The sequence below is a fragment of the Paroedura picta genome, chromosome 8, assembly GCF_049243985.1.
Source record: "Paroedura picta isolate Pp20150507F chromosome 8, Ppicta_v3.0, whole genome shotgun sequence".
In the NCBI taxonomy this organism is placed as follows: Eukaryota; Metazoa; Chordata; class Lepidosauria; order Squamata; family Gekkonidae; genus Paroedura; species Paroedura picta.
In genome coordinates this window covers 24,500,756-24,783,771 of record NC_135376.1, presented here as the reverse complement: position 1 = coordinate 24,783,771, position 283,016 = coordinate 24,500,756, and the positions used below count along the sequence as shown (strand labels likewise).

The following is a 283,016-nucleotide window of genomic DNA, read 5'->3' as shown; positions in this document are numbered from 1 at the left end:
TTGAAGGTCTGTAGCAAGGAAGAGAAATTGGCAAAAATTATACCTCCCCGTTCTGTTAGCAGAAAATTTGGTCTGAATCCAACCCTGTGTCTCATTAAGACAATGCAGAACAAATAGGAATGTTCAAGAGAGAATAGGTGCTGATATACTTCAGTTAACAAATTTTGTGTTTGGTAAATTTTGCATATAGCTTATAAACTTGTCTGGCAAAGGATTAGCCCACAAATTAACTGTACAGGTAACCCAAATCTGTTTTTCTAGAAATAAAGATATACTAATAGCTGAAATTTACACGTTGTGTTCCCTGAGGAAGGGAAAATTTCATCCTTCCCCCACACACACTTCATTGGTGGCCATGGCTTGGCTCCTCCTTCTGTACCTCTCCTCCTCACCTCCTTCTCCTGCTGGCTGCAACCACTCTGCTGCCATCCTTTTCATCCTCCTTGCCAGCTTTTGATCACCATTTGGGATTGCTATAGTAACTAAAATGCTGTCACAAACTCTGGTGATATGGTATTTGCCATGTCTGTGCATGAGTAGCTGTTTCTATGAGCTGTGGCTCAAATTAGTTTTTCACGTCTGCAATCTGTGAATGAGAGTTATGGCCTACTTATAGGAGACAGCCCCACACTAAACTTGCAGGGGTGGATCCACCCACCCTCCCAAAACACTTTCTCCAGGCTAAAAAGCTACCCCTAAGGTCCATCTCACAGTATTATTGAAGAACAGAATTATAGATACGGTAATGGAAGTTTATCACTTTTTCACACAACAGTCCATGGAGATTGAATGTGTGGGGGGAGTGGAATGTGTGTGAGGAGTGGCAAACTTGTCTCTAAGAGACGAGGCTTCACTTGAAAGTGTGTAGAAAGTATGCATGCATAGCTCCTCCCCCCCAAGTGGAAAAGCTTGCATTTTTCCTGAAAGCATGGAGAGATGTCTTCAAGCATATAAGGATGAAGTATCTTACTGAACTTTAAGTATATGCACATTTATTGGGGATAGAACTGTCAGAAGAGTTTGAATATGCAAAGTAGCACTGCCCCAGGCTGATTAAAGAATATATTTTATTCAGAAGAGAAACAACTTTTATGTAGAAAGAAGAGAGAAGAGACCACATTAATTATGAGACAACTATTACAATAACTGAGTAAACTTAGTTAACTCCAAGCTCCAAGATTTGTTGGATGACTACATGTTTTAAATGCTCTTAAGAAGCACATTTGCTTCACAATGAGGAGGACAGTTTTATTATTGGTAACGAAAGTCTAGATGCATAGTGCTTTTTGAATGCCAGCTAATATGAAATCATGAGTCTTGAAACTTAAGAACAATAATCTCATTCCTCATTTTTTTTGGGGGGGGGAAGGGACCTTTAGACAGGCATGCTTTGTGTGACAACTTTGAGAAAAATTTATTTTTGGCTTTGCCTACATGCTTGTACACTGGTTTGTTGCTCCAGGCAGTTTGCTTATAAAAACAAAAAGCTTCCATCCCTAGGAGAAGGGAGAGGGAGGGAGGTGCACAGGTGGGTCATTGGAGACGGAGAGTGTGCTTCTTCACCTCAATACATTTCTTTTGCTGGTAGCCTGCTGGTTGCTCTCCTATAGCTCATGCTACATAGGTTGGGGAATCCACTTTATGCGATTCCCCAACTACTGCTTTGAAAAGGCTTTAAAAAGGCGGATGTAGCAAGCAGTTTGCTGCTTGGACGCTGGATGTTGGCAACATCATGTGGACCATCCCAAAATTTCATAGCAAACTGGGCTGGGGAATACCAACAAAAAACAGGGAAATCCCAGGACTTGCACAAATGTACCACAAAGCTGTGGAGTAGCAGGAAAACAACCCCCTTTACAATTGGGTCAAACTCTTTGTTGAAATGGCCATGAAAGCATATTCTTAAATTTCTCCGACTGAAACTGAGAAAAATTCAAAAGGTTTAATTTTGTCTAGCTAGTGAACATTCCATGGAATTTAAAATGATGGATTTATCCTATGGTTTTTAAGTCCCTTCTGGCAACTGGCTTGAGGTGGTAGTGGGGGACTTACTGATAGTGGCAGGAGACCTAAGCCAGTGTCTCAGCAATGTTGGCTGTACTGTAGCAACATCACTTCCAGCATACAACAGAGGGATATCATCACATTGCCAATGACCTGAGATGCTTTGGTATTTGAGGAAAACTCCAAACCTTTTGACTATAGAATTTTTGCCCAGATGTCAGCTCATGCCACAGTACTAGCAAAACAATCGCATCATTTCCAGTGTGCAGAAGAAGTGACATCACCAGTGATGTTACTGTAATACTGCCAGTAAGTCTCTCCTACCAGCCAGCTGATTAGTGGCAGAGGGTGGCATCCTTGGTTTATGAGGAAAATATATTTCACATTAGACCACAGGGTTTTAAAAATAAATTTTAACAGTTCAGATTCCAATAGTAATTATATTTTGGTTTAACAATTCACCAAGTTACCACTTCAAAGCTATTTTGATTTCAATAGAGGAGGCTTAAATACATGCTTAACTCTCCCATTGAAACCAATTACTGAAACATGCTCAAAATTGTTTCTAGTGTTTTCATTTAAGAACAGTGATTACTGTATTCACTAACATTATATGAAAGAGTCGCAGGTAGATAGCGCTCTCAGGCCTCACATTTACCTGCCAGTAGCTGGGATTTACCAATCCCTTGTCACATTTTTTTCCACTTTAAGCAACTGATAACTGGGAGGAAAAAAATGGCTTCAGATATTGATGCTCTAGGAATTTCCTCTAGTCTCTGTGGTAAAGGCCATATGGACTAGAAACAGCCTACAGATTCACCTGGAAGCCAAATCATATTTCTCTCTCCCAAGGCACCACTCCAAATCTCCTGGTATTTGCTGAGGCAGAAATCCTGAGCACTCTTCATCCGCATGAAGGCTATGACTTCTTGACTTTGTTTATTCCATAGAAATAAAAAGATCCTTCATTACAAGTTAACATATGTTGTGGTGCAACTGCAGTGAACTGAAAAAGCCAAACTAACTAAAATGAAGTGTCTAGAGCAGGGGTAGTCAAACTGAAGCTCTCCAGATGTCCATGGACTACAATTCCCAGGAGCCCCTGCCAGCATTCGCTGGCAGGGGCTCCTGGGAACTGTAGTCCATGGACATCTGGAGGGCCGCAGTTTGACTACCCCCTGCTCTAGAGCCAAATGTGGATGTAAACATCATGGCTGCACTTGTAACAGTGTTTCCTTTTATGATAAAGGCTAATGCAGAACTGTCAGTGGTTCCTACGGCTTCACCAATGCTTAAGCAAGCTTAACCAAGGCTCCAGCCCGTCCTTATTCTACTGGAAGGAAGTTGGCAATACATCCTTGTACTTGATCCCACAATCTTCCTAAGACGGGTAGAAACTGGGTGTTATGTTTTGTATCAAGTCTTATCTGACTTTTTTGAGGAACATGGCTGGGTCCAGTCTTTGGAATGTTGAAGATGTCGAAATGTTCCATTGGAAATCTTTGCTCAGGTTTATGTATCTTATATAGAAAAGAAATATGGAACTGAGTAAATCCCATGTGACAGGATGGCTGCTAAGGAATTTTACTTGAGCAGAAAATCAATTAGTAATGACTTTAAGCCAGTCCTTATAGACCATCTTGGCTGGCCCTTCATTAAGCAACAAGACATGACAGGCAGAGCATTTCTGGGCAATTTAGCACACCTCTCAAGGACTTTTAAGAACAAGAGGTTGAAGGTCAATCAATTTCAGCCACCTGAGAAGTACAAGAACTCTTCAGGAAGGAACTTCTTGAGTGACTAAATTCTGTTAACAGTATTTGTGAATAAAAATAAAACTGCCCTTTAAGGAGTTTTCTCCATTGCAATGTGACACCGAGGACAGTTAATCTCCATGAGCCAAGAGTTCCAAAGCTGTCTTACAAAACTACTTGTAGGAGTATTTTTACACCTGTGACAGGCCTTTTCTGCTGAGGAAACCAACACTGCTTATTATGATTTTGGGGGATCAAGTTTGTTTAGAACTGCAAACCTTCCCTTCAGTTATAAGATGTTCTTAGAGTAGTAAGTCTTAAGGCTTAGGGCTTGCTATAGTGAGGTAAGTTTTGTGGTGGCCAAGTGGAACAGGGAGATCACTGCACCTGGGGATGTATGTAAATAACAAAGAAGATTAATTTATTTACAGGTTGGTTTGAAAAAACAGATCAGCAGCACAGGTCTCCAGGTAGTCAAACATTAATTCAGAGTGTGGTTTGCATTCTTTTTAGTGCTTACTGGTACAGATAAACTTGTATTGACTAGCCACTAGATTGAATCCTTTCACACACACACACACACACACACACACACACACACATCAGACTGCCTTTTCCATAGCACAAGTTCTGGTTATCACCAGAGACAGGGCCTAACATACATGTAGTCAACCCTTACCCAGAGGTAGAGCTAAACCATCCTGCCACACTATTGCATTACAGCTACCCTTCTATCTGCTTGCTCTTTTGCTGAGGCTGAACCAAACTATGAGTAGTCTCTCCTTGAAGCAGAACTAAACTATGATTGCCTTCTCCCTTCCCTTCAGTTTTCCCCTCTGAAAGGTGATTGGTTGCTGGAGAAATACTCCCATAGGCTCAAGGATGGAACAGCTGAGCGATTAAACTGAAGAACCAGTTTGGTGTAGTGGTTAGCAGTGTGGACTTCTAATCTGGCATGTCAGGTTCGATTCTGCACTCCCCCACATGCAGCCAGCTGGGTGACCTTGGGCTTGCCACTGCACTGATAAAGCTGTTCTGACCGAGCAGTAATATCAGGGCTCTCTCAGCCTCACCCACCTCACAGGGTGTCTGTTGTGGGGAGAGGAAAGGGAAGGTGAATGAAAGCCGCTTTGAGCCTCCTTCTGGTAGAGAAAAGCGGCACATACGAACCAACTCTTCTTCTTCTTCTGATTCTATTTCCCCTTCTGGGCATGGCAGCCTCCTTTCCATTACTGTACCAGTTTTTATCAAATATTTGGTCACAGTAAGAGGTTAGTCCATGTATATGTAAATATTTGGAATATGTATCAATGAATTGTTAAAATGAGACCATTTACTTAACCACTATAAGGCTGTAAAATGACTTGAAGCCTTTTCTCCCAGATCTTATTTACTTAAAAAAAATTACACTTTGTCATTCCACAATTCAACACAATTTACAGCCAATCAAAATAAGAATATCTGAAAGCTAATAGAGCATAAAATGACAACAGGGATTAAAAAAAATTACTGAATGTCCAGTTAAAATAACAGTTTGAAACAGCAATTAACAGAAATGTAGCTAAAGAAGTTTAACATACAACTTGTGAACAGTTTTGCAAGTCCTTTCGTGCTGCCCCGTGCAGTGGAACTTTTCTGCCCCAGCTGCATCACAGGGATGCAGAAATCCAGGGTGGACAGTGTGCGCCATGGTAAAAGGTCCCCCATGGGAACACAGGAAGCAGTGGTGCATGCTGCCCCATCACAATGAACCAGTGGCAACCCAGAGTGGCACCCTGGTGCAGAATCAGTCTGAAAGAGCTTTAAGCAGTCTAAATAACTTTGCTATCTCCATATATCTCCCCAAAGATGGAGATGGCATGGGAAATTTCCAGATCTTCTAAATAAGCTTGAGTAGAGAAAATTTAATAGATTCATTATAACTTTCTCCCTTTTATTTTGAACATTCAGAGTCTTTGTTCTGTTCTGATGGTCTTTTCAGTTGAAGTGTACTGAAAATGGATGAAATTACCCAAGTCCACTCCTTCAGATCTAATAACTCTAGTTGATCCAAATCAACTTAAATCTAAACACTTCTAAGAATTGTGATTCACAGTGGAAGTTCTACATAATATGTAGACTAAAGGAATTGAATGAAAACTTTCCTTATGTGGAGCATAAACCAGTTGGGAAAATCCTGACCTAAACATACACCCAGAGGCTACCAGTTCCTGCAAGTGAAGTATGTGGAAAGGCAAAAACCTACAATTGTAATTTGGTTGATTATGAAGGGCATTTCGTACATGATGAGTGGCACTTTTGTTCCTTCTGATTAATTGTGATATTGAAATTAAGTTGATTCCCCACTGGTTGCTATTTCTGTCTCCTTCAAACATTAGAAAGAATAAGTAAGGCAAAGGAGACAATTAGGGGCATTTCCCACGGCTTAAAAATAGCACAATGGTTGCCGATTGAAAACGCTACTAATTTGCCATAACGCACGACGTCGTCAACAATCTGCAACAATCCTGAAACCGATCAGCAATAAGCGCTTCGTTGTGGCGCTTTCAGGGGAATCCAGAAAACTGGATTCACCCTCCGGATAGCGATACACTCCTGCAACCAATCTGCAACACTAGCGCTAAAGACCTGTGCGTTACCATTGTAGCTGGTTCTTCAAAGTCCCTCCCCCTGGATCTCTCCTCCAAACTTCCGGCGAAGCGATCGCCATTTTTTTTTCTCGGAGCGAGCGGGGATAAACGCACCGGCGAGCCTCTTTCTGTTTAGAGGCTTCCCTGGCTTCAGTCCTTCACCTTTAGTCACTAAGCACAAACCACTTAAAAGCCCGTTTGCTGAAATAAAGTCCCTTTATTTTTTACACATAAATTCAGCCGAAAATCGAGCCCGTGAGAAGGGGGGGGGAATTTTTTTTTATCACTCGGGGCAGCGTGCAAACGATCATACAATCAAACGATAGCTCACAATAGGCAGCTGGATGGGTCTCTCCGTAGCAACGAATCTACACAGATTCGTTGCTATGGGTCTGTTTTTTTTTTTAAAAAACCTTCCTTAAAGGGAAAGCGGCTGTTTGGGAGCATGCTAACGGCTGCCCATTGGCTGCTTGACGGCCAGGGGCGGGACGAGCTTGGCAATAGCGCTTCCTTTCTAGCGATTTCTGCCGAGACCGGAAGCCTGTGGGAAACGCTAAAAAACGCAACTGATTCCACTACAAAGCCAGGTGTGCAAAACGACGAATTCCACTATTTTAAATGGCGATTTTTCATTCCGCAAACAATTTGCAACAAAGATCCCCGTGCGAAATGGCCCTTATAGTTTTCCTTCCCCAAACATGTTTCAGTTCCTAATGCATACATGATGACCTTACCCCATTCCCTCACTCATATGTAACTTTCCCCTTCATTTTTTCCCTTTCCTTTTTGACTGAGTATCCCCTTTATTTTCTTCTTTTATTAAGAAATATATGGCTGTTCCAGTCTGTCCCAGTATTATATTATGATGCTGGCCCAGTCCAGACTTTGAGAGAAGGAACAACATCACTCTTTTAACTTTAACATGAAAATGAAACACATGGAGCTTTAGAACATTCAAAAATAAAGATATTTTATTGAATGTGGAGGGGGAAAGGTCAGGTAAACTCAGGGGTAAAATATCTGAGGTAAATCAGTAATGATCTCTGAGGAAACTCAGAAATTTCACATTCATATATTTCCAGCAAGTGAAAGTTTAAAACTTTTTACAAAGTTGTATAATCTTAGAGATGAGAGGCTTTGGTTTCAGTATCAACACTAGGGATCAATGCTGATTCAGGTACTTTTCAGACACATCCAAGACAAATTGGCCATCCCTGATCTTTAAACTGGCTCAGTCTGTGGTATCTGAATCGTGATTTGGCAATTCAGCCACACTTTGGCCAGTTTATAGGAAAGGTTTACAGCATGCCAATCAGCTGATCTGTCATGATCAGCTGCTTGGTAGGATCATTAAATGCCTCCCCCTCCCCACAGCCTTTTCAGGCAGTATCTCCAGAGATGCTTCCTGAAAAGGTTGAAAGAGAGGCACTTAAAAGACCCACCAAGCAGCTGATCATGACAGATCAGAAGCTTGGTATACCCTTTAAATGCCTCCTTTCACTTTTTCAGGCAATAGAATTGCAGTGTGTGTGTGTGTTTTTGGGTGGGGGGAGGCATGTGAAAAAAACTTTGGACTATTTTAGATTCAGCCACATTGATTCAGCTGAATCTGACCCAGTGAGGGGCGATTCAGAGTTATTTGGCTTTGGCTGAATCTATTCCATCCAAATCCAGAATGGTCCATTTATTTCTTGTGCACATGCCTACTCAATGCTCCAATTTCGATTTACTTTCTTGCATCTGACTCTTTAAGTTTCAGAAGGCACGGATACACTACCAAGTATCCAAATTCTTTCTCTGAATACACCAGGGATCATTCCACTATTTAGAGTTACCTCTCTTTCAACTGGAATCTCTTCTCTAACTGGAAGGTTGATCCTTTTTCCTGGCCAAAATGGGGGTCTTCACTGATCTATCTACTCCTCCTTACCTACCTTCCCAGCCCTCAGTATGAAACTGTTTTTAGTCAGAGCTAAATTATCTTCAGAGAAACTTTTCTAAGTCAAGGCTAAACTGAGTTCTCTTCAGCAGTCAATTCCTGAGTGTTTCGGCTCAACTGACACTAACCAGTCAAATTCCTATGAGCAGCTTGTCACTCAAGACTCTCTGGCCCTGTGAGGTATTAACATGTTTATATAGCACGTTGAGTTCCCTGAGGAAGTGTAGTCCATCACAGTCTACTACAAGGAAATACACAAAAGTGGAAAATCTGCTTTAAAGTCACTAATAGAAAAGCTGTTGAATAAGTGTTAGCTCTCTTTATTATGCTTCCAAGCTTAATGAGTATGTCAGAGATAGAGTTCAAGCCACAGATTTTGGCAGTGTCTTCTATAATTGTTTCTGCTGAAGAATTTCTGTTTTATTCCGAGTTTGACAGGACCTGCATCTAGGGAAAACCTGCCTGTAATTGAATATCTGCTCTGAGTAGAAATTTTAAAGAAAAAAAGTTTCCTAAAGGCTGAAAACTGGTCTACACTGTTTCTGGAGAACTGAGACATATTTTGGCAGAGTGTATTTGGACAGTGAGGTGAGGCTGAAATTCAGGCTAAAAGGTGAGGGGAGAGTTCTTCTAAGGAGAAAAGGAAAATCCTTGCCCAGTGAAACAGCAAAAATCAGAAGTGAGCATTTCCTTAGATGTGTGGGAGAGAAAGCTTCCCTCAGAAGTTAGAGGGAAAATTGGGGTACTAGCAGAAGAGTCTTCTAGAAACCAGGGCAGTTCAGGGAACGCCAAGACAAAAGAAAAACAGACATGTTTTGTACAAACACAAAAACAAAAAAACTTCTCAGTTGTAATGAAATCTCAACTTCTTAATTTTTTAAATAACCTTTCAAAGTTCTGTAACAAAAATTCTAACTTATTATAACAGATCTGTATGTTATTATAACAGATCTTCATTCCAACTATCCTTATCTTCTTTGTAAAATAAGATGTTTTGTGTTAACCATTAACAATGCCTCGGTGCCATTCTGATAAGGTTTTTTTAAAAAAGAGGATTCTATACCTACTCAAAAGGTTCCAGGACTGAGTAAAGCCAAAAGTTCTGTCAGTGACAGTGTGGGACAGTCAGCTTTATTTGATAACAAAGAAACCATACTACAAGGGCTGCTAAGTCTGTGCAGAAACAGCATTTTATTTTTGAAAGGAATTTTTAAAACCTAGGAGTGGGAAACTGTGTGGAGTCTGTCAAAGCAACACAATATTATGATTTCCTACTTTTTGTAAAAAGTAAAAACTTTGACAAAAAATTAAAATTAAAAAATGCTTAGTTTGGTGACAGTATTGGTGACATTGGTGGCATATTCAATAGCACAAGATAACTAATGAACATGCAATGTATATTAATACAACAAGACATTTCTAACCATGGTTCACAGTACTCTGAACTTAGTCTATTTTTACTTTGAAAACAGGTATAAAAATGAAAAGTCTGAATTGGTTAAAATGAGCATTTTGGTCTTTATTCATTAAGAATTTCAAAAAGCATGGTACTAAAGTAACATTTACTTTAGAGGTGTGTAATTTAGTCTCAGCATGCTGCAAGCTGAAGTCTTTGATGCTAGCCAAAGTTGTTTATGAACTGAAAATCCAATATCTCCCAGGGAAATTCTTAAACGTGGGGTCTCTTGTTGCTGTGTGTATGTGTGTGTGTGAAAGCGTGTGTGTGAGAGAAGAGAGGAGGCTGTTGCTGAAGCTTGTAGTTTTAAGTGTGCAGAATAAAAGGCCTGATCATCTATGCAAACAGATACATTTTCCATTGCAATGAAGTAAGATTTGAAATTGAAAATTCACCAAGACCTTTGCAAGGTGGTGACTGCACTGGGCCACTGGTTCCTTGTGATGGGGCAACTAGCCCCTACTCCTCCAGATGCGGTTTGGGTGACCTTGACCTAGTCACAGTCCTGACAGAGCTGTTCTCACAGAGCAGGCTCTCTCAGCCTCACCTACATCAAAGGGTGTCTGTTGTGGAGAGAGGAAGGGAAGGTGATTGTAAATTGCTTTGAGACTCCTGTGGGTAGAGAAAAGTGGGGGTATAAAACCAATACTTCTTCATCTATTTAGGGATATTGGGAAAACCTTTTTAGCAGATCAGTGGTGGAATCAGTTATCCAGAGATGTGGTGGTTTCTTTCTTCTTAATGGTTTCTAAGTGAAGGATGGATGGCCCTTTGTCAGGGATGCTTTAGGTTACCCTACATTCCAGAGGGGATTGGACTGAATCATCAGCAGGCTCCTTCCAACTTTTTAATTCTCTGATTCTATGTGGCATAGTATTTAGTTTCACCCTAACATTCTTACTAGAATGTTCTTACTAGAATGTTCCATTTTATTGTTTTGGGTTCTCATTTTCTTTTTCAATTGCTGCACCTAATTGATTGTGACTTCTTTCATTGCTCAAAGCCTTGAATAGAGGGTTGTTGTTGTTGTTTTTTGCTGTGAACTAGCATAATGATCTAGTCATTGACCTCTGTTTCCCCTACAAGTCATCTGGTGACTACCTATTATCATTTAGGTGCCAGATAAAGTCAGGTCTGGTCACCTAGGCTTTTAACTTTAAAAGTGTCATTATAAGCAAATCTATACCCTTTGAAGTTCACTTGTTTACCAGTCTTTAAAAAAATGTTAGCCTGGTTTCACTCTTTTATGAGTTTTAATTTGATTGGTCCATTGGTTTGCTTGTTAATTGCCTTGTAGATTGTTATAGTGGAAAAGCAAGATACATTTTAAAATATGAACCATCCTTGTTACGGAGGCATTTTGCTGAGCTAGTTGAGGACTCCAACTTTGCTATTTCTGTGACTGTTCTCTTTCCCTCTCTCTCCAGTAAACTTCTACTTTTTCATCAGCATCCATTTCTTTGCTTGCTAAAAATTAGTTTGAACACCAGTGCAGTTATTTATACATGCACTGCAAAAAAATCTGTTTTGTGGACCTTCCCAAATTCTTTCTCTCCTTTCCCGCTATAGCAGCAACAATGGCAATAGCTGGAGGAAGTGGTAGGTGGGTAAAGTATCCCCAACTATTACCATTGCTGCTGGAAAATGGAAAGGGAAAATCGGCTAAGGGTCATCAAAAGAACATTGTATAGGTTCAGTGTTCTTTGTCTTTCTGGTCCCCCTAGACCTGGGTTCTTGGGCACACAAAGCTATGTTATCTTGAGTCAGACCATTGGTTTATCAAGCTTGGTACTAGGGATAGGCATAGACATGCTGGTGAGCTAAAGTTTGTCACAAGTTTTGGCTGGTTTATGGTTCACAAAGCAATGTTTGTGAACAGAAGAACTGCCATGAATTTCCACAAATTTTGTTGCGGTTTGTGGTGGTTCATGGCAATTTATGAAAAACAGTTAAGTGATGGGGAGCTCTTTGCTGCTCAGCTGTTTGGTTTAGTGGTTAGGAGTGTGGACTTCTAATCTGGTGAGCCAGGTTTGATTCTGCGCTCCCCCACGCACAACCAGCTGGGTGACCTTGGGCTCGCCACAGCACTTATAAAGCTGTTCTGACCGAGCAGTAATATTAGGGCTCTTTCAGCCTCACCTCCCTCACAGGGTGTCTGTTGTGGGGAGAGGAAAGGGAAGGAGATTGTAAGCTGCTTTGAGACCCCTTCAGGTAGAGAAAAGCAGCATATAAGAACGAACTCTTCTTCTATATGGCTCAGAACTTTCTGCTTTCTGCTCCCCATATAAAGGCATGTGGAGCAGAAAGCAGGGGGTTAAACTTTAAATGGTTTACAAATCAACATGAACTGGGTCAGTTTCGCTAATCAGCCTACTGGTTCACATGAGTTCATGGTTTGGTTTGTGGTTCATGGATACAAATCTGTAGTTAGTGCCCATCCGTTCTTGGTACTGCCTCCGATGACTAGTTATTGCTGGCTTATGTCTCAAAAACTAAACTTTTAAATGGGGATGTCAAGGCCTACTTCTTGGACCTCCTGCCTATAAAGCAGGTGACTTATCATTAAACCACAATTTCTCCCACTAAACAAGATAAAAAGACACCACTGGGAGACAAACCCAGGGAATCTAACTTACAATGCAGGGCTTTTGCCAGCTAAGCTATGTTGTCCTTGGAGGCCAGAGCTGCCTAACAGCCTTTGTCTCACCACCCAGGACTGGGATCTTTTAGCTGTTATAAGAAGAAAACAGGAGTATAATCAAATGAGAGGGGAATCAGTTTTCTCACTAGGTAGAAAAAGAAGTCACAAATATCATGAGCATATGCATTAGTTTTACCACCATGCTATGATATTAGACACCCCCACAATCGTCACGTGGTCTCTCTGGGATTATGTGTCATACAGTTTAGAGTGTTGCATCTAGCAAAAAAAAACACACACATTGAAAATCTGCAGAGATTAAGTATGCTCCTGTGTACAAGAGTGTTCTATCCTCACCGGAGGCATTCTAGATTCAAGCTAATGTCTGTACTGGGTAAATAACTGTTCTGACAATTCTTTCATATACCTATTCAATCCAAAACATTGTCTCTAGAGATATGAATTCAATGCCCATATATATTCTTTTCTAGTATTTCTCAGTGATGCTCTCAAATATCCAATATTTTATTTTAAAAATTATAATTTACTCATATCTAGAGCCCAAGGTTCGCTGAGCTTCCATTTACTAGCAACATACAATCTGGCCATTTATAATTAAATTTCCAGCTAATTCTTTATGGATACTGTTAATGTGCTCTTTTAATAAATCTAACACATACATTGTAGGCAAAAGCAGGAGAACATACCCCATAATTTTAGAAATACAGCTATGAGAGTTAGATGTGTTAATGACACCATTTTTGATGCGTGGTCCACAAAGAACTATCTTCACATCAGCAAGCAGTGCTCAGGGTAGACATTTAATTTGATAATCGTTCTCAGATTGCTCATTAAAAATGTTGATATGTTCAGCCATTTCCTGTCTGATCTTTTTTTCCCCCAATCTAATCGAGTTTCTGCAACTTCACTATAATCTTCTCTGCTGCTAGCTTCATCACATCACTGACACTGTTGTCATAGATGGGTAAGTATTTTGTCATTGAATGTGAATGTGAAAAGTATGAAAGAATTGTTGACTCCAAGCAAACATTTTGCATGATATTTTGCTATCAGTAACTTGGCTGGAAACAAGTTTGCTCTTGTGGAGTCCAGCTTTTTTTTCAGGATTTTTTTGTTGAGACCAAAAGTTTTAACTTTCTGTAATAGACAGCAAGGTGCTTCTGAATATTTGCAAGGAAAAAGCACCCATCTGCTTCTATGGATTTCATTCATCCTGAGAATGGTTTACTATTCTATTGCTGGGTTTTTTGCCCTTTTTCTTGTGCTTTCCAGACTTGAACTGCAGTGTCTTGTGCTGTTTTTATGTTCTAGCACCATGTTCTTTTAATGGTTTATGTAAAGACTTTAGCTTGTTACTAAGTGGTATGTTTTAATTTGTTTTTAAATGGCTGTATTTCAGAGGCTTACCTTTTACTATTTTAGTTGTGGGCTACTTTGAGCAGGTCAATGAAAAGTTGGTATATGATTTTTCTAACTCAAACTAATAAATGCCTATTATTGCAGTACTTAAATTCTTCAGGTGCCTTTCCAAGGCTGCCAAGCTTTTCTTAAAGAGGAAGCCCTAATTTTCTCTCAGCAGAAGCCCTAACTTTTGTCGGTAGAGGTTTGCCTTGTGGTCCCCCCCTCCTCTGCTGTCGCCAATCCTCCCCCCTATGGTTCAAGAAAAGAAAGAAAGAGGCTCCTGCTGAGTTTGCCTCCCCCCTCCCCTTCTGAGCCTCCTTAAGCACGTGCAGAACACTTTTCTGTTTCATTAGGGGGGGGAGGAAGACCCGAGTTCAAATCGATCTGGATTCAGCGGGATCCACAACAGAATGAACAAAGTAAGTGCAGATTCAGCCCTGGTCACATTTGAGTGATGGACCTGGTCCACTACATTCTGTATCCACTGCTGATGTATGTCCCTGCAGGGGATGCAGCCATGGCAGAAAGGTTCTGCTGCATGAAGGGGTGGTGGGGATGGACTTCATTTTGCAGGAAGGTGAGATTGCAGAACAAAATGGGCATTTCCAGGCCACCATAGGTGGGGCCTGCCGATAGAGAGGCCCTGTTGCCCTGCTGTGGCAGCTAAGGGAATGTGGTGAATATCTGCCCTTAATCCGGGCCAACAGCACCTTAAAGCACGCAATGCCTGTGAGAGGTCCACTTCAGCAGCACATCATATGGAAGCAGGGATTAGCCCTGCTGCCATATGACTGTGTTTCTTTTATGTGCCTTCATGCTCTGGCTTGTTTTCATAGACATGTTTTTATTTAATTTGATTGTCTAGAATATTATCATAATTTGTCTGGTTTACAATATAAATTAAACATTATGGAAAACACAATAAAAATAGCTACTAATAAAAGGCCAATCAATGAAAATGTGGTCTTAAATAAAACTATCTTGTCTTTGCCTTTTAAGGAGCAACAATGGGGTGAGCAGATGCATATCCCTTGGGAGGTAGTATCATAATTGTGGGGCTGCCACAGAAAAGGCCATCTCTTGTGTATCTACCAAATGAGCATCAGGAAGTCATCTCCCTGAGATATTAAATATAGTGCACAAACCTATGGGAGAACCTTCAGATATCACAGTCCCAAGCCATATAGGACTTTAAATGACAACACCAACACCATGAATTGGGTTCTGGAGTGGATCAGCAGCCAGTGTAATTACTGGAGCATTCAGGGATTCATGTTCTGGATAGCTGGCCCCAACCAGCAATCTATCACAGCATTCTGCACTAGATGTGACTATCATACACTCTTAGAATCATATAATCATAGAGTCATAGAGTTGGAAGGGGCCATACAGGCCATCTAGTCCAACCCCCTGCTCAATGCAGGATCAGCCCAAAGTATCCTAAAGCATCCAAGAAAAGTATGCATCCAACCTTGGCTTGAAGACTGCCAGTGAGGGGGAGCTCACCACCTCCTTAGGCAGCCTATTCTACTGCTGACCTACTCTGACTGTGAATTCCCCCCCCCCTGATATCTAGCCTATATGGTTGTACTTGTAGTTTAAACCCATTACTGCATGTCTTTTCCTCTGCAGCCAATGGGAACAGCATCCTGCCCTCCTCCAAATGACAACCTTTCAAATACTTAAAGAGGGCTATCATGACCCCTCTCAACCTACTTTTCTCCAAGCTGAACATTCCCAAGTCCCTCAACCTATCTTTATAGGGATTGGTCCCTTGGCCCCAGGTCATCCTCGTCACTCTCCTCTGTACCCTTTCAATTTTATCTACGTCCTTCTTGAAGTGAGGCCTCCAGAACTGCACACTGTACTCCAGGTGTGGTCTGACCAGTGCCGTATACAATGGGACTATGACATCTTGTGATTTTGATGTGATGCCTCTTCAAGTAGAGCACATTGAAGTAGTCCAGTTTAGATGTAACGAAGGCATGGGTCACTGTGGATGTAGTTGATATCCCAGCACGAGATGGACAAATGCACTTCAAGCCACAGCAGGCACCTGGTTTTGTAGAATGACAGCTGTGTCAAGCAGCATCCCCAAGCTGCAAACTTGGCTTTTCAAGATAAGTTCTAGCTTGTTCACCCTCATCCAGCCTGTTACTGATTCCAAGCAGTGGTTCAAAACATCAACAGCATGCTCAGAATTAGGTTAAAAAGGTAGAGCTGAATATCATATACCTATTGGTGACATCGCATCCCATACCTCCTGAAGTCCTCTCTCTGTGGTTTCATGTAGTAGCATAAGGGCTAATGGCTGAGGAGGAGAACTGGAATCCCTAAACACTACCTTTGAAGACTGGCACACACACACCCTCCCCCATCATAGGACTTGAGCCACTGTAATATGGTGCCCCTTAGTCCCAATGCTGGGCAGTTCAGTAGGATACTATGGCCAAATTATCAAATAGTATCAAAGGCCACTGAGAGATCTGCAGAACTAGCAGGGTCACATCCCCCCCCCTAGTTCACATTACAGGTCATCAACCAAGGCAACCAACACAATCTTTGTTTCAAATTCTAGCCTGGAGGTAAAAATCAGCCTCTTCCAAGAACCCCTGGAGCTGAGACCTTAACACCTTAACCTTAATCACAAACATGTGCTGCACACCAAAATCCAACTACAGTGAACTGGAGCTTGTGGTCCCATTAACAAGACAATCAACACTACTGGAAAGGGCAAAGTGGGGTGGGGTGGGGAGAATTAGTCCTAACTGCTCTGACTGCCTGGATAGATAATTGTTGGCTGGTGATTAAAACTTTTTATCTGCATTTGCAATCTTTGGATCAGAGCCTTGATCTGAAGTACAGTCCCCATTATATATTCTGGTGTTTTTCTTAAGTAAAGAGGAAAGATTTATAAAAGTAAGCACTCCATGTATTTATTTGAACGAAACAACTGGCAAGTACAGAACATAAGAGAGAGACGTTTACTGAATCCAAAGTACCTTTGATGGTTTACTTCTGTAACACTTGGCAGACATGTTCTTCTTCCTGAGTGCTGGTAAGATTCATTGGATTGGGAAATAAAAACTTGCACATCTTTCCACCATTTTCTCTTAAAGTGAAATCAAGCATTAAAAATTATTCCTCTTCTTACGCTAATTGACTTTTCACTGAGTTATATAATAGGAAATAATAATAAATAGTATACAAAGCAACTCAAGTTTCCTACTAATTAAATTCCCATCGTCATTTGAGCCCCTGGCAGATGCTAAGTACCAAGCTGGTTGTGTGGAAGCTGACACTAAATTTGGAACAAATCCAAATGTAATTGTTCAGAAAGCTTATCTTGCAACACTTCTTTTAGTTGTGCAATGCTCTGGCCAGTGCCCATTTTGATCGTATTTAATCACTGCATTCTTTGTCGGCCTGGTTTCCTTTTACCACTGACCAGTCCTAGCATAACTGCTTTCTCCATTGAGTTGGATTGCATGATATGGCCAAAGTCAATGAGCCAGAGCTTTATGATTTTGCCTTCCAGTGATATATCAGGCTTTAGGTGCTCTAGTATTTCCCACTTTAGCCCGAATGTCCTGACAGATAACAACTAAACAGTTGCCCACTCTATGGAGATTATCTATAAAGCATTTGGTTTCTGTCATGATATACAAGGGGGAAAAATTGTAGCTCAGAGAATCAAAAACTTGGTGCCTAAAGACCACTTGCTAAGGTGACCTAAAGTATCTGTGACAAATAATTACCCAATCTCTGCTTAAACCCTTTTAAGAAAGGAGAACCCATACTATCCTCAGACAACTAATTCTACTACAGAACTACTCTTACTGCTGAAGTTTTTCCTACTATGCTGCTATCTCCTCGCTCATAATCTAAACCTGTTATTGCAAGTCCTAACCTCCCCTACCTGCCGAAATAGCACCTTATCCTTCTCTAATTAATAGCCTTTTCAATACGTAAATAATAATATCTCCAACTCAACCTCCTCTTCTCCAAAGTGAACATTCAGAATTCCAGGAGCCTTACTTCATAACCATCCTCGTCGCGCTCCTTTGTACCTGCTCTAGAGTTTCTGTGTCCTTCCTATAAAGAGGCCTTCAGAACTGGATACAGTACTCCTAAAGAGATCTGACCAGTGCAGTACACAATGGTACTATCACATCTTGTGTCCTAGGTACTCTGAATCTGTTGGTACATCCTAAAATCAGATTTCCCTTATTCACGGTAACATCACACTTAGCTACCCATACTCAGTTTGCAGTCCACCAAAACATTCACATTAGCACACAGAAGAGTATGTGAGCATAACAAGTCCAGAACCTAGATGCAGAACCTTACATTTATCTCTACAAAATTGCATATAGTTCACATCTGCCCATTTCCCCCCAGTATATCCAAGTCTAATTATAGTCTGTCTCAATCTTTTGAAGTGTTCTCTGCCCCAGTTAGAAAGTGGGAGAGGTATTGCAAAAATATCTACCATAAAGTCCAGTCAATTCCTAGAAATGCATAATTTCACCCCCATGTCCCAGCCCTTTCTTCTCCCACTGATTACCAGGCCTGGTCTGGCAACTTTATTGAGGATGGGCAGAATGAACATTGACTGCCTTGTTGTCTGAGCATGCTCAGTGCCTTTTTGCTTACTGGAACTCAGGAACAGATTTTTCTCTTCCTCCTGATCGAAGATTTCAGATGAATAAAAATATTCTTCCCAAAATTCACATAATCAATCTAGGCTTGAGCATCCTTAATGTCTTCATAACAGAAAATAAAATACAACTTAGAATAAACCCTCATCTTTTTGTCTACCCTCTTAACTGTTGTTTTCTTTCTTAATCCACAGTTTGGTAGATTTGCATACAAGTGAAAAAAAGCAGGGGAAGGGACCTGACTGCTGAGAAAGCTGGTGCTAACTAAAAAGCGGAGTTAAAATTCAGAGAGCTTAGATTTTGCTCAGAATGAACTGGGAATTTCCTGACTCAGGGAGCTTATAATTCCATCAATAATGTTTGTGTCTTTAATTGAGAGACTTCAAGTTCCAATAAAATAATTGAAAATTGTCGTTTCAGAGGACAGCCATGTTGCCTGCCATAAAAGAAGATCTGTTTCTTTATACCCCACTTTTAACTACCAATTTAACTCCCAAATTGAACATGCAAACACCTTTCCCTTCCTCACCCCACAACAAACACACTGTGGGGTAGGTGGGGCTGAGAGAACTCTAACAGAACTACTCAGTGAGAACAGCCCCAAGAGTACTGTGATTAGCCCAAGGCCACCCAGCTGACTGCATGCGGGGCAGTGGGGAATCAAATCAGCGTCTCCATTTTAGAGTCTGCCGCTCTTAACCACTACAACAAGCTGACTCTCCAGCTCGATATATGCCCAGTGGCACCTGAGAGACCAATAAGATTTTCCCAGTCTAAGCTTTTGAGAACCCACAGTCCCTTTGCCAGACGGTTTGTAATGAAGTGAGCAGTGACTCTTAAAAGGACATACCCCTCAAATCTTGTTGGTGTCTGGGTATTACTGGCCTCAAATCTAATTGAAAATGGTGGAAACTCGTTACAGCATCCTAGATTTGCACTGCATCACATATGACGCAGTAAGATGAATTCCACCTGAAAGCTATGTTTGGTGGTCAAGTGAGGTGTATCCCTGGGACTCCAACATGGAACCGGCTCAGACCAAATGCTTGGTAAGCTGAAATACATGATGAGGGATGCATGTGGTTCCGATGGGTTCCAAGTCACTCCGACCTGCTTGAGGACATACGTTCAGCACCCCATAGAATTGCCCCTCAAAATCTGAGAAGCAAAGTAGCTGTTCTTCTGTTGCATATGCCTGAGCCCCCCCAAAATACTTTGGGCTTTTCCAGAAATTAAATACACTCTTGATTTCTCACTGCAGCTGCCACCACCAACTCTTTTTTTCCCTTTTTTTCTTTTTTCTTTTCTTTTCTCTTTTCTTACAGGCAGGCAGGATATTCACATTGACAAGTCTGTTTCTTTCTGAAGTAGGGATGATTTAAATATCCTGCTTCTAATCATCCACAGACACTGTGGGTCTGAGTGATGTGTATCTGAGATGCTTGTTCATCTTGAATGGCTTTCATTGTATGGGCTAAAATAAAAGCTAAGTTGTAGGACAGTCAGTTTTGAGACATGCACAGGAATTATTCACATTGTTTCCCTGACATATTTATCCTGTTGATATCCCATTCAATATTCCACTGCTGATGAAAGTGAGTCACAATATACATTTTTTTTGTCTGTGATACAAACCACATTCTATTTCTCTATGGTTTTAATATTTTAAAACATACTTATCAGAAGATTAAAAAGAAAGTCTCCTGGGAGGGGTGTCCACATCAAAAGGACGTTAGAAGTCATTGCAGAAAGTTGGAAAGCAGAGCATTAGCTGCTCTAAGGATAGAACACTCCCCTCCTGAATTCCTAAAAAAAAAAAAAAATCAAGGATTTTGTCTGGTTTTCAGTGTTGTCAGTAGGAAAACTCCCACTGACTCCAATGTGTGCATGATCAGACCCCAAGGCTTTACAACACTAACAGAGAGTATTCAGAGGGATCTCTATGAGACTCCAGACAATTAAAAAGAGAAATTTGCACAGCAGATTCATAAAAGGCAGGGAAATGCGGTCCCTAGCTTTTGAAAAAAGAAAATAATGAACAGATGAATCGTACTTAGAAGATAATTGCCATAAAGGTGGAGAAAACAGAAAGGTACTTAGCCAATGCCGATTCTGATATTGCAGAACTTATCCTTTAACAAAACCATATTAGATATTTTTATCACTTACTAACCTAGGGCTCTCATTCAAATTAAAACTATTATTTTTAATAATATGATGATTTAATTTGGGAGACAGCAAGGTATTAGATCAGGAGTGTTCCAAGTGCTCCACTCTGCATGCAATGAGGGACTAATAAGGAGGGTTTTTGGTTCTCCACCAGTCTTGGACAAAAGGCCGGGGGTGGGGGTGGCAAAACTGGTCCTAGAATCTTAACTTTCATGCACTCTCAATACCAATGATCCCAGAAATTGAAAGTGTGGCTCTAGTGTGAGACACCGTGGAGAGTTTGGCCATCTGCTAGGTGTACCAGCCATCTTCTGTACTAGCAGACTCCCTGCAAAATTTCTTGGAGTTGATGGCTGAGTGAGTGCTACAGTTTCCCAGGCTGCTGATTCTGTGGGACTTCAATGTCCAAATGGAGAAAGCTGGCTCCTCACAGAATTTGGATCTAGTGTCATCCATAGCAAGGCTGGGACTCTTCCAATTTCTTACTGGCCCAACACACCAAACTGGCCACACCTTGGATTTGATCTTTGTGATCAGTCCAATCAACAAAGGTGCCATGGTCAGATCATTTTGCCTAAGGGCTTGGATCAATACGTTGCCTTGGCCATATAGGTGAAGGACAGATTTTTGCTTACCCAAGGAGACGTATGGATTCTACTGGATTCTGGAATGCACTGTGGGATCTGATGGCTCCTGGAGACTCAGTCAATGAGCTGGTGGAAGATTGGCATTGTTCACTTTCTGAAGCCATTGACAATCACCTCCTGATACTCTCTCCTGTCCTGATCCAAGCCAGTTCCTTGGTATAAACCAGAGCTGTGCATATGTAAACAGGATCTGAGATGGCTAGAGAGAGTTTGGCAGAAAACTTGTGACAAGGATTCAAGAATATCTTATAAAATGCTTGTGAATGCTTATGACAATGAAAGCCACAAAGAGAGAATATATGTGACTTCCATTGCCTCTGTGAGATTGTGCTTGGCTCAATTATTTAAAATAATTAGAGCTTAAACATGTTTATCTAAAGGACCATCCCAAATTACCCTATTGGACATTAGTTGTGAGGCTTTTGTGAGCTTTTTTGTAGAGAAAATCTCGATGCTATGTCAGGAACTTCCTGCTGAGTTTGATGCAGATAGTGGATGGGAGACCCCTTGATTGTTTGACCCTACTTTGGATCACTTCAGCCCTGTCTCCTTGGTAGCTGTCTGGCTGACCACATGCCCTTTTGACCTGTGTCCCTCATGCCAGTGGTAAGGAGATCTGGGTCCTTCTCTGGGAAGTTATCAAACTGTCCCTAGCTACAAGGAAATTCTCAGAGAAACTAAAAGAGGCTGTGGATCCTTCCATTCTAGCCAACTATCAACCTTTGTCACATCTACTGTTCCTGGGTAAGGTACTTGAAGAACAGTTAGAGGACAAATGCAATGTTTCTTGGAAGGTGCATTGGCCTGACCATGGGTGGAGACAGCTCTGGTTGCCCTGACAGATTATCTTCAGAGAAAGCTGGACCTAGGTGGTCCCCAAATATGGATATCCCCTTAATATTTTAACATCCAATATTTAATGTTATATTAATATATAATAATTGGTGGCAGAGGGGCTACTAGTATTGTTTTACTGTAAATTAGAATTTATGGTCTTAATGTATTTATAAATATTGCTATCTGCCCTGAGCCTTATGGGAAGGTTAGGGTAGAAAAATAAAGATTATCATTATATTATTATCTGGACATCAATTGTAATAAAGGGAGGTCTCCAGGTGCCAGCTGGAGTTTGGCAACCGTAACCATGCTATTCAAAATTTCAGGCTGAGGCTGTCCATGAAATAGATCTAAAGTATTCTGATGGCAAAAAACCAAACTATTTCAGTTCTTCCCAGTTTATTCTCTATGCTACCTTTATTTTCTATGGGAAAAGTCCTGCCATTCAGACCACAATTAATTAAAAGCTGAATTTGTATTAAATATGTAATTTCATATTGGTGTGATCCTCTCATTGCTCCATTATAGCTTCTAAACATACTGAGGACCTTCTGGACTTCCCATTAACAGTGCAATCCTAAATAGAGTTATGCCATCTAAGGACACTGAAGTCAATTTTCTTAGAATCATGTAACTCTGCTTAGGAATGCACTATAAGTAAGGCTATATGGTGAGTTATGGGCTGGTCTGCACAGGTTATAAACATATTTTTCCTCCAAAGGAGTATTTAATATCTATTTATCAGTTTATTTTTTGAAAAGAACAAGAAAATCTATAAGAGCCCGCTCTTTATAAACTCTCAAGCTTTATGCCTTTTCCTTTAAAGCCGGGTATAAAAGAACCTACAGTTTGGATGAAATAGAATTCCATGACTTTGACATTTTAATAGTCCGCTTTAAATAACTTTGTCGCTTGTCCCATCTGAGAACTTAAACTTGTCCCAGCATTTTGAATTATGTTTTTTTGTATATAGCTGAAAATGATTGGAGCTGGATCACAAAGTGTTCTGGCTTTAAACCAAGCCTGTCATCTAGTGGAGTGCAATGCTATTCCAGCTTTAATCTAGAGAGCCAGCCTGCATTAAAATAAGACAACACAAATGTAATGCAGCTGTAGCTACTCTTGCAGAGTTAAAATGCTTAGTGGTATTTCATGCCTGTAATACAACTCTTCTTACTAATGGGGGGAATCCTATGTGTAAAAAGTGTGACAATTGGCTTGCCTTTGATAAAACTGGATATAAAAATGCCATTGAACGAGTATTTACAGCCCCTTCAGGTTATAATAAAATGCTTCCTGTGTTATTATTGGATTCCACACTAAAATTGCTGTAAAGTTTTGAAGCCTACTTAACTAATATCTTGTTTGACACAAGTACAACAAGCAGAGCTCACAGCTGAGGATAGGTTAATGGTTTACAACCATCCTAATTATGCAAGTTTCACATCATGGTGTTTTGCTGTGCAATCTAAATGTCCTCTGAATAGCACGTCTTATGCCCACTGTGTATTGTCTTATATGCATTCAGATTTTCAAAGCAAGAGGCAGCGTTGTAAAATAAATAAATGGCATGTGATTCAAATGTCTTTGTCAATAATGCATTGATTATAATGCTCTATGGCATACTTAGAAATCTAATAAATAAAAAAAAATGCCAGCTGGATAACTAGACTAATGGTAGGTTAAGTTATTGCACTTGATGCGAATACATTTAACCTTATTTATGCTGTTGGATTAAGGACATTTTCCCCCGAGGGAGAAAGTATGCTTTATGTCTACACCATCAATGACTATGTGCCTTTCGAGAAAGAAATCAGCTCTGAATACAAATTAAAAAGGAATAGAGAAAACAATTCCCTGGGGATAATTTACATGAATGTTGTTGTTTTCTCTGCAGTGCAGTGCCTTTCATGCAATCCTCAAGTGGCAGAGATCTACCTACTTGGTGGAGGTCCACATGAAAATGGAAATGTATTCCATGAGATCCATCATAGTCCAGATCAGGGGTAGTCAAACTGCGGCCCTCCAGATGTCCATGGACTACAATTCCCAGAAGCCCCTGCCAGCGAATGCTGGCAGGGGCTTCTGGGAATTGTAGTCCATGGACATCTGGAGGGCCGCAGTTTGACTACCCCTGGTCCAGATGTTCAGTCTTGTGAATGTGTGTTTACCATGGGCTCTCTGACTCTTTGGCATCAGGTAAAGCATTAGACCACATGGGCTTGGCAGCATAAATCAATCTAAATCTGTTCAGAAGGACAAATTTCATGGAAATGTCTGCCATGGGTTGATGATCCTTGTGAAGAAATGCCTTGTGGCATTGAGATTTTACAATGAGAGCTTAAACATTTCCCCCCTTTGGGCTGAATTGCTCACCTTCATTCAATTGTTAATTGTTCTGGCCAGAGACAATGGAGGAGGCAAGCTTTCTTCCTTCCTTCAGGTAGAGATAGATGTTTGAAGGACTTTGAACTAGAATAATCTTTAGGAAGGGATTCCTAGAAGTGTCTCTTTGACCCAGCTGACCTGGACAGTGGGTGGGGGAAAGAGAGTTTATAAAATTTAGGGGAACAAGGAAGAAGGTCTCTTTTGCATGGAGTCCATAAAAGCAGCAGTCAGGTCTGAGGCAGTCAGCCACTGATCATGTGCTTGCCTGGAGAGCAGAAATAATCTTTAAGGTAATGGAGATTCGATAAAGATCTGCAGCTTCTTAAATTAAGCTCTTCCATATGCAGCCAGCAAGGTGGCCCGGAGGAGCTGCGGACCTTGTGGGAGCACTCAGTGTTTCGCAGGGCCTGCAAAACGGAGCTCTTCCACCAGGTCGTGGGGTGAGGAAGAGCTGGCCACCCTTACTGCGGCAGTAGCATACTCTATCTGGCACCCTCTGTCTTCCCTCCCCTTCGAGTGGGTTACCAAGGGGTAGAGTAGATATGACCTGAGTTCTTACCACATCTTGTTCTATTGTCTGGGGATTTATGTATAATATGTTTTATATGTTTTATTGTATGTTTTTAATGGGGTTTTATATGTCTGTAACTCGCCTCAGGCCTCCAGAGAGAGGTGAGGAATAAATCTAATAAATAAACAAATAATATAAATAAAGGTGACCTTGGGTTAGTCACAGTCCTGTTAGAGCTGTTCTCACAGAAGTTCTATAATTAGAGCTCTCTCAGCCCCAGCAACCTCTCAGGGTGTCTGTTGTGGGGAGAGAGGAAGGGAAGGCGATTGTAAGTTACTCAGAGAGTCCTTCAGATAATGAAAAGCAAGGTATAAAAACAACTCTTCCATGTTTGGGGGGGGGAGGGAGGGAAAGGCCATCCACAGAATTCCCCCCCCCCAATCTAGCACCTGTTGTATTCCTGAATGCAATGGGCTTGGCCCCTAGTTTTCTATAGATGCATCTATCACCTAGACCACATAGGTTGTACATTCTATGGGGATCATATGGTGATATCAACTACCAAAATGTCCCTACCAAAGCTAAGGTTCCAACTTTCTGAGAAAGCCCTTTCTAAATTAGCTAACTCTGGAGGTTTAACTCAGTCAAGATTTCTTTATCACAAACTTTCTAAAGCCATCAGCTGGTCTAAAGCTAATGTTACAGACTTCCTATTGCTGGTGTACATTTTTTTAAAAAATTTCAATCCAATAATCAGTCCAAACATTATTTTAGGGTTACCTACCCAGTCCTGGTCTCAGGATACATTTTTGGATATTTAAACACCACTCTGGACCTAGTCTTGTGTGTATTGTTCCTGAATCTACTACACACACCCTGTCGCATGCTGGTTTGTCTGGCTGCTCCTCTCATTTTTATTGGACTATTCCATAGAAGGTAGTTATTAAATCCTTTTTCAACCCCAAATTTAACCCTCATTTGCACCATCTCAACATTTCTTCCTTCTTGTATGCTTGTTTAGTTTAAATAGTGTGAGTGTGTGTTGGGGCTTTTATTTTGTTTTTCAATAAAAATCCTTTCTGGTTAATTTAAAAGTCTGTCTCTGCCTAGGATTTCTAGCTAGGATCCTCCCCACCTTGTATACATAGTTTGAAGAATCTCACAAGTTACCTCTCTCAATCAGCAAGTCACCTAGAATCTCTGATTCTCTCCTTGTCTATTCAGGAGACAAGTCTAATACTATGTACTGTACTTCAATTGTGGATTATTATGCAATGGGACACAATCAAGTGATGTCCTTTTTAAATTAATAGGTCTTAAGTTAGATTTTTAAGTGTATCCCAGTCAGTTGGGACAAAGTCACAACTAACTTGAGCTAGATTGTGGCCCAATGTGTTTTACTGCATCCCGTGATGAACAGGATCTGCAATGGCCTCCTGGATCATAGTTCAGTCCTAAGCATTATGCTACCCAGTGGCGATGGATCAGAGGGAATATCCCATTCTGCATTACTGAATGTGGGAGGAGCAGCCCCTTATTGATGGGGATTGGGAGGCAGTGATAGAGCTTCTAAGGCCCGGGTGCAGCTACCGAATGGCTAATGGAGCCTGACATGAGCATGGTGGAGTGATGATGTCACTTGCTGTAGCCCAATCCCACTGGCCACTCAGGGGCTGTGCATTCACACTATGCTGCAGCTACAGCAGTTCTGTCATTACCAGTCTTCCCTTTGGCCCACCCTGTGAGCCACTGCTATAATGCCAGCAACTGAGTATTAACATTATTACATTTTCATAAACCTACAGAGCAGACTTTTTTTTCCGGATGGCTAACAAATCATGTGTAATTCCAACTGCTGGTTTGATTTCATTTTCAATTGTTGCCCAACCATTCAGACAAATATAAGAAAATAACGGTTGCATTGAAAGGGAAGTGAACGATGAAATTGGATACATGTTCCAAGGCAGCTGGCAAGTCCCACTCTGTGGTTGCGCAAAATTCAGACAGGAATTCTGATGACAGTAGACAATAAGGCTATCATGTACAGGATGTATCTTAATGCTCAAGAGGAACAGTGTGCAAATGACACCTCAGTTGTTTCATTTAGATGCTGTTAATTACCATCATGTATACTATCATAGACATCTGTTTTCTCTTTCTACCTCTGGCTGACCTCCCCCCCCACCCCCGCTTCAAAGCCAATCAAAATTTAGGGTGAAGGTGAATAGCCGTATTGTACTTCTTTGTGTGATGCTGCTAAAGTACAATCGATCACCAGTTTACCTGCATGGATAAGTCTCAGCACATATTTAGGGAGTTATACGGTAATGATGAGGTGATGTTAACCATTCAGTCATGTCCAACTCTTTAAACTGACTGCTCCATGTTTCAGAAGCTGTTCGGAAAGGGGAGGGGGAGGCTATCAAACTAAGAATGTTTTTCTCCCAGACGGACTGTGGTTGGTTTAAAAAAGACAGAGACTGTACCTTGTGATATGAGCACTCTGTCATATTCAGTCCCCTCTCCCCTGGTTTTACATCAAGTCAGTAATACATGTATCCAAAGAGGACAAAGTAGACAAAACAAACAGGTGTTGTAAACTACAGGGCCCCTTTGGACTACTGGAAAAGTTATGCCAGGGATGAGGGGATCTGCTTTGACAGTAAGAACAAGAAGAAAAACTGGTAAAATTTAAACCTGGATATTAACACAATGAAACCACTTGCTAATCTTAGGGCATTTCTGCACCCATTAAATGTTGTATCATTGATTGCAAGCTGAATGTTCCGGCCCCTGCACATGACGTCACCCACATCCAGCTGACAGCTCACTACATCCTCCATTTTAAAGCGCTTCTTTAGGAATCGCAAAAAGTGGATTCACCACCCCAAAAAGCACTAGCTACTGGAGAGCAACCAGCAGAAGGAAGGTATGGAGGCTCAAAATACTAAAGTCGCCTGCTTCATCCTGTCCTTGCACCTGCCTCCTTCTGCCTTGGTTCCCAGGGATATGAATTTCTTTAAAAAAATGGTGATGTGCCTGGAGCAATGAATAGGTGAATATGCATGTAGGCAATGCCAGAAATAAAAGAATTTTTTTTCAACAAAGTTTGCCTCTTGAAAGTTTTCTCCCCCAAAATCAGGAACAATATTAATTTTCTAATTTATCAAAGGAATCGTGATCCCATAAGGGGTGGCATCCAAAAAGCACTATATATTTATGATTCTATGAATAGGTATTGCAGAAGAGAAGTATGAATTTAAAAAAAATTAGTGGGCATTGTGGGACCTTTAAACTGTTTGAGATAGGGGACTGGTTGCCTGAATTGATTGACAGGCGGAAACACAACAGGTATAAGGCACATTGCTCTCTTCTGCCGCTTCCAGTAGCAGATAAGGAGGGTAAGACATGCAAAAAGAAGGCAGACAAAGGCAAAACAGCAAAAAGGTGAAGAGGGCCTGGGAGGTAAGATATAATTTAGCGCTTTGCCATTTCCCGGGCATGACACTATTTTTACTAATGTGCGGAATTTCTGCCTGAGTCACCTTACATGGCAAATGTGTTGGAGTTCTTTCACATTTCTGACTGAGTTGCAAAGGGATTGTAACTATGTGCTTAATAATATCCTCTGAAATTATAGGTGCCTTTTAATAGGGTTCTTTCCCCAACAATGCTGTCATCTATACCCACCTTAACTTTATTCTCTTGTCTAAACATGACAGAGTTTGTCTGCATGTGTGAATCGGAAATGATGGCAAAAGACAAGAAACCTCTCCAGCTAGGCCGTTGAGTTCTACTGCTCTGCACTTAGATTCAGCTGTAAGTCACGGATATATGTCGGAAGCACAAAGATGGCAGAATCTGAAGTGATCCCAAGTCCTTAGTACATTAATAATGGCAAGGAAGGTATGCAAGAGCCAAAGGAGATACATATATTTTAATTTAATGTTCCTGCTGAGTCCAACTATGGAAGCTCAGCTCGTTTCATGTTAATCCACGGCCCACAGCTTCAAGGGGCTTAGATTATTTTTTCATACAGATATCTTTTCTACTACCACACAGAAAATGGGGGGGGGGGGGGAGTCTGCACTAATTTATGCTCCATAAAGCTGAACCCACTCAAAGGTAAGGATATAGAAAAAGAGAGAATGAGATGCATGTATCTGAGCTGGTCTCCTTGACCAGGCGTTCTTATCAATACTTCAAATCAGATTACATCCATTTAAATCCAGAGCAGTTTGCAAGGAGGTCAAGGGAGCTTTGCTAGCAGAAGTGGGGAACAGAATTCGTTCTCACAATGCTAAATTGCATTCATGCTAAGATAAATATTCACACATCTTTAAAATGTTGAGAATTATAAATAATAATAATAACCAAACTGCTTTCTCTGCTTCCTGGAACACTGCTGTCTTTAAAAGCAGAGTTTTTTTTTTGTCTCCCAGCCCATGGTTAACCTTTTCTCTGTGACTTGCTCATTATCCAGGTGTCCTCTTATGGATCCTGGAAAACAGGTTGGACCTAGTTTTAAGTGTGAAGTAATCCTGTTGCTTCTATATCTGAGAGTGAATGAGCACCAGATTAGATCAGATAAAACACACTTGAGATAAAGTGCACAAGGTGGATTAAACAGGAAAAGAGGATTTAGTGAAGAACATATCCACAGCTTTTTTGTTAACATTAAGAATGGTGTCTTTTGTAAGCAACATTTATGGAAACTCAACCGGAGCTTTAAAAGCTATGTCTTTTGTTGCACATTTCTCTGCATACATTTGCTTTGTAGTCCGCAGCTTTAACTTTGGGAGCCATGCTGGGCCATGACTCCTGTTCATTTTGTTTAATGAAAAACCAGAGATGTACTTTTGCCCATATAGCCCTGTTTTTGTTTTCTTTGAAGTTTATTAAGCTATCCAGTAAGATGTGAAGCTCATTAGGCTTTTATAATCCTGGGCAAAAATTAAACATCTGTTCCCTGGGGAGTGATAAACTGCAAGTGGATATCTGGACTATATACCCCTACTATTGCAATATTGACTCAATTCGTAATCTACAGTTTCTTGCAAACAATGACACCACCTACCTATCAACTCTGACAGAAGGTTTGATTTTACTAGTCAGATGACCGATATCCCAGACACGTGACCTAAACTCCACTGGCTGGCTTTTTTTATTCCTAATGGCTCTTTAATTTGATCAGCCAAATTAAATATGAAGCCTTTTTTGGGTGGAGAAGGTGACAGATTGACAGGCATGTGGAAGACTCATTGTACAAAGGTGAATCAAGAAAAGGCAGAATTGAAATCATTTTAAATGGCCTACATTCTGAAGTGCCACTTGATATTATCAAACTCTTTGATTTTCTTTTCATGTTCTCAAAACATGTATACTTGCCAGTTCCAACTAAGGGTTTACAAAGTCTGAAGAGTATGTCTGAAATTGTGCTGAAGGTCAGGAAATAAACACATTCTGGGCATTCACTGGAGAGAAAACAGTTCTCTCCCTTTTAAAGACAACTCAGCACTCAATAAGGACAGCAGAGTGCACCTTCTTTTAAAACTGGGTTGCCAACCTGCCATATGACGGTGCTTTGATTTGAAAGGGCATCGGACTTTTATTTTATAGTGCAGCAAGATGGGTATAGAACACACTGTAAGCACATTCCTGATTTCTGAAGTCCACATTCATCACTGCACACTGTAGGAAACCACTGATTGCAATGCTTTTATCCACATGTTTAATAAGTTATAGAACTGTACTCCACTGCGGTTACAGTGCTGCTCATTGGGGCACTGTTTGCACATCACCTCCTCTTCTGACTCCTACAGTATCAAGTCAGGGAACATTTGTTCATTTGATGTTACTTACAGTTCACATTTTTCAAATGGACTCAAGACAGAACTTTCATTAATTAATTCATTAATTCATTAATTCATTAATTCATTCATTCATATACCGTTCCTCTCTCTGATCTCAGAGTGGTTTATAATAAATAATAAATACAGATTAAAACCAATACCCCACCCACCACCACTAAATACCCTCCACTGGAGTAATCGGACAGGGAGGATCTAAAACAAGGGGAGGAATCAAGAAGGAGGAGGGAGGCTTGTTATTATTCCCAGGCAGCCAGGACTTCAGGCACAAGCTTGGCAGAAGTGTGCCATTTTGCAGGCCTTGCAGAATTTTGACAGCTCCAACTAAGGGCCCAGATTTCAATGGACAATGCATTCCACCAGAACAGAGCCAGGACTGAAAAAGCCTGGCTCTGGTAAAAGTCAGATGAATTTCTTTGGGGTCAGGGATTACCATCAATTGGTGTTAAGAGAGTGCAATGCTATCTGGGGAACATATTGGGAGAGTTGGTCCCATAGTAGGTCTAAGTGTGAAACAATATCTTCTAGATGTCAAAGGGGGGTGGGGTGGGGATGGAGTAGTTCAGCAGTGGAATCAGCTGCCCAAGTAGATGGTGGAGCTCTCCCTCAATGGCAGTCTTCAAGCAGTGGCTTGACAAATACTTATCCCTGAATGCTTTAGGCGGATCCTGCATTGAGCAGGGGGTGGACTAGATGGCCTCTTCCAACTCTATGATTCTGTAAATCAAGAAAATGGGATATTCAATAATGCATTTTGCATATTAGAAGGCTGGAATAGGCATGTGCATTTGGTTTAGTAAACCTGAAAAATACGGAGAAAATACCCTTACCAGATTCTTTTGGGGTATTTACAGATCAGAGAATCCATTTAGTCAATACCAAAAAAATCCTGAAAATATTCAGAGTGCATGTGAGCGGGATTGGCATTACCCAGCTGAACTGAGTAGCTGCTGCCTGATGATGGCAGTGGGAAGGAGATATTGAAAAGAAAAGAAAGTTACAAATTTACCCTTCAGCTCTCTCCTCTAAGGCAGTGGTCCCCAACCTTTTTATCACTGGGGACCGGTCAATGCTTGCTAATTTTACTGAGGCCCAGGGGGGGTAGTCTTTTGCTGAGGGATGTCGCCGCCTGAGCCCCTGCTCCACTTGCTTTCCCACCAGCGCCCGTGATTTCCTGTCACCCGCTGGGGGGCGCTGCCAGCAGCAGCTGCGCACTGCCATGCCAAGGTGGAGCCTCAGCTGGAGAGCACCAAAGGTGAGCCGGCAGCAGAGTGGCAGGGCAGCCCCCGAGGTAGCAGCTGGGGAGGAGGACAAGGAGGAGCAACGACCCAGTACCGATTGATCAACGGACCGGTCCCAGTCCCCGAACCAGGGGTTGGGGACCGCTGCTGTAGGGGACTTAGCCTGTCTTTTGCTCTGGTTTCCAGGGCAGCTGGAGGAAAGGGGAAGAGGTATCTTTGCAGACCAATGGAAAAAGTTCCTTAGAGTGATCATTGCAAGTTGCAAGCTTGTTGCAGGCTTCACCTGTGAACTCCAGCATAACAACCGTGCTTTCTCTACCCATTTTATAGGTAACAGGAGGGAAGGGAATAGGATTTTGCAAATAAGATTGCAAAGAAGATTTTAGGTTGTGAGGAGGGGGAACTGCTCTTTGGTCAATCATAGAATTTCACTCTTTTTTGAAATTCTGGAGAGTATGTGTCTGTAGCTTTAGCTTGCTGTTGTTCTGAGCCTGACTCCTCCAGTGCTGCCTGGCCTGACAGAATTGCTGTGGACTTCTCATAAATGCTAGAGAAGACTTTGAGTGGTTTGAAGAACATTTTTTAAAAAGTTTTCTTCTTTTCATCTTTTTCTGTTAGTGTTCTTCCAGCTTGGTGGTGGGTGGAGGTAGGTAGGGGGCAGGGGGCTGTAACCAAGGGCCTCAAGCCTTTTTTGTTTTGTTTTTTTCCTTTCTGGTTCTGTTCTGGTTTTTCCATGATTCTGTTCTGCATTTGTTTTTGTTACTGTTTGGGCCTGGTGGCTACGCACGCACGTGTGTGTATGTAGGGGATAGATATCAAGACCACAGGCCTTTCTTATTTTTATTTTTTGAATTTCTCTTCCTCCTAGTAGGGAGACAAGGTTTCTGCTGCTGAGCATTAGCACAATGCTTGTGCTGATTTTGCTGTCCTTGCAGAAATTCCCCTTTCTCTTCAGTTGTTATTCTTTATTAACAGTTGAAGTACCTTTCTTAGGAGCACACTACAAGTGATGTGGGCCACATATCCCTCCTGTGGCTGCTGACACCACTTTAGAAGCATTTGTAGTTCCCCAAAGCTCACCATGAGACTTCAGTACAGATTGGGTGCATAGCATGGTGGCCCCAGAAGCTCTTGTCCTCTACCCCAGGGGTAGTCAACCTGTGGTCCTCCAGATGTCCATGGACTACAATTCCCATGAGCCCCAGGGGCCCATGGGAATTGTAGTCCATGGACATCTGGAGGACCACAGGTTGACTACCCCTGCTCTACCCCACACCTTTCCACATGCCAAAATAGCCACGGGGGCTTGAACCCAAGGCTGCATTCACTTGTAGTCTGCCATTATTCAAGCGGACTCTTATTCAACCGGATGTGCCATTTTGAATAGCTGATTGGCTGCATTGTTGAACTACAGGTAGATCATTTTCATGGTGTGTGCTCATTTGCTTTCACTCACAGTTGATCTTTCAATAGGACTGGATAAGATTCATTGATATTTCCAAGTTGAAATACATTGTGCATTTGTATGTAGTCATATTGTTGAACTATCATAAATAGGAAATTGTGTAAATCTAACCAATGTGCTAAAATAAACCATGGAATCACTGCTAATAATCAATTTCCAAAAAAATAAAATTGAAATTATTTGTTTAAACGCAAAACTTAGCCTACATATCTAGCAAACCTTCTAGAAAAGTCCTGCAATGCCACTTAAAGATGTTTGTGATGCTATAGGGGCATGATAGTCATTCTACTGCATCCTAACATGAATTTCATGCTGCATCAAGTGTTACAATAGGGTCAGTTTTGTGGAGATGAGAAATGTCCTAATCCTCCGGCAAAACTTAGCCAAGAAAGTTGCTAAAGCATAAATAATGGGATCAGTTTGCTGTGTAAGCCTGTAGGTATGTCAATAAAACAATAGTTTTCTACAGAGTATTGTTGGAACCATATGTGGAATTTTGAAGTGATGATGCCAATATATTTCAGCAGATGCATTTAGTCTGTTTATTATTGTTAAGGAAAATATATCCTTACCTTCTATGAAAATATACATTTCAGAACATGATGTGTTGTAAACAATATGTTCCAAGGCCATTCCTGACCTTTATCCAATTGGGAATATTATGTCTAGTTGATCTCATCTAAATACACAGCAGGTACAAAATGCTAAACCCATTAGGTTTCACCCTAGTACCACACACACCATCAAAATATGCTACCCTACAGGGAATACTTAACATGTTTGTCGTCTATGATTACATTTATCCGGTGACAAAAAATAAAATAAGCAAAATGGCGCTCACCATTGGGGAACCTCATTTAAGGGGGGGGAAAAACAACCTGTGATGTTGAACAGCTTTTAAAAGTTGCCAATACAAACTGCTACATCAAAGGGAGGAATAAATAATCCACCCTGTTCTACCGCTTGTAAAGTCAGAAGTGGAATTAAACAATTGGCAGTGGTGATCTTAAAATATTTGCAACAATTTCAATGTCAAAGGTGATTCAGTAGGGCTGGCATGGAACATAACATTATGGCAATTTCAAAGGCACTTAGGGGTTTAATAACAGTTACAAAATTATGCTGAACTAAGATCACAATTTGCTTTTTTCCAGAGATGGCCATAGGCCACAGATATAGTATAGCATGGTATTTTACAATCCTGTTGTTTGAATTCAGTAGATAAAAAAAGAAATACTTCCATGTCAGGCTGGCTTTTCTTTCAATAGCATTTTTGCATTGTCCTCAGAAAATAGGAGGCTATCCACAGCAATGACGCTGTTCCTGAATGCAGTGCAGGACACCAAAAACTGCAGAATTACATTGGAGTGAATTGGCTCAGCAATGTCACATTCTACAGTAGAATATAAGGAAATTAACAGTGCCACCCTATGCAAAGTTACATCCATCCAAGTTCTTTGAAGTCAATATACTATTTTTCAAGTTACTACTCTGTTTAGCAATATCATCATTTTGCTAGAAAGGTGGATATTGTGATTCTGGCTAAGGTCTTACCCAAACTGTGTATATTAGAATCTTTAGAAAAGAAGCAATTGAGTTACAAATTCCATTTTGCAGAATAACATATTTCCATGGGAGTAATGTTAAGTCTTATGTACAATTTCATCAAACATATGAGGGATTCCATATTTAAATGTTCTGTCTCATTAAATACTGCCTACACATGAAAACTAGTGTGTGAAGGATATGAGAGGTTGGGATGAGCAGGGAAGTTTTTAGTATGCAGAATATTCAGGTTTCCATTCCCCCATCTGCATTGTAAAGTCCTGGAAGAATTGCACTACGTTCTTGAAATGGAATTTATGGCACGGAACCATCAAGAAAAGTTTTGCTGGCCAACCAGATAGATCGTAGCTATGCTCATTGGTCTCTCGGTTTATATGGATTTCACCTTTGGGACTAACAATGTCTCAGTTGACTAATGCTCTCATTCATTTCTTTCTTGGTTCTAATTTGGAAGATATGGCTATCAGATGGAAACCTAACTGTTCCCAGAGTATTGGATGCTATGGTAACATGCATATGAACGAGCTTGCATTTCTTCTCCACTTTACAACAAACTACCAGAAGCACAAACTGAGAGAAATATTACAAGGTAAAAGGCAGCCAATTTACACAGTGGACAAATAAACATGATATTTGACAAGTGTTCTTTTCCATGTAGTGGTACAAATCTGGCTGTATCTGCAAAGGTCTAGTCATATACTTTTACAGGTATAATAAAATGTCAGTGTGTGTTTTTAAGATAACTAATTCACTATGCTTAAAAGGTACATTTATTTATCTTCATCACACAATATGTGAGCATGTAGAGTATACTCAATTAAACCAATGACTTACTCTCACGATAGTTCTGGTTAGGTCACCTGTACAATGTCCAAGTTCCATCACGGCAACGCTAAGGGTAGAAGGGTAGAATACCTTATGTAAAAAGCCTGTGAGCTGATACTCAGATAAGAAGTTAACCACTCACTTTTGAGAAACTGTTCTTTGTTAGAGCTGCCATCTTACTTGGAAGGAAATAATCTACATGTATGTTAAAAACTACTCTACATTCTGTCATTAAGCGGTGGGAGAAGGAATGAAGGTTGCAATTCACTTCCCTTGGAATAAGCCCCACTGAATACAATTGGATTTAATTCGAGTAGATCTGCTTAGGCTTCTCCAGAAGTAGGGTTGCTAACCTTCAGGTGGTAGCTGGAGATTTCCAGGCAATAGAAATCAGTCTACCTGGAGAAAATAGCTGGTTCGAAATGTGGACTGAATGGCATTATACCTCACTGAAGTCCCTTTCGTTCTCAAACCCTCTCTCCTCAGGCTCCACCTTCCAAATCTCCAGGTATTTTCCAGCCCAGAGCTGGTAAACCGATCCTGAACCATGAACATTTCCTCTAGCCACAGCCCTCAGTTTTCCCATCCAATCTTTGTTCAAAAAGCTTTTCTTCTACCTATTTTGAACGCTCACCAGTATACACCATGATAGTGATCTGAAAAATGGTGTAAAGTATACAGAACTACATTGTTAATTTCAAGAATGCAGATACTTATATACCCCCCTTTTAATTTAAACTCTTAAAATTATTACAGTCACGAGTCCCAAATTGCTTCCTATTTACGCATTACACTCCAAGTAACATCACTGACACTGAACAGACGAGCGGCTCCTAATAATGTATGTTTACTTCACGAATTTGTGTGCAATTACATTGTAATTATGTCTTTCTAGGTGCTGTTTTGCTGACGTATAGAGCACCAGTGCCTTTTAAAGTATAATTGCCATTCTTGGTAGCATTTAGCAAAGCAGAACTATTGTTGTTGGTTGGCAAATTACTTACACTTAGACCATAGGTAACTGGATAAATTAAGAGACGCTGTCAGTAGTGTTGCGACATGAAGTGGGATTGAACAGAAATTGAAAGCAGATGTTTTTCTACTGTAGTTGCTTTTATTATATAACATTTAGGTAACTGATGGAGGGGGGGGGGATGCCAACTCTTAACCGACACCTCTATGACACCTGATGAATACATAACTGTACTTCTTGCTACACATGGAATGGGTTTGGATAGATTTCAAGTGAGCAGAGAGATTCATTCCTACTTCTGTGTCTCGCCTTTGACAATCTGAGGTATGTTGCTCATCTCACATTCCCAGTCTATCTAGTTGTATGCAACATGTCAGATGTGACCATTAGTGGCCTTGCATTCCCATCTATATCCAAAGGTGCCCTGAGGCATTTAACCAATGTGGCTCCTATGAGCTTTGTAACATGGATGTTGATGCATATTTAGAATTGGATCTTGTATACGTGAACACAAATCTACTTTTCCATGTGGGCCTCCCTTGCTGGATCAGGGTATATTACTAGACATTGTGTAATGACATGACCAATGGATTTCTAGTCGGTAAACTATGCTACTTACAATGTAGAATAAAGCTTTGGATTAAAACACTGTTGTCCTTTTCCCATAATACTTGGGTGCAGGGTCAGCCAATCACACTGATTTAGACAGATTCACATGAGGAGGGGGCTTTTTCTTACATTCCATGGTTAATGTCTGGAACTCACTGCCACAAAAGGGGGGGTGATTGTCACTAGTATAGAGGCTTTAAAAGAGAATAAGACATATTTATGGTGGATATGTCCACAGTGCCTTAAAGGAAACTCTATGTTCAGAAACTCTTGTGGCGCAGAGTGGTAAGGCAGCAGACATGCAGTCTGAAAGCTTTGCCCATGAGGTTGGGAGTTCGATCCCAGCAGCCTGCTCAAGGTTGACTCAGCCTTCCATCCTTCCGAGGTCGGTAAAATGAGTACCCAGCTTGCTGGGGGGTAAACGGTAATGACTGGGGAAGGCACTGGCAAACTACCGCGTATTGAGTCTGCCATGGAAACGCTGGAGGGCATCACCCCAAGAGTCAGACATGACCCGGTGCTTGCACAGCGGATACCTTTACCTTTTACCTTTATGTTCAGATGTACAGTATATCTAAACAGTAGCTGAGGAGAAATGGAGGGAAGGGCTATTTGGTTGGTCACTGAGGGGAAAAGAACACTGGACTCAATGGAACCACAGCAGTGTTTTTTGGAATATTCAAGTGTGTGTGCAGGACTCAAAAGCATATGAAGAATATCCTATAGGGGGAATTGGGGGATGGGTCCTAATTGGCTCATTGGAGACTTCCTGCTCCTTTGAGAACACTTCCTCTCTGCTCACCTCCACAATAGACTGAATCAGGGGTAGTCAAACTGCGGCCCTCCAGATGTCCATGGCTCCTGGGAATTGTAGTCCATGGACATCTGGAGGGCCGCAGTTTGACTACCCCTGGACTGAATGAATGCAGCACAACAGTTAGAATGTTAGCTAGGACTCCCTCTCTCTCCTCTTTCTTTACAAAGCTGTTTCTCTTCACAATAAAATTGTTTTATTCTTTTAAGCTTCACTCTCTTTGCATATTTGAACTCCCCCAACAGTGTTCATCTGCAAGGAACCAGTTCCAAATATATTATTTCTAAACATGAGAGTAAGATTTGTATTTCAGTCAGGTTGTACCATCGTTACTTGAGCAACCAGGTATTGGTGGGCTGTGACACAAGAGTAGCATAGCTTCACCAAATGCATAACTGCTGAAGTAATCCACATTCTCAAGCAAATACATGTCGTCCTAGAGGGCTTAAGGGGATGGTGATCAATATACATGAAGAAATGTGTGTTTTGCTTGCAGAACCAGTGTCCCACAGAGGTGACCGTTCTAGGAAGACCAGCAGTGTCACTTAAGTAAATTAATTTTGAAAGTTCTGTCCTGTCACTTCATGCCTCTAGGCCAATCACTCATTAGTGGAGACATGCTAGTTTAGATTAAACCAGATCAACCATGCAAGCTGTAGCTGCTGTGCAGGGGAATGAGCATCTCGGATTGACAGATCCCAGATCCTGGTTATACAAGCAACTAGTCTGCTGGCATCATTCTTTCTTGGAAATAGACTCTGAGTGGCATTTTGGGATAGCGGTGCACAGTCTGTAAATCTGCATGAGAAATAAACGTGATTGGGCCTTACTCACATAAGGGCATAAATTAGGAATCATGGGGTGGATGCCAATGGCATTACACGAGTAAGAATTTACTGAAAGCCAGACTATGATCAACCGTGTGACAGTTTGCAAAATTATAACATGAATTTCTATGTTAATATGATTCTTTTTGTCAGTTCTAAGCAAATGGGAAATGCTGTTTCATATTTTATAGATCGAAGAAAGTTCCAGCATCCCGGCTCATTATTTGTTGACTTTGTATAATACCCCTTCAGTCTAAATCAAAAATGAATGGCAAATTCTGAAAACTCCCTGAATAGTTTGAACAAAAACATTCCCAACTGAGAACCATTTTTAAAGCTGGTAGAGAAAGTCTATATTCTTAGAGTTAATTTGCATACTCAGAATAATCATACAGTGTAACACTGTTGGAGCTGTTCTTCTTCTGTCTGCAGGTGTGGGATTGCATGTTTAAATGCTCCAGTGAGTAAAATAATTCCTAGCCAAACCTGATGAGCTACACTTCTCTTTTCTTACATGCAGTCTGTTTGTTTTTAAATTAAGGTACTACAGGCACATGACGCAACACAAGCTGAACAGGATTTTTTTTTCCACGCAGTCCTTGTGAACAGTTACTTTTTCTATTGGATTTCAACTCGAAACAGTAAGGAAAATGATAAGAGAATGTTTAATGTGTAATTATATTATGGGTATTTCCAGTCACAGAGATTACTATCATTGATTCCTTCTGGCTCATCTCAAGAGAGTTATTTTGAGTGCAGTTAACACCAGGTCCAAATTATGAGTTTAAACCATAACCCATGTGCCTTGTTCTGCTGCTGCCAACACATCCTTCATCCAGTATGGTTCAGCCATACTGGACTTAATACTGACCAACAGGCAAGAGTTGGTGGATGAGGTGAAGGAGGTGGGGACCCTAGGGGGAAGTGACCATGTCCTCATAGAATTCCTTTTGAGATGGGGAGCCAAGGAAGCTTGTAGCCAGACGCGGATGTTGGATTTTCGTAGGGCAAACTTTAATAAACTCAGAGACATGATGAGTGTCATACCATGGACGAGAATGCTGGAAGGGAAGGGAGCATGTGAAGGGTGGGCGCTACTCAAACAAGAGCTATTGCATGCTCAATCAATGACTATTCCAGAAATACGAAAACACTGCAGGAGCTCTAAGAAGCCTATTTGGATGAGCAGAGAACTTCAAGAGGAACTAAGAAAGAAAAGGAAAATGTTCAGGAAATGGAGGGAAGGACAGAGCTCTAAAGAAGAGTACCTACAGGTTACTAGGCACTGTAGATCAATCATCAGAAAGGCCAAATCTGAGAGTGAGCTAAGATTGGCCAGGGAAGCCCACTGTAACAAGAAAAGATTTTTCAGTTACGTGAGGAGCAAACGTAAAGTAAAGGAGGCAATAGGCCCGCTGTTGGGTGCGGATGGACAAACTCTAACGAAAGATGCAGAGAAAGCAGAAAGGCTTAGTGCCTATTTTACATCTGTTTTTTCCCACAGGTCAAAGTGTTTAGGCACATCTAGAGATGGCTGTAGCCAAAGGATAGTGTCTGGGTGGCAGGTTAACATGGATAGAGAGGTTGTCGAGAGGCATTTAGCTGCACTGGATGAGTTCAAATCCCCTGGTCCAGATGAAATGCACCCGAGAGTACTCAAAGAACTTTCCAGAGAACTTGCACAGACCTTGTCCATCATCTTCGGAACCTCTTTAAGGACTGGAGATGTCCCGGAGGACTGGAAAAGAGCAAACGTTATTCCGATCTTCAAAAAAGGGAGGAAGGATGACCCGGGAAACTACAGACCAGTGAGTCTGACCTCCGTTGTGGGGAAGATAATGGAACAGATATTAAAGGGAGTGATCTGCAAACATCTGGTGGATAATTTGGTGATCCAAGGAAGTCAGCATGGATTTGTCTCCAACAGGTCCTGCCAGACCAACCTAGTTTCCTTTTTTGACCAAGTAACAGGTTTGCTGGATCGAGGAAATTCGGTTGATGTCATTTACTTGGATTTTAGTAAAGCTTTTGACAAGGTTCCCCATGATGTTCTGATGGATAAGTTGAAGGACTGCAATCTGGATTTTCAGATAGTTAGGTGGATAGGGAATTGGTTAGAGAACCGCACTCAAAGAGTTGTTGTCAATGGTGTTTCATCAGACTGGAGAGAGGTGAGTAGCGGGGTACCTCAGGGCTCGGTGCTCGGCCCGGTACTTTTTAACATATTTATTAATGATCTAGATGAGGGGGTGGAGGGACTACTCATCAAGTTTGCAGATGACACCAAATTGGGAGGACTGGCAAATACTCCGGAAGATAGAGACAGAGTTCAACGAGATCTGAACACAATGGAAAAATGGGCAAATGAGAACAAGATGCAATTTAATAAAGATAAGTGTAAAGTTCTGCATCTGGGTCAGAAAAATGAAAAGCATGCCTACTGGATGGGGGATACGCTTCTAGGTAGCACTGTGTGTGAACGAGACCTTGGGGTACTTGTGGATTGTAAACTAAACATGAGCAGGCAGTGTGATGCAGCGGTAAAAAAGGCAAATGCCATTTTGGGCTGTATCAACAGAGGCATCACATCAAAATCACAAGATGTCATAGTCCCATTGTATACGGCACTGGTCAGACCACACCTGGAGTACTGTGTGCAGTTCTGGAGGCCTCACTTCAAGAAGGACATCGATAAAATTGAAAGGGTACAGAGGAGAGCGACGAAGATGATCTGGGGCCAAGGGACCAAGCCCTATGAAGATAGGTTGAGGGACTTGGGAATGTTCAGCCTGGAGAAAAGGAGGTTGAGAGGGGACATGATAGCCCTCTTTAAGTATTTGAAAGGTTGTCACTTGGAGGAGGGCAGGATGCTGTTTCTGCTGGCTGCAGAGGAGAGGACACGCAGTAATGGGTTTAAACTTCAAGTACAACGATATAGGCTAGATATCAGGAAAAAGTTTTTCACAGTCAGAGTAGTTCAGCAGTGGAATAGGCTGCCTAAGGAGGTGGTGAGCGCCCCCTCACTGGAAGTCTTCAAGCAAAGGTTGGATACACACTTTTCTTGGATGCTTTAGGATGCTTAGGGCTAATCCTGCGTTGAGCAGGGGGTTGGACTAGATGGCCTGTATGGCCCCTTCCAACTCTATGATTCTATGATTCTATGATTCTATGATTCTATCCTGCGACTACTTTTCATAGAATCATAGAATAGAGTTGGAAAGGACCTCATGGGTCATCTAGTCCAACCCCCTGCACTATGCAAGACACTCACAACCATATTGCTCATCCACTGTAGCCTGCCACCCCTTTGCATTCAAATAATCAGCCTCTTCATCAGATGGCTATCCAGCCTCTGCTTAAAAATTTCCAAAGATGGAGAACCCACCACATCCCGAGGAAGCGTGTTCCACTGAGAAGCTGCTCTGTCAGGAACTTCTTCCTGATGTTTAGATGGAATTTCTTTTGAATTAATTTCATCCCATTGGTTCTGGTCCATCCTTCCGTGGCAAGAGAGAATAACTCTGCTCTATTCTCTATATGACAGCCTTTTGAAATCCCCTCTCAGTCATCTCCTCTCCAGGCTAAACAGACCAAGCTCCTCCAACCTATATTCATACAGTCTCCAAACCCCTCACCATCTTTTGTTGCCCTCCTATGGACACACTTCAGTTTGTCTACATCCCTCTTCAACTGGGGTGCCCAAAACTGAACACAGTACTCCAACTGAAGCCAAACCAGAGCAGAGTAAAGCGGTACCATAACCTCCTGTGATCTGGACATGATACTCAGTTTGATACAGCCCAAAATCCCAGGAAGATGAAGAAGTTTGAAAGTTTTTCTTTCCCAGAATCCTCTAGCAAGATTGCGATGGCAGAAACACAGGCCTCAGGCTTCTTAGGTCTGTCAGCCAGCTGTTGACAACTGGTGTTAGTCAAGGGAATGGGCTCCTCCTGGAAGTGACATGACACAAGTTACCTGATGGTGGCTTTAAAAATAAATGTCTTCCTCTTGGCCACCAGAGCTTCAGTAGGCAATTGATGCCCAGGCCAAGAGACCTCTCATCCGCAGTAGGTAAATCGTACCCCTAGGTTTAACTACTACTCTACAGGAGTGGATACTCCTGGGCATTTTCTGGGGTATATCTAGGACTTAAGTAGGGTTGCCAATCTCTAAGTGAGGCCTGGAGAGCACCTAGAGTTACAACTGATCTTCAGACTCAGGGCATTTCTGCACATCATTAAAAATAGTGTCACACCGGCTGAGTGGTGTAAGACTAAATATAATTGTGCCTCCCACCCCCTCGTCACCTTTTCTGCTGTCTCACTCTTCTCTGCCGCCATTTTGTGCTTCTCCCCCTCCACAAGTGCTTCTGAAAATGGTGGAAGAGAGCAACGTGATTTATATGCAACTCTCTTCCACATGTCAATCAAGCCAGGCAGCCAATCCCCTTTCTCCATGCTTTAAAGGGCCTGCGATGCCTGCTGTTCTTTTTAAATCAGTACTTCTCCATTGAAACACCTATGTATCTAATCATAGATACATAGTGCTTCTTTATTGCCACCGCTTATGGAATCACGAGTCTTGCTTCTTTTAAAAATAAATCTTGTTCCTGATTCATGGGCGGGGGTGGGGGGAGCTTGGAGAGGCATGCTTAGTGCTACAACTTTTTTTTGCCTTTTCTTGCATGATTGAACATCTATTTGTTGCTCCAGGCAGTTCACCTAAAAAAAAAAAACCTCCATCCCCGCGAACAGGGAGAGGGAGGCAGGTGCGAGGGTGGGACATTGGAGATGGAGATAGTGCTTCTTTGCATCCATACATTTTTTTTTTGCAAGTGGCCTGCTGATTGCTCTCTGGTAGGCAGAGCTACATATGTTGGTGAATCCACTTTTTGGGATTCATCAACTAGCGCTTCAAAATGGAGAATGTAGCTGGCTGTTTACTGCTCAGATGCTGCATGTTGGTGACATCATGTGGAGGGGCCGGAATATAACGACAATGAAAGGTAAGTATCTCACTATTTTTAAAGGGTATGGAAATTCCCTCAGGTTCCCCTGGATTAAAAGTCTGTTTTGGAGGGTGACTCTATGGCTCTTTCCCCCATCACACCATTGCAGACAGAGCCCCACCCCCATCTGCTGCCCATGTCCTTACTTCCTATTTTCCACCAAGCCTGGCAAACCTAGATCCGACCCTAGATGTGAGGCCAGAGAGAAAGATGGAAAGGATCACCTGTGTGTTTGTAAAGTGAAAAGAATCTGCAGGGAGGGCAATCTGATCATGGCCACTCTGCAGAGCAAGACAGCTATTTGCTTTACACCATCACTTTATGGCATTTGTCTGATTTAAATTGGTTGGCCAAAGGTGCCTTGCAGACCTTGACTTTTTCTTTTGTTGTATACAGTGCTGTAATTTATATTCTATTGCAGAAACCATGGTAAATAATGTAATTTAAAGGACAGTTGTTATTTTTTTTCCACAGCCTGACATTTATCACACACACACTGCAATAGTTGACACTATAAAGCCTTTTCTTCTCCTTCTGTGAAAACATACTTAGCAGCTTTCACCATTTGTGTACTGAATACAGAAGACTTTTCAGGAAATGTCAGGCATGTGAACTGTTATCCCTTTAAATGGATTATATTCAATTACTGCAATTATGCAGTTACTGTAAAAATGTAACTTTTAATCTGAAGGGGGAAAAGAGAAAAGAACCCAACTCTGGACTTTAATTGCCACATTCAACAACTATTCTCAGGCTCAACGGCTACTCATAAATACAATGCTCTTGGAAGGGAGAAATGCCAGCAACAATGCAGAGGAATCCTGCATTCTGAACTCTTTCCAAATGCTTTTCTTAAAGAAAGGATGTTTATATCTGCCTAATGACCCTGAGGAGATCTCAGGTAATCGCTTGAAAAGATGAGACGCTATACACTATCCAAAGTTGCACAACATGGTGAGAATATGAACATAAGCATGAGTACATGTCGGTAAATATATTAACATAGTTAAATCTGTTCTTAAGTATTTAATTTTTAACAAATTCTAATATGAAGGCTGAAATTATCTGGGGGGAGACAAGTTTTACAGAATCTGGTCCCCATTTAGGTGATATTTAAGATATTGCACAAAACAGGGTGAAAATGTTTGACATACCTCTTGGGAAAGTTACAGGAAGCATTGGTCACACTTCCATTTGCTTTGTTCTGTTCTCAGTCAAATCTGATTTGCTATGTGGTGCTACATTTTCATATGAAAACTACGCAGTGCCCAGTCCGATTTAGACAAGCCTGCTTCATGGCCTTTCTTCATAAGACAAATTCAATGTCTTAATCACTCCTTCTGTATTTTAAAAACATTTTGAATATGAACCCGCAAAAACAAGGAACTTTTAAATATGTTTGATTTAAATGGCAGAGAATTATAAGGACATGCCTAATTATCCCATTGAAATAAATGTAACTTAAAAGAGCTTGACTTTGCTAAGTCATGCCTATTGTCTGCAAGGTCTTGATGAGTTGACATTTATACAATGTGTTTGAACATGTATTTGAATATGCTTAATTGAATCTTCAATTATCGTTTCTTTTGTTGTTTATTTTTAATCTGTTTTTCAATAGCACTTATTGCAGGGGTCTCCAACCTTGTTCACTCTGTGAACACTTGGGTACTTTAGAGGAAGCGTAGCAGGTACTATTACAAAATAGCTGCCACAGGCACAACCAGTTACAAAATGGACATCACAGACTAGGGCTAATTACAAAATGGTGGGATGGCCTACAAAATATTGAGATGTTCCAACCAGACATCCTCCTATAATGAAGGCAGTTTCTTTTGAAAGAGCAGTTCCTAAAAATGCAAAGTCAACACCACCTGGGTTCTTCTAAAGAACCTATGGTATTGAGAAGACGGAAGGAAATTGGAATGGCTCTTCGCTGGAGGAAAGAGACACTGTTTTTTTAGGTTCACCGTTAGTTTGTGAGGAGCACTAGCAAGGCATGTTAGCCTTTATAGTTGACCCACTTCAACTATGAATATGACTTAGAATTCACATAATCTTCTCCTAGGACTGTATATTGCAAGGAAAGTAAGTAGTGATGAGTAAGCTGTCTATCTGATAAGATTGTCCCCCAGTTGCCATTATTGATCATATAATTGCTAAGCTTCCAAGGAATCCCTGGAATATAACAGTAGATTTTCCTAGACATACTCTGAGTATATTAAATACATATATAGTTTGCATTTATATACTTTCATATAGATTTGGTATTTGCCAATTTACATACTGTCTTTGCTTCCCACCAGTTTATTTTCTTGGTCTGTAGCCTTTATTTTTATTTCTTTATTAATACATTTCTTAATACATTTATTAATATTAAGCCACTCTCAGCACGCTGGCTTGTGGTGGGTTACAAGACAAATACCCCACAACAATAAAACCCTAGTAAAATAACAAGAATAGAAAAAAACCCAATATGGTAGAAAACAGTCCTTTGAGATGGATTCTCTTCAGGATTGTTTTGGAGACTTAATTTAGGATAGGCTTCCAGACACTTCATTCCTAATCCTGTTTGTCTTTGCGTGTGCTGTCTTTATAGTTGTCATCTTCTTATTGGACCCCACCTAACTGGCACACAGATTAAGACAATACATCATCTCCCCAGATCACATCTGTGATATGTATAACATTTGGAAAGAATCAACAGTGGACAGTTGAAAGAAAATATCCAGGATTAGTGTGAAATATCGATTTCTGCAAAGTATATGGTGCAGAGGTACAAGAAATCTTTTTCCTTTGGCTATGGCATGGAAACTTTTTCATTATTTCAGAAGCATGAGAACAAAATTTTTAAAATTCTTTTTCAGTTGTAGCCTTTTGACAATGCATAGGGGTTCAGTGTCTACATCTGACAACCTTTGCAACCCATGAGAGTGACTGTTAGTGCCAGAAAGTATGTCCTGGAGGCGTTTTCTGTCAGAGGAAATGACGGTAACTTTTCCCATGCAGATTAAGCTGGTGTTTACAGATTTGCCTTGGGTGTGCATTTTCATCCAGCTGTGATCAAGTAACACTGGCTGATGAGTGCCAGACAGATTTCTTGGTATGCAAGCCTTGCGTGCCTATTCTGTCTAATGGGAACGTGGCCCTACTATGGATACCGTGTCAGAGACCTCTTAATAGACACTGGCCAGTTTTCTTTTCATTTGTTTATCTATGGAGTTGATAGTGCCACACATATCTATTACAGCTCACATACAGGTTATAGTCAGCCTGCCTTTTTATATGCTGCAGCTAGTGATATTCAACCTGCACTTCTAGCAATAAATTATACAGCGATTATGATCTTCTAGAATATCTGGAACTAAAACCAGACATCCGGATTTGCTTTTGAACCTCTGCGGGATGAATTTGTTCACAATCAACTGATTTATTTGTTTTGGATATTTTTAGATATTATTTATTTAGGCATTTATGCATATTTATACCCTGCTCTTATCCTCAATTGGGACCCTTCTCTATTCTGTCCATTATCTTTTATTTTATCCTCCCACTAACCTTGTGAAGTAATTCGGTCATGAAAGGGAGAATGCTCCATGGTCGTCGAGACTATTTCCACACTGGGAACTTCACTGCCGGGAACTTTGCTGCCCTGGCTCCTGTGTGAGAGCAGAAATCCGGGGTGGATGAAGTGCACCGGGCCAAATGCTCCCCCATGCAGGAGCAGGAAGAGGCAGGGCCATTTATCCCAGCTCAAACGCCTGCCTGCAGCCTGGCACAAAGCCTCTGGTGTAGAAATAGTCTACATGAGCTTCCATGGGAGAGTAGAGATGTGAACCTGGGATTCTCAGGCTGTATTAAAGCACTATGCTCTTTCTTGTAATTAGCAGGCTGGCAGAGAACAGCTCTCCCTATCTTGATTGCAACTGACTTATGGCAATTTTCAGAGGTAGTTTGCCACTGTCTTCTTCTTCATAGTGACTGCTTTACTTTTTGGTGATTTCCCATTCAAACACTGACCAGAACCAGCTCTGCTTAGCTTCCTGGGCTCTCCAGGTTAGGCCAGCTTATAGCCATGTGGAATTTTGTGGGGGACTTGGCACTTGTGCTTTGCAAATATACAAATCTAAATGTAAACTGCTATTTATGAGACCAGATCAGGACTTAAACTATGTAACAGCAATGGTTTGGTGAAGGATCCAGCAAAATTCCAGTTGAGATCTATAGAATCATGGCTTGTTAGGTTATTCCCTTCATCCTTAGAATACCAAAATAAATCTTATGACAATTTCAAGAGGAATGCATTTATCGTGGGATGAGCTTTTGGGAGCCCAGAGCCCACTTCACTAAACTTTATGCCACAATAAATTTGTTCATCTTTAAGGTAGCACAAAGCACTTCGTTATCCTGGTTGCGGCAGACTAAGATGATTACCCCCTTGGAGTTTCCTTTCATGGCTGAAACTGCATTCTCTTGTCATTTACTGACACTGTCTTTTTTTTTTTAAGCAGCTGTTAAAAATAGCTCAGCCTAGTGTTTAACTGTCACAACCCAGAATGGTAAATGAGATTTCTTCTTCTTTTTAATTATAATGTGTAATTTTTGGTACTTTGGGAGCAATACTTTTGTCTTACAGAGAATGTTAAGGCATGCCCACTGGTGATCTCCGAGCAACAACAGCAATTGAGTTGTTACCGCTCTTGTCCCTAGAAGCAGGCAACCTTAATGCACATACTAAAAGTGTGAGGTCAAAAGGATGAGTGCCCTGTAGCACCTGGAGCAGTGGCTTATATACGTACCACTTGCTAATGTTGTCCCCCTCGCCATGATTTAGGCCAATTACACATGCACATCTGACTGCAGATTTTCAGAGCAATGAGCCTCTAATTTTGATTTCAGATTCTGTGCTCATCTTAAGCACTATTGTTTTTTTTCCCCCAGGTGAATTTATTCTGCAGCTACAATTAAGAAACCCCACATTTCCCTAAATTGGAATGGAACGTCACTTGTGATGTGTGTGTGAGGGGGGGGGTCCTATTTTTTTTTAAATCACGCAGTTACCCTACTGCAGTTATGCATTAGCAATCAGCAAGTGCTTTCCATTGCAATCCTCATGGTTCAGATTTTGTACATGCATTTTAGCATTAGTTCATTGAATGAAAGGGAACAGAAAGAAACACAGGGAAAAGGGGAATATCCAATGTTAAAATTGACAAGACTTTTTATTTTTAATTGAGCAGCAGCTTCAAAGCCCCATTTTCCATACTAGGGGATTCTTTGCTGTGCTTTGGACCACCGTGACAAATGGAAAAGAGTCACACAATCTCATAATATGAGGTAACTCTGGCACTACAAACTGTGATTATTGACAGTATGTGTGTCTGTGCAAAGCTGGCTGCAATTCCATTACACTTTGCACAGGGATGCAAGTTGTATAAGGGAGGAGTCCTCTGTCAGAAGCTCTGGAGAGCTTTTTTAGTTTTGCGCCATTAACTTGAAAAAAAATGGGAGGGTAATTTCACTGATGCCCTAGCACATCTACATAGTAACACTGATTTCATGCCCTTCCTTGCAAATTTGTGTGGTTTCACAAACATTCTCAAGGTTGGTGGGAAGTGACCTTTGAGGTAAACCACAAGGGCAGGGGGAGGGAAAGCGGAGAGAAACTGTATATGTTTAATTACCTACAAGTTGGAAGCAAAAAAGGGAAAAGTTGGCACAAAAGCACTCTCAGAAAATCTGGGGAAACAGCAACCAAAAGATAAACTTGAGTGTTGAAGGGAGGACAATTGAGTGATGAAGGGAGAAAAATCAATGCTGAACGACTAAGAAACCCAATGGAAATGCATAGTGAAAGAGAGGGAAAATGCCTGTGCTTTTGTCATTGTCATGTTCCTGACAGGGGAATCTCCAGAGGAGGGCCCGTACTTTTACTTAAAATGTTTTATGGATTTGAACTTGGCTTCAGATCCTTGCTCTTCCATCAAAATTCATTGATTGCCTTGGGCCAAATTACTAATTAAGTAACATTTCACAATCCTTTCTATAAAAAGACTCGGTAATTACCTTCTCCATGGTATAAGCCTGCTGATAGCCATTAGCTGATGTATGTAGGCAATGTGTTTAACAGATGACATGTATTGTCCAGCCCACAGTTAAGGTCCTTTTCTCAAGCCCTGTTCTCCATTAGGGATGGACATGAACCAGGATAATGTGGTTTGGTTCATGGTGTACCCAGTTCACAAATCACAGACCATTACAAATTTTAGCTGCCTCACAAACCAGTTCAGGTTTGAGGTTCATGAGAAGATAGAATACCCCAGGCATTCTAGAAACACCCAACTTGCAAAGAATCTTGAGCTGACTGTCCTACATGCTGTGCAATTTGGTGAGGACTAGATTTATGGGGTCTGAGTTACAGTCCCCCAAAGAAGATAATCCTAGGAAAGTGCTTTCTAGGGAAATGGTCGCATAGGCAGAGGAGAGTCAGGTAGCAAACCCTTGCGGGATTGGTGTCTCTAGCTTGCATAGAATCCTTTCTGTTCCCTCCTGAACCTGTGTCTTTCAAAATTCTAGTGAATCATAGAAAATAGAGTTGGAAGGGACCTCATGTGTCATCTAGTCCAACCCCCTGAATCCAAATGTCTACAAATGTAGAGGACACGTAGAGGAGCATCTGCAGGATGTCCCCTGTAACTTTGATGCTTCTAGCTTGCATTGGATCCATTCTATATTCTTCTAAACCTCCTGAACCCGAGTCTGTCAAAATGACAGAAAATGCATTCTGTGGATGGCCCAGCAACAACGGGGAAAGTGTCTGCCATTAATTACTAATGTGGACAGTTTTATTTCTCCAATGTTTTTGTGAATTACAACTGAACTCAAAAGGACTGATTAGCTCTTTTAGCAAAGAATGATCATATGGCATCATATGGCTTAATTTGGATATTATGACACAGTTTAATAATTTGCCACAATTTGCTTTTGCCTTATATCTCTACAGTTACGATGGCTGTTCATTTTGTCTGAGGAAGAGTGCATGCACTCGAAAGCTCACGCCTTGAATAAATCTTGGTTGTTCTTAAAGGTGCCATTGGACTCTATTTTTGTTAAGGTAATTCTAATGCCCTGCAATGGAGACAGTTTTCCTTCTTTTATTGTATTTCAACTAGTACATGGTGCCAGGAAAGCAAGAGAAATATTAGACAGCAAAAGGAAAGAATTCCTGGTCCAACTCCAGAATTTAATAAAATATTAGACGTATACTATCCACATCATATTTTATAGCACAAATATGTTACACCCAGTTCTAAAATCCATTTAAGCAGTGGTCTAACATTGGCTAGATAGTTCCATTGAACTCATGTAAACCAGATTGTGTGTATTAGTTTAAAAAAAAAACAATTTGGTTACATGAACAAAAAAAAACTGCCAAATATTCCCTAGTTTGATTAGTTAACATACGTGATCAACTTTTATTCTTGAAACGATAATGTTTTAAGTGTCTCATATTATGCAGCTACTTAATTTTTAATTTCTACATGCTCAAAAGATGTTTTTTTTGTAGAATAAAAAAAAAGCAGAGAGAATCTGCTTGAAATATTTTCTTTCTTTTTCTTTTCTTTTTTGCATTACTGCACATAATATACTTTCCTCTCAGGTATCTACGTGTAAGCAAATTGTTAATGGTGAAATACTTAAGGAAGACATTATGATACATTTTTGAATGAAAATGATGATTCGTAAAAACTGTGTCATGTTAAGGCTGATTTAGTGTGCAGACATTGGGTTCTTTTCTGACTCATTTGATTAATCAAGCCATGTCATGCTGGAGAACTAGATCTCTCGGGGGAGTATTATTGGTTATAAAACCTTTCACCTTTAGGTCACAGGTTTGTGTCCACAGGTCCCTGTTGGCCTATAGACCTAGACCTCTGATGAATTTCTAATGACCTGTATGCAAAATGTTGATGGGCTTCATCTAATATTACTGGGCAGGTGTCACCATCATAAAATCTACCATAAATATTGCGATACAGCAAACTTGCACCTTCCTCGACAATCAAGGGTCAGAAAGACAGACCTGTAATTGTATAACCACTGATTTCATTCTCACTAGAAGAGATCAGGTAAACTTGTATATAAGTCATGCTGCTGTATATATTTATTATAAATGAAGAAGAACGAGAACCTGATTTGGCTATTATATTTCTCTTATATATTACAGTACACTATAATATAGTAAAGTAAGAAGGCAGAAACAGTCAGTAGTGCTTTCAAAGCTGTCAGCTGGGATGGAAGCCTGGGGCTCAATTCATGGTTCCAACAGAGCTCCTCAAAAGCAGCCTATACCTTTTCATTTGGAATATACATTGCCATCTAAAAGGAGATGCCAATACACTTGGATAGCCCAGGCAAGCCTGATCTCATCAGCTCTTGGGAGCAAAGCAGGGTTGACCCTGGCTAGTATTTGGATGGAAAACCTCCAAGCATTGGGTGGAGTTCCTTCAAAGAACAGTAGGGGCCATGACACGGAGGCAGGCAATGGCAAACCACCTCTGAATATCCCTTGCCTGGCTGCCAGACAATCCTTGGATCTCCTGGCTATATTAACACCATGTAAATAACTCATGCCAACAGACCATTAGATCCTCAATCCAAAATTACGTCACCACTGGAAGTCGTAGCTGTGCTGCTTGTTACTAACTGCTGATGAGCCACATTATTTCTTGACTTCTGTTAATCATGGGGGTTGTCTTCCTTACTTTGAGGCTGAGTGGGTTCTAGACATTAAAATGGGTCTGAGATTACATTTCCACTGGACATCACCAAGAAAATCAGTTTCCAGCTTGGTCTGCGAGATGACTACCTAACTGTTCCTTATTACCCACCCTAAGATGTAAAACCATGAATCCCAAAGTCCTTTCTTGTTAAACATCACATAAGACATTTTTTTAAAAAAATGAAATCAATTAAAATTTCATGGGCTTGTTGAGCCAGGATATTAGTTGCATTTCCAGATAGAGAGTGGCTAGCATGTGATCAAATGAGCCACCCAGCCCCTGAGATGGCTTTTAAAATTTGGGATTAATCTTTCTATTGTCTGACTTCACGGCATGGTAGTATTGCCCTTAAATAAAACTTCCATTTAAAAAAATGGTTAGTACAGCTGGTCAAAAAAATGCGCTTAAAGTTTAGAATCACATATCACTGTTTATACAGATGACTGTTTGGGAGAGACTTCAATAGAAGCCGACTTTACTAGCAAAGGAGTCGGCTTTGGCAATAACACTGGGTGATCAGCAACTGCGACTCATATTTTCCAACTGAGATCAATGTAGACTCTAATCCATTAAATGCAGACCTAAATATCACCCAGCAGATATTAATAGATGACAGTGGAAATGGAAGGAAAGAAAAGTATAGAGTCATCAAACTGAAGAGCCTTGTTTCATATGGCAATCCATTTTAGTACGCAACAGGAAATCAGTCTGATTCCAGATTTTCAATTAACATACCCTAGATATTGAGAGAAAATACTTCTTTTCGTGCAACACAAATGCTTTTTGTTCAGCTGTGTTTAGCCTCTGTTCACAGAATTGATTTTCTTTCTTTCTTTCCTTCCTTCCTTCTCCCTCTTTCAAAAAATGGACCCTGGAAGCATGTTAAGAAAGCATCTCTTTTTGAAATGTCAAGGAATGGTTTTGTAAGGTACGGAAAGTGGCCAGCAATCATTTGACTCATTCAGATGCCAATTTAGATATTTAAATACTAATGCCAGATGGAGAAGAGGGGGGCAGGGGAAGGAGGAGAACAAGGTAGGAAAAAACAGCATGTACTCAACCGAACTAGGAACTGTGGCGATGGATGTTCTTTGCAAGCAAACTGGGTGGTCAGAAGACAATGGTGCCCTCTAGTTCCAAAACAGTATTTTCTATTTTAACAAAATTGCTTCTGCTTGTCACAATAGATTGTTAGGCAATTCCTGTTTTCCAAACAAGTACAAGTAATTATTCATTCATTATTTGTTTTTAATACTTACGTTATGTTCTGTATAATGTTCTATATAATGTTTATGTTATGTTCTACATAATGTTTAATATAATGTTTAATATAATATAATGTATAATGTGTAATGTAATGTTTATATCCACAACTCTGTTTGATATATTGCTTTGTAATACTGGTTTTGCTTCTTTCAATCCAAAATATATGAAATCCAACATTATATAGGACATACTTGAACTGGACTTGTATACATAACCTAACATCCAGTCCTGCCAATTTCATTCTCATGCAAAAAAAATCTTCTGAGAGCTAATGTTTTATGGTGGTTAAACTCTCCAACTAGCATCTGGGCGACCCTGGTTATGAATCCTCATGTTGCTAACAGAAACTCATTTGGGCTATTGACATTCTTTCAGTCAAATGCATGTCATAGCATTATAACAAGAATAAAATACAGATGTAAGGAGACGGATGTTAAGTCACTGTGGGTTCCCGTTGAGGAGAAAGGCATAATACTAATAATTCAACTCAATACATCTCAAATAAAGTAAATCTCAAATATATCTCAGATAAAGTAAAGCCTCCTACAGGAATTCAAATCTACGGGTGAGGTCCATGTACAGAGAAGGGACATTTTCCTGCAAATCTGGGGACCTCTGGGGCTTGCAGGAAAATGTGAAAATTTCAGAAATGGAGGGGAAATGAAATCTGCTCCCACAAATAGTGGAATGTTTTCTGCAGTTGTGCAGACAATGTTCCTCCACTGGCTGGGCAGTGTCTATGCTCCTCACAGAAGAATGCATGGCAAAAAAAGGAGACCTTTTTCAAGTTTTATTCATAACAAGTCCTTGTTTCTTACTGATTTGCCTGCTACGCATTCAAAAATGCCCAAAGGATTTTAGATGGATATTAACAAACCCACCCCTATATTATGTCATAAGTTAGCCAATGAGAAATCATTCTGAAATGGTGGGCTTCTTTCTGATCTGGTGTTAATTTATTTTTACTACCACATACCTTGTCTTAGAAGTGGTTACTATTAATTGACCCTTTACAAAGCTTCCGGACTTATGCCTCTCTCACATGGGTTATTTGCTCTGGGTCAATGCTGTGCAGGAGCTTTTTTTTATTTTGCTTCCCCACAGTCATGCATTATGAACCTCTCTGAGTTTTTCCAGGATTCCTCAGATCTGTTTTCCTCTGAAGTTTTAGGAAAAACTAGGGTAAAACCAGGGCTGCCAAAAGATTCCATCTCGGTCCCCCATATGACCCTGATCCAAATAATGGGTCTAATTGTGTAATTTTATATTTGTACAAAATGTTGAATACAGATTTATATTTGTACACAGATGCATATACATCCTGATGTAGGACACACTTCTTATATTCGATGAAGTAAGCTATAGTTCACATAAACTTCATATCACAGTAAGTCAAAGTTCTTTATTCACGATCAAAGATCAGCTTATCATTCAGCTAAACTCGGAATAATATAAACTTTGATATTATTCAAATAACTAATCAGTTTAAAATTAGACTAAAATATCTAATCAATGTTTAAAACAAATCATATTAGGGCAAATTGACCTGTCTATATCACAGTAAATCAATACGATACAATAAAGTTTATTGTTTGTGGCCAAAGGCTGTGACTATCTGACACAGATAACATAATTGCAAATGTCAGCATTAAAACAATCTAACCAAAAAGTACTAATCATATACAGGCATTGCTCTCTTTAGATGCAGTTCTAGCCCATATTTTCTTGGCTACTAAGGCAAAGAGTGATACTGTATAGTATACAGATGAATTAACATCTGCAAGAAGAAAGAGCAGCTTCTCAGACTGTGAAGAAAAATTTAAGCCTGTTAAAAGAGCTGTGAGAAATTTGGTTCTGGGCTCTACATAGAGTGTAGTGCAATAGGTCGTCTGGAACTGAAACTATGTTTATGTAAAGATGTGAAGTCAATCGTATTTGAGAGTAATATCCAGCTAGAAAAATATTGACATGGTTTGAAACCGAATTGAGGACTATGCTGAGGCTATGGGGTGAAATATTAACCAGGCAGGAAGCTCTGTCTCTTTTAACCAGTTTGAACCACAGGGGAAATTTGGACTGGGAAATTGATGGCCTGTCTGCTGCAGAAACAAACGCCCAGCTATGGGGACACATTGGGTGTCATCTGATATAGTGTACCAATGGAGGATGCTATTATAGGAGGCTATCCAGGCAGCATCATTTTGCAACATCACTTCATAATATTGACCGCAAAGTAAATTGGTGGTATCATTGCTTTGCTTTCACCAAAAACAAAATATTATCAAAGCTTCCTGTATACGGCCATAATTGAGTGCAAACTGAGTTCTCCTCGCATCAAGGCTGCAAGAGTGAGAGGTAGATCTAGGTTATTCCTTAATTTTTTTTTATTGATTCCAATTTTGTGATCAGACGATCTTTCCAGCCCCAAACCTCTACAACATATAGAAGTTTGAAGGATAGCTTTGCTTTGATATAATTTCAAAGCTGGATCGATTACAAAACCTCCTTTTGTGTAAGAAAATTTCAACAGAGCACCTGTTGATCTTACAACTGTAGGTCTGGTTCTTGCCATGTGAGCTCACTAGTCTAAAATTTCATTCTATATACTTTTGAACCTGTGCCTGACATTTCCTGCAAAAGTACTCTCCTGGCTTGACCTTAGTCTTGTTGGGTTTGCAGTGCCACAGTGGCATTGGTTCTGCTGGGCACATTGTACTGGTTCTGCTGGGCATGCAACAATGCTCCCCTTCAGTTTCTACTGCAAAGATTATCCAGGACTTTGATTATTTTCTATGGGCCTTCTCTTGCCCTTGCTATTTTTTGCTGTTTTTGGGTAGCCATTACTAGGATCACATAAATCCCATCCTTACCAATATTGGAGGTCAGGTAGAATCATGTTTTCCAGGGAACCCCTGTGAATCTGGTGTCCCTAGCTCACTGGTGGGCTGTTCTACCCCATCATGTACCTCACAAACTGAATCGGTTCATTTGGTGCTAAAAAGTGTATGACTGTCTACAGTTCACAGACTGGGCATGTCACAAACCATTAACCAAATGGCATTTTCCTGGTTTGTGCTCATCCCAGTTTAGGAGAGAAAAACACTTCCAATTGGTATATAACAGTTGAAACACAAATATTCCTATGGAGAGTCTCCTTGATATTCGATTAGACTAGCTGCAATTCAGTGATCTCAATGGATAAATGTCCACAAGAATCTCTTTCGCTGCTAAAGATTCGTGTGTATTTCACGAGGTGAAAAAGTACGCACACTTGTATCATATATTAAAACTTAAAAATATATATATTAAAGATAGGTTGACCAGAATAGCTAATGGAAGGCAGATGAAGTGAACAAAGAGCTAACCAGCAGGAAATTTATTGTAGCATACATGTTAAGTCCTATGAATAAAAGCTTTAGAATCAGCCCTTTATGTAAAAATAAAGTTTAACATGGAAAGGAAAGAAAGGCAAAGAGGAGAGAGACTATTCACCATTAAAAGAAATAGGATTTCTATCCATCTGTACAACATCTAGTTTCTGAGGGTAACTTAAAGATGTGCCATATAAGAATCTTGCATTTTTCCTTTCCTATAGACTTTATTTCAAAAACTTTATATTAGAAAATGGCCACACTGTAATAAAGATGATTTAATTTGCACTATATAATCATTGGTCTATCTGAAAAGGATCAGTGAAACCTGAAGTGTATCATTTACCAGAAGGGGAAAATGGTTTTAGATCACACAATTTAGGCCTGATCTACACTGTATTTGCATGAAGAAGACTTGGTTTTTATCCCCCACTTTTCATTGCCCAAAGGATTCTCAAAGAATTGTGATCGCCTCCCCTTCCTCTTTCCACAACAGACATAGATGAGGCTGAGAGAGCTTCTGAAAGGACAGCTCAGTCAGAATGGCACTATCAGGATTATGATAAGCCCAAGCTTACCCACCTGGCTGCATGTGGAGGAGCAGGGAATCAAACCTGGCTTGCCAGACACTGCTCTTAACCACAACACCAACTTTATTCTTATAACCCACCCTTCCCTTGAGACATTGGACCCCACTGAGTTCCTTCTCCATCCCAAATCCTGCCTTTCCAGGCTCCACCCCCAAATCTTCAAGAATATCCCAACCTGGGGTTGGCAACCCTACATGTGGTTAATAATAGGGAAAGAGTGCCATATGGCCTTCTTCAGGGACTTTATTTGGCCCTGGAGTCTCAAGTTTAGATAACTAGATTAGAGTTATCCAATTACACACGAGAAATAAGTACAATATGCACGTTATTATTACAATATCAACTAGCATGTGTGAATCATTTACACAGAGGACCAGCGTTGTGTAATGGTTAGAGCATCTGCCTAAGCCTCAGTTCAGATCTCCACACTGCTATGAAAGCTTGCTGGGTGATCATGAGCTGGTTGCACACTTTCAGCCTCACCTACTTCACATGCTGTTGTGAGGATAAAATGGAGGAGAGGAAATTTATGTAAGCCACTTTGGGTCCTCATTGGGAAGACAAGTGGGATATAAATTAATTAATTACAGATTTTTCTAGCCCCCAGACAATTCCAGTAAATGAGGCTGTGGTCTGAAGACCTGTGTTAAAATATGAAACTAAACCAGCTATGGCATCAAAAGCTGAGCCAAGTTCACTTGCTTGATAGGGAAATTTCAAGGACTTTGGGAGGGAGGCATCACTTTCTCCTATAGTCCTTTACCCACATTACTTCCCCTTTCCCTCCTCCTGCCAATCCCCATATCTTCTCTCCTTTCCCTGCCTCATTCTCTCCTCGGTCATTCATTGACTAGCAGGTGGCGACTATTCCAGTAACGACGCTACCCCAGTTTCTTGGCGTAACATGGCCGCAGCCGTTTATTAACATGAACACCCTCGAACGGAGGGTTGGCCTGATGCCTGTAGGGATGCCTGTACCCCGGTCAGCCGTCCGGCTGCACGACATTACCGTGGCGCTCCAGCTCCTCGCCTCACTCCCAGCCGGGAGGATGGGACGCTTTTCGCCACGGGAATAACGGGAAGCGACTAGCCAGGATCCAACGGGCGTCCGCCTCCATTGCGATCCCCCCAGCCGCCTGGCCCCGGGCCCCTGGCCTCCCAGCCGGGTAGGCCGCGCCCGGTTCCCGGCCGGTCCCTTACGGGGACCCCCTACCTCGGGGATTCCCGTACGCAAACAGGTCTCCCCGCCAAACAGGCTCCCTACTGAGCATCTCGCCAGCTGCGACAAAGAAAACATAGGGAGGGTGACTGTCCTGAGCAGCGTGGCGCGGGAATGGGGGCCCACGCATGCGCCCGGCCTTATAAAAGCCGGCGCTCCGCCCCCCGCCCCCGGCACGTGCCGGGGGCCGCCGACGTCACTGGGGCGCGCCGCCTGGGTGCCCCCGCTGCGTCAACGGCGGCCGCGGTACAGCCGCGGGCGCTATTTATCCTAACTTTTAGATGCCTCCTATTTGGCCTGATCTGGATAGACCAGACTAGGCCTAGAGACCACCAAGAAATACTAGGGCCACTACACAGAGGCAGGCAATGGCACACCTGTGCCATCCAGGGAAGGGCATGTATACACCCTTATGCAAAAGCCAAGGGGAAGGGATTGGGCCCTTTGACAGTCATGTAATCTGCAACTTGACATACGTTAAGGGGCTTTACGCACTGGGATCTTTGTAGCAAATTGGTCACTGAATAAAAAATCGCCATTTAAAATAGTGGAATTCGTCGTTATGCATACCTGCCTTTGTAGTGGAATCCAGTTGCGTTTTGTAGCGTTTCCCACAGGCTTCCGGTCTCGGCAGAAATCGCTAGAAAGGAAGCGCTATTGCCGAGCTCGTCCCGCCCCTGGCCGTCAAGCAGCCAATGGGCAGCCGTTAGCATGCTCCCAAACAGCCCCTTTCCCTTTAAGAAAGGTTTTTTTTTAAAAAAAAAAAAACAGACCCATTGCAACGAATCTGTGTTAATTCGTTGCAACGGAGAGACCCATCCAGCTGCCTGGTGTGTTTGAGCTGTCGTTTGATCGTTGCCACGCTCCCTCCGAGTGAAAAAAAAAATCCCCCCCCCTCTCACGGGCCCGATTTTCGGCTGAATGAATGTGTAAAAAATAAAGGGAAAATACATCAGCAAACGGGCTTCTCTGTTCTTTGTGCTTAGTGACTGAAGGGGAGGGACTGAAGCCGGGGAAGCCTCTAAACTTAAATAGGCTCGCTGGTGCGTTTTTCCCCGCTCACTCGGAGAAAAAAAAAAAGGCGATCGCTTCGCCGGAAGATCAGAGAAGAGAGCCAGGGGGAGGGACTTTGTAGAAACCGCAACAATGTTAACGCACAGGTCTTTTTCGCTAGTGTTGCAGATTGGTTGCAGGAGTGTATCGCTTTCCGGAGGGTGAATCCACTTTTGGGGATTTCCCTGAAAGCGCTACAAGGAAGCGCTTTTTGCAGATTGGTTTCAGGGGTGTGGCAGATTGTCGACGACGTTGTGCATAACAGCAAATCAGTAGCGTTTTCAATTGGCAACCATTGTGCTATTTTGAAGGCGTGCAAAAAGCCCCTAAGAGACATGAAAACGGCTCTGAGAGGTGCCTGTGGTCCTAGCAGTAAAGCAACTGTTGCTTGGCTTGTACTTGGGCAGCAGTGATAGTGATGAATGCAGGTTCAAACCCAACTTGGAGCAATTGTTTCAGTGGCCTGGGTCCATGCTAAGAGGCCCTTGTGGTTCCGGCTATATGGCTTTAGCATGCTGTTGGCTGACAATGGCCGACCAAGGTTGTGGCCTAATAGGAAGTTTAAAAAGAAAACAGAAGAGCAGCATCCGTCACCAAAATGAAAGCAGGCAAGACCAAATGCTGATGATGCAGTGGAATGTTTCCCATTATCTACGAGGGACAGTCTGCCCTGAAAAAGGCTATGAGCAGCCTCAGGTCTGTAGGAGGAAAGGGCCTGAATGTGTATAACACAGGTGTGGAACTCATTTGTTGTGAGGGCCACATCTGACATAAATAATATGTTGTCAGGCCTGGCCATGTGCCCCATCTCCACCACTGTCCTTGTGAGGTGGACCAGGCTGAGCAACTGGCCCCAGGTGACCCAAATGATAGTGTCCTGGATCAGGAAGAGGGAGACTGAATGAGGCTCTCCCAGGTTCACCACCATCAGCCCTCATCCCTCCTGAAGTTCCCACAGAAATGGTGAGGCTGAGGGGAAGGCTTGATAGAAAGGCCATTTCCAAAACCCCAAAAGGGTCCTGTTCTCCCAGGACCCCTTTCCCTCACAATCAGAGAACAGGTGAGGGGGAGAAAGGAGGTTGGTGTCCTCCACCTACTCTAACAGTGACTCCTGGCTTGCAACAGCAGTTCTCCTTTTCCCCTTCACTCTTCCATTTGCTTCTGAAGCCAAGATATTCCCCCCTGCCTCCCAGTCCACACACTGACCTTCCCTCTGCTCTCAGTTGAAAAATGTGAAGCCAGTTGGTGCACCAATTACAGTGCCAGCCATTTGGTCTCCCCACCCCCACCCCAGTGTCTTTGCCAATCTTTACTGAGCTGCAGTCAGAGGAGACAGGAGGGAGAAAACACCTCCACTGCCATTCTCCCCACAGAGGAGACAGGAGGGAGAAAACACCTTCACTGCCATTCTCCCCACAGAGGAGACAGGAGGGAGAAAACACCTTCACTGCCATTCTCCCCACAGAGGAGACAGGAGGGAGAAAACACCTTCACTGCCATTCTCCCCACACTATTTTATCTCACCCTTTTAGACCTGCTTCTTTAGCATTTCCTTTCTATTTCTTGACAACTTTGTCCACACATACCCCATAGTGTCTGCCCATTTGCTCCCCTCAGCAGCCTCCTGCCTTCCCTCACTCACACCAGTTGCTCATGGGCTGAATAAAAGCCCTAGACAGGCTGGTTCTGATCCTTGGGCTGCATGTCCGACTCCCTAACCTATAAAAATGCCAGCCATTGAGAATTACTATGTTTTGAACTATTACTATGATATACTTCGAACACTCAAAGAACCTTATAGATTATTTTTGTGTTTATCTTCCCCTAAATATGAGAAGCTAGTTTTTAAGTGAGTCTAACAGGAAGGAAAGAATTGATTTTTCCTTTAAAAAAAAAGTTTTATTATAGACCTATAAATAAAAAAAAACACCAGTAAAACACAATGGAACATAGCCATTCGATTACAAATATGGAAATAAACCATCATATTGGGTAAGAACACAATCTAACCACAACTAAAGGTAAAGGTATCCCCTGTTCAAGCACCAGGTCATGTCTGACCCTTAATCAGCATTTTTTGTTTACATTGGGAGTTTTCATTAAGTTATATATTGAGCAATGCCAATTTGGCAGTAGGTTTTACTTGTTCTTTGGTAATTTTTTACAATCTCTGTAAATACTGATTTCCAAAATTTGGCTATAATTGAACAGGACCACCACATATGTATTAATGTCCCTAATTAACCACAACCTCTCCAACAATTTTTATTCTCTAGTTTCATTATGTGGGTCAATCTTACTGGAAAAGATCTTTAATGCATGTTCTTGTACATTTCTTGAAATTGTTTTAAAAGGAAATGATTGAAACATTTGATTCCAATCCTTGTCATTAAAGTTAGTATTCAGTTCTATTTCTTTCTTTTTTTAGGAAAAAGAATTGGTCTTTCCATGGTACAATAGAGATATCACACCAGTGCACTGAGGTATATCATATTGTATAGAAACAATTATCTCTCTTTTTGGATGGGAAATCCTGCACAGGATCTCATATTCTTTAGGGCATTATCTTTATACTTTTGTGACTGTCTCCATAGCCCCCAAAACAAGAATTGTGTGTATGTGTTATCATCCTTTTGAATTCAATGGGGCTTCCTAAGGCAACAATCTTATGCACCTTTAGGTGGGAGTAAGTCCTGCTGAGATGGTTGGGACTTGCTTCTGACTACACTTGGGTAACAGTCAGCTGTATGCAGCCCTACCCCAAAATGAAGTTCACGGGGAAAAAATTTGTTTTAACTTTTTTTTTTAATGTCATTTCCCCCCTTATTGGATGCCAAAGCCAAAATGGATATAGCTTCAAGCAGTAAAGTTTTCCAAATAATTTTACATAAGGGCTACCAAGCAACTTCTTTCATATTTAATCATTAAATATTTTGAAAACTAAGTACTAACTAATTAACTATATTTTTAAAAAATTGGCATAAAAAAGTGAATAAGCTTGATATATTTCTATCTGCAAAAGAGAATCCAAACTTTTTTGCTTTCATTTCTGATTTTCCTAATGAAAACCACTGGAGTATTCTGAACTTATTGTTAGATCTCTCCATTTTTGACTCACAGGATTGTTCATTGAGATCTGTCCAAGGCTCAAGTAAGAAAGCGTTTACAGTCCTAAGGTTTAAATCAGCCCCTCAGTCATATGGTTGTGCTCTGAAAATGTTTTCCTGATTATCAGAGATGTTGGTAATCTGATTTAAATTAGGCAAGGCTGTCCACATATTGGGAATTGGTATTCTGCGCTGACATATCTATTTTGAAGACAGCACCTCTTTTAGTGGCTGAGATAAAAGAGTATAAACTGACCAATTCTCCACTTGATGTAACTTCACGATGCAGCGATTTCCATCAATGTATAATTAAAAGTGGATTTCCTTTCCACCCCTCTTTAACTGAAGGTTGGGGAGGGAGGGGGGATCTGCTTAAACCTGGCCGACTTGAAGCGAACAAAGGGAACTTTCATGGGTTCTCATGCAAACAGTCTATCAGTTACAATTCTTAGTTGTTCACGCTGCCGTGCTGTTCAAAAGGAACGCTTTAAAAAAAGTCAAGCAGGGGGTCCAAGAAAAATCCAACCCGCATGCCAACGAAGGGAAAGAAAGAGCAGGCTGAGAGGGGGCTACCCCTCCCAACCCTCTGCTTTTGTTGTAAGAAGAACTAATGAAGCTGCTGTTAGAACTGTCCTCAGAGACACAACAAGTCCTCACACCCACACACATTGTGAGAATTCTCTCCCCCCCCCACCCCCAATAATGAGAGGAGCAGAAGAGACTGGCAACAGGGGAAGGGGATACATTGCCCTAATGGTTTAACTGGAGGGAAGCACAAAACTGGCACACACAAGAACTTGTGCTAAGTGTTGCTAGCCAAGCTGGGAAACAGTATGTATCAGTGATCTCCATATATCTTTTTCCTCACAGGCAAGATGAACTGGTGGGGGGTAAAATTCTATTATCATTATCAATTGCTAATTAAATAATTATCAATTAGTTGGGCAGAGCGACTCTTTCTAATGAATTCCTGAGAGAATGTTGAGAAAAAAACTGTGATTTAAAAAAAAAATTAAAGCCATCCTTCCTGCCTACAGGCACAAAACGGATGCAGTGAACAGCTAAGAAGTTCTATTCCATGTGCTCCTGGGAAGATCTCATTCACATCAATGGGGCTTGCACAACATAACTTCTGGAGGGCTGGGCTGACCGTGAGATGCTGGCAGGCCCCAAGCAGGACCATGTCATGTGCAGAACTCAGGAGAGCACACGGACTTTCTAATCAGATGCAGATATTTAAAGATGCATTCACAAAGATGGTTAAGACATTTTAAAACTAATGAGATAATATTAGCTATTTTCTATTATTAAAGCTTTCAAACTTCCTGAGCACACACATACTGAGAGAGAGAGAGAGAGAGAGAGAGAGAGAGATTTTTTCCTATGAAGAAGCCAATATTTTTATAATAAACTTTTTCAGTTTTTCTGGTGCTGATGGTTAAAGTACATTCATAAGGTAAGTGAAGTTAGTATAAAAGTTCATTCACACATGAAAGTTGCCATGTGGTGCTGAGATCATGAAATAATGATCTTGGCTGCATATGTTCACCATGCCATTATTTAGAATGAATGCGTCTCATGCTGTGAAGGGAAATTATTCAAAATTTGCTTCTGTTATTGACTAAGCAATTCTTATTTTTTCAACTAGATACTCTTTTGGTCTCAGATGGCTTTCATTTATTATTAGAACAATAATAATAACCTATATCACAAAATTGTTATGATGCAAATTGTTATGATGGAAACAAGACAACATGGGTTAAGTGGTTTTACCTTAAAACGTTATTTCATTCATTCATTCATTAATTCATTCATTCAGTTAATACTTCATTTATACTTTGCCAGTGGGGACACAAAGTGACTTTCATTGCTCTCCTCTCATCCGTTTGATTCTCACAATAACCCTGTGAGGAAGGTTAGGTGGAAAGTGTATTTACTGGCCCAAAGTCACCCTCCAATGGGAGGGTGGGGATTTGCTTCTGGGCTTCCTAAACTGTAGTCTGACCCTCTAACCCAGGGGTAGTCAAACTGCAGCCCTCCAGATGTCCATGGACTACAATTCCCATGAGCCGCCTGCCAGCATTCGCTGGCAGGGGGTTCATGGGAATTGTAGTCCATGGACATCTGGAGGGCCGCAGTTTGCCTACCCCTGCTCTAACCTCTACACCAACTGACTCTCACTAACAAATACAGGAATAGAAAATTAAAATAATGAGGCTTATGGTCTGGAGGTGTACAAAAGAATTCTTGATGACTGCTGCATCCCATAATACACTTTCAGCATGCTTTTGCAGCCGGATTTTCCTGTGCAAAACATGAAAATCTGCTTCTAAAGTGCATTAAAAGTACATTATCCAATGTGTGTGGAATGAGATTTCAGTGTTGGCAACAGTTATATACTTGAGAAGGAAAGGGGGCAACAGAGACGGATCGAGAAACTGGCCTATTCAACCCTTTGGAAGCTTTTTCATTTGTTGTCCTCAAAGTCTGGAGTGGCCTTCCAGTGGCAGTACAAGCAGCACTCATCTCCCTCTTGCCCACCTTTCCAAAGTGGCTTTTGTTCATTTAACAGGTGTCTCTCAAGGGAAGGTTTGAAGGATTTGTGCATTTGTATTGTTGGCTTTTATGTTTGGAAAATGTATAGTGACATGCTGTATCCAGATCTGTGTCATTGTTTTATTTGTAAACTACCCTGAGGTTTTTATTTTTCCTTTGAAAGAAAATTAGTACAGAATAGTTTAAAACAAAATAATATTCCCTTACAGTCCTGTAGTCTGTATATGTTCACAATATTGTACACTCTTCATACCAGGAATAATTATTTCTTTCTTTCTTTACTACATTTCTTAGCCACCTTTCTCCTTGTAGAACTCAAGGTGGCTTAAAATAGAAACAAAACAGTATAAAAAATTAAAACGCCAATTATAAAACCCAATAAAAAGTCACAATTTTAAAACTTCATATTTTATTCATTTGAAACATTTATCAGCTGTCTTTTGGAACTCATAATCTGTCTGCCATACAACCAGTCTTTCAATCATGCTTGGGAACCTGCCCTGGGGAGCCTGTCTGGGTGGCATGGCAGCATATAAATACTTTAAATCAGGGGTAGTCAAACTGCGGCCCTCCAGATGTCCATGGACCACAATTCCCAAAAGCCCCTGCCAGCAGTCGCTGGCAGGGGCTTCTGGGAATTGTGGTCCATGGACATCTGGAGGGCCGCAGTTTGACTACCCCTGCTTTAAATAAACAAATACATCTTTATTCTGCCCATCATATAGAATTGCCATGTTGGGCCGGTTCTCCAGCCTCCAGAGATTACTTTCCCAAGAGGAAAGAGCAGTTTCAGAGGATGAACTCTAAGACATCACAGCCCTCCTGAGCTTCCTCCCCTCTTCAAACTTTGCCTTCTTTAGTCAACCCCTCCCCCAAATCTCCAGGAATTCCCCAGGCTGGAGCTGGTAACCCTCATTGTCCCAGGAGAGTTCACAACAGCGCTCCTGATTGTCACCCCATGATTACCTCTTGTCCTCATAAAATCAGAGTCCAGTAGCACCTTAAGACTAACAAAAATTTATTCAAGGTGCGAGGTTTCAAGTGCAAGCACTCTTCGTCAGACTATGAACTGTCTGAAGAATGGAGAGTCAGAGGAAAGCAACAGGAACTAGCATGGGAGGTTCTAATGGGTCCTGAGTTGGAAGGCACTCTTGTCCTCATAACAGCCCTGTGTGATCAATAGACATAAAGTGACTGGCATTTGATCACTCAGGGAGTGTCGTGACAGAGCAGGAATTTTGAACACAAGTCTTCCCAGTACTTGCCTGACACCTCTCCTTGTTAGGTAGATCATTCCTTCAGACAGTGCTCAGGTGTGCAGTGCCTTCTCCATGGGAAGAAAGAAACCATGCAAATGTTCAGTATGCAGATTTGGCTGCAACCAGATTACAGAAAGCAAACAACACCACAAGCCAGCACAGGCAAGGTAACATGAAAGATGGAAATGTGATGCCAAAGCAAGCTTCATTTGAATATGAATGGGGGTTTTCAGCAGCCCTTTTCTATATGTAGATCAGTGATCTTTTGTTGCAAAATATGAAGCTCTCTGGAGGTCTTTTTGTTGCTTTCATTGTTAAGGGTAGGAGCCTGAAAGAAGTTGTGAAGCTTATTTCAACTTCAAAAAGCATCTCAGTGTGGCTAGGGAGAAATAAATGCTGATAAATGCATGATATGTTGATGAAAGGGGGAAAAGTAAACTTTTTTTTTTTTGGAGGAGGAGGAGGAGGCAAATTCATCTGCCTTGGATGAGATAACAAAGAATTTTGGTCATGGAAGGGGTGGGAACAACAGAAGAATCTACTCCTATTCAAGTAACACAGAGCAGTTCACCTGGAGAATATGCATACTTTGGAAGATGGGCTCTGTGGTATTATACTCCTCTGAAGTCCCTCCCCTCCCCTCCCCTTGCCACCCTCAGGCTGCCCCCCTCCCAAAAGAAACCACCGGGTATTTCTGAACTCGAAGCTGGCAACCCTAGTTGTCACTTCTACCATGAACCCAGAATAGTGTCAGATGCTGGGAAATCTCCAGGTCATTTTCAATAGCTATATAGCAATCTGGTGCAGGAAGAACCTCCTTTGCTCTCTTCTTGACCTCAAAAGTCTTCTTGCACCACTTTCTTCATTGGCGAGGGAAGAATACTGCAGGGCAAACGCAAGCTCATGAGGAGGGAAGTAATTGAATTTGGGTAAGCAATGACTTGGATCCAGACAACCATTTCTACAGGTGCATGGAATCATTTAGTATGGCTCCATCCCAATGGGTGTGTTAGGGTTGTCAGCATCCAGGTAGGATCTGAAGATCTTCTGATATTACAATTGATCTCTGGGGAATAGAGATGAGTTCTCCTGGAACAAATGGCTGATTTGGAGGGTGGACTTTATGGAATTTTAATCTGCCCTCTCCTTCCAAAACACTGCCTTCCCCATACTCCACTGTTACCCAAAATTGAATTTAGATTGGAGAATTTAGCTTGCAAGAGGGGTAACAATGGGTTTCTCCACTTGGGTCTATCAGGGTCCTTCCCTCAGAAACTCAAACAGAAATCAATTTAAAATAAATGAAAATGATTTTTATTGAATAGCAAACTAAACCAGGAATTCACACAAGAGAAAAACAGAGGTGAGATGGTATGATAGGGAAGTTAAGCGGGAAAGAAAAGTATAGCTACCCCTGATATGCATAGAAATTCAAGAAGAAATTACCAGCACCTCTGGAAAGGATGAAGAGCCTACAATCATATAAGGATATGCATACTGGATCAAAGTGCCCACACATGCTTGGAAAGCAGGCCCAGAGAGCACACACATACAGCAGTTCTCTGGTGTGTGCTTTAAGTAGCCAGATTCATATCTGGAGCCAAAGGATGGTCACTGTAACCCCTAAAACAATGAGATTGCATGTGTATTACAAAGAACTCTAGGTCATAATATTGTCTTGTTTGGACAAAACAAGCGGTGAGGTCCCAGAGGTTTCCCTGGACAAAAATAATACCTGTGGAATCAGGGCAGTCATCCATAAGGAGGAAGAACTGGGTGTTGTCTGCATATTGATGACATCCTAGCCCAAACCTCTGTACCAGCTGAGCAAGAGGGTGCATGAATAGGATTGGAGAGAAGAATACTCCCTGTGGGACTCTGAGCTGATGGTGGCTAGATAATCTCTCTCCTACTTTTCTCCTATTGCTGGATCAGTTAGAAAACGTCTCTCCCAGAGACCCTAGAGAACCACTGCCAATCAATGTAGTCAATAATTACTTTGATAGATCAGTGATCTGATTCTTTATACTCATATGTTCCCTCTACAAAATGAAGTCCCTCATAGTGCTGGGGTATACACTCTCAGCGCAGGCCTCATTTGACTGATACAGTGAAAAATCACCACTCCCCCCAGAGCACATATCTGTTGCATGTACCTTCTGTGTTAGTAGCCAGAGTCCGCCTCACTTTGAGGGAAAGTTTGACTGCAAACACCTTTCTCCAACATCACTTTAACATTGTATTGTGTTGATCTGCAATGGCATAACATGGCTGAAATGTATACATTGATGTCAGTTGTGTCTACACTGACCAAACTGCTTTGTCTGCACCCAAGCAGAAATAGAACTGTGCACAACAGCCAAATGCCATGCTTGCCCCCACTCAAAAATAGCAATGCATATCTGCAGGACAATGCAGTGGTCCCCAACCTTTTTATCACCGGGGACCTGTCAACGCTTGACAATTTTACTGAGGCCCAGGGGGGGGGGTAGTCCTCTCCTCTCGACCACTGCCCTAACACTCTCTGTTGCAAAGACATCTGTTTCTTACTCATTTTGCTTGCTTGTGCTTGCTTGTGGGTTCAGTGTGCCTCACTATTTCTACAGCTGGGTTGAAGCACACTTTTTGCCTTTTGCAGAGGGACGTCGCCATCACTGTTGCTGCCTGAGCCCCTGCTCCGCTTGCTTTCCCGCCGGTGCCCCTGACTTCCCGCTGCCCACTGGGGGGCGCTGCCAGCAGCAGCTGCACAGTGTCACGCCGAGGGGGAGCCCCAGCTATGGCGGCCGCTGGAGAGCACCAAAGGTGAGCCAGCGGCAGAGTGGCAGGGCAGCCCCCGAGGCAGCAGCCGGGGAAGAGGATGAGGAGGAGCCGTGGCCCAGTACCGACTGATCCATGGACCTGTCCCGGTCCCTGGTTGGGGACTGCTGAGGAGTATATAAAAGTGTTACTCATTCCATCAGCCCTGGAACTTTTCCTTCTTCTTTGGCCTCCAAAACACCATTAGGTAATCACTACCAGCCTGCCCCACCTAATCAGTGTCCTGTCCCACAATCTAGGTTGTCAAGAAAACATACTTTAGTTTAATTCAGATAATGCAGTCATGTGTTTTGTCTCTTTTCATGGGAGATTAATTAAGGATCCACCCAGGGAGATCACAGTTATTGTTCCTATTCTGAGAAACCTCTGGAGTTTTGCCCAGCGTTTTGTCTCAAACTGGGTAAGACCCTCACATGCCTTCCATTTTCTTTATTATATACACATAATCACCTCAAGTACATTCTTTTAGGAGCTAAAGCACCCGACTTAGCCTGAGGATACACATTTCATATTTCTCTGCCCATATGTGTGTGTAGGCGTTCTTGGATCCAATATGCACATCCCTACATGCTTGTAGGCAACCTCTTCTTTTTCCAGAGATGCTGATCATTTCTTCCATGGACTTCTCCACATCATGATGGTAGCTATAATTTCTCTTTATTCCCTTTCTTATATCCTGCTGTCTTTGTTTTAATTTCTTTCAAGTGTGCTTTACTGGTTTTGGTGTGCAATTTGGTTAGTTACTCCTTAATAAAAAACACTTTCATTGATTCATAATGGCCTTTTATGTATGGCGACAGCTACTGCGTGTTGCCGCCATGCTGTTGTGGCAGGGCATCCTGGGCCAGGAGGTAAGCCGGAGCGACGGTGGTGGTGGTGGTGGTTTGGACAGTCCAGGGGGGATAGGGGAGCCCAGACCCCCTCCGCATGCCCAGGTGGGCGCAGGGGTTCTCCCCTGCCAGCTCCGGGGCTCCACAGAGCCCGCAGGGGCATGCAATGTCCCTACAGGGACACTACAGGGTTGGGGCTGGGCAGGCCGACAGGCCTGGCGCTGGCAATTATGCACAGTGCCGGCCCGCCGCAGCCCCAGCTTCCGGGAGGCACCCACACTGGAGGCAGCAGCACGCGTTATCAGTGATTTTTTCTGAAGCGCTGCTACTGCCAATGCAAGCATTATGGCCCATGCATAAGGGGCCTTTGAGAGTTTCTAACGGAATAACCCTGGTATACACCGGTGGAGATCATGTTGTTACCCCTTTCACTAGCTAAATTCCCTATTCTAATATCTAATTTGGATAACATCTGGAAGACAGGAACATAGTCAGACATGCCCGTGTAACAAGTACCTGGAATCGGGGAAAAGAAACAAACTGCAAGTCAGTATAGGTGGAGCAAGAGTGGAGTGATATGGTCTCTATGATCCACTCCAGTCAATATTCTTGTCACAGAATTCAGTACCAGATGTAGTTTACAGACACTCTTCAAGGGCAGTCCCATATAGATCAATCTGAAGTAATTCACCAAATTCATCAAATAGGAAAAATCTTTTTCTTTTTCCTGCATAAAAGTCACAGTTGGTTCGCCAATTAAAGCTGATGAAAAGTGCTCCTGACCATCACTGTCATCTGCTTATTCTACAGGAAGCCTACATCCAGCAGCATCCCATGCCGTGTATCTGCTCATCCTAATCTCATCCTAATCAGGTGAAACCAGCTTGGTGTAGTGGTTAGGAGTGCAGACTACTAATCTGGTGAGCCGGGTTTGAATTTGCGCTCCCCCACATACAACCAGCTGGGTGACCTCAGGCTTGCCACAGCACTGATAAAGCTGTTCTGACCGAGCACTAATATCAGTTCTCTCTCAGCCTCACCCACCTCACAGGGTGTCTGTTGTGGGGAGAGGAAAGTGAAGGCAATTGTTAGCCACTTTGAGACTCCTTCGGTAGAGAAAAGCGGCATATAAGAACAAACTTCTTCTTCTTCTTCTTCTTCATAGGTCAGTCCTTCAACCCACTGGTAGCACTTTTGTGTTGCTGGAATTAAGCTTCATTTTACTACCCCTCATCTGTCCCAAAATTGTCTCCAACCACTGGTTCAAGGTTTCCACAGTCTCTTTAGGACATGCTGGAATCAAAGATTGAACAGACTATCATAATATTCTAAGTTCAACCTAGTCCATATCTGTGGATGACCTAACCTAGTGAACTCATATAAATGTTAAAAAGATAATGAACCAGATGGAATGTTGTAGGACAGCATAGGTCAAAGATCAGAGCAGCCAACCCCAGCACTGCCTTCTGAAACCTGCCTTCTAGGTAGAAGTGGAACTATTGCAAATCAATGTCAATCAGTCCCAACCCAAAAATACCATGATTACTGTTATCCAGAGCTAATGAATGGTCCAGAGGGACAAACAGGATCACACACTCTTCATCCATCTTCTAGCACAGGCCAAAGTATAACCAGAGTTGAAATCAGATTGAAAAGGATCCAAACAATCTTCTTCATCCAGGAATCCTTGAAGAAACAGGTCTCCACTCAGTTCCTTACCTGTCCACCTGATGTTCCCAAGAAAGAAAAATCCCAGCTGTGTGCCTATGTTGTCACAACTTCCTCTACTCATTCAGGGAGTGATAATTTTAATGTTCTACCAAAAAAAAAAAAAAAGAGTATATTTCCCTCTGCTATCTGTGTGAGGTGAGATGTACTCACTGGCAATTCTATCCCTATTGGGAGGCAAATAAAATAAGTTTCAAGCAGAAATGGAGATCAGTTTAAGACCAATGGAATCCAGCACTGAATATAACAAAGCATCCAAACAGGTGCAATAACAAAGACAGAAAATGATTATTTAAAACCAAAACAAGATGAAGCCAAGATGAACTAACTCAAATTTCAGTGCAGATCCTTCATCTGTATCATAAACACGATCTGAATATAATACAAAAGGTGAAAGAGAAAACATGTCAAAGTCTATTGGAAAATGTTAAGAATATCAGAATCAGTGCCAGGTAGTTTGTTTGAACTCTCTTGCTCTCTTTTTAAAGTCTGGGTACAATATGGAGTTAAACAACAGTTCTCTTATGCAGAGAACTATTGATAAGGGCAAGCATGAATATGTAAGACTTGGCCAATGGAATCAAAACATTCTCATGTGCTCATTTAATATGCTAAACATTGGAACGTATTATGTTCAATTGTAAGAGATGAATGACTTTTAAAAGACCAGACCTAAGCAAAAAATACTCTGGACGGCCTCTCTTAATTGAGTTGTAATCAGTTAGTATTGATCATTAAGCTTTTCTTTTTATGGGCTTAATGATGGTAATGATGATAATGATGGGAATAGCAATGATGAGGATGAGGAGGCAGAGGTGGAGGATGCCATGTGCAGCACTGAGGATGTAAAGACAACATCAAGATCTCTTGCAATGTAGTTCTCCATTACTGAATTATGGTGCTTGCTATGCAGTAAAGCAATAGAGATGGATAGATTAATTTCCGGCTATGTTACATGCCCATTTATACAGAGCTCTCTCTCTCTCTCTCTTCTGTATGTTGGATATATGAATGGGTGGATGGCTCAGACATATCTTACAGTGAATGACTGCAAATCTGAAATTGGTTGACCTCGTGGGAATGGTGACACGTCTGGATCACTGTTGTATATGTTAGGGGATTAAGCCCTGTTGAAGCAAATGGCTTTTACTTTTGAGTAGACCTGCTTCAAAGGGCTCCTATACTGTCCCATTTATCAGGCATGCACATAAGCAAATGCTGATAACCTCATTTAAGTGAATGTTTTGCCAGTATTCAAAAACTTTCTCTCATGTTTTTGAACATTCACAATTTGTTATTCTGGGGATTCTCAGCATTCACATATGAGTCATGACAGTCCCTCAATTACAGACCTTTAACATGACATATTTTAGAAATGGAACGGAAGCCCGGGAGATATGCATACATACATACAATGTTTTTTAATTTTTTTTCACTCCATCAGTTAGTAATTCTGTATTTTTTTAATGCTGTACTACATTGGGTCAAGGTCAGTTGTCCCATCCCTATTGCTGATGCCATATTAGAACAAAGTAAATCACCACATTTTGCGGGGGGGGGGGAAGAATAATTCCGAGGAAAGAGCAATAAACAGGAAAAGCAATTTGAACTGTACATATTTTACAAGAAAGTGAGGGATGGGTGGGTCAGGACTCCAAACTGTCATGTACATGACAGCTCAGCTAATTTGATGGGCTGTGATGTTCATTTAGGATTTGTTTTAATTTGCAAACATATTTTTTACACCCACTTAATAAGGCAAACCAAAGGAACTTTCAAGCGGCATTCCTAATTTGTTATCTGAGGATGTTTTGGTTTCTCCAGTCAGAGAACAGGATTGTTTTTATTTCCAGAAAGAGATAATAACACTAAAGCAAGAAGAAAATGGGGCGCGGGGATGGAGTCAAGACAGCTTGTACAGGCTGCAGCACAGGAAGTTCACAGCCAGACTTAATTTCCCACACAATGTACTGTGCAATGGGCCCATTAACATAGATGAATAGGCTCTTTAAGGATGCCCCCCCCCCTTTCCAGATATGCAGCTGCCTCTGAATGGTAATATGTTAATAAGGTACTCACATGCCTATTCTTCAGGTACTCCCAGCATTCTCTACCTAGGTAATCTCCATATAGGAAAAGCTATTAGGTGATTGTAGCTGCCACCACACCTTTAATTATATTAACACCTGCACAGATAATCCACACAAGGTAAACTAGTGGGGGGTCTGTGGTCTAAAAACTTCCCCTCCTTTCTCCCCAAAGTCCTTTCTCGGGCCAAAGAGACTGGGGGGGGGGAGAGGAGGGGAGAGTATACTTTAAAAAAAAGTAAAGTCACTTCTATTACACATCAGTGGGAACATTGGGGGGCAGCTTTCATGCATAGGAAATTGTTATTTCTTCAAACAACTGACAGCCTATAGAGGAAACTCTAATGGAAACCCCCACTCCTACATTGTTATGCATGGCCCTCATGTAGATACACGGGGGTGGATTAAGTTCGCTTCCAAAGGCCCTATTGTCTGCTGTGTTAATTTGCTATACTCTTGACAGTCTGAGGTGGAAGGTTTTACAACCTTTCTGTTTACTTAGCTACAATGTGTCCTCCTAGGTTTGTTTATTTCCTCCAGCAGCCCCTTAAGACTGGTAAAAGTTACATTTATCTTTATTAATGACGGGCCCGGCCAGCTAAAAGTGGCAGAGGAGAAAATAATGACAAACACTTGTGGCAATATAAATTCAGCAGCCTTTGCTCTTTCCAGTCACCACATATTGTTCCATATAGAGTTGTATCATTTTCCACAATTATATTTTATTTAAGACACCCTTCAAATGAAATCTATTGTGAAAAATATGAACATAATAGTACTAATTTCATGTTGAAGTGTGTGTGTGTATGTGTGTACGTGTGCACGCAGATTGCTTAATTTCTGTTGTCTTCAGTTGTCGTAATTTCTAGTTTTAGAACATTATTGTTTTGGGACCCTGCTTCGGTTGGCTTATTGTCATCTTTGGATAGTCATCTTTTCCTTATTACCTTTTTCCCCCAATATTTCATCCCTCCCTTTTACGCCGCACAAATTTCCACTGCTAAATATTACTTTCATCATGATGTATTTACTAGCTATTGTGTTGTTGATTCCCTGTAGGAATTAAGTATACACCGAAGATGGGCATTTGCATAAAACTCTGCTTCCCAGTGAGATCTAAGCTCAAGAGTGTCTAATGGTTTTTTATTTTAACTTGTCAAAGAGGCTGAGAAGTGTTAGTTTTCCAAGAGTGAGTGGAGGAGTCAAAGTAACATGCATGCTATAGAGAAGGCATGATCCTAATCTGAAGCAAAGGGCACAATTGAATAAAAATACCTTATGCTTGAGTTGCTCAGGTTATTTGCTCATCGCCTCTCTTTACATAAAAATCAGTCAGCTGTATACATCATATTATAATAACACAAAAAGAGTATCATAAAGCATCAGATATGCTGTACTTGGGGCTATATTAGCACTGCTACCTGAACAATTGACTAAAATCGATATTAGTTAAATGTAGATGGGAAATAAACTGGGATAGCTACACGAAGCACGGAGGGCATTGTTGTGGAAAACGTTGTTGCGACTTAATTTTTATGTGGTTAATCAGAGAAATTGCCTTTAAAGTGCTGTTGGCACATTAATAGCTGCCTTTGACTAGCACAGCCATGTCTTCTATCTTGCCCTTGTTGCCAAGGGAAACAAAAAGAAGTTCTTCACTCCAGGAGCCGTGAACTTGTGGAATTCGTTGCCCTGGGATGTAGTGATGACCCCTAACAGCTTTCAAGGGCAAATTCATAGAGGACAAGCCCACCAGTGGATATTCATCTCACTGGTTAAACAGAACTTCCATGTTCTCGTGACTCTGGACCTCCCCGTAGGGAAATTCCAGGACCATTTCCAGAGCATAGACTTTTCTCCAGCAGTTCAGCATGGAAAGAGACAATACTTTATGCACCTATTCCTTTGTTTGGTGTAGTGGTTAGGAGTGTGGACATGATCTGTTCTGCCACTCCGGTTCGATTCTGCACTCCCCCACATGCAGCCAGCTGGGCATCCTTGGGCTTGCCACAGCGCTGATAAAGCTGTTCTGACCGAGCAATAATACCAGGGCTCTCTCAGCCTCACCTCCCTCGCAGGGTGTCTGTTGTGGGGAGAGGAAAGGGAAGGCAACTGTAAGCCACTTTGAGACTCCTTCGGGTAGAGAAAAGTGGCATATTCTTCTTCTTCTTCTTCCTTTATTACCCCTATTCAATTTTATAGCACATTTTCCATTTGCAATGTTCTTGATCATTCTGATTCTTAGAAATTGCAATGGGGTAGCTGAGTTAATCTGTTGCATAGAAAATGAGAACAAGAGTCATGTTACACCATAAAGACAATTATGTTTATTGCAACATAAGATTTTGTCATCTTAAACTGACTTCCATAGAGAGTAGTGAAGTGCACCCTAATGCAGAGAAGGGAAAGGGGAGATATAAATGCTGTATAAAAACTGATGGCTATGGCATTTGAGAGTTAGAGAGGTGCTTGCCCTCACAATGATTCTGTAGGAGAAGATAGTGATGTCAATTTGCAACATATATCATCAAATGTGTTTGTTTGATTTCATATATTTGTAGACTGTCATTCCATCACAACCACTGCCAAATGATTAATTGTAACATTTTTGGACAATGGCAGGTATCTAGTGGGAGTTTGAATCAGACTTGAAAACTCACTACTGGATGATGCAGAAAGGAATCTGCTTTGGTCAAGATGAATGCAGCGATGGCTTATAACAGCTGGAGTTTCTTAACACAACCCTTCATAGCTGTGTGTAGTAATTTTATCCCCAAGGGCATGAATGATATTGAGGACTAGGTCCTTGTTAATGTCAGTAATCATTTATAGAGGTATCTACTATACTAATTCTGTCCGAATGTTCTTTTTACCTCAAGTTATGTTCCTCTTCTTTAGGACAAGCCTTGAGAACAAAAGCAGGGCAGCTGTAACAGGCCAGGTTTACATTTTTTTAAAAATCTTTCTTTTGCAACTGTGAAAACATTGTTGTTATTATTATTTTTAAAGTCACTGATCTCATTCCCAGGATGGTTGACAGATTTTTGTCGGTCCGCTGACCACAAAACCTTTACCAGCACATGAGGCTGCCTCCTGTCTGTATATTTTCCTAGCATTAACATATAATGTATGTGTGTATATTTCCCTAACAGAGGGAGTATTTATGTAATGGGTGAGTTATGAACTTACTGTATGTTAAGTCCCATTCTGACTAAGAATTGCCAGACTCCTGCAGCCCACCACACAGGAAGACAAAAGATCAAGAGAAATGCCACATAGTGGGTGGAATAATAGCCGGCTTTTTGCATTACTGGTTCATCTCTATAATGCATATTTATTGCATAGTACAAATGAATTCACTTACATTCAGCCAAGGTGGTCCATGTGTGAAGATAAGCCCACATATACAAGAGGATATTGCACAGTAAACAGCATGGGCTGCATGCAGAGTGTACTTATGAATCTAGGTACCCACATGTACATACTATGCCCATTATAATTTCTGAGATGTCAACACAATTTGTTGACTTCAGGTATTTCTATCTGATGGGCCAGAAGCACTGTGAAAGCCCCAGCCATCAGATGGTTCAGAAGACATTTGTGGGCAGACACATTTCACAGTGCATATATCAGTGGAATCTACTCTGCTCAGAGTCCTACTATGTGGCATCAGTAGGATAGCTGATCTTCTCTCTAGAGTTTATTTAGCTGGCAGCAAATCTCATTTCATTAATGAACAATAAAAGCTACATGCTTGGTATACAACCAGAAGACCTAGTTTTAGGACAAAGATTTCAAATGAAGTATGGGTTTGGAACTCATATGGACTTTTCCTGATGTTTTGATTTTTAGAGCTTCTTGGATGGTGGTTCCAAAGAAGAAGAAGAAGAAGAGTTGGTTCTTATATGCCGCTTTTCCCTACCCAAAGGAGACTCAAAGCGGCTTACCATTCCTCTCCCTGAGATCCTGAAGTTGGCACTGCTCAGATGTAGGAATCTCAAGTGCAGCCAGAACTGCCCTCTTGGGAGGTAAAGGAATTGTCTTAGACAGTGCTGCTGGAATGGAGTGAACTGATGGTGGGCCTGATCTTGGAGTCCGCACTCTGGATGGAACAACCAGGCCCGAGATTGCCTCCAGTGGCATATTTGATGAAACATAACCCAATAGCACTTTCTCCCACAGGGCTACTTTGAAATATAAGGAGGGATATGACCAAGCCATGGCCATAATTTTTGGCAAACTGAGCAGGCCCGCATGTTGTGGGATACATCTAGATAGAATACACAGCAGTCATATTGAATGAGGCATCTTGACCCCATATTGAACGCATTTTTAAATATAGCCTTGGATGTCATGAGGGGACCATGGAACAATAATAGCAGATCAATTATGGCTTTGTATACTATAAAGGAGAGAAAGAAACTCTTACCCTTAATTCCAATCATAGATGAAGGAACTCCACTGCTTGTTAATAACGCCTCTCATGGCAGTGAAAAATGAACTCAGGGAAAAGGACATAGCACCCTCAGAACACGAGATGCAAAGTGTGTGTGTGTGGGGGGGGGGAGGGGGTACTGGTGCATATGTGGTCCCTGCCAGGCACCACATCCTTCTTTCTAACTTTTAAAACTAGTAAAAAAATTATCTGTGCCCAGTCCTTGTGTGGGGCTCACAGTAAGATGGAAGATGCATACCCTGTAACTTAGTGAGACATTATTGTAATGCAATGACAATATCAACTGCATTTACGCTACACGGATCCATCATCTAGTCTGGAATATCCCTCTTTAGCAAGTCATTGGACTGAACTTTTACTAAAATATTTATTGAAGTTATAGTAATTTTCAATATTTATGCTGCTGAAATTGGTACAGAGAATGAGATGTGAGAAATATGATAAACTGATCATAAATGTGTGTTGTGCGTCGGAGTGCAGGGGTTTTTTCACTGGCTGCTATGGTATGGATTCAACCAAGGAGGGCTCAGAACACCCTTTATACTTCCTCTTTAGGCTTTGTTGGCCCTCTTAATAGCCCAGTGAGGTACAAGGATCCAGCAAAGTAAAAAACATGGTTTATTAAACAGATATTGTAATTAAATCAGAGTAGGTAAAATACAAGGCAAGGGATGAGAGCTGGCAACAAAACAACGCAAATCCATAATCTATCTTTTTACTTTCCATTATACTAGTTTCGAGGCCACACCAGGTGAACTATCACTTTGCCTGTAGTAGCTTTTCTCCAGCTCTTCCTCCAGCACAGGATGTCCTCTTCCTTGTTGCCTTCTATTCTTTTGCCCCGACATCATCTCTTCATCTATGATTCGCTTCAGATTCCTCTTCATATCTCTCTTGTCCAATCAGAAGACACAAAGGGAGCCTGGGAACTGAAGGCCCATGACCTAATTTAGCTGAGGCTTTCTGGGGCCTGCAGGCCTCAAATTGCCTTGGGCTAGGTCTAGGATCATAACAACCTGGCAGTTCAGTAACCCCCTTGGAAACATAGTGTTCCCCTAAAAATATGGCACTTACTGTGGCTCCCTAGAAATATGCCAGGGTCCTTCAGGGGTGCACTATTCACTTTACTTAAGTTTATTATGAAGTCCAAATTATGGATGGAGCACTTTCTAACTGCAAAAAAAGCATCTGTAGTCAATAATCTTCAGAACACTTTTGATTTAGTACTTTGGGGTCTGTTTCCACAGCTGTATGAGGTGAGGAAAAGGAAATGGAAGAAGTAATAAGGTGAGAGGCTGACTCATCAGATAATCTGAAAGAATCATTTTCCAACCAGAAGAGTTAACAGATCTTCCCACTGAGTATCCCTATAGTTATATCTGTTCATAGTGTTTTCACGTTCTGTAAGTCATTGTTTGGGGATGCCTATTTAGTTTGTATAACTGAAGTGGCCACTGCTTGCTTTCTGTTCTATATTGAGTTCTGGTGGCTGCAGCTCTATGTCTGCTTAGTGGTTCATAGAATAAAATGGAGATGGGGGGGGGGGGGGAAGGACCAGGCATGCTGTCCTGAACTTCTTAAAGGAAACATGAGATAAAAACGTATGGAAAGATCCAAATGTTTGTGCCACAAACATGGATTCTGTTGTCCAAGAAAGTTTTGACTTCTATTTCATTCAGTACTTCCCATCAGTAATGGAGGAGAGTTCATTAACTTTGTTAGAACACAAAAGTTTGGTGTGCCCTATAAAGCAAAGCAGAGCAAAGCACTTCCCAGGGTCCATTTGCTGAGGTTGGCTGTAATAGATTGGCTATCTGAGAAACTTCATCAGCTTCACATTACCAGAATAAGAGATGTTTGGATCCCTCTGGCATATAGCCCTGGCGACTGAAGCCGGCTTGTCTGACACTCTCTGCTGCTCCTGCTGGCAGCTAGAAACCACATGTTTTTAGTGCTGTGCAGCTTAGAGAGAGTGCTGACTTCCTTGGCAACTGCTCTCATCTGCACATAGGCAAATATTGGCAGGTTGAACAGGAAGGAAAGGTAATTTTAAATATATATATATATATATGGATGGATCTGTTGTTTAAGGGGGGGAAATAGAAATGGATTGCTAAAGATTAAGGATGCAAATTAAGGAGCCAGCAAGCAGAAAAGAATATATTATTTCAAGGACAAAAGGCTTGAAATACTGAATGCAAATTCAGGTAGGAAATCAGTAGCTCAGTGCCAGGGGAATGACTTAAAAGTTTGAAGGTATAATTGAATTTGTTTTAATTTATTTTTCTCTCTTTTCCTTTATACTAGGTGCAAAAATATCTGTATTGAAAATGACTGGAAAGGATTGTGTTTCCAGATAACAGTTATTAATCTGTGACTATTTTTCTCACCTAAAAGGGGGGGGGGATCCCTATGCTGATATATACTTGTATTCTCTAGCTGTAACAATTTAATCAAATCTAGAGAGTCCAATAAATGATTTTCTTATTTTTGTATTTCATTTTCTTTTCTTGGAACTGTTATATTCTACCTACTTGTTTCAATTTGTCTTTATTATACGAGAACCGCATTCTCTCCTCCCCCCCCCCCCTCCAGACACATACACACTCACACTCCTGGGCGATGCATTGGCTGAATTAGATTTTTAAAATCAAAATGTAGAGGGGAGGAAGAAATAAACATGGCATGGTGCATGAACTGCATGAACCTTCCATATGATACAGCCTGCCATAAATCATCCTTATGGTTCCGATTCCAGCCATCAGCGGCCGGTATTATTTCTGCAAAGCCTGATGAGTGATTTCATATGCTTAAGGTACCTGTCTGAGGTCAGATGGAACATTGTGATTAAAAGGTAACATTTGAGATATGCCACAAGTCAGGCATGTTCATCCATCCAAATGCTGCTAAGCATCACTTAAGGATTGCTTAATGTTCCAAGGTGTGGGATGTGCTTTAAAAAGAGCCTGCTGAAGCTCACAGACTCTTCAGTCAATTAGGGGCTGATTTCAGATTGTTATTCATGTGACTCAGGCATTTCAGAGGCATCCTTTACATGTTTGGGAGCTGGCTGACAGGTTTGCTTTACTCAGTGTTGGGAAGTTCAACAAAAGAAATCCATTACAGGCTTGATCAAAAGCAAACTGAAGTCCAGTGGAATCATTGCCTACCTAACACGGCCAACAACAAAATATCATACTTCATACTTTTAGCAGAAAAACATTTCCTTTGACAGGAGAACCCTGTTTTCCCCAGGAGTGCCCCCCTCCAAATTTGTTGTCTTGGCTAGTACAAGCAGAAAGGTAAAATAATTAAATCTGCAAAAGAGAAAGAACATATACAAGCCAAATTACAGTTGGTGCTCTTTTTCTGTATTATGACAGGTTATGCTTATGATATAATAGCGGATTGTTCTGCCTTTTCTACGTCATCGACTATACAGAACAGACACTCAGTAAGTGCTGCTTGGGCATAAGACCACAGATTGTCACAAAATGACTGACATTCTTGGAGTAATGCTTAGCCAATTCTTAGCAACTTAGCCAATTTGACTGGCTGGCATCCAGTTCCCAGCTATGCGCCAGTCCTACAATTCTCTCATCCCTTTTTGCTTAAAGCACATCTGTGAACCTAGTATTGTTAATAAAAGCACATAACTTTTGGAGTGTTCCAGAAACTTCACATATATTGTTTCAGCAATCCTCATAAAGTGTCAATATTATTACTACTCCTCCCCCACCCCATTGCAGACTGGAAGATCTGTGATGGAAAAACTGAGATCAGTTTACATTTACCCATTATTCGACAGCGTATGATAGGTCATTCCTTGTTTGTCCTACACAACATGCCTGCCCCCTAACTCTAAAACATCCATGCAGGTGGGCTCTGTGAGTTTTCGATAACAAATCCAGGAATTGATGGGATGGGGCATACATGTAAACAAAACAGGAACACTCTAAAAAGTATGCAAAGAGGAGATACTAATGTGTAACAAGGGTTTTTTCCTCCACATTATGGGCTCAGGTAATATTCCATTTGTAGTTTGTTATACACCCTAAGCTTCTTGTACTTTTGTCCACCATATACATGTGTACCTCTGGTTCAGGTATTAAGCATCCTCACAGGCAAGGCAACTCCCTTGCCATTTGGAGGGCCATAATTAGCAAAGATGTTGTCCAAGCCAGCCCAGAGAGAACGGCTTGCCTATGAACACCTGATGTTTAATCAAAATACATCAAGTGCACTGAGCCAAGGCTTCATGTTCTGCCTCACGGACATTGCAGCATGGCCTGCTGGTTAGAAATTAGTCACTTGTGACTTGGAGAAGATATCAGGCAGTGGGTTTATTCACAGCATCACTATACTGAATCAGACCGTAGGTCTGCCTTATACCGCCTTATACAGAATCAGACTGCAGGCCCATCAAGGTCAGTATTGTCCACTCATTCTGGCAGTGACTTTCCATGGTCACAGACAGAGGTCTTTCACATCACCTGCTATCTGATCCTTTAACTGGAGAAGCCAGAGATGGATCCTGGGATTTCCTGCATCTTCTGTCACTGAGCCTGGCACCTTCCCAAACAATGGCCAGTATGGCGTTTGCAGGACAACTGAAATTACTTATGACTTCTTACAGCTCGCTTTGGCATGTTTTGCTGGGGAAACTTATCCCGAGATAAAGTAATACAAAAATGAGCAGAAAAGTATCTCAGTTGGATGTATACAGGACCTCCAGGTACAGATTCCAATCCAATTTTTCTTTATTCCTGTTCTGCTTCCTGATTCATTCAACAGCAAAGGCAGCAAGAGTGGCTATGTTAGAGTATCTCCTATGCCGACAGTGCCTGAACGTACTGGTAGAACAACGTCAGAGTAAAGGATAGAGTGGAAAGTTGATGTAGAAAGAAAAAAGTATTCCACATATGATTGCATACTCCAGGTAAGGAGAGATGATGTTCAAAGAATATGTAGTAAATATACAACTACAAAATGGCATAGTGCTAAAAAATAGCCCGCCTCTGGTAATTTCTCACCTTCTGGCTCTCTCGCTTTAGTCTGCCTCCTCCTTGTGCTTTTTGTACTCTGAATGCCTGCTTGAAATGGTGGAACGTGCTTTACAGGTGACTCTCTCCTGTCAATCAAGCCAGGCAGCCAATCCCCTTTCCCCATATTCTATAATGGGAATTTCAGCATTCCCATCTTTCTCAGGGTCTGGGGAGGGGGTTGGATTTGAAGAAGAGCCTCCAAGCTTTCAGGGTAGTTTCCTCCCATTATATCCTATGGAGAGTTCATCCCTTAAGATATAATGGAGGTATGGGGGCACCGTCTTCGGGAGCCCCTAGAAGAGGACCTTTGGAACCAAACATTCTGAAATTTGGAGAGGAGTCAGTGAAGAGCCTCCTGGAGCTACCCTGAAGGTTTGGAGGTTCTACCTCAAACCCAATCCCTCCAGACCCCAGGAAAGGCAGGAATGCTGACATTCCCATTATAGTCTATGGCACCATAGACTTTCATGGGCACTGAAGCACAGGCAGCCAGATCGGGTCCTTAGTGAGTCCTTTGACTGGGCAGGGGGGAAAGAATCGTTCCTGATTGGGGGAGAGAAAACTTTAAAGAAGCATGCCTTGTGTTTAAACTGTCTCTGTGTGTGTGTGGGTGGGGGGTTTGCTTTCCCTGCATGATTCAATGCCTATTAGTTGCTCCAGGCAGTTTGCTTTAAAAAAATAAACCTCATCCCCAGGAGAAGGGAGAGGGTGGCGAGTGCGAGGGCAGGACATTGGAGGCAGAGATAGCGCTACTTCAACTCCACACATTTCCTTAGTGTGTGGCTTGCTGGTTGCTCTCCTATAGCTCATGCTTTTTAGATTGGGGAATCCACTTCATGAGATTCCCCAGCTAGTGCTTTAAAATGGAGGATGGAGCTACCAGTTTGCTGCTTGGACGCTGGATGGTGGTGATGTCATGCAAAATGCCAAAAATGTGGCACCTGTCTGACGAAGTGTCCTGTGCACATAAAATTTACACCTAGAATAAAACTTACTTGATCTTATGGGTGCCATTGGACTCAAACTGGGCATGCTTCATAATTATTGAATTGGTGTATCCAGTCTGACGATCGCAGAGGACCTTTGAAATGGCAGTCACCATGCTATCCCCCGTGATACATCCAGCCTTCTTTTTACAATGTTGAGTTGTTGCAACATCACTGCATATGCCCAAACAAAGTGGATCCCATCATTGAAGAAGTACATGAGGATACATTTTGCATGCTTCATAATAATTGAATTGGTGAATCCAGTTGGATAATTACCAGAAGAAGCAGGGGACCTTTGAAATGGCAGAGAAGAACAGAGGCTGTTTGCCATTGCATGTGTCTCCTTACCAACCCTACACTTCCTTGGTAGTATCCTATCCCTGCTTAGTTTCTGAGATCTGACAAGATTGGGCTAGCCTGGTCTACCCAGGTCAGGGCTGCATTTTGTCTATAGCTCTCAAGAAAACAATTTTATATGTAAAAAACTAGAGAAAGGAATTGGTGTTGCTGGAAATAATGACCATTCCTATTTATTTTTGCAAGAAACTTTACTTTCAAATATAATTGCCTGGGGGGGGGGATATTAATAAACATATTTTAACTTCCCATGGGCAGTTACTGTAAACCAGTCTATGACAAATCAGAACCTCCCTTGCCACAAGATAATCCATCTTCAAAGCTATAAATCCCAGTGCCGTCAGCAAATCAAGATGCCTAATTGGTTGAGCATTTACAAACACTTGATAATTAAATTTGTGTTAAACTACGGAAAAGGATTTATGTTCCACTTCATCCAGATTGTTTCCTCATTCTTTCATTTTGCAAGAATGAACAGCTTCCTTTGAAATTCTTTCTGCCTGTTGCATCATTCAGGTGGTTAGATGCATCACATTATGTCAGCAATGTCACATTAGTAGTTCATTCCATTATAATGTGCTTGACACATCATTGAGAAAGTACATCAGGCTCCCCAAAATGCACACAGCCATGTTTGCTTGACACGCAAAAGTCTTTAATGTGGTGGGTTTTAATTAGATTCTCTTTTTTGAAAAAAAATGATTATAGCTTTATAATAATATTTAAAAGGACCTTGCTTCTTTTTGTTGTTGTTGTTCATGTTAAAAATGGATCTGGGCTAGATAATATGTAAGTTTGAAATGAATTATTTTAATATGTACTTTGATAGGTTTATAGTGGCCTCCATATACAAAATTGTGGGCAAACTCAGCCTATCAAAATGTCAAGAGCCATTTATTTAAATTAGAAAAGGTTATGTTTCTGTTTAATTTTCCCTTTGAAATTCATGGAAATTAAAATTAACTAATTTTATCTAGCCATATAAGAATTTTATTTATTTTACTATGACTACTTGATAAGCAAAAGTCTATATAAAGGAAGCAGTTCGTATATTACAGTATCTGTCTATCAGTCTACTGCATTTTTATCCCACCCTTCTTCCAAGGAATTTATGACTGTACAAGGTTTTCCATTGCTCCAATTTAACATTATAGATGGGGCTGAGAGAGACCTGACATGACTGCTCAGTGAGAACAGCACTATCAGGACTGTGATGTGCCCAAGGCTGCATGTGGAGGTGTGGGGAATCAAGCCCAGCTCACCAGATTAGAAGCTATTGCACTTAACCACTACACCAAGCTGGGTTTCTCTGTGCAGCAGTGGTAGAAAAATTAAAATACTGCTGGCCTCTATTCTGTACATTACTTCTGGGTACACCCCAGAAGTGACAATGGGTAGTTCTAGGAAGTGCTGGAAACTCTATGGTTTTACCACAGAGTTTTTGGACTATGTATTGCAATTAGAAGCTCCCCAATGTCCCTACCTCACCAATCCTCCAACTGGTTGCCAGGCTCAACCAATCTAGGGAAGGAACTAGTGCTCTTATGTCTGCTTCTTCTCTTCAGTTACTAAATGTATGGATGAGTAGAAGGCCATTGTCTTCAGCTCTTAGTGATAAATGCACCATCAATTATAATCTTTTTAAAGGGACAGAGCAAAACATTTGCTAAGACTTGTTAACATTTACAGATCTCTGAGCTGTAAGACTAAAGTCAACAGACAATCTGCACTCTCTTGGAATGTGAAAGTTGGAGAAATAAAAGCCCACAAAGAGGCTCTGCTTTCTCAATTCATTTCTATGTCACTGCAGAGAATATCAAAGAGGGCAATTTCTCCAAATCAGGAGACACTGGTGTCAACCTACCACCTGAATGGAGCAGTAATTGAAACGTTCTCACGGAAAATGACATTTAGAACTTAATGCAGAATTTTGTTTTACACGAGAAATGTATCTCTGAAGTATAATAGAAACCAGAACATAACAAACCAGAAAGTTGACTGGCAGAGTTTTCCCTCTCCCTCTCCCTTTTTTTTTTTTTTTTGTTAAACCAGCTTTCATGTTGACCTCTACACTCCACAAACTTAAAATCTGTTTCACATCAGAAGCTGCAGGGACACAACAGTACATGGGAAATGAATAGGGATGGAAGTTTATAGAGGACCAGTTCAGTTTTTTGAAATCCAGTGGGATTCATGACATAACCAAAGAGCAACAAACAGCAGGTGATAGGAAAGATTCAAATAAAAACATGGATACTTTGAACTCAGATGCTTGCATTGATTGACTGCATATTTTCCAGCCAAAGGGTACGGGTTGTTTGTTTTTAATTTTTTTTTAAGAAAACATATCAATAAAAACCAAAAATAGGTTTAGGAATACGGATATGGAAGAGAAGGAAGCCAGAGGAAAATGAGTTTCAAAAACAGTTCAAGTATGGGAATTATACTTGAATTATGTAAGTAATTGAATTACCATTAATGTGAATGTATTTGTATACATTTTACCAGTAATATTATATATTTAAAGGTACTTGAAGCATGATACAAAGTGATCAAAACATCCCAGAAACCTAATAAAATATGATAGAAGAGAAGACCATAAAAGTATACAAATCATCCACCATTTACATCTAACAACGTAATCCTGTGTACAGTTAAGCCAAACAATTCAAATTAGATCAAACTAAATTTGTATAGGAATGCATAAGACTTCCTTATTTCAATCACACCACTTTGGTGTAGTGGTTAGGAGTGTAGACTTACTTCTAATCTGGCATGCCAGGTTCGATTCTGCACTCCCCCAGATGCAGCCATCTGTGTGACCTTGGGCTCGCCACGGCACTGATAAAACTGTTCTGTCCGAGCAGTGATATCAGGGCTCTCTCAGTCTCACCCATCTCACAAAGTGTCTGTTGTGGGGAGAGGAAAAGGAAGGTGACTGTAAGCTGCTTTGAGCCTCCTATGGGTAGAGAAAAGTGGCATATGAGAACCAACTCTTCTTCTTCTTCTAAAGCACAACTGTAAAAGCTTAATTTGTGAAAGATCTGAAATTGTATGGTGAAGATCACCAGATCAAACCTCCCAAAATGTATTTGTCTTTCCTATTCCTAGTATAAACCAGTTCAAAAGAGCTTCAGTGCATTGGAAAGAAACAGCAGTTTTTATGGATTGCACTGGTTTCTGCCTTCTATACAAATGATTCCATAGTATCATAAAAACAACATAAAATATCAATGCAATGGCTTTATTTAGCAAGGGATTGCAGGAGGAGCATCTGCACAGCAAAAGGAACTGTTGTCCAAGACCTAGTCCAAGCAAATGGGTCAAGATAGCATAAAGGGGTTCCTTTTTTCTGGTGCTGGGACCTTTACGTATCCTACTAGCTACCACTTCAGTCCTGAAACTCATGGATTCCATTCATATGTGCAATGTCATTTGACAGAGATAACACTTGTAATGCTCAGTTGTTCTCTAACAATGTTTCCAATGAAAAGTAAAAGTTAGAGCCCTGGTAAGATGAGGCCACTCCATGGAAATAACCTTTGGCTTGATTCTCACTGCAGTACACCATCCTAGTGTTTGGCTTGTGTTTCCTCTCCCCACCTCTTCTGCCCCACATCATGTGATATTGTTACTCAGACTTCCTTTGGGTGTCACTTGGGTGTCATGTGATTTGTTACTTTGTTTTGCAGGTCCATACAGTGCTCAAGCCTGAAAGGACTGGAGAGCAGATGTTATGACTGCTGCTTTAAGTCATAATGCATGCTGTCATAGTTGGTAAAATTTAGGATTTAGTGCATTTGAAATTATTATTGTTGCAGTCATTGCCAGGAGGCACAATATATTCACCGTACATTTTATTATTTCCTATCAATAAAAACTTGGTGAATCTGGTTTAGTTTTCTCTCCGATTCTTGCTCTTTTCTTCTGAAGATATGATTTCAAGAATCCCTTACTGGTGTGTGTGTGTGTTTTTTTTAATGGCAGTCTTTGCCAGCAGTGATTCAACACATCATTGCCATCTGCAATGAGGTGATAAGACCTGTATTTATATCTGCCAGGGGACCTACAATGGATGATAAAAAGAGTCACCATCAAAAAGTATAATTCTTTGCCATGGGGTGTGTATCAGCATTTTTCTTGATTATTTCTGACAGTATATCTATTGCACTGCAAGCTTTCACAAATGACAAACATGACGGAAAAGGATGGTTTATGAGGCACAGCCAGCAGAATACATTTCCTGTTAGATATTCCCATTAGAAATCTTGAAAATCTTTACAGAGCAAAGAAAGAGAGCAAGGTTCAACATTTATCTATTTGGATGCAATGGTCATCTTTGGCATAAAAAATATATTGCAGCTGAGAAATCCTAGCCCATTGATTGTGGATCTGAAAACACATCCAGTTCATGATGGGACAGGTCTATTTTGTAAGCAAGAGGGCAGGCATACACAACCTTTTTTGACCATACGCTAACCTCTACCTGGGAACATGTCAGTATGCTAGCATATAAAAGTTGAGGCCACAATGAAGATTGTACTTGGCCAGATGCCCTGGAAGTAACCTGAGCTCCAGCATTATTCCCAGACCAACAGGAGCTTTTCTTGGCCCCTAGGATGGAGAATGATAATAACTCCAGCATTTAAAAAACCAACCCAGCATAAAAACCAGAGGCCATAAAAACAGACTACTGGCAAAACAGCATTAAAAGATACTCCGTAATTAAAAACCTGAAGGGATTGAAATATTTCAGCCTGGCATCTATAAGGAAACCATGTGGATGTCAGGAAAGCCTCAAGGAAGAGCACTCCATAAGCAAGATGCTATTAATGAAAAGGCCCTGTCTCCAAAGGCCACCCATCTGAAGGTGGGGCATAGAGAACAGGGATTGTGCAGGGGACCTTAACCAGATGCCTGGACAATATGAGAGGTCTGAAGACTTTCATGTAGTACTTCATCTGATAGCACCAGAATCTGATTTGCTGTTAGTCTCAGATCTGGTTTATATGGACTGATCCTTGGGAAGCTGGTGCTGGATCATAATGCCTAATTTATTTAGATAACTTATAACCTTGCTTTTCTCCCTAAAAAAGACCTAACAAAGTTGATAAAAGCAGAACAGTAGATGTTGTGCAGCAGGGAAGATGTTCCCCCAACAAATCCTTGTGACTGGTGTACTGATAAACCTTTCAGTCTCTTCCAGCACTTTAATAAAAAGTAAGATGACCAGAAGGGCACCTCGGAAAGTGAAGTGGAAAGTCATTTTGAGAGCTTAGTTTATCTGAGACTAAGGCAATGGAACACACAAGCAAGGTCTGGGGTCCCCCCCCCCTGTATCAGGTATGAGTTTTGGATTCTCCTCAGCTCCTGTGTGTGCAGTGCCTAATTAAAACCAAGACCATGACACACTTGGAGAAGGGCTTTCAATTTTCCTGTCTGTGTGGTTTTCCTAATCTGAAAATGTGCCAGTGGAACATTAACTATGGAATTTAAGTGTGCCTTTGGATACATGGCCTAGCAGACCAAATTACAATATCTCCCCTGGGTAGTGATTGGTTGGTAAAGGGATATGGGAGTGAGGGTGGTTGAAGTTCCTTCTCCATGTTCACCATTGTATTCCAAATCAGGTTTCACAAGTGCAGAAAGTAAGGTGAACCCATAAATCACATTTGAGTATCATCTATGAACCCCAGACCCAATCTGTGCACTCATGGCTTTTTGCCTCCTGATGAGGGTGCAAGGGAAAGCAAAACAAACTTCTCCCTCCATTCCTTGGCTTGTCAATCACAACAAGCCACCAATCACAGCACAGCAGTTATCTCATGGACCAAAACTTTCTTCCTCATGTGGAAATGGTCTAATTTTCCAGTACTGAACTGAAAACTGTCATTGGCTACCATTGGCTATGTTTTGATTGCAGAATAGTTTCAGTATATCTCTTTGATGACAACATTTGAAATCCTGCTCAGTTTTATACTAGAAATAACTATGCCAGCTGCATTAGTGCTATGGATTTTGGATGCTATTCAGCCAGAATTCCAGAAACCAGATAGGATGTTTTCTGGCTCATTCTCTGAGGGGATCTGCAAGCCAAGTGACTTCAGAGTATGACTTCCACTTAGGTTTGCCAGTTTTGGGTGGGGAAAAACCTGGAGATGTTGGGGGTTGAGCTTGGTGAGGGCAAGTTTGGTGAGGGACCTCAGCAGGGTACAATGCTACAAGGTCTACCCTTTATGGCAGCCATTTTCTGCAGGGGAACAAATCTGTGTTGGCCGGAAATCAGCCTGGAGAATGGCAACTCTACCTCCACACCTCTGATTATCGAAATATTTTGAAAAATCAATTTCTAGGTAAACAAGAGAGTCTGCAATGAAATGTGCTGTAGAATACCGGACAGTTCTTTGCCAATGTGTCCTGTGGGAATTAAGGATGAAGAGAATCAACATTATTTAATTTCAGTGTGGTTGGAGCCATTGGAGAAGCTGGGAAAACAGAGAAGAGACTGTTTTGTAATGAGAAGACAAGGAGATGGGGATGTTTTCATTGCTGGCTTTTATCTGTATAGCTGCCCTTGAGGGCCCATACAACATAGCAGGCATCTCTGCAATCCCAATTCCCTACAGACACAGAACCATCCTCTAGTTAGACAACTACCACCTGGTTAGATTTCTGATGGTGCTTTTGAGGATGTAGGCACATGCCTCATGGGATATATATATATGGGAAATACAAAGTAACTGTTCTGTGCTGTCAAATTTGAGAAATACACTTGATAACATCCTTTGCAATTTTGCTACAGTAAATGGCAATTTTTCTCTTGCTATCCACTGAAAAATTATACAGCCTGAAGAAAAAGTGTGTGTGTGTGTGTGTGTGTGGGGGGGGGGGAGAATCTCACAAACCTTCCAATGAGGTTTTTACTTGAAATTTACTTATATTTAACACAAACAGAATAGAAGCTTTTAAATTATTGCTTATTGTTTCAGAATGTGTTTGACAGCCTTAAATGTTTAAGCTAAACAGATGCAGTTCTGAGAAAACCTATGTTACCAGCAGTAAAAACAAAAGCCCATAGGGATCATAGCAAAAACAAATCATAAAAAGCATTAAAGACATTTATTTAAATGAGAGAGAAGGAGAGGGGGGAGAGAGAGAGAGGATTTCTGTGTGTGTTTTGAAGACACAACCACCAAACTATGAAACATATAGTTAAAGCATTTGGGACTGGCTAGGGGGGGGGGGAAGTGACATATTCCCTGGTTAAATAAAGCTCTAAGGCAGTCTAAAGCATATGAATAGTTCTTTCACAGGTCACAGATTCTATTCAGTTCTTGGACACTGTTCTTATCCAACAGAAACAGACAGACCTAATTAATATTCTGTACATACCTGGGAGAACATTCTTACAGAAATCCATCCTCCAGTGGCTTAGAATATTTTTTTAAAAAAATAACAAATAGCAGACAGTAAAAAATTGTGACTAGTTAATGTACTGTAAACACAATGATACTATTAAAAGTTTAATTTAATAAAGGCACTACTACTCAATAGACTTGTTTACCCCCAATTCCCTTCCCTTTAACTACCCAACAGTTCTGTGGTGTATATTAAAGTTGAACTGTGAAGTCATTGTGCAAGTAATTATATTCTTGGCACTTTTCTGAACATAATATAACAATTACCACAGCAACTGCATTTTTTATTAGGCTTCTCCACGGAAGATGCAGATTACTATCAGGGACAGAAGGCACTTCAAGATGATGCTAATATTTGCTCAGTCTCAGATGCAGCCAGCTGCAGACCAGTATAAAACTGGTACCATGTACATCAGACAGGCCGTGAGCCTGCTGGTGGTTCCTAAAAGGAAGGGCTTGGATGGATGATACACTTTCAGAGACAGAGATGCCTTTTGCCTGATCCTGTATAGTCCAGGCTAGCCCTGTCTCATCAGAAGCTAAGCAGGGTCAGCCCTGGCTAGTCTGTGGAGGCAGGCCATGGCAAACTGTCATGTCTTGCCTTGAAAAGCCTTCACCGTAGCTATGTCAGCTATGACATGATGGAAAAAAAGAGGTATTTGTAAAGAGGAAGAGTCTGAGACCTGCTATCCTTCTGCAGCCACATGAGCTCATTAGTCCCTTTAAAAAATGAATCAACTATTTGGCAGTTTCCATTTTGTTCAACACCTTGAGTATGCTAAAAAGGTAGGGATGTATATTGCACAGACTTGCATGGAGCAGACTGGGAAGATAAAATAGCTTGGGAAAAGGGCTCCAATCCCAAACTATGGAGAAAGGGAGAGAAGGCCAGTCCATCAACAATACATGGCTAAATCAGGTATGCTCTTGCAGGGAGGGGCTCAGTAGGCCTGCATGCCCCCTTCTTCACCTGGCATACGGCGAGTGCTGCTGACTTGCAGCTGCTGCCACCTGCCCTGCATGGTGTGAGAACCTGCTCTATTTTGGGGCTGAGGTGGGCTGGTGGGGGAGCTGCCTCTTCTCCTGGTGGCCTTAATGGCGGAGCCCCCCCCCCCTGAACTTGCACACTGAATCACAGACTACAACCTTCACATACATTTAGTTGTGGGAGATGAGTAGTGTATGATATTTTAGCAGCATATATATATTTAAACATATATATTTTAGAAACTGTATGTTATTGTCCACTCTGGGATTTAGAGTAGATTAAAGTATAAAATAGAATAAGGTTACTATATTCCCTGTTAAAAAAAAAACAGGCAAACTTAGGCTGTAGGATTGTCTGTCTGTCTGTCTGTCTGTTTAAATACCACCTTCGTCTTGCGTCCCAGGATGGTTTACAGAAAACTTGAAAAACAGAATACAGGTAAAAAACATTGCTCAATAATAACAGCAGATAACAACAGTAGTAACAGTAACATTTGGTGATAATTATTTTCCTGAATTAATAATCATCTCTCCGCTTGACTGTTTTAATACAGAGTATTTTAAATTAGCATTATTATTACAACAGAATTTTATATTATTACTAGCTTCAAAGCCCGTTCCTAAGAATGGACCTTGAAAGGCCTTGAAAGGGTTCCTTCCTCTGGCCCCTGGCCAGGCTACGTAAAGTGGCTTAGGGGTGCAGCTCACAGCCAGATCAAATGGGGTGGGCCCTGCTTAGCAGGCCAAGAGACCCTCGTTAGCAGGCCCAGCCTAGCAGGCTAAGAGGCCCTTGTTAGCAGACCCACCACTATGCTCCTTTGCCCAGGGCCCTCTCCCCTTACCTGCTGCTGGCTCTACGCATTGAGGTGTGTCTGAGAGGCTAGAGTCCAGGGATGGAGGGCGGGAGCTGCATGGGTAGGACCAATCAGGGTGCTACCAGCTTTGCTGTTTCACAACAGGCTGTTTCACAATATATAGAGGAACCATGGATAAGGATTATTATTATTATTATTACTAGTATCAAAGCCCATTTTAACAATGGACTTTGAAAGGGGCGGCAGGCAGGAGGGCATGAGAGGGTGGCCGCGGCTCCCTTTGGCCCACAAAGTGGGCTGATGGGAGTGGAAAGCCTCTCCCCCTGCCGGCGGTGACAGGGCTTTGTAGCCTGCAGGGAAGCTGCAACCCCCCCCCCCCGGCTCCCTCCCAGCAGGAGTGTACTGCGGGCCACAAAGCCCTGTCACAGCCTCTCTCCTTGTGGGCAACAATGGAAGCCGCAGCCACAAGGCTTCTAGCAGGCAAGGAGGGAGGGTGGAAGTTGGAGGGAGAGGGCCAATCAGGGTGGACCTGGATGGACAGGGCCCTGGACAGTCTCCTCCCAGGAGCCTGTTTCTCAAATATAAGGGAGCGAAATAGTTTTAAGGATTACTTTGTGTCACACTGCCTGACTGTCACAGTGTCACAATCTCTGATTGTTCTCATCTCATATATTTATATATATTGTGCATACATGAATGACAGCATATGACTAATTATCACATCTCCTCTCTATGCATGCATGGAGGCAGCATTCGGAGTGACTCCTATGCATAAATCCTCCATTGTCTATAGCAGGCTAGACATTATTTTAATCTAGAGCACAGACCTCTTTCATCAGAATAATAAGCTATAGCCAAGAAGTAGTAGCAATTAATAGAAAGGGAAATATCAAACTATCTGCCTGCTGAAATATTTCAGTGTGTGGCAGTTTGGCTGAGTGATTACAGCTTGAAAATAGCTGTCAAGAGTTTAGTGTTAACACACTAATATGGCAAAATGCATAAAAAAATCCCATCAAGATAAATAGGTCCATTTATTTACAAGATGTGGAGGGAAACCAAGTTTCTTTGTCCTGCCACTTTAGAGTCCCTTGAAAGCATTTTTCCCCATTTTATTGTCTTTTAGATGCAGATCCTCCACTGCTTAAGTATCACAAAAGCTACTGGTAACAAACTCCTAAATATATAACAGATGTGTAAGTGCATCTTGGGATAAATACATTAAAGACAATTAACTGCCATCATACTCCTGAATTACAATTTCACCCGCTCCTGTACTGTACACCTGTGGCTTGTTAGCAATGCAGTGCATCTTTTAAAGCAGCAGGAAGGTTCAAAGGTCCTTATGCGAAATCTGTTCCCTGCACTTCTCAAATATTCTTCACATAAATGCACAAACAAACAAAAAGAAGAATAAATACAAGACATGAGTTATCAGCTAGTCTTTTCCAAAGAAATGTGGGACAGGAACAGAAAGGCAGAGCTGGAAGGGAACCACTAAAGTCATCTATGCGTGTGCCATAAAAGAGAACAGAAAACAGGAACAGAGGGACCCTCGGCCTAGTTCTAATTTCCTTCCATTTGGTTGCTGGAAGCCAAGACTGATCCTTGGCACACGCCACTCAAATGCTCACTTGGAGCTGCATGGAGAAATGTACAGAAAAGGCAGAGCTGTTGTTTCTGTCATTGTTCCTGACTCCTTTCCCCTCTGGGTGAGAACCGGCAAGAGTTTTATGGGGTGGGGTCATTCAAACAGGGGGAACAGACAGCCACTGCTGGGACACCATTTCTGGTGCAAAACTGAAATGCATCAGCATGATGCTCTAGGATTCCACCCAACTTCTAAGATTTTGCCATATAGTTTTAATGGAACCCCCGATGGTCATGCACCATCACTGCAATGTTAACTGCTTTCCGTTTTTTGCCTCTTGCTAACTTGTTCTTCCCCAGTGAGTGAGTGTATGTATGTATGCATGAATATCTCTCTCACTGATTATAATGTCACAATCTACTTCACAGATCAACAGCATAAAATAAATTCTTTTAAATAAATGTGCAGATTGTTTTCCCTCTCTTACAGTTGACCTCCAGACAATCAAGAGTCATTCCTTTGGAGAAAATAGCTGCTTTGGAAGGTAGCATTATACCTTGCCGAGGTACCTTGCTTCCCCAAGATCTGCCCTCCTCAGGCTCCATCCCTAAAATCTCCATGTTTTTCCCAGTCCAGATTGGCAGCTCTAATGCATGCTGGATGTACTTACTATTGGCCACTTCATGGTCCAGAGGAATCCAGCCAAGGGGCTGTAGTGGAAGTTTGAAAGACTGGGAATGGAAGAAAGGAGGACTTTGATTAGAGAAAGGAGTTTTTCCTGTGTGCATCAAAGCAACAAATTCAATATCTAAAAATGGAATCACCCTTTTGCACCATCCTGCTAAAGAAAGCCTGTTTACTAACAGTCTTTTGCCTTGTTTTCTAATTTCTATTGTTTTTCAGCTACTTTCCCTAGTCCAATAGAGTACTGAAATACACAAAACTACCAGTAGCTTCTGGTCTAGTCCATTTCACTATAAAGCAAACTGTTTCTTTAACGTTAAAAAGCGATATACAAAAAAAGTGACTTTTAAATACAGTTAATTCACATCAGTCGCAAAACAGCTGAAACAAAAGCCAGCACAAATCAGGTCCTGAACTGGTCCATGGAGATTCAACATAATTTTGACGGCCATTTATTTTAAGACGAGAAGAATAATCCAAGAGTTACCAGTGGCATAAATGTTATTTGAGCAGTGCTCTGCAATGCACATCATTTTTAATTCCCAACTTTGGGAATTCATTAGAGGCCTAACTAAAAATGGCATGGATCTATGCAAAAGTACAATTAAGCCTCTGGCTTTATGAAATGGATGTTTATATAAGTTAAAGAAACTACTGGAGAGCTGTTCTATAATCACACTTAAAGCTGTAATGGTTCCTGGAAGGATTATTCTTTATTAAATATGCAATTGCCTTTTTTCAGTAAGCCCCAAATGGGAATTTGATAGAAGTCTCTGTAAAGAAATGAGGGGAAAAGACAAATAAAAAAACATTGGACAAATGGTGCTGTATCTAATTTCAAACGAAGAAAATCTAGCATTAAAATTGCACTTCCTGGTTACCAGAGCAGGGGCATTAATGTTATTGAGTTGTCACTATGCTTGATTTATTCATTAACATATATCTTATTCTATCAAATGTCCAAATCCCTTAAATCCTATTTCTACTTCTCTTCCACAAGACAATTGTAACATCCATAAATTAAGTCTCTGTTATCAGACACCATAATTATCCAGGGTTCTGTCATATGAAAGCCATTCTCATTTCGTCAAACTTCTCTCTTGTTCAATACATGGACAATTCCCTGTTGATTTTTTCGCTTTTGGAAATGAATGCCAGCATAACCCAGAACACGTCTATCTCTAGAACAGAGTCTGTTGGATAAGGTGGGGTAGTTGTCTCAGGGCCATTGTGAATTTTGCTATTGGCCATTCTTATTTTTTTAGACTAGTAATAAACATGTTCCTCACTTCAATCCATTGCTATTAGAAGGTTCTATCAGAGAGGAGCCACCATCTGCCCTCATCTGATATGACTGCTAGAGCACCACTTTAAGAAACTGGAAGGGGCCGAAGCTCCACCCCTATGCAAATGAGATGGTGGTAGACAGCAAATCAGAGGTCACACATGGAGTTGCAAGGGGAACTCTGGTTCAAAAGTGAGAGGTCGGCAACATGGCTAGCCAGTGATATAGTAGGGGATTTCCTTATGTGAATGGAATAGCAACAGTCTTACAGTGACTATTCCCCAGCACTTAGGGGCACTGTGGCACAATCAAGGCTGCCTGGTTACATGTAAGCGATACAGCTATTATCACAAAGAGCCCAAATGCTGTACAAGACAACCGATTTAGAGTTTCTGACTTAACAAAATATATGTATGCAGTGTGCTGGGAAAGGCCTGCAGACACTATTTCACCCCATCTCTTTGAAGGGCTTCTGTTTCTTTAACATCTCAATTTTGAGACTTTGGGCCTACCTGTAAAATGGTGGTGTTAATTATTTTTTCCCTCACGCAAACATTTTCAAAACTTTACCACTTATAGTTGCCAAATGCATATAAAACTCTGGCTTTTTCTGGGAAGGTGCCTCAATGATACTTTGTCTTCACCGTGCGCATGTTGGGTGCCTAGCTTGAAGTGCCAAATAAAAACGTCTCTGTTTTTGCTCAGATTCTGGCTGATTGCTGTCTCTTTAAGGGTCTCATTCTCATTACTGCTCCATGGATATTTAATTATTTTGGAGGAATTGTCGTTACAGAAAACTGTAACTGTTCTTTCTTGTTTTGCTGCTGGCTTTTGTGCTGTTGGGTTCTGTTTAAGAAGAAGAAGAAGAAGAGTTGGTTCTTATATGCCGCTTGCTCTACCCGAAGGAGGCTCAAAGCGGCTTACAATCGCCTTCCCTTTCCTCTCCCCACAACAGACACCCTGTGAGGTGGGTGAGGCTGAGAGAGCCCTGATATTCCTGCTCAGTCAGAGCAGTTTTCTCAGTGCTGTGGTGAACCCAAGGTCACCCAGCTGGCTGCATGTGGTGGTGTGCAGAATCAAACCCGGCTTGCCAGTCCGCACTCCTAACCACTACAGCAAACTGGCTCTCTTTAATATATAGACTGTATTGCAAGCCATCTTCCAAGCTTTATTCTGAGAGCTATATAAAAATCATTTTAAAAATCAATGTTGGCAGGCAAACCTCTGTTTGAACTATTTATAATTCTTTTTATGAAACTGCTATAACCATGTTAATGTGCCTTGGGATGACTGTTCTGTAATGACGATTAAGAGGCACCATTTTAGTGACTACTGTCTCAGGAATTCTATTGGGAAGATAAACAAATGAACACCACCGGCATTTACTCATGCACGCCCCCCCCTTTCCCCCGCCCCCCCCCTTTCCCCCATTCATTCCCCACCTCCAGAATAGTGGAAGAAAAAAAAGAGCCCGGGGTTGAAATCTCATAATAAACCCTGAGTGCATTTGTTGTTTATACTTCCTGCTCTGCAACTGAGATAGTCCCTAAAGAGGGAGCAGGCTGACGATTGGTTGGACAACTCTATAAGGGAAGTCTCAAGACTCTTGTCAACCTTGCTGTCTAAATTACTTAAGCAGGACTCAAAGGGATTTAAAGGGGACGAATGACATGACAAACAATTATATTCTATCACACTATTTAGAACAATGCCCTTTCAAATTATTGTTCCACCCAGACTGACACATCACTGTAATCCAAGGGATGGATCTAGGGATTTACAAGTTAGATCGTGCACAGCTTGTAGGCATTTTTTTTTTAAAAAGAAAAATAGAAATAAAGAGCTGACATTCAGGAAATATAGAGCATCTCAAGGATAAATTCTTCTGGGATGAGCTTAATTTATCAATGTCAATAACAACGGTGAACACATCGCAAGAATGCATGCATATTAATTGAAAATAATTCAGATTAAATCACTGCAGTTTGACATTTTGAGATAGGCACTTTATCTTTTCAAGAAAGAGAGCCCTATAAAATCTTTAATCTGAAAACACATCTTAATTGCATGTTATCACCTCCTAATTGCTTCTATATTATATTAAACATTTTGCTAATTACTAGCCTGATCATGGTGTAAATAGCTCCAGGCTAGGGTTTTACAGCCAGCTGCAGAAAAACTGGGCACAATGAGGCCCAGGACAAGACTTGATGATTTGGTTTTGAATCATGGGCTAAGAATCATTATCGGTAGCTACCTCTCTTCTTCAAGTATCCAAAAAAAGGAAGCAGCTACAGGGATCAGACTACTTTGGAGATATATGGTTTATTTCTTGTTCCTCCCCTCTACATACCTGGAAGGAAAAGCAAATTCAATCCTTTAGGAGAATATCCAACACCAGAGCCAAATATTTGCTGCATGTTTGCTGCATTTGCCTACATTCAATAGGCAAAATATTGGCATTCAGTATTTTCAATATTCTCCTCCCAACGTTTTCCAGAGGTGATTTGGAGTTACATTTATTCATTTAATATCAAATGTGTATATACCCACCATTCTCTGGAGCATCTCAAGACTAAGGATGGATGTAGATTGGAAAATCCTGGTTCAGTTTGGGATCTGGGGTCTTCCAGAACTCTGGACCCCCAAACTTAGACAACTCAACTGCCCAAAATGAATCTGGGGAGCAGTTGGATCACTAGCACCAAAGGCCAGGGCATTCGCTGGCAGGGGCTCCTGGGAATTGTAGTCCACGGACATCTGGAGGGCCGCAGTTTGACTACCCCTGCTTTAAACCATTGAATAAGTGTAGTAGAGGAACAACCACTGAGGAAAATTACCCATTGAAAACGGGAGACATCTAGAAACCGTTCAGGTTGGATCCTACAATAAAACAACATAGAAAGAAGAGACTTTTTACTTTACTTTTCTTTTTTCTGTATAGATTTTGAAAATATTGGTAGTAGCACTGGGATAGGTTTTTCTGCCTTTTTGGTAGTAGGGGGGAGAAAAATAGCATTCTAAAATGGCTTCCAGGAGCAGACGTTATCTCCCCAGCCTGAGTGTGGGGGGAGACATGTCCCCTTCCACACTCAGACCAGGCTCCTAGGAGGTTCCTAGGAGGGTCAAAATATGGATAATGTGCTCAAGCCTCTGTTGGGTAAAACATGTTGTTAAATTAAATATTAATATTTATTTAAATTAAAAACCCAAGGCTTAAAATACAGCCTCATTAAAATCCAAGCGTACATTCATACTAATGAGACCACTGACCGGACGCATTTCGGCATTGCTGTTTTTATCAATGTTCAGGCATAAATAAATTAAGCAGCATACATAAAATACAGGGACATATATGTTAAATTGTTTCCTTTACATACAGTGATATAATATGTTAACTATGTAGGACACAGAGCCTCTTGTGGCGCAGAGTGGTAAGGCAGCCGTCTGAAAGCTTTGCCCATGAGGCTGGGAGTTCAATCCCAGCAGCCGGCTCAAGGTTGACTCAGCCTTCCATCCTTCCGAGGTCGGTAAAATGAGTACCCAGCTTGCTGGGGGGTAAACGGTAATGACTGGGGAAGGCACTGGCAAACCACCCCGTATTGAGTCTGCCAAGAAAACGCTAGAGGGCGTCACCCCAAGGGTCAGACATGACTCGGTGCTTACACAGGGGATACCTTTACCTTTACCTTTATGTAGGACACTAAGGAGCTTAATTGATTGTATGAATCAGGCCAGATAAAATTATTTGAGGCCTCTTATGTTTCTCAAGTAGGCCATGGTCCAGATAAGCACCTATAACGATTATAAGCTGACTGACCTAATGGGTGAGTTGGTTGCCATTGCTTGGGACTATTTATTTATTTATTTACTCATTTAATTTATATACTGCCCCTCACTACAATATCTATCAGTGATTCGAGAGACTTCAGCTGAGACTATATTTCTGAAAGGCAAGCCCTAAGCCCTGCATTTATGTCATGGTTTACATTAGCAATCCCCAACCTGTGGGCCGCAGACCACCAGTGGTCTGTCGACTAATTGGAGATGGGCCCCGAAGGACGCCCCCGGCCCTTTACTTCATGCCCCCCGGCCCTTTACAACACACTTCGGGTGTCATTGTCTCCCATCACTCCCAGATGGGACTATCTTGTTGCAGAGAACCAAGCTCAGGGTTCCCATTGATTTGTCATTGTCATGAGTTAAAATTTCCATGAAAATAAAATGTTCCTTATGATCATTGTTGTGGTGTGTCTGTATCTTATTTTGAAGGGATGTTTAAACATTACCATAGTGATCAGAGAGTGTTAGGGCAGTGGTTGAGAGTAGAATGTAAACAATACACTGAACCTGTTTTACATCAGAAAAAATATAATACAGTACAACAGTGGTAATAATAAGAAAAATAACAGTTTATCAAAGTAATGATTAAAAAGTCGATGGTTGAGTACAGGTACATGGATTGCTGGGGGGGGATTACGGGAGGTTGAGAGGGGACATGACAGCCCTCTTTAAGTATTTGAAATGTTGTCACTTGGAGGAGGGCAGGATGCTGTTCCCGTTGGCTGCAGAGGAGAGGACACGCAGTAATGGATTTAAACTACAAGTACAATGATATAGGCTAGATATCAGGGGGGAAAAATTTCACAGTCAGAGTAGTTCAGCAGTGGAATAGGCTGCCTAAGGAGGTGGTGAGCTCCCCCTCACTGGCAGTCTTCAAGCAAAGATTGGATACATACTTTTCTTGGATGCTTTAGGATGCTTTGGGCTGATCCTGCGTTGAGCAGGGGGTTGGACTAGATGGCCTGTATGGCCCTTTCCAACTCTATGATTATGTGATTCTGTGATTCAGTGGCCCAGTGTTCTTGCAGATTTCTATCAGCTTCAACCAAATGCCTGGCAGAACAGCTCCCTTTTACATGCCCTGCAGAACTGTTTTAGTTCTGTAAGGGCCCTGATCTCCTCTGGGAGCTCATTCCACCAGGTGGGGAACAGGACAGAGAAGCTCTGGCCCTGGTTGAGGCCAAGCAGGGTTCTTTTGGGCCAGGAATCATTAGATGATTGGTGGTGGCAGAGCACAAGGCTCTTTGAGGGGCGTAGGCTGAAAGGCAGTCCCTCAAGTACACTGGGCCCTGACCATGTATGGCCTTGATGGTAATTACCAAAACCTTTAGCCTGATCCGGAATTCGACTGGTAACCATTGCAGTTGATGGAGAGTGGACCGAATGTGGGACCTCTATGGTGTTACTATGAGAACCCTGGCTGCTGTGTTTTGGACCAGCTGTAGCTTCCAGATCAAAGCCAAGGGCAGGCCTCCATAGAGTGAGTTGTAGGAGTCCAGTCTAGATCCCTGCGGCTAGGTGTTCTGGGGCCAAATAGGGCGCAAGTAGCTTGGCATGGCAAAGGTGGTAGAATGCCAGCTACACTACCTTCATGACCTGAGCTTCCATTGACCTGAGCTTCCAGGTAAGCATCCAGGATCACACTCATATTGCTGGCAGAGTGAGCTACTGAGAGCTGCCCACCATCCAGGGTATGCAGATGTGCTTCCTCGTAAGGTCCCTTCCTACCCAGCAACAGGACCTCTGTCTTTGAAGGACTGAGCTTCAGATGACTGCTTGAGCCATCTCATCACTGCTTCAAGGCAGCTGGCTAATGTTTCTGGGGGAGAGTCAGGCTGGTCATCCATCAGGAGGAAGAGCTGGGTGTCGTTTGCATATTGATGACAACCCAGCCCAAACCTCTGTACCAGTTGGGCAGGAGGGGGCATGAAGATGTTGAATAAAATAGGAGAGAGGACTGCTCCTTGTGGGACTCCACAAGTGAGTTGTCGGCAGCTTGATGATCTCTCTCCTAATTCCCTATGTCCACGACCCTGAAGGAGATCAGCCATTGAAGGACTGTTCCCCATATGGGTAGAATTCTTGCATTGGCAAGGGGGCAAGATAGGAGCTCATGGTTGACTGTGACAAACTCTGCTGAGAGATCTAGTAGTATCAGCAGCTGACCCACCTCAGTCCAGCTGTCAACAGAGGTTGTCCGTCAGGGCAACTAGCACTGTCTCTACCCCATGGCCAGGTCAGAAACCAGACTGAGATGGGTCTTGGACTAAAGCTTCTTACTGGTATGCCAATAGTTGACCAGCGACAGCCCTTTCCACCATTTCTTCCAGAAATACTAAGTGCAAGACGGGTCAATAGTTGTTGAGCTCTTGCAGGATTTTCTGTAGTTCTTTAGTATGGTGTGTTTCTGCTATTCATGCCTTATGCTGCTATGAAAAACTTTAATCTACTTTCCTTGATAGAATTTTCAGTGTTTTGCCTAAGTATGTGAGCTTTGATTATGCTTAGGCTGTGAATCTCAGTTTATTTGTGGGGGGTAATGAGGCAGAGAACCCCTGATTCCTCAAGGGTTAATGTGCTGTGATCATGGTTAGACTATGGATCTCAGTTTACTGGGGGGGGGGGGGGGCGGAAGTGAGGCAAAGCACCCCTGATTCCTCAAGGGTTAATGTGTATAGTAATGGTCTCATACTATCTTGCAGGTGTTGCTGATTGAGCCTCTGCCTCCATTGCCCTTAGTCATATTCAAGGCCACAGTTAGGAATAGGATAATTGGCTCATGAGGAGAACTTGCTGTCCACAGGATGGGAGAGGGAAATCATGAGGTAATTTTCTAGATGTTTCCAGCAAGAACACATCCTGACTGGATTATCATCCTCACCTGATGCTGGTTGACTAAAAAATTATAATTGGGCTGAGAGCCTTGAGAAGACAGCTAGCTCAGATTCTGATCGACTGTGCTATGCTTATACTGCAATGGACAGCAATGTAGACTGTAGAGGATAGGTGAGCTACAGCCCTTGGGACTGTAAGACTGTGCCATCTAATTCAGGTTTGAAATATGTCAGTTAGTTAAGCTAGATTTCCTTGTTTTTCTTTCCTATATGGTTTAAGAGTGGTGCATTGCCTAGGGATAAAACTATTTCTGAATATTACTTAAATAAAATTCATATATTTTAAAAGGATTATTTTTCTTTTGCACACTAGCTATTGGAACCCAAGGGCTGCAGGCTTGGGTACACGTGTAGCCCATTAACTCATTGGAGGAGTATCCACAATTTATGTGCTGATTAAAATATTAATATAAATCATATTAAGTATGTGCAGCAACAAAACAAAAAGAATTTCCCCTTGGAGAGCTGCGATTAGTACGTTTTTACTAATGAAGTTTCCATTATACTCTGAACTGTCCCCTTGCCCCTGGAGTTATGAAGCAGTTTATGATTCTTTTAGAAAATTGGCAGCTAATGACCATTAAGTTTGGGCTCTCTCTTTTGAACTGAAATGTTGCCTAGAAAACTCAGTGCAAGCATGAGTAAGCAAAATGCATCTTCCTTTCATGAAAATGAATGGGACATTTGTCTGTTTTTGACAACTGCAATGGAAACCCCTATTAGGAGAAGTAATTGGCTGACTGGTATGACTTGTGAAAGACCCAGGTGTCACTGTAGACCAGTCAGTGGCAACTTCTAGTCCTCACGCATGACTGGTGGAAAGCAAAACAAAATTGCTTTCATTCATTGTAAGAAAAGGACAATGTGAGGAATGGGACGGGGCGAGATCATACATGGAGATTCTGTGTTAGTTAGCTGAATGGGGCTTTGCTTGACTGGTTACCTGCCTTTGATGTCAGTGTGGTCATCTCTTCAGCCAATCCCATCGCTATATAAGGCTGGGAATTTTATTCATGCACTCTGTATCCAATGCACACTTAGGAAAGCATGCATGGATTAAAACATGCTATATTTTCAAACCTAGAACAGGTAAATAAGGTTTGGTGATTGCTTCAAGACTATCATGCTCAGTGGTGAACTGAAGTGAAATCTCAATCTGCGTCCAACATACCATCCATTGCACCAGATCATCTTTAGTTCTTAGTGTTCTCTCTCTGTCTAGCAATCTTCATAGACATTCTTTTTACCCTTTTTACGATGAGCTGTCTACGGTGAATGCGACTCAAAGCTGCTTGACCAAATAGTGAACTTCTACGATGTTTTGTTGAAATGAGCTGGAGTTGGTAACCCAGCAGTACAGAGCCATGATGACAGTCAAATGATGATGGTGCTCACCAGTAATAAGTAAGCCAGATCTGGCTCCCTCCTAGTTTCCAGACATGTGATTTAATTTTGTATCTCTTTTGCTAAAGAGCTTGTGAGAGCTGGCTTGGAAACAAAGGTGCATAATGACAAGTACTGCACAAGAGCACATTTCTGCAAAAGCACCCGCGCTTGTGTTCATTTCACTGAAACATGCAAAGGGAGGACCACGGGGCGGATTTTGCACTTTCAGAGCTCAATCTATTGGAACCTCGGAATACATGAATTGGATTTCAGCCACTCCAAAACCATTACTATATGCTAATAGCAAAAACAGGGAGCCAAACATTGTCTTTGTAAGCCTTCTTGTTGTTGGCCACCTGTTTTTTGTTTCATTAACCTATTGTTCACTCCACAATTTACACGCGTAGCATTAAATATTGCTGAAAGCAGAGGTTTATAGTACCCTTTGGCGCTTATTATGCCCCCCCCCCCAAATAAGCATGGGGAAAGATTAATTCAGTTCTAAACATTCAAAAGGAAGAATTTCCTGATCACAAGTTTGTTAATGACAAACTTATCATGTCTCGGTGCATTTTACCTAGCCATACGCTGATGCTTATGAAACCGGAGCCTTCCACTTCACACAATATAGAATACCTAACTAATTTTGAAAATCCTTGCTTAAAAACCTAATTGAAGGGAAAACCCTCTCAACCGTTCAAAAGGCATTATTGCCGGAGATTAAACTGCTTGATGCCATGCATTGTTCTAGCAGTAGTCAGGAGGGAATATTAATTGAGATGTACCATGGATTACAGTGTGTATTCCGCAGTGGTTCACATGTTTCCTGGTGGTCTTTCCAATAGGAGCAGCGCAAATGAGGAGAGTAAGAGGGATCATTTGAAACCGTACGAGCTAAGTCATTGTTCTGCTTTGCACAAAAAGGTAATGCTTGGTTGATTTGCTTTATTTCTCTGTTGTTCTGGGTTTTTTTTTCTTCTTTTTCCAGTGCTCACCCTAATCTCTGCCATTTCCTCTGTGAGTCAGAAGCAGCTGGACCCAGGAAGACCACAGGAATTGACTCTTGGTAAAGAGCTCTAATGGAGCTATTACACAAGTTCAAATCTTTGTAAACCTCACCAGACTGCTGCATCCCAAGGATGCAGAACAGACAATAAGGTTGCGTTGCACTGTTTTATTAGTCTTATAAGAATGCCTTTGAATGTGCACTCTCCAGCACACACTTGAATGTAGCATTTTTAATTTAGGTATGTGTATATAGTATATGTATATATTACAGGCACATAAGGATGCTAAGACCTAACTTACTGACTGGCTTAATGAATCCAGCTTTCAAAATTGCTTCCCTGTAAACTGAAACTGAAACTTGATACAGATGACGTGGTAAGTCAACCTGATCACAAGGAATGTGTGAATATGACACAGCTGCACATTTCTTTCAAAAACAAGGATACCCAAAGTGGGTAATGTAGTTCCACACTATCAAGAAAGCTGGAAGTGTATTTATGAAGCTCAATATTAATTACTGAAGTCAGTACAACAGCAGATACTGTATTCTAGCACACAATTAGCATAGCCACCCATTGGCTGGAATGTTAGGGTACTTTGATTTGGGGCTGGCTTTGGAGGGCTAGATAGATTGCATTTTCTGCTATTTCTAGAGTTTTACTAATGTGTATGCTTACTTACCTCTTGTGGTGCAGAGTGGTAAGGCAGCAGACATGCTGTCTGAAGCTTTGCCCATGAAGCTGGGAGTTCAATCCCAGCAGCCTGCTCAAGGTTGACTTAGCCTTCCATTCTTCCGAGGTCGGTAAAATTAGTACCCAGCTTGCTGGGGGGTAAATGGAAATGACTGGGGAAGGCATTGGCAAACCACTCTGTATTGAGTCTACCATGAAACGGCTAGAGGGCGTCACCCCAAGGGTCAGACATGACTTGGTGCTTGCACAGGGGATACCTTTACCTTGACCTATGCTTACTTATATGATTTCTCCCATTTCTTGTTATCTCTATATGTAAAACCATAACGAACACCGTTATATACACAAACTCCACTGATATACAAATCATGTGCAAAATGAACATGTGCATATGGCATCAGAACTGCACCTGCTGGTGCTTTGGGTTGCCAACCTCCAGATGGTAGCTGGAGATGTCCCTCTATTACAATTGATCTCCAGGCAACAGAGATCAGTTCACTTGGAGAAAATGGCTGCTGTGAAAGGTGGACTCTATAGCTTTCTATCCCACTGAAGTCCCTCCCCAAATCCCACCCTCCCCAAATCCCACCAAAGGCTTTCCTTCTATAAAATTATCTTATTGCCTAATTAAAACCTCCTTACCTATGAGGAGGAAAGCTGATTTTAAAAAGGGCAGAGGGATGGCAGAAGGGCCCCTGCAGACCAGGGTGGGCTTGGCAGCAAGGCCAGCACAGCAGAGGGTGGTCTGGTTACTCTCAAGTGATACTGTGGCCAGGACAGTGAGGAGCGTGGGGCAGCCATGGTGAAACACACATGGATGGCACTCCCTGGCCACCCAGCAACCAGGAAAACAGGGAACCTGATGCGGGAGTGGCAAAGCGTGTCTGGATGGCAGTCCCTAGTTCCCTGGCTTACCTCTGGTTGCGAAAGCCTGACCTATTCAAATGCAGATCAGACAATACCAGGTCCTGATGGACAGGAAACAGAAGCGGCTCGTGTTAAGTATTATATGTTCGCTTGAACAAGTCTACCTGGATGTTCTCAGTGATGTTGAAAAGTACATCTTTAAGTCAAAGGAAATTGGTAATCTGTTATTACTTCACAATAGTTTCTATCACTTAAGGCTTCACAAAACCTGGTTATTAGCAACTGAATGTATGAATTAACTCCACTCACAAGCATTGGGTTTGGCAAGACATTTTAAAACTCTTGACAATGTTGTTCTCAGGCTCTCTCTCATCAGATCTCAGAAGCTAAGCGGGCTTGACCCTGGTTAGTATTTCACGGGATACCACCAAGGTAAGCCAAGGCAGCAGCAGCAAACCAACTCTGAATCTCTTTTGCTTTGAAAGCCCTACAGGGTTGCTGTAAGTCAGTTGTGATTTGGCAGGAAAAATTTAAATGTTGTTATCAACCCCAAAATCTCCCTACAAGTTAAAACGACCAAACTGAAGCGATCATGCTTTTGTCATATAGTGAGAAGACAAAACTCACCAGAAAGGACAACAAGGCTAGGAAAGTTGAAGGCAGCAGGAAACAAGGAAGATCCAGTATGAGAGGGGTTGACTCAGTCAAAGAAGTCATGGTCCTCAGTTGGCAAGACTTGGGCAAGGCAACAATGGGACATTTGGGGGTACACTAATTCATAGGACTGCTATAAGTCACACACACACAACGTTGTTACGATCCATTCAAACATTTTCAAGTCACAATTTGATATGAAGAAGATGATGAAGAGTTGGTTCTTATATGCCGCTTTTCCCTACCCGAAGGAGGCTCAAAGCGGCTTACAGTCACCTTCCCTTTCCTCTCCCCACAACAGACACCCTGTGGGGTGGGTGAGGCTGAGAGAGCCCTGATATCACTGCTTGGTCACAACAGCTTTATCAGTGCCGTGGCGAGCCCAAGATCACCCAGCTGGCTGCATGTGGGGGAGTGCAGAATTGAACCTGGCATGCCAGATTAGAAGTCCACACTCCTAACCACTACACCAATCTGGCTCTTGACAGTGAAGGCCAGCTATGTGTGAGCCGGTATTAAGGGAAACATGAGGAGCATCCCTTTGTGAACCAGCCATAACTCAAACTTACATAGAATTGGCAGTAGGAAGCGCTTACTGCTCAGTGGACGATACTGAGAGTCAGCAGATATCTCTGCCTCCAGAGACCCCAAAAAAGCAAGGGCTGTTTCATGCTGCCACCCGTGCCTGTATTGTTGTCTAAGGTCACCTTGTATTTACAGAGCACTGAGAGCATGATCATGAGTATTTGTGATGGCATCAAACACAGAGCAGCTGCATTGCTCTAAACATTTCTTAAGAACAAGAAACACTCCTCCGTTGCAAAACAAATAGAGCGCTTTGAACTGGGAGGGAACTGGAAGCCCTCTCAGTTGAACCTGACATCTTCTGTGTTTAAAAGCTAGATATTTGTCCAATGGCTTATTTTGCAATGTTGTAAAGGTACTGCGCAGATAAAAGCTAAAACAGGGAGAACGGGGAGAATCTCATCATTCTAGAGTTCATGCTGGAACAAAAACCAACAACAATCTGGAAGAAGCTGAAACAGAACACTTTAAAGGTTCCAAAGAGTATAAAGTCACAAAGCCCCAGATGAATTTGAGTTGATGCTCTCAGGAATTTCTTCTGTTAGACAGTGTTTAGATACAGATGATCTACTAAGATGGTCTGGATATTCATACACTTGTAGTTCCTCTGAAAGTGCTAGTGACAATATACACTTTTGGGCCTTACATTTTTGGGCCAAACTGTCCTATGATGTTGGAGCTCTGTGTCTGGAACTCCACAGAAAGTTATTCCCCAAAATACCCTCATATAATATGGGTATCTGGATGATGATGATGATGATGATGATGATGATGAATGGTCACAGTCAGATATTTGACTGGGAGATCTTTTTGTTATGCAATTCAAGATTTAGTCAAGTTTTTGATCACTGCAGTTTGTATCTTTGCAGCATTCTTGCTGTTGATATTTCTTCGTTGCCTAGAATGTCTAGGTCTTGAGACTTCTAGGTGCTGTGTTGCCAATTAAGGATCTATACTTTCTGATATTTCTAATATACAATTCATCACTAGAATCAGGAACTCTCTTGCCTTTCAGCTTGTTTAGGCAGGAAGAATTTCCTGATGAGTAAGTTGCATGGTCTAGCCTAACATGGCAGACTCCCATTCACAAAAGTTTAGTTTACATGGTGTCAAGGAAGGGTACTTCTTTGAACTGGGTCCCTTACCAAGTTTAATCATTCTGTGCCAATGTGGTATTCTACTTTACCATGGTCAGAAGAGTACCCTTGGATTGGGTCAACTGGGATAAATAGAACACTGCTAAATATTGAATGCAAAGAGCTGGTTCCCTCCCCACACACACCCTTGAAAAGCTTCCCCCCTTCCCATGATTTGGGACAACAAAGGAGAGATAACAAGGACAAAGTGTTTGGCTTACTAATTGTAACCAACTTTGGGCCATTCCATCAGAACATCCTCAAGAGAATGTGTTAAAGGCTCTTTTCTTAAGCCGGTATCTTGTGTTATCCTTTAATTGAAATGAAAGAAGAGGCTCGTATGAAAATGGTATCAGAAGGACCCTATTAGAAGTGAAAATACATCTCTAATTGATCTTTGAAAATAAAGCTTTGGAGTTGCATTGTTAATTTGCCTCAGCTGTGCCTCAGATGTTCCTGGCAACAGAACACTGTCAGGATGAAATGATATCAACCTTTTAAAAACAAGAGCACATTTCCAAAACAGAAAAAGGGCACTCTCGGTTGCTTCTCTTCTCTTTGTAATGTTCGGACAAGAGAAGTAGGAAATGTTTGAAATCTATCTCTTCCAATGCTTCATTCCAAAGAAAGCAAATATTCTATACCTGATTATAATGCTATTAGCCGACCCAGAGCAAAAACTGTGTTGCCCTAATGCAGAGAACACTATAAGCTTCTTAAAGGGCTATGGTCCTTCTCCTCTCTCCCCCCCCCCCCATTTCAAGCAGCTCATGTTAAGCGATATCAACTGCTAAAGGCATGATCATTTTAATAATAAAATACATGGAGGCTCAACAATGTTTTTTTTAAACTAGTTGGCTAGTATCGGTCTATGAAACACACTGATAGTCATTCTTAACAAAACAGAAGACAATGAAACAGAGAGACAAAAAAAGAGTCCTTTACTCTTGCAACCAAAGTGTAGTTATAGCAGTGCAAAGGACCAGATGGCAACTTCTCAGGTTGCCCAGTGAGTCAGAGATGAAATTAATTTTTACTCATATTTGAAATGCCCTCATTTTCTCCAATTGCGGCAGTCAAATTTAGCTATGGATTCAGTTCAGTTCCCAAATTCAATCTGAACTTTTCTTTTAGATGTCGGTTAAGCCAACACTCTGTCTGTTCTGCATGTGACTAGGATTGCTCCATCATGGTAGGGATGTAAATATTTCCTTTCTTCTTGTATTAATGTATATGGTTGTCAGAAGTTTTGGCTCTCCAATTTGCCACGTTGGTTTTGGAGATTTATTTGTATTGGGTAAATACATTGCATGGGATTTATATTTGAATTAAATGATGTGTGAGTGTTCAGACATGGACATAAAGAACTGTCCAGTCACAGCTGACTTATGACGACCCCAGCAGAGGGCTCTCAAGGCAAGGGGATATTTTGCCATTGCCTTCTCTTTTAGAGTCCTCATTGGGGCTCTCCCTTCCAATTACTGACCCTGCTTGTTTTCAGAAATCTGACAGTCCCTCCCCAATCAGCTGTTGGTACCCAGGTTCCTAACCAGTGTATTCCATCATTTTAAGCTGTTTTTATGATCCTTATAGCCGAGGACTATATCACTTTTAGGTGGTTTACTGTTATTTTTATGACTTGTGTTGATGATTTTATGACTTGTATTGATGATGATAGAGACGCATGGCAGAACCTTCCCTATAGAATCGCTGAGGGTCGGACACGACTGAACAGATTACATCATCATCATTGATGATGATGGCTAATCTTGCTTTCAATTGTTGGGCATTACTGTGTGTGGCCAAACTTTCCTCCAGAATAATGGCAATGTTTGATTTTATTGGCATTAGAGGCCCTGGAGTCACCCACATGACTCATGCAAGAAATGGTGACTCCGCATTCAATACTCTTCAAATGCCACTGGTGGCATCATCATATATTCAAACCTGATTAGCTATGTAGCTATGTTTCGTTTGTTTTTGTTTTTAATAAAACAACCCTAAGAGCATCCTGATGAATACCTAGCGATCAATCCTAAGCAGGTGTACTCAGAATCTTACTTAGGTTTATTCTACGGTGCTTAGTTCCAGGAAAGCATTTGTGGGATTGCAATATTCTGGACCTGCTCAATAAGAAATAATTGGATTTAGTTATTTGAATTGTTAAGATTGTGTTGAAGCAATGGGAAACAAAGGCCGCAAACAGACTTTTTAAAAAGGTGGGCACTCCTGGGGTTATTTGGAAATGATTTGCTGCCCCTCCTGAGCTTTGCTTTTGGAATTAAACTTGAAATGGTCAAACACTGAAACAGCCCTAAGTTTATCTTTTGTGCTAAAGAAACTTCTCGGTGGTCTGTGTCAAAGTAACCCTGGCTTTATGGAACAAAATGTCAGACCTGACATTCATAATAAGTATGGGAATTGTGCAAAGTATAACTTACTTTGTGCAATGTTACTCAGTTTGAAAGCTTCGCTCTGAACTTGGTAGCTGATTTTTAATAGAATTTGGTGGGAGGTTGCTTTTATGTTTTGCAAGGAACGGTGTACAGCCGGAAGAACACTGAGGGATAATAAAGTTGTGTGGGTACCAGAACAAGCCTGGCAATGTATGGAAAGTTCAGGAGCTGCACACCTTCACCACGTCTGCTAACAATGCGGATCCTAACTAACAATGTGGATCCTAAATAGAATTCTAAGTCCATTGAACACCTCTTATCCAGCAGCTGAAATTGCACGTGCCATACGATTGCACCAGATGTTCAAAGGGTTCATATTTGGTGCTAAAGTTATGATACGAACGTAGATTGCCTGTGAGAAATTTTTGCGCATTCCTTGTTAACCGGCTGAAATTAACTAAAAGTATAACAGATTCATTTGCAAGCCGTCCTAAACTATCATGACTTTTGTTGTTGATGTTGTGAAAATCCACGCGTCAGTTGGCCATGGATGGGGCAGAATAAAGTGCAACCAGGAGCCAGTCAAAACAATTCCTTGTAGACAGAAGAAGCAGAAGCAGAAGCAGAAGCAGCAGCAGCAGCAGCAGAAGAAGAAAAAGAAGAAGATAGGTGTGGCTGAGAGAGCTCTAAGAGAACTGTTCTTCTGCAACAGCTCTAAGAGAACTGGGAAAAGCCCAAGGTTAAACAGCTAGCTGCGTGTGGAAGAGTGGGGTATCAAACACAGTTCTCCAAATTAGAATCTTTAACCACTACACCACGCTAGATAATACTGCACCACTGCTGCACATACTTGTACCATCACACATATATTTAAAGGAAACTGAAGTGCAGACCAATGACATCAGTCTGTACCACTAGCCATTCTGCATACATAATTCCAGCACTGGGCAGCAAAGGGAATCTCTGGCCTGCTTCCATCTATTCCTCTCTGAATGAATTGTATGCAAATGAAACGCACATGACATCTCCCCTCTATTTTTACTCAATAGCATATAAGACTTTTAAAGTGGGAACTTTAAAACTGTAAATAAATACACTGCTACGGTAAATCAGTGCTGAAACCTCCCCACAATCATTGAAGCAATACTGGAATTAGTGCTGTCTATTTTAGTGGCAGCTAGATGCACTTTTATCCCCTGCCACTATGCTGTTCCAGTTGTCCAAAGGTTGCCTCTCAAGGGAACTGGGCAAGAGTCTTCCATTCCTCTTCTCCATGGCAATTCTGTGGCATCACTAGGTCATATTAGGAGATGACCTAGTGATCATTGCTGCAGGATGATCAAGAATGGGTGGAATTTGTGCCATGACCTGGAGACACAAGGAGATGGCTAGAGCTACAGCGGAAGAGGCTTGGGAAGAACTGGATAAGATATAGCTTAAAGCTTATTCCATGATAGTGGGGAAGTAGTGGCGAAGAAACACTACTTATCCACCACCATTGTGTTAGGACAGTATCAGCCAGCAATGCTTTCAGGTGGTCAGAAATCTATTGGGATCTAGCCTGCTGGGGACATGGATGGTCCAGTGGCCATTTGTGACCAGTTTTTGTTTGGTGAAATAATTAAATTAAGGAGGAAGTGCTGGAGATGTTGATAACGGTGGGGTGTAAGTCAGAACTGTGATTCTGGCAACTGCCCTTGGCAACTTCTGCTGAAGCTGGCAAAAGATGCTGTTGGTTCACGGTATGATTCTGTCCAATCACTCTGACTACTCTGACTGTGAAAATGTTTTCTTGATATCTAGCCTATATCGTTGTACTTGTAGTTTAAATTAGATTAAACTGAGAATGCTTTGATGTGGTGTAACAACAGGGACGAGAGATGGGCATAACCTGACCAATGAACTAAAGTTCATCATGAATTTGGGACAGTTGGTGGTTCACAAAATGATGTTCATGCACTGAAGAGCCACCACGAATTTCTGCAAATTTTGAAGCAGTTTGTGGTGGTTCGTGAAGAGCAGACTGGCTTGGACTCATTTAAACCACTGTTTTCTGCTCTGTGCAGAAAAAGGGGTGGTGGTGGCAGAAAGCAGCAGTTTTCGAAAAGCCAACTGGCAGAGACCACTCAGAGCCATTAAACCAAACAGCTGTTTGGTTTCCTATGAAAAGCCATGAGGAGCAGATAGCAGGGGTTTAAATGGCTTGAAAGTAACTTAAACAGCTGCCTGGCAGTTCACGTCTTTTTCGCAGTTTGGAAAACCCCTGCTTTCTGCTCCCCATGAAAAGCTGCAAGAAACAGAAAGCAGAAGTTTAAACTTTAAATTGGTGCTTCGATTCATGGTTCAATTCCTGGTTCAGCCATGATCCACAAACCAAACTATAAAAATGCAGTTCATGCCCATGGGACACACTCGTTTTTAAAATCTCCACAACATTCCCAGCTGTGAACAAAAGGGTTGTGTAAAATGAAAGAACGTAATAGAACTCCATGAAAGAATGTACATCTTGATGTCTGAAGGTTGGTTTGGGGTGCAATTGGTCGCTCATCTAGGATTTAAGATTTTCCCCAGACTTTTAAAGATGCTAACTTGTAATGATAAGTGTGACTACCTGACAACTACAAAGCTTTTTTAAATCTTTAGTTTTCATGTAGGGTGTTTTATTATTATGCCCCACATCCTTGAAGCTTCTTCATTTCGTATTCTCCATTGAGGCAAGAATTCTGCGATATTCAGAGGTCTACAGAAATAGTTTTGATTTGCATGAGTTTATGTCCCTTTTGAGTTTCCTTTTGAGTTTGGAATGTGAATGAAATGTCAAAACTCAAAGCAAAATTCAATCCAAAGTGTTCAAACCCACACACTTAAAAAAAGAAAAAGAAAAAAAGAAAAAGCATCTGACAGTTTTTCTACAACTCCACCTCACAGCCGTTTTTAGTTGGACTAAAAACCTTTTTTTCTGTTTGCCATTTTTGCAAAGGATTATGTATGCCTGTGTGATGTTATGTAAAAATTTTGTGAAGCGTCTATTGTCTTGGAGCTGGAAGGCTTTCTTGGAATTCTGCAAAGGAGGAAAGGAGAATGTGTTTGCTGAAAATAGGTAAAGCTTTTCTTTTCCTTTTTTTACACAGTTTCATTTCAGCCCTTAAAACAAAGTTTAAATCCAGTGGTGCATTTACGAGCAACAAAGTTTTATTTGAGGTATAAACTTTTGTGCGCAGGCACACTTCTTCAGATACGGTGAAATGTATAGAACTTTGTTGGTCTTCAAGGTGCCACTCGACTCATGCTTTGTTCTGCTGCTTCAGACAAACACCTGAATCTAATTTTAGCACTTATTCAGCAATCTCTAACCTGGGTCAAAATTAGAGTTCAAGCAAATTGTTGGCCAGAGCTCTGAGGAGGAGAATGACAGCTGAATATGGAAATAGGAAGCATGCAGGTCTCTCATCCTAGATTATTTCTGTGGGCAGGGGAAAGAGAAAGCTGCGTGTCTCTGCCCATACAGCGGACCTGCATGCAGCTAACCAATACGAGGAAGGATTGTGACTTTGGTGGAACTCGACAGCTAAGTAGTGCAAAATTAACATGACAACTAAGGCCCTTCAGAATTGTCACTTCTAAGAGCTGCAGTTACCAATGCAAAACTGCAAAGGCGTCTCTCAAAGCCAGTCTGCTAATAAGGGTGTCTGTCTTCAGTCCATCTGTGGGAAATGTGTGAGTTCAGCTAAATATGACCTCCACTGACAAAAAGTAACAATTTCCGGAATGATCTTTAAAGCCCCAAACACTTGCAAATAGATGAAAAGACGATGTAAGCTTTAGGTAATTGGCTTTTCAATCTGAGATTTTAAATTTGTCAACAAAATTTTGAATGGATTGAGAAGGTTTCGCTTTCAGCTGTGGCTGCAACTCATTCTCATTCACAGTAAAAATTGAAACCACCCAACTCAGTACGAACTTGATGGTCTTTGTGATCCAGCAGGTGCCTCAAAACCAAACGCTGTCTGGAGAGGAGTGGTTCAGACTCGTCCATGACCTTCCCTCTCTTGCCTGGCACCTCTTCTCCAGCTGTGGGAGAGAAGCCCTGGTCCATCTGCCCTGGCTCAACTAGTGCTTGGCTTTTAGAGGAGAAGCTGTGGGTGGAGCAGCTGTAGGGTTGACCATCACCCTTTTGGGTTGAACAGGGCTTTGTGGGAAGCGGGTGGAATTGGCATGGTCATTTCAGGGTCTGGGGGGGGGACTCCCCCCCCTGAGTTACAGCTCATCTCCAGACTAAAGAGATTAGTTCCCCTGGAGAAAATAGCTGCTATGGAATAGTAGACACCAGTGCATTATATAACACTAAGGTCCCTCTCTGCCCCAAATCCTGCCCAATCTCCAGGTATTTCCCAACTCAAAGCTGGCAGCCCTATATTTTCTGCTTAGCCCCACCCTCCCCCAATGGATTAAGAGTTTGCTCACCTGGCTGGCATGAGTATTAGAGGGCCTAAAAGGGTAATGGAAACAGCTGCCCTTCCCTGTAGTGGTTTTAGTGAGCGCAGCTTGACTGTAGAATTTCACCCCCTTGCAAGACTGAACAATGGGCACAGCTGGCTCTGTTACAGGACTACCTAGCTGCTGGCTGATGGTTTTATTTAAGTTACTAGTATCAAAGCCCATTTTAAAAATGGGCTTTGAAAGGGGCGGCAGGCAGGAGGGTGTGAGAGGGTGGCCGCGGTTCCCTTTGGCCCACAAAGCGGGCCAAAGGGAGTGGAAAGCCCCCCCCCCCCGCTTTGTGGCCTGCAGGGAGACTGTAAACTCCCCCCCCCCGGCTCCTTCCCAGCAGGAGCATACCTGCGGGCCGCAAAGCCCTGTCGCAGCCTCTCTCCTCGTGGCAACAATGGAGGCGGCATCCACAAGGCTTCTAGCAGGCAAGGAGGGAGGGTGGGAGCTGGAGGGGGAGGGCCAATCAGGATGGACCTGGATGGACAGGGCCCTGGACAGTCTCTTCCCATTAGGCTGTTTCCCAAATATATAAGAGAGCGAAATAGTGTTAAGGATGTGCTTAGGCTCAGCCTGGCCTATAAGCCACAGTATGTGCTCCAAAAGTCCAGATGTATATGTCAGCTGGACTGTGATCACTGAGTGATTATAGAATTCAGCACATGTACAGGATCAGTCTGTTCTTGATGAGTGCTTTACATATTTCAGACCACAGCAAGCCATGATGGTATCTTGAAGACCCAAAATGAGTCTTGTTTATTTTGTAGCAATCCTAAACAGAGTTGTATTCTTCTAAACTCTTTAGTTTTCATTAGATTTAGAAGGGTATAACTCTGCCCTGGGCAATACTTTCTTGAATAACCAAATCAACTTTAGTAGTAACCAGTGATTGGCAGAACTGAAAATGGTGGTGTTGGTGTTGGTGTTGGTGTTGGTGGTGGGAAGTGCTGTCAAGTCACAGCTTACTTACGGTGACCCTGTAGGCTTTTCAAGGTCAGAGCTGTTTCAAGATGGTATGCCATTGCCTGCCTTCATGTCATGCCCCCATCATTCTTGGAGGTCTCCCATCCAAATACTAGCCAGGGTCAACCCTGGTTAGCTTCTATGATCTAACAGGATCAGAGCTAGGGCTGAAAATATGACTTCTCAAGACCCTTTAATCCATTTCAAATTATTTTAGGTTCTTTGCATCAAAAAGGAGTGGGGAAAGAATTTGACATTTCCCCGCAATATACAATCGAATGATTACCAAAAGGTTGTCTTTGTGACAGTTTTTAATACAGTTTCAAAGCATTAACTACCTGCCCTGCTAACACAACCCAACAGTTAAATATGCATATTTTTTTTCATAATCCACCTTTTACAGAGAAGGAAAATTGAAACTCAAAAGCAGCATGACTGAAAAATGACACTAATTCTTTTGGCAGTGGGGATGGAATTCAGTGCTCCCACCTCCTGGATTCTGCAAACATCTCAGAATAACGGAACTGAACAACAAGCACGCCTAGAATGAAATAAGGAATGTGTTAAACAAGCATCAGTAATTTTGTGGCAACTGATTTCAACACCATGGTGCAGTTCTGTAGGGCCTGCAAGACAGAGCTCTTCGATCAAGCTTATGATTCAGGCCATTTTGGACAATCCTCTGAACTGAACATCCATGGGCCTACCTTGTTCTCTGTTCTTGCTCCTCCTCCTTCAAGTGAGAAGGACAATAAATGAGATCTGGCACATAGTTTTATTGTATTTATTAACAGCAAATGGTTGGTTTTAGTTGGTTTTAATTGTATTTATATGAATGGTTGTAAATTGCCCCAGGACAACAGGTTCAATAGGGGCAGTCTATAAAGGTAAATAATATATATATATATATATATATATATATATATATATATATATATATATATATATATATATATATATATATATATATATATATATTAAAGTAGGTTCTTGTGGCTTCTTGGCAAAGCAGAGTTGCACCTTTTAAAAAACAAACGCAAAATTCTATTGATATGTGTTTATGTTTCAGGTGGGGAAGACAATGTGGTCCAAGAATCTACTTTCATTCTACTGCAATTTGTTATACCCTCAGTGCAACTCTGGATGCTGCATCCTATGATATGTCTCAGGGCTAACAACTCACGGCACATGGCTGCTGAAGGAGCTGGTGGGCCATTCCAGGTTCTCCTTCCTGTGTCTGCTTCACCAGCCCTTGATGTGCAGGGCAGCCGAGAAATAAGCAGTCTCAAGCAGCGTTTCTTAACAAGAACAAAGCCACCAGTTTTTTTTTTTTTTTTGGGGGGGGGGGTTCAGAACATTGCAGGCAAAAATGGGGCATTTGGGATTTTAGGTCGTCCTCTCTCCGTCCTCGCCATGGTTTCTGACAGCTGGAAGGGAGAGTATTCATCCCACGCAGCAAATAGGAATCAACCCTAACATTTCAGGGGTGGCTGACAGCCATGAGTAACAAAGATCTCATTGAATGCATCCCTGAGATGTGAGTATTGTATGCATATATCATACATATACTTAAATAAATAAAGCTGAGTTGTCTGGAGTTCTTTTGTTTATGTTCTTTTCTTTTTTAAAGTGTGGTTTAGGGGACATGCTATCATAACATTACATACTTCGTAAACAATTGTAGATTAAAGGGCTAGAGGACCCCACCATTGTGGTCATGAGGGAGTCTCATTTACAAGGACAACCCAGACTCATCCAAGTCCTGCTTGCTCCAAACATAATTGGTGCCATGGTTAAGAGTGGAAGCTTCCAAAATGGTGAGCTGGACCTGATTCCCCGCTTCTCCACGTGCAGCCAGCTCGGTGACCTTGGGCTCATCTCAGCTCTGATAATGCTGTTCTCACAGAGTTGTAATACCAAGGCTCTCTCTGCCCCACCTCTCTCACAGGGTGTGGGGAGAGGAAGGGAAGTTGATTGTAAGCCACTTTGAGACTCCTTCTGGTAGAGAAAAGTGGCATAGAAGAACCAACTCTTCTTCATAAGCAGAAAGGTCTGAGGAAAGTCAGTGAGGAAGGCAGGATACTGTTCACAAAAGCAGAAAGTTCTTCATGATCAAAGACGATGAAGCAGTTAAGTTCAGATTCTGAAGCATGAGTGGGAACATATGCAGATAAATGGTGGAGCCTGGAGGACCCCCCCCCCATGTGTGTGTGTGTGTATGTGAAAGACAGAAAAGACGATTACTGACAACCCCCAGCGCTTTGTAAGGCTTGATTCCTATTTGCCATGTGCCACTTTTTAAGGGCCTAGCAAAGAAATCTAGGATTTTATCCTAAGACTGAGATAAACAGTATAATACAAGTCTCCTCATGTTTCTCAGCTTATGATTTGTTTTTTAGGTTGGCAGGCTATAGTATCAGGATAAAACTTAAAGGAATTTATATGCCATCCCTCCAGAGCTCTGCTCAAGGCAGTTTATCAGTAAAAACAGTAGCTACTGTGAAACAATAAAAACATCCATTATCAATATACAGAGAAGAAGTCAGGGACATAAAAACAGAACAACTATAACCCAGCCTAAAAGAATACCCACAAAATGGACTGTAGTCTCGAAACAGACCATAAGAGAGCTAAAAGGATTAATCTCCTTTATTTAATAGCTGAGGTAAAAAAAAAAAAAGTGTTCTTGCTTGGCACTGAAAAAACAGTAAAATCGGTGTCAGGAAAGCCTCAGGTTGCCAACTGGCCTGGAAATAAAGGTTCTTTCTTTTTAACATTGCTGCTCACTTTACTCAGTAACAGAACCAAATTACAGGTCCCTGTCCTGGTGGAACAGGGGTCCAAGAAAGACACTCAAAAGCAGCAAGAACAGCTACTGGCACTTCTTCTCCCAATGGGGGGTGAGTTAAGTCAAAGGCTTAAGGCAGGGGTAGTCAAACTGTGGCCCTCCAGATGTCCATGGACTACATTTCCCAGGAGCCCCTGCCAGCAAATGCTGGCAGGGGCTTCTGGGAATTGTAGTCCATGGACATCTGGAGGGCCGCAGTTTGACTACCCCTGCCTTAAGGGAAGAGGTTGTTTTGAAGTTGTGTTTTGAAGGAAGAGAGAAATAACATCACACATATTTTAGGTACTCAAATATTATGATTCATAATTGCATTTTATCCCTACCTTTGTCAGCATATGTGGTTGCCCCCTTCCTAGGGTTACCAGGCTACCACAGCAGGAGACTTGGGAGAGTGGGGGGGAGGGATGCTTGGCAGGTAGCCTTCAGTTATTGTATTATGTCTTTTCCAGCCACTCAAGGAATTGCTGGAAACTCTATGGTGAATTCTGATTATTCCTATGGAGAGTTCCAGGGAAAACTTGGAAGTGATATCACACTATCAACCCAATGAGGAAGATGAGTTGATTCTTATATGCTGCTTTTCTCTACCTGAAAGAGTCTCAAAGCGGCTTACAATCTCCTTCCCTTTCCTCTCCCCACAACAGACACCCTGTGGGGTAGGTGGGGCTGAGGAAGTCCTGATATTCCTGCTTGGTCAGAACAGCTTTATCAGTACTGTGTGCAGGAGGTTGGACTAGATGACCCAGGATTTCTCTTCCAACTTTATGATTCTATAACCCAAGGTTACCCAGCTGGCTGCATATGAAGGAGCGGGGAATCAAACCCAGCTCGCCAGATTAGAAATCACCTGTTCCGAGCATGGTTTTAAGCAGCCATATCAATACCAAGCAGTAGCATTCTAAACAAAAGTTCTAAATAACCGTCATGACATCAGCGATGCCGCCACAACCAGAAACCACCAGAACATTGCAAATGATCCCATTATTCTGCTGTATGGGACAGAATACTGCTCTCCACACTTCACTCCCAAAGACATCCCTGTGATGATTAATGTGCTATTTACCTAAAGGTATGCAAATGTTCGAAACTCGAGTAATCATAAGAACTCTCATTACTTAATTTCCTGCCAACCTTTGTGTCAAAATCAGTAAGGCTGGGCCACATTGTTTAATCAATATCTAAGCCGGGAGATAACCCTTCATTTTTTTTTGAAAAAGCATTTCTGATAAAAGAGGTGTCCCCCCCTCCCCTCCTAGATGAACATAAATATAAAACAGAAAGGCTGTGGAACAGAAAGGCTATGGATGGGTTCCTTTTTTGTACTGGATAGGTTCTGGGTGAATGAGATCTGGGACGTGTGCCAAATGAATGGGTGTGGGGGGGGGAGTCCCTTTTCTTCTCTGATAGCCACAATGTTCATTATTAAGAAAAGCATATGAACGGCAGGATTTGATTTTAATAACACCAATGTCTTCATTAATCTGCACTTTCCATTTAGCCTCATTATAGAGAAAATGCTGAGTTAATGCAGCACCTATTATAGTTGGGCTTTCCTGGGGGGTGGGGGGGGGGTGGGGGACACAAACGCACCACCATCGAAAGAGAAATCCTCTTTCTCCTTTCTTTTATAATGCATTCAAGGGCTATCAGGTGTGGGTGTCATATCTTTAAAAAAGGGTCTCCTTTAGAAACGTGCTGAGAAATAACCAGGAAAGCGTGAAAAGGGTTGTGTGTGTGTGTGTGTGAGATGGAGGAGAACGCTTGAATTAAATACTGTATTTCTTTCCGCAGAGCTGTGTGTTTTTAAGGTTTGCAATGTCAAGGATCCTCTTGCCATCACCTGCAAAGTGAGCTGATTTCTCCTCGGAGGCCTTCCCTCAGCTCCTTCTAAATCAAGAGCCACCCTTCCCCCCCCTCTCCCCAAATAACCACATCCAGGTTTTTGGCTGTTTTTTTTTTTTTTTTGGTATCTGCCCAGCAAATAGCAGCCTTTTGTCCCACACAAGTTCCTAAACAAACTTAATCTTTCTAACACTGTGACAGATGACATTTAGATGTCCTTGTTCCCCTTAAAATGAGTTTTATTGACAATCAGAGAACAAAAAGAAGGCCTGGAGAAAGCCCAATGTTTTATAGGCCCTCCTAAACAACATCGCCATTCTTCTCAGTGTAGAGGGTGGAGAGAGAAGAGAGCTTGAAGTTGCCCCCCCTTCCCCATTTCCCCCTGCTTTGCAATATCACCATGACAACAGATATAGAAATCACTTAGTGACTCCTAGAAAGAAAACACACTGACACAGTCCCCCCCACCCCTTGTATGGCGAATCAAACTAAAGCCTTCATTCAAATGGCTATTGAGCGTGGGCATTCATGTAGAGGCTGGGGTGGATTTTACACAGGTAGCTACAACAGAAAGGCCAGCCTGAACTCCAGCCACAGCATATGGTAAAGTCTCTGCTTAATTAATGCATCCTCAATAGAATTTATCCATTTTAAATTTGTTTTCTTTTGCTTGAAACATCATTAATGTAAAGGGCAACATTAATCAACATCTTGCAACTTAAAGGGCATTAAAGAGTGATCTTTTCTCTCTCTCTCTCTCTCTCTCTCTCTCCCCCTTCCTCTCCTCCCCCCCTTATGTAAGAGAATCTTTCAAGTAGTTCAGCAAACAGTATAAGATTCCAGGCACATGAGGAACGTCCTCGTCATAAGGTTCATCTAAAGAGGCCTCTACTGGCCAGACGAGTGCAGCGCAGGCCTTCATTGATGGAGGATAGAAAAAGGCAGGCAGGAAAAAAAATGACTTTAAGTTGGTTTATTTTGTTTTAATTGTAAAGTTGCACTCAGAACAGATGGCTGAGTCATCTCTGGTTTTCTCTCTACCTATATTGTGCAATGAGAGAAACTATCTTGAACAGCCTTCAGGTAGGTGAGAAAGTTGCTTGTTTTAAGAAAAAGACAACAAGAAAAAAAAGTGGGGGTGACTTTTGCCTCTACTTTATATGATTCAGTGGAAACAGTGGTAGTTGTTCTTTGTGGTGTGTGTCTTCCATATATAATTCTGGACTTTAAGCCCACTATACAAGAAAACTTGCTATAGGTGTGATATTGCAAATGTGTTTTTTTCCCACCCACCTTTAGAGTTTAAAAAATATTGGAATATTAAATCAATGACATTAAGGAGAATAATAATGGAATCCTATCTTCCCACCATTTTACAGAACAAAAAAAGAAAAATACTTGAAACTATCCATTGTCATAACTGTAAGGAGTCTTTAAAACTACAAATAACCCCCTCTCTCTTTTATGTTATTGCAATAATCCCCTTTCCTTGACTAGCCCTTAATCTTTCTTTCTTTCTTTCTTTCTTTCTTTCTTTCTTTCTTTCTTTCTTTCTTTCTTTCTTTCTTTCAGAATCTAAATCTGGAGTAATGTCTTCTTGAGTAGTTATTTTATAATGCTGTTCAAGATGAAACGCAGGATGTAAAATGTAAACTATGAAGTGAACATATAACATGCCACAAACTAATGTTCTGTCATGATGTAAGACTTTACCGTCCTCACCTGCATCTTGAAATTCTAAAAAAGTTTATTTTATGTCATGCGAGGTATGATTGTTTAAAAAAAAACAATGACGCAAATCTAGATCACCTTTTGGGGGGAAGCCAGTAATAAGAAGTTAAATGAGAAGTATTTTCGAGTGGGTGTACATAGAGCTGAATTGCAAACCAATATATTGGTGTCAAGGACCAGAGATGCAAACTTTGAAATGAGACAATACCAGAAAAGAGCTACTGAAATGTTGCAAGTGTCAAGAAACCTTTACAACTTTTAGGCAATTACTTTTTAAGGTACAAAACTAACTTTCCCAGTTCTTCCCCTCCCCATTCCATTCACTGTTTCCCCACGGAATGCCGTAAGGTGGGCTGCTTCAATTAGATCTGCTTGTGACATATTCTTTGCATCTTTGTTTATACAAATTGCGAGGCCATTTTATCCTTGATCACATTAATAGTGTCACCTCTCTTAAGTTCCACAGATGTGGGTGGAAAGTGAGCTGTGTGATATTGGAATGATTTCAGCTTAACGTTGCGCTGCTAGAATATCTTTTTTAAAAATAGGAAATGCCGGTTTTGAAATTACCACCTTGCAGTCACAACAGTGACACCTACTGGGGAAAATAGGAATTGGGAAACGTGTTTGGGAATGAAAACCGTGCTTGGCTGTAAAAAAAATTATTTATTTATTAAATACAAAACAAGCAAGGGTGCTTCAAAACAACCCCCCCCCCCAAATGCTCTAATGCAATGCACATTCTAACAGCAGTCGTACATTTTCTTTGGGGATTTGCTTTTCAGTGGTAAAGCTGAGTTGGTGCCAAATAGAGAAAGAAATGCTACACAGTCTCCCTTGAATAATTTTGCAAAGCGAAGCTGCTGAATGGAAGCCATAACACTGTACTCTAGTGATACCTGGCAGAAAAAAAGGAAAGCGATAGACTAAACAGATCAGGACTGGGGATTGCCAAACCTTTTCTAGGTTGTTTTAATGGATCATACAGCAAGAACACAGACATCTATGATTTTATAGTTTTTAATCAATTGTCTTGTTGTTCTTAGTGATCTGTTACACTGAAAGTGCTTTAAACAATGCCACCCTAAGCAAAGTTATACCTACTTAAGCCCATTTACTTCAGTGGTCTTAGATGGGTTTAGGATGGCAACTGCAGCATTATCTGTTAAAATTGCAGAAGATCCAGTGCTTTTTAGTACGTTCTTACATATTATCAAAGAACGTACACAGAATGCTTATAATAACCACACGGTCTACGGTGTGTGAACTAACCAATACATTGCACATTCTTAATGTTTATGCATTTTATTTTACCTACATAGATGTATTTTTTATCAGTCACATTTCCTGTGTCTTCTGAGCCAACGCTCTAAACATTTTTGTGGGCTATTATCGCTTGCATAAAGGAAGGGCCAAATGTGGAAGGTTTTCAGAAGCAGCAGGTTCCCTGCCACACTCTTAAGCCCACAATCCTAGGAGCATGTCCCACTGAATGTAATGGGACTTTCTACTGAGTAGACATACTTAGGATCACTCCTTTTGACTCCAAGCCAGAAGGATGTGCAACACTGTAAGGGCACAAGATTTCTTTCTGAAATCAGATCATAGGTGGGCAGGGGTTGGAAATGTTCACTTGGTGATTGCTCTTGATTTTTAATTATGATAGATACCTTGGAACAGGATGATCTCTTTGCCTGCATGTCTGCAGCCCTGGGATGGAGGCATGTGCAAACGGAGATGGTTTATGGACACAGTATTTTAAAGCGTTCATTGGTTTGTAGATTTAATGCCTGAGTATTCCCATAATTTTTTGGCAATAATAATAATAAAATTACCTTTTTTGGGATAGATTAGTCTAGCCTCGGAAGAATATTCATTACAGCAGGAAGGAGGTTTGATTTGGGAGTTCTGATATTCAGGCTTATGTTGTTTGTTAGCTTTGCTTTTATGGACTGTGTATATTGTTGCACAGTGTGCACCAGTGACCCAGTGTTTGTGGTCATGTAAATGTCTGGGAAATGGTTCTGCATAGCATGAAAAATGCAAAGTTATTTATGTCAAAGTAATCTTTAACATGTGATCTCAGACTTTTCCAGTCTCTGTCGGACTGGAACTGGATGCAAAATTGCACAAGGGGCTGCTTAAGGAATGCTCTAAAGGCACACTTTCAAGGTTTAGCTATGGTTTCTGTTGTTATGAGTGAAGCGATGGCATTGGCATATTAGAAGATTCAGTAAAGGAGACTTAAGCTTCCAGAGAAAGGTGATTATGAGTCAAGATTTTTTAAAAAATCAATACCATTTAGAAATTAAACAGAACACGTTGGCTAAGAAATACAAGCCAGTCTAAAGAACAGAGTCCTTTCAATTTTAAAGGAATAAGACCAATGATTTGGAGGAAGCATTAATCACCTCCAATGTTTTATGGGAAGTGATTTTCCTCTAAAAACAGTTCACAAATCTGCTTGCAAAATGTTGCTGGCAACGTTGGTCAAAGGATAACCGTGGAAAGAGGAATTAGACAGGACAGCCAAAGGAGGGATAAAATGTACCAAGTGCTGGTATTGATAAATGTCTTCTTGGGTTTTTTTTAAGGGTATACAGATTCCAGGATGGTCTTGTGAACCCGGTATAGTGATGGACAATAGGCTATATGACAGGCAGAGTCGGGAAACGGTGATATGTGTGATGGGAAGGTTATCTAGCCAAACTGTATGTTTACGGAAAGGTTATCTAGCCAAACTGTATATAGTGTTGAGTTTCAGGATTGTACTTCCAGTGGCTGCATGGAAATAAAGATAAATGGACAATTAAGCGGCAGCAGCGGCAGCATCTACTGGTCAGTCGGGTGACTGTTCATTCCACCCACTGCTAGTAAGGGCAAGAAAAACAGGTCCACAGATTTTTAGTTTACTGACTTTTCACTTTGGCAGAGGATTAGATGTTAAAACTCGACAGGACTGCCAAAAGCCCACTTGGCAATGAATCCATGAGCTTATCTTTCGGCTATACCCCTTCAGACTGTGGATGGTGGCTCACTTGACTGAATGCATCCCCATGCAAAATGGTTCTATCAACACTTTGATGTTCTGGTCTCATCATCACTCTCCAATCTAGTTTTTGTGTGGGAGGGCTTTTTTTTGTGGGGGGGGGAGGTTTGGCACAGTTGGGCAGTCTGTCATATGAGACCCAGCCTGCAAACTGTTTTGGGCCAAAGATACATTTACTATCAGACTTAGGGTAAAGGTGAGCGGTATTCAACAACCTAAGGAAGCATCGAATTGAAAGCAAAGCCAAACAGAAGAACAAAAAAAAGGGGGGGGGGAAGAGGATCCAAGCTAGTTCTGCTGCTCAGAAAACCTGCCTAGACACTAGGAAATGAATGTGGTAAAACTCTTCTCAAAAATCTGAGCTCTCATAATGCTGATTAGTTTGTAAAGGCAGACTTAAACAAGAGACAGAAAGTATGCAACCCACAAATTATTTGCTCAGCCAGCATTTAAACCAGTTTATTTGCTACTGTTTCGTCCTATTTGTGGAAGACGCTGAATCCTTGGTGGGGTTTAGTGGAATGATGGCAGGAAGTGCTTCAAATAATGGTTTTCTTCTATATAAATAATTTTAAATGAGACCCCTTTCTTTTTAAGGTGAAAAATGCATTTAAAAACAACCAGGATTTTTGCATTATACATTTTGTACTAATATTGGTATACCATATCGTAAGAACAGGTTGTCAAAAACGGAAATACTTCCTGATTTTAAAAAAGGCAGCTTAGGGGGGTGCATAAGAAATCCCTGGCACTCATGGGGGGGAGGCAGCCTCCACTGTTAGGGAAATACTTGTGACATGACTTTGAATGACTGGCAGCATTGCCAGAGTATTACTTTACAGAGTATTACTAACAACAAAAACAACAACAGCAAAAAGACTGATCAGTATCCCTGAGAAGCTTATGGTCTAAATTTCAACAGCGAGAGATAGCAGAAGAAGGGGAATAAGGATTACAAAGAATGAACTAGTAATTTTACCTTATCCTTCCTCCCCTGAAGATGATTATAAGCAGTATATCAGAATGCTCCCAAAGAATCATAACCTTTTTTCCAAACCAGTTTTTGCTCATCCATTAGAGACCTCACAGAAAATAATTGGTTCTGTATGTTTGGTCATATATGGTCTATACAGTTGTCATTTCTAAGAACATGACCAGAAAAATTATCCTACAGAGGTTAATCAGTAAAGGAAAAGGAATTAAATAGTGGTGGTCCAATGGAATAAACCAGACAAAATGGACTCCTAATCACTTTTAAAAAATTCAAAACAGGTGGAGGACATTCAGGTTTCTATGTTGGCTGGAAATTATGGGGAGGCTGGTTTAGTGAATCATAGACACTAGTATATCTGCTCTGATACATGCACAGGGATACCAAATGATACTTACATGTATACCTTCATTTGTGTTAGTATCAATGATAGTTAAAAGTTGTCCCATCTCTTTTTTAATATTAGATATGACTCAGTTGTGAAGTCAACACGGTTCTAAGCCCATACATAAAATGACAGCATTAGACAACCTTTTTTCTGAAAGACAAATATCGGAATTTTTTCTTTGAGGATTTTTTAAAAATTATCATTTCAAATGTTTTGTGATATTGGCCTATTATGTATGGGAATATTCCCTCGCTTTCACCATGCACATTCATTGTGTGTGTGTGTGTGTGTGTGTGTGTGTGTGTGTGATTTTTTCATTGATTTCCTCCCTTCAGTGCTCAGTTCCCTTTCTAGTCTCTATTTCCCCGGGTTTTCTGAGAATGCTTTTTTTGCCAATTTCCTCCTCCTTTCACTTCCAAGTCAAAAGTAATTCGAAAGCATATAGGTTCCCTTGGATTTCTTTCTCTGCCCTTTAGCTGCCTCTCACTTCCCATCCACATTGAGGTTGTTCTGCCCACTCTGTACCTTCTGTCATCCTCTCCCCTCATCATTGTCCACTTTTCCCCTCATTCTATGTTTTTTTTTTTACAAAAGGCATGAGTCTAGCAATATGAGACTATTGCTAGTCTCAAATCACTGAAGAAAAAGCATTTAAATAACAGGGGAAAAGTTTAAAAGGAGCGGTGCGAGGTTTAGTTCCCTGCTGGTATTGACTTGAATAATAATAATAAGAGTTGGTTCTTATATGCTGCTTTTCTCTACCCAAAGGAGTCTCAAAGTGGTTTACAATCACCTTCCCTTTCCTCTCCCTACAACAGACACCCTGTGACGTAGATGAGGTTGAGATAGCCCTGATATTACTACTCAGTCAGAACAGCTTTATCAGTGCTGTGGTGAGCCCAAGGTCATCCAGCTGGCCGCCTGTGGGGGAGTCGGGACTCAAACCCAGATTGCCAGATTAGGATTCCATGCTCCTAACCACTACACTAAGCTGAGAGCAGAATTTGACAGGAGATAAATGGCAGCTAAAAGAATGGGGAATTTTTTTTTCAGAACTGCATGCAAACAAAATAAATGGGGGATATCATCAACGCAGAATGAAATTGACACGAGATGTAAAGATAGACACTTTGATGGGAAGCCTAAAGCTTTGAAATCATTTTTCCTTTTAATGCTTTAGTGAACAAAGTTTGTGTGGATGGGACCATGTTGGCAACCTCTGGAACTCTAACATTACAATGGCCACTTGGGATTGATCCATTTAGAGATGAGGGTTGAAATCTGCACAGGACAGGCTCTAAAAATCTGCCAAAATGCACTCTGGTCATGCAGGATCTAAGTAGAGAAATCACAAAGAGAAGGGAAGCAAATTAGCATTTCAGTGGGGGTGCACTACGGCATCAGTGAAAGTACCCTGCCATATTTATTTCAATTTGTTGACACAAGATTTTAAAAAACTCTCCGGATCTTCTGCCAGAGGTCTTCTCCACACAAACTGCAGCCCTGTACAAAGCATGGTGGAAGTTCAGCCGATTTTGCATAGGCACGCATGCACAAACACACATAGCCAGTGAACACAGCTTGCAGTGCCAGTATCAGCGGGTTCTGCCATGCATTCTGTACACTCCACCTGTTCCCCCAGATTATGAGATCGTGTGACTCCTTCCCATTTTTCACAGTGGCTGGTAACACTGTAGAGCAGGGGTAGTCAACCTGTGGTCCTCCAGATGTCCATGGACTACAATTCCCATGAGCCCCTGCCAGCAAATGCTGGCAGGGGCTCATGGGAATTGTAGTCCATGGACATCTGGAGGACCACAGGTTGACTGCCCCTGCTGTAGAGAATCCCCCTAGTGCTTGGCAATATGGAAAATGAGGCTTCGCAGTTGCTGGTCAGGCTTTTTAAAAGTCTGGTCAGTTTCAACATTGAGTCCCCCCCCTTTGCTTGAGTTGCTTTCTGCTCCCCTCCATTTGACAAACTAATGTGCAAAATCTTAACCATCAGGATTTAAATGGGAGGCACTGGCTCGATGCTACTGAACAGCTGCAATGGGGCAATTGAGTCATTTTTTAAAGAAAAACCTTAGCTGCCCCCTCCCACACATCACACATGATGTTGCACCCCAATTTTAAACAGTGTGTTTTAAATTGTAACTGCAGAATGAATACACCGGATGAAAAAGAATGATGTGTAAGGCAGGCACAGAATCCAAAGTCCAGATGAAAGGCTTACTGCTCGGAAAATCTGCAGTAAGATGTGCGTGAGTTATGGGCCACTGTTAATGCCATCTTACCTGTAGTATAAGTATATGGACTAGAACACTATTATAACTTTTATACAGTGGGATACAGAAGAGAGAGAGTAATGCAACTGAATATACCACGTGATGCTATGCAATTCTTTCTTCTCATTAAGCTATAAAACAAACTGCCATATAAAACAAGCTTACAAGGTGAAAGGTCAGAACAGACTAATTCCTGGGAAAGCACTCTTACATACCCCTTATTTCCAGAACATGCCTGGCTGCTTTACTTTTATAAACTGAAGTTTATTGGTTATTTCTAGTTCTGATTTCCCCCCCATCAATCTAACTTTTAAAATTTTGTTTCAATTTAATTCACATCTATTATGTGCCAAAATCTGTTCACATTTTTAAATAAAATCAAGCCTCCTCCCCGATAATTTAATATATATTTTAATAAACAGTTGTCGGTTTTTTGGGGGGGGGGGTAATTAAAGCATTCTGGAACAAATGCTGCATATGAACCATTTTTCCCACAAATTTGTTGCTGACTAAATGTTGACTTTTCATATAAATTAATTTTGGGAGAAAATAACTACTTTTGAAATGAATAAGAACAAATGAAGAAGATGATTTTTTCCCCTATCTCATATGAACACAACTATTCAGTACCATCAGTTTGCATTTAAAGAGATAGATATTTGCTTCCTTTGAAAACAGACCAGTGAAACTATACAGGGATAGTTAGCTGTATATCCTGTATTCTCCAGGAGAACTGTCCAAATTGTATTAGGGTTTGCTTATAATGATGTTATATGATATCCTGGTTGTTATACCAGTGTATGTGGAGAATTTAATGTTGATTTACTGTATCTTTTTGCGTATCTTTGAACAGCATAGATAGCCATTACAGCTGTTGGTGGTATCTATTTTATCTTTTCATAATTGTCATTTCTAGGTCTGCTTAAGATAAAAATATGAAAATTGCATCACATGGACACAAAAAATACATTAGCCAGGTTATCAGCAATTTCTTGGCACAGCCATCATTTTTATTCCTGTTCACTCCCATTTTATTTATGAAAACATCCTAGGGTATTAGAAACTTTTAAAAGTTGGAATGATACAACAAAATGAGGCTCTATTATATAAGGTTCCCAGGCAGGTGAATATTGCTCCATCCTGACTTTTATAACTACCGACTGCATAATTTTATTCTATATTCTGATCTAGTTGTGTTGAAGACTGAGATTGGTTGGATTCAAGTGAAATGAAATATTGTCTTTGAAAAGTTATTTATCTATACCTGCCTTTTGGTTATGAATTGTTTCACTGACAGTTGGTTAGGGATAATCAGCATTGATGTTCACATATCTGGGATGCTGTCTAGCAGATACTTAAAGGGGTGTGAATCTGAAAAGCGGATGGCTCATGCCCATTGGTCAGAAATCATATGCATCAGTTATGTATTGAAATATTTCCTGCATAGGCTGGAATAGGCAGTCCAGGTCCCCCCCCCCCCACACAACCATTTGAATATGTTCTTCATTCCTTCATTTAAAGCCACAAGGAGTTAGTCAACGCGGCAAAAAGAAGACCTTTTCAAGGGCCAATAGTCTCACTCTTTCTTGGCAATATGTCCATGCACAAATTCTGCAGCTGAAAAAACAGAGTAACCGCTGCAGGAAAATATCCTTGGAAGCAATCTTTATTATTTATACTTGTTCTCCCTAATAACACTTTGTTTACAAAATGCTGGGACAAATACTTTTTAAGGGATCTTAGTTTAATTTTCTTTTTTTAAGAAAATAAATTAAGATATACCTCTGGCTGATGCTCAATCCATTGCTGACAAGACTGTATTTAATTATATTCCTCCTAAACTATTGAGTAGCATCTGTTAATTAATATATAGGTAACTCAAAGAATGCCTTCTTTCTTATGAAAGTTGAGAGGAGTTTTTGTAGTTGTTGTTGTTCCCATCCAGCTAATAAAAGCTTTCTCTCTTTCTCTCTCTCCTTCTCTCTCTCTCTCTCCTTTTACACAGCAGCATTTTTGACAGGGTTGACTCCAGACGGCTTTCCAGCTGGGCCCTGGGGCCTGGGTGAACCTTCAAAATTTTTCCCATTTCAGCAGCATCAAAGTGAAGGAAATTCAAGGATCACTAACGTCTCAGATGGTAGCACTTGCCCTAACAACCAAGGTTCAGGAATTCTTTGGAGCAGGCTGAGGTCATTTTTCTCCCCTTTTTCTCCTAATGCTTTTCTCTATTAATCAGAGCTTGCGGCTCAGATTGGTCTTCAACTTCCTCCCAATCCTTGCTAAGCCTGTCATTTCTAGCTATTATTTACTTTAATGGACTTTGGCTGATCCCTTATGAAGCTTTGGATCTGAGAATAATGCGGCTGGAGAGTAACGGGCGCAGTCCTGGCTGTGGGTTTGCCTGCAGATTAACCATGGCAGATGGGCTTTACTACGGGTTCCTGTGTGCCGAGTGTTGATTGAGAGGGTATAATGAGCGAGGTGGTGTCAACACAATGGCCGCAGCCACTTCATTGCACCTTGCGTCTAAACAAGGCCCCCCCCTTTTTTTCAAAATCTTTGGGTTGTGAAATTTTAGGAAGTCAGAGCACAAGAACAAGCACAAAAACAACTGTAAATAACCATGAATGTTAATCCAATGCTAATTGGTCCTTTCTTTCATTCTAGGTGCATTTTGCTCAGTTGTGTGTGTGTGTGTGTGTGTGTGTGTTTTAAGCAAATTAATGATATGGACAGTTATATATAATTGGACTTTTATATCAGCTTAAATGCTAATGCAACCATGTAGCAAACTTAATTATTATTATCTCATTAATTTCCTGGATGAACGTTCCCAACAAAAGCTCGCCTCCAAATTGTCTTGTTATGTTCTACATTTTTGACACCTAGGGGATATATATATATATATATATATATAAAGGAGGAGAAAATCAATTACCTATTGTGTTGAGAACACACACACATACACACACACACATACAAATGACAGCAGCAAAATTATCTAATTTTTGGAATAACATGTCACAATAAACTTCTATTCATAAAGAAAGGCCCAAAAAGCCAAATACAGTGATTTGCCAGGGCTGCTATAAAATATGTATCATGTATTTGGTGGATTATATATATATTTTAAATTACCTTTTTACACAAACCTTATTTTAAAGATTTCACTTAATTCCTCCTTTTCATTGATGGATTAAAATCACAACTATTGATTCCTTTATTCCTTTGGGACTTTACCCATCTGTCTTATCTCTTTCATCCCAGCCCCCCTTGGGTTGAGAGAAGGGTTGTACAATTGAACGGAGGAAAATCTGGAGAAGATTCTAGGTCAAGTTTGTGTACAAGAGTTGAAATTTTTAGTGACAGTCTTCCCTCGCCGCCAAGCAAAAGTTTCCACACAGTGTTGCACAAACGAGCCCAATTATCCTCCTCCTTTGAAAACCATTATCAAGTTTTTTCAAAACTTCTTTCATTTCACTGTTGTCATTCAATGAAAAGGAAACTAACCACCATGTCAAGACAACTCCGCTGCCTAGCAACCGAGGGCCACGTTTTAATTCTGACTTGCTTCTGGTCTCGCCTAATGGAAAGTGACTATGTTAAGCCAGTCAGAAGAGTTGTTTGTCACTTGTGAAATGCAAACAAAACAACATTGTTGTCTAAAGTACCAGGCGTGATTGATGTAAAGATTTACAGTAACATCATTCATTTTCCCGTGTGTTTTAGTGGGATGGATGTCATATCTTTTCATGCTTTATTAAATGCATTATAAGACCTAATAAACATGATGCCTTTTGTCCTCCAAGAGTCTAAAGAGGCGTTTTTGTCTTATTCTAGTGACCTAGAACTTGGGAATTGTAATGAATCTATTCAACGTGCCTTTGCCACTTCAGTAAATAATTTAATAATGGGAAGCATCAGCCATGAAGTGGGAAACAAAACATACACGCAAAAATATCAGAGGGAGCAGAGCAGATGAAAATTAACAGGAAAGGAGAGAGAAGAAATGTGTTAAGCTATTATCTGTGAAGATGTAAACTTGGACCAAACTTTCCCACACTTGAACAATTGTATATTTGAGATCTGGGGAGGGGGGGTGGGAGGCAAAACACGTTGCCCTTTCAAACAGCAGAATTAAAAAAAAAACAACCAAAAACCTGCAGACAGAAATTAAAAGACCTTTGCCCATTGCAATGCAGCAACAACTATTCTTAATGTTGTCATTATTGTTCAACATAGTGGCTTGTTAGATGCTAGAAATGTGGCATTACTGAAATATAAGGGAACAGGAATATAAATATGACCAATTTTAAATACAGCCCTCAAAGAGGCTCAAAAGTCACATTTGCTTGTTTTCAGAGGGGGAACTGTGCTCTGCCACAAGAACTGTTATGCTGGATCAGGCCAAGTCTTGAATTCTGCCCAAAATAACTGCTGACAGAGGATTCCAATCAGCAGAGTGCAATTTCCCCAAATCTCTCTCCTCACTGAAGCTGAAATGGCCCCTTTCTGCTACTTCTGTGGGATGAAGGACACCCCCCACCCCGGAAATAGCGTAGGGGAGGATTTGGAGGTTTGCAGTGACGGGGGTGGGGATCAGCAAACACCATTGCCCTTCTACCCATGGACATTTTAGACGGGATTCAACCTTCAAACCATCCATCCAGCCCAGTGTTTCTTTTCACAACCATGGCCAAGCAGTTGACTCTAGAACCTCACAAGCAAAACATGAAGGTGGCGACCTCTTGCCATTCTTCTGTGTGCTTTCAGCATTTTACAATCAGAGGTACATTGCCTTGGTAAAAGAGATCTTCCCCCAATTCCTTGGGCTTCGTATGACCTAAAGTGGGGGTAGGGGAATCCATGGACAGTGCTCGTATTCTTTTACTTCATGTTCCACAGTATTCACACCACACACATTATTCACAGTGTATAACGCTGAATGTTGTAACAAGAAGCAGGAAAATTTTCTGCCTGAGAACACGATTCTGCTGACACAAATCCCCCTCTGCTATCCTCTCTTCAGTATATTTAGAAAGCTATAATTCTGTTTAGGATTGCGCTGCTTCAGTCCCATAATTCTTTGAGGCAATATAAGTATCTTGCTGATAGCTGGACACTGACTTTTGTAAATACACTTTCAGTCGACTACAATAGTACGCTGTGCATGCATTCTAGAAAAATGGTGCACCCAGTGAGGTAGGTAGATTATTCTTTCTGGGCTTCTTGCGTAATAGCCATTGTTAGAAATCAATATCTTTACAAATGGTAAAGGAGCATTTCATATTGCAAGGCAGCCTTCCTACCTTCCTTTAGAAATCTAATATGATACATGGGGTTAGCTTATATTATCCTCACAGCAACCTTATGAGGTAGCTTAGGCTGAGGGGTAGGGACTTGCAAAAGGCCATCGTCACAGCTGGAAGGTGAACCCAATAGGGCAGTGCCTTCAGAATGCATCTAAACAACAACAAAAAGTAAACCAAGGAATGCCTAGTCCATTAACCAGTGGCAAACTGTGAAGTCCAACTGGTCCAGGACCAAACCAAGTTAAGCAGCCCCTTTAGCACTGTGACCAAACACTGCAGAGAGCACTTGGTTCTGACTGAACCAGTAGCTTTGCTTGCTTCTGGCTGCTAGTGACCCACCAGGGTAGTTGGTGGCCCATTAGAAACATTCCCAGTATGTTCTCCTGTCAGTCCTCCCCTTCCATTAATCTCAGAAGGGCGACTAAAGCCGACAGCAGTGCCTCCAGTGTCCCAATCTGAACCAACTAGGTGGGATCTCATGGCTCATCCAGTCACACTGTGATGTCTGGCTGTGCTCTGCAGTTCCTTGGCACTGCCTCCAGATTTCCAGAAGGGAAAGGTTAGTATGGTAGAGAATGAGTCAGCAGACGTGACCCTGATAGGCACATCATCCAACTAGAACACTGAATATCTATTTGTTTTGCACAGCATCCACTTGGATTGCTGTTTCTGTGCACAGCATTTCCTCAGATAACTTGGCTGGCTCACTGGCGCAAGGAGAGCTTGCATTCCAAGAGGCAGAGATGTTACCTTATCTGAGCCATTCCACTAGTCTGACGGCGGCAAGGAGCAAGCAAATCCCTTGCTTTCATCAACAGGCAGAAGACAAAGTGAAAGAAACAGAGGCTCAAGTTGAGCCTTGCTGATTCCCTCAGCTAGTTGGTAAAATGGACCTCTCAAAAATTGAAAAGTACTGCTGTGCTGCTGGAATGGAAAGAATGGTCAAGAGCCTCAGTGAGCCTTCATATATATGTACACATGGAAGTGCCTTATACTGAATCAGAGCACTGGTCCATCAAGGTCAATATTATCTATTTAGACCGGTAGCAGCTCTCCAGGTTGTCAGGCAGAGCTTTTCACTTCACCTGCTACCTGATCCTTTTAAACTGAGGTGCCAGGGACTGAACCTGGGACCTTATGCATGCACCAAAACAAAAAGGAGAAAATATCCTGACCCAAATCAAAGTAAAGCACTGCAAAAGGTCAAAATAAGGGGAGTGAATTCAAGCCTGTGTAGGGTAGAACACAACTTTGAAATTAAGTACTAATATTTATTAAAATTAAAAACTCTTCTGCATTCACACTAGATGCCATGCCAATGAGTCACGATAACTTCTCTTTCATACTTTCCCCTTCTTGCAAAACAAAATCTACCTACTTTGGAGAACGCTAGCCAAGTTTCACACCCTCCCCAAAGGAAGAAAAAAAGCACACTTGAATCAAGCTCCATTTTAGCATGAATGCCAACAATTTCTACCTGCCATGATGCGTAGCTTCCTTAATAATGGCATGGCCTTATTATTTGTCCTAATAGGGAAATTGTCTTAGACATGACTTGATCTTCTGTTACATCTCCTGCCTTTGATGAGTGTCTGGTTGAAATAAATGTTTGTTTGTTTTTTTAAAAAAGTGGGTTAATCCCAGTAGCTGTGTTCCACTCTGTAGGTCAGTAGAGATTTGAATGCTTCTAGCATTGAACTTCCTAGTTTATCATGTGTTTTGTATGGCTATTGAGAACACTGCTAATGAGACATTGTGATACTGTGAATGGAAGATGTTTCTTCAAGGAAGGAGAAAACTGCAATGTAGCAGTGGAACTGAAAACCCCAAATTATAAATTAAACTTTGTTAATATAGACTGAGAAGGTCCTAACTGAAAGGGCAGGTATGAAGCTTGCTGTACAGCTGGCCAAGTTTGGAACTAGCATGGACTCACTTGGGTAAGACACTTCCCGGTGTCAACTAACACCAGAGTTAGAATTGTTTATTTGAAGAAGAAGAATTAAAAGAAGGAAAATCCATAATGATGCCAAATGTCATCTTATCCTAGATGTTTTGAGCTCCTAGAAATTGTTCTGACCATGAACCAGAAGTTAGCAGTTTACAATGGGCCTGCACAAAGATCCGGTTGTCTGACTACAAACAACAGTAATGTTCTAAATGTTTACATCAGGAAGCATCAAGTGAATTATGAAGATATTGAATGGACCTGGTTGGATGATGCTGTATGTTCTGTTTTGGCATAATTAATGAGTACCAGGGTTCTTACCCACCCATCAGAAAGAGCTATAGCTACCTTTGCTTTTTTAAAAAAAATATATGGTAGATATTTACAAGATATCTCATCTTGGGTGAGGTCTTGTTTGAGAACTGACACCACAAGGGCACATCAAAAATATATGGTCCTGGCTGCATCAATTCCTTGCAGAATTTTGGGACCAAGTTCTGGGAGATGGTAGCAGCAATGCTACTGGAGTGTTCTTAATATAGCTGTACTAGCTCCAGGAAGTCAAGCCTGACATTTTATGGCTTTAAATTCAAGGCTGCTTAATTTATATATGTTATTCAAAATAGCACATTACAATCACAAAGAAGTAAACAAAATTTCTGTCCATGACATATCACCTCCTAGATGTGGTTTCCTTCAGTAAGAGGAGTTCAAAGTAATTTAAAGGAAAACATGTGGATTTTTTTTAACATATTGCTACAATTTCAATAATTGCACTGTGAAATGCTGCACAGACATCTGCCTGACATCAAATTTTGCTTGTTTGGACCATGCCAACCATTTTGCTTAATCTCATCCTATTTCCCTCCTGACCACAGTTTCCATCCCATACGGTTCTTTTCCATGCAGGTTCCATGAACCACAGCATAGCCCTGCTGGGTATTTAAAGAGGACCCCCCACTTCCCTTTTCCACCAGCAGAAAACGTGGTTGGGTCCCACCGGCCTTCTTTTAGCTGCTTTTCATTTCCCCATACCTTTGGCTAAATGCTCCAATTGTCTGACAATCTTAGAATTTGAATGGCTTTAAGTGAATACCACTGTCTTTGAAGTTTTAAAAATGTTTTTAATCTGCTTTTTGCTGCTTTTAATGGTTTTTAAAAATTCTTCCTCCCGTGAATTTTCATGCTGCTTATATATTCTATGCCAAAGCCCTCAACTGATAGGTCAGCCAGGGCTGGGTAGAGCCCTCCCACCATATTCTTCCTCCTTTTCCCAACTGATAACTGAATTTTTGCTTTTAGATTTTAATTGTATTTAATTGAGTAATCTTTTTATATTTTATTTGTATGTGTCAATTTTATATGAAAGCAACAATAATGGTGTTGGTGGTGATGCTGCTGCTGGGGTTGAAATGGGAGTTTGTAGGCTGCAAGAACGTATTACTGAAAAATGGGATATTAGTAAGGAAATTCTAAATCTGGTGATCGCTTATGTGTTGGAAATTTCCATCTGTATGCAGTCATGGAACTCCTCATTTTAGTGTTGCCTGAGCTGGTGAGACTGTGCCTTGAACTACTGTTATTTTTGTTTTAGCAAGGATGAGGACAAGCAGGAAATAAGAAATGTATTTGGCCGGTATAAGGCCACTTTGGCGTGAATAATACGCGACTCAACGTCTTTGACAAATAACTGGCCACGGCGTTTATTGAAACAACTCCCGCTGGAGGGTTGGCGCAGCACCCAGGATGAGCCTGACCTAAGCAGTGCATGCACTGCCTCCCCAGAGTCCACACCCATCAGAGTTCGTCAACACCCCCCCGCTGGGAATTACGTAACTCCGTCTATTGGACTCCTACTAGGGAGATGGTCCAGATGGGGGGGGGGGCAAAGGGCGCGAACCTCCTTGGTTACCCCCAGGACCATCTGGTCATCAAACAAGCTACGGAGGCATACCCCGCTGGGCATGCCCTAGCTTGTTACTAACCGCCCCCATTTATGGGGGCCCCGAACCCCTTGGGGAGGCCAATCGCACACCGGCTCCCCATAACAGGCTCATTCCTGAATGCCTACCCACCGTGACAAAACAACAAGCAAATTTAAAACATGAAAAATAGGGAGGGAGGGTGGGATGCTTGCCTGCCCCAGCCGCGAGTGGCGGGAAGCAGGAGGGCGGAGCCTAGCTAGGCTAAACTGCCCTCCCTCATTATGCTGCCCGCGCTGCCGCACGCAGTGTGAGCGCGCTGCCGGTACCGCAGGAGCGAGCCACTCCGTTCATGCTGGCCCCTTCCTGGCCAACGGGCGGCTGGGGTAAGTCCCGCCACCAATTCTCTTAATAGAGCTGGATTTAGAGACATCACTCATCAATTTGTTCATGCCACCAACATGACAGCAGATTATCGATGCATATAGCAGAAATCATTTCACCCTTTGACTCCAATAGCCCTATCCTTGTTTCAAATTAGCTAGACACAAAATAGTTATCTTGGTGATATTTAGAAGTCATAGCCATCCTCTTAACCTCCCCCCCCCCCGCCCCCGATATTAAGGTCTACCTAGATATACGTTCTACCATCCTGCTTTCGTAACCTGTCTCTTTGGACTGTTCATCTTGTTTGGCATACTCTAGTCTAAATGGCAGCAGCTCTCTAGGGTTTTAAGCCAAGGAAGGTCTTTTGCATGGCCTATATCTTTAACTGGAGATGCAAAGGTTTGAACTGGGGACTTCGTGATATGTGCTATACTGCTGAGTCCCAGCACCTTCAGAAAGCTCCATGTCAGTTCTGTTCTGAAATATACTCCCCATTCATTTCAGATGAAGAACCACATTCTTAGCCAGCTCCCTGGGAAGGCAGGATAGATAGATAGATAGATAGATAGATAGATAGATAGATAGATAGATAGATAGATAGATAGATAGATAGATAGGTAGGTAGGTAGGTAGGTAGGTAGGTAGGTAGGTAGGTAGGTAGGTAGGTAGGTAGGTAGGTAGGTAGGTAGGTAGGTAGACAGACAGGCAGACAGACAGACAGACAGACAGACAGACAGACAGACAGACCTGTCCCATTGGATGACCAGGTAAGGTTTTCCACTGAGAAATGGGTAACTGTAATCTTTGGATTAAGGTAATTAACTTTATAACAAATATTCCATATTGATCTCAACAATCTTTCTGGAATATGTAACATACTGTCCTCTCACTGGCATCTTTTTCTGAGTCTCGCCATAATTCTTTCCTCCTGCTTTTTGCATAGGTCAGCAACTGCATCCTTGGTTCTTTCTTTGCCATTCATTTCTCCCCCTACCTTTTTTGTGGAATTACAGTAGGAAGACAGAAATAGGGTCCTTCCATTCTTTCCCCTTCAACCTGTAGGATTCAAGCACAGCTTCATTTATTTTCTGGCGTAATCCTGTAAGAGGGAACGTAGCTTGTGGGGAATCCCAGACCCACTTCCTCCAGTTTTAAAACTTCCTTCTATCTCGTTTTGAACAGCAATTTCTCTTTATACTGCACAGCAGAGGGCAGCATCTTATGCTTCATCTTTACTACCATTTAGTAGGTATAAGACCTGTTTTGTCCTTTTTATATACCAATTACCAGAATACACCCCATTTGTGAGTAATTCTGGAGCAGGCCTTCTATCTGCTCTACTTGGCTGGCAGTCTAATTTTGCTAGTATATACTTAACTTACTGAACATTGGGGTGAAAGGGACTTAGTTCTTTATACATGCTGGAAAAAATCCATTTCTATTGTTATCTAAATGTATTTAAATACCTTTCCTATGTGGTTTAATTCCCATAAAGATCTTTTGCCCATATTAATTCTTTACAGGTGCCTAATTTTCACAATCAGCAGATGAGGTAGTGATAAATCTCTAGGCTCTATCAATGTTAAAAATAAACTCTATTTTGAAAACCAATATGTTAGAAAGAAGTCTCAGCTTGAACCCTTCTCTGATACCTAAATTTCCAGGGAAGAACATTTAAATTATGTGAGCCTACACCTGCAATCTGAAGTGGTTTACTTTGTGGTACTTCTGCACATGGGCAGGTGTTGTAGGTAAATTTTGAGGGATTGTTCATTTTAATTTAGGGAATTTTCACCGAATTTAACAAATTCAGATTTTTAGCAACCCTGGGGCTACACAGAGATGAATGTAACCTAAATTCACATAAAAACTGTGGTGTGAAGCATCATCCTGAAAGAGGCATTCCCTGTTCTTCTGTATGGAGGTTCTAGAGCAGGGGGAGTCAAAGTGGAGGGTCGCGGTTTAACTACCCCTGCTCTAGACAGACAAGACAGATCTTTCTACAAATCTGAAAAAAGGCCCAAGTTTGCAGAACATCTTTTAAAAATACATTGTGTGTGTGTGTGTGTGTGTGTGTGTGTGGGTTAAACACTTCCAACGTGATAATTGTGTTTTATGAAACCTATCTATTCAGTAATCATTGCTAGGCTACCAGAACAGTATTGCCATGTCAGAACAGTATTGTCATCCTTCACGCCTTGGTTTTTCTCTGTAAGAGACAGGAAGGGAAGGCAGGCCCATTCCAGGGTTACTTTGGCCTTTGAGGGAGGACCCATTGGGGCCAGTCCCATTAGCAACCACAGGAGTCTTGCTACCATGCAACTTACATGATTTACCCAGGCCAGGGTATACTATGAAAGCCATTGCAGTATAGTGGTTAGATTTTCAGACTAGGATCAGGGGAACACAGATTTGAATCCACAGGGCATTTCCGCACAAGGACCAATGTTGCCAATGTTCAGGTCCATTCCGCACAACTTTAATGTAGCAGAAGGCTTGCAAATTGTAAACGCTACTAATTTGCAGTTCTGCAAGACGCCGCACACAATCTGCAACACTCCTGCAACAGTTCTGCGAAAAGCGATTCGTTGTAGCGCTTCTAGGGAAATCAGGAAAAGTGGATTCACCCTCCGAAAAGCACTACACTCTTGCGAACAATTTGCAACACTAGCGAAAAAGACCTGTGTGTTCCCATTGTTGCCGTTCCAACTAAGTCCCTCCCCCTGGCTCTCTCCTCCGAACTTCCGGCTAAGCGATCACCATTTTTTTTTCCTCAGAGAGAGTGGAAAGCAACGAACCAGCGAGGCTTCATTCACCCAGCAAGGCTTCTCCAGCTACAGTCCCTCCACAGAAGTGCTTTAAAGCTCCCCTAAGTCCCCAAGCACAACACAGCCCCGTTTGCAAGTTCCCTTTATTTTCGGCCGAAAATCGTGCTCGTGCGGGGAGGGGATTTTTTTTCACTCGGGGGAGCATGGTAACGATGACTCACCAGCTCACATGCCAGCTAGATGGGTCTCTACATTAGGAAGAATCAAGGCATATTCGTTGCAACGTGTGTTTTTCTTTTTTTTTAAAAACTTCTGCTTAAAGGGAAAGGGGCTTTTCTGGAGCATGATAACAACCGCCCATTGGCTGTCCGTTTGATTGACGGCCAGGGGCGGGACCAAGCACAGAAAAAATCGCTTCCTTTCCAGCAATTTTTGCGAGACCAGAAACCTGTGGGAAACGAATGAAACGCTACTGGATTCCACTATAAATGCAGGTATGCTTAACGCCGAGATTGCACTTTTTAAAATAGCGTTTCCGCTTTGTGGAACCAATTGGCAACATTGGTCCTTGCGTGGAAACACCCCCAGTATGCAGAAACGCTATATTTAATAGTGGAATTTCGTCATTCTGCATACCTTTAATTTTGGTGGAATAATGAAGTCCCAGTAGCATTGTGTTCATTCCCCACAGGTTTCTGGTCTCACTGGAATCGCAACAAAGGAAGCAATAGTTTTCTGCACTTCTTCCCACCCCTGGCCTACAATCAAACAGAACAGCCAATGGATTGTTGTGTTCATGCTCCCGAAAAGCCCCTTTCCCTTTAAAAACTGTTTTTTAAATACACGAACACACCAGTTTGCAATGAATATTTGTTCAATCATTGTCTCAGAAAGACCTGTTTTGCTGGCGTAGGAGCTGGTGCTTAATCGTTTACACTCTGTTCAAGTAACCCCCCCCCCCATGGATGTGATTTGTGGCCAAAATTATGGGCAGTGTCGAACAGGGGGTTGTATTGTGCTTGGGAACTTTAAAGACACTTGCAGTAGGGAGCTTTGTTTTACTGTTAATCACTTCTGTGGAGGGACTCTAGCCAGAGAAGCCTCGCTTGTCTGTTGCTTTCACCGGTCTAAGGGGGAAAAAATGGCGATCGCGTCTCCGGAAGGTCAGGGGTGATAGTGTTGCAGCTTTTGCTCAGAAGTGTAGCGGTTTCTTCAGGGGGAATCCACTTTTCTGGATTTTCCCCTAAGCGCTATAAAATTCCGATTGTTGCAGGAGTTCGGTGGGAGTTTTGCGGTTTGCTTACGACGTCATGCAGAACCTTAAATTAATAGTATTCACGAAAGGTAAGACTTTGGGTACATTTAAGTCTTGTGGAATGGCCCTCACTCTGTTGTGGAAGCTCACTGGGTGACTTTTGGTCAATCCCATGCTCTCAGGATAACCTACCTTATAAGGTCAAATTTTATTACAGTAATTGCCAGTCTTAACTATAAAACAGTAAACTTAAAATAAAAATTAATGGTTAATAAAATAGATCAACCAAGAGGTAAAAACTATACAGTGACCTTATTGTTAGGATAAAATAGTAGTGAGGGAAATGCTGTGTGCTGTTCTGAGTTCCCACTGGGGACAAAGGTGGAGTATAAATGAAATAAATAAATAATAGAGCTGAAGTTGGGGTGGCAGATAAAAGGAGGAAGCAAGGGAAGGAGGTGATTATGGGCTTTTTCAGGAAAAGGTAAAAGGAAACAGGGAGGAGAGGAAATGAGATGTGCCATGTAAGTACCCCTCTCCTCTCTGCTGCTGCTTTTATTTCTCCTAATTCCTGGGACAGCCCACAATGCTGCCCATTTCCCCCTACAGTCCCAAGCTGTAGTACAAATAGAACACTGAAATGATCAAATTTTGAAAATAAACAGAGGGGGGGAGAGAGAGGGGGGTTGCATTCCCTTACCTGCTGATCTAATTCTCTTTCATATGTATTAACCACTTCTGAGTCTGGCCCCCACCACATACACATCCAGGTGATTGTGATTGTATGCATGAGCTAATTTAGAAGAGAAGTGGGTTCACCCCTGGGTCCTGGACGCAAGGATTCATCCTTAAAAACAGAACTACACTTCTCATTTGCATGTGTGTTTCAGAAATTTCCAAATGTGAATATCCCTTACTGGGTCAGGACAACTTTCTTAAAGAGCTATCGACTGAATATGACCTAAGAATGGCTAATAAAAGACAGCTAGTACGGGGTTTATTGGTTAGTGGTAGCTGCTTCTTTGTCTTGTCATCTCTCACTGCCAGATGTTTTGGTATGGAACTCCTATATAAGGGAACTATTCGCTTTTCAATTGGGGCATGTGCAAGGGCCATTAGGAGTAATGGGAATTCTGTGTGTGCAATGAGGGGAGACTATAGTCCATAATGGCCATTGTGCAATGTTAGTTTTTCTTTACCCACAACCTTCCAGCGTGCAAAAATCTTCCTATTCCCATTGTTCAGGCTGTGTCGAAGAGGAGAACTGTTCGCCTGTGCCCCGGAACAAACCCTGTGTTTTTAATTAAGTGCTCATTCTCCGCAGTTTGACATTTTAAAAAAAGGAGAGCCTGACAACAACACGTGAAACTTTAAAAAACGGGAAGAGGACATTCAAAGGCTCTTGATTTTTCAGGAAAAGAAGCAGCAATTTTTAGCAAGGCATATTTGGCTACTATAAATAGCCCCACCTGTTTAGTAACTGCCTTGCCAAACTCGAAACTTCATTTTACTATCAGTTTTCTGATTCAGCTGAAGAAGTTCATTATCTATTAAACGGAAGGCAAGCCTCCCACGGAGGAATTCTGCCTCAAGATGGATGTGTTTGTGGGTAGGCTAGCCTTTCTTAGCCGTTCATCAAACAGACATTCTTTGACTTTTTCTCCTTACTCTTCAACTGTAAATCAAAAAGTTCACGGAAGGAATATCCTTTTAGCTTCATCGTTCCTTTTTAATTTTGCCTTCATTAATTCCAGATCAGCCTGAAATCCAAAGTTAGGGAGGTGTTTGCATTGTTGTGAGCAATATTACCATCTGGTTTTAATGAATATCTGGGGTCCATTTGGGAGTGGGGGAGTGATGCTTTCCTTTACAGTGTTTGTGTGTTGTTTTCCCCAAGCTATCTGCATAATTGCTTAAAGATTTTTGCTGCAAAATTAATAACCTTTCTGTGAACAAGGGAGACGGGCAAAACCCAGAAAGACAAAGGCTGAAATGAGGGGAAAGGCAAATTCAATCTTTCCTTGCACCATAGAAACCTCCTCAAGACTAGCTTTATCTGGTAATCCACTTTTAAACTTTAACCTGTAGGGGGGCTCTTTGTGTTAGTTAATGTAAGCATAAAAAGAGCCGGAACACTAATCAGATTAATCATATTTTGTGAGACTCAAAAGGTTCATTAAAAGAACCTTGTTTCCAAGCTACACATTTCATACAGAAAGAAAAGTTTGCTATAAAAGGGACTAACACAGAAGTATACAAAGAAGCAAATCCAATCCTTATGTGACCTCAACAAAACGAATAAAAGCCAGAATGCTGCACAACCTTTATCCTAAAATAAGTCAAAAAGAGAAAAAGATCAAGCAGTTTTCTAAAAGTGTCCCAGTTTCTCCTGGATTTCAAAAGTTTAAGTTGAATAATATAAAATAAGGACAATTTCTTGCACCCTTGTACTTTTTTCTTATCTTCAGTCCCACTAAAAGCAATGGTGAGAACTTAATATGTATTGAATTTCATATTTCCAAGCATCAAATGAGACTTTACATGCGCAAATCTCACAAAAAAAATTGCAAGTGGGGAATACAAATCAAGTTTTGGAAGGAGCACAATGCTTTTTCACCTCCCAGTGGCAACCCCTGTTTTTGCAGCACACAGTCATTTCAAAATGTGGGATTTTTTTTTTTTAAACAATCTTTTACTTGCAAGGTTTGATTTGTGCACTTGAATTTATATTCATTTTAATTGTAGTAACACTTAATTGAATCCAGCCGTGTTCTGTACAAACTGATCAGTAGTTTCACTCATTTGAGAAGGTGAAGGAGATCCACGGATGCCCCTACAGCATTCTCCACACTGTTCCTAATGGCCCCGAACCTCTGATGAATGGTTCTTGAGGAGTACAGGGGGCTGCAGGGTAAAGGCATGGTGTCAAAGATTCATACTATGAGTCTGCTTAAATTCTTGGCAACCAAACCATCAACTGGAGTAACATTTGTGGTGAAATGAACTGTGCCGAAATTAAAATGTGACTTAGTTTTCCAGAGATGAAGAGAATATGCTAGCACAAAGTCTTTTCTCTCCCCTTCATAGTGCTAGAGGTTTTTGGATGTAGTCCACAATGCATCAATGTCTTAAATCCCATGATAAAGTTGATTATGTTATTTGGGAATGATGGCAAGCTAACAAAAATCTCTTCACAATATCCTCTTGGGATTCCCGCCTTCTCTGAAAAGAACAAACTTTTCCAGGTTTTGGTGTGCAGTGCGCAATGCCATTAAAACATCTGGAGATACAGAGCTGACTTAAGATGAATGAAGAGTGGAATGTATTTTTGAGATAGTTACTGTTTAAGCATCTCCCCAGGCAACTGTAATTTATTGGGAGAAGCCAAGCTGTGTAATAGAGTGGAGAATGGTTGTACCACAAAGGGAGCCCATGAAGTAGGCATTTTGAAGGACATGTGCAGAACTATTGCTAACAGGGTGCAGACATCCAATGAATAAGGAGGTGAGACACAATCTTAATGGGTTAACTCAGGCCACAACTTTATTAACATGGAGAACCTGCAACAGGCTTTTCAAGCAAGTCTCTGAAGATGCAGCATACCTAGAGATGCCAGCCTCTAAGTGTGACCTGAAGATCCCACCCCCCACACACAAATTACAGCTTTTCAGTAATGCCTGGACTACAGACATAAGTTCCATTGTTGAAAATGGATGTTTTGGGGGATGTGCTCTATGGTAGCGATCCCCAACCTGTGGGCCGTGGACCACATGTGGTCCTTCGACTAATTGGAGGTGGGCCCCGAAGGACGCCTTCTCCCCCCCCCCCCCCGGCCCTTTACAACATACTTCGGGTGGCATTGTCTCCCATCACTCCCAGAGTGATGGGAGACAATGTGGCGTGTCTGTATCTTATTTTGAAGGGATGTTTAAACATTACCATAGCGATCAGAGAGCATTAGGGGAGTGGTTGAGAGTAGAGGAGTAAACTACCCCCCCCCACCGGGCCTCAGTAAAAGGCGTTGAGTGGTCCCCGGTGAGTGGTCTCCGGTGATAAAAAGGTTGGGGACCACTGCTCTATGGCATCGATGCCACTGAAGTTCTTGTCTGATCTAGGCTCCATTACCAAATCTCCAGGATTTTTCCAATCTGGATGTACAACTGTAAGCACACCAGTGTTCTTTTAAAAACCTCCACCCTGTCTTATACATGTACAAGTTCATTCAGCCCAAGTCCAGAAGTGGCATAGTGGCTGTTCCTTCCTGCCATCTATCAGCCATGCTGAGGGAGACTTTGCGAAGCCATTCCCCCTTCCTAACCCACTGATCAGTGCCTGCCCCAACTTTCAACAGACTCAAAAGTTCTGTGACTCTAGTCTGGGGAAGAACAAGATCACCACAAGATCTCCAGGGTATAACTTCTATTCATCAGATGTCCTTTGTCAGGAACGACTATATTTGAATCTTGCTGTTCTGCTGCAGAACAACATAGCAACCCACCTGAAACTTGCTTCATGACCTCTTCAGTAATGCCTTAGATATACTGTTAGCTACTTTGGTAACTTTTCACCCAGTGTAGCATATTTAAATTATGGTTTATCCCAGGCATCTCAACCTCCTTACATGTTGGAGAGTAGAAAATGGAACAGCAAGCATGAAGGAGCCACTTCTGTTTAGGGATGCTCAGTTTGACACATATTCTGTCCCCTGGTTGCAAGCCTAGCCTGCTCTTTGAGAGCATTTTGAACCTGTTCATCAGGTTACATTTTGCATATTCAGGCATTACGTTGCAATTGGAAATATTTCACTCATGGGCACAGCCCAGTAGTAGCCATCATCTTACCCCACAGACAACCAATCAGATAAAAAAGCAGTGAGAAATCAATCAGCCAATGACTATAAACACACACCACTTAAAAAACACACCAAAAGCCCCACCCTTACTCTTTGGTGTTACTAGATGTCTGTGTAATCATCAACATTATTTTACAAAGGCATGTTTTCCCACAGCATTTATTTATGTGATCTGACCATTCATGACTCTGTAGGAGAATTGGTTTTGCCTACTGGGCAGATGCAAAATACCAGACTTAACAAGGCAAAAAGAAATGAAACTCCACCACAAGTACCGGACAGCTACTAACCCATTTGAAAGCTTGAAGGATATTCTTCATATGCTTTTGGATCATGCACACTTGCGTATTCAAAAATTCACTGCCTGGGCAATCTAGTGTTTCTTTCTGTGACTGGGCTATAAATACTTCCAAGTTAGGCTTTTGTATTGGCAACAACCATATTCTGGACTTGCCTTTTTGACTTTCTCATCATTTCCTACCTTTGGAACTTTGACATCAGCTTCTGTCTCACTCTCTGCCTGCCTGTTCCATCCTGGGCTGCTTAGAAAGCTACCTACCGTTTTCCTGACTCTCTGCTTCACCACAAAGCTGCCAGCAGGGGATGGGGGGGCACTTTCCAGGGGATGGAGGGGCACTCTCTGAGAGAGAGACAGAGAGAGACAGCGACAGAGAGATTGATCCTGCCTCAAATGTTTCATTGCCAGCTCAGTGTTGGGAAAGGTCTGGAAATTTGAGGGTTGGCCCTGGGGAGGACGAGGTTTAGGGAGGCAACAAACATCAGTGGACTATAATGCCCAAATATCGACCCTCCAATGCAGCCATTTTCTCCACGGGAATTGATCTCTGTCATCTTGAGATCAGTTGTCATTCCAGGATATCTTCAGGCCCCACCTTGGAGGCTTAATCTTGCCAGAGCTCACAGTTCATTGTTTTCTTAGGGCATTTCCGCACCCTTTAAATGTAGTGAAATGCTTACCTTAGGTAGTCGTTATATTCTGGCCCCTTCATATGACGTCGCCAACATGCAGCATCTGGGCAGTAACTGGCCAGCTAATTCCTCCATTTTAAAGCGCTAGTTGGTGAATCCCAAAAAGTGGATTCCTATGTAGCTCTACCTAATATAAAATAGGGTTGTACACTTCAGTGTCCAAAGCGGCTGTTCCAGGTCGAAGCAGCCAGCGTCGCGGCACGGGGGGGAGGGGAGGGGCCAGTGGTGGTGTGCAACCCAGCACCTGCATGCAAGCACAGAGCTCTGTGCCTGTGTGTGCATGCCGACTGGCACGTCAACGTCACCCCTCCCCCTGAGCTGCAGCTCTGGCTGATTCAGCCTACATGCAGCTGCTTCGGATGCCTAAGCACATAACCCTAATGGAGAGAAGTTATGGAGGCTAAAAAGTACAAAAGGTGCCTTGCCTTGTCCCACCCTCGCATCTGCCTCCCTCTCCCTTGTTCCTGGGGACAGGAACATCTTTTAAAAGTGCCTATCATATCTAATAGCAGACAAGCACGCCAGAAATAATCCCTCCAATGTTATAGCACAAAGCATGCCTCTTTAAAGCCCCCCCCCCCAAAAAAAAAATTGGGAACGAGATTAATATTTTAAATCATCAAGACTCGCGATTCCATAAGGGGCAGCATTCCAAAAGCGCTATATGCATAGCAACAGAGAAGTATGCATTTTAAAATATTAGCGGGCATCACAGGACCTTTAAAGCAGTGGTCCCCAACCTTTTTATCACCAGGGACCACTCAACGCTTGACAATTTTACTGAGGCCCGGTGGGGGGGGGGGTAGTTTACTCCTCTACTCTCAACCACTGCCCTAACGCTCTCTGATCGCTATGGTAATGTTTAAACATCCCTTCAAAATAAGATACAGACAGGGCACAAAAATGAACATAAGGAACATTTTATTTTCATGGAAATTTTAACTCATGACAATGACAAATCAATGGGAACCCTGAGCTTGTTTCTCTGCAATGAGATAGTCCCATCTGGGAGTGATGGGAGACAATGATACCCGAAGTGTGTTGTAAAGGGCCGGGGGGGGGGGAGGCGTTCTTCACGACCCACCTCCAATTAGTCGAAGGACCACATGTGGTCCGCAGCCCACAGGTTGGGGATCGCTACTTTAAAGCATGAAGAAAGGGGATTGGCTGCCTGGCTTGATTGACAGGCATAAGACAGTCATGTATAAACCGTGTTGCTCCCATCTATCATTTCCAGCAGCACTTGTGGAAGGTGAGAAGCGTGAAAAGGCAGCAGAGAAGAACGAGACATCAAAAAGGTGAGGAGGGGCTGGGAGGCAAAATTATATTTAACGTTACACCATTCAGCTAGCATAATGCTATTTTTACCAATGTGCGGAAATGCCCTTAGCTATGTTGGAGGCAGTAAACAATGCTTCTAAGGCCTGATTCTCAGACATTGTTCTGGCAGGAGGGCGAACTATCATCCTAATTTTACTGTTCCATTCCAGCAGGACTGGTTATTTCTGTACTGGGCTGAAATACATGGTTTGCTTGTCTGCCTAGCCGAATATTTTGCCACTGAATATCAGCTACTGGGGAAGAATGTTGTCTTTATGCCTTGCTTGTGAGTTTTCTTGAGGTACCATCTGGAAAGAAAGATACTAAACCACTCTGGTTCTGATCTGGCAGTCTCTTATGTTGTTATGGTTTTCTTTTGCTTTTCAACTTCATTTTAGCTGCATTTGCATCTAGGCTTATGGCTGAATTTAATGACTGTATTGTATAAAAGCTGACATAGTAAAGGAGACTTAATCCAAGCTCTCATGAAAGTGTGAAAGTTAAAATTGGATGAGTATAATTAGCTTATTGATGGAAATAACTTTATCCAGCCTGTGTGTTTAGAAACATTACTGAACAAGCATTTTTTTGTGATGCAGCAAAATTAAATTGGAGTATAATATGTTCAGACACTGACCCTACAGTATCATTAATCCCACAAAGATAATAGTTTGAAAAGGCGGGGTGTGGGGGGAGAACAGAAAGCTGGGAGAAAAGGCCACAGAGTACTCTCCTTTCTTGAAATCAATGGTGGTCAGAGAGGAAATTGCCATATTCAGGCTTCTTATTTCTTGATGGAACTTAAAATGTGGACGTTTTTCAAATGGCAGTGCCAACAGATCACGTTCAAAACACACACACACCTATATCTTCAACAAATTAAATACACTAAAAGTATGAATGTGCAGACCTTCTTCCTCAACTGAAAAATGTTTTTAGTCTTTCTGAAATTTCTTTTGATTCTCCTAAAATTTCTCAGATGTTTTTGCTTGAGGAGAAACTTCCACAACCCGCAATTGTGGGAGAAATCCAACAAAAACAGTGATTCACTCATTGACAAGGGCACTCTGGGGTCTCAGCAAAAATATCTGATAAAGGGCAGTTTAAACTAAACTTCATTGAGGTCCCTCTCCACCCAAATCCTGCCCTCTCCTGGCTCCACCCCAAAGTTCCCAGGTATTTCCCAACCCAGAGCTGGCAACCCCATTCTAATAAGATGTATTAGAAAGTATTAAGTTTGTGGGTTCAGTGATTACAGACTCCAATTTTTCAGAACATTTCTCTTTATTTAGCAACTCCAGCAACAGACTACAACTACTGAACAGAGAAAGACAGGCAAACTCAAGCACTTCTATACCTCTCAGGCAGGCAGCTGCTGCCTCTGATTGGCTCTAAGCAGAGCAATCCGATTGGCCCTAAGCAGAGCGATCAGGTTCTTTTGATTGGTTAGTTCCTTGGCTGGCAGAAGCCCTCATTTGCATCAGTGGTCAAATACCCACAGACATAGCATAAAGTGTCAGTTGGAAGATGATTTAGGGCCCCTTTCATACATGGCCTTCAAACCCATAGGATTCTGCAGGTACACATGTTTCATACACATTTATGACAACAGCAACAAACACCACCACAACTCAAAAAATACCCATCCTAGATCTTGGAAAGCCCAGATTAAGGGCTTTGCTAATGGTACAAAAACAGCATTTCATCCTTCAACAAATCTATTGGCCTTCAGAAACCAAAGTGGGACTAAGAGCCCACATAAAAGGGGCCTCAGAGTAGACAGCTGTCCATGCAGCTGAGCAGATTGCTTACATATCACACAGCATTTCATAAGAAAAGAGGGGCATGCTTGTAACTGGGGGCTGCTCAAACACTAGTTGGTCTGTTCAGTTACCTCTTGTCCACTGGTGATGAGGAAGAAGCTGTTTCTTTGCTGTATTGTTTGGCAGGTTGGTTCACTGTATTCCTGCATAAAAATGCAGTACAGCACAGCTGGCTTTTTCTGCATGAGCTTTTTCACATAACCTGATCAAGTTCAACTTTCCTCCTCTGTTTTGCACCACTGTTTGATTTGGTAGGAATGTCTTAGATGGACCAATCATTTGTAAATCATTGTTGTTGTTAGGTGCGAAGTCGTGTCCGACCCATTGCTACCCCATGGACAATGATCCTCCAGGCCTTCCTGTCCTCTACCATTCCATTTAAGTTTGCACCTACTGCTTCAGTGACTCCATCCAGGCACCTCGTTCTCTGTCGTCCCCTTCTTCTTTTGCCCTCAATCGCTCCCAGCATTAGGCTCTTCTCCAGGGAGTCCTTCCTTCTCATGAGGTGGCCAAAGTATCTGAGTTTCATCTTCAGGATCTGGCCTTCTAAGGAGCAGTCAGGGCTGATCTCCTCTAGGACTGACCGGTTTGTTCGCCTTGCAATCCAAGGGACTCGCAAGAGTCTTCTCCAGCACCAGAGTTCAAAAGCCTCAATTCCTTGACGCTCAGCGTTCCTTATGGTCCAACTTTCGCAGCCATACATGGCAACTGGGAAGACCATAGCCTTGACTAAACGCACTTTTGTTGGCAGGGTGATGTCTCTGCTTTTTAGGATGCTGTCTAGATTTGCCATAGCTTTCCTCCCCAGGAGCAAGCATCTTTTAATTTCTTTGCTGCAGTCCCCATCTGCAGTGATCTTGGAGCCCAGGAAAATAAAATCTGTCACTATCTCCATTTCCTCCCCATCTATTTGCCAGGAATTGAGAGGGCCGGATGCCATGATCTTCGTTTTCTTGATGTTGAGTTTCAAGCCAACTTTTGCACTCTCCTCCTCCTTGTAAATCATATCAATGAATAAATGCTGCATTTTTTTAAAATCCTACTGTTCAGGGTTCATCTAAGTCAGTGGTCCCCAACCTTTTTATCACTGGGGACCGGTCAATGCCTGACAATTTTACTGAGGCTCGGGGGGGGTAGTCTTTTGCTGAGGGATGCCGCCACCTGAGCCCCTGTTCCACTTGCTTTCCCGCCGGAGCCCCTGACTTCCCACCATCCGCTGGGGGGCGCTGCCAGCAGCATGGCGGCTGCTGGAGAGCACCAAAGGTGAGCCGGCGGCAGAGTGGCAGGGCAGCTCCCGAGGCAGCAGCCAGGGAGGAGAAGGAGGAGGAGCTGCGGCCCGGTACTGACTGATCTATGGACCGGTACCAGTGTTTGCTGGCAGGGACTCATGGGAATTGTAGTCCATGAACATCTGGAGAACCACAGGTTGACTACCCCTGCAATACATACATGTTTCTGCCTAAATACCAGCAGGAGTGGTTTTGCATTCATATCCCAGCACAATGATGACACTGTATAAAATAATAATTATTCAAAATATACTACAGCAGCTGCAATTCTGGACAAGCTGACTATGTTTGACATGAGGACTGTGTTTGTATTTTCCTTCATCTGTAGTTTTGAAAGAACAGTCTTGGGAAAGAACAGTCAGGTGCAGGGAAGTAAGGTCTATGGATGAGGCCAGGGCTGGGCTCCCCCCTCCTGACCAAGTAAGATATGGCTACCCCCTATTAACCCCCCAAGGCATCTTTGCATTCTCTGTGAGCAGGGTTGGGTTGGGGTTTTTAGCCTGCTGCCAATTTTTCTGATTTATCTTGTTTTTATTGTATTGATTGTTTGGATGTTTGTTCTTTTTTTTGGGGGGGGGGTATATTGTGGGGTTTTGTCTCTTGTTAGCCACTGTGAGCCAGTTCAGGAGTGGTTTGGTATAAATCAAATTATAATTAAATAATTTAAAAAAAATAAAGTCCAACTGCTTTCCAGCCTCATTTCCCCCAGCAAGGCTTTAGAAATGCTCACAGAAGGCTTGGCTAGATACAGGGGGACAACCAGGCTTCCTCCACTCCAGCTAGAAAGGTGGCACCCGAAGAGAAGGAGGAGGCTGGAGGTTTACAAGGCTAGAAGCATCTTTTCATGGAGATTTCAGGAAGGGCTAATTTGATCCCTTCCCCCAGAAGGGGTAGGGCAAACAGAGATGATCAAACCGCTTGGTTCAAAGAGGAGGGGCTGATCTCAGAGATCAGTGGCTGTTCTCCAGGATGCACAACTAGCAATGTGTTCCAGCAGCTGAAGAAATAAATACGTAAAGAAGATGGTGCCAGAAAGGCAGCAACAGTGATTTCATTTTGATGTGCTATGCTGATGATCATTCATGACTGATCAAATTCGGCAGACAAGTTCCACGGTAAAGGTTTTGGCAAGCACGCTGAATGGAGTAGCCCCCATGATTCTGTAATGACACTCACTGAGGCATTTTGAGTGACACTACAGGGATACTGCTTGTGTTTGAAAGAGACACGCGAAACTACAGGATAAACATTATATGTGGAGTCCAGTGCATGGACTACATTTCTCCATGCAGTCCCTGTACTCCACCAGCACCGTACAGCTGTTGGAAGAATCATTTTCATGTGTGAATTAGTCAACAGTTTACCAAAATGGAACTTGAACATAACTTGGAATCATCACTAAGACTTTAATTTACCCTAATTTCGGTTCTGAGGATAGCAGGCAGTAAAGGAAGGCAGATGAATTAATGGTGCAATTGAAATGAAATTGAGTTGACACATTAAAAAACAAACAAATCCTATACTGTTACTCATCTCAGACCACCAAAACTTCATGGTGGCTAGGCAAATAAATAGACAAATGGAGGGATGGAATTAGAATGTCTATGTTTTGTGTTCTCAGATTAGATTCAGTTATTATTGAATTGAACTAAATTAGTAGTTAAGAACCAAGCGCACCACCATTTTTATGTCTTCCTTCCTGTTACTATATAAATAAGTACTTCAAATGACTGAATTGCTCCCAAAGAAAGGGGAATTATGTTAAGAGTACCCCAGTGCTGTTATAAGGTTCCTATTTCAGTAGCTCCTGCTGTTTTATCTGGCCTAAAGCAATATCAGTCCTGCTTCTGAACTTTTATTTCAAATTGTCACTCTCAGAAGAAAAAAGAATACTTCTCTGCATTCAAGCCTTTTTTTGTGCAAATGATGTGAGAAACGCAAAGACGAAATTAAAATTCTTCCCTTCCATATTTTTGCCCCAGCAATGAAGAAACCGCCTATGTTTGTTATATCTTTTCTGCTGAATCTTAAAGGTTCGATGCAAATGGCAAATGACAGTGTATTGTTATCTTGGGGACAAATGCGTGGTAACATCTGTAAAATGGTAGAAGTGGTTTAGAAATATCTGCATTTGGTTAAGCATGCCTTTATCTTAAAAGAAAGCCAATTCTGCAGCTTTATAAAATCTTCCAGTTTCATTTGGGGAATGCTAGCATTCAGTAGTGCTGATTGGCTGGCATCTAATCTCATCCACATACTCCTAATGTCTAGAGCAGCTATGAAACTGGTTGTAAAATATTCACTTCTGTTGTTTTCAAATTATTATTATTATATTTATATTATATTTCTTACCCACCACTCTCGGTGTACTGGCTCATGGCAGGTTACAATACAAAATGTCCCATAATAATAACCACAGTAAAAAAAAACCATTACAACTACATAAAAATAATACACAAAACCCCCCAATATGGTGGAAAAATAATCCTACTCCCCATGGAACGCCTGCCACCCAGGCAGCAGGGGGCTGTGTCAAAAAAAACATCACCCAAGATAGACAAATGAGAGACATGGAGAATATATAAGCACATATATGATGATACTTTATAAAATGGAAAAGAAAAAACAAACAAACAGTCTGTCATAAGCTTGAGGAACATAGATATGAAGGAGAATTCAACCAGGGCTTAAGTTGCTGGTATACATATATGCCAGACAAAATGAAAAGATTACCTGAAGTCAGGTTCATATCATGAATAGAGTGATATGTTCACAGCTAAAATTTCATAATTGTCTGGAGTTCATTTTATCTCAAACAAGGTAAAGGTTATTGTAATCGACCATGAGTATCTGGTGGATTTTATGACTGAATCGTGAATTGATCCTGGCTCTTCCAAATCTGAAGATGACTTCTCATTATCAGAATGTGGATCACTTATCACATGGCACCTACATTGCCATGTGCCAATGTAACACTTGGGGAGGGGGGGTATTTGCATAAATCCATCTAAAGTTTGCACATTGCAAAAAGCAGTTTTAAGAACTGATGAAACAGAGAACTAAAGTTGTTTCCTTTGTCATTAGTCATCTTATTTGCTTTGATGCAGTAGCCTTTGAAATACATAAATTTATGCAAAAAAGATGCACTTATTTTTCTCCATGCGATTGGGATGTCAGCAGAACTTTCCTTTAATATTAAGAGGAGAAAAAGAAAGAGGCAAACTTTTGGATACATGCATGCTCTGTGAGTTTATGGGTTGATCCTACAGTGGATGCAATCTGAACATCAGCGATAAGATATTTATTCTCCTCCTTCAGCATCAGTATTGATACTGGTATTCATAAAAGTGCTCCAGAATGAAAGCATGTTAGTGAAATGATAGTTGACCTTTTGTAACAGGTTCATGACTCTGAATTAGGTTCTGCAGCTCTGCTCTACTAATAGGATGGTGTTATTTTTTCTTTAAAGAGTTTTACATTGATTTGGATCACAGGAAAATGCTGCCATTAGATCTATGAGTTCCAACCCCATGCGATTGTTCTGATTGATGAACAACTAAATATGGGTTGATATGGATAAATATAAATTATAAGTGCAGCACACATTTTTAAAAAATGCTGCAAAATCAATCAAGCAGAGTGCTGAACGATTCCTAATAATTTCAGCTATATAAAAGCAAATGAAAGTTTCCTTTCAGTACAATGGTTTCTCTGTTCTGTGCATGTTCCCCACTGCATCGTATTCAAACCACTGTAAAATGGTGCAGTCATGGGTTCACTAACAGACTGCATGCACATGCATTCAGGGAATGGGCAGACCAATACAATATGCAATAAAAAAAAACAGAACATAGCTTTATTTGAGCATCATACAACCTTGGCAACCAGTCAGCAGAAAGAAGCAAGGTATCTTAATTAAATGCACTTGCCCTCTCTCTTCTTCAATGACTTAGAGATAGGGGTTTTGGAAATATACCCCAAACTCTTAGGTTTCAATAAGAGTATATACATCTTAACAATAATATATTCATCATTTGTACATCCACAAAGGTGATTGTTTTAATTCCTTATTCTGAAAATGGCATGCCTAATAAAATGATTTTTAAAAATTCTACATTAATTTTAGTTTTAGCATACCACAGATAGCCATGCCACTCATATCTCAAATCATGTCCTTCTAAATCCAATAACCATCAATTCTTCAACACAACCCACTCTTTCATCCAAACTATACAACCAGCCAAATCAAGTAAACCCAATCTACCTCTTTCCTTTTCATCTTGTAATACTTTAAATTTTACTCTTCTTGTTTTTCCCGCTGCCATACAAATTTAGAAACATCTTCTTGCCATTGTTTAAACAGTACATCCAAAATCTGAATAATCTGAATAAAACATTCAACTTAATTGCAGAAATTCTGCCCAATAATGACAATTGCATTTTCTCCCATCTTAACATGTCTTTTTCACTTCATTTCATACCTTCACATAATTATTCTGAAATAACATACAATTCATATTTGACATCATAATACCCATGTATTTAACCTTATTTTCAAACTTAAAACAAACCTTATTCAGCAATTCCATATCTTCTTGTGAATTCATGTTTTTGTTAATATCTTTGTTTTCTCTGTATTGATTTTTAAGCCTACTAATGTACCAAATTCTTTCAGTTTATCCATTGGTATTTCAACTTCATTAAAGGCTCCTCCATAGTTAAGACCAAATCATCTGCAAAGCCTCCCAATTTATATCTCTTTTCTGATTTTTTCACTCTCCCCTATAGGGATAAGTCTGAATGAAGCAATGTAGGGAGAGATTTAGGGCTAACGGGCCCAGCCAGTCTTGGTATATGCTTGTCATGGAATATACAGTACACAGTTATCCATCAAGTAGTGACATCCTAAAGAGACTTACATCCTAAGCATTCCATTGAATTTATGGATTTAGAGGGCTGTAACTATTTTTAGTTATTGACCTCCATAGTCAGAGCTGTGTTCATTTTACAGGAATATTTACAACAGCAGTGCCATTTGTTCAAATATTATGCATGTGAATGATTGTAAAGTCATCAGTACCATCAAAACAGTCCAATATAATTGAGAGCCAGTTTGGTGTAGTGGTTAGGAGTGAGGACTTCTAATGTGGTGTGCCGGGTTCAATTCTGCACTCCCCCACATGCAGCTAGCTGAGTGACCTTGGGCTCACCATAGCACTGATAAAACTGTTCTGACCGAGCAGTGTTATCAGAGCTCTCCCAGCCTCACCTCCCTCACAGGGTGTCTGTTGTAGGGAGAGGAAAGGGAAGGTGATTGTAGGCCGCTTTGAGACTCCTTCGGGTAGAGAAAAGCAGCATATAAGAATCAACTCTTCTTCTAAATTTATTAAAAGCGCAATTTTGATTTATCATGTAATCTTTGTTTTAACATCCTATACCATCCTGTATAACTTGCTGATATCTGTACTGTGATTTTATTGTATTGCTCAAGACCGTCTGTTTAAGGAGTTTATCACTAAATATTATAAAGTTGAAGTTACATGAAGCCAACTCACTCCTTACCTGATTGGTATTGGGGGTATGCTGCCAATAGAGAGATACTACTCTGCCAGTGTGGGCCAAGCAGTGCAAATTGCACTGTCAATGAGGGCCAATCAGTTCAATTTGCTTGCAGACTCAATCCCCAATTGATTGACCTCCCTGGGAGAGTCCACTCAATAGGGAGAGAATAGTCTGCCAATGAGGGACAATCAGTGCAAATTGTACAATGTCAATGAGGGCCAATCAATTCAAATTACAATCTGCCAGTGATGGCCAATTAGTTCAAATTGCATGGAGACAACTCAATCCCTACCTGATTGACCCTCCCTAGGAGTGTGCAGCCAGGAGAAAGATAGCACTCTGCCAATGAGGGCCAGTCATGGGGCTTATCTATCTTCTTCTTGTTGCTTGTTGGGTAGAAGAAGTTCTGGCCTCTCTGAAAGGCCTTTCTGCTGGTAAATTGCTTCATTCTCAGCCTCTTTCCACCCTCCATCTCGCTTAAGCAAGGGAGGAAAGCCAGCTACTTCCTATACCTCCTGTATTGGTTTCAGATCTCTGCTAGAAGGAAGCACAATGAGCTGCAAGGGAGGCAGAGATAATAAGTATTTCAAAAACAGAAAGCCAAGGGACAGACAGGATGCAATGAATATCTTAACACAGTCCAATGAGTCATTCCTTCAAGCAGTCCAAGGGCATCAACAGAAGGAGCAGGTCATAGATAGTGTACACAGCGTAGACCTCCCAGCATCAAATTAATATAGGACTGAGCAGCCTCTCAGTCCTCACTCTGTGCTAACCCCTAGTCTTCTGCAGTCAGCAACTGTCTTGCTAACATTGTGTGCTGCCTTTTTGACTGGAGGTCTCTTCCAGCACATTGCCTAATTGGCTCAGGTGAGTCAGGTGTGCTGACAAGGCAGGGAGCTGCAGCTGGAGGATAGGCGGTGGAATGAGGAGCTCCTGCAACAACTTTGGAATCTAAGCTCTGGTTTGTCTGCAGCTCCAATCCCTCCTGCTGGTCAGAGGTCTCTGCCTGTTGAACATCTGGCTGAGCTAAGCTTTCATCCAGCTGAGACTTGAGTGAAAATGGAAGATTCTGGCAATGCTTTTCCTCTGAGGAGTTCTCCCTAATAGGAACTGGGCTCACATCTCTCATTTGTTCTGCAGCTGGCCATTGAAGCAAGCTCTGCTTTTTCCCACCCTTGGTCTCCTCAGAGGAGCTGTTGGGATCCAGCAGCCTTCCCCATCTAGTTTGACCCTTGGGAGATGTGATGGGATGGGAAGGAGGCAGCCCCGCCAGCCATACCTTTCTAGCCTTTCTTTTGGGAGATGTGGGGGGTAGGAAGGAGGCAGCCCCCCACAGCCTTCCCTCACAGCCTGGCCCAGCATTTGGGATATGTGGGGTGGGTGAGAAGGAGGTAGCCCCCCCCCCCACACACACACACAGCCTTCCCTGCTTGGCTTGCAATTTGGGTGATGGAGATGGGTGGGAAGGAGTCAGCCCATCCCCTATGGTCTTCCTGGAGCAGCCTGGCCTTTGGTAGATGCGGGGGTGGGTTGAAAACAGGCACCCCCCCCCCAGTGCCTTGCCTACCCAGTCTTTGGGAGGTGTGGGAGAAGGGGAACGAATGAGGCAGTCCCCCCCCCCACTCCCTACAGCCATTTCCTGCCTGACCAAGCCTTTGGGAAATGTGGAGGGGGGAGAAGGAGGCAGCCCCCCCTCCAGTCTTTCTGGCCCAGCTTTAGAAGACATGGGGGGGTAGAAAGGTAGATGCCCACCCCTCCACAGCCTGCTCAGCTGGCCTTTGTGGGGTTGGATGGGAAGGTAGGGACAGTGGTGATCTATATAGACACTGTTGTATGGGGGTTGGGGGTAGGAGGGCCATTGCCCCTCCAAAGCAGCTGTTTTCTTTGGGAGAACTAATACCTTCCTTCCCTCTACCCTCCCTCCCCCTTCTTTCTTTCTTTCTTTCTTTCTTTCTTTCTTTCTTTCTTTCTTTCTTTCTTTCTCTCTCTCTCTCTTTCTCTCTTTCTCTCTCTTTCTCTCTCTCTTTCTCTCTCTCTTTCTCTCTCTCTTTCTCTCTCTCTTTCTCTTTCTCTTTCTCTCTCTCTCTTTCTCTCTTTCTCTCTCTCTTCTCCCTGAAGGTTTCCAGGCCTCCACCTGGAAGTTGGCAACCCAGCTGGCTGCATACAGAGGAGGAATCAGGAATCAAACCCAGTTCTTAAGATTAGAGTTTGCTACACTTTAGCCACTTCACCACCATGGCTCTCAAGACTGAGCCGAAAGCAGGGGGAGGGGGGCCAGAATCCAGGAAGGTCACAGTGCAGGTATAAGTGCTAGTGCCCGTTGTATTCCTGGGCGCAACAGGCTTTGCCCCTGGTTATCAATAAAGGAAAGGATTTCGAAGCTTGGTAAAAAATACGCCCCCTCCCCATTGCAGTACCATTAGAACAGTCTGCTGACTAAGTACAAAATGTAGTTGGCCCTATGACAATATTCCCATACATAGCTCAGCCAGGAGGCACAGTATTTCCCACAGGATTCCTCTGAGTGCATGTGGACAGGATCCTTACAGCCTTGCCTGTCTCATGTAGTTAGACTCTTCTCACGTGCAAGTGCATTGTTCAGATAGTGCCAGCAAAGGGAACAGAAATGAACATTCGGGGAGTTTCCAAAAGAAGCAGCTTATAGGTACATCAGAGATTTGCCAGATATAGCCGGTCTCTTTATACAGAGACGCGGCTGCGGCACTGTTGTTTCTTCAAAGAGGTAGCTTCCTCGACAACATAAAGATATTCACATTTTCAAACATAGTGAAATATTTTCTAATCTGAACATCCGTTAAAAAGAGGTAAAAATCAATAAGTGGCATGGGAAAAAAACACTTCAAAGAGGGACCTCCTGTCAATGACAGAGGTTCTTCAGCGGCGTAAAGTCTTTGAAGAAAGACTCCCAGTGCTGGGAAGGCTTTGAAGTGACAGAAAGCAGGCATTTATAATTACAGAAAGGTGTGGTGTCCAGCAGAGATAGTAAAAAGATATAACTGGGTTATACGTAGGGGAAAGTTGAGAGGTGGCACGGGCACTGCCTGACCCTGCTCACCAGTCGCCTAAAAAATCCTCTGCAAGGTCAGCTCCGTATCCATATGAAAGAGGCAATTTGGGAAAAGGGAGAGGGTGGCTCAGGCTTGAGACCCAAATGATATTTCTAACACATGTTTATTAAGTAAGTCAAACTTCCCTTTTCTTTAGTACTTGAAAGTTTCCACTGCATACATAGAATCCTTTTCTTCTGGCTGTTTTTGTGGAAACAAGTATCTGTACGTCTATAGCTATATATATCCATTTCAATTGCATGTTGTACAAATCAGTACTGTCACCTAGATGGTATAAACTGGAATTTTTGTGTCTGGTGGGAAGTAGGGGCATGCTTTGGATACCGAGAGGAGTAGCAGTCCCATTCCCCATTGTTCAGGGGACCCCGCACATCTGCTATGAAATCTCTGCACAGTGCCCGGAATTTTGAGTAGAGAAGTCAGGATGGTCGGGGGAGAGGAAGAAACTTTTTAAACTAAGAAAAAAGCTCTTGTTTTCCTGATTTGTGGGGCACCGGGGAGGTCAAAGAATGCAAAAGCCATATAACAGGGCTCCCCTGATATGCATTCAGAGAAGAAAAGAAGAGCTGTTTTTTTGTGTGTGTCACTTTTTATTACAATTGCCTACACTTCCTCCCTCAACCCCAGACAGCCTGTGAGTTAGATGAGGCTGAGAGAATTCTGAGAGAACTGTGGCTGGCCCAAAGTCACCCAGATGGCTGCATGTGGAGGAGGAGTTCTTCAGAACAGAAGCCACCGCTCTTAACCACTACACCAAGTTGGCTCTTTAGGTATGTGTCTCTTCCACTCTATTGTGCCTGACAGTGCGGGCTATGAGGAGTGGATGCTATCTACATAAAACTCTTCCTTATGTAATTCTGTTCCTCTAAGTATCATGTTCTGTTAGTGCCAGCAAAGAGAATAGAAATGAGCAAACCTCTTGTACTTTTTAAAAAAAAGAACAAAATTTAAACCCAACAGCACCTTAAGGCATGGGTAGTCAACATGTGGTCCTCCAGATGTCCATGGACTACAATTCCCATGAGCCCCTGCCAGCCCATGGGAATTGTAGTCCATGGACATCTGGAGGAGCACAGGTTGACTACCCCTGCCTTAAAAGACCAAGATTTTTTTTCCCTGAGAATAAGCTTCCATAAGTCAACAAGCCTCTGTATCTGACAAAATTAATTTTGTCACAAAGGCACATACACTGGAAAAAATTTGTTTTTAAGGTGCTGCTGGATTCAATTCTGTGTTAACAGTAGTGAACAAGGAGGCAGGAACAAGCAATGGCAGGGATGCCGGGTGTGCCTTGGCAGAGGTGATGGTGAGGCACTACCTCAGCAAGTCTCCTGAGATCTCCTCTGCTGGGCCTCATGGGGTACGATCCTGTCCTCCTGTGGTTCCCCTGCCTCTTCCCCATTCCACCTCCTCTATGGGTGATGTGACCTATGGCCTTAGTGTTTAGGTGGGAGGATGGCTGCCTCTGCTGAGTGGGGGTGGGTTCCCTTGCCCAATACCTATGAAAAAACATCTACCTCATAACACAATACCCACCTCATGTGTACCTTAAATGGAAATTCTTATTTCCACTGGTCTAGTGGGGCCCATCAAGCTGTAATTTTGAGGAACTCCTGTCAGATGTTTGCCATTCTGTTGTGGCTGTAAAGTGATTACTTTAAGTAGGAAATTCTGATTTCCTTTGCTCTGGTGGGACTGGGGTACTCACTACACTATCATGCCTTTGGCGACTTGTGGAGCTGGCTGTGAGTGTAGAGGGGATGTTTGCCTTACTTCCAATGTTTGGCTGGATGAAGTTTCCCTGTAAGTTTGGTGTCACTGAGCCATTTCATATGCTTTTGTTACTGCATCTCTCTTTTCCAGAGAAGGTACTGAGAAGTCCTGTTTTGAAGGCTCTGTAACTGGGAATGTAATCTACCCCTAACTTGGGTAGATTGTAAAGAAGCAGGAGGCAGGGTGAGGTCCCCCATCCTGGCTTGACCTCAGTCTTGTTGGATCTGCAGTGGAACTGGTTCTGCTGGGCTTGCAAAAACACCTCCCCATTTTATTGTGTACTGAGATTCTCTGGTTTGACTTTAGTCCTTTGGAAACAACGGAGGATGGGTCACCTTCTTGGGGGTGGGGGCTGTAACTCAGACCCTGTAAATCCGATCATCACCAGTTGTGATGGGCATGTAAAAAAGAATCAGCTGGAGATCGGGGAGGGGGGATATAAGGTGTTCTACTGTGTTATGACCTGCAGAAACTGGTTCATCTAGCACCAAAAAGTTTGTGATAGTCCATGAATTGCGAACTGCACACCTCATGAACCAAACCACATTTTTCTGGTTCTTGCCCATCCCTACCCAGAACTTACCTATGTGAGTGTACATAGGCCTGCCAACTGTGACTAGGGAAACTCCTGGAGATTTTGGGGTAGTGCCTTAGGAAGGTGGAGTGAGTGAAGAAAACTCATCAGAGATATGAAGCCATAGTTAGCCGTCTGAAACTGCTATTTCTGGGGAATCTGATCTCTGAAGATCATTGTAATTCAGAGAGAACAATACACCCTACTGGAAGGCTGGTAATCTTAGGGTGGAGACGTTTCTTTCGGTGACTTGGACACAAAGATCTTAAGGCCCCTTCAAGTAAGTGTGCATCAGCCATCTGAAACTGCCATTTCTGGGGAATCTGATCTCTGAAGATCATTGTAATTCAGAGAGAACAATACACCCTACCAGAAGGCTGGCAATCTTATGGTGGAGAAGTTTATTTAGGTGACTTGGACACAAAGATCTTAAGGCCCCTTCAAGTAAGCATGCATCATGGTCCTCAAGGTTTTATAGAATAAACATAAAAGACATTTGGATGCTGAGACCTTCCTAAATTTTATATTTAAAGGTATATTTAAACCTTTTCTTTCTGTCTTTAAATGAGTTCTTCTTTGGAACTCAAAGCAAAACCTGAAGTTGAAATACACAAAAGATGCATCAATACTTTAATAAGTACAAATCAAAGGAAAAGTCAGGGGATAACTTTGGTCATGTCTAAAGGCATGTCACAATGCATGTACTTGTCAATAGAACTGAAATCAATGGGACTTAAAAGGGTTTAACTATAGATTGTAACCAAAAAGAAAATCTGTGTTAACAGTACTTCTAAGGAAGAAATATTGGGAATATTATCAAGCTGTTTTCAAATTGGAGAGTGTGTGTGTTAAGAATGGATCTATCTTGCATACTATTGAGCCCCAGCCTTCTGGAAAGCAGAATTTTCTTTTTAAGCTGGACATGGAAAAACTGGCCAGAAATGTGTCTTCTGTAGTCCTGGCAGTCCCTGCAGTCCTTGCAGCTCCCCTTAAGCCAGATGAATATGTTGCACCTGCTATCCTTCTTCCTACATCTTACACCCAACTCCAGGTCACATATTGGCCATCCTATATACAATGAGCCTCTTGTGGCAATGAGCCTCTTGTGGCGCAGAGTGGTAAGGCAGCAGATATGCAGTCTGAAAGCTCTGCCCATGAGGCTGGGAGTTCAATCCCAGCAGCCGGCTCAAGGTTGACTCAGCCTTCCATCCTTCCGAGGTCGGTAAAATGAGTACCCAGCTTGCTGGGGGGTAAACGGTAATGACTGGGAAAGGTACTGGCAAACTACCCCGTATTGAGTCTACCATGAAAACGTTAGAGGGTGTCACCCTAAGGGTCAGACTTGACTCGGTGTTTGCACAGGGGATACCTTTACCTTTTATATACCCTCATCGGCAAATGGCTTCACTGTTGTTTATCATATCAGTGTAATAATGCAATAAGAGAAACCACACAAAAGTTTAAAAAGTAATGCATGTGGGGAACCAAGAAAGACCACTCCACAGCAATGACTTTTTATAATTTCATCTTGTTTTATTTGAGTTAAATAGGTCTCTGAAGAGGCAGCATATAACTATTTTAGACAAAATAAATGATATAAAAGGGATCAGTGAATCACCTATAAATACCAATATGATGCTTATCTACTCAAAACACGAATAAATTAATTTTTAGTTTTCATGTATTTGCATACACAGAGAGAGAGATGCCTTCAATCTTTTCTAGTGTTATCATTTCCAGTGACTCTTGTCTTGGCAATCTGTGACCAAAGTACCATATTCTCATTTTAATCATTTTAGCTTCTAGGGAGAGTTTCTCTTTTTGGTGGCCTGTGGTGTCCATAAAATTCTTCTCTAGATGTGGGCATGAACCTGAAAAATGGACGTTTGTGAGGGTATCATGAACCTTGAACTTACATGAATCCCACTCCCCTGTATTCACAGACCGGTCTGGTTCATAGAATCATAGAGTTGGAAGGGACCTCCAGGGTCATCTAATCCAAACCCCATTGTGGAGAAAGGCATGGTATAAATGAAATGAAACAAATATATGCAGTCATTACAATTAAAAACTGATTTCTTCCCTTGATTTCACTCATAATACCATTTTGGGAATGGAGTGCATGGTGTGTCTATGTCTGTCTCTAATTCATTTGTTTCACTATTGAGCACTGCCTGTTGTGGGGTTTCATTACGAGACTAGTGAGCACTGATAGTCATGGGGTTTCTTTAAGAGACACAGAAAGTCTAGTAGCATTCCCTTGGAAAATGCTGCCTGCTAACTGATGATGCTAATTTATAGACCATTGATGCCATATAGCACATGGAAGACTAAATATCCAGTGGAACACGGACAATTTTATGTGTAAGGAACAAAGCAAAAGGCAAAGCTATCAAGCTAATAAAGGAAATGACTTGCTCCATCAAATGTCATCACTCTGATGGTTCTCTGGTAGTTCTTCCCCATTTTCAGCAAGATGGTGATGGGCCACCCAGCAGGTGTCTTTGGTCCAGTAGTTGCCTAAGCTGATCAAATTAGCTTTAATTAAAAACAATTCAATTGAATACTTGTTGCATTTTAGAGCTACTAGGCAATGAAGTTTCACCTGTGCAGTGTTGACATCTTTCATAGAATGATAGCCAACCTTTAAGAGTCCAAGATCGAAGTGCACCATTTTTTAAACTACATCTGATTGTGTAAATAAATCACTGGATAAAAAGAAGACACACAAGAAAATCTGGACTGACTGGTATGATTCGTAGCACTATCGGTGCCATTCTAAAGAGCTTAGAATGGTCAGCAAGCCCTACAACAATGTCACTTGGAGAGATGCCAGCATATCCTGAAAATATGTCAGCATATCTGGAGATACCATAATTGCCAAACCCTCTGGCACTGTGCCAGCACCAGATGATTGTAACTCTATGCCATCAAAGACTGGCCATGGGAGTTCATTGGTTTTCTAAGACTCTTCAATCCTTGGAACGTGCCTGAAGCTGCTGCAATTTTAAATTTCTTTCCTCATCAAGTCACAGCTGATTTATGATGATCCAGTAGGGTTTTCAAGGCAAGAGACACCAAGAGCTGGCTTGTCATTGCCTGCCTCTGGGTAGCAGCCCTGGACTTCCTTGATGGTCTCCCATCCAGAGCACTAGCCAGGGCTGACACAGAATCAGCTTGGTGTAGTGGTTAAGAGCAATAGCTTCTAACCTCATGAGCTAGGTTTGATTCCCCACTCCCCCACATGCAGCCAGCTGGTGGCCCTGGACTTGTCACAGTACTGATAGAGATGTTCTGATTGCAGGGCTGGATTTTCCTATAGGCTAACTAGGCTTCTCTCTGAAGTTAGAGAGAAGATAGTGATAAGATTCATAAGAACATACAATTCATAGAAATGTAGGTTTGATAATGGTAGCAGCCAGTTTGGTGTAGTGGTTAGGAGTGGGGACTTCTAATCTGGTGAGCCAGGTTTGATTCTGCACCCGCCCACATGCAGCCAGCTGGGTGACCTTGGGCTCGCCGCAGCCTCGATAAAGCTGTTCTGATGGAGCAGTGATATCAGGGCTTTCTCAGCCTCACCCACATCACAGGGTGTCTGTTGTGGAGGTGATTATAAGCCACTTTGGGACTCCGGGTAGATAAAAGTGGCGTATAAGAGCCAACTTTCTTCTACTGAAATGGCTGTATTTCATAGTTATCACAATGCAGGCAATAAATGTCTTGTATTACATATACTGTGATAAGTATCTCATTAATCACATTGCAGAAATTATACCTGCAGAAAGGGGGGGCAGGAATGCTATAATGCTTGCAACTTATTACTTACAGATTTTGCATAATCTATGAAGTAATGTCTTTATTCGGATCAACTAATGTTCATAAAGCAGTTCACAAAGTATGATGTCTTATTTGTCAGTCTTGATTCAAGCATGAGCTAGCTGAAGTTTGTGGTCCTTTTAAAGTCAGTTTAACAAAGAGAAACAATTGTGAAAATAGTGGAATATGTGATCCTAAGAAAATGCTTCTTCAAAAATGGCAAAGGAAATCAAGGAAACAACTCGCCTCAGAGATTTGGAATTTTCCTTTTTATCCCAGGTCTTTTACCTTCCCATAAAACTCATGCTGTGCCTCAGGAAGGGGTAATTTGATTGAATATGAATGAAACAGGACAAAAAAAAAAAAAGACCAATTCATTTTCTTTTTCTTTGAAAATCAAACCATTGAACTCATCCCAACCCCCCCCACCCCCACCCCATTTGACTAGGAAATAAATTTCTGGCTGTAACTTCATTATTCTCTTTAGCAAAGTGAACATGCTTGTCTAGTGAAAGGCAAGTAGGAGAAGGTTTCCAGGTTAGGTAAAAAAAATGGGACTAAAAAAAAGATTGCACATATAGAAAAACTGCAATCATTTCATAAATATATAAATATTTATTTATTTTTATATTTATATCCTATTCTTTCTCAAAAACATAAGGAGGATCACATCAATTGAAAACATACTACATAAATATACAAATTAGGAATTTAAATTTTAAAATTCTGAAAATTTGAAACTAATCTCCTCAAAACTGTCACCTCCTTCCTCTGGGAACAGAAAAAAAATGGAGATGGGTTTATTAGCTGAATTTTGGACAGGTTGGCCAGCAGACTTCGATGTTGTTTCAGGGTCTCAGCCATAGGCCCGAAGGAATAGCTCTGTCTTCCAGGCCCTGTGGAACTGCTTAAGTCCTACAGGGCTCTGATCTCATTGGGCAAAGCATTCTACCAGGCCAGGGCAATGGCTTGAAGGGCTATAACCTTGTTTGAGGCCAGCTTAACGTCTTTAGAGGAAGAGGTGGATTTAACTTCAGTTGACTTTTACCTATACCTATATTATGTGTTGCAAACTTAAATGGACTCCGGGGAATGGTAGAGGACAGGAAGGCCTGGAGGATCATTGTCCATGGGGTCGTGATGGGTCGGACACGACTTCGCACATAACAACAACAACATATTATGTGATCTACTCTGTGTGTGTCTGTCTCTCTCTCTGTGCATGCCCGGGACTCAACCTGGAGGTCTTCTACCATTGAGACACTATCCATTTGAAAATATTTGGCTGAATTTGTAAATGTTTTTAGTCAAATAAGCAGTCCAAAAGCAGTTTTAGCCAACTATGATGACAGGGTTTTTTTTTAGATCAACTTCTACAAATGCCAAGATATAAAGGAGCTCACAGTCTCTACATTTTATCCAGAAAATGATTCAAACAGAGGCTTGTAATAGTTATTGGGGGGGGGGGGAGATATAAGATTCTGAAAACAACAACAAAGGAAACTATGTGAATGAGCGAGGTGATTTCAATGTGACCCAAGCTTTCAAGCCTAGACAATATTTTCAGCTTTCCCAGACTAATAATAAAAGTTCTGTGAGCTTGCCAACATGTCATCTTTGTCAGATTCCTTTTTGCTGTTGCTTCTTTATATTTTGCTAGAGAACACAACAAGCAGCGTTATGAAAAATGTATGCTGTTGTCAAGTACATACAAGTAATTTCTGTGAAGTGTTAACTAAGAAGGACTTAGCTGCCAAAATTTTAAGTATACATTTGTTTTTAAGCACTTTTTATATTCATTCTTCCGTACGAATCATCAAAATATGATAATACGGCTCTTCAAGTTCTCAACTTCAAATGTAATAATCCAGCTCAGAGCAGGCCAATCCTGCAAACTAGGTATTTTTCCCTTATAGCCATTGCATTTCAGCTGCCTCCTGAAATTCATTTGTTTCAGGTACTGCTGCTACCTTGTAAAGAAAATGAGTGTATTCCCCCCTCCCCTCTTCAAACTCAGTTCAGGTGGTAATTAATTTGAGCCCTTCCATTCTTTAACTTTGTTGTTTTTAAAGTATAAAATGAGAAACTGAGCTGTTCTTGAAAGAATACTGTTGGAACTATTGTGCTATAGGACAGGAGAAGGGATGCCAGGCTTTCTGGCTCATTGTCTGAGGTGCTGTTGGGAAGAAGCAGGGAGGTGGCATCATTGCACGGGCCTCATACCATTATGCCTGGCCCCACCCGCCAATTCCTTTGAGGGGAGGGTGCCAGCTGTAGCCTGGCAGTTCTAAGCAGTGGTCTGCACCCTTTTTAAAGAGCCAAACTATGTCACAATTGACAGCAAGAACACAGAGCCATTATAGGAAAGCCCATTTGTAGCATTGAAAACAGACAGCTTAGCATTACTGATGAGATCTTCTCCGCAAGCCCTGCTCTCTGTGCCCCACATGTGGAGGTGAGGCAGGCTTTTTCAGCCGTGACACCTTTCCTGTACCATGGCCTCTTCTTTGAGGTTCACTTGATACCTACCCTATTCTCTTTTAGGCTCTTCTTTAGGCACGAGGCTGAAACATTTCTTTTTACCCAGACTTCTAACTAGAGATTTGATCTATTCATTGCTTTTACAATCAACTTCTAACTGAAGAATATTATGAGAATAGCTTAGGCTGTCAAATGTTTTATGCTCTAGGTTATGTGCTTTTATGTTTCTGGACATTTATGTGTTTTTATGCTCCTGGGTTTAATTAGCTGGTTTTTAATGGCAGAGCATTTTAATGATTTTAGGTTTCATGGTTTTATTTCTTATGTTGTGAGTCACCTTGAACAGATCTCCCAGGATGCCACATATAAATGTTTTAATAAATAAACCTCAATTGTTGGATGTGACCATTCAGTCATGAACAAGGACAACTGTTTTGGACATGTTCAGGTATGATGATCTTCAAACACTAAGAGGACTAAGGTTTCAGAATATGAAAGCAAATATATGACATATAATCTTGGACAAACACTTAATATTAAATCTTTTTAATGCTTGCTATCCTTTTCTATGAGCGTCTTGTGGCGCAGAGTGGTAAGGCAGCAGACATGCAGTCTGAAGCTCTGCCCATGAGGCTGGGAGTTCACTCCCAGCAGCCAGCTCAAGATTGACTCAGCCTTCTATCCTTCCGAGGTCGGTAAAATGAGTACCCAGCTTGCTGGGGGGTAAATGGTAATGACTGGGGAAGGCACTGGCAAACCACCCCGTATTGAGTCTGCCAAGAAAACGCTAGAGGGCGTCAACCCAAGGGTCAGACATGACCCAGTGCTTGCACAGGGGATACCTTTACCTTTACCTATCCTTTTCCAAACACACGTTTTGATGAGTCTTTTCATTTATTTACCTATCCTTTTCCAAACACAAGTTTTGATGAGTCTTTTAATTTATTTATTTTATTTCTTTAGATTTATAGGATGCTCCTCTCCAAAATGGCCTTGGGGCACCTTAAAACATAAAATTTTACAATAAAACCTTAAAATCTTAAAATTTCCATTTAAAACACTTCAATTGCCCCAAAATACAAACTATCACCTGGGCCAGATGTTAAATCAATAAAATTAAATAACTGGCCCAGTTATAAATGGCAGGAAATGGCAGTTCAGGCAGAGCCTGATCCGGGGTCAGACAGGGGGGGCTTTCAGACGGTAAGGGTACAATCCTGGGCCTCAGTTCAATGCCTGGTGGAAGAGTGCTGCCTTGCAAGTCCTTCAGAACTTTGGAAGCGCCATAAGGGCCTGTGTCATTGTTGGCAACTCATTCCACCAGTCTGGAGCCAGGGCTGAAAAGGCTCTGGCTCTGGTCGAGGCCAGACACATTTTCTGGAGCTGAGGACAACCAACTTGTTGGTATTTGCAGACCAAAGAGCTCTTCAGAGGACATATGGGGAGAGAGCAGCACTCTTTTCATGAGTTCAAACAAACAGTATAGTAGTGATAAGCAGGTGTTAAGATGATATCCCAGCTTTTCTCAATTTGGTTCATATACTGAAAACTTGAGTTCATGGCAGGTGGACATGATAGGATCCATGTAAACCAACCATTACTATCCATGTAAACCAACCATGTAAACCAACCAATTCAAGAAAACAACCTGAGACATGAAGTCTGGACTTGGATCCAACAAGCTTGTCTGTTGGGGAAAGAGAAGTCCTCTTGGACGGCCCCCAAAAGGCAATGTTGGGGATGCTGGACTAGACTGAATTAAGTAGTTGGCTGGATTCAACCCTTTTCTGGCTATAATTTTCTGAATGTTTATTGTGCATTTTAATTCAAATGTTAGTGAATGATTAATTGGATTAAAGGCTTGCTCTTCCAGAGTAAGATATTGTTCCATATAGTTCCTCAAATGCCAACCAGCTCACAATCAAGCATAGAAAGACCTTGTTTCCTTTCCATTTTGGCACACTGACACAAACACAATTATTTTGCCCTGGTTCAAATTTGAGTCAGAATTTCCCTTCTGGACTGTATAAGCTAGAACTGCTCTTTTCTAATAATGAGTATATTATTTTCCAAGCAAACTATGGATTTAGAACACTGCTGGCTTTCCAGTCCTCAGCAAATGTGCTCCAGACTTAGCAATGCAAATTTTTTCCCTTTAAATTTCTCCTCTATTACTGTATATTGTACACTAGCTGGTGGTAAATTGTAAATATGGCTACAACCTGCAGAGATCTTTTTTAAAAGTGTTTAAAAAGCAATTTAAGATTCCAGTCAATGGATTATTAATTTACTTCAGAATTTGTGGCTTATAATGTTCTTTGGAGTAACATAATGTGCATGGGTATGTTCCTTTATAGTCATATTGAGGCAAGTGGACTATTTTTCCTGGATTTTTTTTTTAACATTGTCTGCTACACATCTCCTGCACTACATGCCCCAATTTGTAAACGTATTTTGTCACTTACAAATGGGCAGCAATTTAAGCCCCCCCCCCCCCACACTCTTTCTATTTCTTAATGTGTCTGCTGAATGCCGTGAATATATAGCATATAATAATGCGGTGAGAAGATCAGGAAAATAAAGAGCATATATGCAGAGTCTTATTTCTCAAAAACTCACTCATTAATTCATAATACCATAAACATAAAATAACTCTGATCTGATCCAGCAAGAGCAAAGCTTGGCATGGAAAGTCACTTCTGAATATGTCTCTGTGGATGAAAGTGGGCAGGGATCAGTGAGGTCAAAATCACCTACATACAGCATCCATAACTATTTGAAAGAAAATAAATATGTGACAGCAGAAGCTATCATCCCTCATCACCCCAGCGTTAGCAAGTCTTCACAAGTCAAATTACAGGCGTACAAGACAATTTACTGCATGGGTCACAAATGCATGGATGCTCACCAACACTTTTACCGTCAACTGTTTGCTGTTTTTTAATTACAGATCTAAAGGCCTGAAATCCTAAACCTGAATCTGAATGAAGAATCGAAATCTTGGTGTCCATGATCGCCCCTATTATTTAGCAAATCACTCCATTTGCAAGCAGATTTTATTTTAGTTATTTGGATTTTTATACCGCCCATTCTTTATGCCTCTGGGCGGTTTACATGCAACATTGCATAATTTTACATGGAACATTGTAACAATCACGGGCCAGTTTGAAAGGACCATTCAAAACTCCTGCTTGCCCCCAAAGCAATCTGTTAATCTCACATGCCTTGCTCAGCGAGAGAGGGTCAGTCAGCTTTGCCAGCCAAAGTCTAGTATGAAGGGTCAGGAAACAGCCTTCCCCTACTGACCTTCTAATTGATTCCACTGTACACAGCAGAGCCTAATGTCCCCACTCAAATGGGTGCAGACAAAAAAAATTAATAAATAACTCCTGAGCCCAAAACAGATGGGAATCAAGTAAGTCACTTAACACAGTGTGTGCTTCCATACAAAACCAGTATGACTGTTGTCCTGCTGGCAGAGATGGAACCTTTATTTATTTTTATTCTTCAATTTATATACTGCCACTCCCCAAATGGTCTCGCGGCATGATAAAACATGTTTGGTGTAGTGGTTAGGAGTGCGAACTTCTAATCTGGTGAGCCGGGTTCGATTTTGCACTCCCCCACATGCAACCAGCAGGGTGACTTTGGGCTCGCCACGGCACTGATAAAACTGTTCTGACCGAGCAGTGATATCAGGGCTCTCTCAGCTTCACCCACCTCACAGGGTGTCTGTTGTGGGGAGAGGAATGGGAAGGCAACTGTAAGCCGCTTTGAGCCTCCTTCGGATAGAGAAAAGCGGCATATAAGAACCAACTCTTCTTCTTAAAATACAACAATACAATACAATAAAATACAACAAGCGAATGCTGGCAGGGGCTCCTAGGAATTGTAGTCCATGGACATCTGGAGGGTCGCAGTTTGACTACACCTGCCCTATAGGGTATCGCAAAATCTGTGTAGTTTGTCCTGTAAGAACAAGAGAAAACATGGACATAATATCCTGGTCAGATTTTTCTTGCAAATGTGGAACTCTCTCATTTAGCCATAAATTTCATTTTTTAAAGCATGTCTATATCTTTGCAGAAATACATTACATTGGAACCAGTCAAAATACACAAACCTTGCCATCAAATTAAGAATTCCCTGTGCTAGTATCCAAGCCTTTCTCCAGGTGGTTCTGTGTTCAGAAGTTTGGCTGTAGCCCTGTCATCTCAGTAATGGTGCCATGTTGGAGACAGATGCATAAATCTACAGATCCCCATCCTCCTTCCATACATGCAAGTACATATTTGGATCCAGTCCAATCTGTGCATTTTTATTAATTTTCTTGCAGGACTCGTATGTCCCCAGTTATTCAAACACTAGCTCATAAGAGAAGGTTAAACCTACTGAAGTTCTTTCATCTCATTCCTGATAGCCTACAAACCATGTATTCAAATTTTTATTTGTTTATATTCCAGGCTTTTGTTGGCATAGATGGGACAGGAATCTTAAGTGTCAGCATAGGTGACACCCCCCATTGCCCCTTACCATACCAATACAGCTCCAGGAAGATAGAAATTAACAACATTCTACAAAAACGAGCAGTGTTCAATCTAAAGGATATTTAAAAGGTTAGACGCAAAGCCAAGTGTTCAACAGCAAATACAAGTTCTTTAAGTGTTTTAAATGATGGATGTGAAGTATCATAATTCAGCAGCATGGAATGGGACCTCTTACTGGGAGAGACTAAAGGAGGAAACTGAACCAGTACAAAGAGAACCCCCTCCAGGGAAGAACTCAGACATTTGGTCCTGGATTCCAGTTTGTGTAGGCCAAAACCTGATACTTTTATCTCCAACCTTTGACCCTAACATCTGGAAACATAGTTTGACTCAAACAGAAGGAAGTTTTCTTTTCTATTTCAAATGCTTTACTGGAGAAAACTCTTAAGTCATCTACAGTCGACTAAACTGGCTCAGAGCGCTGTTGTTTGTGCACTTGTAGTGAATTCCAAAATACAGAATGTTTATGCAGAAAATGTGTGCATTGTAGCTTATGTTCAGAGCAGTCTCAGGAGAGAGATGCTAATTTGGTGAAACTAGAATATTGCTGGATGCATGCATGGGATCCAGGTAAAAGTTCAGATAAACATCTCCAAAGGAGTGTTAAAGAGGAAAGATACTCCAATTCCTTTGATGTGCTTTCCATGGTCTCATTTCAGAGACATCAGACCTGGTGCCAGAAATAACAACATGTTTAAACATCCCGCATACCAACACAAATTAAATTCATTTAGCTTAACTTGCATTTCCAACAACCCATTGAAACATTAAGTGTGATATAAGTCATGCTCTTCATGGCAGTTATTTCATTGTTATGTTTATTACTCATTTACGAGCCTATTCTATGAGTTAGGGAGGGGGATTACTGAATTTAGACTATGCATTAAAACATCAAACGGTCTGCTTTTAAATAAGCCTGCTTGAGCTACAGAAGATTTTCTTTCTTTATAGGACATTAAATAGCAATGTCAGAACAGCCTTTCTTTTCAGCCTTATATTTTCTAGTGTACTGAAATCTTAGATGTAATGTGAATTTATCATATATAAAAAGATGCTTGAGTCTCTTTCATGGGCATATCAAACATTGTTTGAGGACTCCCACAACAGACAGAAAGATTTAATTTGCTATACATCATAGTCTAAGGTGCTGACCGGTCTGAAGTGGTGGCTTTTAGAACGCGGAATACTGTCCATAATCCGTAACACCGGTTCTAAACTGGATCAGAAAGATTTTGCGCATTCGTGTTCTTGCACTGCTTTCCTGTTGCTATCCCAAACTCCACCCCATCCCCCATCCCTCCAGTCTACCAGACAGGAACAAAAATGGCAGCTTGCAAAAGAACTACTTATGTGTCTATCTTCAGCTCAGGTAGGCAGCAGAGGAAGGTACGTGTAACAAAGGTCAAGAGTCTGGGGGTGCTCATAGACCCACTTCTGCTTTCTTGAAAAGCATAGAAGCCATATGTTTAAAATGTTTATGTGACTGCATTTCTCCAACCAAGCCAGGAGCAAAGTAGAGTCCAGCCCAGCTAGCTAGTACATGTTGGGCACACATATACAGCAGCCACCTGGCCAGCTGCTTTGTTGAATGCCACCAATGTGGCATACAGCACAAACCAAAAATGATGTTCATTTTAAATTGTGAATAGAAGAAGAAGTAGAGTTGGTTCTTATATGCTGCTTTTCTCTACCTGAAGGAGTCTCAAAGCAGCTTACATTTGCCTTTCCTCTCCCCACAACATACACCATGTGAGGTGGGTGAGGCTGAGAGAGCCCTGATATTACTGCTCAGTCAGAACAGCCTTTTCAGTGCCGTGGTGAGCCCAAGGTCACCCAGGTGGCTGCATGTGGGGGAGTGCGGAATCAAACCGGCTCGCCAAATTAGAAGTCCGCACTCCTAACCACTACACCAAGCTGGCTCCAAGTTTATTAACCTGACCATAACAGTTGTTCAACTGGGTGTCGGGGCAGTCAGCATTGCAAAGAAGCGGAGTTCCAGTTTATTTGCCAAAATCAGATCAGCACACAGTATTCCAGCAATGAGCCATTGGTAAAACACTCCAGGGGCTACAACTTCAGACATATAAAAGTCTTCAATTGGGCAGGAGGATTTGGAATCCTCTAACTATTGGAATCCTCTAACATAAGTCTGACAGCTGGTCAAGACATACTTGGACAAAATGGAAGGCCCTCCTTCACTTTGATCCAAGGTTGCCCTAGCTGGCCCTAGAGATCTCCCAGAATTACACCTGATCACCAAATTACATATGTCCATTACTCTGGAGGGTGGACTCTATACTCTACTAAAGTCCCTCTACTAAACCCTCACCCTTCTGGGCTCTGCCTCCCATATCTCTTGGAATTTCCCAGCCTAGAGTTGGCAGTCTTACTTTGACCATCTTCTCAAATTGGGGGTGATGGTGGTGTTTTTAGAGGTATCCTGGGAATGCACCTCTGGTTGCAGAGTGCAAGTTATATTTGCTAGTATTTGTATGTAACTATTGCATGATCCCATATAGGTCTAAGGCAGTGGTCCCCAACCTTTTTATCACTGGGGACCACTCAACGCTTGACAATTTTACTGAGGCCCGGTGGGGGGGGGGGTAGTTCTCAACTCTCAACCACTGCCCTAACGCTCTCTGATCGCTATGGTAATGTTTAAACATCCCTTCAAAATAAGAAGCAGACATGCCACAACAATGAACATACGGAACATTTTATTTTCATGGAAATTTTAACTCATGACAATGACAAATCAATGGGAACCCTGAGCTTGTTTCTCTGCAATGAGATAGTCCCATCTGGGAATGATGGGAGACAATGACACCCAAAGTGTGTTGTAAAGGGCCGGGGGGGGGGGGGAAGCGTCCTTCGGGGCCCACCTCCAATTAGTCGACGGACCACATTTCCATGGCCCACAGGTTGGGGATCGCTAGTCTAAGGAATTAGTGCTATGCAGTATGCACCTTTACTCAGAAGTAAGTAACAATTTATTCAAGAGGCTGCCAGGAGGATGCCAGGAGGAAATGAGGCTGGCTTGTTGACAGCAAGTTAACCACAGCAGTGCTACACCTGTTTTTATTCCTTTCCTTGCAAATATCAAAGCCTGGATAGCCCTAGAGATGGAAGCCGAAGGGTAGGAGCAAAAAAATCTCTTGGCCCTTTAGTTTTAGCCCACGAGTCATGATCTGAGGCCCATGTTAGTCAGCCTCATCAATTAAGTCCAATCATGAAAACATTTTTTTTGTTCTTGTTGTTTAATTGTAACAAATTTGTACCTTGCTTTTCAGTATTCTTCTGTGAGCAGATCTGACCCCTTGAAGGAAAGAAGTAGAACACAATGACATAAACAATGAATATATCACCCAGTTTTCCGAATCTTACAAGAAGACATCCAGACCCCATGAGAATCCGATGTTCTCCCGAGCCCCAAGAAGGCCTCAAAAACAGCAGTGTGCCATTGACCCAGCTTTCCCATGTACACAAATCTTTTACTCTGGCTAACTCTCAGCCATGCCTCAAGAGGTTTCTGACAGCTTTTTTTTTGCAATAATATAGCCAAGGCCTTGCCTACACAAAACGAGCCCCATCACTAGTGAGAAGAAATAGATTCAGAAAAAAAGATATGAAGTTTGGACACAGGATATCTGATTAAAAAAAAAAAGCACATTAGCAAAGCAAATGCAAGAACAGTAGCAAAGCAAAGTTTCCGCAGACCTAAGAGGCAGGGAATGTAGCATTCATTGTGAATTCAAATAATCATCTGGGCTCATGAGAGTACACAATCTTCATCTTAGCTTGCAAAAGGCATTGGACATGACAATTATGCATGCTGTACATTTCCTTATGTTACACATTTCATGGCTGCCAACTGCAGATGGTGCTGTGTAGTTATATAGCTGATGGCTCAGTGTTTCACAACTGTCTCAAAACAATTCCCACAATTCCTTTATGTTTCTTCCATGGGGGGTTTCCATTCATTGACAATGCCACAATGTACATGGTTGAATGAAGAACTTTAAAAAAAAAATCCGTACTGTCTTCCTCTTTTTATTACCCTGTACACATATCACCCAGAAATCCCAAACCATTCTTTTTTGTTTAACGTGATCACTTTGAGTCTGATCAGTGATTGATAGGTTTTGATATGTTTTGTGAATCATTAACAAAATGACAGTCAGACTGAAAAGAGAGAGAAAAATTACCAACCGTTAATGAAGCATGCATCAAAATGCACAAGCAAAAAATGGAAGCATCCTCTTTCATGCGGAAAACATCCACGGCTGAGGCAAGAGATTGGACCAGAAAGGTTCATCAATTTTAAGCAAAATGACCACAGTACTATGAAACATGAAGAATTTTATATGGGAGTTAACACATTTATTGCAAGTGCTTAATTATGAAATTCGTTTAAACGGGACATTTCCCAGGAAACCAAATTAAGCCTAATGATACTTAATGGCAAGGACTGCTGCTTAATTGGGGTGGTAATTCCATCTAATTGGGATTCCTGCAGGTGAGAAATGGTATACAAACAGGTATAAATTGTATGGTCTTTCTGACATTTTAATTCCAATGGTACTTCATCTTTTTTACAATAACCTCTTGGCCAGTCCTTGGGCTGGAATGAAAAACAAGCCCAGTAATGCTAAACTTGGAACCAACTGTCTGAACTCAACTTTTCCCACTTGGACATAGATGGCAGTTTCATGTAATGCTCTTGGTCATCCCTGGGGATTCATTTCAACAGATTTAGTGTATGAATGGAGAAAAATATTAATATAGGCTGCAACACTGTAGACCTCAGTATTTATTATTATATTTATATCATTCCTTTCTTCCATCAAATTCCAGAACAGATCTAGGCTTCTTACCATTACTTAGGTTGCTATATTACATGCCATCCTGGAATGGGGAGGAAGAGATGCCCAGGTTATTGGCTCATCCTGCAAGGGGCATCATCTTTCCCAGCCTCCAAGAAAAGGGTAGTTAACACTATGTAACCCTATTGTTCGCTGCACAAATTTGGGAACTCCTCTGTGTCTATATTTCTTCTGCAGTAAAAATATACAAAAGGTTTTTTTTCTCAGTGTGATTAATTGGGGCTGGGCAAAAGAACCCTAATTAGTCCATTTGGCTATCAATCTAGCCACTCATTGGTATCTATGAAATATCAGTAAGATTATTATTGCATATATACAGGGTATGTCTGAATTAGTAAACATACTCTTCAAAATAACAATTTACAAAATATCAGGTAATTCTAAATTTTTAAAATGCTTAACTTTGGGATGTAAGAACCTTTCTTTCTTTCTTTCTTTCTTTCTTTCTTTCTTTCTTTCTTTCTTTCTTTCTTTCTTTCTTTCTTTCTTTCTTTCTTTCTTTCTTTCTTTCTTTCTTTCTTCCTTCCTTCCTTCCTTCCTTCCTTCCTTCCTTCCTTCCTTCCTTCCTTCCTTCCTTCCTTCCTTCCTTCTTGTCCTTCTGCCCCTTTTTGTTTTGCCCATGTCCATTGTGGGTGTTATAGATTTTTGCCATCTTTGCACAATTTCACTTTTTGCACAATTCATTTTTATATGCATTTACTTATTATATTATTTCTATGCAATGTACCATATTCAGAAAATGGTAAACATTGCATATAATGTGGATTTTGGATATAAAGGAACAGAAAATGGCGCAGGGCAAAAGGCTCCTGAGTTCAATTTGCGGGGGGGGGGGATCTGAAATGGAATTAGGTAATTTTGAGTTAAGGTTGTCCAGCTGTAAAATGCAGCAAATATTCATTTTCAAGATTCATGTCACAAATCTGATCCCCATCTCCACTAAAAGCATAGATTTTATACATATGTAGCATTAAATAGTAGACTGGTTTTTTAATACAATATTCTTAGGGTGTGAGCTTTTGAGAGTCCCTTCATTAGAGAATCTTACAAGGTAGTCTTAAATCTTCACTAATGAAGGGAGCTTTGACTCATACCCTGAAAATCTGGTTGGTCTCTAAGAGGTTACTGGACATGTATCTAGCTATCATACTGCAGACTAACAAAGCTACCCTCTGAAACATTCAGTTAAATAGCTCTATAGAGCCTATTTGATATGACTGTTCTGATCCAAGCTCTTTCCTGCGAAAGAAGGGTTCTGGATCACTATGCATCTCATTTTAAATCCATGTATGCATAAGTATTCCTCTGAATTATTATTTCTTTATTTTTATTCAATCTCTAGGCTTCTACTCCTAGCCAACTAGCTCATGGTGGCTAACTACATACAGGGATGTGCCAGTTTTTGTCTCTTGTGGGCCCTCCTTGCATACCCAGGGAATTGCTAAGTGCCACTGTGAGATGGTAGGTGAATTTTCCCCAGGCCAGGCTGGATTCTGGAGATTTTTGGTGCAGGGATCACTTGGGTACGCCCACTGTGTGTGGGCATTTAATCATGAATTCCTGCATCGTGCACAGGGTTGGACTAGATGACCCTGATGGTCTCTTCCAACTCTATGATTCTATTCTATGATTAAAATACAATTCAATAAAACATTCTAACTATTGTACAAGAACAAGCCAAAAGGAAAGGGATGAATGCTACTTTAAATAGAATCATTCACTATGTTGTGTGGAACTTTGTTATTGTGTACATGAATGACTGATGGCACCTGCATCCCAGGTGCCCAGTGCCAAACTAACCAAATTTGGCCACTGCTGACATGTTTAAGGATCAAACCAGTAAGCGCTCTCTTATCTTTCAATGCAAAATGGAGACCAATGTAGGTGAGTATATTTTGTCAGCTTTTTGAAAGGGTGACTTACCTGGCCCACAATGATACATTGGAGCTTGTGTGTGTGATTATGTAGAAAGGGTAGCATGTTCTTCTGCTCCTCTGGGTACATTCTCATTGCATACATCTATGACAGGGAGAGAACCATACCTGAATAATGGTCTTTCTTTCTAAGGTCGGTGTTTAACATCATGGGTGAATATATGATCTTTTAAGGTTTCTCTGTTATTCTGCCTGCTGGACATTTCATCAGCAATATAATTTATCATTGCAGCTGACTTTTACATTATGAATTGCTTTGCTAACATTTTGTACCTGACAGTTATTCATTTCATTGTCATCTGATTTATCACAGTGTTCAGCTTTTGAAGAAAGACAAATAAAAGATAATTTTTGTGTTGTTCTGAGAATGCCAATATAAAACATCTCCCAAAAATAATTAGGGAGCTATTATATTTTAAATGATCAAGCAGTGTTTGTAGGCCACTCACCTGCATTCTACTGTGTCTTGCTGCTGGATGACACTAGTCCCCCCGCCCGCCCCCCCCCCCCCCAACAAGGAAAGAAACAACATTGTGCTGACATTTTCTGAGTAATAATAATGTTAGAACCTGTTAGTGAGACACAATTGCAGCTAATATGGCCATTTTTAGCATTGTTGAATTTTCAATAGCAGATAATTTATAGTGTGTATTATACAGAGTCCACTGAGGAGAGGGAAAGAGAGAAGATTAAAATGAGTTTATTTTTTAAAATCTTTCTTAGGTTCTTGTTTATCAAGTGGTCTGACAGAAGTTGGGTTTTGCTTTGTGAGTTTTTAACAGAGTCCCAAGGAACCAAGCTGCTAAGTATTATATAGGAAATGGTTCGCCTCAGGTTTCACCTGATTTTTAACTTTTTCTTGAAAAGCGTCTACGGGCCTCCCCTACCTATTTGGAGTTCTTCTCCTATATCCCCTCTTTATAAAGGGATTAGATTAGATCATGACTCAGCTCGTGAGTTTATAGTAGTTTTAAAAGTATTTGTGTTTTATGGTTTTATTTATATTGTTGTAAGCCATCTGAAGATGACTGGTTCAAGAGGGGGGGGGCTATAAATGTATGAAGGATGCCTGAACACTTCATGTCCTTCCTCAGCTCAAGTCCTTTTGGTCAGCCATGGGAACAGAGCCAATATTTTGGTAGACCATTCATTTGTTTGACAACCCCTCCATGGCAGTTGCTTCATCATACTCCTTCCTAATGGTATAATGCAGAGCAGCGAGTGTTTTATGCATATACATTCTCAGCATTTACATTCTCACATAGCCCAATTGTGTTGTAATTCTCTTCCTCGGCTGAGCTGCTGATCACTTGGCAGGTGAATCTTAAAGAAGCTCATAGAAGCCCATGGTGTGTGTGTTTGTGTGTGTGGAATCCTACAATTTGATATGCGTCTAAGAAACCCTTAACAACATTAATAGTGTTGATTTGTTTGAATTGGTAGCATTTTTGTTTATGTGCAGTTTTACAAAAAGAAAAAAAAACGAACATTGCAAACCTTTTAGAAGGTTTTTGAATTGTTTGCTACTGAAATAAACAGATCTTATGAACAGCATACATATGATCATTATGCTAAGTTCAACCATCAAACATATTTTCTGTGAAATTAATGGCATCCTCAGAGGGCACGTATATTGAAGTGGTAATGAACGATTCTGTAAAGGCACGTAATTTAGGTTTTGAAACAAGCCCATTTCATGCTTGCAAAGCTTGGTGATTTGCCCATCCTTGTTTTTGCATGGGGACATGGGCTCTTATGGGACCAAGGCTGAGGCAGGCAGTCCAACCAATGGGAGAAGGCAACAGAGCACCTGCTCAGCCTTTGCAGCAAATTGGCATACCCACCCTACACTTTGGAATGTGGAATGAGCAGATCACCTTATGGGACCAAAGTGGAATCTGTGTTCAGTTTGGCACAGAAAGGGATCTTCCCTCTCTTACCCCATTTTTCATAAGGGGGTAATCACGATAGACCTAATATTTGTGATTGGTTAGGCCATACCTAGAGATGGCAGGCAGAGGCCCATTGAGAAGAAAAAATGGCTTTGTTCTGAGAATGAATGCTTCAGAGTGATCCCCTTGTATGCTTTCAATAATGTTTAAGGACAGAGCATAGTAGGTCAAGCACTACAGTATATGGCAGCTAGAAATAGGGGAAGGTTGCATCTTCTCCTGTGTGGTCAGGCTGTAAGTGATTTACACTAAGGTGGATTTAAAGAGCCTCTTGTGGCGCAGAGTGGTAAGGCAGCTGTCTGAAAGCTTTGCCCATGAGGCTGGGAGTTCGATCCCAGCAGCCGGCTCAAGGTTGACTCAGCCTTCCATCCTTCCGAGGTCGGTAAAATGAGTACCCAGCTTGCTGGGGGGTAAACGGTAATGACTGGGGAAGGCACTGGCAAACCACCCCGTATTGAGTCTGCCATGAAAACACTGGAGGGCGTCACCCCAAGGGTCAGACATGACTCGGTGCTTGCACAGGGGATACCTTTACCTTTACCTTTTACAACAATATAGGCTAGATATCAGGAAAAAAATTTTTACAGTCAAGAGTAGTTCAGCAGTGGAATAGGCTGCCTAAGGAGGTGGTGAGCTCCCCCTCACTGGCAGTCTTCAAGCAAAAGTTGGATACACACTTTTCTTGGATGCTTTGGGCTGATCCTGTGTTGAGCAGGGAGTTGGACCAAATGGCCTGTGTGGCCCCTTCCAACTCTATGTGTCTATGATTCTATGATTTCAGCATGTTGTCAGTGATGTCATTAAATTTTTAGCAATGCCCAGCCCCATGCATGGTGAGTTTCCTACCAGTTGCGAGACTTGTGCTGGCCGTGAGCTTCTGATGGTTGCAACTAACCCGTTCCTCCAAATTTATGTGAACAGGTTATAAACAGGTGATCAGTCTGTTGATTAATCAACAGCCGGAGTGCCCCTGGTGAAATGAGCCAACTCAGCAGGTGTTTGAGCATCCCTACTGTTGAACAGCTTTGCTATTGGGCAGTGGCTATGGCGTTTCAGTTCTGTTTCTTTCTGCCTTGCCAGTCACTTTTGCCTCTCTGCAGTAGGCAAAATTGATGCTCTCCCAGGGTCATGGATGTCAGGTCCTTAAATAATGTGGTACTTAAATAATGAGGGACTATGACTCCTATAAGCATGAAGTAACCTTAATGATGATCACACAGATTTAAACAAGCACCAAGACTTTTAAAACCCCTGTATTTTTAATCACTGGCTGACTGATTAATTCACTCGCTTTTGATATAGGCAAAACGGTGGGAGGCACTGCAGCTTGGTCTGTTCTTCAGCCAACTGGTGTCAAGTCTAGAGGCTATTTAAGGTTGTCTCACCTTATAAACCACGTGTTTTGCTTTGACACTTCTCTCTCTCTGTTTCTCCTTTCAGTGTAGGATTAGGCAGTCAGTTATGGCAGCTGAGCAGGAATATTCTGGATATCAGAGGGAACTTTTAAAAACCTGCTTCATATATTTTTTTTAATTTATCTATAAAATGTATAGATATACATTTAAGATATAAGAGCCTCTTGTGGCGCAGAGTGGTAAGGCAGCAGACATGCAGCCTGAAAGCTCTGCCCATGAGGTTGGGAGTTCGATCCCAGCAGCCTGCTCAAGATTGACTCAGCCTTCCATCCTTCTGAGTTCAGTAAAATGAGTACCCAGCTTGCTGGGGGGTAAACGGTAATGACTGGGGGAGGCACTGGCAAACCACCCTGTATTGAGTTTGCTAAGAAAACGCTAGAGGGCGTCACCCCAAGGGTCAGACATGACTCGGTGCTTGCACAGGGGGTACCTTTACCTTTATAAAATGTATATGTGCTTTTCCACCCTCATTTATGGCACTAAGGTGGATTAAAACATGCATAATAAAATATGTCTTAGAAACCATATTGAAATTATGGTTTAGAAACCATTAGAAACCATTTATTAAAACCATATTGAAACCATATTGAAATACACATAACTAATAACATAGCTAAAATAGGGGGGGGGGACAACCATTAAAAGACAGGGCAGGAAGGAGAGTGTACTGAGGGACTGCCAGATGAAACAAACAAACAAAACGATTACCTGCTGGCAGAAGATGGCAAGAGAAGCGGATAGATAAGTCTCCCTGGGGAGAGAGTTCAAGGGCTTTGGAGCTACAACTGAGAAGGCCCTGTTTTGGGTATGCCATCTGCCTAACTTCAAACAGTGGGGGCAATCAAAACAAGGCCTCTGATAATGACAATAGTGGTTGAGTGGGTTTGTAAATAGGCCGTTTTTGGCCCCAAATCATATAGGGTATTAAAGGGGAACACTAGCGCCTTGAATTATGCTCAGAAACCGATTGGGAGTAGGGATGTGTGCTTTGGGCCGCCTCGGCCAAAAAACCTCCACAGCATGGCTGCTTCGGAGACAGATCGCCTCAGCAGACCAATTTCCAGAGCCCTTCTAATTTCATCCAAGTGAGTCTACATTCTAGCATCTTGTAATGAATGATAAGGTGATGGATAGTGGATGGTAAAATAGATGGCAGAACAAATGGGTGGGGCTCACTGGATATTAATATGTCCCTGACCCCAACCAAAAGCCTGGCAGAAGTGTTCCATCTTGCAGCCCCTGTGGAATTGTGCTAACTCTGGCAGCTAGACCTTGGTTTGTCCCACTTGTGGAACAGGTTGGATTCACAAGACGTATGGCCATAGTGGGTCACACCCACTGATTCATTCAAAAGAAACAGGCAGCTAATTTGAACACTTGCTGTCCTGATCACATTGTATGCTGCAAGAAATCTGAGAAAAGCTACATATCTCTGGCTTTGTATATACCAGGAAAATAAAAGTGCAAATAAAAGTGCTGGCAACAGGATTCTCGCCCAGTATGTGGAAACATCCCACATAACTGTCAGAGCAGCAGCTGGCAAGTCCAGACCCCAGACCCCTCTAGTTGTGCTGCCACCTGTCCGAGCTCTCTTAGGGTCGGGGGCAGCCTTGGAGGACAAGCAGAGGCAGTATATTGAATGATGCTAGGCTCTGCGCCTTGTCAGCCGCTGCCACTGCTGCTTGTTCATCAAGGCCACCCATGATCTGCTCAGGGCTTGGCCAGCCTCTGAAGCTGAGAGGAGTGGTGGCTGGTGAGGCCCGGAGCCAAGCTGCATTCACCACCGCTGCTCATCCTCTGCGGCTTCTCATGGTCTCCTGAGGATTGGGGCAGCCTTGGGGGACAGGTGGCAGCACCACGGCAAATGGGGTTCAGTCCTGATCCTCGCCAGCTGCCGCTGTTGCCTGTTTTTTGAGGCCACCTGAACCCTCCAGAGGGAGGGGGCAGCCTCAGAAAATGAGTGGCAGTGGAGGCTGGCGAGGCCCATTTGTCATGTTGTTGCCACCTGTCCTCCAAGGCTGCCCACACTCCATCTACTGGTGCACTCCCCAGGGCAGGCCTATGGACATCACATCTATAGTCACGTCCATTGGAGGGGGCATGCCAGTAGATGTTTCCACTTAGAATCACAGAATCATAGTTGGAAGGGGCCATACAGGCCATCTAGTCCAACCCCCTGCTCAACGCAGGATCAGCCCTAAGCATCCTAAAGCATCCAAGGAAAGTGTGTATCCAATCTTTGCTTTAAGACTGCCAGTGAGGGGGAGCTCACCACCTCCTTAGGCAGCCTATTCCACTTCAATAACATTTATCTTCCATTTGAGGAGAGATTCCCCCCAGCATGATTTTTAAATGATTTGACTAATGTCATTTTCTGCATCTCACTGTACTGCAGGCTTGCCTTTATCCTGCTTTGCCCTTATTTCATTTTGTAAAGTTCACCTGGGACTATCAAATGAGTTGTCTGAAAGTCACATCTAACACTGTAACACCTCTCACCTGTACCTTCCATGTTTACCTTCTTTTCCTACTGTCTCTCTCACACAAAGTCTCTCAGCTCTTCAGTTTGGTTTTCTTTTAATTTTAGCATATGTGATCCCTTTTTTGGATTCATTCTTTGAAAGTGTTTTATCCATCATCTGTCATTTTAAAGGCTTCAGATCCTGTTTTTAAGGTCCAGGGATCCACAATCATGTCGTCCTTGAGCCCACGTGGCAACTGGGAGAATCCATCACATCTCATGCACTTGGACTGCTTAGTCCACCAAAGGCAACAGAATCAGCAAGCTGGACACTCCATTCAAGGAACTTTGCCTGTAATTAACCCAGACCCTAATTGTGTAAAGGTATCAAGGGTGGCATCTGTATACCTGTAAAAGATTTCTAGGATCCACCTATTGCTTTTGTCTAAATGTTCTGGTTTCCCTGTGTCAGCAATGAGGGCCTTAAACTCATGAAGGCAACTTTGCATTTATTAACTACCCCCCAGGCAAGACAAAATATGTATTTTAGAAAGCCACCCTTTTCAGTCTTGTGTCAGACATATGACTTCGGCAACCTCCTCCCACTGTGCATGTTCTTTCAAAACTGTATCCACCAGGACTTCTGATCTTGGCAATTTGCATGTTATTTTTCTAGCCCTCCCCCAATCAATAATACTTACCTTTTATAATTTTTAATCCACTCTGCAGGGTTTTTCCCCTTCCTCAGCCAAAAGCCTTGGATGTGCTCTGAGTCTTAAAGCTTGTCATCTTTCAACATGTTCCAGATAATTATTTGACTTCTTGTAAATCCACAAGCAGTTCTAGAAAAGTTGCATTAAAAAAATAAACCTTTAATTTTCATCTTGCTTCAAAACTACTGTTAATTATTACCATGGAAAATGTTATTTAGTGACTTAGTGCCTGATACGCTCCCATCGGAATGAACTGGTAGAGACTCATGGATTTACAGGTACTACAGGACTGAGTAGGATTTAGCCCTTAATTTCCAAAGGCTTACTATAATGTGAGTAGATTTTGCACAGCACCTCTGTATGGTGTTTTGCTTAGTACAAATATTCTTCTTGGGGAATCTAATGCAAATACATAACAGTGGTATAGTAAAATCAGATATGGAAAAAATGCTTGCTGTAGTAATTTCTTATTTTGCAGTACTTGCAAATGTACTATACCTCCTTCCTTCTTCCCACAATCATTTCTAGGGAGTCAAATAAATAAATAAGTCAGATACATATAATCACAGAACTTACTCCTAGGAAAGTGCTCTTGTATTTGCAACCAACACACCTTCAACAATGTACACCTCCTTCAGGAAACACTGATTTAGGTAGTCTAACTCAGGGTTAGTCAACCTGTGGTCCTCCAAGATGTCCATGGAGTATAATTCCCATGAGCCCCTGACAGCATTTGGAGGACCACAGGTTGACTACCCCTGGTCTAACTTATCAGGCTTTGCTTATCATACCAATAGGATTTCCCAGATAATGTCAGATCGCATTGTCAGTGGCAGTTGCACCTATGGAGCTCAAGAACATGTGCCCCAGTCTTTTGGTCCTTGCATGTCTTTAACCAGTGGCAGTGTAGCATTGTGCGCAGGTTGTTCATGTATCATGACAATACAAATGAGTGTGGCTGAAAGTATCCATAATTGCAATTCCAATGAAAAAGAAGTCACCAAATTGAAAGTTAATACATTCACTTATTTTATTTATTGATTTATTATGGAATTTATATGCAACCCTGTCTTCAGATATTCCTCTTCCTCTCTTTCATCCCAGTTTCTGGTTACTTTCATAGGTACCATTTTCTAGCTCTACTTTGCTTGTTATTCTATTCATTTTTGTTCCCACGTTTCTTCCATCTCATGCACAACCACAGCATTTTCAGCAAATACTAGTGTCTCCCCATTGTGATAACACCATATTGCAATGGACATGATGCCACAGCTTCAGAACAATACCAAAATGGTCATTTCTGTCCCCACAATCTCCCACTGGTTACCAACCATGAGCTGGCAAGCCTACAAAACAGAACATATACAGTATTTGCTGACGTATAAGACTACTTTTTCTCCCTGAAAAACATGCCTCCAAGTGGGGGGGTCGTCTTATACGCCGGGTGCACTTCAGTTGGGATAGACATAGCTGCCCATAGTGGCCCATAGTACTGTATTTTGAGTGGAAATGTTGGGGGGTCGTCTTATACTCTCAGTCGTCTTATACGCCGGCAAAAACGGTAATCATAATTCCAGTGAAGGCCCTTATGCTGATCTAAGACTGTAATAAAGGTCTGTCTGTCACTGAAGACCCAGATTGTTCCATCTCCTCAGTCTACCATGGTTTACTGTAAATGTTCTGAAGTGGTGGTTGAAATAGGGCACACCGTCCAGTTGCATGGGGGAGGGGAGCATGGCAACTATGGTGGCTGAGATGAGAAAAATGGTGCCAAGCTGGGGAGGATTTACAAGAATGTGTACCTTCCTATTCACAGTTTATGTGCACATGCTTGACTGTGACCTTTCTTCCAAGATAATGTAAAATCAGATTTAGGAAAGATTGTAGCAATACCCGGATTGTAGATCATTATGGGATGGCACCCATTGGATGTGCAGTGGGCAAAACACCCATACACTTCAGTTTGAATACTGGTCTAACTAGTCAAGTCAAACTTTATTGCACTAGGCCATAGGCCATCACAAGATCAGATAACAATAAAATTGTTCAGAACAAACACAGATCTGTCACGGTTATCACTTAACCAGAATAAAAATTACACTTAACCCATACATTCTGCTCATTAGCCCACAGTATTTGCCACAGGTCCAGCTCAAATCTTTCTTGTGGCCAAAGCAAAGGTGGCAACCCTTTGTGTCACAAATGGGTCCGTATCAGAAAGCAAATACCTTAATTTATCATGAGCTGAAGAAAATGCCCCTGGAATAATTTTATTTAGAAATTTCTTCCTTGGATCTGTGTAATGTGGACATTCCAGTAGATAGTGCGGCAGATCTTCAACTGCTGGGTTCCCACAGATACATAGACATTGTAAAAGAGGAATTTGAGCATATCTCCTAGTCAGAACAGAAGAGGGCATTGACTGAAATCTCAAGGCTGAGAACGCTACCCTTAGCTTGCTCACATTTATATTACCCAGATACAGGGCTCTGCTGTGATCTTTTTTAAGGCGCTTAAACCATGGAGAAGTTTGAATACTGAAATGGACCCAAACCTTCACCTAGAGTCCTCTGCAACCATGGCCAAGCAGACTTGATTTGTCTTTTATACTGTTCTTTCCTTCCATTCCAAGTTGGGCTGAATATTCCACTATGTTTTCAGAGGCTTTCAGAAAACCACATCCTTTCCTTTAAGCATTAAGCCGCAATGAGAAGTGAAACACAGCAGAGCTCTGATAAATCAGTTCGTTTGGTGAAGCATTATTGGCAAATTGGCAATCGTTATCGGAGATGGCCACTTATAGGCTTCACTTTAAAACAAACTGCCAAAAGTGCAATTATGCCCTAACAGCCGGGTTTTAGCAGCAATATCAAACAATTTACAGTAATTACAAAATCCAGAATAAATATGGGGAGTGCCAGTCGGTGATAATAATTAGGATACATTCTCTGCTCAATAGTATAATATTTATTTGGGTATCATTTCAATTCAAATGAGAGAAAGGGGAGGGAAAGGGGGGCTTCTAGTCCCCTGCTATGCAACACTGAAAAAGAACCGCAAATTTTGCTTTGTTTTCTTGCCTACAATTGTTTCCTGTCTCTTTTTTTTTCACATAAAGCTCTATTCCCCCCCCCTCCTCCCACCAAATGTTGCTTTACTGGTTTAAAAAGTAAAGGCAGGAATTATGTGAAGTTGGGACTGTTGAATAATTCATGAGTTCTGATTGAATGGGATCATTATCTCCAGCCTTACAAGCTAATAAATACTGTCTATTGCCTAGATATTGTTTTGATCTAATAATGTCAAGGGGGGGGGAACCCTGACTCTCCCTCCTTCCCAACTGATGCACCCTAAATTAGGGAGGAGCTCCCTGGAGAATTCGTAGTTGAAATGTGTTTGTTTTCTTCATGCTGACTTCTGGGGCTTTATTTGCTACTGACTTCAGTGTTCCTTGGAAAGGGCGAGTGTAGTATTAATGGATCATGTTCCTTTCTTTAAACAATTATGCCCATCTCTGGCTATGCTGTGGATTTTGTTCCAGGAAGTTCCCCTATTTTCCCCTATGAATTTATTATTTTTTCTTTTCTTTTTTTGCTTACTCTACAGTGTCATCCTAAATGGAGACATACTCTCCAAAGTCCTAAGTCTATAGTCCTAAAATAGTATAGTCATAAATTCAATCCTCATAAATTCAATCCTTCCCAATCTTGGAGAGCTGGGAGAAGAGAATAAGCCAAAGATTCCCTGCAGGTTTGGCACCTCTGGCATGCCTGGGGGCATTCTACCACATCAAAAACTGAACCAGTTCATTTGGCATCAACAGGTTTGTGACAATCTATGGTTCATGAACTGCACACATCACAAATCATGAATCAGACCACATTTTTCTGGCTTTTGCCCATCTCTACAACTAACATAGCCAGGACCTTGAAATAAACTGTAGCTGATAGTGTCTGTCCTGCAGGTAGTGACAGAAGTATCTTAAGGCAGTGGTCCCCAACCCCCGGTCCGACGACCGGTACAGGTCCGACGATCAGTTGGTACCGGGCCGCGGCTCCTCCTTGTCCTCCTCCCTGGCTGCTGCCTGGGGGCTGCCCTGCCACTCTGCCGCCGGCTCACCTTTGGTGCTCTCCAGTGGCCGCCATGGCTGGGGCTTCCCCTCGGCGTGGCACTGAGCAGCTGCTGATGGCAGCGCCCTCCAGCGGGCGGCGGGAAATCAGAGGCGCCAGCGGGAAAGCAAGTGGAGCAGGGGCTCAGGCGGCAGTGGTGGTGGCATCCCTTGGCAAAAGACTACCCCCCTGGGCCTCAGTAAAACTGTCAAGCATTGACCGGTCCCCGGTGATAAAAAGGTTGGGGACCACTGTCTTAAGGCATAGCTGCTCTACATGTTCTACCTCTTGTCAGAGAAGCCCATCCCTAGAAGCAGGGAATTGCCCCAGCACTGTACAACATCTCCTTGTGGAGGCCAGGTTAGTCATATCACGTCCACTGGTCTTTCATGACCTTTAATGGTTTTTTAATGTTAATACTTTTATTGTTTTATGGTTTTTCAAATGTTGTCACATGGTGACTGGGACTTTTGTGTTCTATTTTATAAATTTTAATTTGGATGAAGACTGGTTGTATTTATTGCTATCTTTGTGATTGCTAAAATTGCTGGGAAGTTACATGCACTAGATAACTAAATATGAGAAAAGAATCCAACCTACTTCCATCATTTATAAGGACATCAGTGAATGTAAGGATTAGAAAGGAAATGAAGAAGGGTGTCTCGGCTGATTTCAGCCTTGCCAAAGTGTATTGCTATTCTGCAGGAGGGAGGGGGGGAACTCTCACAGTTTAAGCTTCACCATGACCTGGTGCTGCTGTGATCTCAGTTTTAGATCCACATTTTTCAAATTGTTGAAGATACTTGAACTTTTGCCACCTGCTTTTTAGCTCAGTGAAGTCATGGAATTTTAGGTCAAGAACACTCATTGCAACTTAGACTTTTATTTGAATTGTGAGCCATTTTACCTGTAGGGCTCCCTCTGATCTTATTATGAGCACTAAACTTTGAATGGGACACTGAATGCTGTCACAAAAAGGGATTATCAAGGTTACGCCACTCAGTGGGGTGCCTCTTCCTGACCTTATCTTACTGCTTCTCTTGATGGTGCCTTTCCCTTAATGACAGATACGCAACAGACAACTGTCTGCTTTAATATGGGCCCACACATTCTTCGGTGCTTTCCTCTTCTGCCTTTCAGTGGCTGTTTCCCATAAAGAGTAATTTTTAAAATCTTTCCCTCAAATGGCTAAGAGGAGGGGTGAGCCAATGACAGTCAATGACAAAAGTAACAACAAGAACACCAGACCACATAAGCAGCTGCCTATCCAGACATATCAACAATATCTATACCAGCAGTTGTTTGGGTATCTTAGAGGACCTGAGTGGAGTGAGTTGTAGTAAGTTGCCTTATAGTCATGCTTATCATATTTGGGTATGGTTCTGACAGCTATCAAAGAACTTAGTAATCATGTCCCCCTGGTTCTCAGCTAGCAATATAGTTAAAATATAAGATCTCTTAGTCCCTGAAAATTACTTCCCATTTCCCACTGTCACCCTTTAGGTAACCCAGTTGAATGTGTTTTCTCTGCATAATTCAGGTAGAGGAACTGATTATCCTTAGTCTAACTTTATTATTATTAATTCTTATTCTTATTATTGGATTTATTACTTGCCGCTCCCAGGAAGTTGGCTTGCAGTGGGTTCCAACATTAAAACTCCCCAATAAAATATATCCGTCCCCAACTAAAACCATTCTAAGTCCAATGACCAACTAACTTTCTCCCCACCCCTCTGTTCGACAACACCCCCATCTGATGCCTCAAGGGAGACACTGATGTCCTGGCAGAACTGAGGAGGGGCCCTTGATCTTACTGCCACCTGGCCTCAACCAAATGGCCAGTGGAAGAACTCCATCTTGCAGGCCCTGCAGAACTTTGCAAGCTCTGTCAGGGCCTTCAGTTTTTCCAGAAACTTGTTCCACCAGGTTGGGGCCATGACCGAAAAGACCCTGGCCCTTGTCAAGGCCAGGTGTACTTCTTGTGGGCTGAGGGCCAGCAGCAGATTCATACCTGCTGAACGCAAGGCTCTTCAGGGACATAAGATGGCAGGTGGTCCCTCAGATATGTGGGGCCCAGACCACAGATGGCTTTAAGTTTAACACTTGGTTTTGGCCTGATCTATGGACTGGGACTGTTTTAGAGGATCTTATTGGTGATCCTCATCTGAAACAGAAGAAGTGATACTCCCCCTGGCCCAGTTTTCAGCCGCTTTTGATATACTGTCCTGTACTAGAGATGGCTGCAGGACCTAGTGAATACTGGGCTGAAATCTCTCTCTCCCCCTCTCCCTCTCTCGCTTTTTCATGTGTGTTCCCTCCTTTGAACTTATCCTTTTCTTCCCCTGGGAGCTTTCTTATGATGCAAAGGTTGGATACACACTTTTCTTGGATGCTTTAGGAGGCTTTGGTCTGATCCTGCGTTGAGCAGGGGGTTGGACTAGATGGCCTGCATGGCCCCTTCCAACTCTATGGTTCTATGATTCTATATTCTGAGGTGCTACTAATTCAAGCAACATGAACTGTATTATCTTACCCAGAAGTTTAGAATGATGGAAAATTTCTTATGCCACTAGCAATACCAACACATGCTTCATGATACAGTGAAACCTTGCTAATGTCATAATGACTGGAAACCCCACTGGGAGCTACTAAATTTTGTGAATTAGCGTGTAACTGGATAAACAATACAAGAAGAAAAGATAATACATCACAAATGCATCACCTTTAGAGTGCTAATCTCCCTTTAGGCAGTCTTTGGGAAAGGGGAAAGCTTAAGCTGAACCACCCTTGGTGCAGCCCCATGTGGCTCTGAGGCCGAGAGCCATGGATCCCTCTCTTTTTAAATTTGTGATCAGTATTATATGGGCAATCTGTAACAAACTACTTAGCTAGCTCTTCAGTGAGGGAGTTCAGCAGGGAAGTACTGGATTTGTTTATGACCCAGTTGTTGGCAACATCCATTGACCACCTACTAATTATCCAGTTCCAGAACCTGTAGCAAGTGTAGGGGAAAAAATGCTTTCCTCCCCAATTTGGGGGGACTGGATCATTGAGAATATGTGACACCATGGCTGAATCTACAGTTTTGTAAGCACAACTCAAGGGAATGTTTCTGATTACTATCTCAATGTATTGGACTGTTGTGCTCTGGAGAAAAGAGAGACCACAATGTGTAACCATTTACAAGCTATTTTTCCTGCCCACGCTTGCATGCTGCTCAAAGAACAGGAGCGAGTCCCCATATGCAGTTGTTTGCCTGTGGTCAGCAATGAAGTATTTCATAAATTGTTCAGATTAGCTACAGAACAGAAAATCTGGCTACTGGGAGAAAGAGAATGCAATTATCCTGTCATGGTAACAGGTGCATCTTCAATGTTAATTATTCAAATTGATCAGGAATATGTTTTATGAGTCTGATGGTGTTGTTTACTATGTACACTGTCCAACCCAACTGGGATGATATTTGTACAGTTTAATTAGCTTCATTTATTGACCTCTGTGATGGACCACACTTTTTAAAAAGTACAAACAACTAAGGGACTGCGAAGGGTTAATTCTTCACACAAACAGCGAGCTTAGAATGACAGGCTGTTCCAAGCAATCTGATTGGTTAGCATTAGCTGAGCAGAGATAGATCTGAGAGCTGCTTGCTGAGGAGGGAGTCAGTCAGATTTCTGCCTTGACTGAAGAGACTCTGATTTCATCCTTAGCTGAGGGAATTTCAGCACAGGTATTTATTTATTCATTCAATTTATTTCCTGCCCCTATAATTAAAAAGATAAACCTCCACATAAAAGTTAAAAACCACAATTGACCCCCCCACCCCCATTATAAAGCACAATGGTGAAAAGGCCAGGCGAACCTCCCGAGGGCTGGACATCATCAACAAATTGGTAACCACAGAGCATAAGGCCTTGAAGGGGGAAAAAGTAATAGGAGGTCCCTCAGGTATATGGGTCCCAGGCTGCAAAGAGCCTTTAAGGTCAAAACCAGAACTTTGAACCTGATCCAGGACACAACTAGCAACTAATGCCAAAAATGGGGGTGGGGGGGAGTTGGCAAATAGATGAAGACTCCTATTCAGGCCAAAGGAAAAGGGATAGATCTTCTCTAGAGAGATAATTCCTTACCCAGTCAAACAGGGGGTTAGGTCTGAAGAGTGCAGAGATCCCTGGTCTGGTGTGGTTAGGAATTTCCTTTGGAGATCTTAAGAGATAGTAAAAAACTCAAGATGAGTACTGATGTTTCAAGAGAAGGGATATGGGTACTGAAAAGATTGCTGCTTACTGTGGAAAGTGGCTTGCCTTTCTGGTTGTATTGGTCTGAAGCAGCAAAACAAATTTTAAGTCCAGTAGCACCTTTAAGACAAAGAAAGTTTTATTCAAGGTATGAGCTTTCATGTGCATGCACACTTCCTTAGATACAATGAAATGTGGTAGTCTTCCTGACCTCATAAGGCATCATGTTTTGCTACCATGTGTTCACCACAACATGGTATGTTGATCTTCCCCATTTTATTTATTTACAAAATGTATATCACACCTTTCCGCCCAATCAGGTGGCACATGCATGGCTGACCTTTAGATGACCTCTCTCATGAAGCCACTTGTTATGCATATAATCATACTTCAATTAGTATTGCCAGCTTTTGTTCAGGAAACTCCTCAAGATTTGGGGGCAGTGCCTGGAGAGGGTGGAGTTTCCGGAGGAGTGGGGCCACAGCAGAAATGTAATCTCTATGGAATACCCCAGAATCTTCTTTCTGAAGTTGCCATTTCCTCCAGGAAAATTCCTGGAGAGTCAAAAACCCTGTCCAAGAATTACACAAGCTATGTTGATTGGTTCCATGATTACTGCCTGATAAACAGAAACACAGAGTTCGAAGGACCATATAGGCCATCTAGTCCAACCCCATTCAATGCAGACTTCTGATACTAACCAAAATCATGGCCTTTTCCAATTATCTGCACCACACTCATTGTCCATCCAACCCTTAAACTTGCAATATATGCACTGTAAGTGCAACTATATGGAATACCGCATGCTACTCAGCAGATTTTAATAAAAGCAAAACTATGGTTTTCTCTATAGAGCCTCTCTCTCTCTCTCTCTCTCTCTCTCTCTCTCTCTCTCTCTCTCTCTCTCTCTGATGGGATTCTCTGCAGTTCACAGGAGGGAAAAAGCCATTCCATCTGCTGCTTCCGTATCAAGTGCATACAGTATGAAAGGCTCCCGGATCTAAAGATAATCAAGATCACGTGCCTGAAGAACGAGCCAATTGTATGCAGATACACGCTCCATCAGTGTAAGGTTAATGTATTCCTTGTTGAAAGCATATAATCATTTTGAAGTATCTGCTGTGTGTGTGTGTGTGTTTCAAAGAATGTAAAAAAAAAAAGAAGAAGCAGATCCTAATTTTATGTGCCTGGGAGTAACTATCTAAGCTTCAGGCAATACAAACGTTGCTATTACTGGGGAGTAAAAGCTCTGCATAATTAACAAACATCATCATCCTTACAGCGCCTGTAGAATGTGGTAAGTTCCTTGCCTGAAGGCTGCTCTCATCTTACTCTGTTTACCCTGTCCAAGATTAGATTAGTTTAATTATTATGAAAAAGACTGCTAAGATCTCGCAGCCTAATTATGCAAATGTTTTTAAATGTTCACAAAAGTAATTTATTTATTTGGGAGATAAATTGCAGTCCTGACGACGTACAAGCTGGGTTATGCGCCCTTAGGCAGGTCTTTCACCACACATATCAGTCGGATCTCGAGATTACAGCGTTCTATAAATACATAAATGATCTGCTCCTCCTTTTTTTTTTTTCCAAAGGCAGGTTTTATTGTTTGTGCAAATGATCATAATCCCAGAAAGAGCGATTACAGGTTTAATATGCAACCAACCTTGTTATGAAAACAGGACTACTCAGCCAGAATCATTTATAAAATGCTAACAGCTAAAAGATTCCTGGTAGACCTATTAAGGTGCACCTGTTTTATGAGGCTTTGGATCAAATCTCTTTCCAAGAGTTCTCTTATATGGAATGCTGGGAGCACAATTGCTCCAGAAATGGTCCCTTCTCCAAAATAAAACACAGAGGGCCCTTTTGAAGCTTTCAGCTATGAAGCAATGGCATCAAAGGTTACAGTGTCAGTCTCTTAACTCTGGATATAGGTAGACAGCTTCCTCTGTACTGATGGGTTATTTTTATTTGCATATATATCCAGCTTGTCCTTCTACCATGCTATTTGAAGCGGCATACATGGGGTTATTTCCTTTCCCCCTCCCCCCCTCTCTAACCCTGCAAGGTAGGCTAGGTTGCCAGATACTGACGGATGCAATCCACTTTGTGGTTACGCAAGGCTCTGGTGACAAGAGAATGTGAACTGGTCTAAAATAAAAGTTGCCTTTGGGGAGATCTGGAAGAGAGCTTATTAATAAGCCTTCCTTCAGAATGTGATTAGAGTTTCTTTTTGACAATTCCCAGAGAACAAAACTTTCTTTCAGTTTTTTCTCTGCTACCTCAGCATAGTCAAGGATGGGAAACAATTCAGGAGGAAACAGTCATGGGAGTCAATAACACAAATGTTTGAGATGTAGTGTGCAATAAAAACAGGAACCTGTGTTGTTGTTTTTAAAGTGTGGGGGGGAATCAAGAAACAAGCATGTCGAATTTTCGGATCGAATTTCTTAGAGCAGGAAGGGTTTTCTTTGGCTCTGGAGAGCCGGTGCCCCTCTGGCTTGACAATGCCCAGGTGAACAAGTGGTTCAATTTAGGACAAGAACATTTCCCAGTTAGCTAGATATTCTGTGCAACGGCCTCTGTCCATGTATATTAGTGGATTGCAGATAAATCACGCCATGCAAAATGAAAAGGGTTAAATTAGCCATCCCTCTTTGAGTACCAATCCCCCTCCCAAGAGACATGAAACATGGTACACAAGGTTTAAAAAACAACACACCACCACCACTTTTTTCAATTAATCCTATCTCCTACTTCCCTCGTAAGAACTGATCAAGTGCACCTCCAGTGTTAATGTCACAATGATTCATTAATGTCTTTTACAGTCAATGTTTATTTCCCCGGTTTGGTTGATGCACTTCATTAGAAATATATTTCACGAAGAACAATGCAACTTGTCTCCATGATTTGTATATAAATTAACTGCTGTTTAAATAGGCAGGTTCTGCATGGAGATTATACCTAGAGTTCTCTTGCGTATTAAATGGAGGATGTGAGCGATGGTATTAACTGGCTGCTATGACATCACCATTATCATGGATATCCGAGACATTAGAAGCTGCTGACTGTCATTTAAATGAACACATCTCAAGTGCACCTGCTTTATAATTATTCGTTTGGAGTGGGATCATTAACATATTCCTTAAGTCATTTACAGGCAATTTGGTTCTACATTAATGCCTTCCCCCCATTCTTTGTAACAATTAATGATAGGTATATATATATAGAGAGAGAGACATGGGTGTAATATAAGAGAGTTCTTATCATAGTTCATGCACAACATAGAGGGCTTGTGTATAGCCCTCTCATTGTGCTGGATACATCAAGTTGCCTTTTCAGTCATTTCCTGATGAGCTACGTAGCACATAGGAACTGTGCTTAGCATTTATGGCATAAGGAATAAGCTATCTGCTGAAAACTTGCCAGTACAAACTTGCATTTGTACACCGATGATCTTCAAAACAGGGGAAGCAGCAATGTCTTGGAAGGAGGGTTCCATCTCAGAGCCAAATGGAACATAACTCTGGGAGATTCAAAAAGAGATCATCCCAGTGTATTCTGAATGAGGCCAAGAACAACTGAGGCCCCGCATTCTGATCACTTGCTTGGCCTTGGGTTGGAACAGAGACAGGTAGAAAAAGCTTTTATCCAGCTGCCAGGATGCTAAGAACCAGGAGGAAAGAAATCCTAGCATTTCCTTTTCATGGCAAAGTATACAGACTTCTGTAACCTCCACCCCCATTAAGTTCCCTTTCCCCTGTCAGAGCCAATACCTGGTCCTGACTGAACCCTTCACAATTGAGGACAGCTGTGGTCCAGATTCACCCATGCAAGGAAAGCCAGGACAGAGAGGGGACCAAGACCCAGGAAGATCACTCTGACACAGCCAGGAAGAGGAGGGAAAGGGTGGGGGGGGGTCAGTAGACAAGGCCAAGCTTGGACTTCGGGAAAGCCAAAAGAGAATAGGATAAAAGGCAATCCTGAGCTGTAAGGGGGAAAAGAAGAGCAGGAAACGAGGAGGCTTCTAGTTCCATTTAAAGTATCTCGGAGCAGCTGGAAGGAGATTAGAGACAGGCCAGGTGGGGAAGGGTCCTGGGAAGCCAATAAAAGGGAATGCTGCACACCTGGCCAGAGGCAGGAACAGATCATGCTCAAGCCAGGGAGAGGGAAAGTATATAGAGAGTCAGTCTAGGGAAGGAAGAGACTCTAGCTAGCTTCTGGAACCCACTCTTCTTCCAAATCCTGAGGCTGGTGGGTGAGTTGCCCTCTGATGGTGGGATGGTGGGTCTTGTAGTGGGGAACTTTTACCCCCTCCCCATACTTGTCTTCTGTCTACAGTGGCTGCAGCTGTTTCTTCAACCATTATTAAACTATTAAGCGATGCTAACAGGATGGTTGAAGCACAAACATCACTACCTGGCAGATATCTGGAATTTTAATAAGATGTCTGCCCCTGCAGTAGGGATGCCAGTCCCAGGTGGGACCTGAGGATCCCCTGGGTTTCCAGCTCATCTCTAAGCAACAGAGATAAGTTCCCCTAAACAAAAGGGCTATTTTAGAGGGTGGACTCCATAGCATTATACTCCACTGAGGTCCCTCCTGCTCCACACCCAATGTCTCCAGGTATTTCCCAACCCAAGGATGGCAGCCCTATAAGTCAGCTAGATAACCCTTTCAGAATAAGGGCAGGATGAGTTGTCTGAGTATTTATTTTCCTGAGCCTATCCAAAATTCAAAGACATTTTGGCTCACAATGTACCAAATTGCAGACAGCCTCAGAGGCTCAGCCAGTTCTTATTGTTTCTTTGGCTCTAACTTTAAGTTGTGTTGTCCAAATCTGAGTTTTATATATGTAGTAGAATGAAAGCCTGTTGTAGCTGATACAATGGGAGCTAGTTGGGGGGGAGGGGGGAGAAGGGGGGAAGTAGCAAAGAGAGAGGGAGGCAGAAAGGGAGAGAGTGATTAAGGTAGAAAGAGCTTGGCTTTGGGAAGAGGAAGAAGAAGGGGAGGGGTTGTCCAGTCTGTAAGGGCATGAGGTTGAATATGTGTGTTGTGTGGGTGGTTGTGGTGGCGTGGTGGCAAATGACGGCATGGGTGTGGAGAGATGGTTGTCAAGAACCTGTGATTTGGAATGTTAGTTGAATGTGGGAGAGGACTGAGTTTTGGGAATTGCGGCATAGTGGTTGCAGATGAGCTTTCCATGTCTTCAGATGGACACTCTTCTTAGGGGGAGATTACATGGCAACCAATTCCTCCCAGCTCTGCATCATTTCCCTTCTTGTGTGAATTAGGCCACAGACAATGAAATGTCCCCCTGCCCTAATACACATCGGGTAGTCACAGTACACAGGTGTCCACCCTGCTCCTACAGTCTCCATTTTTTTTACTGTGCCCACATGCTTCTTTCACTGTTACCCCTTAGAAGAAGAAGGGCTGGATTTTGTACCCTGCTGTTTACTACCAAAAGGAGTCACAAAGTGGTTTACAAACACCTTTTCCATTCATCTCCCCACAATAGACAACCTGTGAGGGTGGAGGGGCTGAGAGCTCTGAGAGAACTGGGAATGGTCCACATTTACCCAGTAGGCCTCAGGTGTCTACAAGCAGTTTAAAATCACCTTTCCTTCCTCTCCTCATAACAGACACCCTGTGAGGGATGTGGAGCTGTGAGAGGTCTAAGAGAACTGGGAATGGTCCACAGTCACCCAGCAGGCCCCAGTCTCTGGATGAAAACTTTGGTTCCAGTATTGAACTATTGGCATTGAAGATGTTACCAGAAATCACATGCACGCGTGTCCTGTGGCACGTATATTTTCAGCAGTGGGGAAATAGCTTTGTGAGAAATTGGTAACATAGCAAAATGGATCATTTGCCAATGTTTTATGGGGTGATTATACCCTTAAGAAGTCAGCACAGACAACAGGAGTATAGTAAAAATAATAACAATCCTTATTAGAAGGAAAATAATAAAATATATCTAGCACACTAGCAAGCAGCCGCGTTTGACGTGATCGACCATGAGTTACTAGCACACCGCCTCGCAGGGATAGGGTTAAGGGGCACAGCTCTCAGATGGATATGCTCCTTCCTCCCAAAGGAAGGGTGGGAATTGGGGAGATGTTGTCTGGCCCTTATCGACTCCCTTGTGGGGTCCCTCAGGGCTCAGTACTCTCCCCCACGTTTTTTAACATCGTCATGCGCCCTCTGGCCCAGCTGGTAAGGAGTTTTGGGCTGGATTGCCATCAGTACGCTGATGACACCCAGCTCTGTCTCTTAATGGATAGCTGACTGGACTCTCCCCCGGATCCATTTGCCAGTTGTTTGAAAGCAGTAGCTGAATGGCTCGAGCAGAGTCACCTGAAACTCAACCTCTCCAAGACAGAGGTCCTGTGGTTGGGTCATAGGGAACCAGGTGAGGAAGCACGTCTACCCTCCCTGGCCAGGACACAACTTAAGATCACACCCCAAGACAGAAATTTGGGGGTGACCATTGATGCCTCCTTAACACTCGAGGCTCAGGTCAAGAAGGTAGCAAGCCAGGTGTTTTTCAATTTGCGCCAAGCTCGGCTACTAGTGCCCTACCTGTCAACTGAACACCTGGCCACAGTGATCCATGCGACAGTCACCTACAGAATAGATTTCTGTAACTCACTCTACGCTGGCCTGCCCTTGTGCAAGGTGTCATCACAGGTACACCTTGGAGAGCCCACATCCAACCTGTGCTGAGGCAGCTGCACTGGCTACCGGTTATTTTCCGGTTCCAGTCCAAGGTTTTGACCTTCAAGGACTTACAGGTCTGGGCCCGGTGTATCTGAGGGACCGCCTGTCATTCTGTGCCCCCCGCAGGGCTTTACGCTCTGTGGGTATGAATTTTTTGGTAATTCCTGGCCCCAGAGAAGTGCGCCTGGCCTCGACTCAGAGGAGGCCCTGCCTTTCAGCATTCCGCAGGGCCTGTAAAATGGAGCTCTTCCACCAGGTCAGTGGTTGAGACTGGGCCGCAAGGTCGATCTGCCCCCCCCCCCCAAAAAACATTTATACTATTGTAGCAGTAGCTAAGACCAACTTGCTCCCTCATTCTCCCTCCCCCTTGGTTGGGTATTGGGGTTGGGTTAGTTTAGGTTATCTGTTCTACCGCATCTTGGTTTATTGTGCTCATTATGTTTTGTTGTTGTGATTTTAATGTATGGGGTTTTTATTGGGGTTTTTACTACTGTAACTCACCTCGAGCATCTGGGGAGAGGCGAGTAACAAATTTGATGATGATGATGGAAAATGAAGTGGGAAAAAAGTTTCAGTATAATTACCAGTCTTGAGTAGTGGATGGGCAGAGAGCTGCAACATGAACCCGAGTTGGAAAGCACAGAGTGGAAAGCACGGGATCGGAAAAGCACGAGGTTGAAAAGCACAGACGGGCTTTGTGAAGCCACTGTTTATATATGCTTGGGGGAGGGGGCTTCATGATGTGGCCCAGGTGAACACATGATGGAATTTTCCATGGAGCAGGATGTTGGGCAATATCCTGGCCAGGTCCGAAGATGGTTGTTGATGGGCTTAGTCAAAGGAGTTAATGGGTCTAAGAAAGGCAACCATCATGTCTCAAAGGGTCTAGCAGCTGAGGTTGGGGGAGAGATTTCCCCTGGCAGAGGGGCCAAGCATGAGTCATATTTGTAAGACAAAGAGGTTTGCCTAGGAGCCGCTGGCCAAGCCACTGAATCAGAAATACAATGGGATGGAGGAGAAGGAGGATAGCAATACATGTGTCAGGCAGAGGCTGCCATTCTGAACCTGTGGCTAAGAGCAAGCTCTTAAGATGGAGTCTGAACTGGCTTGGTAGACTTTAACAGTGTCTGGCTTTGGCCCAAGCCTAGACTATTACAGGATGCCACTGGTTGTTGAAGACCGTATGCCAGTCTGGGACGCAGGGGTCCTGCCATACTTAACAAAGTGGCAGGTTTGGCACTTGGGTTTTGTAGTGAGTCTTCTTTTAAAAGTCCTGTTTCATTACAAAAAATGTATCCATTAACATAATATGCCACAGTTTATGTACCAAAAGGTGTCTTTGAAAGTATATGCTGTTTCTTCTTCTGTGCTAATATAATTCTACTGTAGCTACTAAAAGTAATAGCAGGTGCCACTAACTTTTAGATGATTTATATTATACCTGCAACAAATATGGAATGTATTTCTATACCTATTACTGTATGTATTTCATTTTGTATATTATCCCGGGATTCTTTGACAACATTGCATTCCCACCACTGGTGAAAAAGGGTGCCTATTTTCTGCCTTCATCTTGAATACTTATTTGAGATATTGGCCCCCATTTTAAATAACCTAGTTGGAGAAAAGTATCATCTGTAAAGGACTTTAATACTTATCCTACTATTGCCATGCTGTATAGGTCTTGCACATTTTTACCAGCTTTCCAAAACCTACAAAGGTTGTTATATCAAAGACAACTGAAGGATAAAAATAAATGACTATATATACCACGGCAACAATGACTCTCTCTTAAAAGAGGCTGCCTCATTCAGCAAGCATTTCAAGAAGGTTAACTGAGAAGATATTCATAACATCTAAAACATTTCTAAACCCCCTGTTTTATTAGTAGCTTTCAGCTCCCACCATTCCCCATCCCAACCACTGAATTATGCATTTAGGAAGTTTTGGTTCAACTGAAGGTTTTGTTTAAGTTCAGAGAGAGAAGAGTAATAACTTGCCAATATTACGGCTGATTTCATTTTCAAATCAACATTATCACATCATTACAGATTTGTCAGTTTTATGGAACAATTATTCAGTTGGTTTATTTCAATTTCCAATTATTTCAGATTCCACAATTCACTAAGAATGCATTCTCGTTAACTTTCTTTTAATTGACTGTTTCTTTCATAATAACTTGTTTAAACCATGAGGGAAAAACCATGTGGCTAGAAATGGTTAAAGTACAGTTCACAAATTTATTTTGTGAATGGCAGCATTCACTTAATCCAGACCATCCAAGTAAAATGCTTGCATGTCAGATGGCTGAAATGAAAACTAAATATAATAAAATCATGTTTATGGGGGAAATCATCTAGTAGAACAAATGCTTTATATTTGTATTTTTTGTAATTAAATTCTCCTATTAGGGGAACTAAAAAGACTTCACTGGTACAATCGAGGATTCAGTCTTGGTGTGTTCAAACTGCTACAGTGTGCAACCAATGTACTTGAGTTTGTTTGACACTTTTTTTAAATGAACGTTATCCCTGAGTCAAGTCTCTTAGGGTGTAACATAAACTGAAATGCTTCCTTGCATTCTTTGAACACAGCCCAGCTATTTTCATATGAACCACTAGGTGGCAATACTTGTAACCAGAATACCTGTGACCTTTTTGTTTTGAGGCCAGAATTTTAATACTATACGCATTTATCACTTGTGTTCACCTAACCACACTCATATCTCATCAGCTACACGCAGCACAGCCTGGCCACCTTCTTACTTGTTCAGGCAACATTCATAAAGGATATTTTTCATTGTGATGACACCCATCTCACACAAGCCCTAATTATGCATGACTCACTTCTAACAATTGATGGTTATAGATAGGCTCCATGTGGCAAAAAGATGCATCCAGCCAATGCAGATTTCAATCAGTCATGTGCAATTGTTGAATACATATAAAACCCTGTTCTGCAGATTGTCCTTCCTGAAAAGGAGTAAGTGAAGGCCCATTAGCCGTGTGACTAGTGGGAAAATAATTTCCACTCCTTTATCAGCACCAAGCAACATTTGGCAGACAGAGGGAAGTGATCTTCAGATAGAAACTTAACTGAGTTTTGCTTCTCTCTTGTTAGGCATTCACCTCACAAGCCAGAATCATATAGCCTATAATCTGGCACATTGTGCTAAAACAGATGGTGCCATGGTAGGAAAATTACAGGGTAACTATGTAATGATGTGACAGAGGTTCTGGATGTAAATTGACCTGCTAAATTTTGGATGCGGTCAAAAAAAGAAAAGAAAAAAGGAATGGCAAGGAATACGATAATCATATCCAACCATCGCACTCCTTTACATTGCGTGTTTGAAAGAGATTCTAAAACAGCCTGAGCAATCAGATCTGCGGGTGGATATGGACTCTTCAATCCAACTTCTAATTATCGTGGGTAAATTAGTTCCCCTAAACCAAGAGGAGTCAAGCTGCAGCCCTCCAGATGTCCATGGACTACAATTCCCATGGGATGCATATTGGCCTTCAAAACCTCAGCCTTACCAGCAGGCATTATTTCCACCTTGCCAGGATTCAGTTGCAACTTGCTTACCATTAATCATTTAGCCACAGTGATAAGATGCTGGTTCAGGACCTTTGCAGCATCACCAGGCTCTTTGGATAAAGAAATATCATAACTGATGACAGCGTATTACAAATTCACAAATGATTTCCTCCGAGGGCTTTATTAGACATATCATAGGGGCCCTAGGAAACTCGAAAGGCAATTTCCAAACTGATGATAGTTGGTCTCCTACAGCAAGGGTAGTCAACCTGTGGTCCTCCAGATGTCCATGGACTACAATTCCTGTGAGAATTGTAGTCCATGGGAATTGTAGTCCATGGACATCTGGAGGGCCACAGTTTGACTACCCCTGCCCTAAACCTTAGTCCCCCTTCTATGTAACAGGAATAGCATGGATCCAGGGTACAACATAAGGGCAAAATATTGGTTCCCTCGGACCTGTTCCACTACCAAAGGTACTTTCTTCTGTTCCAAAGAGGTTTTTTTCCCACCCAATTTTTTCCAAGTTCCTTCTGCATCTGGGGAAATCTTGAGCTGTAGGAAACCATCACTTCTAATGGAACAGATCCGCAGCATTCGTAGGTGCCCATATTATTCTTAATAGCCACAACCTTTTATGAGCCCAGCCTCAAAATGTCCTTGTCGCAGAGCTGTCCAACTCAAACTGCACACTGAACTGCTTTGCAGCTATACAGTAGCTGTAGTGCTGGAGTTCCATTTACTTCTGCCTGTAGCCTCCTTTCCGCTGCCAGGAATGGGTAAAGTGCCATCAACTCACAGCCAGTTTATGATGACCTCGTAGGGTTTTCAAGGCAAGTGATCAGGCAGAAGTGGTTTGCCATTGCCTTTCTCTGCAAAGTCGTACTAGGGGGGTCTCCCATCCAAGTGCTGAAAGCAGCTTTCCTCCGAGATCTAATGAAGCTGGGGTACACTAAGCCATTCCTTACACTAGCCCTTTCCACCTGTTCAGTTTTTTAAACCCCCCTTTCTGCCTTCATGTGAACACCAAGGTGGAATAACTTTCCACCAAGGGTTATCACTGGCTCATGCAATGGGGGTGGGGGGGAAAGTGACTATGTGGCTATCAAAGTTTTGAAGGGCCTGTAAAATGGTGCTCTTCCACCAGGCATATGGTTGAGGCCAAAACAAACAAGCAGACCATCAAAATGAGTCTCCCCCCCCCCTTTCTTCTTTCCACCAGGGGAAAATTTGCTTTTAGAAGAACTTAACAACCCCACTAGTTTGTTTCGGGAGTGCTACTCTTATCCAGTAGAAGTAACAACTATGTGTTTGTGTGGAGGGCAATTAATGTGCCCTGTATATGTGCTGAAAGTAACACTTCATGCAGGCTCAAATTGCTCCGAGGCATCCTGAACGGCCACCAAAGAACTGACACAATAAAATCCAAGTCCAGTAGCACCTTTAGATTTATTCTGAATAAGAGTGCTTGCAATCGAAAGTTCACGCCTTGAATAAATCTTTGTTGGTCTTAAAGGTGCTACTGGACTCTGATTTTGTTGTGCTACTTCAGACCAAAACGGCTACTCATTTGAACCCACAAAAGAATTGACTTCCTGATCAAATGGGCATGCAGGACTTGAGCGGAACCACAACTGCTCCATCATCCTTAAAAATGAAAGCATCTTGCAAGTTCAAGATACCAGGTCCCTCAATCATCAGAGTGGTCTATAGAATTCAGCCTCCTGAGAATCATAGTGCTTTTTTATGTTTGGGAAGGTGAGCCATTTCAGTCTGTTGCAGCTCAGCAAAAACCTGAGTGGTACCTCACGGTTTACACTGGCACAAGCTTTCGTGAGCAAGAGCTAAGGATAAGCCAATCTGGCTCATTTTTATTTCTTTTTGGTTTAGGATGTTGTCATTCCCATCAGCTTGCCTCATTGTACTGGCCAAGGACCATGACAACAATAAACTGGATGGAACAGCTTGCCTCATTCTGTTGATCATCTTTTATCGATCTGAAACAACCTTGTTCCTTTTTTTTTTTTGCATCCCGTGCCATTTATATACAGACAATGGGAAATGTAATATTAAAACCATGTTTGTTTAAATGGGAAACTTGGGTGAGAAAATTGAGAAACTTGCTGAGAAAATAACGATGTGTGAGTTTATTGTTCACATGCAGGAACAACACAATGGGGATATTTAAACAAAGCCAGACGTTTTTGAGAGAGAAAAAGAGCTGGCCCATTCCTAATCCAAGCTGCCTTTGGTTTAAAAATTGTTGACATTTTGTCCCCACAACAATTTCCATAATGTGCCAGGTCTTCCATCAGCAATTCCTATAGTGCTATAGGTGTTCTGCCAACATCTCAGTATTTTACAATTTTGCATTGCAGGGGAGACGTTAACCATGCCTCAGTGATGACACTGGCAACCATAAATCTTTTTTGGCAAATGCTTGGCCACAACTTTATTCACAAAGAGCGTTGCATAGCACGGGGCATGGTATCTGGCCTTCTTGAAGTCAGCCTACCACAAGGCAGCCTTCGTTCACCAGCAGGCCAATCCTGAGTATCACCCGGCAATCCTGCTGGGGTCCCATAGCACCCTGGCCAGCTGGACATGGTGGGAGGTAGCTGGTGGTTGGTAACCCACAGGGTGTATGCCTATCACTGCCACCCGGACCTATGGGATCGCCATCAAGGCCTTCCTTCTCCATGATAGGAGGTCGACTGGTTCTGCTTTCTCTCAGCCTCTTACGGAGGCTCTCTAGAATGGAGTAGGCTAGCACTCAGGCTTGGCCTACCCCCAAAAACAGATCTGCCCCATGCTCTAAACCTATGAGCTGTGGCAAATTGAAACTTGAGCGTTCTTATAACTTTAACAGAGAAACAAAGTGGGTGGGAAACCTGTTTGGAGGGGAGAGGGGAAAAGGCCGGGCACCCTTGGGCGGCTCCTTAAATAGGCGCTACCCTGCCCTCTCTCCCTTCCTGGCATTCCCGTGCCCCCTGGCAACTTGGGACTTGGAGTCCTAGACTCCCCTCTGCCAGGTCCTCACCAGTGCAAGAGTCCCCCACAGCTGCAAATGCACCCTAGGGTAAGTTCCGGCCATCCTTCTCACAAGAGTGTTCAGCTCCTTATGTTCTAGTGACATTTTTCTCTGCTTGTGGAAATTGGATGAAACTGAAAATGGCTGGAAAGGTACTGTCAGAACCTCTGGAGGGAGGAACGGGGGAAGTGTATCAGGACCCAGGTGTGTTGGATTCTCTGAATTCCTAGTTGTCCTGGGATTTGCCTTTCCCCTTATATGTCTGTAAATTGGGGGACTTACTTAATGTGCTCCTTTCATGTCTCCTCAGTTCTCCTTCCCTATTAAGCATATTTTACACTGGTGTGAACTTGCTTTTTTGTTTTAGGGGGAAATAAATATTTTAAAGAATTGTTTTTTAGTTCAGTATTTTCTGAGAGAGACTGGTGTCTTTCTTCATTCATTGTGGTTTATGCCCAAGTAACTTGTGCCTCTTCTGCATTTAATTTTCACCAGCCCTCAGTATTCTGGCTAGGTTTCTTGAGTGGGGAGTTTTTCTGATCATGCTTTCTGGAGTTTGCTCGTTCGCACTATATCGTATTGTAAACTGCACAGAGCAAATGCTGTTAAGTAAAATCAATTGTTTAATTATCCTGTACCTTTTCTTTTACGGTTTCTTCCCTAATGGACCATTATTGTCCTATTCGTTGTACCAGGAAGCCAAGTGTTTTGTTCTATTATGATAGTTGGTGTCAGTCGGGGTCCCCATATCTTTCTGAGTCACTGAGACATTGTTCGAAGTTGCTCTGTAGAGCAGGGGTAGTCAACCTGTGGTCCTCCAGATGTTCATGGACTACAATTCCCATTTGCTGGTGGGGGCTCATGGGAATTGTAGTCCATGAACATCTGGAGGACCACAGGTTGACCACCCCTGCTGTAGAGTGACTGGATAATGGCAAGTGAGCCATATATTGCCACATATTTTCATGAGTTTTCGTAGGGTCAGAATTGTTGGCAGCATAAGTGGTGTGGATCCAGGGACCAAGCGTTAAGCCATGAGAAAGCCATCAGGAATGTGGCTTTTGAGAGGGGGACTGAAAACTTGACAGCCGAAAATTCCAAAACTGGATGTTCTTGTATGTTGTGACTGTGACAGGTAGCAGCTTTTAATGTTTGCTGTAGTCAGAGTAAAATGCACATTTATTCCGCTGAAAGCACTAAAAGAATGGAAGGGAATAATTTCCATCTGCATAAGTCACCAAGATCTGGCACATGTTTCCCCTTCCCTCCCTCTATCCAAAGAGCAGAGAGCAGCGTGCATGGTTCTCTACCTTGATTTATAGCCCCTTTCAGGTAGTGCATTTCTGCCATTCCAGTCCCATTGGCCAGGATACATACCTGCTATTTAGTCTGAAAGGGGCAATGTGTATATTTTGCAGCTTCAATACTTGTAATCCCAAAATTGGGTTAGGGGGTAATAAAACAAATCACTTGGCATCCTGGTAGAACATAAAGAACAATACTTAGATAAGAAACAGAATCATTACATATGAAACAGTAAAAGAAAGGCTAGGATTATTAATTTTTTAATTTATGATTTGCTCTGTGCAGTTTGCCATCTTGGTGTAATAGTTAAAACTCGTGAACACTGATCTGGAGAACTAGGCTTGATTCCCCACTCCTCCTCCACATGCCAGTTGGGTGACCTTGGGCTAGCCACCATTCTGTTAGAGCTGTTCCCACAGAGCAGTTCTGTCAGAACTCTCTCATCCCCACCTACCTCACAGGGTGTCTGTTGTGGGGAGAGGAAGGGAAGGGGATTGTAAGTTGCTTTGAGACTCATTTGGGAAATGAAAAGCAGGGTATAAAAACCAACTTCTTCTTCTACACATTTGCTAGAACTGCAATACATGCATGTTGCCCTTTTCAGACTGCTTGATCATCTTCCATAGCAAGGTAATAATATGTCACAAACTCTCCCAGTATGCAGGACTGGGTGCCAGAAAGAGAATGCATGAAAAGGTTTTATTTTATCCTCACATTAACCCGCTGGAGAAGCTGATGCCAAATTAGGGCTAGGCCAGGGAGACCTGGTTATGCACTCAGCCATGAAGCTTCCTGGGTGACCCTGGGATAGTCTGTTGCCCCAGGCTGCTCCTGTAAAAGTTCATGTCCCACTTGTTAAAAAAAAAATCAAATCCAGGTAGTCCCAGATCTTCCCCAAAGAAAAATGCAGAAATCACTGGTATGATGTTGCTCTCCTTGACAAATGGAAAGCCCGTTTCTCTTACCCAAAGAAGACAAGTTCACTGAAATACTAAAGCAACATTTCTGCATCACTGATATACAGAATATAACATGTGCACACACATACCCAGACATACACATGCAGAAACATTGCACAAATCGATCATCAATGGGACCCCCCATTACAGTCTACTCTTATCCCAACAAGATTCCTGCATCCCTTTCTATGACTGTCATTAGTTTGCTGCTGAAATTCTAAAAATGCTAATTTGACAAGATGGGGGTTTCTCTCTCTTTCTGCTTTTCATCCCCCCCCCAGTGCTCCCCCCTCCAAACAAACCTCTCTCAAGAGAAAGAAAAAATAAGGACCAATAAGGAACTAAGAGGAAGCTGCCCATTTTGGAAAAGACTGAGTGCCTCCAAATGGAAGTGGAGAGACCTACCTTAACTGCATTAGGGGAAGCATTTTGGTAACCAAGTACCACCTACTGTGCTTATTACATAGACTACAAATAGGACAGACAGTTTGGGATGATTATAGGAGAACTCTCTGACTTATATAACTCTATTGTACTGGCACATCTGGAAAAAAAATACCCTCTTTCTCTGAGCCGTGAACCCTTTCCAAGTTGCTAACATCCCCAGCAACCCTTTTAGAGCTATCTGGTGCATTCATCCCACCCCAACCCCCAATGGCTAAAGCCATATTCTGTCTAAAACAATGATGTCTGTGGTTTCTGGATTTTAAGTTCGCTACGAACTTTAAAGAATATGTTACCATGAAAGAAATTATTCTATTACAAATGAGTACTTAATCCTCTTTTACATTACCACTCGACAATAGCAACACAGCTTCTGTCTAGTATTTTCGAGCATTCAGAACTCACACACATTATTCTGTCAATTTGTATTGTAGAGCAGTATTATTTCCACCAATTTATGGGGAAAGTGGTGGGTGAGGGACTGAAATAACAGCACCCTGTTTAAGATTACCTAATGAGTTTTCTGATTCATATCGCATTCTCTTAACTATCATGCCGCTCAGATTAAACACTGAAAGACTGCAAAGGTTTGACTAGTCTGCCATATATAGGTTGGATACAGAATAAAGACTTCTGATCACCCATTCTTCATTCCATTCTCAAAAGACAGATGCAAGGAATGTGGTTAATATTTATCATGACAGGGCATGTATGATATGAAAAAGCTGCTAGGATAAGATTAGTGGCTACCCCCCTCCCTCTGAGAGAGTATTTCAAGAAGATGAAGAAGATGATAAATAGTGGTGAAGACTCACCTCCAGCCACCATTGATGATGCAAAGGAGCATGCTCTGGAGGAAGGTGAGTTAAGTGGTGTGCAGGATGGGGATGGTGCTGGCGCATCCCGCCTGTGACATGAGGCATGGAGGTGTGAACTCAGGGTGCCACATGCATGGAGCCCAGCCTCATTCACCAGAACTGCCACTGGAAAAGCTTCCCTCCCACCCACCCCGTTATGTTGGCCTTATATTATGTTTCGATGGCCACTGTCAATTATCTTTGTATTGTATGTTGTCACAGCTGGTGTTTCAGCATGGGATGGACCCTGTTTTGGGGGAGTTTGATCTGTGCATTGGACTCACCGCGTGAGGGGCCTCCTTATGAGGTAGCAGGTCTGCAAGCCAGGCTGACCCAACAGGGGAATCATGGTGCTTGAAATGCCAGGTAGCCCTGGGTGATACTAAGTAAAGTGGACACCTCTCCTTGGAACCCAAGGGTTTACAGTGTCAGGTGGCCTGGGGTGAGTTCAAGGGAAGCCTGTGCTTCCTCTTGGCACCCCAGGTAGGACACTTCCCTATGGTGGGAATCCAGCAGCAAGGGGACCTGTGTTCTTGATGGGGAACCAGGTGGGCCCTAGGGTACTGCTGGATTCTTCCTTTGAATGAGATCCCAGCAGCAAGGGGACCCTTGTTCCCAGCAGAGGAACCGGGTGGGCCCCAGGGTGCTGCTGAGGTCTGGGTTCTTGTGGTCAGGTGACTACAAGTCAGGCTCCCTCTCCCATGCTGTGCCAACACTCCTGTGGAGTTAACAATAAAGCTGTGGCCTTGTTTAAGCCAACATAAATGTGTGCACGTCATCTTTGAGCCCCAGGTGCCCTCCTGCAAGTCAATGGCAATATAGTTCGACTTTTAGGAATTTTCCCATACCATGATGCCTGTTAGGAGCCTAATGAGATATGTTTATGTGTACAGAGGGTGAGCAGGGTGCATTTTATGTCTTCAAACACATATTATTAAGCAAGTAGTTATAATGTGGCCTTACTACCTGAACTTATATACTGCATTACCAACCTTGGGTTCAGAAATACCTGGCGACTTGAGGTGGAGAGCTAGGGTGGGACCTTGGACCTTTCAAAGCATCCATTTTCTCCAGAAGTATAATAAATATTTTAAATAAATAATAAGTAATTTATGTAGCCTTTTCCTTATATACTGAAGAGAGGAAACTGCTAATCATGCCCCTCCTCACGCACTTTCAGCCTTTTGAAAGCTTCTTCACCATCCAGAGAGTTGCTAAGTGAAATGTCTTTACTTTCCATCTGTATCTATTTGGGGAAATTCCAAATCTAAAGGATTTGATTTGATCATCTTCCTTTTCAGCTGGAGAAAGATGCTCTGGCATAGGGGAATGCATTTCTTGCCTGCTCAAGATGAATGTCAACATCTTGACATACAAGATGAATGCCTGTAAACTCCCCCCCCCCGCTTTGTTTAAACATCCACATGACAGGTCCCAACCTGTTGGGGTGGGGTATTCATATGTGGCAGTCCCAATTTTAAATAAGGCATGAGACACTATTGGCTCTTGATGAGCCATTTGTGGAACAACCAGTCCGAAGAGTACTGGAGAAGCCATTGGTATCTGTTCCACTCTCTGAAGCATGATTATACTTTGAGTTGGGCCACCCTCTCATCCTCTTGAGATTGTGGGAGGAGCTAGTCACCTTTTAGTGGGCTAAAAAGGAATTTTGGGGCCTCCACCAAATTGGCTGAGAAGGGAGCCTTTTTATCACCTGCTTTACAGTGTCCAGGGAAGTGGTGTTATTTTCTGATTGTTTTGGCCTTCTGAACAATAAAAATAAGAGATATAAAAATGAAAAAAAATGTTTTAAAATAATATTTGTGCAACAATACTAACAAAAAAGATCCTTGAAGGCTTTGTTGTTTGGTTAATTGATATATGCATTCAAAGCTTTAATAATACTTATTTTTACATACTTTATTCAATGCTTATAATGAATAAGAATCTGTTTTTTCTGTTGTGTTCAACAACTCCAAATCTGCTCTAATTTGCATTATCAATAAATCTTTGAAAAATTATAGCAATATTTATGTGGTTTACAAAACACTCCTATGCAGTTGACTGGCTATGAAAGTCTTTGACAATTCACTCCTATGTTTGTTTGCTCAAAGGCTCACACAGCTTATACCCAAAGCTGCATCTATATGATTTACACTTGTATTTACTAGTGTTCTTCATTGAACATAGAATTCTAATGCTGAGGTTAGACAATTTCCTTCTTAGTATTCAGTTATCTAGCCCCACTGTGACACTGCTGAAGCTCAGCCAATGATATCCTAAGAAGTCCATGATATCCAGAATGATGATTTGCATAAAAATTGCTAAGAGATTCCACCCCTGCTGGTCCCCCCAGACGCCTGCCCATGACTCTCCCAAAGTTACTGTTAATTGTTATTATATTATAATTGTGGTTTTGTAATCTTTTGATGTTTTTTACAGTTGTTTTGATGTTATAGTCTACATAATGTTTCATGTAAGTTATAATGTTCTGTGTAAACCGCCCAGAGCTGCAAAGAAATGGGCGGTATAGAAATCTAAATAAATAAATTCTTAATTTGCCACTTATGAAACATATCATGGAATATTCCAGAAAACAAAGGCAGAATTTATTTGCAACCTTTGAACGTGGACAACATGCATTATACCTTACTGAAATCCCTCCCCTTCCCAAACCCCACCCTCTTTAAGCTCCACCCCCAAAATCTCAAGGTTTTCCCTGGAAATGGGCAACCCTAGGCAACTACTAATTGAGCCCAGATTCTAAAGCTGTATGTTTTATTATCTCTCTAACAATCAGTGTGATATATTTTAAGAGTGTATTTTGTTAAGAAGAAGAATTGGTTATATTCTCTGCTTTTCACTGCCCAAAGGAGTCTTAAAGCGGCTTACATTCTCTTTCCCTTCCTCTCCCCACAACAGACACCCTGTGAGGTAGGTGAGACTGAGAGAGCTCTGAGTGAAACTATGAGAACAACTGTAGCAGGACTGTGACTAGCCCAAGGTCACCCAGGTGGCTGCATATGGAGGAGTGGGGAATCAAATTTTGCTCTCCAGATTATAAATTGCCATTCTTATCCACTCTACCAAGCTGCCTCTCTCTAAAAGAGTGACTGGTAGCTACAAAGTCTACCCAGTCTGATCGGAACTCTGGATCAAGGATTCCAACATTACTAATCTCTGCTGGAATTTCTGAGCTGCTATTTATCCAATGTGGAAATTATGCCCCACATGTAAAGTATAGCACCCTAGGAAGCAAACCCAGGAAAAATGTCATGGAAGAAAGAGTTAACCTTCCACCCATACATATCATATTCTTAGCCTGAATTGTTCCTAATGGCTGCCATTTACTCTTTTTAAAAAAACAAAACTGTTTAGACAGATTGTCACTCACTGGTAGTCCTTCTAAGATTACTTTTCAGTGCTGGCCATTTGTACTTCAACTAGTTGCCTGGAGTCTTCCAAAATCTACTGTTCCCCTTATTGGCAGATATGGCTCAAGAATCACTGCTGAACATTGTCTTAAATGAATTGCTCATGCAACTAGTCTGGAACGGTCTGTTATGATAGACAGTTTGACAGACTGGTTTGATAGACAGAATCCGCAGCAGAAGTACCTACCTCCCAATACCAGCAGTAACTTCAAATTCTCAGCTAGAAGGAAAGCGGGGGGGACGGGGACTGAGGCCATCTTCATGCAAAACATTGCCGTGGAGTTACAGCCCCTCCCCTGAGACACCTTTAGTTACTTCGAACACCTTTATCATATTAATATGTTTATAAGACAAGCTTCATGTTGGAAAGGCAACAGCATGTGAGCAGTTTTATTAAACCATTATACAAAGCGTGTTTAGTCCATTTGGACTTGAGAGAGAGAGCTGTAATGCATTCCACAATTGTTCAGAGCTTACTGAATGCTACTCTTGTTTCCCTCCTGCCTGTTTTTTGTTCTTCCTCTCTGCCAGGGAGCTAGTTCTTCTGTCCTGAAAGCCTCTCTGCTGTCGGGAAGCTTACAGTGAGTCAACAGTTTTTACAAATCCTGTTGCTGCTACAAACTTGTGGGTTTGGATGATGCCCCTAAGTCTGCTGACAGCTGTTACCTTCTGTCCTAGCTTGCAAGTCTCTGTTCCTTTTCTTGCCCTACTCTCCACAATCCCTACAAGACAGCTTTTTTTTTTCTTAAAGTGACATCCAAAGATGCAAAAACCAATTGTGCACACACCGTAACATCACAGCAAATCAGTAATTTGTTCCTGGTGGCATAAATTAATTATGCAAGGGAGTGCACAGCACCAAGTTGCTTAAAAGAATAACATAGACTGTTTCCACACGGAGAGGTAAAACACATGTGGCCTCCTCCTTGCAAATGCAGGATTGTAAATCTCGAGCCCATACCCATGTTTCTCTGCCGCAGCATTGTGCCTATTCCCCTCCATACAAGGCAGCGATTTAGGCAGAAAAGAGAGCAACATGAATTTTACTTACCGCACATTAGCCTGTCAATCATAGGAGACGCGGTCATGCATCAAGCCTTTATTGCTTCCAGGAGTGGGTACATGTTGAAAGTAACCACGCAGATTGGGGACTTGCCTGGACAAGCCCCCACTAATATACATATGTAGAGGAGGTTGAATTGCCCTAGGCCGAGCCTGATTGGCTTAGTGGTGCTTGATTGATTCAAACACATTGGGCCACATGGGTGGGGACCTGACAGCTCATTGGTTGTTCTTTGGGGCTGTTTGGATCCTGCTCCAGACCACAAGCTCAGACCTCTGCTGCCTCGCATACACAACACTTTCCATCTAGGGTTTCCAGGTTGCTCCTGGACTCTGGTGGCAGATGGGGGTTAATGTTGGGAGACTCCTAAAGCTTATGAGATGGAGCCTGCAATGGACAGGGACCTCAGTGGGGTACAATACCAGAGACTCCACTCTCCAAAGCATCCATTTTCTTCAGGGAAACTGATCTCTGATGCTTGGAGAGAAGTTGTAATTCCAGGGGATCCCCAGTTCTCATCTGGAGGCTACTGTCCCTATGTCCATCAGGAAGAAGGCAACTGATAATTCAACAGTTGCATTGTATGGTCTTTCACACAAGCCTAAACAAATTTTCTCAAAACTGTAATACTGGATTCGTATTCTCAAACATTCTGAAACGGCATAGTGAAAACAAAATCTCATCCATGAGCTTTCTTTGGGCCCAACCCCAACAAAAACCCGGCTTATCTTTCCCCTGCAAACTAGAGAGGCTTTTGAAGGAGTGTCTTCATGTTTGACCAGCTTCCAAGGGCAGTCTGTGAAAGATCACTAAAAGGAATCGATTCGGTGTGCTGGAGTTCCACTAAAGGAAAACAAGACAAACATTTTGCTTGCAATCATCTTCCCCTTATTTGCATAACGTCCCCTCCCCCCTTATCAGTCCTCATTTTAATGCAGAACATGGTTGCCTATTTTCTATGGTCAGTGGACACTCTATTTTAATTACTTCAAAGAGAAATGCATTTTGAAGGTGTTTGGTTCCAATTTCAGGCAAGGAAGAACAAATTAATATAATGATCACATAAGGGTATAGCAAAATCATCAAAGATGAGCAGCATGCAGCAGAAAATAAAAAGATGAACACACTTGCAATCTGTTTGCTTCTCGGTATCTCTGGGCCACTTTCTAAGGATGAAATATGCAAATTAGCACACTCAATGGCAGAGTCCTATCAGTGGTGATCAGCAAGTTACATAGAGATATTATATTTTATGGAGCTGCAGCTATAAGTGCTGGAACATGTAACACTTCAATGTTTACTTCATCTTTCTAACATCAATTTCCAGCTAACTCTTTGGTAAATCTACTTGGAAATAAGTCCTATTTTATTCAAGAAAGTATTCTTAGACTGCAGTCTCTGGGTCTGATTTTGATATAGATGCATTCACCAAGACAGGCACAAGATGAGACACAGAGAGTAAATTACAAAGCCTCCAGCCGTCTTTTCAAGATCAACAGTGCAATGTTTAGGAGAGATATTTCAACTGAGTTCAACTGATTAAGATGTACCATTACCTTGCATTATGCCACAATTCTATTCTGACCACTCTCTCAAAATACAATATAAATGGTAGGTCTGCGTATAGTACCAGTGATCTATCTAGACCAGGATCCTGTTTCCTTCATCCTCCATTACAAATTAGATTATCTGGATGGTCCAAAACATGGACCAAAGCATTCCCCTGCTACTGCCCCCCTCCCCAAAAAGAAAACTGGCATTCAGAAATAGTCTAGATCTTCCAAACACAACAGTTGTATTCAGGCAACATGGCCAATAGTCTTTAATTCGCCTCTCCCATGGGTTTCTCTAAGCCACTTTTTAAAGCAATCCCAAGATTATGGGCATACCTAGAATATGTAATTTGCTGATTGCCATTATAGAGAATGCATGGGGGAATCTTTGGGAACCTATCAGTCCAGCTCATAATTATTTTCATTAAGAGTACATGCTAAGGCAGCTGAGTAGATCAACTATGGCTAGAGTTGTCAACACCAAGCTAAGAAATTCCTGGGGATTTGTGGGAGGTTCCTGGGGAGGGTGGAATTTGGGCAAGGAAGGAAGCTCAGCAGGGATGTGATACCATAGAATCCGCCCTGCAAAGCTGCCATATTCTCCAGGGTTACTCATTTATGTAGGTTGTAGATCGGTTATGACTCCAGAAGAACTCCAGATCTCATCTGGAGACTGGCAACTCTAATTATGTTGGGATTAGGTAATAGGTACCCATGGCTACCTCATTACAGACCGCAGTGTCTGAGAGTTAATAAGCGGCTGGATTTCCTACAGCCATTATGATGGCTGTGAAAAGCATTCTACATGTTAGGTCTATGCTAGAGAAATGAAACCTATTTCCATCCTGAAAGCTTTAGTTCAAGGAACACTAATTCTGCTGTGTAACTGGAGAACTCTTAATGGCTTGTTGAGATGGCACAATCACTTCTATATGTGAATGAACCCCTCTCCTACTTTGATATGGAACAGATTGTGTAGCTTCCACTGTGTGATCACCATATAATTGAGGCTAGTAATTTTTCCCCTCTAAAGGTAAAGGTAAAGGTATCCCCTGTGCAAGCACCGAGTCATGTCTGACCCTTGGGGTGACGCCCTCTAGCGTTTTCATGGCAGACTCAATACGGGGTGGTTTGCCAGTGCCTTCCCCAGTCATGACCGTTTACCCCCCAGCAAGCTGGGTACTCATTTTACCGACCTCGGAAGGATGGAAGGCGGAGTCAACCTTGAGCCGGCTGCTGGGATTGAACTCCCAGCCTTATGGGCAAAGCTTTCAGACGGCTGCCTTACCACTCTGCGACACAAGAGGCTCTAGAAGACGTTATAACAATGGGACAGGGAAATTGGAATGATTCTCTGCCCACGCCAGCTTCTTTCCTTTGACTCCCCTGTTCCCATTCCAAAGTAAAATATTTATACAGTATTTAGGAGTTCATACCAAGGTTGCTTAGTTGTCATTTAAGATGTTCTAGTCTACTCTCTACAGATTTACAGGTAAATGACTGAACCATTATTTTAAGATGGTAGTTAGATGTCATTTTTTCTAGTACCATAGTCCCAAATAACAGTCTACTCTACATCAGTTATTTGTTTATTTTTAAATGATTATTTTTTATCTTGTTTTCAGTTTGCCTCTATGTTTTGTAATGATTGATAGGTGGGAGGGCTAAGCAAATCTCATGTGGCTTAATTTCAACAAGGGCTTATTGATTATAGTCCCACCCCAATGTATTTTTATTACCAGCAATAGACCAATGTCCTGTTATAGCAATTTCATCCTTTCTCATAAGATTTCCCTTTATGTTCTTCTCTCTCTCTCTCTCTCTCTCTCTCTCTCTCTCTCTCTCTCTCTCTCTCTCATTCTCTCTCTCTCTCGCTGTCCCACCCAATCACTTTAATTTATTTAGATATAGGCTGATTCAGCCTAGCAAAATGAGGAGACAGACTAAAATTCTTATTTTCTGTTTTGAAAATAGCACAGGAGAGGCTGACGATAGTTTTTAAAAATACTGTTTTATTAAACTTTGAGGAGAAATGGTCAGGTTGGAATCAGGTATAGGACTTATTAGTTGAACAGATAACAGGACTGAGGTAACTTTATATACAAATAAACACCAGATAATTTATCACAACCAAGTAAAGAGCGGCGGCGGCTGGGCGTGGGCGCAGATTGACGGGCGGGGGAGGAAGGAGGCAGAAGACAAAGGGAGCCGGAGCACCTGCGCGGCGGGAGCGTCGGAGCGACGTGGAGGGCGGGGGCAAGGTGCTTATAAGCTCCATGTGCTCAGCCCCTGCCCTCTTTGCCGCTGCAAGCTCCGGAGTCAGCATCCCTCCCACCCTCCCTATGTAATAAAGTTGCGTTTGTCACAGCTGCGGTATGGGGGGCACGAGGTAGAGCTTTGTTCAGGGACCAGTTTGCAACTGGGACCTGAGGCGGGGGTCTCAGTAAGAGACCGGCTGAGACCGAGCGCGACCCAGGGGCTCGGAGCCAGGAGGTAGGGATGGTTGTATGAGGCAGACGCCCAACAGCCATGACTGGCCTCCTCCCTGGGGAGGGCATCAAGGGGCAAGGGATCCTTCCTCCCGGCTGGGAGGAAGGGGGAACCCAGGGTGCCCCTTGAGCCCACGTCAGCAGCCGGACGGCTGCGCGGGGATGGCTCTACACCTCGTGCCAGGCCAACCCCCTAGTTGTGGTTATTGAATAAAGCTGTGGCCTCGTTCATGCCAAAAGCCGGCTCGTGTCTTATTGTGACTGAGTTCACCATGCCAGTCAACTGTTTCTGCCATTAAGTCAGACCTTTAAATTGGAGGTTAAATTGGAAGTTCCATATTTTGATCTTTTGTTATTGGGAGAGCTTCTTTGACTATCTTCTTATAGTAGGAGAGGCTATCTCTCAAATTCTTCTTTAATTTCAAAGTTTTGTTTGATTTTTGATGCAGATTTTCTTGAGAAGACTGAATGTCAGTTCTCGTTGAAAGCCATGATTTGCTATCTCCCCTTATGCAGCTCCACCTGATTTTTCTTAGATAGCTCTCCATTTTGAATTTGGTGTACTGGTTCTCAGGCTAGGTTACAGCATTAACCATTTTCTTTCTGTCGCAGTTGTAGTAATGTTGTCATACTGGCAATGCAGGTACTTCAAGTCATTGAATGATCCTAGACTTTCCAACCTGTATTGCATGCTGCCATTTGGAGTGGGTGGCAGGGGGAAATGGTCACAAAGCAGCGTCATGCTAATGGCATGATATCTTAGTGGGTGTGGAATTGGGTTAGTTATATTGAATTTTGCCGCCATTCTTGTCTTAACTTTTGTATTAATTGTATTATGTTTTATTGTGCTTTTATTGCTTTAGGGGATTGGTTTTTATGTGACCGGCCTCGAGCCTCCGGGGGGAGGCAGGATATAAATTAAATGATGATGATGATGATGGCATCAACATTATGCTCTGAGTCCCAGAATGTTGCATTGGCATCCTGGCAACAATGTGATGTCATCTTAGGGTCCCTTTTTGGAAGTGACATCTCATCGTCCACGTGCCAGTATTCCCTCTGTCTCCCCCCTCCCTTCCCACTAGCTTCCAGCTCATGGCTGGCAGTCGTATCCTGAACTAGTGTCTTTCTCTCAGCCTAACATAGCTCCTGAAAATTTGCACGAAACAAATAGAAACGGGAAGAGCCAAGGCTGTTAGAGGCACAGTGGAATGATAACATTTTATATAGGGATAATTTCTCTCAGCCGAGCTAGTCCCTGCTCCTCTGAATCTCAGGATCCCAGGCAGAGAGTGTAGTTTCTGGTCAGGCTGAGCTCCTGCAGCTTTTGTTTTAAGAAAGAACCATTAGTTGTCATAACTAAATTGTACCTTACTTGTAACTCTTCCTGTTTTGTAGTGCTCCAATTTTGTTGAGTATATCATTGAAAGGTTCCTTCTTCACACTGTTTTAATTGAATCACACAACAAATTAATATCCATCCCCTAGATAAAGCCACTTGAGTTCATCCTGCCAACCCAGATTCCAAATGAAAAATACACCCTGCATCCCACTGGAGCTCTGTTCTTACAACTATCAAGCCAACGACTTTCTGTTCAATAGGTAAGAGTAACTGAGGCAATTTAAATATGTTCAGATCACAGCCATGCATGCCCAGGGTACGTTGGCCTCTTTGTTGAAACCCGTTCTTTTGGAAAATCGCTTTCTTTACCCATTGGATGACAAGAATGCATTGTCAAGAAATTTTATAGCAATAATTATAAAAGATGTCCATTTGAACCCATTGAGGTCTCACTGATTTTATCACACCCAGCAGACCTCTCTGCAGGAGGACACTATATTTATGTTAGCAATATATGCGAGAATTGAGATCGTAAAATTAAATGACCACATAGAACTGTCATTGACGTGATGAGCACCTACATATGTGGAAGCCAGTTTATTTTGCAGCCTGCCGTATACTAAATGGTCCCCTCTCTGAGAATGTTCTTAATCACGCATTTCTTCACTCCTTCTGCAATATTACACTTGAAGGACTTGTAAGGGCAGTTTGCTGTAAAATGGTAAATGGCTACCAACAGCACAGGGCTGACAGAAGAGCTCACTAAAATAGAAGTACAGTACATCTTGTATGCAATTGTTTTATGAGAAACATTATGGTTACTAGAATAACATTTCACCATTACCAACTGCTGAGAGAAAAGTCATTAAGATATTTGGCAAGCCAGTGTAATTTTTCAACAGAGCTATAGTACAAGACCTCAGAATAGCTTTTGCAAGAAGGGGGGGGGGGGGATCCTAGCTGTCGCGAGGAAACAACTTAAGCCTTCTATGTCATTTTATTCGCAGGGGTTTATTTTCACATTCCAATGAGAGAAAGTTATTGCTTCTGGAGAGTGAACAATTGAGCCTTAAACCTTATTATAACAGTGCAATTTCGGAGCTGCTACAATAAATCTTATGGCAGTCTTTACATTAAAAAATCATGCTTTTCTCAGGCACTTGGATAGTCAATAGTGTCACTCAGATGCTTTTATACCAGATTTCTAAACGGCCGCTTTAAAACAAAAAGGAATTTTTAAAAACCTGCATTTAAGTACACTTTCAAGATGGAGATGCAAGCAAACTGAAAATAATAATTCCAGTAAGCACTTGGAACTCATTTCTTTCTTGTTTTGTTGATCCTGGGAAATGGAATAGGAGGAGGAGGGGGCGGGAGGCAAAGAGTTGAGTTGAGGAGGAGAAAATTACAGTGTTCTCTTCTGCTCTTGTTCAACAAAGCAACAGGACAAAATTCAGGCAGTCTATCTTGCACATATGACAATTTGCCCTATAATCCTGGTATTATTTAATCTTCCATTAACATATTTGAATTTAAACCAGAGCTGTCAGCGGATGACACCCAGCTCCTGCTGATCACAATAAATAGGATAGTTCCCCCCTCCATAGGACTGTACTGTAATGAAGTGGCAAAGCACTGTAGCTGCAAGGTACAAGCACGCCACTGAAAACAAGCTCCGTGCATCACTTACATTTCTCTGTAACAAGTACAGTAATGACCTATTACAGTAATATCATGAGGTAACAAAACAGAGAGTAATGAGGCCCAATGCAACCTAACTCTTCCCGTTGTCAGTGTTGCCAGTGGCAACAATGACTTCTGCTTAACGTTGTATGACAGAAGATCTCATAGAGGCCTTGTAAATGATGTGGTCTGGCACTAAACAAGATGCTATTTCATTCCTGTTTCTTGTGGCAAGTTTTAAAAGAAACTGTTTTCAAAGGTGAGAGGCTCAGACTGCGACTGTAATTTATCCATTACATGTTTGAGAGATGTTAGATGCTTTCCAGCTTCCACCTTGGCTGAACAACATGTCCTACCCTTTATACCCTCTGAGAGGCATCAACGCAATGAAAGAGCAAAAAGCTAAAATATGTGATCGACAAAGAGTCTAATTCTAATGAAAATGGAAAATGTGACGATGAGTCATAAGCCAATGAGGGATGGAATACTGGGCCTGCACTGACAAGGACTACAGTGTGGCCTTGATTCCACATCTGCACAATAGGAATTATTATTATTAATAATTTCATTTCCATGCCGCCCTTCCCTATGGCTCAGGGCAACTTACAACATTAGAATACACAACATAGAGACAGTAAAAAGAATCTAAAATGCAATAAAATCAATTGTATTCATTAAAATAAATGATATCGATTCTATCAAAAATCTCTCCTATATCTAAAATGTGAGGAATGGCAATATATATAAATATATCGGGTGGGAAGGCCAGCAGATGTTCCAGAGGAGTGAACAAGGTCATTGCCTGGTTGAGCTTGTGGTTGCCAAGTGGTACCTACCTTAAAACAGCCACTGTTTGAGGAACTGGAGTATGTATAAGCTGTGAGCCTCTCTAAGCTATGGACCTTTTTCAAGGGGTGTAAGCAAAAGACCTACCATTTCCAACCTCCCTTCCCTTCTCTACCACCTCTGTGAGTTCATCAGGGCAACTGCTGGGAGAAGGGCAAGCTGGCTGCAGAGTAGAGAGAGTAACAACTACCATAGCGACCACTCAAGAAAAGAGCAAGCTGACCGCCATGGGTTTTTGTTGGTGGTCGTTTCACTTCTCTTTCTCCACAGCTGGATGATCATCTAGGCACCATGGCAATCTCACTTTCGCCCAGCCTGCTGTGCCTCATGCTGAGGTAAGAGCAGGAAGAAAGAGGGGGAAGCCCTCACCTACAAGCTGGTTGAGGTTCAACTGTGGTGTGGAGAGCCTTTCACCTTGCCATTTGCCCTCTGCAAGTCGGCAATCCACTTTTCTATCTGGGCAGAGGAAGAAATGATATTGTGTGATGCAATATCACATCCAGATTTTCACCCAGACGTGACACGGATGCATCATGCAATGTCATCTCCCTCCCTTGTTCTGCCCCCAAAGCTCTTGGGGTGCTGGTTGATGGCTTGGCAACCCTATTTAATCCTGGCCCATGGGCAAAAGGGAACATTACAGTAGTGTTTGTGTCATGCCTTTGGCAGTATTCAGTTTTTGCCATGAGTCAATGCTTGTTAAAAGACAGCTTGTAGTACAGCCATAAGATAAACATGGCAACTACATTATGAAAATCCGGGTTTGTTCTCCAGTTTCGCTCCATTGCTGTCTCCAAGCTGAATTCCTGGATGCTGTCCTGAGTGACCTTGCATTGCTCATCTGCTGGCAAGTATTGCTATGTAACCAGCCTTTCTGCTAATAGTCAGCAAAGAGGTGGGAAAGAGGGAGCTGAAATGCAAGCAAACCCTCCTGAGAGAATGTCGAATGGCCCTCAGACAAACCGATTGTCACCTAACCTCCAATCTTCTGTCACTGCCATTCTTTATGTCATGTCAGTGCATCCCTCCTCATGTGGCAGAGTTGGAATCTAGGTCTCTGGCCAGAGAGTGTACAACACAGACCTAGCTTCATTGTTTTTTTTTTAATTCATTATTAATTCCTTGTCCTCAATTTGGTTTACACAAATTTTAAAAATGAATAACTAGCTGAAATTTCATGGAAGGGGGATTTATGAATTTTGAATGCCTGATAAATTCGCTTCAAATCGTAATGCTTGCTGGAGATGCCATGTGCTTCATGACTGCCCGGATCATTTCCAGTCTTTAGACACAAATAGACAATTCAGCTTTAATAGTGAGTTGTTTCCGTAATATAGCACTGAATTGCAACAGTTATGACAAAAATTAGCACAATAAACTGCAGTAAAAAAAAAAAAAGCTCACATAATTTGTAGGGTAAACAGGGTTACTTAAAAAAAAAGTCTGTTGCCTGGCAAAGAGACTGGTACACTAAATTAAAGCCAGCAAATATAGGGAGGCATAGAAAAATTAAGCAATAGAACTAGTGTGAGTCAAAATATGAAATATTAAGAGATTAGTCCCTGTGAGGTTGTTTTATAAATATTTTATTTCCTTGTCCACAGCATTCCTCTGGGTCACATTACTATCTTTTTTACCCTTCTTAGTTACTGGTAAAAATCAGGTCATTTTGAGGGGGGTGGGATGTAAATGACAGGGTAGGGAGAGGTAAGCAATAGGGCTGAATCAAAACTCTTATGGGCCCTGAAAGTAAGAAATGACATCTCAGCAAAGATCACCAAGCTCTGCTCCACATTATTGACCACCCACTCAATTTTCTCTCACCCTTCCTTCTCCTTCGCCCAAATCCCTTCCACAAATGGTAGGGCTGAAATCTTGGGTGGTACTGCACTGCCTATATCTGATAGGGTACAAATTCCTCTCTCCATGAGGAGTGTAGCTGTGATAGACAGGCTAGGTTCTACCTCTTCCTACAAGTGACCAGTGAATGCTGATGGAATGTTGGAGAGAATCGGTTGGAAAACAGCAGTTAGGAGTTGGCAGCTAAAGAGTTGAGAGGGAAAAGAGGATACTCAGTTGAAACTATGGAGAAGAACCACTTAGGGAATGTCTGAAAATAGTAATTGTTGTTGTCAACCATTCAGCTGAGTCTGACTTTTAGTGATCCCCTGGAATAGCTGTCACCATGATCGCTGTCACCATGATCCCTGATCCCACACTGCTTCCCTCAGCCAAGTAATGTCCTGGCCGGTGTCCATTTTGATCGTGTCTAACCACCGTGCTCTTTGTTGGCCTGGTTCCTTTTACCACTGACCAGTCTTAGCATAATTGCTCTCTCCATTGTGTTGTATCACATGATATGGCCAAAGTAAGTGAGCCGGAGTTTTGTGATTTTGCCTGATGTATCAAACTTTATGTGCTATAGTATTTCCTTGCTGTAAAGGGAAGTCTAGATCTTGCACTACCTCCAAGGGATGGCTACCATGGCAAATCCAAACACATGTGAATGGAACATTGTCTGAGCCCTGGTCAATAACTCTGTTTTAGTGAAGGTCTGTTATTAAAGGGAGCTGGGCTACCCTGTCTGCTGATGCCTCTGTGAGTGTGAGAGAGAACATGAGGTGTGAAATGGTCATGGTGCTCTAAATATTTTAAAAGAGACAAAATCGTGACATCCCAATCTATTTATAACCCTGAACCTGAGAGAGAGAGAGGTTTTAGAGGTTGGTAGGTATGCTGTGTGAGTGGAAAAGTGCATCAGAGCTACAATTATGTAGGATCCTTTATTATTAATGGAGAAGGGAGGAGTGGTATATAAATCGAACAAATAAATAAAATAAGATTGCCCTCTTCCATATCCATCTAGCATGGAAGACGACTCCCTACCTTGAATGATCTGATCTGGCTACATTGCTCCATGCCATAGAAACTTTGATGCTGTACTTCTTATAATACATAATGCATAGGATTGCCTTTGAAGATAATTCAGAAACTTCAGCTGGTGCCAAACACAACAGCTCACTTGCTGTCTGAAGCAAACATATGAACACATAGTACATTTTCTGAAAGTGCTTTATTGGCTACCTTTCAGCTACTAAGTTCAATTCTAGGTGACCTCCATGGCTTGGGACATGCACATCTACATTCATAGTTTGGGACATACATACAGAGGACAAAATGCTCCATTGTGACAATTCTGCTCTCTGGATCTTAATTGTATTACAGGATCCATTTTTCAGACAGTTTACAACAGTATCTGCTTGTCTGACACATTTCTGTAGTAGTTCCTAAATGCTGGAACAGCCTTCCTGGAATGTTAGGAAGACCTCATGCTATTCAAAACATATTGTTCAGAAGAGTCATTTAACTCTGATTTTCTCCCACACTAGAAGCTCACAGCAGCTAATAAAAATGTACAGAAAACCCATTTAAATGAAGATATGCAACTTAACTGACCCTTACCACAATGTCAAAGCAGGTGGCAAGCTGAGAGGCCATTTCAGGCTTTTTCTGGTTCTGCCAGCGCATGGCCACAGGCCAAGAGCCCATTGGCACTTGCCCTTCAAATTGCACTACAGGCCTCTGGCTGTCTTGGGATTCAAATACCTGTAAAAAAAAAAGAAAGAAAACGCAGGGGCAGAGACAGAGCTGGCTCAGGTATTCCCATTTCCTCCAGGGAATCTGGGCTTTCTGTTGTTGACTTTGACAATATTAGACATTGTTATATTTTAAAAAAACACTTCATTAAACAGCTCTGTGCAGCTTAGAGTCCTTCTTCTGGAGAAAGATGGGGGGTAGAATTGTTGCTAATGAATAAATAGAGATGTAAATAGAAAGTTAGAAAATGCTACCAAAAGAGATAGTAGAATATTTGATTCGGCCAACTTTTTGAGGTGTGTAGCAGAAGAACTTTGTTTAAAGTATAATAGATAATATATAATGGTTGCTGGCCCATTTCCTATTTGGTGCGCCCTCATGTTTATCATATATTTCCACACTATTCCCTCCTGTCTCACAATCCTAATGGGCAGCGAAGAAAAAAATATAAGAATATAAGAGCACCTGGTTGAATCCAGAGAATTTTTCTCATCTTCCTGCATGGGTAGCTATCAACAATATCAATGAAACTATTATTTTCTTTTCTAGGTAGAAGAAGTGATGTATGATACTTCTCAGGATCCAGTTCTAAACTCTAGTCTGGATCCTGGGTGGTGCCACCACCCTTCTTTTGGAAATTCAAATGCATGTATCTTTGAAGATGCATGTATCAAATGGGAAATGCATGTATTAAATGGGAAACATTGTGGAAAAGTACGATAGCAGAATTGTACAACACCAACATTTCTTAGAAAAATCATCTGTCCCCCCAGTATCTCCTCAAAACGACTCTGCTTAATCGGTGCTTGATCCATACCAGTTTGGCTTCCGTCCTGGCCACGGGGTGGAGATGGTGTTGGTCGCCCTGACGGACGATCTCCGTTGCCAGCTGGATCAAGGCAGCTCTGCTGTGTTAGTTCTATTAGATCTGTTGGCTGCATTTGATGAGGTTGACCATGAGCTACTAGCATGCTGCCTCGCCGGGTTGGGATAAGGGGTACAGCATTACGCTGGATACGTGCCTTCCTCCTAAACTGGATCCAGAGGGTGGCGTTGGGGGACGAGTTATGGAGTCCGTTCAGGTTCCCTTGTGGAGTTCCACAGGGCTCGGTGCTCTCCCCCACACTCTTTAACATCTTTATGTGCCCTCTGGCCCAGCTGGTCAGGAGTTACGGCTTGGGTTGCCATCAGTATGCTAATGATACCCAGCTGTATCTCCTGATGGACGGCCACCCAGATTCCCCCCTGAATCCATTTGCCAGATGTTTGGAAGCTGTGGCTGGATGGCTCAAGCAGAGTTTCCTGAAACTCAACCCTGCCAAGATGGAGGTCCTGTGGTTTGGGGGGAAGGGAGCAGCTCAGGAAGCACGACTACCGACCTTGGCCAGGATGCAACTGACCATCGTGTCCCAAGCCAGGAATTTGGGTGTGACCTAGGGTACCTCGTTAACACTGAAGGCCCAGGTCAAGAAGGTAGTGGGCCAGGCTTTTTTCCATCTTCACCAAGCTCCGCTGCTAGTGCCCTACCTTTCTCCTGACCACGTAGCCACAGTGATCCATGCGATGGTCACCTCCAGAATAAATTTCTGTAACTCGCTCTACGCGGGCCTACTCTTGCGCCTGATCCAGAAATTACAGTGGGTGCAAAATGCAGCTGCTAGGGTCCTCACAGGAACATCTTGGAGGACCCACATCCAGCCTGTGCTGAGGCAGCTGCATTGGCTACCGATTGTTAGCCAGATCAGATTCAAGGTTTAAGTTTTAACCTTTAAGGCCCTCTGCAGTCTGGGACCCACATACTTGAGGGACCGTCTGGTGCCCTATGCCCCCAGCAGGGCCTTACTCTCTGCAGGGACAAATTTGTTGGTCATTCCCAGCCCCCAGGAGGTGTGCCTGGCCTCGAACAGGGCCAGGGCCTTCTTGGTCCTGGCCCCTACCTGGTGGAATGAGCTCCTGGAAGAGCTGCGGGCCCTGCGGGATTTACCAGCTTTCCTCAGGGCCTGCAAAATGGAGCTCTTCCACTAGGCCTATGGTTGAGGCCGGCACCTCCTTGTAAGATCGGCCCCCCTTCACCCTTCCCCTCTGGTCCCCTCCCTTGGAATGACGCTGCTGTCAGATTGGTTAGGTTGGATGGTGTATATGTTTTTGTAGGATGTTTTTATGTATTAGGGGGTTTATGGGTTTTTATATGTTGTTACCCGCCACAAGCCTTAGGGGAGTGGCGGGCTATAAATCGAAGTAATAAATAAATAAATAATAAATAATACACCGATTGTTCCAAGCAGACACCATAGCAACTAACAAACTCTGACCTTCTGTCTTTAAACAGCTCTTCCAGTGCCAAATACCTTCCTTATGATGTTTTTTTTTTGGGGGGGGGAGCTATTTTTTATGGTGCCCACAGAGCTTTTTTTTCATAGGATTATGAGAAAAGTGGGCCTTTTTACCCCAGGCCTCCAAGAATATAAATGAACATTCCAGTACAAGTCATTTGCCTGTTTAGAGGGGGGGGGAACTTCCTCCTCTGATAGTTCTAAGAAATGTTTTTGTTGACACTGACTGCACATAGAGTATGTATATTAGCTAAGGCAACTATAGGTGGAAAGAGGCAGAATGTAATAGAGGCTTGACGAGCTACACATGAACTCTTGGCACATTTCACATTATAGTGATACAAAAGAAATGTCGATAATCATATGTAATCATATAATTTGAAGGAATCTGAGGTTTAAGCGGGGGAGCCAGCAAAAACATATCTTTGCTTGTAAATTCTTCTTTTCTCTTCCTGTACATTTTCTTGCCCAAAGCCTCAATGATTCATGCAGATTGCATGTTTTCACTATTGCAGTTTGGTCTGCTTCTCCACATCAACTGAGAAATGAAGACAGTGCATTGAAAGCACTTAGTCATCACTCTGGAAGTAAGACCATATAAGTCAGAATTAAAAAAAAACCTATGGAGAAATGTTGTAAGCATTGCTGGATTTTTTTTTTCTTATACCAGTATTCTTTACTTCAAAAAAAATATAGAGTTGTAGATTTCTGCAAGCCTTTGCAAAAGCTCTAAGAGCAATATGGATAACATCGTAAGAGGGGGTGAGATTAACACAGCAATTTCAGATAATGGCAATTGATTCAATTGGTTGGCAGTAGAAATAAAAGTTTTTTAAAGTATTATTTAAGACAAAAAACATCAAAGAGCACCATTTAAATGAATTACCCAGGAAAGCTCCACGTTCAACTGAGCAAAGTATTAGACTTAAATTATTCGCCTCTAGTGACCCCTGAAAAAAGCTTCTATTTGTGGTCTGAATATAAAAAGCTTAGAAATGCTAATCATTCCATCTGGAAATCAAAATCATAAAACTGTTAGATTAATGAATTCTTCCAGTTAACTTTCACGTGCTGAATTGTAAAGACTTTGTTAGCCATTTGCCTGGACAAAAAGCGATTAGAGTTTTTTATTGTTCCAGCTTCTGCTATGCTGAGAATTAGCCAATGAAATATGTTTTGAGTTTAACTCAGTAATGCACAAATCGTTATTAATACACAATTAACTTTAATTGCATGACACTACAAAGCAAAGGAATAAATTAGCAGAACTTTTCCACGTTTATAATCAGAATACAATGCTGCGTTGGTCTGACTTGTAGATGATATGTTTAATTCTTTTTGGAGTTGTTTGGTTTTTAACTATTTTATTAAGATGTAACAATTCAAAATTGTCTCATAATGTCTCAGATGAATTATAAGAGCATTTAAACCATCAGAACCATTCAATTCAGGGGTAGTCAAACTGCAGCCCTCCAGATGTCCATGGACAACAATTCCCAGAAGCCCCTGCCAGCATTCTGGGAATTGTAGTCCATGGACATCTGGAGGGCCGCAGTTTGACTACCCCTGATTCAATTGCTCTGCCTATGCATCCTTGTGGGTCTGATTGCTTTCTGGAATGCACTCAGGGATTTTAGGCAGTGATGGGAGCCTGCATTGGGAGGTTCTAGGAAGCTATAAACTTGGCTGCCCATCTTCAACCTCTCCTGCCCTTGAGATACAAGGTGACATCTTAGTTCATTAGAGACGTGATTGACCTGAAGAGGTTGGGAAGACCTCGACAATTTTCACACAAGGAATTTGCCCCCTGCCCAGCCTCTTATTGTTAGTGAGTGTTAGCGCTGCATCCTGATGAGGTCGGCAGCAATCAGGGGTTGGCGTGAATTTTTGTCCCCATTGTCCCATGATAAGGAAAAGCGGGAGAATCTACTGCCCCTTTCTTGTCATGGTGCACAGCAAGGCAAAAACTGAGGCAATCACTTTCCCCACCCTCACAGCTGCCTTCACCTCTCCATTTCCGGAATGCCCTCCCAAAACACTTTTTAAAGGCACAGTCTGTGTTGCTTCGGGAATACAAACCGATGTGCCTGTGTATTAGTGGAAATAAAATGTACTGTCATGTTCCCTTCAATGGGCACAGTAATATTGGGAGTGGCCAGCAACCCTATATAAACACATGTTTGGTGGGAGGGTATGAATGGGGAATGAAGCAGACCTCTCCCTATTAGCATGGCATCCGTGTTCTGCATTTTTATTCTGTATTGTTGAACACACAATCCTTGGTGTCCCATCACCAGGGCCTTTGTTGGTCTCAAGCCCATCAGAAATCTACCTGAACAGGAATTGAGACCATAAAAAGAATCCCGAAAAGAAATCATGAAAAATGTTTTATTGTTGTTTCATGGCCCCATAGAAACTCAAAAGTTTAATTTTAAAAAATGATTGCATGACTCCGGGGGGGACGTTTGAGTCCCCAAAACCGCCACTGTGAGTTGATTGGTTGCTTACATTGATTAACAACCCAAGAAGCTGGGGGAAACCAGCAGGTTGTCCATGTTTCTGGCTTCTCCACCACCTTTTTGGAAAGCAAAAAGCTATGACAAAATGGTGGGATAAGGCAGAAAGAGTCTCTCCTTAGGAAATAGCCAAGTAGTTTGCCATTGCATGTTTACAAGCAGGAGGCAGCATGCATTTTCTGCCTCAGTGCGGAAATAGTTGAGCAGCCTTGGCAGAAAATGCAACCTGAATCTGGTGCAGTATGGTATAGAGACAACAGCAAAGGGATCCTACTTCTCAACTAGTATTGCATGGGTTAGTTGATGCTCAGCAGTTATTTAAAGGATTTCAGCACTTGTTGATTTCAAAGTGTAAGCCTTTACATTCTTGAGATCTGGTTTTTCATTTGTGGTACTTTTGTACAGAATTTTGTTGATACATTTTTGGTTTGGACACAGATAAGACACTAGAAATATCCTTTATGATGCCTGCCATGTTTACAGATCAATTTAATCTGATTACTGAATAGATGTCCAAAAGATCTGGGGAACTATGAAGGCCACCATTTATACCCTGGTCCTTTCTCCATTCTGGTTAGTGAAATATTTTACAGATCACCTTAATAAGGTCCTGATGTCCATCATAAACCAGCGTTTGACTTGTGGCACCTTTTGCCCATCACAAGAAGATGTGGTCATCTGACCACTACTTAAATGGTTGCTAGAGAAAACTGATGTGGCCAGTCATCACCCTGTCTTCAATTTTCCCTTCTCCAGCAATTTCATAGAGAGAGCAGTGACAGAAGAACCCCAGGCTTTCCTGATGACTCACCTGATTTAGACTCCTTTGACTCTCGCTTCAGGCTGGTCTATGGGTCAGAAGCAGCACTAGTGGGTTTAGTCGATGCTCTCCATTTGACTCTGTAACTCTTACTGGATCTATCACCAGTATTTGACACTGTGGACCATCGCATCTTGAGGTGTAAGGATTAAGAGTTCTGCCTGTGATTGGCTTAAATTGTTCCTTGTGGGTCAGATAACAGAGAGCTGCTGTAGGGCAGGGGTAGTCAACCTGTGGTCCTCCAGATGTCCTTAGACCACAATTCCCATGAGCTGCCTGACCCATAGACCAGCCTGAAGCGAGAGTCAAAGGAGTCTAAATCAGGTGAGTCATCAGGAAAGCCTGGGGTTCTTCTGTCACTGCCCTCTCTACCAAATTGCTGGAGAAGGGAAAATTGAAGACAGGGTGATGACTGGCCACATCAGTTTTCTCTAGCATGTTCAACAAGGCAGAAGAATCCCAGACTGGCCAAGGATTCTGGTTGGGGGGCATAGAATTGGTGTCACTGTGGGTGGGCAGGTAGTTATAAATTTCCTGCATTCTGTGCTCCCCATTTTTGACAGGGTCCTGCTGATGCTTGCTGACTAAGTTAGACCCTAAGAGCATTACTGGACCCCACAGTTTTATTGGAGAAGCTATTTAATGCTGTAGCAAAAACAAAAACATTGGAAAATGGTGCCCCTCCTTATTTTATCTGCTTACAAATTTAAAGTGCAATCCCTTTAGACTGGGTTACTTAGACAAAGCCCTTTACCCTGTAATAGATCATATATGATTTTGATAATAAAATCTGTGATTTGCCTTTAAGATAGGAGAGAAGCAGAGAGAGAAGCCACTATACTATTAAAATAAGATACATTTAGCATAATTTTGTTTGTTTGTTTATTTATGGATTTATATACTGTCCCTCTTGGATTTACTATTTCGGGGAGGTTTACAGAATCTAAAACATCATCAAAAATACCCAGTATATTCCACAATATCACAATCAAACACAACTGCATCAGCCAAGATTACTGGATAGATAATAATTTATAGTCTGCCAGGTGTTGGGCTCTAGGAGGAGTCAGGAAAGGAAGGCAGAAGAGGTGGCAGGGAGGCCCAAGATGTAGATATAGTTGACCTCAAGCATAGGCCAGATGGAAACTAGGAAGCTTCTCATCCATTGCTCTGATTGATAGATTATCAGTCTCAGTGTTTCTCTAGGGTCTATTCTAACGTCCGTAGTTTCCTGGATTGAACTGAAAAAGCTGGCGATGGACTTATAATTTGCATCTTATGATCAGTTTCAAGCAATTTAAGATTTTACTGAATTTGACAGCTGAATACTTTGGGGGAGGGCAGGGTCACCTGGAAATTATTATCTCTATCTTACCTACAGAGTTGATATGAAGGATATGAAAGTGTATTCACGTTCTTTACCAGCAGTACATTGTATGCAACTAACTTGCCTCTTCAGGAATGCCTACGCTATTATGAGGCCCCTTCCAACTCTATGATTCTATATCACTCACTTCTGCTGTGGCTTTCATTTGTATATGTATCTACCACTTCTGTTCCAGGAATCACTCACTTAAGTATTATCTTCATCCAGCATTTTTCTTGCATGCATCAATATGGGCCCTCCCTTTGAAGCCTTATGCACAAATATTGTTAACCCTAGTAATACTGCACCATTCCTATGAAGAGCATCACAATCTCTCTCTCTCTCCTTCTCATTCTGAATCCACCACTCTTCTTATACCACTATTAACAAAACTGTATGATGGATATTACATACTATTTAGATTTCTCCAACCACACATGTCATGCCAAAAATATGGGGGGGGGAGGGGATAACAGCCTGGCAGAAGAATTGTTTTAGATGTTTAGCTGTAAATATCAAAGAAGCGCTAACGTGTGAGCATGTGGGGGGCTGGAGTGGGGGAGGGAATGAAAAGCTTTTATGTATCACTGATTGAGAAATGGAGAAAAACACCATTTAAAGGCGTTTTAAATTGCTATTCTTTCCTTTTGATTTTAAATTTCTCTTTGTTTTCTTGCGTGCAGCTGGTGAAATGATGACAAAGTGGCTCGCAATTATCCAGGTGACATTAGAATCCATCTGAAATGGACACTAAAGGAAGAGCCCAGCATCCCCCCATCTGCAATTCCAGCTTCCTTTGGCACTGAACCAACTTCACAAATATACACTCCTTTTTTCCCCCCAGTAAATCCCATGGCCAATGAATGCTGCTATGGCAACGAAAGCCTGGAAAGCAAGGGAGGCTTGGATATAAACAGTTTTTTTTTTAAGAAATAACTATTCTGGACAAATCATGATGTAGAGTCACATAATACTGCAGGACAACCTACAGGTTTATGAGAGATGGTTTATCAGAATGTCCAGATCTGTGCCATGGATTTGGGCTTCCAAATGTGTCACTTTCTTAATTACCATGTTGGGTTTTTATTATCAGTTATTACTGTATGGTTCATTCAAGTCATGCAGGTACTTCACCACTGGTTGTCCAGGGCTTCCTGTAAATAGGATTTCCAAGACAGAACACAACTGTCATAACAGATACTGTCACCCCCTCCCCCATGAATCCATTTCAGAGACAGCTCTATTCACGAAAAGTAAAAGTTCTATTCTTAGATTAGCAGGATAAATAGTTCATACCAGTTTAGTAAATCAAATATTCCATACTGCTAGCTTAATAAGATGGGGAGTCATGCATGAAATGACTGCCAGGTTAATGACACAGGCAGGCATGGGTGGCGTGTATTTGCATAAAAAAGCATCAAATGTGCTCCTAAATCCTTTAAATTAGTCATCAATTCTTAAATAGCCATTTAACTAAGTCCTTGCCCAGAATCAGATGGGAAGAAAAGAACCACTTACATTTTTTTTTAAATAGCCATATAGGAAAGTTAAAACCAGAACCTGGTGTGTTTTTAAATTTTCTGTCTTATAAAGTCTGAAAGTGAAAAGAGAAGCAGAGTAAACCAACAACCAGACAACTGAAGCTAGTTTGTTTGTGATTGCTAATGAATGAAAAGCAAGGAGGTTTCTGATCAGGTGAACTGCTCAGGAAACAAAAAAAAAGCAACTTTGGAACTATGCTTCAATGTGACCGAGGCTCCAAACCTAATAGAGTTGCCAGTTTTGGGTTGGGAAATACCTGGAGACCTTGGGGTGGAGCTGGAAATGGGATTTGGGGTGGGGAAGGACCTCCATTCAATATAATGCTATGGAGACCACCCTCCTAAGCAGCCATTTTCTCCAGGGGAACTGATCTCTTTAGTCTGGAGATGAGCTATAATTCCAAGAGATCGCCAGGTCTCACCTGGGGACTGGCATCCCTAAAACCTAAGCACACTTACTAGAAGAAGAAGAAGAGTTGGGTTTTTTATGCCCTGCTTTCCAGAACATGAAGGAGTCTCAAAGCACTTTACAATTGCCTTCCCTTCCTCTCCTCACAACAGACACCCCATGAGGTGGATTGGGCTGAGAGAGCTCTGAAAGAACTGCTCTGTGAGAACAGCTTTCACAAGACTATTCCAAAGCCACCTAACTGGCTGCATGTGGAAGAGTGGGGAATCAAACCTGGCTCTCCAAATTAAAGGCCACCGCTCTGAACCACTACACCAGAGCCCATTCCACACACATTACATAATGCACTTTCAATGCACTTTAGAAGTAGATTTTCCTGATCTGCACAGGATAATCCAGCTGCAAAAGCAAACAGAAAGTGCATGATCCTCCATGTGTAGAATGGACCCAAATGGTCTCTTGGTGTAAAGTAAGCCTCAATGAATTCAGTGGCTTACTTCTGAGTTAACAAATTCAGATTGCACTGATGCACTCCAGTCCCTCCAGGATGCCCTGGACGTTATTTGAAACTCTACTAATGGATGCCCCACTAGGATGCATACCTCCAGTAAGGAAAGATAACATCAAATCTAAGAAGATGCCTGTGTGGTTAACGACCCATAAATGGCAAGACTGTTTCCTTATAAAAAGTGGAAAGCTTTCCTGAGTAAGGTGAAACAGAAAATAACATAGGCAAAACAAGTATAAGGTGACCAGTACACTGAGAAAAAGACAATTTTTGGAATGCATTACAAAAAAAAAAGAATAAATGTTTCTTCAAATATACCACAAGCAGGAAGCTGGCTAACGAGACAACTGGTCCTGGATGACATAGGAAGGAAAGGATTGCTTTAGGAAGATGGGTCAGTGGCAGAGAAAGGGAATGGATTATTTGCATCTGTTTGTACTACAGAAAAGGAGGAGCACGTACTAACTGATTTCCAGGAGGTGAAAAACAAAGACCAAGTGAGTCGATAAGAGACAAAATTCACTGCTGATTTACTGCATTCCTGTGGTTTTTTTCATGGCAAGAGATGTTCAGAGGTGGTTTGCCATTGCCTGCCTCTGCCTTATCACCCTGGTATTCCTTGGAGGCCTCCCCTCCAAATACTCACCAAGGCTGACCCTGCTTAGCTTCCATTTTCTGATGAGATCGCACAAGCAAGGGAAACTGGAAATTAATAAGGCTGTAGATCCAAATGGCATATAATTGTTATGTTCAATTTTCTACATCAGGTTTACTCATAATTCTCAAGCTGTGAAAACTAATGTTGCACTAAAAGTTTCCCAACAGTAATTAATCTACCTTTAATGTATGTAATCTTCTTTCAGTCAAAGCCAACTAAGCCAGGGGCCATCACCGCACTCTGTGGCAGTGAAGTCCGCAAGTTATGAATTGTGCAAAGAAGCACTTTGATGTATCTGACCTGAATCTACTGTCTATCAAATTCATTGGGTCACTCTAAATTCTAGTAGCTTAGGGAAAGGAGAAGTTCCTTCTAGCCATTCTCTCCACACCATATAACATTTTATAAACTCTGAATATTTTTCTTTCATCTGGAAAACTTGCTCAAGACAAAGAGGAAGGAAAAGGAGGCTGTGTCCGAAGAGCCCTGCCTTACATGGGCATCCCAAGAAGGCCTCCGCCACTCCTCCCTGCGCAACACAACTGGAAGCAGGAGTCAGATGAAATTGGGCCCTGTTCTCTTCTGGGTCAGAGTCCCCTGCACTGCAGTCAGCGGCCCCAAATAATAGCAGCAGCCACATTTAGATTAGGGGAACGTGTCAATACAGACCGGTATCCCCTTACCTAAGTGAGCCTGTGGCCAGTATTGTACTATTAATATATCTAAGGTTTAAATTCTCAGTACTTATTGATAAATATACTGAAGACTCAGAGGACTTGTCACTGATGAAAGAATCTCACTGAAAACGGATATTACCTGGATTCCGTTTTGACAGAAGTCCTACAGAATAAAGAAATAAGGAAAACTACAAAAAAGGACACTTTTCTTTCTTTTATGAATATATTTATTATATTGCCAGTGGATAGATCTGTTTCTGTTTGATTTAATTATTAGACTGTCCTTCTTTGTATGATTACAGAGAGTGACCAAGGGATATTAAGCTAGCTTCATGATTGAGTGGAGATTTGAACACAGGTTAGCATACCACATCGGCTCTCAGCTACCTGTTTATGGCTTAAAGGTTTTTTTGGGGGGGTGGGGGATCAGCTTTCATAAACCCACCCTTATTGATTTAGGCAATCCTTGATTCTTGCCTACTTTGAACCAAGGCAAAAAAAATCACTATAGTATCAGCATTACATTCTCTCCAATACAATGCATTATTATAAAGCTCTTCATTAAGTGGATAGTTTACAGATCAGGGTCTGTATTAACAAAGATTGAATTAGAGCACCAGTGCAATCAAAACTGAATCCAAAAATAGATGTATTAAAATTGCTCAATAGGAAAACACTCCTGAATGACTTAGTAGGAAAGACGATAAGTTTAGATCCTTCATTAAAATGTGTTTAGGCATTAATCAAAGAACTCTTATTTGAGCATCCTTTGGGTGATCTTTATCTTGTTTTTTTTTCCCCAGTGCAAAAGTTTTCCTGTAAATCATATCTGTAAGTTTTTGTCTGCTGCTATATTTTGTGCAACATTATGTTTTTTTTTAAATTACAAAGCACTTTATACTGTGAAAGTTTTTATTAGCCAGTTTGAATAATATGTATTGGGGGAAAAAATTGCAGAGGAATCATTTTATACATACATAATATTTCTCGTTGTTACCCATACTGAGCCAGCAGGGAAGGGTAGGCTATCAAAATAAAGTTGTTGTTGTTATTAATGATGATGATAGTTTACTGGTTCCACCACAATAAGATGTGTTATCGGTAACACTAAGAAAACCAAAATAAAGCAGTTCCAAGCAGGCTTATTCAGAATCTAACTCTGATCCAGTTAATGGGGCTACCTCCCAGGACAGTGTTTTTAGGTCTGCTCTGGAAGATATTTGAGTTTTTGGCTTTTTTTTTAACTTAGTTTGGCAGAGGGTTCCATTTGAAATTAGTAAGTTTTCCTTAAAGATAAAACCGTTTTAATGTAAACCATTGCAATCACTGGAGGCACTTTGTGAATCTTAGGTAACATTTTCCTTGAAGCTTTTGTTTTGGATTTTCCAGATTGTTAAAGCTTTTTATCATTGGACTTGTATCTAAAGCTCTAATTGCATTTCTCTGTTGACTGGTATTCATCTGGAAGTTCATGTGTGTCTGTGTGTGTGTGTGTAGAGGGGGGGAAGTGCCATCAAAAGTGACTTATGGCAACTCCATAGAGCTTTCAAGGCAAGAGATGGACGGTGGAGAGTTGTCACTCCCTGCCTGTACACAGCACCTCTGGACTTCTGTGGTGGTGACCCATCCAAGTACTAACCTACTTAGTTTGGAGATCTGACAAGACCATGCTAACCTGGGCCATCCAGCTGAGGGCAAGTTAATGTTACAGTTAATGTTTTTCTCTGTATGTATATGGATGTAATGGAATGGGTTCAAAATCCATGAAAGTTTATGCTGCATCAGAATTGTCCTTAAGGTGCGACAGCTTTCTTCTGATGGGGGTGGTGGTGTGTGTTTCCAAACAGCTGATCTGAAGACAGTCAACACCTTCCAGATCCTTCAGACAATCCATTTCCATGTGGTTTGCACCCTGAGGAGAAAGCCTTGTGATGACTCATCCCCTGTTTTCATTGTTGGTGCAAGTTCTTAGACACTGTCCTCATATGTAGCTAAAGGTCAGAAACAATGAATCAGTTGTAGGAAAACATTCCACAGTGGATGCTCCAAACCAGCATGTTAGAAAATTCTTGGATCTAAATCCTTGGATTTTCTCAGATGTAAATCACAGGAGCAGCACTTTGGCAACTACTGGACTTCGAGGTACAGGAACACCTTTTTCTTTTTGCCATTTCAGAAGGTGTTAAACCTCTCCAAATCTACTATTGAGACATGACTAGGAATTCTGAAAACATTCTGTGGTGAAGTGATAGCTCTAAGAAAATGGGACTTCCAGTCCTAGCAAATCTTTGAAAGGAGAAAAGAGGAAAATGCTAGTAAGACATGAGATGCTTATTATGTTTCCTCTTCTCAGTGTTACGGAATCTAAATTATGACAGTCTTGCCAAACCCAACTATTTGAGTTGTTCTTGTTGAGAAGAGTTGGTTCTTATATGCTGCTTTTTCCTACCCAAAGGAGTTTTAAAGCAGCTTACAATCTCCTTCCCTTTCCTCTCAGCACAACAGACATCCTATGAGGAAGGTGAGACTGAGAGAGCCCTGATATTACTGCTCGATCAGAACAGCTCTATCAGTGCAGTGGCGAGCCCAAGGTCACCCAGCTGGCTGCATGTGGGGGAGCGGGGAATCAAACCTGGCTCACCAGAAATCCGCACTCCTAACCACTACACCACTACACCAAGAAGCCATAAGGGTATGGCAGAAAGACAGTGCCATCCTCTAAGCCCATTGAAGGAAAACAAACTTGGAAAGACAGAGCAAATTATGGTTTAGAAGTCAGCTGCCTTAAGAGCAAGGGGTTGGTATCCAACATTACTGCTGGAGAAGCAAGTTAGCATAGCAGCAAAAAAACCCAACAACTCCCTGTCTTCAAACTCAGGCCCACACACATTGGATAATGCACTTTCAATGCATTTTCCGCACAGGAAAATCCAGCTGCAAAAGAACATTGAAAGTGCATTATCTAACATGTGCAGCCTGCAAGATGGTCCCCTATCTTGATTCAGCTGATCTACTGTACATCAGTTTCCCCTCAAAATCAGCTTGTTCACTATTGCTTAGCTATTGTTGGAAACGAGATGAAGCATGCCTAGAACTCATTTTGTGCAGTCACTCCATTGACTGCCTGTCAATCACTAGGCTCAATTTAAGGTGTTGCCTATCACATACAAAATATTTCAATGCTTTGATTCCTCATATCTGTGGATCTGCCTCTCTACCTCTGTTCTTCCACAGCAGTTTAATTAATCAGCATAGGGTCTTCTGCATGTGTCAGCCTGTAAATGGACAAAATTTAGAACTGTCCATGCAAGTGCTTTTTCCATTGTGGCCCCCACCTTATGTAATGGCCTGCTCAAGGTCAGGGAAGCTCCCACTCAGATGCACCGAGTGAGTGAATTTGCAATATTGCATCCAGTTATTTCTTTATTCCATCTGATCCTTGGAAACTGTGGGGAGTTTGGAGACTGGAGTCTACTGCAGCATGGAAATTCACTTGAGGGTGATCTAAGTAATTTTATGTATTCCGCTATTGATTTGAATGGAGGGGCTCAGCAGTGTTCACTATTCCAGTGGGTAGCCTTCACAGAATTGTTCTTCTTGTTTTATATGATTGTTTTATGGGACTGAGATTCCTCAAAGCCATTATAAAAATCCCTGAGAAGTAAATTCAGGAAGAGCTTTGGGAACTAAGAGAGAACTTATAATGTCATTTAAAACACTTCAGAAGACTCTTTTTTCATTATTTGATGGGGTTGGGAATGGAAGGCTTATTCGCACATATTACTTTTCAAGTATTCAAGAGATAAATTTGCTCAAGAAATCCATTATTAAATGGACCATTCTCAGTGGGAAAACATCTTCTTGGAATGTTGCAGAAGCTCTCATCCTTTTGTATTGTGCATCTAGGGCACAGCATGCTTTAGCAAAGTATGGAAAGTTAAGGATGGAACTGAGCCAATCTGTGTGCAAAAATGCTCCAAATTCATTACTCTCAATTAAATTGAATGAGGTTAAGAATTGCATCAATCAGAGAAAGTACTTGCAACAGGAAAACAGGAGACAAGGTGTGTACACTTAGGAATTAGTTTGACTATTAGCAAAATTTATGCAAACGAATCTTCCAAGATCTGTAAATATATTACTCACCTTGCATGTGGATATTTAGAAATAATAGCCACTGCTCTTAGCAAGGCAGAGGTTGTGATTTGAAATGCCAGTTACCCTATTCCTGAGAAGTGAAAACAGAAACCAGTGGCACAAATGCCTATCGGTTTTCAGACCACACCTTAGAGGATATAATTGATAGACAATTGGAGCTAGGGATAGGCCAGGGAGGTTTTCTTATATAGCAACTAGGGATTCCCAAGGCTTCAGGAAAAAATGAAATTTAAAAAGAAACCCAGATTATAGAAATAATGCCCATTTTTTTAAAGGAAAGAATACCCACTGAACTCTCAGTAACTGTTGGGGGTTGCTGGGCAACCAAAACAACATTTCCAAGCCTTCCAAGTCTTGGTTTCTGTATTGCAAAGCTAGAGAATCAGGAATAGACTGGGAGGCCAAAACAGCCCTGGAGTAGATGCCTCCCACTGTCATGTCCACTGACCTAGGAGGGCCAGTTTGGTGTAGTGGTTAGGAGTGCGGACAGAATCTAGTGAGCCGGGTTCAGTTCTGCAAAGCATATAGAACCTCTTGAAACTATAAATTGTGTTCATATTGAGGTCTTCATTTTGATGCATTCTATAAGCTTGAGCTTCCTAGCTGTTGCATGATCATCTCCTAGGGGAATCACAATCATTACCAATTTTGCCTTTGGTGTGACTTGATATCTTTCTAGTGATTTCATTGTAAATGCATGTGGTTGGTTACTGGTCAGTAGAGATAACGAAAAAGTTTGCTGGCAATACAATAACTTGACCCCATCTGCAATGTGTATGTGTGACATTTTTCACGTATAACTCTATTTCCCTACATGTCCTGCTTCTTGTGATTTTATTACAGTATAAAGCATAGCCCCAATGTCTGAGAAGCATCTCAGTCTATGATGAAGGTTATAAACAAAGCCATGTTTTCAAAAACAAGTGTAATAGTGCAGATGATTCTATATCCAGACACATGGAAGAATCAGAAAACAGCCTGGATTTGTGGCAAAAGAAGGGGGAAAATAAATTGTTCCCATAGTAAAATTGTGGGCCAATGCTGAATATCCTAGATGAATATACATATATTATCATTGCATGTTGGTCATCCATTCAGAATCTTCCCTGACAATGTTTTTAGCATGGAAAATGACCAGTTATGTCTACACTACACATACAAATCAACATAATCTATTCCAAGAAGACCTAGGCCTTACAAAAACTATGCTCTGAATCTACATAAGGATTACAAATAACTTTAAAGAAAACTTATACATTAAATATAAGTGGACTACAGTAATATTAAATATCATTGGCCTTTCCATTTTAGCAAACCTCTCTTCTGGGGACCAAACTACACAATATATTTGGGAGGGGGGTCCCCAGATCCAACCAGTTGTCAGAAATATACTTTTGAAAATCTGGCCCAGAACAGCAACACAGGGGGAAGGAGTGTGTCCTCATTTCCCTGAGCCAAAAACAGTCCCAGAAGGGAGTTACTTGCCTAATATTTTGAAATGGTCCAACTCTCTCCCTTAAACCCCCATTGTGTAGCTTGGTCCACATTTCCTGCAAATAAAATACAGTAGCTCCTTAACTTATGAGCTTTTCCCATAATCTTCTGATTTTCTCAGCTAGTCTTCTGTATTCTTGCAGGACTTTGTCCCATCAATTCACTCATCCCTCTAAGGGCTATTATTTATGTACTGGTTTTAACTAAAGTCAGTTTGCTGACCCTTTAAATTGTCCTTTAAAAAAAACATTTTTAAAACATTCCCATTTAGCATGTGCTCTGATACTGTATTGTGGGATTTTTATTTTATTTTATTTTTTGCCACATGGTGGCACAGGGAAGACCCTTCTGCTTCCCCAGCCTGATAAACTGTCAAAAAATAGTCCATGATCAAAGGTAGGCTGCCACTGCACATAATTACTTGTGTGCTACAGAGAAGCTACAGCTTTGTAGCATCAAGAGTGTTTGTGGAAGGCTGTAGAAGGAAATGCTACACATGCCAGAAGTGATCCTCATTTCCATGGCAATACAACTGGCTCGGTTGCCAGCGAGAACCAGGAGCAAATGGCGTGTTCATGTGATCACTGACACTGAGGAGGAAGAGAATCAGCAGCAGGTGCCTTGAGCTCCCATTGGTGGATGAGGGACTGCTAGCAGAAAAGGGGCTCAGGGGAGGAGACCAAAAACACACTAACATTTACGCATGAAAAAAGGGCCGTTCTCAGCACTGTCATAAAAGAAAAGTAGTTGCAAACCTAGTTTTAGATACCATGCTGAAAAAACGCAGTCAACGCTGGGGGAGCGGCGGTGCCATGCAGAATCAAAAATACTACGGAGGGTTTAGCTCAGTGAAAATTGTGCCATGTGCAGAAATAAAAACAATGTCTTTTTGAACATACTTTTTGAGGTTTTCTGCCATGCATAATATACCTAGTATCTGTTTTTCAGTACTGCGTATACTGCTTACTGCCTTTTTATCTCCCTTGATTTATTGAATTTTAAAGCTCTCAACATGCTGTGCACATTTCTTCCTGGTCTTCAATGTCAAGATTTTATACGATGAAAGCAAGGTTTCAACTCCATTTCTATACATTCTGTTTCAGACTTCTTAATCCCCTGAGCGATTAGAGGCCATTCTATGACATCATATTGGCTCAACTGATGCTTAGAGGCTTCATTGCTACAAATTTACAATATAATTATTTAACATCCTAAACAACTTTGCAGGAGGGTGGTAAGCGTCCACCACACAATATCTGTAAAATTTGCTCCTACAAAATGAGTAGCAGGATTCTAGATGATTTTGTCAAAATGAAGAGAGCAATGGTAACTGCTACCTGGGAAGGCTGGAAGAAAACCACCTGTCTCCTCCTCCCCCACACATGCCCTAGCACCTTGGATCAAGGTGCTTGGATCAAGGGATCAATGAACTTAAATTTTTTACCTTCACCATCTGTCTTGAAGTTCAGAACAGAAGAGGGAAATTGCCACTTCAGTTACTTTCTACCTAGTACTCTGACTCAATTACTTCCCCCTCCCCTTGTATCTGACACGTTGTACCCCAGTGAATCCTGTGGAACCCAGCACACTTTGGCATGAATTCCACCCCCACCCTTGATTTCTGTGGTTACAACCAGAGGGGCCATTTTTGCTGATCCCTCCCTCTTGAAGCAGAATCAAAACACCCCAAAATGCTGCTCCTCAGACACAGTTTGGTGTGAGTTTGGTGAGAGCCAGTTTAGTGTAGTGGTTAGGAGTGCAGACTTCTAATCTGGCATGCCAGGTTCGATTCTGTGCTCCCCCACATGCAGCCAGCTGGGTGACCTTGGGCTCGCCACGGCACTGATAAAACTGTTCTGACCAGGCAGTGATATCAGTGCTCTCTCAGCCTCGCCCACCCCACAGGGTGTCTGTTGTGGGGAGAGGAATGGGAAGGCGACTGTAAGCCGCTTTGAGCCTCCTTCGGGTAGGGAAAAGCGGCATATAAGAACCAACTCTTCTTCTTCTTCTTGTACAGGAGGCCCAAAGATATCTCTTAGGAGGGGGACTGGACATCTTCAGGGGTGGGGAGAGCAGCTAAAACCACATTTCTTGTGTCCACAGACATCTAGGTGGAATTCAAGCCACGGAGTCTGCCCTACATTATGTGAGGCACCATGAGGACTATAGTCCCGTCCCCCCCCCCCCCAAAGCACAACCAGGCAACCAACAAGCTGTACTCATTAGAAACAGTACCTGGTTCTTTTCCTCAACCAGCTGGCATTTTTTTGTAGTGAGTAAAGGGAGAAAGCCAAGTGGAGTAGAGGCCTTTTTTCATTCAGTTTTTCACCTCCCTATGACCAAAGAAATGAAAGGGAATGAACTGAGCTTTTTCATTTCACTGTTTGCTGTTTTTTGGGTGTTTTCTTTCTTTTCTTTTCTTTTTTGTAATTCATTTGATGACAAATGCACATCCTTAACAAATGCTTATCTGGATAGCAGCGATAGCACATGAATTTACTCCCAGACGATCCTCCCTCTGGCTTATTGAGCTATTTAGCACCAACTGAACTAATTGAGGGGTTAATTGAAAGATATTTGTAGTTGATGTATATATTTGTCACACCAGTTCTTTTTTATTATTATTATTTTTAGCAGGTCAGACATAAAAGACTAGCTTCCTAATGCCAAGTGAGAGATACATGCTCCCTCCTGTGTAAAAGTATAATGAAGATACTTAGCCATAAGAAGGTTTAATTATCGTAGTCCATATTCATATCATAGTCCCTAGATACCTTGTACAAACATTGCACCACTGTCAAAACAAGAGACAGTTAATTAGCTGAATGTCAGTAGAAGTGTTGAGTCTTACAGACCCATCCAAAAAAAAGAGAGAGAGAAGCTGTTCCCTTCAGTCCCAATAGGATTTCCCACCACTTTATGCCACAGATTTTCTCATAACCAAATTTGTTTTAGCAACTCTACATGGCAATGAGACCAGCTTGGTGTAGCTGTTAAGAATGGCAGCCTCTAATTTGGAGAGCAAGGTTGATTCCCCTCTCCTCCACATGCAATTAGTTGGGTGACTTTGGGCTAGTCACAATCCTGTTAGAACTGTTCTCACAGAGCAGTTCTGGCAGAGCTCTTTCAGTCTTACCTACATCACAGGGTATCTGTTGAGGTTAGAGGAAGGGAAGACAATTGCTTCTTTGAGACTCCTCTGGGTAGTGAAAAGTGGGGTATAAAAACAACTCTTCTTCTAACTTACTCGGGAGACTTCTGGTACTTGCTTACAGATGTGTTGAGCCTCAGGTAAAGGAAATGCTTTGCCAGTAGAATGAATATTAGATTCTCCCTTTCAGTATTAGGCAAGTTCCTTGAAGTCTTCTGTAATATTTGTGTTTCCTATTTACAAACACTGACCAGGTGTTACATGGCCACAATCTGAAGTGATCCTAGCTAGTAAAAATGTTTGTCTTTCGGATGAAACTTATTACAAAGATCAAATGAAAATCCTCACTTTTAACTGGCAGTTTCTTTCCCTGTCAGACTAATAATTTGATTAACACTACTTCTCCCTCTGGCCCTTTGGCAATGATTGAGGTGGGTGTGTATGTGTGACCCCTTATCTACCATGCATAGTATCACAAGGTGCTAGAAGTTTGTTGGGTTTCTGGGGATGCTTTCAAATCATTGGGGCTGATTTCAAATTCCTTATCCTTGCTGTTTAACCTCAAAATGACTATTTCAGTTTCATTTCTCTTTAGCAGGAGCAGATAACGTTTTTAAAATAGGAGCAAAGTCTTAAATCTGACCAGGATGGCACAATGTTGACCAGATGAATTTACCCCTCTTGTCCTCATAGCCATTGGATAGATCCAAGCTGAATGGCATCTGCGGCACAATCAGTCATTGACTTGGGTAGTTCCTGGCTGCTGGCATTCTTCCAGGACATTGTTTGATCAGGATGTTTAAAGATAAATCTACCCCTGCTGTTTGAACAGAAGAATCAGTCTATACTAGTCAGACATAACTAAGATATTTAAACTCTGTTTTAGTTTATAACATAAGCTTATTTCACCCTATTATATTTTTACCCTGCTTGGCTGTATTTGCATCGTATGGTTTTATGCCAGTAAAGGTTTATTATTATTAATTGGTCTATCTAGGTCAGTAGTCTACTCTGGCTGGCTGTGGTTGTCCAGAGTCTCAGGCCGAGGTTTGTCACATCACGTCTTACCCAATCTTTTTAACTAGAGATGCCAGGGATTGAATCTAAGACTTTCTGCATGCTAGGCATACCTTCTGCTCCTGAGCAATGACCCCCTGCTATGGAAAATGACCCTGTAAATCTTTTTTTTAACACCATTTGTGTTTCCTTCCACTGGTTCCCCTGTATTTGATTCATATGCATATTTTCTAGCTCTATTTGTGCATCAGTAAATCAGTGTAACACTTTATATGCCTAACTTATGTGCCATGTCCATAAATAGTATCAAAACCCACCTATCATGAATGTACAACCCAAACAAAATCAACACCAAAAGAAGAATCCCAGCAATTGGAAGCTTTTAGGAGGCGACTGGATGAACGAACACCTGTCGGGAGTCTTATTTTTAAGTCCTCAAAAAGGTGGGGGGGGGGCTGAACTGGATGGCCCTTTGTGGTCTCTTCCAGCTCTGTGTGATTCTGATATTGATGCAGACTTGGACTCATCAAAGTCATGACCAAAGGTCAGCCATAGCAAAAGAAAATATGTATTAACAGTTGTAAACGCCTCTTTAGCGGACATGAATTGTTAGGAGATGGCTCTGGCAATTCACTCTTCTGTGCTTGGAAAAAGTAACCTTCCCTCTCAGTTAATGGAAAGGCTCAGATATGTATCTGAATGGGGGGGGGAGCCATTTAGATGCTAGAAGAGACAAAGACAGGAGCAGACAGACTTCCCTGAATTGCCTGAAGCACCTCGGTGGTACAAGATTTCTCTTCCTCTAGAGATCTGATATGGGGTAGCAGATATGCTGCCCTGTAAGCATGTTTGTTTTCCTCCACCTGTGCTCTTCTTGTATATATACATATATTTAAAAACACTGTTAAGTTTCCGGTGCTCTGAACCAACAAGAGTAAATGCTAGCCCCTGGAATGTCTTGCTGCTTGGAGAAGTGGAGCATGCCTAACAATGCAGACAAAAGTAAAAAGGAAGGAAATAGGGCATATTCACTCATCTCTGCTCAGAATAAGACCCGTGGACTGAGGACACTGTTCCAGTTGTGATGTCTGCAATGAAAAGCACTATTGTAATCTGTCTCCATCTCTTATTGTCCACCAACCTAGTCATGATCATTGATCTCCACTCTCCAGATCAAGCCTTACACCTTTCTGAAGGGCGAGCTTCACAGGGAAATGGCTAATGTTGTTCGAGCATCCTGGACCTGACTATTTCCCCTACAGTAGCAAACCAGTAATTGCATTTACCTGCTGTAGGCTACCACGAGTAATACTCTCTGACATGACAAATCACCTGGGAAATTCCAGAAGGCTTGGTTTTTTTCATCTTCGAGATGGCAGAAACAGCAGCTATAAAGGGGAAAGACACAAAGATTTTTGTTATAGTTTACCACCTGCAGAAGAGCTGCTCGAGATTTCAGCTGGATATTTCACACAGAGAGCTCATGGGGTGAGTACTCCAGATCCGGCTTCGCACGTGTTCTGAGCCTCATTACAAAGGCAGGGGGCACCGAATTGTGCGGGATCTCAGTCTGTCCCAGTTTTCTTCCCCAGATCATTAAAACATGATTGCACTGATCCGGCAACGACACACACAAACACACACCCACTTTCCCTGTTTGTTTGAGAGATACGCAGGGTGGTGTTCGTGAGGCTGGATTTCTGCACAGCAACTGGGAATTAATTTTAGGCCAGCACTGACATTTCACCCTCAAAATGAAATGTTCCCCCTAAAATGCCTTAGCAACATACCTTTCTTATCGCTTTTCACGTTGACTGGCAGGTCTTGATGCTGCTGCTTTAGTGCCAATTTTCCTCAGGCTTTCTTCTTCTTTTGCTGACTCCAGCCGATTTGTGAGGCAACCATCAAGCACTGGCAAGGCAGGGGCCTCAGCCCAATTGCCTCAGAAGTGGTCATGCCTACACCCCCCCCACCAACACACACACACGTTTTCATCCATTTTTAGGGTTCTCCATCAAAGTAGCCAATAGGCTGGTGCTTTCTGGAGGGTTTGCTCCATTAGGGCTCATCCCTTATAAATGTATTTTCTCATCTTATCTGACTCCTGTAAACCTAATTTAATGTGTATTCTTTGCTCTAACATTCATCCATGCAGCAAAAGAAGCTAATAAATATAAGCAGAATCATATAATTCCAACTCTATACAAAATCCCTCATGTTACTCTGTAACTTGATTTTTATATGGCTTTTATGGATTAACAGCATTCCTTCTAACATGGATCCTGCATATGTCTACTATTACCATGAAAAAAGGTTATTTTTTGTTTCTGAAATATTATTTTTAATTTTTTTAATGTACGCCACATTTCCGCTCTCATGAGGGCTACCAAGTTAGTTAACTATTTGGAATATTCCTAATAAAATCACACATTAAAAAACAACAAAATCATTAAAACCATTTAGAGCTAAAATACATTAAAAGCTAGAAAAACAATTGAGACTAGAAATAATGGACCCAAATTGTTATAATAATGTAATGTAACAGTAATAACAATAGTTCATTGAAATTTCAGGGTGGAGGTTTTGTATGTTGTTTGGTTGTCATTTTTATGGTTCTTGTTATGTTGATCTACTTTTGTATGGAACTTTCTCCTTTTTGTATTGTCTTACCCATAATTTTTTTTTAACTGTACTGAAAAGTGAAAACAAAAACAACATTGGACAGGAAGGAAGAATCACTGAGAATACACTAGATGGAACAAAAATGTCTTCATCCACTGGTGGAAGCTGGAAACAGAAGGTGACAGATGAGTCTGTCTGGGGAGAGAGTTTCTAAGTTTTGGTGCCACTGCTGTGAAGACCCTCTACTTGGTTGCTACCCATGTAATCTCAGGAGTCAGGGGAATCCCAAAGTGAGCTTCCAACTGGTCAGGATACTTCATAGATAGTAACAGATTTCCAATCTATAGATGGTAATACTCAGAGCTTCTGAAGCCTGGCAAAGTATAACAAGATGCTTGGGTGCTGTATGCCATTTCTGCTTTGACAGAAATAATGTTTAATTCTAGTGTCCAGGTTTCAACAATAACTCTGTGTGGTCCAGCCCTAAAGACAGCAGTTCTGTAAATATATATTATGTACCTATAACAGTTATCTCTACACACTTAGAATCATAGAATAATAGAGTTGGAAGGGACCTCATGGGTCATCTAGTCCAACCCACTGCACTATGCAGGACACTCACATCCCAATTGCTCATCTACTGTAACCTGCCACCCCTTTGCCTTCATAGAATCAGCCTCTCCGTCAGATGGCTATCCAGCCTCTGTTTAAAAATTTCTATGATTCTATCCAATAATAGCATCCAGGCACTGGGATAATGATGAGTGGGCAATCTCTGGCTGCTTTATCAAGAAGAAGGAAGAGCTGTGACATCTGCATATCCATAGCACCCTACGCCAAAACTTCTGACAAGCTCCACTAAAGGGTGTGTGTGTACATACACACACAACCTGGAAAACCTGTAATCCCAACTGGCAACCCTCTGTGGATGTCCCTGGAATTAGGAAAACCACTGTGGTTGACCAGATCCAAAAATTTAAAAAATTTCCTTGTTTTCTTTGTCTCACTGTCTTTCCTTCAAGGCATATGTATTAGAATCATACAATCATAGAGTTGGAAGGGACCTCCTGGGTCATCTAGTCCAACCCCCTGCACTATGCAGGACACTCACAACCCTATCGTTCATCCACTGTAACCTGCCACCTCCTTGAATCTTCACAGAATCAGCCTCTCCATCAGATGGCTATCCAACCTCTGTTTAAAAATCTCCAAAGATGGAGAACCCACCATCTCCCGAGGAAGCCTGTTCCACTGAGAAACTGCTCTAACTGTCAGGAACTTCTTCCAGATGTTTAGATGGAATTTCTTTTGAATTAATTTCAACCCATTCGTTCTGATCTGTTCCTCTGAAGCAAGAGAAAACAATTCTGCTCCATCCTCTATATGGCACCCTTTTAATTACTTGAAGATGGTTATCAGATCCCCTCTCAGTCGTCTCCTCTCTAGGCTAAACAGACCAAGCTCCCCCAACCTTTCTTCATACGTCTTGGTCTCCAAACCCCTCACCATCTTTGTTGCCCTCCTCTGGACACGTTCTAGTTTGTCAACATCCCTCTTCAATTGGGGTGACCGAAACTGAACACAGTACTCCAGGTGAGGCCAAACCAGAGCAGATTAAAGCGGTACCATCACCACCCGTGATCTGGACACGATACTCCATTTGATACAGCCTAAAATCCCATTTGCCTTTTTAGCCACTGAGTCACACTGCTGACTCATGTTCAATGTATGGTCTACTAAGACTCCTAGATCCTTTTCGCACATGCTACTGCCAAGACAAGTCTCCCCCATCTTATATTGGTGTATTTGGTTTTTCCTACCTAAATGCAGAACTTTACATTTGTCCCTATTGAACTTCATTTTATTCAGTTTAGCCACTTCTCGAGCCTATCAAGATCAACCTGTATTATGTTGCTGTCTTCAGTTGTGTTTGCTACCCCTCCCATGAGAAAGAAGAAATACATACTCCTGATTTCCCCTTTCTAACTGGGCAGGGATCCTCCTTCTCGCATAATATGAATTATCCTTCCAGTTTTGCCCAAATTGAGATTTAACTCCTCACTGCCCAAATTCCCAGTGCCAAATATCTGCCCTAGTTGTTCAAACACTGTGAATGACCTGCCAGCAGAAAACTCAGTTCTCTAACTAGAGTTTTTTCCCAAAGAGGATGGTTAGATTGCCCTCTGAACCAGTAACCAAATCAGACTTCAACTTAGAACAGACTGTCTCTTCAGCACACAGAAAATCAGTTCTTCCCTGCCTAATGAGGATTCTTAACCCCTGACTTTCAATTGCTCTAACTTCTGCACTTGAAACCTTTCTTCCAAAGAACTGTCCATCACTGTACTGTGTGCATAGACCATACAAACACACACTTTATCCAACAGGAAACCCTGCAATGTACAAGTCCAGCGTATACAACCCTCCTATTATCATGACAGGCATTTGGTTAGTTGTAAAACTGTAATGTACCTTATGGGAGTCTATCTCAGTTTTACTACAATTCCCTGCTCTGAAAGTGTCCTTGCATACAACTATGTCAAGTAGCTAGTAGTTTGGTATGTACATTGTTGAGAACCAGATCTATGAAGTCTCCCTGAGCCTCTCATAGATACTAACCATGCTGCTCCAATCTTTACAAGCATTTTCACTGCCGAGGCAGAAGACTCACGTGACAGGATATTGATTATCAGCTTAGAGGTTATAAAAGAGGTAGATAATTGATTGACTGAAATGGGGGAAAATCTGATCTCAAAGGGATCTACACCAAGGGTGAAGGTAGGGAAGCTTTCAGCTGCCTTCTGGAATTGATTTGAATCTTGCAAATTTATTTCTGGAGCTCCTTCCAGCATGTTGGCTGCTCTGCTCTGTGTTTACCTCTTGGTGGTGTTCATATTACATGTCACCTGTCCCTTTAATCTTTTTTTGTTAAGGGAATCTCTATAAAAGTGGAATCTATTGCAAACTCTTCCCCCTTTGAAAAATGGACATGGTATCTTTTATTACCAGTTATTACAGGAGTTGTTCTACTTCCTTCTGAGGACCAGTCCCCCTACATCCTTGGCCTGGCTTTCTAACTCCATTTTGAGAGGCAATTGAAGGTAATTATGTGTCCTTACACAAAGGGCCTGGGAACTAGAGGATCTGTCTATGGAAAGATGTAGAAAATGAGGATGAAGGGAAGTGCTGACTGAGAAAACAGAGGGACCAAACTACAGGAAGGAAATGAGGGATTCAGTATAGAAAGGTTAGTGCAGTATGGATGAGAAGGAGTATGAAGAGGTTAGATTAAGGTGGGCATCCATGTTGGTCTGAAGCAATAGAACAAAGTCCAGTGGCAGCTTGAGTCCAGTGGCAGCTTTAAGGCTAATGAAGTTTAATTCTGGGTGTAAGCTTTTATTATTTATTTATTATATTTATATCCCGCCCTCCCGGGGGCTCAGGGCGGTTTACATAAGAACAAACAACAATACATAAAACAATCTATAAACATGTGAATAACTTTACAATAATAACTAATGGTTGTAACCATATAAAAATGTAACAGTATAAATAATATAGACAATACAACAATGCAACAATACAAACAGGTCCAGAGCATGTTGGTGGAATTCTGAGGGGGGGGCAGGGGGGGGCAGGGGCCCTTCAGTCGCTGTTGATTGCGTCTGGTCTTAACCAAATGCCTGGCGGAAGAGCTCCTTTTTGCAGGCCCTGCGGAACTGTTTAGGCTACGTCGGGGCCCTGATCTCCTCCGGGAGCTCATTCCACCAGGTGGGGTCCAGAACAGAGAATGCTCTGGCCCTGGTTTTGTGTGCATGCACACTTCAGCAAAGTGTACGTGAAAGCTTATACCAAAACTTAAACTTTGATTGGTCTTAAAGATGCTACTGGACTTATATTTTGTTATATGGCGAGTTTAGGAAAGCTGCATTTCATGGCCTGTTTAATGATGTAATAATAATTCATGACTGTATTTTAATAGCATGTATACAATAAACTGCAAAATATTATCAACTGTGTTTCTTTTACACTAATACAATTGAGGCTTATTACAATTATTTTCCTCAGCCAACCTTCTCCCGAAAGTGCCCTCCTTTAGGACTATTGGTATAGCAGCAGCCTGGTTGTGGCCTTTCTGTGGGCTCTGTCCTTTGGAACAGCCTGCCGGAGTGGTTGACCTTCAGGATGGCCAGGAAATGAAAGAGAACAACTTCTTTAGGGAAGTTAACAGGGTAGCATTTATTGACTTGCAGGAGGACATTATATGCTGGAATAAGATGCAACACCAATGCTGGGATGAAGAAAGCCACAGCTTTATTACCTCCCCATGGGAGGGTTTGCACAGCATGGCAGAAGGAGCCTGACCTAGCAGTCAGCAGACTGCACCAATATACCATGGAGTCCAGAGGCGTACTGGGGACCCGCACCATTCCCAGCCAGGAGAGCAGGTCCCCTTGCATACTGAAGTCCACCACTATAGGAAGTGACTTATGGATATCACTAGATCTAAAGCCCATTTTAATCTGAAATAAAATGGGCGCTAGATGGGCGCGGCCTCCTGCCCCCGACTCCCAAAGGCTTCCGCAGCTGTGGGGCCGCAGAAGTCTTCATCCTCCTCCCCCCTCTGGCCGGCATAAGGGTACAGTGGGGCCAGGGCTGCAGGGAAGCGGCCTACCTGTATTGGTGAGGCCGGGGCTGCGGGGAAGCGACCTACCTGCTCGGCTGGGGGCGGCGGCGGCGGCTCGCTGGTGGCGGCGGCGGCCATTTTGGGCGGCTGGCTCGCTGGCAGCGGCAGCTGCTGGCTGGCAGGCTGCGGCGGCGTCCATTTTCGGCAGCGGCTGGGTGGCGGCTGGCTGGCGGCGGCTGCAGCGGCCATTTTCGGCCATTTTCGGGGGCGGCTGGCTGTCGGCGGCGGCTGCTGGCTGTCGGCGGCGGCGGCCATTTTGCAAGGTCCGTCAGAAGAACAGACGGGAGTCCCCGGCAGCCGCGTCAGCCGCTTCGCGCCTCCTTCGCGCCACTTCGCGCCTCCCGAGCCGTTCCCTTGTGGAAAGGGATTTTTATTTTAAATGTTAGAATGAAACATCATAACTGAACGCAAAGCATTTCAGCCAAATAGATGGGAAACTGAACTGTGATCCAGAACTTTATGCTAGATGTCATAAATTTAGAGGAACACTAAATGGTAAAGGTAAAGGTATCCCCTGTGCAAGCACTGGGTCATGTCTGACCCTTGGGGTGACGCCCTCTAGTGTTTTCATGGCAGACTCAATACAGGGTGGTTTGCCAGTGCCCTCCCCGTTTACCTACCAGCAAGCTGGGTACTCATTTTACTGACTTCGGAAGGCTGAGTCAACCTTGAGATAGCTGCTGGGATTGAACCCCCATCCTCATGGGCAGAGCTTTCAGACTGCATGTCTGCTGCCTTACCACTCTGCCCCACAAGAGGCTCTAGGTAGCAATAAATACTGTCCGATGATGATGATGATCATTTGCCCAGGATGTTTAGGTTCAACATTCAATTTATAATGGATTAGTTCGTATTCTTCAGAAGGCAACATAAGCTCTTGTTGTTTCTGAATAAGCATTTCTTTTCCACCTCAATACTAGGCTTCCTTAAGGGATTCTCTTTCAGATTTCTGAAGCTTTCATAGTTGTGCATAGAGAGAATCTTTGATATACCAGTCAAGGCATATTTTTATCAAAGGAGACTGCAGTTGATATATACTAGCTCGGCAATATTACAGCAGCGGACTTAAAACTTCAAGTCCTGGGGTTTGTGTTGTGTTGGCCTTGCATTGGTCTTGCATTTGTAGAGACCTGAGATCAAATTCTTTTTCAGGCATGGTTCATTTAGTGACTCTGAGTGAATGTCCATTGTCCATTGCTTAGGCAAATCCAACCTTATGATAAATAGGATCATCCCACCCCTAAGCTTAATCAGAAGAGCCTCTTGTGGCGCAGAGTGGTAAGGCAGCAGTCTGAAAGCTTTGCCCATGAGGCTGGGAGTTCAATCCCAGCAGCCAGCTCAAGGTTGACTCAGCCTTCCATCCTTCCGAGGTCGGTAAAATGAGTACCCAGCCTGCTGGGGGGTAAACGGTAATGACTGGGGAAGGCACTGGCAAACCACCCTGTATTGAGTCTGCCATGAAAACGCTAGAGGGCGTCACCCCAAGGGTCAGACATGACCCGGTGCTTGCACAGGGGATACCTTTACCTTTACCTTTAAACTTAATCAGAAAGTCCAGGAAGGCCTGGAGGATAATTATCCGTGGGGTTATGATGGGTCAGACATGACTTCGCAACTAACAACAACAACAAAGCTTAATCAGTATAAATAACAATACAATGAGATATGACCAACAGTTTCAGAGTATTTTCTAGGTGCTGCCAAAATCCCAGACCTACCTGCTAATTGCTAGCAATTCTCATTCTCCTAACCTATTCACACTTCAGTTCTGAGCCTGCCACAGATTGAGCTCTTTATGCACTGGGGTTCTTGTTTGATGCCCTGAGTACAAAAGAAGAAGAACTGGTTTGGGGTAACCCCACATTTTACTACCCATGGGAGTCCCAAAGTGGCTTACAGTTGCCTATCCTTCCTCTCCTCAAAACAGACACCTTGTGAGGTAGGTGAGGCTGAGAAAGCTTTAAGAGAATTGTGACCAACCCAAAGAAAATGCCATTTAGAATGAATGAACCCTCCCTATGCACTGAAAAGATGAGTTATTACATTTTAGGACCATGAAGGATAATGGGCTTAGAAGAGTTTAACTTTGGTTAGGACTGTACGGTAAATGAGGATTTGAATTGTATATATCAGCAGTTAAATTTCTATATGCCTTTTTGTGCATCATTAACTCTTCTAAAACAGATTTGCATTCACTCCCTGGTACAACTGGCTGGATTAAGATTGATCATATTTTACTAGCCAGTCTCAAGTCCTCATGAAAGTATAACTCTTCAGGGTGGCTATGAGAATTTTCTCACAATATCAGTGACAGTATCAATTAGTATGTGCTGCCCAAACATTATTCATTGCAAGAATTTTGGCCACCCATAAAACCATGATAAAAATGGACATCACAATCTTAAAGTAAGATTCTAAAAAAATAGCCAATGCACTGTGAATGTGTTCTTTCCCTACATTATAATTCTGAAAGTCTGCAAAGAAAAAAAATGTGAGTGTGCAGTCAGGAATCACAAGCTATATCCTGAATTCCTAGCTGTTCCTAAGCCAATAGATATTACACTGAAGTCCAGGTTCAAGGTGGGAAAAGCAGAGATATTCCAGCAACAAAACCACTGGCATGTGCACGTACACCTTCACGGTGTCTAGCTTAACCAAATCAGAGTTCTTGGACTTCACCATTTCCTCCTCTATCGACACTCTGCCCTTCCCACCACTTTCCCTTCATGCATTTTAGGGAGAGAAGTGAAGATACATGGGAAGGGTGAATATATAGATATGAGGAATCTATATATGAAGAAGGTTGAAAAATCAACCAGTTGATTTTTACTTTGCTAAGTCAGAAATATGAATGAATGAGACCATTGATTGTGTAGGGGAATGCTCAGTTCAAAAAGTCAGTATCAGTATTTTAGATAATTGGTAACATATGACAAGAAATGGGAGCTGGGGACACTACTGGTAAGTAATCATTAATTTTAGCTATTGAGAAATGCGATCTACCCGGCCGCACCAGTCAATCATCCCCATTATTAATTTCTATCCCAAAAGTACATCTAAAATAGCAGGAAATTCCCAAGCACATGGTAGCATCAAGCTGCGAAGCACCACGGCATTGCATCCCACTACAACATAAAATTATTCTCCCATCATCATCTTGTCAGTTTGCAAAGATGCAACACGTTGTGTGATCAAATAACAAGAAATCAAGAAAAAAAAAATAGAGAGTACATATAGAACAGTTTAAAATGGCTATAGGACATTTCTTTCTAAATGGCAATGGTTTGATCCTGTTTTCCCCCCTTTCCCCCCACAAAGAATGTCAGATTCTGCTTTAGGAAACTCATGCTTCTCTCACTCAGGAATTATTGCCTTATAGAGACATCTGCTGGCAAGGGGAAGGCTATGAAGCTACATGGATTTCTCCCTCCAATCAATGCCATTATCCTCTCAATACATTTGCATGGGGAAACCTTATTTTTCCTTTCTGAGCACTGAAGCCTCACTTGAATCACAGTTCTTAGGAGAACCATCTTCCTATCATTGCTGTATTGGATCAACAGAGTTAGGAATATAAACTGTCCAATTAATACATTACATATACATTCTGTTGCTGTTAGGCCAAGATCAGGGCTGGTTCCAAGGCTTAGGGAAGCACCCTCCCCTCCTCTGCCCATTATTGTCTCCCTTCAATCATACCCACCTTATCTGCTGCTCACTTGCATGCCCATTTGTCCTTCACTTGTCTGCTCATAAGTCCGCCATCCATGCATACTCCTGGTTGCCTGCCCTGCTTTCTGCAGTGGCCCTGGGCAGTGCATGCCATTGGCAGCATGGGTGTTGAGTGGATGGGCCTTGCCAGGAGCCCTGGGCCCTTGCACCTGCCCCACTTCAGACTATGCCGATGCTGCCCTAGCTAGACAAAAGTCATCTGTATATATTGGGTGCACATTCCTAGAATAAGCATGGATGCACATTCCTAGAAAAAAAGCTTGATTTCTCTTTCTGTGTATCATAAAGCAAGTTCAGCCAAATATCTTGCCTAGACAGAGCCAAGTTAGCATAAGCAATACTCTGTGGATTCCCTGGCCAGGAAGATGTCTCTGATTTATGCTTCCTTCCATCTGCCCCTTTTTTGACTAGCTGGTATTAAGATGATAGAACCACCAGTTTGCTCTATTTTTTTCACTGCAATTATGTTCTTCGCATTCTATTGCATTTTATTTCCCATAGGTACCACTAATCTTGTACATTTAATCCCAAATGGAGGGAGGACCCTACTTGCTGTTTTAGTCCTCCCAGATAACTCATTCCCATGGGGTGGTGCCTTCTATGCTAGAGTTCTTAGAGATCGGAAGCCAGCAGTGTGAAACTTGGTGTCCCAGTTAGATCATTCCCTCATGCTACTTCCCACTGCTCTTTAATCAATGAAGAAGTGGATGGTATTGACCATCGGTATGTTTCAGGGTAGATTTAGTCCCAGCAGCAAAGCTGAGGAAGCTAGACACCCATCTTCTTTGCCTTACCTTGACCCATTACGCACGGTGCCGGCTGCAACTGGCCACAGATTTGGTGCATGCCACCAAAAAAGCCATGTTCGCAAAACGCGGAAGAAAGCGCAGCTTCCGGGTGACTGGGGCGCAACCAGAAGCGGCGCCAGGATTGCCGCGTGCATAATCGGTTACTCAGGGTTTTGCCGCCGTCGCACCCCGCCCCGTGCATAACCGGTGTGCGTCGCGTCTTCCCCCTCCGCGTTTTCCATGTGACCCAAAATCACCGTTTCGGCAGCCGTGCATAATGGGCCCTTGAGGTGCCAGGATCATAAGGGCAAACTCAGGGATGTAATGTCAACTTGTCTATACTTTCAAATAACGAGAAATCAATACTCTCTATTCTAGTCCTACATCTCCTAGATTTTCTGAAAGCTCACAAACCAGGCCTTCACCTGCGATTTTTCAGAATCTGGGTTTCAGAAGTATTCCGAACAATTATTCCCAATCATTGCTTGACCAGCAGAACAACCTGTGGGTGAAAACTCACATATAACCCATCTGAGATGTCTGCATAGTTTTATAGCCATATTTCAATAGGGGCTGCTTCAGTCCATCTAAGCAACCTGGAAATACACTTTGACCTTAATGCACTATTCCCCAGCAGGCCTCAAGCAGAAATTTTCTGAGCAATATATTGAAAGGAATGGCTATTGTGGCCACTACTTCAGATTTTCTACAAAATTTCCTACTCTTTCTAAAATCTCCTAATGCCATCAGGAAAAACCTTGCCTCCTATACTCCTCACTAGACATCACAAATGCCATTTTTGAAATGTTTTTTTTAATGGCAACCACAGAAACAATTTGCATTTTAAGCTGCTAAACTCATCACTGTTCTGCATTTTCTTATCATCCCAGTGAAATTGTAAGATAAACGTGTCAGTTCTCAGATACACGGGAAAGGAAATAGAGACCTGTTTGCCACCTCTGATGCTGTTGGAGGGAGGGGAAACAGCAGGCAAACACCCCTCTGTCAGGCTGAAATCCATTTTTAAACAGTGCTGTTCATAACAGCACTGTTATTAAGGTACACACCAGCACTTAGAGGTTTTGCTCATCTTGTACACCAAAGAGGAAACTTTTTTTGGACCAATTGTTCATCATTATGGACCTGCATGTGGCTGTGCAGCAGTTTGTTTCTGTTTCAACACAGAAGTGCAAGATACCTGGAATTATACCCTGGAGTCTCTTTGTCAGGGAGTGGGGCTATAATCTGTTTAAATGACCAGCTGAATGGAAATAAGTCTCCTGCATGGAGATAACCATTTACCCATGTGCCAGAAAGGGACAAGATAGATGGCTATTTGGAAGACCTGAGTTGGGTCATAAAAGTTCCAGATGTGCATCTTAAGCTGACAGAAGAAAAGGGGTCCACACAGAGGTGACACCCAAACTCACTGTAGGGTGAAGGGAAATGTTTCCAGCTGGGGCAGGAAGCCTTAAAACATCTGGACTCTCTGTTACAAGTGCTCAAGCCAGGACGAGAAACAAAGGAGGGACTAGAGGTAAGTCTGCCTTGACCAATCTCTATTTTTGAAATTCTAGCAGGCTTGTGTCCATCCCAATGAGTGGATGCCAAATTTAACACCAATGAGTATAAATTTTAGATTTGTAAACAAATGTTGGAAAGGTGGTAACAAAGTAGGCTTCTCTTCTTAAATGTGGTGGAAACGTGAAAAAGTTTATTAGCTTTGGGCAAAAGTTTATACCATTGTGTAGTTAATGTGGGGTCTTATATTTCCAAACGAAGACTATATTTTACTATTCTCTGTATTAATAACTTATATTGTCTCTATTCTATATTTCTATCTTTATGAAAATAAAAAATATAATAATAATAAAAAAACTTGTGTTGCTCCATTTCTTCTGCTCTTTAATTCATTGATCAGCCTGCTAGTCCATTTCACAGACAGTATGATCTTTTAATTGGAGTCTAATTTGGTAGACGGAATAACCCAGAGATGCATGGAGGGAGGCCTGTGGATTTTATCTGGTGCTAATTTATCTTGGCTTGAACCAAAGGCCTGATGGAAGAGTGCTGCTTTGCAGGTCCTGTAGAACTTAGGTAGTTTTGTCAGGGCCCGGGTCTCAACTGGCCCCTCATTTCAGCAGGCTGGGGCCATGTCTGAAAAGGCCCTTGTGGAAACCAGACATACTTCCTTTGGGCTGGGGATTACCAACATGTTAGTATTAGAAGACCTTAAAGTTCTCCTGGGAGCATAATGGGAGAGGGAGTCCCTTAGATACCAACCTATACGAGAAAAGATAGCTACTATCATCTAGTGAATACATCCACTGATGAAACTGTCCAAAATTTTGGCACTGAGAAGTTTCTATCAAAAGGAGACTGATAGGAACAACTTCGTTCACTTCTGGCCATTCAATTCCTGGCCTCTAAAAATTAACCTAACAAAAGGCCAATTTTTAAGAGTGAAAAGGAATAACATAGACAGGGAGGGGTATGAAAGAGTGTGTACTGCTTTAAGGGCAGACTTGAAAGCTCGTGGTTACCCATCTTGGGTGATTGACCGAGCCAAATCTTCTGCTGACAGCACTGACAGATTCTCCCTTCTGCAGTACAAGGAACGCCTCTCCCAAAACAGACATACTTGTTCCTTTCAATTTTCAGACTACTCTAGGGAGCTTCAAAAGATTATTTACAAACATTGGCACTTAATTGAATATATACCAGGTTGCCAAGAATAATCGATGCTAGCTTGGAAAAGGGGAAAAAAACGTTAAAGAGCTTGTCAGACCCATGCCATTGCACACGTCCTCTTTACCCAAGGGGAACCATAAAAGTGGTAAATGCTCCGTGTGCAGATACTTACAGGAGATTGATGTTTATATTCACACCAACGGTTTTAGGGTTAACATCAATAATTTTATCACGTGTGACACAAAAAAAATGTCATTTATGTCATTTTATGTAAACATAATTTTGCTTATGTTGGCATCTCTACAAGAGAGTTGCAAATTAGAATACAAGAACATTGGTGTTATATCAGAAACCGTATCAGGGACGCTCCCTTGTCCCAACATTGGATAGAACAGCAGCACAATGTGAATGACCTCAGATTCTTCGGACAGGAAAGTTTAAAATCGGGAGTGTCTGATGTAATGGATATGCAAACATGTCTTCAACAAAGAGAAACTTTCTTTATTTCCAGTTTGGATACAATAACCCCGAAAGGTCTGAATTTCAACATGGACTTTACTTGTTTTCTATAAAACACACACACACACATATATATGTCTATATATGTTTGTCCACTGACTTGCCCTGTAATCTGCACTAATTGGCAACACCTGCACAATTAAGCGTTTGTTTAAATATTGACTGGAGATAACAGTAGCTGGCCACTAGGAGTAAAACAGAACTTACAGCCAAGAGATACGCCTTATTTGATTTATAGTTGTTAAATGGAATCTAGGTATGTTCCCAAATGGACCTAGTTCGGGTTTTGTGTTACTTTGTACACATTATGATACCTTGTTAATTATTATGAAACGATTTATTTGTAGATTTTGGAGTGGCAATCATTGAGGAAGAATCAGAAAACGGGAGAAATGTACCAGGGAGCCCATTCTGATTGCCAAGAAGTTGAATGATTAATATACCTAATACACCTAATATACCTAATAAAAGTGGATGAGAGACTCATTATTTTGGTCTTTTGATTTCGTTTTTGGCGAATCTATGTTGTTACCTGCCCTCAGTGTTCAGGAAGAGCAAGGTGGAAAAAGATTTATTTAAGACATGAAGCTAAACCATTCTAGCTGATATAAGTGCTCACATTGAAAATCATTGTGGTACCCCTATCCTTCCTGACTGCATGTGTGGGAGTGGGGAATCAAATTCAGTTTACCAGATTAGAATTCCACACTCCTAACCATTCCACCAAGTGGCCATTAGCTCATAAAAGCCTGCCATGATGGACCTGCCAGTCTTGGAAATGCTACCAAACTCCTTCTTGCTTTTAGTCAGAGGACTTTGGCCCGGATTTAGATCTGAAGTTCCTTGCTTCTATAGCCAAAGGAAACTATTCTCAGAATTCTCTTTGAAAATCAGACTAGCTGCTTTATAGAGGCAGTTAAAGGTACACAGAAATGGGTAATCCTGCAAAACCTGGTGAATAAATGGCACAGCTGTAGTGCTTTCGAGGATATTAGTAATGCAAACTCCAAGAAAAGATTTTAAATTATTTACCTTTCTACTTCAGCACAAATGTCCTGTAGCCAATTATCATGAGATACTGCTTGGAAATTAGCCAGTCACATTGCATTTCTCTCTCCAGATTTACAATTAGTAATGCTATTAATGTTGTTCCTGTACTTAGTGTTACTAATTATATTGCTATGAACTAATGGTGTTAAAAATAGCAATAGCCATCAACTACCAATTAATGCTTAATGAGAGCATATAAACCCTGGCATTGTAATGAATATCCAGATTATTGTTCCTTTTGTTTTCCCTTTGAATTGCACAAAAAACAGGTACAACCAATGCAAAGTAGGGTAATGACTTACCTTATGACAAAGGATAATAAGATTGCAGTCCTAAACAGGGTAACATGCTTCTAAGACCATTAAGATCAAAGGAGTGACTGTGTTTAGGATTGTGCCATGACTCTGGAAAAGATGTACAGCTCAAGAGATTGTGTGTTTACTCAGACCAATTATGCACTGGTGGTGCCACTCTGGGCTGCCCCTGGTTTGTTGTGATAGGGCAGCATGCCTCACCAGAGGACCATTTACTGTGGCGCACACCATCCACCCAGGATTTCTGTAGCCCAACAACACAACCAGGGCAGAAAGGTTCCACTGTGCTGTGTGTGTTTTAATATTTGCGCAAAGGTGTAACTATGCAATCCCAACTTTGTGCAATTTTTTTAAATGCCCCATTTGGCCCCATGCTATTACAAAGTGCCGTGGAGCCAAATGAGGCTTTTCTTGTTTCTTCTGGGATTCTGTAGGCAGGGGAGACCACACAGGCCTTGGCCCAGTATGGCTGCCAATGGCACCTGAAGCAGGAAAAGGAACATGAAGGAATCTGTGTTTCTTTGTTGTGGGGAGACCCAGAACTTGATTCGGGCCTGGTTTCAGTCAGTGCCAGCCCAGCACTGGTGTCATGAGGACATGCGAATTTGCCCCACTGCTGAATAACTGATAAGGGGTCATTCCTTGTGCAGAATCAAACTCAAGAGATAAATCCTACTTGCCCCAACCTAGCCTGCAATCCTCAGATTCTGGAAGCTGAGAAGGATTGCCCCCTGTTAATATTTGGTGGTCTCAAATCCACTAAAGAATGCCAGCATCAAGACAGTGGCAGGCAATGGCAAACCACCTTTGAATGTTTCTTGCCTTGAAAACTCTGACCCTTACAACAATGAAGCTGTAACTTGAAGCACAATTGTTGTATTACGTAGATTATGTTCTGGCTTTCTGTCTTTAGATGCCACTCATAAATTTCAGTTAGTACAAAATGCTGCAGTTTGTTATACCTGATTTTATTCATCTTTCACCTGTTATGAGAGAATTATATTAGTTCCTCATGTGTTTATTATCTTTCATTAAGATAACTGGGGGGGGGGCACATATTTCAATGAACAGGTACAATGTAATCCTTTCAGTAAATCTTTTCTAGAAATCTCTGGATACAGCATTACCTAGATAATTGTCTGTAATAGCTTGAACACTTTAGAGTGGGTTCTCATTGGAGGTATAAACTGCATCCTTAATTCCATTTTTAGAGCAAGCTGAAAAATGGGTTTTTTTTAAGGAATTTTCAGAAACCCATAAAAGATTTGGCTTTGGTCATGTTGTTGTGCTTAATTTTTCTTTATTTGTTAATTTATTATATTTATATACCACTCTCCCTTGTAGCTCAGGGATGGTGGTGTATACTGTCTAGGGTTATAAAATAATTTAATAATCTTTTTGTTGAGATGTATTTTGGATATTAAGCTCTCAAATGCAACTATGCCCCCATAGGGCTTTCTGGATCTTTGCCGTGCATGACTGAAACTTGGGCATGGGAGGGTGAAACTGTCATCCTGAAGGATCAAACCCGACATGGGTTTTCGGTTCTTCATCAGCCTCAGCTCCACGGGGGGGGAGGGGAATGGTGATCCTGGTCCGGGAGGCTTACTCCTACAGGGCTCTCCCAGTGCCATCAATCCTGGGGTTGAATGTGTTGGCCTAGGTTGGTAGTCAGTCAAGAACTCAGCCATCTGGTTAGTGTACTGTTCACTGACTGCACCTCTGCATGCCCTGTTGGGTCTGCTGGAGGTGGTGGCCACCTGGGCATTGTAGTTCCCTAGACTTCTGATTCTGTGGGACTTCCATGTCCATGTGATTCTGTGGGACTTCCATGTCCATGTGGACTTGCCATCTCCAAGATTTGGCTTCGACCTGGTGTCATCCATGTTGACACTAGGGTTTTCGCAGTTTGTTGCCAATCCTACTCATCAGGCTGGCCATACCCTCAATCTGCTCTTTGGCGCAGAGGTAGAAGTGGATTTGGTGATAAGTTATCTCATCCCATTATCAAACCACCGCACTCTGAAGGCCCAGCTGAGTGTACCATGCCCTCCCTGTTTGGGTGATGGGCACATTTTAGCCTGCCCATGGAGACTTATGGGATCTGAAGGATTCCTAAATGCTCTACAGAACCCTGTGCTCTCCGGTGCCTCATTGTTGGCCTTGGTGGAAGACTGGCAATCCCGCCTTATGGCCACTATCAACAAGATTGCTCCTAAGCACCCCCTCCACCCACCCCTCAAGCAGGGTTCGTGGTATACCCAGGAGCTTTGTGAGAGGAAGAGGGAAGTGAGACAGCTAGAGTGAGTGTGATGGAAAACCCATGATGAGGTGGCAAGAACATCTCATCATACGTTAATAAGGACATATGAGATGGTGATGAAAGTGGCAAAGCATGAATTCTTTGCCGCCAAAATCATGTCCAATAGCTCTTGCCTGGCAAAATTATTTAGGGTAGTCTCATCTCTTACCTCCCTTGAGGAATGGCACTAAAATAGCAGTAAATTGGATTTGAGTTGTGAGTCATTGGTGAGCCTTTTTGTAGACAAAGTCTTTTTGCACCGCCAGGACCTTCTGGCCACAATTGATACAGAATGTGAACTGCGGGCTCCATGGCCATCACAGGGCATAATGTTTGATGGCTTCAGATGTCTCTCATTAACCAAAGTGGAAAAGTTGCTGGGATCAATGAGGGTGGACAGGGCATTGGACTAGGTGCAGGGGATTGGACTAGATGACCCATGAGGTCCCTTCCAACTCTGTTATTCTATTATTTTATGAGCACTTGCCACCTGCATCCCTGTCCATCATGTCTGCTCAAATTGGGTGACTACCGGATAGGAGGTCCTCTGAGGAAGATTGTTGACCTCTCCCCACCATCAGGTGAGTTCCCTGAAGTGTTGAAGGATGCAGTGGTTCATCCTCTTCTGAAAAAAAAAACATTGTTAGATCCGCAGGACCCTGCCAGCTACCACCCCATTTTGCATCTTGTGCTCCTGGGAAATGTGGTTGAAAGGGCTGTCATGGACCAGCTCCTGGCATTCTTGGAGGAAACTTCAGTCCTGAACCTTATCGATCCTGGCCTCAACCTGGTGGAATGAGCTCCCAGAAGAGCTGAGGGCCCTGACAGAACTATCAGTGTTCTTCTGGGCCTGTAAAATGGAGCTCTTCCACCAGTCATTTGGTTGAGGCCAGGGTAGGAAGATCATGTCCCTCCCTCTATAGCCCCCTAGGCTAGACACTGAGAGTGGATATCCTCCGGGGCAACAGTGACTGCTAAGGTACATTTGAAGAGACAGAATGGGGGACACTGTAGATTGTTGTGCTAGATTTTTCACCACCATTAAAAAGGTAAAGGTATCCCCTGTGCAAGCACCGAGTCATGTCTGACCCTTGGGGTGACGCCCTCTAGCGTTTTCATGGCAGACTCAATACAGGGTGGTTTGCCAGTGCCTTCCCCAGTCATTACCGTTTACCCCCCAGCAAGCTGGGTACTCATTTTACCGACCTCGGAAGGATGGAAGGCTGAGTCAACCTTGAGCCGGCTGCTGGGATTGAACTCCCAGCCTCATGGGCAAAGCTTTCAGACGGCTGCCTTACCACTCTGCGCCACAAGAGGCTCTTTTTCGCCACCATTATGGGTACACATATTGGGGTTTTATGTAGTTTTTATGTTTTATGTAAACTGTCATAAGCCAGGCAGGCCAAGAGTGGTGGTCTATAAACATGAACATGAACATGAACATGAACATGAACGTTTTATAGACTGTTCCATGTATTGTTCGTATGTTATTATGTAAACCACCCTGAGCTCCCGGGGAGGGCGGCATATAAATAAACAAACAAACAAACAAACAAATATATGATTCTGGGGTGACTACAAAATAATATAAAACTAGGACTGCTGGTATAATCTGTATGTTGCTGTGTTTTTCTTTTTAAGAAAGCAAGGTCTTTTCTCACTGTCTTCAAAAATATGACAACCTCATCAGAGAATCGTTAAGGCCAGATCAGTAAACATTCTCTAGATGAATATAATCACAGATTTTGATATAACTATTAAGAGTACAGAACAGGCATTGTGTGGTATTTATGATAAAAATTTGGACTGTCTTGACAGCCCCTGGTGTAAACATGCCAAAAACCAGCTGCTCTTCTCATTCTTCCCTTTTTGTTCCCCCAAAGAAGAGCTTTGAAGAGTTGTTTGACACCTCATCAGACTTGTCAAGTGCACCAAGGACAGACCAGCAAAGATTCCTGTCATCCAGAAACTTCTAGAAAATATTTATATGAAGGGTTTGAATCTTTGAGGTCATATGAACCTTTGAAGTGGCTTTGGACTAAGGGACACAAGAGAAGGGGAGAATAAACTTTTATTAGATAATTTTGTTCTCTCTAGGAAGTCACTCATGTTTCTACTGAAGACCACACATCCTTTTTCTATGACTAACACAGTGAAGGGCCTATTCAGGATCCTATAGGCCTTGTCCAGTCACAGAGTTTTTATAGAGCAGGGGTAGACAAACTGTGGCCCTCCAGATGTCCATGGACTACAATTCCCATGAGCCCCTGCCAGCTTTTGCTGGCAGGGGCTCATGGGAATTGTAGTCCATGGACATCTGGAGGGCCGCAGTTTGACTACCCCTGTTATAGAGCAAGTTGATACTGTTGGAATAGGCAATGTCTGGTATAAAAAGAGAAGACCCTTCAGGGGACAGCAAGAAGACTGTTAGATAGGATAATGAGGTCAGGACTGGGCATGTGTGCTTTGGACTGTTCCGGTCGACAAATTGACCGAATTAGGTCCGAAGTGGAAAATCCCATTGAGAGACTGAGCTGAAGCGCACTGAAATGTGTTTTGGTGTGCTCCGGTGCTTCAGCTGGTGGCTGTTTAAATTTTAAAGGGAAATAGACAGGGAAACAGACAGACAGCCTTACCTTGGTGGTCCTTTCTGTTCTGTCTTTCCTGCCTTTACTTGGGCTCCTACAGGGCAAAGGGAAGGGGGGCGAGAGGGTGGGAGACCAATCATTGCAATGCATTTTGCATCTGCAAACGCATTGCAATGATGAGGTCTTGCAGCTTGCAAAGCTTGCTTGCTGCAAAGTAAGACAAGGTAAGTGGGGGGGGGGAGGCTGAGGGGGACGAACTAAGAGGAGGGAAAGGCATGGCTACTTATGATTAGGACAAGAAAGGCAGAATCAATTTGCTACAAAGGTCTAAGACTGGCACTGCTAAAGATGCCTCAGGCAAACACTGAACTCCATCAGTGGACAGTGGTTACAACAACATGTTCTTTTGTTGTCATGAAATCTCTCAAACAGGTTTATTTGGGCAGCTCTGGTATTTTGCCTGATCTGCTTCGAACCCTCCCCCCTTCTCTACTGTACACTAAGCATTAAAAAGATTCTCAACCAGCTTCTATTTAGATTTCATTACATGGGAAAGCTCTTGATCTACAGGCCTTGCCAAGGTGTAGTGACTTATCAACACAAGATGGTGCTCTATTCTTATAAACCAGCATTTTTGCTCGTCTGACGAAAACAAAGGTCAAACATTTCTAGAACTCTGTCAATTTTTTTTTAAAAAAAAGAATGACTGCTTTACTTTCAACTTAAGCAACACTGATGACATTTTTTTTCATAGAACTTTTTGTCTCTTATTGTGTTTGTCAGCTCATGTTTTGACAGCAGCTGGCTCTGGATTCCTTATTGATGGCTCCTACCTTCTCTCTCAGTATGAGTTGCCTTTTGATATGTTTGTCTCCTCCCTACCAGCTGGATGTCAGCAGGACCCTGGTGTCCAGCTGGAAGAGAACAACAAACGTCTCTCTCTCTCTCTCTTTTTCTCTGATGCTGCCAAAAAAAAATCTATTTATTGGAATGGTATCAAGGGGTAACCGAAAAACACAGTCAAGAATCAGCCTCTTCCTCCTGCTCCACCTCCTCCCAGAAGGCATGTGGTCTATATCCTTGTAGTGCACCTGGAATCAACCAGTGCAAAGCTACAGCATTCCTGCTAAGGAGTAAATCTAAGTTGTAAGAAGGCAGAGCATGGCACATCTCCTGTTGTCCTGGAGCAGTTAGTTTCCATTGTTTTAACATTAAGAGTCATCAGACTTTTTCATTCTAGAACAAAAAAGAAGGCAACATAAAAACTGTATCTCTGCATTATTATTGTCACTATTAAATCTGAACATTTGTTTTACCAGTTAGGGAAAATCTCTTGAATGTCCAGAACTGTTAGAACCAGTACCTTATATTCCCTTCCCCACAGAGAACTAGCAAATCACACAGATGGGGAGGGAAAAATATTCGGGGGAGGCTTTAGAGTATGCTTGAATCAAAGAGCCTTTAAACAGACACATATCAAGGATCTTCTATTTCAACCAATTCAGAACGCAACCTTAGTCTCCATTCTATCTTCCATCAGAGCTCACACTCAGAGGACTCTAGAACTCAAGACTGTACCATCTTCTTCACAATACTCATCCAGCCAGTGGCTGGGCTTAAATGAAATAGAGTGGGACTCCCCTGTTAAAAATCTGGAGGACAAGAATGGCTATGAGAGCGCAGCACCACTGATTCCCCTTTTGACCCCCCAAAAAACCAGTCACCCCAGGTGCTAAGAAAAGCAATCAACAGAAGCAAATTTAAAATAAAAACAGTGGTCTTTACTAGCAAATTTGCCTATAATAATGGGAGTAACAAGCAAAATTCTATTCTCTCATTCCAATAAGATTTTATCACAATTAAACCAATTAGAACAACGTTTTCAAAACATGGATCATCAGTCCAAATCAAACACAGTATTTGGGGGGGGGGGAATCACCAACAGTCAAGGCTTCACAACTTAACCTTTGGAAATTACAATTATAAATATGAAAAGACCAAAATTATTCTGGAAATTGACAACCAACAATGGAACAAGAGAAGGTGGGAAAATAGATCCCAGGTGATTACAGCGATTAGCCAGCTTACCAAGAGAAACAGGACTTCTATTGATTTAAAAGACCTATAGTACCTATGTGAAAATTCTAGGGTGTAAATTTTATGGAGCTCTTATTCCACCCCCAGATCGATTCAGTCCCTGCCCTCTACACAGAATGCGATTTCCGTTTGGATTTGGGACAATTTAAATTTTCCTTCTGCAGCAAGAAGTATTGATCCGGAGTGACCTTACCTTTATTGTGCGATATCTTAGAGTGCTTTTAAGCCTGAATATATTATAAAATCGCATTGTTTTGAATCTGGGCTCTCCTCTGTGGTAGAGGACCCATGATTGGTTACAGGTGGTCATGTGACAAGCCTGCCTTAAAGGAAAAGCCCCTAATTTCTCTCAACTTCTGTTGGCCTTGGATTTTTTTTGTGCCTTCTTTGTTCTCCCCCCACCTTCAAGAAAAGAAAGGATTTTTTCCTTCCTCCTCTAACTTTTTTGATCCTCCCCCCTTCAAGAAAACAAAGAAAGAGTCTCCATTTGCCTCCCCCGCTCTTCTGAGCCTCCCTAACCATGTGCAGAAGACTTTCCTGTTTCAATGGGGAGGGGGAGAGAGGAAGACTCGAGTTTAAAGCAATCTGAATTCAACAGGATTGACAATGGAATAAACAAGGTAAGTGCAGACTCTGTCTAGGAAAACAAAGCTATTGCTCACCTTTTATAAGCTAGAAATTCCTGATATCCTATGGGCCAAAAGTCATTATCTAGGGTCTTTTAATATTTAGACACATCAAGCTTTTACAAGCACAATTTTACTTGTTCTGACATATTAAAGGAAATCTACAACAAACTCCAGTAAAGATAAGTCAAATTCTGGGACTCTTTGTAGAAAACGAGTCTCTGTTGACAAGGAATTTGGAGACATCAACATTCGCCAGTCAGTCACAAATGCTAAGCAGCAGGTTAAAGAGTCAGAGATCACTCTATTAGACAATGAGTTGCCTAACCCTTTGGGCCTTCAAAACAAATCCCAAAATCTGATCCCATGCCTAGTGGGAATAGACCCTGCCTCAGCATCATCTACAGCTCTTAAGCGACCTCTTCAGGTAGAAGGCTGGATGAATGTAAATCATATAGCAACCTCTTGAGAAACTGACCCTCTCAGGATTCCCGGATCATCGAAGAAAGGCAGAATATAGAGGCGACTATGAAGACACTGCTCCCCCTTAGCAGCTCCAAATGCAAATCAAACAAATTCCTATTTACAATTAAATAAGCTGTTAAGTGAATTTAGAAGCAGTTTGAAAACAAAACAAATATTGCATAAGGACCTATCTTAGATTAACTTGGACCATCAGCCACCCAAGTCACTTTCCAAAAATACCCCAGATGAGAACCTCCCAAACTCACAATCCTCTGCTCCCTTAAACTCCTTGAGAAATTCTTCTAACATCCATATGTCCACAGCTAACATCACTAAACCAAGAAATGGCAGCATTTTTGATGATCCACATCTTGTCTTGGGCCAATTAGTGGAACAAGATTGACTAAAATCTCCTTCTAGCAAGTCGACCTTAAATTTACTGTCCTGGAATATATCTGGCTGGAAATGAAATGTATACTGACTTTAGATCCTTCCTGTCAAGTTGTGAGGTGATCATGCTCCAAGAAACCTGGGTGAGTAAGGACATTTCCCTCCCTGGCTATGTGGCCTTCCCAATTCCAGCTCATGGATCAAACAAAGAAGGACGCCCCAAAGTAGGTATCTCAAATCTCCTTCCCCATTCCCCCTTAAGTTTTGATAACTGTGCTCAACTTGTTCAAGCAACTCACCTTGACGTAACAAAAGCTTCCTTTATTTTGGCAAATATTTACATGCCACCCTCTGAGAAGCCATCTCAACTAGAGGACAACTGGAACAACTGGAAGTTAACAAACTACATAACATCCCTCAAACAAAAATTTCCCACACCACTCCCAATTATTGCTGATGACTTCAATGCAAGATTAAGTGCAAATAAAATGGTCCTGTGCATCTATATTGGTTTAAATCCAGATGAAGTCTGTTCTGACATCCTCTCTTTTGTCCATGTTTCCAAAGACACAGAGTTAAATAGAGCAGCGCATCATATGATTGACTGCTATTAAATGGATGCCTCACAGGAGATAAGTCAGGTGAGTTCACATTCAGATCAAGGAGTGGAGCAAGTGTCATTGATGATATTATCAGGCCCTTTACCCTGAGTGGAAATATCATTAACTTTCAAGTTGGAGAACACATGGAGAGTGACCATTCTCCCCTAACTTTAAATTGCTTTTGGGCCACAGTCCTCTCCTGCCTTGACCTCTCATAGATGGTCCTCTGAAACCGAGGAGAGAGCTCACACGTTTTTTGACAACACCTTTCTTGTACTTTGACAGCTCATGGTAGAAGCCAGAACCATCAATGATGCATTCCAAAACTATTTGACTCTTGCTATTCAAATTGCTGAACTGTGCCTAGATAAGCCTTCTAGCCAAAAGCCTCATCCCAACGACTCCATCCATCATTGGTTTGATAAACATTGTAGGGCTGAGAAACAGAGGTTGAGGAAACTGTTTAGATATAGCAAACACTTGAACTCGCCTGAAGTGTTTGTAGAAAATTTGAAGCCAGAAAGAAATTCTACAGCCTAACTCCAAAAAACAACAAGCCGTATCCAAGTCCTGGGAAAACCTTACACAGGCACTTCAATCTCGTGACAATCGGCAGCTCATGAGACTCAATCTTCACCAAATTCCACCATAAGTATGGAATGTTGGGTAGACCATTTCTCCAAAGTTTTCTATGATCCCAGCTGATTGGGAATGAACAATTGATAACACCCCGGACTTCTTCCTGGCCTTCTGTTGGAGAAGATGAAACCAGGGAACTTATTTCCAAACTTCAATGTAGCAAGGCTCCTGGCCTCAATGATCTTTCAAAAATTTGCCAACTACTGGGCCCCTCTCCTTGCTTCTCTCTTCTCCAAAATAAACTCCAGTAGAACCATCCCTGCTCCCTGGAAAGAAGTGGTAGTAGTCCCGATTTTCAAAAAAGGTGACCCAAAAATTCCATCTAAATTTAGACCAATTAGTCTCCTCTCTGTCCCTGGAAAGGTTTATGCTACCCACATCAAATCTAGATTAGTTGAGCGGTCAGCTACTAAAGTGGGCCAGAACATATCAGTTTAATAGTTGGGAAGTCTACTCTTGACCACACCCTCATCCACTACCACCCTGCGGCAAAATATCGATCTTGGCTTACTCCCATCATCACCTTCCAGACTCGCCCTAACACTAGTCAGGTCTAAGGTGAATGGGCCTTCTCTGCACTCATTAAGATATGAAGATCTAGGAAATGTTAGGCCACTGTCCTCCTATGTACATTTCCTCCCATGACTTATCCCTTTCCAACATTGCTTTGTAGAGGATAAATGGGTCATTGGGTTTCAAAACAACAGCTGGATACTGAACATATTTTTTTCTTAAATAGCTCAACAAGTATGCAGCCTCAAGCTTCAAGCAGATCTAACTATTATTGAAGAGACTTTGAATGCAGTCGTAAGTGCAGTCACACCCTTGTAAGTCTGTTGAATTAACTGAGTTTATCTGTACACAGCCCGTGGCGCCACGGGCGCCACGGACTGTATAAAGGAGTAAGGGGTGGTGGGGAGGAGTTAGGGCGGGACCGGTCCGGGATAAAAACTCCGGGATAAAAGCGCGGCTCCCCATTCCCTGCTTCACTGGCAAGGGAGCACCCGCCAGCCGCGCATAGCGCGGCTGGCGGGTGCTCCCTGCCTGGCGGACTGACGCGGCTGCCGGGGACTCCCGTCCGTTCTTCCGACGGACCTCTCAAAATGGCCGCCGCCCCCGACAGCCAGCAGCCGCCTCCGCCGCCGCCAGCTGGCCGCCGCCGAAAATGGCCGCCGCAGCCGCAGCTCCAACCCGGCACGCCCACAAGAGCAGCTCCAAGCCGGCACGCCCACGAGAGCCAGCAGAAAAACATTAACCCTGTAGGAGCCTTTCGCAGCTCCAAGCCGAGAGCCAGCAGAAAAAAAAACCCCTGTAGGAGTCTTTCGCAGCTCCAAGCCGAGAGCCAGCAGAAAAAAAAACCCTGTAGGAGTCTTTCGCTGCTCCAAGCCGAGAGGCAGCAGAAAAAAAAACCCTGTAGGAGTCTTTCGCAGCTCCAAGCCGAGAGGCAGCAGAAAAAAAAACCCTGTAAGAGTCTTTCGCAGCTCCAAGCCGAGAGGCAGCAGAAAAAGAAACCCTGTAGGAGCCTTTCGCAGCTCCAAGCCGAGAGCCAGCAGAAAGAAAAACCCTGTAGGAGCCTTTCGCAGCTCCAAGCCGAGAGCCAGCAGAAAGAAAAACCCTGTAGGAGCCTTTCGCAGCTCCAAGCCGAGAGCCAGCAGAAAAAAAAACCCTGTAGGAGCCTTTCGCAGCTCCAAGCCGAGAGCCAGCAGAAAGAAAAACCCTGTAGGAGCCTTTCGCTGCTCCAAGCCGAGAGCCAGCAGAAAAAAAACCCTGTAGGAGCCTTTCGCAGCTCCAAGCCGAGAGCCAGCAGAAAAAAAAACCCCGTAGGAGCCTTTCGCTGCTCCAAGCCGAGAGCCAGCAGAAAAAAAAACCCTGTAGGAGCCTTTCGCAGCTCCAAGCCGAGAGCCAGCAGAAAAAAAAACCCTGTAGGAGCCTTTCGCAGCTCCAAGCCGAGAGCCAGCAGAAAGAAAAACCCTGTAGGAGCCTTTCGCTGCTCCAAGCCGAGAGCCAGCAGAAAGAAAAACCCTGTAGGAGCCTTTCGCAGCTCCAAGCCGAGAGGCAGCAGAAAAAAAAACCTGTAGGAGCCTTTCGCAGCTCCAAGCCGAGAGCCAGCAGAAAGAAAAACCCTGTAGGAGCCTTTCGCTGCTCCAAGCCGAGAGGCAGCAGAAAAAAAAACCCTGTAGGAGCCTTTCGCTGCTCCAAGCCGAGAGCCAGCAGAAAGAAAAACCCTGTAGGAGCCTTTCGCAGCTCCAAGCCGAGAGGCAGCAGAAAAAAAAACCCTGTAGGAGCCTTTCGCTGCTCCAAGCCGAGAGCCAGCAGAAAGAAAAACCCTGTAGGAGCCTTTCGCAGCTCCAAGCCGAGAGCCAGCAGAAAAAAAAACCCTGTAGGAGCCTTTCGCAGCTCCAAGCCGAGAGCCAGCAGAAAAAAAAACCCTGTAGGAGCCTTTCGCAGCTCCAAGCCGAGAGCCAGCAGAAAAAAAAACCCTGTAGGAGCCTTTCGCAGCTCCAAGCCGAGAGCCAGCAGAAAAAAAAACCCTGTAGGAGCCTTTCGCAGCTCCAAGCCGAGAGCCAGCAGAAAAAAAAACCCTGTAGGAGCCTTTCGCAGCTCCAAGCCGAGAGGCAGCAGAAAAAAAAACCCTGTAGGAGCCTTTCGCAGCTCCAAGCCGAGAGCCAGCAGAAAGAAAAACCCTGTAGGAGCCTTTCGCAGCTCCAAGCCGAGAGGCAGCAGAAAAAAAAACCCTGTAGGAGCCTTTCGCAGCTCCAAGCCGAGAGCCAGCAGAAAGAAAAACCCTGTAGGAGCCTTTCGCAGCTCCAAGCCGAGAGCCAGCAGAAAAAAAAACCCTGTAGGAGCCTTTCGCAGCCCCAAGCCGAGAGCCAGCAGAAAAAAAAACCCTGTAGGAGCCTTTCGCAGCTCCAAGCCGAGAGCCAGCAGAAAAAAAAACCCTGTAGGAGCCTTTCGCAGCTCCAAGCCGAGAGCCAGCAGAAAAAAAAACCCTGTAGGAGCCTTTCGCAGCTCCAAGCCGAGAGCCAGCAGAAAAAAAAACCCTGTAGGAGCCTTTCGCAGCTCCAAGCCGAGAGCCAGCAGAAAAAAAACCCTGTAGGAGCCTTTCGCAGCTCCAAGCCGAGAGGCAGCAGAAAAAAAAACCCTGTAGGAGTCTTTCGCAGCTCCAAGCCGAGAGCCAGCAGAAAAAAAAACCCTGTAGGAGTCTTTCGCAGCTCCAAGCCGAGAGCCAGCAGAAAAAAAACCCTGTAGGAGCCTTTCGCAGCTCCAAGCCGGCACGCCCACGAGAGCCAGCAGAAAAGCATTAACCCTGTAGGAGCCTTTCGCAGCTCCAAGCCGAGAGCCAGCAGAAAAAAAAACCCTGTAGGAGCCTTTCGCAGCTCC

At 42.1% G+C, this 283,016-nt stretch overlaps 5 long non-coding RNA genes across 5 annotated transcripts; 3 read left to right on the top strand and 2 right to left on the bottom strand.

The window, feature by feature from the left end:
• Positions 1–80,669: 80,669 nt before the first annotated feature.
• LOC143843123 (uncharacterized) lies at positions 80,670–81,905 on the top strand. The gene is made up of 2 exons (XR_013233462.1): positions 80,670–81,419; positions 81,684–81,905. It is a non-coding gene; the product is annotated as an uncharacterized LOC143843123 (long non-coding RNA).
• Positions 81,906–124,690: 42,785 nt separating this feature from the next.
• LOC143842596 (uncharacterized) lies at positions 124,691–183,317 on the top strand. The gene is made up of 3 exons (XR_013233205.1): positions 124,691–124,749; positions 153,262–153,322; positions 181,592–183,317. It is a non-coding gene; the product is annotated as an uncharacterized LOC143842596 (long non-coding RNA).
• Positions 176,935–182,585, bottom strand: LOC143842597 (uncharacterized). Its single transcript, XR_013233206.1, has 3 exons — positions 182,511–182,585; positions 181,580–181,617; positions 176,935–177,723 (listed from the first exon to the last, which is right to left on the bottom strand). It is a non-coding gene; the product is annotated as an uncharacterized LOC143842597 (long non-coding RNA).
• Positions 183,318–185,053: 1,736 nt separating the features above from the next.
• On the bottom strand, positions 185,054–220,509 carry LOC143843122 (uncharacterized). The gene is made up of 3 exons (XR_013233461.1): positions 220,490–220,509; positions 191,648–191,788; positions 185,054–185,203 (listed from the first exon to the last, which is right to left on the bottom strand). It is a non-coding gene; the product is annotated as an uncharacterized LOC143843122 (long non-coding RNA).
• On the top strand, positions 199,163–244,958 carry LOC143843121 (uncharacterized). Its single transcript, XR_013233460.1, has 3 exons — positions 199,163–199,498; positions 200,934–201,073; positions 240,594–244,958. It is a non-coding gene; the product is annotated as an uncharacterized LOC143843121 (long non-coding RNA).
• Positions 244,959–283,016: the final 38,058 nt, after the last annotated feature.